General features: G+C 43.4%; 3 protein-coding genes and 1 long non-coding RNA gene across 8 annotated transcripts; 2 read left to right on the top strand and 2 right to left on the bottom strand.

Annotated features, from left to right (window-relative positions):
• The first annotated feature begins 37,174 nt into the window (after positions 1 to 37,174).
• Positions 37,175 to 38,947, top strand: LRRC10 (leucine rich repeat containing 10). Its single transcript, XM_008256773.5, has one exon. The coding sequence runs from the start codon at positions 37,233 to 37,235 to the stop codon at positions 38,070 to 38,072; it is 840 nt and encodes a 279-aa protein (XP_008254995.1). The 5' UTR covers positions 37,175 to 37,232; the 3' UTR covers positions 38,073 to 38,947.
• Positions 38,948 to 43,583: 4,636 nt separating this feature from the next.
• On the bottom strand, positions 43,584 to 59,507 carry CCT2 (chaperonin containing TCP1 subunit 2). The gene is given in 16 exon segments (NM_001142262.1): positions 43,584 to 43,853; positions 44,622 to 44,763; positions 45,860 to 45,959; positions 47,196 to 47,299; positions 47,486 to 47,614; positions 47,972 to 48,091; positions 51,604 to 51,707; positions 52,117 to 52,244; positions 52,417 to 52,517; positions 54,939 to 55,141; positions 56,310 to 56,422; positions 56,574 to 56,650; positions 58,024 to 58,135; positions 58,484 to 58,549; positions 58,648 to 58,722; positions 59,423 to 59,507. Coding segments are annotated over 16 exon segments (1,608 nt in total). The 5' UTR covers positions 59,426 to 59,507; the 3' UTR covers positions 43,584 to 43,822.
• A 122-nt stretch (positions 59,508 to 59,629) lies between these two features.
• LOC149123521 (uncharacterized) lies at positions 59,630 to 60,405 on the top strand. Its single transcript, XR_016216882.1, has 2 exons — positions 59,630 to 60,017; positions 60,108 to 60,405. It is a non-coding gene; the product is annotated as an uncharacterized LOC149123521 (long non-coding RNA).
• A 3,194-nt stretch (positions 60,406 to 63,599) lies between these two features.
• FRS2 (fibroblast growth factor receptor substrate 2) lies at positions 63,600 to 183,651 on the bottom strand. 5 transcript variants are annotated; one of them, XM_070052611.2, is made up of 11 exons: positions 183,452 to 183,651; positions 158,756 to 158,840; positions 115,799 to 115,894; positions 114,528 to 114,570; positions 89,806 to 89,954; positions 81,083 to 81,177; positions 73,758 to 73,849; positions 72,274 to 72,460; positions 71,334 to 71,492; positions 70,824 to 70,987; positions 63,600 to 69,358 (listed from the first exon to the last, which is right to left on the bottom strand). In XM_070052611.2, the coding sequence occupies exons 7-11, from the start codon at positions 73,821 to 73,823 to the stop codon at positions 68,408 to 68,410; spliced, it is 1,527 nt and encodes a 508-aa protein (XP_069908712.1). In that variant the 5' UTR covers positions 73,824 to 73,849; positions 81,083 to 81,177; positions 89,806 to 89,954; positions 114,528 to 114,570; positions 115,799 to 115,894; positions 158,756 to 158,840; positions 183,452 to 183,651; the 3' UTR covers positions 63,600 to 68,407. The 5 variants fall into 5 exon arrangements, with proteins under 5 accessions (XP_069908712.1, XP_051701615.1, XP_069908710.1 ...); XM_051845655.3 differs by lacking the exon at positions 89,806 to 89,954; XM_070052609.2 differs by lacking the exon at positions 158,756 to 158,840.
• Positions 183,652 to 210,624: the final 26,973 nt, after the last annotated feature.

Here is a 210,624-nt window from a genome sequence, read left to right as displayed (position 1 = left end):
TATCTTCTAGACAGGTAATTTAGCACTTTGTTTTTCAAATCAAAGTATTTTTTCAGTAGAAAATAGTTGCAGTGCATGGAATCAGGTTACCTCCTTCCCACAGGCCAAGGAAACTTATGGATTCCCTTGCTTCATGGATCCCCCAGCACTTCCAGGACTATCTTTGCTTTTTTTCTTTCTTATAATTTTATTTATTTATTTGAGAGAGTAGGAGAGAAAGCACCCATCTGGAGCTGGGCTGAAGCTAGAAATTGGGAACTCAATTGAAGGCTACCACGAGGGTGGCAGAAACACAATTATTTGAGCCATCACTATTGCCTCCAACCCACTGGCAGAAAACTGAGTCAGAAATTGAACCCAGGCACTCCAGTGTGGAAAGCAGGCATCTTATAAGACCACTAGGCTAAATGTCTGCTGTACTCTCTTTTTTTCCTTTTACCCCAATTCTGCACCCCACAACTATTTTAGTTTGATGTGAAACCCTTTGTGTGTATGCATTCTTTTTTTTTTTTTTTTTTTTTTTTTTGACAGGTAGAGTTACAGACAGTGAGAGAGAGAGACAGAGAGAAAGGTCTTCCTTCCATTGGTTCACTCCCCAAATGGCTGCCACGGCCAGCGCGCTGCGCCAATCCAAAGCCAGGAACCAGGTGCTTCCTCCTGGTCTTCCATGCAGGTGCAGGGCCCAAGAACTTGGGCCATCCTCCACTGCACTCCCGGGCCACAGCAGAGAGCTGGACTGGAAGAGGAGTAACCTGGACTAGAACCCGGCGCCCATATGGGATGCCAGCGCCGCAGGCGGAGGATTAACCAAGTGAGCCGTGGCGCCGGCCCCTTGTGTATGCATTCTTACAAAACATGTGTTTAGGTATTAGGTGCAATTGTTTTTGAATTATAGGTTTCATCTGTTGCTTTTTCATATGCTGCTGTTTTTTGAGATCCTCCCATCTCCCCTTGTGTCCATCTAATCCATTGCTTCTAACTGCTGCGAGCTCTGAGATGTCTTGTATTTTACTTACCCACCTTTGTCCACACTAAGCATCCTTTTGTGGAGTGCAGACCCACAAGCAGGTTGGCCCCCCTGCAAAGCAGGCAAGCGTCCTTGCATTGTTATTACCCCCTCCCCCACCTCAAGCCTGGCATCAACTCCAGGCTCCTACTGGGAAAGTGACACCTGCTTGTTATTTAACTGGTGTTTATCAGATTTCCAATGCTCTTTTCACATGCTTGTTAACTGTTTTGAGATTTTTCTTCCAAAAAAAATTACCTTTGCAAAATCTTTACTCTTCTAAATAAGGGTTTCTTTTTTTTTTCTTGTTGATTTTCGGGAATCCCTTCTATATGCTAGAACAATGGTAGACCCTTGTTGGTTTCAGACATTGCAAGTCCTGTCCAATCCTTTGTGTGTTTGTTAAAACTCTCCATGGTGTTGCTTGATGAGTAGAAATCCTTAATCTGATATAATCCAGTTCCTCAAATTTTTTGTTTCATGCTTTTGAGGTTGCAGGTAAGAAATCCTCATCATCCCTATCTCTCAATCGTCTCTCACAATTTCTTGCCCTCATACAATTACAGTGTTTAGGCTAACATTTGTTTTCTTTTTCTCCATGAAGGAGCCACTTCTTCCCCCAACACCTCTTATGAAATGGTCAAGTTGTAAGTTCTACACATATCATACCATTCAGACACATTGGCTTGAAACCAAAGAGCACCTGAGAGAAGCACAGGTAGGATGGTATGAATAGGAAGAAAAAGAAAGATGAGCCTTAGTCTCATAAACTTTAGCTCCCCCTCTTCCCCAACAAAATACAAGCCTTCCCTGAAACCTATCCCCCCTGCTGTATGCTGACTACTGACTTTTCCCCCTTCCAGGCCTGGGGTGTGAAATTCTTTAACACTTATCTGCGCAAGAGCCCCCTAAAAACAGGCCATCTCTTTTTATCAGCCTGAGACTAACTGCAAGACTAAAGCCTGGTACTTAAGGAAGAAGAAACAGAGATGGTGTTTCAAGCAGAGTCCAGGTTCCTTGGCCAAGGCAGGATTGAAATCCAAAGAGATGGGGACCACACTCAAACTATATTTAGGCCTCAGGATCAGTGAAGGTGGAGGGGTTACACCATGGGAACAGCAAAGCTTGTTCTTACCAGCTGAGCTCTGCCCCGGCCTCTGGGCTTTCCCACAGTCAGGCTTTGCCCTCCTCAAGGAGGCGTGAAAATTGGGTGTTTACTGGCACCCGTGGCACTGTCTCTATAAATCAGTAGCCATGTTTGGGACAGTTACAGGTGGTCTCCGAAGAGAACTAACCTCATCTTGTCTTCATTCCCCAAGACACAAGACCTTCAGAAAGGGGTAGCATCCTTGATATTAATGCCAACTCACAGGGGCTGGTGCCATGGCTCATTTGGCTAATCCTCTGCCTGTGGCTCCAGCATCCCATATGGGCATCCGGTTCTAGTCCCGGCTGCTCCTCTTCCAGTCCAGCTCTCTGCTGTGGCCCGGGAGGGCAGTGGAGGATGGCCCAAGTGCTTGGGCTCCTGCACCCGTGTGGGAGACCAGGAGGAAGCACCTGGCTCCTGGCTTCAGATTGGCGTACTTCCGGCCGTAGCGGCCATTTTGGGGGTGAACCAATGGAAGGAAGGCCTTTCTCTCTGTTTCTCTGTCACTCTCTGTAACTCTATACCTCTCAAATAAATAAATAAAATCTTAAAAAAAAAAAAAGAACTAATGCTGACTCACTGTTCTTCCTCCTGGTCACTGCATCCTACAACTTCAGTGGGAAAGCACTTTGCAAGATTAGAATAAAGAATCAAATAAAAAGAGACACCAGCCAGGACAGCAGACAGACAGGTTAGCTTCGGGGTTTCGCGAGCGTGAGAGGTCGGTAAGCTCGCTGCGTTTCTGTGGCACCCCACACTGCCCCAGGGTGGCCAGCCCAGCCCTGCCCTGCTTCCATGGCGCCCTTGACTGCACCCCAGGAATCACACGGAGCTCAGCACAGCCCACCGCCGAGGCGTGGGCAGACTGTAAACGAGGGACTGACCAATCATGGAATTAAATTGGGTGCAGAAAAAAAATTAAAAATAAATAAATAAAAAGAATCAAATAAAGAATCAATCCTTCCTCCTCCCTCCTCCACAATAAAATAGATCTTTTTCCCAACTGTGACTGTAGGAAGACAGGCAAATGTCTGGATGGCACGTTCATTCCCCATCCTCAACATCACTTTGTTCCTTTGGGCCCCAATTCAAAGACTATGTGGGCCGGCGCCACGGCTCACTAGGCTAATCCTCCGCCTAGCGGCGCCGGCACACCAGGTTCTAGTCCCGGTCGGGGCGCCGGATTCTGTCCCGGTTGCCCCTCTTCCAGGCCAGCTCTCTGCTGTGGCCAGGGAGTGCAGTGGAGGATGGCCCAGGTGCTTGGGCCCTGCACCCCATGGGAGACCAGGAAAAGCACCTGGCTCCTGGCTCCTGCCATCGGATCAGCGCGGTGCGCCGGCCGCAGCGCGCCGGCCGCGGCGGCCATTGGAGGGTGAACCAACGGCAAAGGAAGACCTTTCTCTCTGTCTCTCTCTCGCTGTCCACTCTGCCTGTCAAAAAAAAAAAAAAAAAAAAAAAGACTATGTGCCCCCTGATATTCTGCAGGGGAGAAAGTTCAGCTGCAAAGAGGCCAGGAGTGAACACAGCACTCTCGTGGGCTGAGTGGATGTGGCCACCTGTCTTAGGAGGCAGCCACGCCTTTCTCAAGGTGACGTAAGTTCAGTTCACTGTATTTTTCAACCAGTGTCACCCTGGCACAAGAGCAGTGCCTGCTGCATCGAAAGAGAATTCGATGAATGAATGCTTGCGGGAAAGAAAGAAAGAAAGAAGAAACGAAAGCAAATTGGATATAACTCCAGAGAAAAGAGACCGGGAAATCTGTCAGACATGATCCCAAACTTAAGCTGCGTGGTCTCAGTCAAGCTTCCTGAACACTCTGGATTTCATCCTTTTCACCTCTAAAGTGCGTGGTGAGACTGAGTGATTTGAGAGTTTCCTCAAGCGTTGGCTCCCATAAGATCCCTGGAGATTCTACATATGGATGAAGAAATAGACAGACATGATGAATACTGGGAAAATGTACGCAAAGGGCAGAAAAAAAGGCAAAAAGAGGCCGCGCCCCGGCTCACTAGGCTAATCCTCCACCTGCGGCGCCGGCACTCAGGATTCTAGTGCTGGTTGGGGCGCCGGTTCTATCCCGGTTGCTCCTCTTCCAGTCCAGCTCTCTGCTGTGGTCAGGGAGTGCAGTGGAGGATGGCCCAAGTGCTTGGGCCCTGCACCCGCATGGGAGACCAGGAGGAAGCACCTGGCTCCTGGCTTTGGATCAGCGCAGTGCGCCGGCCATAGTGGCCATTTGGGGGGTGAACCAACGGAAGGAAGACCTTTCTCTCTGTCTCTCTCTCTCTCTCTCACTGTCTAACTCTGCCTATAAAAAGAAATAAAGAAAGAGAGAGAGAGAGGGAGGGAGGGAGGGAGGGAGGGAGGGAGGAAGGAGGGAAGGGAGGAAGGAAGAGAGAATTGGAGTCTGGGACAGGTACTGAGTATATGTCAGGTGTTATACATATATCATCCCAACCAGTGCTCACAACCTCCACAAAGGGTACAGGTAGAGAAGAAGGAAAGAAGTTAAATATCTTTGCTAAGATTAAACAACATTGAAAATTCCAACCTGGGCATTTGATCCTAAATCTCTTGGGCTTCTTTCTGATTCTACTATTTTACATGGCATCCAAAAAAAACAATTAACTTTGATAGGATGGAAAGTCTGCTTGGAGAACACACAGATTATCAGTCACTCGCTGCAAACACTCAGCTACCTCCACTGATTTATGTTTTGAGGTCTGGTGGGGACCTTTGGGAAGCCAGCACTTACTATGTGCCAGGTATTAGAATCAGTGCTCGCATAGGTTATCACATGTAAGTGTCATAACAAGTTGTACCCATTTTACAGATAAGGAAACTGAGATTCAGAGAGGTGAAATAGTGTATCCATGTCAGAGAGCAGACAATCAGCAGAGCTGAAATTCACAACCAGATCTGCACATAAACCATGAAGAAAATATGAATATAACATTTCCCTGAAGGATGACACAACCATCGACCTTCTTTATAAATAGGCTCCCTGCAGTTGTACCTGTTCTCATGTCTCCTTCCTGTATCAGCAACAACTTAAACTCTTTGGAAAGATGGTCCTTTGTCATTAACCAGAGCTGGTCTGGGTGCTAGAAGCAAGTCTAGATCCCTTGCAAGACTGCCAGCTCCTTCTTCCTGTGCACACGTGAGGTTTTTACCTCTGTGTGTTCCTTAAGAATACAGAAATCACATTAAATGTCTGGGGACCTAGGAGAATTCAACTGTGTGAGCCTGGCAAAGGAAAGGGAAATCTCACCTAGATGGACAAGGGGAAGACCACCCTCATCTACCCCTTCTCTCCAGGGAACACACGCCTCGGAGTGGAAGGAAGATACAATCACAGTCAGCCTCAATTCCGTGCAATTCTAGCATTGAACAACACTGGAATTTTCTTTTAAGAGACTTATATTTATTTATTTGAAAGATAGAATTACACACACACACACACACACACACAAAGAGAGAGAAAGAGAGAGGTCTTCCATCCACTGCTTCACTCCCCAGATGGCCGCAACAGCCAGAGCTGAGCCGACCAGGAGCCAGGTGCCTCCTCCGGGTCACTAACGTGGGTGCAGGGGCCCAAGCACTTGGGCCATCCTCTGCTGCTTTTCCAGGTGCATCAGCAGGGAGCTGGATTGGAAGTAGAGCAGCTGGGACTTGAACCGGCGCCCATATGGGATGCCAGTGCTGCAGGCACTGGTTTTAACCTGTTGTGCCACAGTGCCGCCCCCATCACTGGAATTTTAAATAAGGTGGTGCCTAAATGCAAACCAATCATGTCAACTGCTGCTCAACTGAACAATTTCCACCATTTTTTAGCACCCAAGCATGTGGACTTTCTGAGCAAGGCATTTCATTGCTTTCTGATGTGGGGGCTTCCTAAGAGATGGCCAGTGATAATCTTCATTCTACCCCTGTTCTCAAGACTCAACCCCCATGGAAGGTCAGTGTTCACCACCCAGGGGTCTGTTATCCTGGAGCATTCTGGGAGTACCAGTTGCCATGAAGAGAAGTGCAACAGAATTTTAAGCAACCTTACTAAATCTGGTTTTTGGTTTGTTTTTTTTTTTTTCCCACATAAAGGAAAATAATGTTTACTAGTAAGTTCCTTAACTTAGCAGTCTGAGTACAGTTAGATACACAATGTTGGTTTGCAGTTTAAAAAAGAAGACAGGAGAAGACAGGAGGAAGAGAAGACAGGAGGAGGAGGAGGGGAAGGGGAAGGGGAAGAGGAGGAGGAGGAAGAAAAAGAGGAGGAGGAGGAAGAGGATGAAAAGGAGGAAGAGGGGGAGGAAGGAAGAAAGAAGAAGAAAAGGGCTAGCATTGTGGCATAGCAGGAAAAACCAGCATCTGTGACGCCAGCATCCCATATGGGCACTGGTTTGAGTCCCGGGTGCTCCACTTTCAATCCAGCACCCAGCTAATGTGCCTGGGAAAATAGCAGAAGATGGTCCAAGTGCTTGGGCCCCGGCCAACTAAGTAGGAATCCAGATGGAGCTCCAGGCTCCCACTTTCAGCCTGGTCCAGCCCCGACCACTGCTGACCTTTGGGAAGTGAACTATCAGGAAGGTCTCTCTCTCTCTCTCTCTCTCTCTCTCTCTCTCTCTCTCTCTCTCTCTTTCTCTCTCTCTCCCTCCCTCCCTCCCTCCCTCCCTCCCTCTCTCTGTAACTCTGCCTTCCCAATAAATAAATAAATCTTTAAAGAAAGCGCAGACACTAAAAGATCTCAGGTCATCTTTCTACAAAGGACTATAAACTCCCTGCAGCCTCTCGCTCCTGTTTTGCACACGTAAAGCTTGCTTGCGTTTCTCCTTCTGGCCTGCCTGTCTAGATGAAATGGACAGGCCTTACTATTCCCCCTGGCTTGATGACAGTGTAAACCATCCAGGACACAGGAGCTGGCAGCACTCCCCATCCCTGCCCAGCCAGGCCTTGGCAGGAGGCCCTGCAGAGGCGTCTGCTCCCAGACAGCCCAGGAACAGCCTGACATTGCTGTGTCATTCCTGCTGGAGAAACTTGAGCCTCTCTGCTCCAGTCTGCGTAGCCCAGATGCTGGTCCCTGGGCCCGGAGGCCTGGCGGCCCCTTGCCAAACACAGGCACAGCCAGCAGCCGTCTGCTATGTTCCTGCAGCAGCCTCAGGACCCATCAGCCTCTGGGGTCATCTCCAGGGTGGCTGGTGTGCAGCACTGGGTCATGGGGGCAACTCCACAGGGAGGGCAGTCGAAAGCACATGGAGTTTTTGCTTAATGAATTAATTATTTATCTATCTGAAAGGCAGAGTGAGAGAGAGAGAGAGAGAGAGAGAAACAGAGAGAGAGATCTTCCATCTTCACTGCCCAAATGGTCCTAACAGCCAGGGCTGGGCCAGGCCAAAGCCAAGAACCCAGAATTCTATCTGAGTCTCCCTCGTAGGTGCAGGGCCCATGTTCTTGGGCCATTCTCCACTGCCTTCCCAAGCGCATTAGCAGGGAGCTGGATCGAAAGCAGAACAGCAACTGGACTGGAACCAGCGCTCCAACACGGAATGTTGGTGTCGCAAGTGGCGGCTTCGCCTGCTACACCACAATACCCCCCCCCCAGGATTCGGAGCTTTTGAAGCCAGCTTTTCTCTTCTGGGGAAAAGAGCAGAAGAGGAAGGGCAGAAGGAGAAACAGCCCAGCCCAAGCTGGGAAACCTTGTTGGTGTGAGAGAGAGAGGTCTATGCAGAAGAACAAACCCACTCGCCTCCTGAGAAACAAAGCTGCCAAAAGTTGGAAGGGACCAGAAGTGAACGAAAGTTGCGGGAGGAACACCAAGTGCAAGGACAGGAACGCACCTGCGCCCTTGAGTTCTCAGCAGCACCGGGCCAACACCCGGCCCTGCGCCAGTGGGAATTATTTCCATCTTACAGATACGAGCCAGACGCAGGAAGGCTCTTGCGGTTTTCTCAAAGCCACGCCACGAACAGGCAGCAGAACCTGGAGCATAGCCTGATTCCAGGCAGCAGGTCACACCACCTGTCAGCACCCCCGCCCAAGGAAGACACTTCCAGTAACAGCTTGAACAGGGAGAGGAGAAGGAAGAAGAACCTGTGATGTTCACGTGGTCTCCGGCCAAGGTTCTGGGTTCAGGTCTCCAGCTGGTGTTGGGGACACCCCCTTCCCCACGCCCACCAGAGGCCAGAAGCTACTTGGCCTGGAACGAGAGACCAGCAGAGGGAAGCACCTGAATCCACAAGGGCTTGGCAGCCATGAAGGCAAAACTTAATCTGCTCTTTTGCGCGCGCACACACACACACACACATCAAAATAAGTTGGCCACGGTGGACACTTGGCACAGTGATGAAGACACCACTCGGGACACCAGCATCCTACTTTAGAGCGCCTGGGTTCAAGTCCTGGCTCCACTTCCAATTCCAGCTTCCTGCTAATGTGCACCTTGGGAGGCAGCAGGTGATGGCTCCAATGGTTGGGTCTCAGGGCCAACATAGCAGGTAAAGCTGCTACCTGCTGTGCCAGCACCCCAGTTGGGCACAGTTCAAGTCCCGGTTGCTTCACTTCTGATCCAGCTCCCTGCAAATGTGCCTGGAAAAGCAGCAGAAGATGGCCCAAGTCCTTGGGCTCCTACATTCATGTGGGAGACCCAGAAGAAGCTCCTGGTCCCTGGTTTCACCCTGGCCTAGCCCCAGCTGTTGCAGTCATCTAGTGAGTGAACCAGCAGATAGAAAATCTCTCTCTCCCTAACTCTGTCTTTTAAATAAATTTTAAAAAATGAATCTTTAAAAAAAAAAGAAAAAAAATGTCGGGTGTCTGCCACCCCAGGTAGGAGACCTGGATAGAGTTCCTGGCTCATGTGCACCTAGAGAATGACCCAGCATATGGGAGACTCCCTTTCTTTCTCTCCCTTTCACTGCCTCTCAAATTAAAAAAAAAAAAAAAAAAAAGGAGGGAGTCCAGTGCAATGCAAACTGGGAGGTGGGGCAGCACCCACTGAGAAAGCCACAAGCATGCAACTGAGGACATGGAGCCCACAAGGTGCCTGACAGTGCTCCAGGGACCCTAGAGCCCCACCTGTGCTGCCGTCCCCACAGCCTGCTTCTGTATCCTTGACGAGCTGGGAGGCACCCTCGGGACAGCTGAACCATGCTTATTAGAGGCTGTTCATACTGAATTGCAGACAGAGTGAACTTTCAAGGCCGCAGACAAGGCTCATACCCCAGCCTGTGCTCTCTCCTCATTCTCGCTTCTTGCCACTGGCGCCCCCCGCCCCAGCCCTGCCCCAGCCTCACCTTACGCTTTCCTTTCCCAGCCAATCTGCATGTATCTCTGTTTGACCAATGGCCTTGTAGCTCTTCCAACCAGAGCCTTTGTTTTTTTTCTAACTGAAACCACCAAGTCCAAAGTGGCCTCTATCTGGTTACCTCCCAAACATCCCCAAGAATGCAGTTTTTTTCTTAAGATTTATTAATTTATTTGAAAGTCTGAGTTACAGAGAGAGAGGAAAGAGAGCAAGAGAGATCTTCCATCTGCTGGTTTACTCCCCAAGTGGCCGCAATGGCCAGGGCTGGGCCAGACCGAAGTCAGGAACTTCTTCCAGGTCTCCCATATGGGTGCAGGGATCCAAGGACTTGGGCTATCTTCTGCTGCTTTTCCAGGTGCATTAGCAAAAAGCTGGATCGGAAGTGGAGCAGCCGGGACTCAAACCAGCACCCACATGGGATGCCAGCCCTGCAAGCCACAGCTTAACCCACTGTGCTACAGTGCTGGCCAAGAATGCAGTTTAATGTCAGTTCCTCTAGAAGGCTTTCCCAGTCCCATAGGCCAGGGACGTCCCCTATCATAGCATGCATTTCCTACCGAACGGAAGTTTTATGATGGCACCAAAGATGGAACATCTCATTCAATGCCTAGCACACAGTAGGACCTTATAAATACTTGCTGAATTTGCATCTCTTCTTAGACCATGAGCTCCAGGAGGACAGAGGCTACAGGCCCGGCACCTTGCATGGTAGCTATCCTGTGCTAATTATTCACGGATGTTGCTAACGCATGCCTTTTCTCCTTGTCCAACTAAAACCCCGTCATCACAGTTTCAACTGTATTGGCTCCCACTGTCCCAAAGGCAGGGTTTCATTCTAACTCCACCATTATTTGGCTTACCAAGAAGAGACAACTCCACAAAATAGGGCCAATTTATTAAATGCTAACATGCATCTTATTTTTACTAAGATCTCTCCCTAAGTCACCCAAAACTAAACTTCTAAAGACACTCTCCCTCCTTCATTCCCTAAGAGTCTTTAGGAATTACAGAGACTTCCAATAACCTAGGACGCCAAATCCATTATCGGCTGACACTTGGGACTAATATCAGCAATGTGAAGATACATGAGGCAATTCCTAGACATAGCTGAAAGAGTTGGTGCTGAAAACTTAAACCCCAGAGCCATAAACAAAGCAGAAGAGCCCAGAAAAAAAACTAGAACCATTTCCATTACTAGGACTTTTTCACAGTGATTTGTCAGTAGCTTCTTCCCTCAAATGTATCCTGGGTACAAGGAACAGTCAATACCTCCCAGGAGCAGCTTACTATGGGGCCTTTGCCACCCCAGACAGACGTGAAAAGCACACATCAGGAAGCCACACTGCATGCAATGATGAAAGAAAATGCAAAAGGAAGAACTCGCACCTTTTGGACATCACCCAGCCAAGCTGGGGCTGTCTGTGTCCTGTGTCACAGAATCAGAGACTCTAAAACAGAGCAGCCACGTGTGTCTCTGACCCGGGAGGCCTGGTTCCAAATCACCATGAGGAACACCTTCCACTCAGCACTGCCCACGTTGCAGAGAGGGGGAGGAGGGAGAAGCAGCATGAGGTGCAGAGTGACAGGACCTGGGGATTCGCCCCGCAGTGTCACTTACGAGGGACCTCGGAAAGTCATTGCAGCCCCTCCAGACTGTGGTGTTGCTTACATTAGAGGGCTGCGAGCACTCACTGAGATAAGGATTATAAAGAACTTGTAGACAGCATGAATTCTAGTTGTTATGTGATGGTCACATTAGGTGCCAACCTGGTTGACTTGAGGTATCAACACAGTTCTCAGATCTTTGGTCAAATGTCTCTCTTTTTTTCAAATATTATTCTAATATTTATTTCCAGGTAATTCTAGATTATAGGGGAGGTAAAGAATTAAAAAGAGGAAAAATGGGGGGATGAAGAAGGTTATAAAATTATTTTCCACTGAGAACAATGCTAAGTAGTTCCAGATGGTAGAATTTACCCTGCACCAACAGCAAGGACATTTGATATATTCACAAAAGATGGATGTTATATGAAAAACAGATCTGGGGTAGGCGCTGTGGTGTAGCAGGTAAAGCCACTGCCTGCAGTGCCGGCATCCCATATGGGCGCTGGCTTGAGTCCCAGCTGCTCCACTTCCTATCCAGCTCTCTGCTATGGCCTGGGAAAGCAGTAGAGGATGGCCCAAGTCCTTGGGCTTCTGCACCTGCATGAGAGACCTGGAAGAAACTCCCGGCTCCTGGCTTCATATCGGTCCACCTCTGGCAGCTGCGGCCATTTGGGGAGTGAACCAGTGGATGGAAGATCTCTCTCTGTCTCTCTGTAACTCTGCCTTTCAAATAATAAATAAATCTTTATAAAAAAAGATCCAAGCAAATCAACATCATCTTGCACACTGAATTGATCACAAAATGTAAGCATTGATCGAGGGATTTTACATATGTCTGATCCATTTCCTTCCCATTACATTTTAGGACTCAAAGGCTCAAGGTTGAAAGGTGGCCGAAGGACACCCTGGGAGTTCCCAGGAGAGTGGAGGAGTGCAGTTCTAGAACACATAGCATCGCCTCCTCGAGTCAGCCTGACAGTCAGCCCTACAGTCCCCAGAGGTCACAGCCCTGACCCATCACTGCGGTCCAGTCACACTGTTGTAACAGAATTCCATAGGCTGGAAGCCTTACAAACAACTTCTCCTCACAGCTCTGGAGTTCAAAATCAAAGCACCAGCAGATTCAATGCCTCATCCTGGCTGTAGAGCTCTAACCGCACTCACATGGTACAGAGAGCACTCTCCCATCATTTCTACTTTTAAAATTTTTTAATTTATTTATTGCTAATTTATTTGAAAGGCAGAGAAAGATCTCTTACCCACTGATCTATTCCCCCCAAGTGCCCACAACAGCCAGTGCTGGGCCTGGCCAAAGCTAGGAGCTGTCAACTCAATCTAGGGGCTAGGGGTCACCCACGTGAGTGGCAAAGGGCCGATGCTGAATCATCATCAACTGCCTCACTGAGTGCACAGTAAAAAAAGGTAGGACACAAGACACAAACCTAGGTGCTCCAACATGGACACAGGTGTCCTAAGAGCATCTTTTTAATATATAGATGTATTTATTTATTTGAAAGGCAGACTTACAGAGAGATAGAGGCAGAGAAAGAGAGAGATCTTCCATCGGCTGGTTCACTCCCCACATGGCTGCTACAGCCGGAGCTGGACTGATCTGAAGCCAGGAGCTTCTTCCAGGTCTCCCACATGGGTGCAGGGGCCCAAGCATTTAGGCCATCTTCCACTGCTTTCCCAGGCCATAGCAGAGAGCTGGATCGGAAGTGGAGCAGCTGGGACTCAAGCCAGCGCCCATATGGGATGCCGGCACTGCAGGCAGTGGCTTTACCTGCTATGCCACAGCACCAGCCCCATAAGCAGCATCTCAACTGCTGTGCCAGACATCCGGCCCTCTCTTTATAAGGGCACTAATTCTGTCAGGAAGACCCCACCGTCGGCCCTAATCTAACTCCAGTCACACCTCCAAACGCTATGGAACCTAAGAGATGTACGACGCTGTAGTCTTGGCGCACTGGCTTCACTGCAGGGGTCTGTTTTTCGTTTGTTCTCATTGTTCATTTTCTGTGGCATCCAGGTGTAGTATATTTACCAGAACCTTGGCCAGGAACTTTTCCCACTGGAAGAACCTGTGCCTCCAGAGCCTGGATCTGTGTACTTCTGACAGATACTTAGTGCACATGTGTGACAAGGCAAGCACTAGCCTGGATACTGGAGCTACGCAGTGAACCGAGACAAAGACCCCTCGATGGTGGCGTTCAATAAAACATATGCATGGTAGAGGTGATGGTGCTTAGGTCTAAGGGAGAGAGCCAAAGGAATCACGGTTTCTGGGAGGCAGTTGAGGAAGAGCTCAGAGAAGTGGATGAGCAAGTCATGCAGTGGGAGTCCATGAGAGTGACTGTTCCAGATCAGGGAAACAGGCATGCAAATGTCCTGGGGTCGGGGGATCCTTTTCCACTCATGTGATCCACTCCCTCCACGATGAAATCCTACCTGCCCAGGAGAGAGGAAAAGTGGTTCCTTCAGCGCCTGCTCCATCTTGTCAAATATGAGAATGGCTTTCCTGCCACCCCACTGATGGCACTGAGTACATCAGAACAGGTGCACCACCCAACCATGCTGGAGCAAAGGTCATCCCAGGCTCAAAGATGGATCTCCAGACTTGACCCATGCTACTACTGCTGGGCTTTGAGACAAAGCCAAGGACAGGAAAGGCTGGCTTCCCTGCCACAGGATGGTAGGGGAAGTTTCAGAGCTGTCCTTGGTTGGGGGTTTTGGTGCATAAACTGCAGCTGCTGGGCACAGCAATCCCACCAGGTGTCGCCTCCTACTCACTCAATCTCCCAAACGAGCCCCACATAAATGTCCACCAATTACCTGGTCCTGCCTTTCCTTCACACTTGGCAACAAAACTGTGCCAATCCCTGTACCAGCGGCAACATACACAGCATTGGAGAGGGAAGACAACACCCCAGCCTCTGGACATCTATCCCCAACACCGAGTAAACAGTTCATTTCAGAGTGATGAGAAAACACAGCAACGTGACCCTGACCGTGGGGAGCAGATGGGCATCTTCCTCACACAGGGCAGAGACGGTCCCCTAAGGAGATGCCATCTGTCCTGATGGCCGAGTAGTGGAAAGAACCAGCAGGAGGGTATCCCAGCAGCAAGGCTCTGCAACGGGCCACAGCTCGGAGGATCTGATGAGCAGAACAGAGGCTGTGTGCTTGCACCAAGGGCTTGAGGAAACGGTGGGGAGTGAGAGGACACAGACCTTGCAGTCCAAAGTAGTGGGCTTGGATTTTAGCCTAGGTGTGGTGTGAAGCCCTAGGGGGAGCCCATACCAGTTTCTACGACTGGATTTCCCTTGTTCTCTGACAGCTCAGCGAACAATGGGCAGGGGAGATGAGGGTAGCTTTTGCTGGACCTTGGCAGGGGAGGTAGGAAGTGGGAAGACAGGATGGGAGGATGCAAGGTGTATTACTGAATCACTGGTGGATTGGATGTGGTAGGTGAGAGCAAAGGAGAATGGAGGATTACTCCTGAGTTTTCCCACAAGCAGTGGGGCTGCTGGTGGTGCTGTTTCCCACGATGGAGTAGACAAGAAGACTTGAGGGGTGGCTGAAGAAGGAAGAATAGTTTAATCATGGATCTATCAAACCCCACCCAAGCCATCCAACAGACAATAGATAAACAGACAAGGCTGAAGTTTACAGGTCAGGGCTGGAGAGAGACCATGACATCACCAACTCAAAGGAGGAAGCCATGTTACTGGTCGGACTTGCCTACAAATGCAATGCAGGATTCCACCCTCTGTCTATACGGTCTCCCAGAGCCACTGTTAGTGGAAAACAGAGAACATTTCCCTTCCTCTGCCCTCCCCGCCCCCTCCACCACCACACCCACAACAACCACACAGCAGAGATGTAAGGCTCACACATCTTCCCCTTCTCTCTCCATCCCTGGCAGATTTCTGGCCTTGTACTGAAGGGAGAGTGACGAGGAAGATCTCATTCAAGCAGCATCTGCGTTGCTGTGGCAACGTCATCTACTACTGCTAGAGGAAAGCTGCCACTCCCGGCTCTTGAGCTGATTTCTTTCTCAGCACACAGCTGGACACTTGCAGATCAGCGTGCATTTCTGCTTTCTGCTTACAGCTGTCTGCCTGGGACAGGCACACAACGTTGGGATCACGGTGTCCCTTGGAGTGGTGGACTCACAAGGCCAGGAGTGCCCTCTGGTGGTCACCACGCCAGTCATGTTGAGGAGGATGACTGACAAGAGGGGTAACTAACGCTATTTACCATGAGACAAACTTGTAATAAAATTTTTACCCAGGGGCCGGCACTGTGATGTAGTGGGTAAAGCCACCACCTGCAGTGCTGGCATCCCATATGGGTGCTGGTTCAAGTCCTGGCTGCTCCTCTTCTGATCCAGCTCTCTGCTGTGGTCTGGGAAAGCAAGAGAGGATGGCCCAAGTCTTTGGGCCCCTGCACCCATATGGGAGACCCAGAAGCAGCTCCTGGCTCAGCTCCTGGCTTCAGATCAGCACAGCTCCAGCTGTTGCTGTCATCTGGGGAGTGAACCAGCAGATGGAAGACCTCTCTCTCTCTCTCTGCCTCTGCCTCTTTGTAACTCTGCCTTTCAAATAAGTAAATACATTTTTTTAAATTTACCCCGATTGTACAGTTGTGCCCACATTGATCCCATGAAGTTCTACTCTTTCTCCACTTCTCAAAGGAGGAGATCTACCGAGGAGGTCAGTCTAATCCCCTTCTACTTCCTCCAGACAGACAGAGGCCATCCCAGCAGGAAAGGGGGGATTTCAGAATATGTGTTTCTCATAAGAGCAAGCATGCAGGATGGGCAATGCGGTGCAGTGGGTGGCGCTGCCCCACATCCCGTGCTGGAGTGCCAGTTCAAGTTCCAGCTCCTCTGCTCCCAACACAGCTTCCAGCTAATGCACCTGCGAAGCAGCAGATGACGGGAAAGATTAAGTCATTGCCACTCGGGTGGGAGACTCCGATGGAGTTCCCGGCTCCTGCTTTGGTCTGGTCCAGCCCTGCTGTGGGCATTCGGGGAGTGAAAAAGATGGAAAATCTCCCTCCCTCCCTCTCTCTATTCTCTCTCTCACCCCCAACCAGTCACTCTGAGGTAAATGTTTTTGAAAAACTGGAGCTCTGTGAGGCCCGGCTTTCTGCCCTTCTGCCCGGGGTTGCGCGGTTACCTGAAGGGCATCCAGGGCTCCAGCCCCAACCCCCGGACAGGGCAGCGAGCGGCAGCGGGGGACGCCGGCAGGAAGGGCAGGCCCGCAGGTCGTGCGCTAGGGAGTTGAAGCATCCTCCATGGGAGAATACAGCTATGCAGGTTGCCCCTGAACCGGTTAAAGCAGATGTGCACAGCAACTTGCAAAATGATCTGCTGTGCTCTGTCCAGAACCAGAATCACACAGACTCTTGCTTCTCTACACTTCTATCCATCATTCCTTCAGGTCATGAAAAGTGAATTTGTTGAACATCAGAAATCTATTGATATGATGTTGTATAAACCATAACATTTTGTTGTTCAAAAAAAAAAAGAAAAATTGGAAAGAAAAATAACAGACCATTATCAAAACCACTGTTAGCGCTTTAATATACTTCCTTCTGATCCTTTTCTTCTCTCCATTTTTTCATAACTGTAATCATGGTATATGAATTCTTCATTGAAGAATTTTTTGGGGGGAGCCAGCACTGTGGCCTTAGCAGGTTAAGCCACTGCCTGCAGTGCCAGCATCCCCTATAGGTGCCGGTTCGAGACCCAGCTGCTCCACTTCCAATCCAGCTCTCTGCTATGGCCTGAGAAAGCAGTGGAAGATGGCCGAAGTCCTTGGACCCCTGCACCTGCGTGGGAGACCTGGAGGAAGCTCCTGGTTCCTGGCTTCAGATCGGCCCAGCTCCAGCCATTGTGGCCATTTGGGGAGTGAACCAGCAGGTGGACGACCTCTCTCTCTCTCTCTGTCTCTGCCTCTCTGTAGCTCTGCCTTTCAAATAAATGAATCTTCTTAAAATTTTTTAAGAGGCACAGAGACAGAGCTTCCATTGCCTGCAATGGCCAGGACTGGGCCAGGCCCAAGTCAAGAGCCAGGAATTCAATTCAGGTCTCCTACATGGGTGGCAGAACCCAGTACTTGAGCCATCACTGCTGCTTCCTGGGGTCTGCATTAGCAGGAAACTGGAGTCAGAAACCAGAAACAGGAATCGAACCCAGGTACTCTGATGTAGGACACAATATCTTTTTTTTTTAAATTTTATTTATTTATTTTTGACAGGCAGAGTGGACAGTGAGAGAGAGAGACAGAGAGAAAGGTCTTCCTTTGCCGTTGGTTCACCCTCCAATGGCCGCCGCGGCCGGCGCGCTGCGGCCGGCACACCACGCTGATCCGATGGCAGGAGCCAGGAGTCAGGTGCTTTTCCTGGTCTCCCATGGGGTGCAGGGCCCAAGCACCTGGGCCATCCTCCACTGCACTCCCTGGCCACAGCAGAGGGCTGGCCTGGAAGAGGGGCAACCGGGACAGAATCCGGCGCCCCAACAGGGACTAGAACCCGGTGTGCCAGCGCCGCTAGGCGGACGATTAGCCTAGTGAGCCGCGGCGCCGGCCGAACACACTATCTTAACCAGCATCTTAACTGCTAGGCCAAATGGCCACCCTCATTGAAGAACGTTCTTAAAGATTTCTTTTCCTTCAAGAACTGCATATTCTTTTTTTTTTTTTTTTTTTTTTTTTTTTTTTTTTGACAGGCAGAGTGGACAGTGAGAGAGAGAGACAGAGAGAAAGGTCTTCCTTTGCCGTTGGTTCACCCTCCAATGGCCGCCGCGGCCGGCGCGCTGCGGCCGGCGCACCGCGCTGATCCGATGGCAGGAGCCAGGAGCCAGGTGCTTTTCCTGGTCTCCCATGGGGTGCAGGGCCCAAGCACTTGGGCCATCCTCCACTGCACTCCCTGGCCACAGCAGAGGGCTGGCCTGGAAGAGGGGCAACCGGGACAGAATCCGGCGCCCCGACCGGGACTAGAACCCGGTGTGCCGGCGCCGCTAGGCGGAGGATTAGCCTAGTGAGCCGCGGCGCCGGCCCAAGAACTGCATATTCTTAAACATGATTTCCACAGAGTTTCAAGGAAGAGGTGTTTGCTTGGACATCCAGAGTGAACTGACCCCGAGTCCTGGCCAAGAGTTCTGTCACATCCCAGCCTGTCCTGGTCCACTTTCCAAGGAGCTGGGGTTGCTATGGAGACTGTGGCTGCTCAAGGCCGGCATCCCGGAGGAAAGATCCTGGGGGGCTCGTGATTGACTCACGCTGCCAGCACTTGCCTGGCCTCAGGCTCAGTATTCCAGAGCCCAAGGAGAGCCATGCACAGGGCCTGGGGTTCTTGGGAAGTTTTGCTCCAGATGCCAGAGGGACAAGACTAAGGGGAGCTCTTTCTGCACGATTTCCTGGAAAATGTCTCCTCTTTGCCAGAATCTTCTAGATCTAGACCTGAGTACCAAGGCCCTGCCTACTGGAAACAGCCCCTTGAGGGAGACTGTGACCTCTGGAGTTGAACTCCCAGCTCTGCCACTCGGGAGCTCTGTGACCTGGCTGCCACCTAACCTCCCTAACCCGTTTCCTCATCAGTGACACCATGATCAGCCCCTTGCGATGCTCCACCTGCAGCCAAATCACAGGCAACAAGCGGGAGGCCTGCCTGGGGCTGCTGCAGGCCAAGCACACAGAGGGGGATGCCTCAGTCTCCCTGGACCTGCCACTGCATGCTGCCAGCCCACGGGGACCTGACGGAGAAGCTGCTCAACTCTGCACCCCAAAGAAGTAACTGCTGGAACCACCTCCCTGCTGCTGCTGACCGTGGCCATCGGCGTCCTGCCCAGAGTTCACAAAACTGGGAGCAAAGGCCGGCCATATAGTGTGTCTCCAACTCTGAAAGGAGACATCCAGGAAGGGTCCTCCCAGAACCACCAAGAGGGAAAAAATAAGGATAAGAAGCATTTGTATCTTGCAGGCTCGCTAGGGGGAGCTACACATATTGCTGAGGACTGAGCATGTAGTGAGGGCTCAATAAATGCTGGAGATGGTTCTAGAAACCTTTTCCATGTACACGGCTCAGGGAGGCAGGTGTGCACAGCGGCTAGAGACCACATTAGATATCACGTCACTCACCTGGAACAGCTGGAGCTCTGTCCAGATCTCAGTATTCAGCAAGAGCCAGGGGACAGGGATACTGCTGGGTGCCCTCCTCTCTTCCCACTCCTGTGCCTTCTCCAAAGAACACAGGACCATAGCAGGGGTCATGCAAAGGATGCAAACCCTTTGAAGCAACGTGATGCCACCTATGTTTTCTAATAGGGCCCTGGGAGCTTCCTGCACCAGGTGTTACCTCCTTATTTCTTCATCTGAAAATGGAGAACAACTTCGGCATCTACTCAGTTATCCAGTAAATAATATTCAAATGAGATAGTATGTAAAACTCCCAGTATAGTGAGAGGCATGGAGTCAACCCTTACTACTAGACATGACCTTGCAGAATCCATCCAAGATAAAATCATTTTGTGCTCAAGAACCTCAGATGTTTTTTAGAACAGAAATACAACCTAATCCAAACATCATGGCTAATGTTTATTGAGCCTACCTGCGCCAGCCCTGTTCTACATGCCTTACTGGAATTCCTCTCTAACCCTCACATCAACCCAATAAGCGAGACACTATTGTTTCACAAACTAAGAAACCAATGCACACAGGTATAATGACTTGTCTCAACTGATCAAAAGCTAAGAAGTAGCAAAAACAGGTTTCAAACATCCAAAACATTGTGCAACCTGGGCGGGCAGCAGGTGATGGCTCAAATGGTTGAGTCCCGACACCCACATGGGAGACCTAGATTGAGTTCCAGGCTCCTGGCTTTGGCCTGGGCCAGCCCTGGTTGTTGTAAGCATTTGGGGAGTGCTCCCAGAAAACGGGAGACTGTTTCTCTGTCTCTTTGTCCTTCAATTAAATTGAAAAAAATATTTATTTTTTTAATCCAAAACACTGGCAACACCAAATGCTAGAGAGGACAGAGAACAGGAATTCTCATTCCATGTTGATGGGAAGGAAATATAGTACAGCCACTTTGGAAGATGGTTTGGCAATTTCTTACAAAGCTGTATATATTCTTACAGTATAATCCAGCTTTTACTCTTGGGTGTTTACACAAATGAATTGAAAACAACAACCTATACAGAGATGTTCACAGTAGCTTTATTTTCAATTGCCAAAATCTAAAAGCAACCAAGATATCCTTCAGCAGACGTATGAATAAAGTAACTGTGGAACATCCACACAATGGAATATCATTCAGCACTAAAAATGAACCGCCAAGCCATGAAGATGGGATGGAACTTAAACTACAAAGCAAACAAAGCCAATCTGAAAAAGGCTACAGGCCATAGGATTCCAACGATATGGCAGTCTGGAAAAGGCAAAACTATGGAGACAGTGAGAAGATCAGTGGGTGCCAGGGGTTGGGGAGGGAGGAAAGAAGAAAAGGAAGAGCCCAGAAGAGTGTTAGGGCAGTGAAACTACTCAGTCCAATACTGTGTGGTGGATATGGGTCAGCATACATTTACCAAAAGCCACTGAACATTCAGCACTGAGAGCAACCCTAATGTAAATCATGGGCTCTGGGTGATAACGAAATGTCAGTGTAGGTTTAGTAATTGTGACAAATGTCCCTCTGTTGGAGGGAGGGTGTTATAAATAATGGGGGAGTTGGGAAGAGGGGTAATAAATGAGAATTCTCTGTACTTCCTGCTCAATCTTCCTGTGGACCTAAACCTGCTCTAAAAAAAAAAAAAAAAAAAAAAAAAAGAGAGAGAGAGAGAGGTGTTGGGGTTGGGGCAGGCATTTGGCCTAGAGTTGAGCTCCCACTTGGGATGCCCACATTGCATATCGGAGTACCTGGATCTGAGTCCCAACTATTCCACCTCTGATCCAGCGTCCTGCTAATGCACACCCTGGGAGCAGGAGATGATGGTTCGATTACTTAAGCTCCTGCCACCCATGTGGGAACCTCAGACGGAGTTCTAGGTTCCTGGTTCTGGCCTGACCCAGCCCTGGTTGCTGTGAGCATTGAATGGAAGATCTCTCTCTCTCTTTCTCTCTCTCAGTCCTTCAAATAAAATGAAAATAATAATGCTTGTTAATTTCAACCAAACCAAATAAACAGGCTTCATACCCCGGAAGTTTGTTTCCAGAGCACAGCCCTTTAACTGTTGCATCAGGAGAGTGTTACTTGCTTCTTGACTTCGAAAGGTCGAAAAAAGAGTACAAAAACAAAAGTGAGTTTATTTGTGATAAGAGACAAAATCTCCCCACGTGTAGGGAGATTCCAAAGCTGGAAGCCCATTGTCCTGTGAGACTGGTCTCTTTTGATGTTATTTTCTTCTTCCCTTTGGTCCATATTTTGACCTAGCAATGCCTGGCTATTCAGTGCTAGCTTGACTGAGCCTGTCTGGCCCACTTTAAAGAGCCTGGGTGAAACAGAAGTCTCCTTTCATTAGTGTTTCCTTATTTCAGCCAGCTGTGGCCCTCTGACTGGAATGACATGTGCTCACGCACATAACACAGGCCTGCCAGGTCATTCCCCATGCAAAATGTGGCTGTTCTGTTCAGGGGTGCATCCCCCCAACTGCAGACCTGGGGTTTCAGCCCTTAGTGCCAGGACACCCAGCTGCCCGGAAGGGATGAGGAGGGGGCGAGCAAGGATGGGAGCACAGTGGGGAAGAGCAGCCAGCTCCTTGATTCAGCACCAACCGGGCTGTCGTCAGACACCAGGGACGAGGGAGGGAGCACACAACAGCATCACCCTCACCAACATGACATCAACACAACACACGGGGCAAGCTTTGTCTGGTTAAAAAAAAAAAAAAAAAAAAGGTGCAGGGCACGGGATCAACTCTGAGACCACACCCTACGAACAGTGACTAATCCCAGCACAGAAAACACTGGATTTTTATATAAGCATGTGAATTTGCCACTTTTTTTTTTTTTTTTTTTTGACAGGCAGAGTGGACAGTGAGAGAGAGAGACAGAGAGAAAGGTCTTCCTTTGCCGTTGGTTCACCCTCCAATGGCCGCCACAGCCGGCGCGCTGCGGCCGGCGCACCGCGCTGATCCGATGGCAGGAGCCAGGAGCCAGGTGCTTTTCCTGGTCTCCCATGGGGTGCAGGGCCCAAGCACCTGGGCCATCCTCCACTGCACTCCCTGGCCACAGCAGAGGGCTGGCCTGGAAGAGGGGCAACCGGGACAGAATCCAGCGCCCCAACCGGGACTAGAACCCGGTGTGCCGGCGCCGCTAGGCGGAGGATTAGCCTAGTGAGCCGCGGCGCCGGCGAATTTGCCACCATTTTATAACATTACAAAGCATTTTACATAATTTCGCTTATCAAGATAAGTATATCATTCTTTGATAATTTCAGGGATCCTACTGGAAGCCCCAAAGTCAGAACTCAGAATTATTAAAAATTCTAAATCTATGGGGGCCACTGCCGTGGCTCACTTTGCTAATCCTCCGCCTGAGGCGCTGGCACCCCGGGTTCTACTCCCGGTTGGGACGCCAGGTTCTAGTCCCGGTTGCTCTTCTTCCAGTCCAGCTCTCTGCTGTGGCCTGGGAAGGCAGTGGAGGATGGCCCAGATACTTGGGTCCCTGCACCCACGTGGGAGACCAGGAGGAAGCACCTGGTTCCTGGCTTCAGATTGGCGAAGCTCCGGCCTTAGCGGCCATTTGGGAGGTGAACCAACGGAAGGAAGACCTTTCGATCTTTCTCACTGTCTAACTCTATCTGTCAAAAAAAAAAAAAATTCTAAATCTAAAGCATTGTCAGAGGTTCAAAACATATTAAGTCAAAATAAAAATAGGCTGATAATGTACATTTAACCTGAGCACTTTAACCAAAGCTGTGGGGCAGATCTAATCAGAATTAAGGGGTAATTACTCAGTCATCAAAAGTAGGCAGATAATGTTAACTCCTTTAAGACTCAGTTCTAAAATAATCAAGACTCAATACCAGCGACCGAAAAACATGCAAAACCTTTCCCAAGACATATAAAATCCTCAGGTCAGTTACCACAGCACAGCAAAACCCTGATTAAAAGGGTTAGCACATGGCATCAGCATCTTAAAGCCTAGAGACAAAAAGTTTCAGTATAGAACCAACCACATTTTGCTAAAAGACAGCGCTCCATAAAGGTAATCACAAATATTTTCAGACACTTACACCTGGATGACAAAAAGACTGGAAACAGATGTTCACAACAACCCAGCAATGTACAACGTCTCAGAGACAGCAGTTTCGGACTTTGATCCTTTAGTGCCCCAGAGCCCACAATGGAGGGCAGTGGTGGCTGAGAGCTTTGAGTTTAACAAGTTTAACGAGGCACCTAGTGGCCCCAACTGTGGAACAGAAGGAACTTAAACAGGAGCCTCCATAATTTAAAAAAAAAAGACTGGGGGTCACTTGCTCAGGGTTCCTGTCTTCGCACAAGGGAAGAATCCAGGCGTGAGAAAGGGGCATTACGTAAGCGTGCTGGCAAGGCTTAATGACGAGAACTAATAGAGCACACCTGGCAGACCAGGCGGCGGCTCAGGAAAGAACTGAGGGTGGTGTCTGCATCCATGCTGGAGTTCAAGGGCCCTCCTCCTCCCCCCTCAGCCTCTCTGGAATATGGCTGGGGGAGGGCTTTCCGTGCGTGGAATCCCTCCCAGGACTTCACAGTAGCCCTCTGGCTGAAGGGCAGAGGAAAATCCCTTCAGCCGCCCTAGGGAGCCTTCTGGGACCCACCCAGCCAGGTTACTGCACAACAGTATTCAAGAAAAACACAGGGTTGGGCCAGCACTGTGGCCAGCAGGTAAAGACGCAGCCTGCAGTGCCAGCATCCCACATGGGTGCCGGTTCGAGTCCTGGCTGCTCCACTTCCGATACAGCTCTCTGCTATGGCCTGGGAAAGCAGTGGAAGATGGCCCAGGTGCTTGGGCCCCTGCACCCACATGGGAGACCCAGAGGAAGCTCCTGGCTCCTGGCTTTGCATGGGCCCAGCTCTGGCTATTGCGGCCATTTGGGGAGTGAACCAGTGAATGGAAAACTTCTCTGTCTCTCCTCTCTCTCAAATAAATAAATTCTTAAAAAAAAAAAAAAAAAAAAAGGTCTTCATAATCCAAAAGATCTAGGTCCAAACCCAGATGCCATCACTAATCTGTGTGGCTTTAAATTTTAATTTCTAACAGAGTCAATCTAGCTCGTAAACACAATTCTAAGAATATAATGATATTCTGGCCAGCACCGTGGCTCAATAGGCTAATCCTCCACCTGTGGCACTGGCACACCGGGTTCTGTCCCGGTTGCTCCTCTTCCAGTCCAGCTCTCTGCTGTGGCCCGGGAGGGCAGTGGAGGATGGCCCAAGTCCTTGGTTCCTGCACCTGCATGGGAGACCAGGAGGAAGCGCCTGGCTCCTGGCTTCGGATCAGTGTAGCTCCAGCCGTTGCAGCCATTTGGGGAGTGAACCAATGGAAAGGGAGACCTTTCTCTCTGTCTCTCTCTCACACAGTCTAACTCTGCCTGAAAAAAAAAAAAATGACATGCCCTTTCTCCCTCCTCCCTCTCCCTCCTTCTTTCCTCTTTTAATTTTTGAGATAACATCTTTTAAAATTATATTACAGTAAAAAGGTTAAATGCTTCATCAAATTACAAGTTTCATAAACACAAAGCAAAAAGACCCTAGTGTAGTGAGAATACAGACACCAGCTACCCACAATAATTGAATGTGAAGATGACCATGGAATGGAAGGAAAAATACAGCTTTCAATAGGAGTTGTAAGAAAATCGAGTCCACAGGCAGAGTGGAACACGGAGAGCTGCGGTTCCTAATCCTAATCCTAATCCTAATCCGCTCTGGAGGCCAGGCCAGGCTGGGGGTGGCTGAGTAGACTCCTGCCCCACGTGGCGTGAAGTGTCACAACAGGCACCTGACTGGGCGTGAGGCCAGCCTCCCCTGGAGCCCTGGGAGCAGAAAGCTTCATCAGCGGGCCTGTCCCAAAGCCTGGAGAGAAGCCTCTCTGCCAATGGGCTGCGCCCTATTTTTAGACAGGCATTCTTTCCAGGGCGGCGCCTCTGACAAAACAGCAAGCCTGCTGAGTTAGCCCACAGCCCTGGTTTGCCTAAGGGCTCCTTTCTGCAGGTTCATGAGCCACCTTCCCAAGCCTTCAGAGAGTAGATCTGTAGAATGGCAGCTCCTGCCCCACTGTTGCCCTGGAACGGGGACACATGACATGGAGAGGTGCTGCTCGGACAACAGCATCTTAAGGAATATCATCCAAAGTCAATCAAAAGCTGTCTCGCTGTAGGGAAGCAAACTTGTGCATGCGAGACCCCAGGATGAACTTGCCTTGTTGCACATCGTGGGACAAAAATACATTGAGGAGTTGTTGGGGGGATGGACAGTAAAACCAAGAGTGTACACAGTCAGCCCCATCAGCCTTAGGTCCTCCTGCCACCTAACCAGGAACCCAGGTAGGGCCTGGTATAGGAGAAACATCTCAGGCATCCCAGGCTCAGCTCACTGGATCATCTGTCGGGACTCCCTGGAGTCATCAGTCACCTGATAACACTAATAATTAAAGGATAATAATGCAAACCATTTTCTTCAAGCTCCTTTCATGTGCAAGACACTTTATTTTTTTTTAAAGATTTATTTATTTGGAAGGTTGAGTGACAGAGATTTTCCACCTGCTGCTTCACTCCCCAGATGTCACAGAAGCCAGGTTGAGGCCAGGCCCAAGCCAGGAACTCATTCCTGGTCTCCCACATGGGTGACAGGGGCCCAGGTACTTGGGCCATCTTCTGCTGCCTTCCCAGGCACATTAGCAGGTGGCTGCAGCAGAAGTAGGATCGCAGAACTCAAACCAGCACTCTGATATGGAATGCCAGAGTCTCAACCAGTGGCTTAACCTGCTGTGCCACACCAGGGGCCCCTGTGGAAGACAATTTAAGCACAGTATCTTACTGGGCTCTGGACAACCCACGCAGTGAGCGTGACTCCAACTCTGTAGGATCTGAAGCTAGTTAACCTGCCCTGGTCAGTGCCAGAGCTAACATCCAGGACTATGGAGACTGCCAAAGGGCATTCCTGACAGTGCAGCTGCATATGGGGTAGCTCTGTACTACCCCACTCCACTTGATTAAATTGAAAGAAAATCTTCCCTAAGAACAAAAAGATACATATATTCCAGCCAAGAGAATAAAATGCTGGTCACTGTATCCATTTTGTGATTACGGTGATGTATTTCCCTGGAAGATTGCCTGGTACTAGCGCAGCCAAGGGTTCCCCAGTCTCTGCACTACTGACACTTTGGGCTCCACAAGTGTTTGTTGTGGGGGTCTGTCCTGTGTCCTGGAGAATGTCCATCAGCAAGCCTAGACCTCCAGCTGGGTGCCAGAAGCGCCGTCTAGGTTATGACAACCAAAAATGTCTTTAGACACTGCCAACTGTCCCCTAGAGGGGTAACATTGCCTCTAGTTACCACGGGCAAGCATTTGGCTTAGCAGTTAAGTTGCCGGTTAAGACACCTGTGTTCCATATCAAGTACCCGGACCCATTCTGGGTTCTCCCCTCCCCCTTTCTCCTTCCCCCTTTCCTTTTTCCCCCTTTCCTTTCTTTCTTTTTTTGTAAATTATTTTAACTTTTAAAGATTTCTTTATTTGAAAGGCAGAGTTATGGGGGCGGGGGGGGGGTCTTCCATCCATTAGTTAACTCCCCCAATGGTCACAATGGCCAGGCCAAAGCTAGGAGCCTGCAACTCCATCTTGGTCTCCTACATGGGTGGCAGTGGCCTAAGTACTAAGTCCTCCCAGGCACATTAGCAGGGAGCTGAATTGGAAGAGGAGCAGTTGGGACTCAAACCAGTCCTCATGTTCAGGCAGCAGTTTAACCCCTCTATGCCACAATGCCAGCCCCTATTTTATTTATTTTGTACTACTTAATTTATTGTAAAGGCTGGCAGATAGAAACAGAGATCTCTCATCTACTAGTTCATTCCCCAAATGCCTACAACAGCCAGGGCTTGGCGTAGCCCAAGCTGAAAGCCAGATTTCCACCCCAGTCTCTCCTGTGGGTGACAGAAACCCAAGTACTTGCACCATCACCTGCTGCCTCCCAGGGTGCACTGTAGCAGGAAGCTGGAATCAAGGGCGAAGCTTGGATTCAAACCCAGGCACTCCGACATGGGTGTGAGCATGCCAAGCAGCATCGTACCCACTGCCCCAGACACCCACACTGGTATGTATCTTGTTAACTCTTTTTCTTTTTTTTAATTTGACAGGTAGAGTTATAGACGGTGAGAGAGAGAGACAGAGAGAGAAAGGTCTTCCTTCCATTGGTTCACTCCCCAAATGGCTGCTACGGCCGGTGCTGTGCCGATCCAAAGCCAGAAGCCAGGTTTTTCTTCCTGGTCTCCCATGCGGGTGCAGGGGCCCAAGTACTTGGACCATTCTCCACTGCCTTCCCGGGCCACAGTAGAGAGCTGGACTGGAAGAGGAGTAACCGGGACTAGAACCTGGTGCCCTTATGGGATGCCGGTGCTGCAGGCGGAGGATTAACCAAGTGAGCCATGGCACTGGCCCCTTGTTAACTCTTCTGAATTAATTCTGTGAGTTCTCAGAACCACACTTCTTTATCTCAGTGATAATCAGTGGTTTTAAAATATTTTTATATAAAACATATATATGACACTATATATGCGTGTGTGTGTTTAGCGTAGTGGGCTAGGCCTCTGCCTGTGTGTCAGCATCCCACATGGGCACCAGTTTGTGTCCAGCTGCTCCACTTCCATCCAGCTCTCTGCAATGGTCCGGGAAAGCAGTGGAAGATGGCCCCTGTGTAAGTCGGGTAAGCCCAACTCCAGCTGTTGCAGTCATCTGGGGAGTGAGCAAGTGGATGGAAAACCTCTCTCTGTCTCTCCCTCTCTCTGGCTGTAGCTCTACCTCTCAAATAAATAAATCTTTAATATATATCTTTTATATATCATATATATACATATATATGTATATATACATATATACACCTCTACTCTTTTTAAAAAACAACAACAACAACAACAACTTTTTCCCGCCGGAACCCTGGGGGATGAGTTTTACCTGGTTTCCTTCCTATCTTCACTACCTAAAATATAGTTTTTCTGTGTGCAAACCAACCTACCCCACTAGCCAACGAGCACCAGCTCCTTACCTCACGCTCTCCGGGCAGGCAAACGGCGCCAGAATTAACACAGCGCTTGGGAAGTTCGCGCCCCACAACGGAGGCCCTGGGTTCGATACTGGACTCTGCCGTGCCCTTACCTTGTGCCAGTCACGGAGGTCTCTGCCCTCCTGGGGGGGTGTCGATCCAGTGGGGGGAGAAGAGAAGCAGGATGCCGATGACCATGACCGTCTCAGGCTGAACGTTCAGGAAGAGACCCCCGAGGGGGTGGGGAGACACGGGAGCAGTTCCGGGCACAGATCGCGGGAAGCTCTGGGGCGGGCAGGCACAGCAGGCCACACAGAGCGGCAGGAGGCCAGGAAAGGGGCCCAGAGGAGCTCCAGTCGGACCGGACACGTGGCCCGGGCCAGCTCCCAGAGGCAGGTAGGGAGGCTGGGCTGCCTGCGCGGCGGGAGGCAGGAGTGACCCAGCTGCGCTTTGAACCAAATGCCTAGGGACCCAGGGGCTGGGTGTGGCCACTCCGCGGGGCCCCACCAGGAGGCGCTGCAGCCCACAGGGATTAACGGGGGGGGGGGGGGGGCGAGGCGCTGGGGTCCCGCTCTCTCCCTGCAGCCTCAGGGCCTCCACCCTGCATGCGGGGAGCCACGTGGACCAGGGGCCTGCCCTCGCCCAGAGCAGGCCTCTCGCCCCACCTCATGGCTTTGAACCGCAGCCTCCTGTTGAGTTCTCGAAGGCCAGGCTGGACACACCTGTAGGATCGGAGCCCTAGGGGACCTGGAACACTGGTCGGGGGTATCCCGGGTGGTGTTCCCTGCAGACATCTGTGGGATCGCTAAGAGAGGCACAGGAGTCTGCGACAGGCCCCAGGGCCAGCAGGCTGGCCCTTTGCCACCATCTGGTCAACCACACTTGGATCAATACACCCATCACCCATCAGGGTCATGATTAATCCATAACCTGCAAGGCTTCTTCCCCAGGGGGCATTTCACTCACTTGAAAGTGGATAGAAATGCATGAAACGTGACAGCTGGACCAGGAGGGTTCAGTTGTTCCCACTCCCACAGGCCCAGGTTGAGGGCGGGGACATCTGCTCAGGCAGTAAAAGGCCTCTTGCAGGAAAGGGTGGAGGGGAACCTTTTTGGGTGGGAAAGTGGTCTCCTGGGGCATCCTGGTTGTGTAAGTAAAGGTTGGGGAAAGCAAAAAGACGCTCCAGGAAGGGCAAACTGTCACTTGAGTGACAGAGTGACAAGAACCACACGGGCAGGTGCAGCAAGATGTTCAAGATTCGTCTGGGGCAGGCCTTTGGGCTGGCAGTGAAGACACCGTGTCTGGCTTCCAGTCCCCTCTCTGCTCCCATTCCTGCTTCCTGCTAAGGCAGACCTTAGAGGGCAGTAAGTGAATGCTCAAGTATTTGGGTCCCTACCACTCCACCTGAGAGACCTGGATTGATTTCCAGGCTCCTGGCTTCTGCCTGACTCAACCCTAGCACTTGTGGGCCTTGGAGGAGTGAACCAGCAGATAGAAGACAGATGGAAGGCCTATGTTTCTCTCTCCCTTCTCCACCCTTTCAAATGAAATGAAAAATAAATAACTTTTTTTTAAAAGATTGTAACTCTTCCTCTCAAATAAATATAGACAGTGAGAGAGAAAGACAAAGAGAAAGGTCTTCCATCCATTGGTTCACTCTCCAAATGGCCACAACAACTGGAGCTGCACTGATCTGAAGCCAGGAGCTTCTTCCAGGTCTCTCTCATGTGGGTGCAGGGGCCCAAGCACTTGGGCCATCCTCCACTGCCTTCCCAGGCCATAGCAGAGAGCTGGATTGGAAGAGGAGCACCCAGGACAAGAACCGGCACCCATATGGGATGCTGGTGCCGCAGGCAGAGGATTAACCTACTGCGCCACAGCACCGGCCCCAATAAATAACTTTTAATTAAAGAATTAAAGTCTAGGGCCAGAGTTCTGGCATAGAGTACGCCTCTGCCTGCGGCGCCGGCATCCCATGTGGACACCAGTTCTAGTCTCGGCTGCTCCACTTCTGTTCCAGCTCTCTGCTAATGGCCTGGGAAAGAAGTAGAAGATGGTCCAAGTGCTTGGGCCCCTTCACCCTCATGGGAGACCTGGAAGAAGCTCCTGGCTCCTGGCTCTGGCCATTGTGGCTATTTTGGAAGTAATCCAGCAGATGGAAGACTTTTCTCTCTGCCTCTCAAATAAATAAATAAATAAGTCTGAATTAATCAAAAGTCTACATTACAGAACAAAGTTGTTTTTACTTTTTAAGTATGTAATAGAATGAGGTTAACCAAATACTACTAAGTAGGAGTTCTATTTTGATGGATTGATCTCATTTCAATAAATGTTCATTAACAACTAACAGAAACAATCCTTACCCATTAGTATCTAATTGATGTAACATTTCCCTGCCTAGGTGGTCCTGTCAGCTGCTGGCACAGCTGCCACATTGAGTGGCACTGGATTTTCCCGAAGGTCTCAAGATTATAAACCTTCCAGGAAAAATCTTTAGCGCCACACAATTGTTTAGAAAACCAGTCATGTCCCAGCTCTGGGAAATCATCATGTATTGCAAATGAATTAAGCTTTAATAAGCTGCTCACAATAATGGCCCCACAGAGGGGCTGGTGCTGTGGCATAGTGGGTAAAGCCGCCACCCGCAGTGCCAGCATCCCATGTGAGTGCCAGTTGGAGACCTGGCTACTTCACTTCCGATCCAGCTTTCCACTGTGGCCTGGGAAAGCAGTAGAAGATGGCCCAAGGACTTGGGCCCCTGCACCCACGTGGAGACCAGAAGTTCCTGGCTCCTGGCTTCAGATCGACGCAGCTCCTGCCATTGCGGCCATCTGGGGAGTGAACCAGAGGAAGCTCTCTCTCTCTGTTTCTCTCTCTCTGTCTCTCTCCCCTCCAGAACCCTAGTATTCTCCCCAGTAGACTGTCCAGGAGCTTAACTTGCTGTGCCATAATGCCTACCTCTGTTTTATTTTTAATTCTTTTTTCATATTTTTATTTCTCAGAGCTCTTTATTTTTTTTCTTTTTTAAATTTTTTTTAATGAATGCATTTTTACATAGATACAACTTTAGGAATACAGTGGTTCTTTCCCTCATGCCCCCCACCCCACTCCCTTCCCACCTCCCATTCCCTCTCCCATGTCCTCTTCATTATGGATCATTTTTAGTATGACTTTATATACAGAGGACCATCTCTATGCTAATCATGGAGTTCAACAATTTGCCCCCCGCCCACATACAACATATAGAATACAGTTTGGGGAGAGACTTTGCAGTCGATTCTCATATTGCAATTCAGTAGGGACAGAGGTCCTACCTGGGGAGCAAGTGTACATTGACTACCGTTGTTCCTTTACCAATGAACACTTTTTTATGCTGTCAGTGACCATCCGAGGCTCTTGTCGTGGGCTGCCAGGGCTATGGAGGCCTTTTGTGACCGTAGACTCCGTCGGTATTTGGACACGGCCATAAGCACAGAGGATGCTCTCCTCTCCCTTCAGAGAAGTGTCTCCTTATTTGATGACCCTTCCTTTCCTCTGACGTCTCGCAGAGACCCTCCGTGTAAGGTTATTTTTTCCCCCCACAGTCTTGCCTTTCCATGCCTGAGATGCCTCAGAGCTCGCTCTTATTCTTGCACTCTTTCTCTAACAGCATCCTGCTACTTTCTTGTCACCCAGGAGGAAGCACAAAATTTGGAACACAGATTTTGGCCACCTGGTTCCAATCTGGCTTTGCCACCTACTAGCTTGTTCACGTTACAGACCTCCTTGTTGCACTATTTCCTCACGTATCACATGGGAACTGTAAGAGTCTGTACATCTTCGGGTTCTTTAAGGACTAAGTGAGCCAATGATAAGCTGCCCAGCACACGTGTTATAGCGAACCCCCAGAAAATATCAGAATTGCGGGTTTTTTTTGCTGTTGTTTTGACAGGCAGAGTGGACAGTGAGAGAGACAGAGAGAAAGATCTTCCTTTTTTTTTTTTTTTTTCGACAGGTAGAGTGGACAGTGAGAGAGAGAGAGACAGAGAGAAAGGTTTTCCTTTGCTGTTGGTTCACCCTCCAATGGCCGCCGCAGCCGGCACGCTGCATCCGGTGCACCGCGCTGATCCAATGGCAGGAGCCAGGTACTTATCCTGGTCTCCCATGGGGTGCAGGGCCCAAGCACTTGGGCCATCCTCCACTGCACTCCCTGGCCACAGCAGAGAGCTGGCCTGGAAGAGGGGCAACCGGGACAGAATCCGGTGCCCCGACCAGGACTAGAACCTGGTGTGCGGGCGCCACAAGGTGGAGGATTAGCCTAGTGAGCCACGGCGCTGGCCGCGTTTTTGTTTTGCTCCCTCCATAGCTTTTGACTCTGAATTTCTTTTGTTTTGCTTTGAAGTTCACGTAAAAAGCCCTCCTCAAATGCTTGGTGATCCTTAGCTTACCTTAACATTAAAGTACTGAATGGAAGTTGCTTTTTTTAAAAAAAGTTTGTTTATTTTTATTTATTTGAGAAGCACAGTGACAGAGAGGGATCTTCCAGCTACTGGCTCACTCCACAAATGCCCACAACAGCCAGAGTTGGGCCAGATCAAAGACAGGAACTCAATCCAGGTCTCCCACACGGGTAGTGGGCACCCAAATACTCCAGCCTCCCACAGTGCACATTAGCAGAAAGCTGGAATTGGAAGCAGAGCTAGGAATCAGACACACACACTCTCACACAGGATGCACCATCTTAGCCACTATGCCAAATATCCACTCAGAATGGACATTGTGTGAGTGGGGACAAAGTCTCTCAATGAGTGTGGCCTAACAGGAAGAGCTCACCCCTCCCCATAGAATCATATACTTTGTGAGATCATAGGCCAATTGTTAATCGCCGGATTCCTTGCTTCCAGGGCATAGTAGTTGTTTAATAAGTATTTGAGGGACCAGCACTGTGGCATAGTGGGTAAAGCCGCTGCCTACAGTGCCGGCGACCTGTTTGGGCGCTGATTCAAGTCCTGGCTGCTCCACTTCTGATCCAGCTCTCTGCTATGGCCTGGGAAATCAGTATAAGATGACCCAAGTCCTTGGGCCCCTGCACCCACATGGGAGACCCCGAAGATGCTCCTGGCTCCTGGCTTCAGATGGGTGTAGCTCCTGCCTTTGCAACCATCTGGAGAGTGAACCAGCAGATGGAAGACCTCTCTCTCTCTCTCCCTCCCTCTCTCTCTCTCTCTCTCTCTCTGCCTCTCTGTAGCTCTGCCTTTCAGATAAATAAATAAATCTTTAAATAAATAATTTTTAAAGTTACAATAAAAATAAATGAACAAAAAGTTAAAAAATAAGTATTTGATGTTATTGTTAAGCCTCTGGGAGCCAGTTTTATCACTGGAAAAATGGGGATAAAATGCATTTATCCAGCAGGTATTGTAAGAAGAGATAACAGAGGCAAAGCCCCTGGCTCAGCGCTTGGTATTTAGCAGATGCTTGATGAATAATAACTGGAAGCAACATCATTAGCATTTTCCTTTCCTGGGCTGGTATCAGGGCAGCTGCTTCATGACCATTTGTGGTCATCACAGCCCACACTAAATATAGAGGCAAAGCACAGTGCCTGCTGAGAGGCTCTCAAAGCACAGAGAGGCCTGGAGATTACAGCCCTGGACAGTCAGTGCGCAGTCCCAGAACACTGGCTGCGGGCACGCACTCTGAGTACAAAGCAGGTACCGACACTGCTCTCACCACCAGATAGCTCTGCACAGGACTGTGCCTCTCCCATCTCCCTGACTGGTCTGTTCAGAAGCAGTTAGCAGCAAGGGCGCTGGAGGAGGTTCAGCAGCGTGCCAGCCCTCCCTGCAGAGCCAGATGCTCTTTCCAGAGAGCACACTGATGGAACATGGGATGTGTTTAGGACTACAGTCTTTAAAGCTAAAATAATATACACCTATGGTGTTTTGTTCTTAAGAATCAAACAGAACAAGGGTCTAAATAGAACAGCCAGCATCCCTAACACCCCAAATCTTCAGGCAGACTCCCACGGATAATCACTGCTGATTCTAGTATTCTGGTTAAATTTATTCGAAAGGCAGAGTTACAGAGAGAGGAGGAGCATAGAGAGGTCTTCCATCCACTGGTTCACTCCCCAAATGGCTGCAATGGCTTCGGCTGGGCCAGGCTGAAGCCAGGAGCCCAGAGCTTCCGCCGGGTCTCCCATGTACGTACAGAGGCCCAAGCACTCGAGCCATCCTCTGCTGCTTTCCCAGGGAGCTGGAGCAGAAGTGGAGCAGCGGGGTCTGGAACCAGCGCCCACGTGGGATGCCAGCATCGCATGCGGAGTCTTAAACCTGCTATGCCACAATGTCAGCCCTGATTCTTATATTTTTTCACACATACAAGCATTATGAATATTTTTTCACCACTAGAAATCACAACATACCGCTGCAAACCTTGCTTCTGTTTCTCCCAAGTTTATCCTAAATATCTTTCCGTTTCAGTCCATGGAGATTTACCTCCTTCTTATTCCACTGCTCTAGGCATAAGGGGATATAACACATAAACCCCCGGATCTCAACAACATGACACAATTAAACTTTATTTCTCCTTTACCAAATCCAACTGGTGGTGGAGTGGAGGGAGGAAGGGTTCTGACCCAGCACTTATTCAGGAATCCAAATGACCCAGGGCCCTGCCAACTGCACCATGTGACCTCCACATCCGTGGAGCCTTCGAAAGTAAGCCTGGGCGAGGCATGCAGCCAGATGGGGCCAGAGCATGGGGGAGGGGCCGGAGGCTTGCTCCACCAGCAGCCAGGGCCTGGCCACCTTCTATTGGCCAGAACTTGAAGATCGCCCCATTCTAGACTAGAACTAGGAAGTGTTCTGGTTGGACAGCTGCTTCCTTGTAACAACCCATGATAAGCTCTGAGGGGCAGGGGAACACACACGTGACATCGTGGCACGCTAAGGATGCATCCAGATTTATTGACATTTAGAAGACAAGCTTTTCTCAGCCTGGCGCAGCGGGTTAAAGCCCCAGTCTGCAGCGCCACTATCCCACATGGACACTGGTTTGAGTCCAGCTGCTCCTCTTCCAATACAGCTCTCTTCTATGGCCTAGGAAAGCAGTAGAAGATGGCACAAGTCCTTGGGCCCCTGCATCTGCATGGGAGACCCCAAAGAAGCTCCCGGCTTTGGATCAGCCCAGCTCCAGCCATTGTGGCCATTTGGGAAGTGAACCAGCGGATGAAGACCTTTCTCTCTCTCTCTCCCTCTGCCTCTCTGTAACTCTACCTTTCAAATAAATAAATTAAAAAAAAAAAAAAGAAGACTAGCTTTTCTCTTTTCTTTCTCTTGCTTTTCTTTTTAAAGATTTTATTTATTTGAAGGACAGAGTTACAGAGACAGAGAGAGACAGAGACCTTTCACCACTGATCCACTTCCCAAATGGCCAGAGCTGGGCTGATCCGAAGCAGGAGCCTCCTAGTGTCTCCCACATGGTTGCAGGGATCTAAGCACATTTTTAAGGTTTGGAAAGAGAGGTGGCTTTGTGGTGCAGCAGGTTAATCCACCACCTGGGACACCCATATCCCATATCAGAGAGCTTGTTTGAGTCCCAGCTTCTCTGCTTCTAATCCAGCTCCCTGGGAATGCACCGGGGAAGGCAGCAGAGAATGGTCCAAGTACTGCCATTCAAGTGGGAGACCCGGATCGAATTCTGGGTTCCTAGCTTTGGTGTGGCCCACCCCCAGCTGTTGTGCTCATTTGGGGTCTGAACCAGTGGATGGAAGATCGCTTTTCTGTTGCTCTTTCAAATAAATAAATAAACCTTAAAAAACAACCAAAATTTTAAAGGATGCAGACCCTTCACCTAGTAGAACATTTCCTGAAGAAATGAAAGGTGCACTGCTCACATCTCTGAGTTTAGGGATGTTGGTAACAGTCATTGATTGGAAGCAACCTAAATGTCCAACAACGGAAAACATTGCCATTACTGCAGACTCACATAATATGAAGCAGGTGTTTAAAATAATTGAATAGGGGCCAGAGCTGTGGCTCAGTGGGTTAAGGCCCTGGCCTGCAGTGGTAGCATCCTATTAGGTGCTGGTTCGAGTCCTGGTTGCTCCACTTCTGATCCAGCTTCCTGCTAATGTATCTGGGAAAGCAGCGAAGGATAGCCCAAGTGCTTGGGCCCCTACACCCATGTTGGGGGTCCCAGAAGAAGCTCCCAGCTCATGGGAGCAGCTTTTTGGGGAGTAACCAGCAGATAGAAGATCTCTCACCCTCTGTCTCGCCTTCTTTCTCTCTGTAACTTTGCCTTTCAAATAAATAAATAAATCTTTAAAAATACTAATAATTGTTTAAACACCTGAAAACATAAAAGTATGTCCATGATATGTTATGATTTAAAAAAAACTTAAAATGGGTGAATTTTGAAAACAAATATGTTACCTGTAATAAAAAGCCCGGAGGAGCCTGCATTCGGATGCTCCTAGTACTTATCTCCAGGCAGCATAAGAACAGTGTGGGTTTTTCTTTCTTTTTTTTTTTTCCCAAAGAAACCTTCTATTTAAGGAATACAAACTTTATGCATTTCATAAGTATTTTTTCCCAAACAAACCTTTTATTTAAGGAATACAAACTTCAAACAGGGTGTTTTTTACTTTCTTTTCTTACACCTTATGTAACGTCTCAATATTTTCTCATTAGATAAAAAGAGAGATGCTCTTTTTTGGACAGAATTTTTTTTTAAAAGTAGACAAAGGGAATCGGGACTTGGGTGATTAAAGGCAAGAATGTGACTCAGACATGACCTCCGGGACCCTGCCTGTCTATTGGGCCTGTCACCCAACACTCAAGTTGCTATCAGGAGCACTTCTCCCTGTCAAAAGGACTGGCTTTTGTCACGCAATCCACGGGTTCTAAAGGCAGGGAAAGCCGGGCCCCAGCGCTCAGTGAGTGGGTGGCCTGGCCTCCGTATGGGGAATGCCATCAGGGCCCTGGTGGCCTTCATCCCTGCTGACCACTGCCAGAAGTACGTGGTGGGAGAGCTCCAGGAGATGCCGCTGGACAGGATGGTGGACCTCAGCGGGAGGCAGCTGCGCCGCTTTCCCGTGCACGTGTGCACCTTCTCGGAGCTGGTCAAGCTCTACCTCAGTGACAACCACCTGAACAGCCTGCCTCCAGAGCTGGGGCAGCTGCAGAACCTGCAGATCCTGGCCTTGGATTTCAACGACTTCCAGGCTCTGCCCCAGGTGGTCTGCACCTTGAAACAGCTCTGCATCCTCTACCTGGGCAACAACAAGCTCTGCGACCTCCCCAACGAGCTGAGGCTGCTCCAGAACCTCCGGACTCTGTGGATCGAAGCCAACTGCCTCACCCGGCTGCCAGATGTAGTCTGTGAGCTGAGTCTCCTTAAGACCCTGCACGCCGGCTCCAACGCCCTGCGTCTGCTGCCAGGCCAGCTCCAGCGCCTCCGGGAGCTCCGGACCATCTGGCTGTCGGGCAACCTGCTGAGCGACTTCCCCCGGGTGCTACTGCACATGCCCTTCCTGGAGGTGATCGACGTGGACCAGAATAACATCCGTTACTTCCCCAGCCTGACCCACCTGTCAAGTCTGAAGCTGGTCATCTATGACCACAACCCTTGCCGGAATGCACCCAAGGTGGCCAAAGGCGTGCACCGTGTGGGAAGGTGGGCAGAGGAGACGCCAGAGCCAGATCCCAGAAAAGCCAGGCGCTATGCATTGGCCAGGGAGGAAAGCCAGGAGTCACAGACACCTGCCCTCCCTCTTCCTCTTCTTCCTCCCAGCTCCTGAAGATGTTGTCGTAGGTCAATGCCACAGAGCTAACAGGAGCCTGTCCTGGAGACCTCTTCATTAGAGTGGGTGGCGTTGCTCTGGGTCATTTGAGGTGACCTGCCTCCTGGGGGCTGATGGAGAGGCAGGTTGAAATGCCACAAATCCATACGGAAAAGGGAAAAATTCCCAAAGGGAAGTTACATGCTACTGTGGCCTGCCAACCCAGAGTGATCACGTCTTCGCAAGAAAACGGCCTCTCCAAGCAGGTACTTTGAAACTGAGCAAGAGCTGCGACACTTGGGTCTCCTCCACTCCCCAGAGGTGGCTGTGATTACAAGGCTCACGGGCCCCTCAAATATGGTATTTGTTATAGATCTCACTAAACGTTCAGCCGGCCTGGCCCCAGCCCTTTGCTTTGCAGCCATACTTTCTTTTCTTTGCATGACCATAAGCGGTATCAATGTATTGTTACCAATTTAGGTCACCAAAAACGACCTTTGCTCCCAGATTCATAGAAAACAGCTTTCGTTGTTGCAAAAGCTCGAGATGCAAGATTTCCCCAGCAGGTTAGCGCCTGCTGAAGAGACCTCTGACGGAGACTGCCTCTTGATGGAGCCCAGCTGCCACTTTGAACTTGACAGTGGTTCGAGTTCATCGAGCTCATTTCCCCTAAAAGGTCTGACCCCAACGTAGTAGGTGAGAAATCAGTTCACTTGAAATCTGTTCCTGCACTGTGAAATCTGAATAGCAGGCTGTGCTGTGTATAGTCTGTGACTGTAGCTTCCAATTTTGTTTGATCTTTCTAGTTTTTTGACAGTGTATAAACCTAGGTACTTTATGGAGGTATGTAAATCGTGAACTTCCCATGAATATATATAAACTTTAAAGGAATTACTATCAGTGGGTGATTTAATAACCATCCTTTATTGTTGTGTCTGAATCCCTTCCACAGAAAAAGACGCAAACATCAAATGGAAATACTGCACTGAGCCTAATTTTAAATAGTACTTTTCCCATAAAAGCATCTTAACCCAGAGTCTGGTTCCAAAGTAACCTAACAAAGCAGACTATTTTTGTGTTTTCCTACCAGAAGCATTTCTTGCTAAACTGGAGAAAGAGAAATTTCCATAGTACACACACACAGGACCTTCCTATTGTCACCTTCCATGTGAAGAGGGTCAGCAACTTATTGGTCAGATGGGCAGAGGGCCCCTTCACTGTGAACTAATGGGTTCCTGTTTGTAGGTCAAACAGGCTTAACTTCTTTAGTAATGAGATCAGATTCCTATTGGACAGTTAGGACTTATTTTTTTCATTGCTAATAACTGAAACCATTCAGCTGATACTAAACTTCTGCCAACACAACCTGCCTTCTAAACTTTACTATGGATTGCTTTGACTCCCTATTCCCATTCCCAAGATTAATGGTCCTACTTTTCCCAATGTAGCTGCAGGCGGATCCATAGCTAAGTGGTCTGATTCAAATGTCAAACTGTAAACATTTTGGCTGATACTCAATTTTCTAAATCAACACATACACATTTTTCAAATAGTGTGGTTAAGTGTTCACTGCTGGCTTTGCTGTCCAAAAATGTTTTCCCTGTTGGCTGTCAATTTTACAAAACACATAGATTATATTCATATTTCTATAGCCCTTCTGGTGTTTTTCTGGAAATGCTGACATAATTAGAAAGTAAAACTGAGAAAATGTTGAAGCACCAAATGTAACATTTTTACTCCAGATTTTAAGTCTTGAGAGCCAGGGTTAATGCATCAAAGAGAAATCTCTTTCACAAGATTAGACAGAATTTTAGCATCCAGAAATGATACCAACTAAAATTTAACATGGATCTATGCACATGAACCAGCAACCAGATTCACTTTTTAAAATTCTTCCCTAAAATGCAACATCACTATTGTAATTTTACACTGAAAAGGTGCGTTTGGGCCTTAAAAATCAACTGTCCGTGAACAACTTCAACAAAAAGCACAGAGTGACTCAGGCAGTGTGGCACAGTAGCTAGGGACATGGCCCTTCCAACTATCTGGGTTCAAATCCTAGCTTTGCCACTTACTCCTCCAGTTACCACTTCATCAGTAAAATGGTGACTCTTTGTACTTCACCGAGCACTTAAGGATTAAACCAATTACTGTGTATAGAATGCAAAGAACAGTGGCTGGCATGTGACAGTGAATGCTTCTGCAACATGTACCTTTACTATTATACCATGCAGCACAACACATCATTAATTTCATGTTTGAGGTATTAAAAATAACATACATTGCAACAGAAAAAGCTTTTTTCCCCAGTAAAATTTTTAATCAAGGTATCTGCCCTCTTCCAATATAATAGTTTGATTCACTGCTGCCTGGCTTACCTAAACACTAAAAACCCAAGGACTCATTTTCAAATTTCTAAATGAATTTATTGGCCTCTTTCCTGTTATTCTAGAACTCACAAAATCACAATACTTGAAAACACTGAGACTACTAGGCCCTAAATCCATTTCATGAGGGGCAGGAGGCCAGGACTGAGGTTGTGGGTGCCTGCTGGATACTTTGCTGCCTCTTATCATGTGTAAATGCACATTCCAAATCTGTCTTGTGAAAATAACTGCTCCCACACTTTTTGACAGGCAGAGTGGACAGTGAGTGAGAGAGAGAGAGAGAGAGAAAGGTCTTCCTTTGCCGTTGGTTCACCCTCCAATGGCCGCCGCGGCTGGCGCACCGCGCTGATCCGATGGCAGGAGCCAGGAGCCAGGTGCTTTTCCTGGTCTCCCATGGGGTGCAGGGCCCAAGCACCTGGGCCATCCTCCACTGCATTCCCTGGCCACAGCAGAGGGCTGGCCTTGAAGAGGGGCAACCGGGACAGAATCCGGTGCCCCAACCGGGACTAGAACCCGGTGTGCCGGCGCCGCTAGGCGGAGGATTAGCCTAGTGAGCCGCGGCGCCGGCCACACTTACTTTTGCCTTAAAAGAAACTCCATCCTACAACTGTTAAAGGGATTAAAAGGTCTAGTTTAGACTTACCTCTGAAATCAAAAGATTTAAACATTTTATGAACTTGGGATTTTCAAAAAATATTTATTTGAAAGGCACAGTTACAGAGAGGTGGGCAGCGGGGGGGGCGGGGTCTTCCATCTGCTGGTCCGCTCCTCAGATGTCCACAACGGTGGAGCTGCGCCGATCCAAAGCCAGGAGCCGGGAGCTTCTTCTGGGTCTCCCATGTGGGTGTAGGGGCCCAAGGATTTGGGCCATCTTCTACTGCTTTCCCAGGCCAGAGCAGAGAGCTGGATCCGAAGTGGAGCAGCCGGGACGTGAACCAGCACCTACAAGGGATGCTGGCAGGTGGCAGCTTTACCCACTATACCACAATACCAGCTCCCTGATATTGGGATTTTTCTAGGCCTAAGACATCAAAAGCTTAGGGCTTCAAAGGATATGAAGTCGAAGAAGAAAGGTTTGTGTATGCCTGTGTATATTCCAAGCTATAATTAAGTTCCCCTATTTCAACCTCTCTTTAATATTTGCTGGGATATCCTTTTTTAAAAACCCTTTGGGAAAAATATACAAAAGAATACTTTCAGATTAAAATCCAAGTTATCGGTCACTCAGGATAAACAGATCCACTTGCCCCATTGAAACCTTTGCAGGTTTTCTCAGTCATAATACTCTCATCTGCTCTAACCCACCTTCACTGTATCACAACTGATCTAAAAAGTGATAGAACACCTAAAAATTACAAAGCAGAAGACATCACAAATAATGAGGCTGAAAGTAGAACACATTATCAGTGTTAATTCTCTTTGATAACCACAGAATGTTTCTTTTGTGTGTACATTGAAGGACGGTTTCAGATACATAAGAAACCTGTTTCATTAGCTTGTACTAGGTAATATTAATAGAGATATGGTGTCTTCATGGTGCAGTGGCAACACCAACATCCCACATCAGAGTGATGGATCCTCTGCTTTTGATCAAGCTCCCAGCTTATGTGCCTGCGACAGCAGTGGAAGATGGCCCAAGTACCTGGGCCCCGGAGGGAGACCCAGATGGATTCACCTAAGAAGTGAACCAAGCAATGGAAGATTCTATTTCTCCCTGTGATATATTAAAGGGACAGGGCAGCTGCTAGGCCATAATGGGTTAAAGCCACTATTTCAGACCCCAGCATCCTATGTTGGGAGTGGCTCCTCCACTTCTAATTCAGGTTCCTGCTGATGCATGCTGGGAGGCAGCAATGGCTTAAGTCCTTAGCTCCTTGCCACCCTGAATGGAGTCCAGGGGTCCTGGCCCCAGACAAGCCCAGCCCTAGTTATTGTAGGCATTTGCAGAGCAAACTGGCAGCTGTTTCTCCTTGCCTTTCAAATAAACAAACTTTAAAAAATATTGAGACAACTTTAGACTCCCTCCTCCAGTCCACCAAAAAACCACACAAAACATGCATCCCAACTGAAAAACCCTGGTAGGACCATCCCAAGTCCAGAGAGATTCCCTAAAAATCCCCAATTCATGGTTAGGCTTTTTTCTGTCCATTCTGCTATACATTAACATTCAAACCTAGTCACCTTTACACCGTCACTCAGTAAATACTTAAGCCCACAAATCCATCGGGGGCCAGTGTGGCACAGCAGGTTAAGCACCTGGTTTAACTCCAAGCTTCCTGCCGGATGCACCCGAGAGGCAGCAGGCGATGGATGGCTCCAGTATTTGATCTCAGCCACCCACACTGCAGACCTGAATGAAGTCCTGGGCTCCTGCTTCAGCTTGGCCCAGAGCTGGCTGCTGCTGGCATTTGGGGAGTGAACTAATAGATGGAAGCTCTGCCTTCAAATAATTAGAAAAAAACTAAAAACAAAAAACTACCACCAAGTCTAACCATGTCCATCATAAGTACACTAAAAAGGAACTACAGAGGTCAGGTCCTTGGAGCAGCCCGTACCACCAATGCTTACAAACAGGATTTCTTCAAATTTTAAGTTACAGAAGCCCATCTGTTTTTTTTTTTTCTTTTGAGATAGAATTCAAGAATTACAAATAAACATGTATAGTCACCCCTTGTGGTATCCATGGGAGACTGGTTCCAGCATCCTACCTTGGATACCAGAATCTTCCCCTATACTTTCTCTCTCCAGACCAGATTACGTAATAAATACTACATAAATAGCTGATTGTTTAGGAAATCACAAAGTCCATACATGTTTAGTATTTTTTTTCCTGAGTATTTCTGATTTGCAGTTGGCTGAACCTGCAGACACAGAATCTACTCGTCTATGATAGCTTCACCATACAAAATTCAATGTGCAACGAAACGCATGCTTGAGTCTATCTATGGCCCAGCTACGAAATCAAAGATTAAACTATAGTGTGTTTATCTTGAATCGAGATAATTACTTCCTAAGTGTGTAAGGTCAATTATTAAGCTGGAATGCTACACTGAAAATATACTAATTCATTTCATTTCCAGGAAGCAAACTTCAGACAGAATTTACACAAATCATTGAGACCAACTATATTAGTTGTGCAAATTTTTATTTAAATGCACTGGAAGAGAAATGAACTTTTAATTCAACTGAACTGTATGGAAAAATCAAACAAAATAAATTAGACCCATGTTAAAATAAAAGGTCAGCTAAATGTCCAAACTGAAGGACATAATGGGCACAGATAAACATGAACTCCACAGTCTTCTTAACGAGGTTGAAGTCTTTTCAAATACAACTCTGCTATAACTGGTCCAGAGATCAAGAGCATACATATGGGAATGCTTAACAAGGATGGTGATCAGGAACACGTTTCCTATAAAGAAAAGCATCCATGTAAGAAAAAAGTCAATAGTGAAAAATGAAAAGCGTAATTTTAACCAGAGTTTTACAGTAAATAGAAGCAAAACCACAATTCTAGCTTTATTAAAACCATTATATGCCAGTCTCTACAAGGACACTTCCACCTCCTAACATTCATCACCATGTAGTGAGAGCACATCTACATGGACTGGTACTCAGCAGTTCTCAACTTCTCACTCAGATATATTCTCCAGTGGCCAGAACTGTGCAGCTGCAGGTAAAGTTACCTCCTATGACACCAGCATCCCACATGGGCACTGAATCGTGTCCTGCCTGCTCTACTTCTGATCCAATTCCTTGCTAATGGCCTGGGAAAGTTAGTGGAGAATGGCCCAAATGTTTAGGCCCCTGCTACCCATGTAGGAGACTCAGATGAAGTTCCTGGCTTCAGCCTGACTCAGCCCAGGCTGTTGTAGCCATCTGGGGAGTGAATCAGCAGATGGAAAACCTTTCTTTCTGTTTCTCCCCCTACCACTCCCTCTCTGTAACTTTCAAATAAACAAACAACAAAAAATGCTTTCCCCAAAAGTTTACTTTATATTTTCGACTAATACATGTATTAGGAACCTTTACCACATTAATAAAATACAATTACTTTGAACTAGAATTACAAATGCCAACAGATAAGTCTCCATGTTCTACTACCTAGTTATTAAATAAATGCAGTTCCCTTTTGTCGTCTGAATGTATTTTTTTCTGAGAATTAAAAGCATCACAGTACCTTGGTGCTGCTTTGATGATGTTGTCCACACGTAGAATCACCTCTGCTGCTTCAGCTGCACTCAACAGAACTTGTCGCTTCACTTGGAAACTTTCTGTTATACCCAGTACTGCCATATCCCCAATAGTACCTTCTTTCATATCTGAAAAGACAAAGTATTTACTAACCGATCTTAACAATCAGCATATCAAAACGACTAACAAAACCGATTTAGTGCCTCAGCTTATAAAAGCACTCGAAGTTTCCAAGTTACTCCGTGCTTCTGATCCAGCTTCCTAAGGCACATGGAGACAGTGCATAATAGCCCAAATAACTGGGCTCCTGGCAGTGGCCTGACCCAGCCAGGGTGTTGCAGGTACTAGGAGAGTGAACCAGCAGGTGAAGATACCAGTTTTCCCCCTCCTCTCTTGTCATTCTGCCTTTCAAATAAATAAATCTTAAAAGAAAAAAATAAGTAAAAACTAGGTGCAGGTGCTTAGCCTAGGTAGGACTTTATCAACTAGGAGTTGAGATGTCTACATTCCATTTGCCAGTGTGTCAGACCCAGCTCCATTCCTGATTCCACCTTTCTGCTGATGTTCACTTGGAATGAAGGAGGTGATGGTTTAAGTAGCTGGGTCTCTGCCATCCACATGAGACCTGAACTAAATTCCCAGCTGCTGCTTTTGGCCTGGCCCATGGCAGACCTCTGGGGTGTGAACCAGAAGATGGGAGCTCTTGCTCTCTGCCTCTCAAATAATACAAACTTAAGAAATGTATTTTGTAAAAATCTGCTCATTACTAATTACTGTGGAATCTTAATATTTGAAAGATATTATTGGAGTTCTCTTGTGCAGATGGGTTATCTATTCTGACACAGCTATTTTTCTAGCATTTTTTAAAATGTTTAAAAGGCAAGGGCCTTGAATTCATATCTTCCCATTAAAAAAAAAAAAAGATCTGTGAGTTACTTCTAACTACTGAAAAGTTCCACTTTATTTTGGTTTATCCATTTAAATCCCGTGGTCACTAATACTCGATTAGGTTTAAATTTTCTAACCACTCTTATAACCCCTATGGAGTCACATTTGGCAGTACTGAGAACAAATTTTTCTAGCACTTTGTAAAATGTTTACAAAGGCAAGTGCTACAAGAATATTTTACACAGTTACCTTGAATTCATATCTTCCCATTAAAAAAAAAAAAATAAGATCTGTGAGTTACTTCTAACTACTGCGAAGTTCCACTTTATTTCTTACCCAGTCCAGCAGTTACATTGCCTTCACTGTGAGCAGCTCGGAGCTGTGCAACCAGATCTGCACTGTCATAGCCTGCATTGTCAGCTATGATGGTCGGCAACTATGAAAATGAAGATAATGAATAATGATTAACTGTTCTAAGAACCACTGATTTACTCTTAAGTAGGATAGTATGAGTTATTTATCTGAAAGGTAGAAGAGGGTAGACACACAGAGATCTTACATCCATTTGTTAACTCCCAAATGGCCGTGATGGCTGGGGCTGGGCCCGGCTGAAGTCAGGAACCTGGAACTCCAACTGGTCTCTCTATACCCTGTATCAGAAGCAGAGCAACCAGGACTCAAACCAGCACTCAATCCAGCTCCCTAAAATGTCTGAGAAGAAACGGAATATAACCCAAGTACTTGGGCTCTTAATACCCATGTAGGAGATCCAGAGTTCCAAGCTTCTAGCTTCAACATGGCCCAACCCTTGGCTGTCTCAGCCATTTGGGAGTGAACCAGTAGATGAAGATCTGTCACTCTACCTCTGTAATTCTGCCTTTCAAATAAATTAATCTTTAAAAAAATACCATTTGGAAATAATGTAAAAACACTATTTCCTTAAAAAAAATTTTGAGAGGCAGAGACAGAGAGGGAGAGAGGCTTAGACAGAGAGAGAGGTCTTCTATCCTCTGGTTTGCTCCCCAAATGGCCACATCAACTAGTGAGAGACCCAAAGTCAGGAGCTTCCTCCAGTCTCCCACACAGGTGCAGGGGCTCAAGCACTTGGGGTCATCTTCCACTGCTTTCCCAGGCCTGTAGCAGGGAGCTGGATCAGAAGTACAACAGCTGGGACACAAACTGGCGCCCATTTGGAATGCCAGTGCCATAGGCACAGCGGAGGCTTAACTGTATACCATACCCTACTTCCTTTTAATTACTGCTCATGAAGAGGATAAACTCCAAAAACAAATTTAAAAAATTTAAAAAAATGTGTTTTTAGATTTTCTGTGTAGGATAGAAAAAGTACTCTTCTATATGGGGACCAGTGTTGTGGCATAGCAAGTTAAGCTGCCGCCTGAGAGGCCAGCATCCCACATGGGCACCAAGAAAGACCTGGCTGCTTCACTTCTGATCCAGCTCCCTAATGTGCCAGGGAAACAGTAGATGCCCAAAATCCTTGGGTCCCTACACACACAAGGGAGATCTGGAAGAAGCTCCTGACTCCTGGCTTTGGCCTGGCTTAGCCCTGGCCACTGCAGCCATTTTGAGAGTAAACCAGGGAATGAAGATCTGTGTCCTCCTCTGTGCAGCACTTTTAAATACAGAAAACCCCAATCTCTTACTACCTTACCATTCTTAGCGCTTTAGCATAAGACTCCATTGCAACAGCTTCTTTGCCTGGTGTCCTATTGGCAAGCTGTGTCACAGCATGAGCCATCAGCATCTCAGAGCAGCCTGCACATTAAAAGTCCCATAAAACATGGTTATGTCTGTTGTTTCCAAAACACTTAATGATGTCAAATACTTTAAAAAATTAACTGCAAAGGCAATATGAAATTCATATAAGAACTATTAAGACAATTTATGACTAACATTGTACAATAAGAAATAAAATATATTCATTATTTTCCAAATGCTTACCTCCTCCATAAACTGTTCTAGAATCCTTGACAGTTTGGGCAAGAACACAAAGAGCATCATGCAATGATCTTTCTGCTTCATCTAAAATTTGCTGAGTAGCACCACGCAAAACAATAGTGCAGGCCTCACCTGAAATTAAAACATAGTAGCCATGTCATAGTGACCACCTCATCATAAAACAGCTTGCTTTCTATAATTTATGTAGGTGTTGGTTATATTATTAGAGTTAAAAATTTATGTTTCCACTACTATTTACTCTTCTTCATAAGTTCACAATGGTTCTAAATTATGGAGGGGAAAAAACTCTAGGACCAACACACACTCTTCACAAATGCATGATAAATCTGAGGTTTCTCTTAAACTAAATTACAACATGCACATGCTTCTCCAGAGTTCAGACTAACAGAGTATCATATTCTAGTAAACGCAGTTAACTCCTTTGGCAAGTATTTAGGCACCTTGCCCAGGACCTACTTCAGCACTCACCAAGGGCAACTCCAGAAAAGTGAATGAGTTTGTCTTCTCCAATCATGACTTCCTCAATAAGTTTGCAACTTCCAAGCTTCACCAGCTCTGGGTGATCAAATGTAGAGGCAATTTCACCACCTATGAACATAAACAAACATTAATTCACTGCATGACAGTGTTTTGTCTTACTTTTCATCTCCCTGAAAAACAGCATCAGAGATATCTTTCATCCCCTGGTTTACTTCCTCAGACACCTGGTTTTAACAATGAAGGGTAGGGTAGGTTAGGCTAAACCAGTAAATCTAGCTGGGGGTCTCACATGGGTGGATAGGGCCATCATCTGCTGCATCGTTGGAGGCACTAGCAGGAAACTAGATCAGAAGTGAAGTGCTAACAGTCAAACCAGCACTCCTGATGTGGGATAAAATGTCCTGAGCAGCAGCCTAACCCAGTGTACTGCAGGGTAAACTCTGCCTGACAGGTTTAAGATTTTTCTAACAAGTAACAAACACGTTAACCAATGTTTTAAAAACTGATTGCTTCCTATTGCCAGGCAGTCTTTTACTCACTTTATGTGGGTCCACTATTCAATCCTCACAATAATACTGTAGGGGAGATTCAGTGCTACTTCATTTTACACAATACAAATGAAGCAGAGATTTGGTTATTTCCCCAAGATTACACAGATAGCAGAAGCTGGGATTCAAATCTAAGCATGCGGGCTTTAGACCTATATGCACATACCCACTACCTACAAAGGTTAAATTCTTTAGACTTTTTTATCTCTAAGCCTGAATTTAAATTGAATCTAACCTAGAACACTAAACTCTTTAGGATAAAATTTCCCAGCACAGGACATGAAATATTTAATCAATTCATTTTAGTCTTTGGGGCTTATATCTACATTTTCCCTTTCACACTGGAAATCAATCAGACCAGACACTTCATTACATGCTTAACTAAGCAAAAATTAAAATTTCTATTTCAAAATCCCTTTCTCCTGATTACTCTTTCAATAATGTGGTTTGTAACATTTTAGTCATCCCTTCTTTCCTACTCCTTATGGTAAATCTGAGAAATCAATACTTTTTAGCTTTCTATTGTACCAAAAATTTATAATTTTTGTCTTCTAAATTCTACTAATTCATACTCTTAACTTGCATACCTGAAGTTGTTTTCAATTTTAACTGAGGGGCTGGCACTGCAGTGTAGAGGGTAAACCCACTATGTGAAATGCTGGGTACTGGTTCAACTCCCAGCTGCTCCACTTCTGATCCAGGCTTCCTGCTAACTGCCCACCAAGATGGCCCAAGTACCTGGGGCCCTGCCACCCACCTGTTGAGATCCAGAAAAAGCTCCTGGCTTCCCATCGTTCCGGCCCAGCTCTGGCCATTGTGGCCATTTGGGGAATGAACCAGCAGATGAAGGTCTTTCTACCTCTCCCTTTCTCTGTAATTACCACTTCTCAAATATTTTTTTTAAAAAATAGTTTAAAAACTATTTTTTGGTTGAAAAATTTCTGAAATGGCTTTATATCTCAGATGTGAGACAACACATCTGAGACATAATATCCAAAACTAAGACTTAACTTGGCTTCTGAGAATTTTTACTTCATTTTTCTTCATCTACTCATGCAACATTTCTTGACATTTCCAAGAACCAATTTCACACACCTTAACAACTGAGCTTCTGAGGACAAGAGCCATCATGGGGTCAATTTCACAGCCATCCACAGTATGTTTTCTGCTGGCTCTATGTAGTCATTTCATGTTACCAAGTCCTTGTATCAATTTATTCCACTAATGTGACATTCATATTTGTCTTTATTTTTCTTGCTTTAAAGGATGAGTTTAGGCTTTTAAGGATTTTTAAAGCAGATAAACTTATGTAGAAGTAATAAAAGGAAAAAGCCTCTTTAGATAAGGAGACTATGCCATTCAAATTATTCAAAAATTACTTAAGAAATCATTCTGGGTTGAGACTATGTTCTCTCCAAATACTGTTAACTTTAATTTCTTCTAATGATCATGGTAGCTCCGTCCTAATGTGACATTACTAGCACTTCAGGCCTCAAAATTCACCAAATCTCTCTAACTCCGATTTCCAGATCTCATGTGTTCCAGCCAACTCATTCATTTTCAAAGACCTGAAAATGAGATACAGGTCACTAAACTTGGTTTGCACAAATCTACTTTTAAGATTACTCTGGCCTGCGCACGGCTCACTTGGCTAATCCTCCATCTGCCGCGCCGGCACTCCGGGTTCTAGTCCCGGTTGCTCCTCTTCCAGTCCAGCTCTCTGCTGTGGCCCGGGAAGGCAGTGGAGGATGGCCCAAGTCAGCGGAAGGAAGACCTTTCTGTCTAATTCTGCCTGTCTTAAAAAAAAAAAAAAAAAAAATTTTTACTCTAAAACCCATTAACTGGGGCTGGGGTAGGTGTTTGGCCTGGGGGGTAAGACTCCACAACCCTGGGTTCAACATGCAGCTCTGCTCCTGTCTCTAGCTTTCTGCTAAAGTAGCTCAGTGTGGCTTAACTGGGTTCTTCTCATGCAGAAAGGAGACCCAATCTGAGTTCCAGACTCCCTACTTCAGCCTCAGGGCAGAGGTCACTGCAGTTAGGAAGGGAACCAGAACACAGGAGACCTGCTTCTAGGTCTGTCTCTCTTCAAATAAAATAAAAACAAATAATACACTAGACTATGACCAAAGATTCAGAAGCAGGTGTTGTGGTATAGTGTGCTAAGCCACTTGTAATCCCAGAATCCCATATAATCAGAGTGCTCACCCAATTCCCTGCTAATGAGCCTGCCTAAGTGCTTGGGGCCCTGCTGCTTATAGAACTCTTCCTTTAAGTTTTTTTTTTTTAAAAGACTCAAGATTCCTTTTCGGGGCCAGTGCTATGGCACAGCAGGTTAAAGCCCTCACCTATAGTGCCGGCATCCCATGTGGGCACTGGTTTGAGTCCCTGCTGCTCTACTTCTGATCCAGCTCCCTAATGCGCCTGAGAAAGCAGTGGAGGATGGCCCAACTCCTTGGGCCCCTGCACCTGCATGGGAGACCTGGAGGAACCTCCTGGCACCTGGCTTCAGATAGCTCAGCTCCAGCCATTGTGGCCAACTGGGGAGTGGACCAGCAGATGAAGGACCTCTCTCTGTCTCCATCTCTCTCTGTAACTCTTTCAAATGAACAGTAGAATACATCTTTTTTTAAAAAAATTGGTATTATGGGTTTGAGAGAAAAAGCTAGTAACGGTTAACACAACAAAAAGAAATGTATACCTAAAGTGAATTAAAAGGTACTTCAAAAAGGTTTACTGGAATTAACAGGTAAATTTGTCTTGGTAAAAACGAACTGAAATCTATGCATTTCATCAAATACTTTCCATGAACTTTCTGAAGACCTCTTGTATGCATGGACTTCGAACATACCATTTACTTTATTTCCATGAAATTTTTTGAAGTACATTTGTATTAAAAAATATTGTAACTAAATTAAAGGTACCTAAACATGGAAATCAGATTTCAGAGTAACTGCTTAGATTCTAAGCTCCTAAAAGGGATTTATTTGTATTCCCCACAATGAGTTACACATGGTAACACTCAGTAAATCCAACAGCAATTATGTCTGCTAGAAATTCATCTTTTTTCTGTACCTGTAACAAGAGCTAGGCGTTCCACCCCTGCAAAATCTGCATGCTCAATTGCCATGACACCAGCAGCACCAAAGAGCTGTTCAGGATAATTATAAATTAATTGCCTGAAAACAAAACACATAAAACATTACGTTTAAAACTATCACAAGATAAACTACATAAGACTAAAACATGTAGAAACATTTTTACCTCCCCACTAAAGAAATGCTAATCAGAGCAATGTATCACTTTTCATCTCTATGAATCACAATATTAATACAGCCTTGCTAAAACTGACTACAAATGTTACGTAATGAAGCCATTTAAAAGAATTTTTATATACAGTAAAAAAACACAACTTGCCAATGACTTAAACGTCCACTAGTAGAGTGTGTAAATCACAAGTTGCTGAGTAAAATAAAATCCATAATTTTAAAAATATGCATAACAGATCCTAAATAATAACGGATTTAAAGTATTTCACATATTTTCATAGAAAAATCCTCTGTAAATAATATTAGGGCAAATACAGACCTGTTAATAAAGCAATTTATCCCATGCTTAAGAATACGTTCAACTTTCTCCTTCATTTTTTCCTTTTCTGCATGTTCTATTTCTGCAACTTTTGCTGTAGAATCAACCCTTACTCGGGAACCAAATATCTAAAAGTATAAGTAAAACATCAGTTTCATTACTTTTTAAAAGTCCCCTATTTCCAACATTTCAATCACCATATACATGAGAAAGCATATGTGTTTAATTATATATTCATAAATAAATCTTTCAGTGCAATTGATTCCAACCATCAGAATTTGAATTAATGTAGCTACATACCTTTATTTTGTCTGTATCCATTCCAGTATTTGCAATAAGAATTTTAGCATTTTCAATTCGCTTTGGCTGATTTACTCCAATTTTTTTATCCAACAGAAAGCCTAAGTAAGCAAAAAAGTAGTACTATATCATATACTTCAAGTCTGCATTAGTTCATCTTTTGAACTGAGGTGGTGGTACAAGGGAAAAAAATCAAGGGACAATGGTAGCCTTCCAAACCTGGCTCAAATCAAGCCCCTGAAGCTTATTGGCTATGTAACCTTGAGATACTCATCTGTAAAACAGGAAAACAACTGGCGGCACTGATAAGATGCTAATTTCCAAATATAACCCTACTAATCATATGAAACACGTTCAGTAAGATTTCAGATCCAAACATTAAATCACTATTATCTTGAATTTTCTGCTTAATTTAGCTGAACCTAAATCCCTACTTTCTGGGCCATCATCTTGAACGAAATGACAAATTCGTATCACAACACCTGGCACAGAACAGACATTCAAAAACACAGCTTCTCAGGTAAATATTATCCATTTTAAGCATCCTTCCCTGCCAAAAGCCTTTCAGAAATGCTACAACAGCCCTTTGCATATTAATCTGAGCATTTTTACAATTACTATACTCTTTTAAAAGGAGAAGTTGTAAATTACAACCTAACCCTTTTTTTCCAAAGGGAATACCTATACTTTCTACAGACCATTTTGTAAACACACTATGAAGATACTTTGAAATTAAATTATTTTGGGGGGGGCTGGCCCTGTGGCACAGGTTAACACTCTGGCCTGAAGCACCGGCATCCCATATGGGCACTGGTTCAAGACCCGGCTGCTCCACTTCCCATCCAGCTCTCTACTGTGGCCTGGGGTAGCAGTGGATGGCCCAAGTCCTTGGGCCCCTGCACCCACATGGGAGACCTGGAAGAAGCTCCTGGCTTTGGATCGGCACAGCTCCAGCTGTTGCAGCCAATTGGGGAGTGAACCAGTGGATGGAAGACCTCTCTCTGCCTCTCCTCTCTGTGTTAACTCTGAATTTCAAATAAATAAATCTTTAAAAAATAAATAATTTTGGGGCCGACGCCATGGCTCACTTGGCTAATCCTCCACCTGCGGTGCCGGCACCCCAGGTTCTAGTGCCAGTTGGGGCGCCAGGTACCAGTCCTGGTTGCCCCTCTTCCAGTCCAGCTCTCTGCTGTGGCCTGGGAGGGCAGCGGAGGATGGCCCAAGTGCTTGGGTCCCTGCACCCGCATGGGAAACCGGGAGGAAGTACCCAGCTCCTGGCTTTGGATAGGCACAGCGCCAGCCGTGGTGGCCATTAGGGGAGTGAACCAGTGGAAAGGAAGACCTTTCTCTCTGTCTGTCTGTAACTCGGTCTCTCTCACTGTCTAACTCTGCCTGGCAAAAAATAAAAAAAATAAAAAAATAATTTTGGAACAAAAAACTACTATACTTGCTCTTAACCAAGAGGCTGAGAAGTGATAAGCAAAAAACTTTACAATCTGCACGTATAGGAGTCTTCAAAAAGTTCATGAAAATGTTATGAAATATGCATAAATTTCCAGGTTTTGTTTACCAAAATGAACTCATCTTCTAATTCCATTTTCTACAAACTTTACATTCATGCAATCCTGAGAAAAGTGTCACTTGAGAACAGTCAACTTTTAGCAAAAGAAAACTACCATTTCAAAGCTGGCATTGTGGCCCAGGGTTAAGCTGCTGGCTGTGCTATTATCAGAATAGCAGTTATAGCCGGCGCCGTGGCTCAATAGGCTAATCCTCCACCTTGCGGCGCCGGCACACCGGGTTCTAGTCCCGGTTGGGGCGCCGGATTCTGTCCCGGTTGCCCCTCTTCCAGGCCAGCTCTCTGCTATGGCCAGGGAGTGCAGTGGAGGATGGCCCAGGTGCTTGGGCCCTGCACCCCATGGGAGACCAGGAAAAGCACCTGGCTCCTGGCTCCTGCCAGGATCAGCGCGGTGCGCCGGCTGCAGCGGCGGCCATTGGAGGGTGAACCAGCGGCAAAGGAAGACCTTTCTCTCTCTGTCTCTCTCTCACTGTCCACTCTGCCTGTCAAAAAAAAAAAAAAAAAAAAAAAAAAAAAAAAAAAAAAAGAATAGCAGTTTTGGTCCTGGCTGCATGGCTTCATAAGGTGCCTGGGATAAGTGACGAAAAGATATACCAATTACTTGGGCCCCAGCCACCAGAGGAAACCTGGAGTTCCTGGCTTCCTGATTTGGTCCGGCCCAGATCTGGCTGCTGTGGCAATCTGGAGAATGGATGAGCACAGAGAGGCTCTCTGTCACTCTGCGTTTCAAGCAAGCAAATAACCTAAGTACAAACCACAATTACTGTTTAGGCTGGAATGGTGTGTGGACTACAAAACTGGTCGCAGTACCTTTTATGTCCTTAAAAACAAGTTTTCTAACTTTGAAAAGTGTCACTGGTCCCAACTGGCTAAAAAAGGATTTATTCAGTATTCAGCCCTCAAAATCTGAAGAAAACTTCTTTCCCATATTCTATACACATACCTTCATCTAAATAGGAATCGGCCAAACTTCCTCCAAGCTTCTTGATGATGTGAATTGCCTCCAGATTACCAGAGCCCTTCAGTCTGAGAACAGCTTCCACAGCTAACTTAGTAAAGTGATCTTTGTGATGAGTAAGCAGTTTTGAGGATAATGTTGTTCCTGCAATATTCATTAAATCCTGACGGAACTTAACTTCATCAGAACTAAAGAAAAAAAAAAAAAAAAGAAAAGAAATTCATACCTACTCTTCAAACACTTATCCACCCTAGTTTACTTCTCAAGATTCATCAAGATAATTTGACTCGATATTTTACCCTAACTGGGTCAGTCTCTAAGACCATGTGAAAAGAATTAAACCTTACCAGGTGTTAATGCAATATACACACTGGGGCAGGAATCTGGCACAGAGGTTAAGCCACCATATGGGACACCTACATCCCATACAAGAGTGTCTGGGTTTAGGTCTCAGCTGCTGATTCCTGCTAATAAGAACCCTGGGAGGCAATGACTATGGCTCAAGCACTTAGGTCCCTTCCACCCATGTGAAAGACCATGGATGGAGTTCCCAGCTTCTGGCAGTATGAACAGTATAGACAGTACCAGCCGTTGCGGGCACTGGGCTGTGACCCAGTGGATGGAATATGTCTCTCTTTTTCAAATAATTTTTTAAATGTCTGTATTTTATTTGAAGTCAGAGTTAGAGAGGGACAGAGAGATCTTCCATCTGCTGGTTCATTTGGGTCACCCATACGGTTAACAGGGACACAAACACTTGAGCTGCCATCCACTGTATTTCCCATCAGCAGGGAAGCAGATCCATAGCAGATCAGCCATGACACGAACCAGCAAACATATGGGATGCCAATGTTGCAGGCACCAGCTTTACCCACTATGCCACAATGCTGAACTCACATAAAAATTTTTTTTAAAAGCTTTAAAACTAAACTGCTCCCCACGCCTCCAAAGTACAAGAAAAGGCAACACAAAGTAATATCAAATGCTGTCAGAAATGTGAGTAAACATTGTTATATGGCTACCAGGAGTGTAAACTAATTATTTTAGTAGGCTTATTTGGTATACATCAGTAAAACATGCATGTATCTTTGGACCAAAAATTTTACTTCTGGAAGCATTTTGGGGGTTCCAGGTATGTCATAACATTATTTTATTTCAATAATTTATGCAAAGAAGACTGGAATTCCAAACTACCTTCAGTGGCCATCTGAGGTAGGTCTGATTATTTTGGAGGCTACAGGACAATAGGATCATGCATAGTTTTCAATGTTCTCTAGGTTTATTGCATTAAACACGTTATGAAAGAATGCAAAACATTTTAAAAAGCAGTACTGTGGTATAGTAAGGTATACTAACCCATGATCAACTGCAGAACTCAACAGAGCCTCTCTCGCAGCCTTTGTGGCTTCTCTCCATCCAGCAATGATGGTCTGTGGATGGATCTTTTTTGCAATTAAAGTTTCTGCTTCCTATTAACAAACCATTATGTTAAAACAGACAAATTTAATAAACACTTAACAAGTTAAAAATGAAAATTAACAATTTGATTACTGCTGATATGCAAAAGCATAGCACAAAAAAAACACTTCACAAAATGAAGTTAGAATCAGTAATTCTTACCCTTAGTAATTCTGCAGCTAAAACAGTAACAGAGGTGGTGCCATCACCAACTTCATCATCTTGAACCCTAGACATATCTAGGGAAAAAAATTAACTCAAAATTACATCTATCCACAACCAATCCCAATCTCACCTATCTATGTTCCTCACCTGACAACTCTGAGATCTAAAATATTTTACTACTGCCACAGTTCAAATATATCTCCCAAAGTTCATATGTTATTTATTTTTTTAAATAAATTTATTTTTTAAGATTTATTTATTTGAAAGAAAGTTACAGACAGAGGCAGAGAGAGAAGTCTTCCATCCACGGGGGCTCATTCCATAGCAACGGCTGGAGCTGCACGGACCCAAAAACCTCCTTGGGTCTCCCACACGGGTGCAAGGGCACAAGGACTTGGGCCATCCTCTACTGCTTTCCAAGGCCATAGCAGAGAGCTAGAGGGGAAATGGAGCAGCCAGGACTTGAGCCGGTGCCCATATGGGATGCTAGCACCACAGGCACCAGCCCCATATTTATTTGAAACAGTTACACAGAGGGAGAGAGAGATCTGCCACCCACTTCCTAAATGGCCACAATGGGCAGAGGTAGGCCGACTGAAAGCCAGGAGCTTCTTCCGGGTCTCCCGTGTGTGTGGCAGGGGCCCGGATTGGAGTGGGGTAGCCAGGACTGAAACCAATGCCCATATGGGATGCCAGCACTGCAGACGGTGGCTTTACCTGCTATACTACAGTGCCGGCCCAGGTTTAGGTGTCAGAAAATTTATTCCCAGAGCCAGAGAGTTGTTCCACATCTGACCCAGCTCCCGGCTGATGTGCCTGAGAAAGCTGCAGAAGGCCCATGTACTTAGGTCCCTGTACTAAGACTCAGATGAAGCTTCTGGCTCCCCTCTGGCCCAGCCCTGATCACTGTGGCCATTTGGGGAGTGAACCAGTGGAAGGAAGATCTCTGCCTTTCAGATCAATCAATAGATCTTTAAAACAAAAAAAACTTAATTTCCAGTATAGCCATGTTGAGGTGGGACCCTTAGATTAGGTCACGAGGGCTCTGCTCTAATAAAGGGACTGCCATTATCTCAGGACTGGGTCAAGATGAAAGGATGAGTTCAGGCCCCTTTCCCCTCCAGCACAGACACACTCATCCATGTGATGCCTTCCCACCATGTTGTAACACAGCAAGAATGCCTTGCCCTTACCAAGTGTGACCCCTAAATCCTGGGCTTCTCAGCCTCCAGAACTGGGAGCCAAACAACTTTCATTGTTTGTGGATTTCCTAGTCTGCGCTATTCTCACAGCAACGCTAAAGAGACTAAGACACCTACCAATAATTATATGGTACTCCTGAACCTTTTATTAACAGTAATTTTAAGAGTGGTATAAGTCAATTAACAAGTACAGTTAAGCCTATCGAAGAAGAATAAATTAATTCAGAAATTTAACAACGACTCACCAACTAAAACTTTAGCAGCTGGATTGTCAACACCAATGTTTTTCAGAATAGTGGCACCGTCATTAGTTACCATAAGAGAGGCTTCTCGTCCACTGCTTAGAAGAATTTTGTCCTAAATAAAACATATTGGGTTCAAATTAAAATATAAATGGACCTTGAAGAGCACCCAGATCAATCAGTACTCCAAATACTGCTAACGTGTAAACACTCTGGGTGACTACTTGGCAGTATGCAAGTTTATAATGTATACTCCGCAAGCAAACCTTGGTATCTCTACCCCTAGAAGCACAGAGAGAGACAATCTGGGTTTCAGCACCCTTAAGAGCAGAAACAGTGATTGCCATTTAATATCCAATAGGACTTGGATACATTCATCTTACTTTTATAATTAAAACTTGGGATATTAAGAGGTCTAAAATAATATTAAAACTACGAAAAGAAAATTCCCTCTTTTCCTTACCATGCCCTTGGGTCCCAAGGTGCTCTTTACCAAGTCTCCAATGGCGATGGCACCAATGAAAGACGACTGGAGTAAAAAAAAAAATCAGAGATTGTGAGAATTCATTTTAGCCTTAAAGAACAACTTTACCTCTCAAACAGTAAGAACGTCAGAAAAGGGTTTACCAGACGAGCTGTCTCCGCTCTTTCTTCATCAGCTCCAGCTTTGAAGATGTTAACAGGCGCAAGGGAAAGGGACGCCTTCAGAGGAAAACCAAGAAACAATCAGTTTGAACAACAACTCTGGAACACATATATTTACATGCCTTCCACTGGATTTACAAGCAGGTATCTAAGAGAACATTCATTTACAATACGGCGATTGCAAACAAATTCAGCTTCCAAGAGAGGCGGGATCAGAAAGGTACTGTGCCGTTTTGGGTAACAAGCACGCCAGGAATAAAAATTACACACCCGAGAGGCGGACTACCGAGCAGGGCAAGACCAAAGACGATCTTAAAACAAGAACAAGGCCCGCAAAGGTTGGGGGACACGAGCCGGACGCCCGCCGGGGAGGCAGCCTCCATCTTTTACCCTCGGGCGGCTCCTTCCCCGCCGCCCCAAACCCCGCCCCGAGGGGGAGGGCGGGGCCGGCGAGGCGCTAGAAATTTCTCCGGCGAGGCTGAGGCCCACGTTTCGGGGTCCCGGGCTCGGGCTTGTGGAAAGGCCGAGTCTGACCAGACATTGGCCTTACGGAACCACTTCTCCGCCTGGCCTGCATGGACGGCTCCACTGGCTGGCCCCGCGCGGGCCACACGCGCGGCCCGCGCCATGTGCGGCGGGCCCAGGAGGCCGGCTCGGGGAGCCTGCGACGCTGGGAGGCCAGAAAGAGCAGGGGGGCGGCAAGGCATAGCGGGGCACGGCCGGGGTTGCGAAGGGACAGGAAAGAGGTCAGACTCACCATGGTTCCGAGGAACTCGGGACACGAGCGATTCCCTCACAGCCCGCGCCCGGAGCCAGCAGCGAAGAGAAGCCGGAAGTGACGCCACACGCTCTATCGCGAGGGCAGGGCCCCGGCTCTACGAGACCGGAAATGAGCCCTACGCCGTGGGGCGGGGCCTGGGCTCGCGCTCCCGCCCCCTGCGGCGCCGCCGGCTCTCGTCTGAAAGAATGGCCTGGCGGATTCGCAGAAACAAAGAATTGCCGCCCTGTTTCGGTTGCCATGCCACGGAGTTTGTGCCCGTATTTTGTCTTAAATTTAATACTTAATTTGTGTTAAAAGCACATATATACACAGCTATATACTACTAAGCAAAAAGCATTCCTCACATCCCATGCTCTTATGGTGGGCAACCTCTTCCGGCTTCCCAGTTTCTTTTATTTGTCATATTCGTGAATGATATTTTTGCTTTATTCTCTTTTATTTTAAACATTGTTGAGCATTACAGAGGGAAACTCCCTTTGCTTTTGTAGAATCTTAAAAAGCTGTTTCAAATTGGATTTACACAGTCCAGAAAGACACAGTCATTTGAACTCCCCTGTTTGCTCATTTTCAGGTTTGCATATTATATTTTTTTCTACCTTTACATGATCAGGAGGGATTACAATCAATCCCAAATAATTCTTTTATTTAAAAAACTTTTCAGGGTCAACGCTGTGGAGTAGCAGGTAAAGCCGACACCTGAAGTGCCGGCATCCCATATGGGCGCTGGTTCAAGTCCCAGCTGCTCCACTTCTGATCCAGCTCCCTGCTACGGCCTGGGAAAGCAGAAGAAGATGACCCAAGTCTGTGGGAGACCCGGAGGAGGCTCCTGGCTCCTGGCTTCCCAGTCGGCGCAATTACCTTCATTGCAGCCATCTGGGCAGTGAACCAATGGATAGAAGACTCTCTGCTTCTGCCTCTCTGTATCTCTGCCTCAAGTAAATAAATAAATCTTAAAAAACAAATTTCTATTTTATTTGGCCCCTCTAAGATGTCTAAAGCAAAACTTTGTGTTTTAAAAAAATAATTAGGGGGCTGGCGCTGTGGCGTAGTGAGTAAAGTCGCCATCTGCAGTGCCAGCATCCCATATGGGCCACGGTTGGAGTCTGGGCTGCTCTGCTTCCAAACCAGCTCTCTGCTATGGCCTGAGAAAGCAGTAGAAGATGGCCCAAATCCTTAGGCCCCTTCACCCGCATGGCAGACCCAGAAGAAACCCCTGGCTTCAGATCAGCATTGTTCTGGCTGTTGTGGCCAATTGAGGAGTGAACCAGTGGATGGAAGATTTATCTTTCTCTCTGTCTCTCCTTTTCTGTAACTCTGCCATTCAAATACATAAAATCTTTTTAAAAATTTTACTGTAAAACGAGTATAAAAAAAAGTGTGCACGGATTTCAAAATTGTTTTGCACCCAAATAAGCATCTTTTAATTCCATCTCCCATAAACTTGTTGAATTATGTCCATACTGTAAATGATTTTCCACCTCTTTCCTTTTATTATTTTTTTTTGACAGGCAGAGTGGCAGAGAGAGACACAGAGAGAAAGGTCCTCCCCCGCCTCCAGTTCACCCTCCAATGGCCGCCGCGGCCAGCGCACCGTGCTGATCCAAAGCCAGGATCCAGGCGCCTCTCCTGGTCTCCCATGGGGTGCAGGGCCCAAGGACCTGGGCCATCCTCCACTGCACTCCTGGGCCACAGCAGAGAGCTGGACTGGAAGAGGGGTGACTGGGACAGAATCCGGCGCCCCAACCGGGACTAGAACCTGGTGTGCCGGCGCTGCAAGGCGGAGGATTAGCCTATTGAGCCACGCCGCCGGCCCCTTTTTATGATTTTTGTAATTACCTATGTAGGTAGGTTATAGCAATAGCTTTGACCTGAAGAAAGTCTTGGTGGTTTACAAAATATATGCTTTAATAACAATTTGTTGTGTCTGCTGGACTGAGCAGCATTGGGGATATCCTTAAATGCTCAATCTTGTGGGAAAGAGAGAATAGGCATTTTTATTATGCATTTTCTCCAAGGGTTTAAACAACAAGCATCTATTTACTATGCGCACAGTCCCACAGTGGGTGTTCTGCAAGCTCCCCAATCAGAGGGCTCTCCTGTCTCAGATGGTGGGGTACTCTGCTTTCCAGACAATGGAGATCCTGCCCGGATGGCTCCTCAGCTCCAGAGCTGGGTGTCACAAGCCCTAGGCCTCCAGATTTCTAGGGAAGGGCTTCTCAAACACCGTGTAATGAGAGGGCTTGTAAAAATTCCATTTGGTTCAGGCAAATACTTCAAAAAACACAAAATCACAGACTTGCATGTTCCAACACTGTCAAACTGCTGTATGTTTCCAAACAAACACAATTTGGTATTTACCTCGTTGTGACTGTGTGACATTTGGGGAATGAATAGAAGGTGTCTCTCTCGTCTCCCCCTCTCTCTGTCACTCTGCATTTCAAGCAGATGAAAATAAACATTAAAAAAATATTGGAGGGCCAGCATCGTGGCACAGCAGGTAAAGCCATAGCCAAAGCCGGCGCCATGGCTCAATAGGCTAATCCTACACCTGTGGCGCCAACACACAGGGTTCTAGTCCCAGTCAGGGCGCCAGATTCTGTCCCAGTTGTTCCTCTTCCGGGCCAGCTCTCTGCTGTGGCCCGGTAGTGCAGTGGAGGATGGCCCAAGTCCTTGGGCCCTGCACCCCATGGGAGACCAGGAGAAGCACCTGGCTCCTGCCTTCGGATCAGCGCGCCAGCCGCAGTGGCCATTGGAGGGTGAACCAACGGTAAAGGAAGACCTTTCTCCCTGTCTCTCTCACTGTCCACTCTGTCTCAAAAAAAAAAAAAAAAAAAAAAAAAAAGCCACAGCCAATGACACCATAAGGGCACCTGTTTGAGTTCTACTGCTCTACTTTAAAAAAAAAAATTTTTTTTTTTTATTTATTTGAAAGGCAGAATTACAGAGGGACAGATACAGAGGCAGAGAGAGCGAGTCTTCCATCCACTGGTTCACTCTCCAGATGGCTGCAGCAGAGCTGCACTGATCTGAAGCCAGGAGCTTCTTCCTGGTCTCCCATGGGAGTACAGAGGCCCATGTACTTGGATCATCTTCTTCTGCTTTCCCAGGCCATAGCAGAGAGCTGGATTGGAAGTGGAGCAGCCAAGACACAAACCTATGCCCGTATGGGATGCCAGCACTGCAGGCAGCGGGTTTACCCACTATGGCACAGCACTGGCCCCCTGCTCCATTTCTGATCCAGCTCCCAGCTAATTGCCTAGAAAAAGCAGTGGAAGATGGGTCCACCCACGTGGGAGACCTGGAAGAAGCTCTGGGCTCCTGGCTTCAGCCTGGCCTAGCCCCAGCCATCGTAGCCATTTGGGGAGTGAACCAGAAAACAGAATCTCTCTCTCTCACTCTGTGACTCTTTCAAATAAATAAATTAAAAAAAATTGGAGTGATAATTTTCTCAATTTTCCTAAGGTATACAGCTAATATGAGAATATGAGGTATGAGAAGACATTAACTCATCATATACAAAGTAGGTCTTAGGACTTAACTCTCTGGGGGAGGGGAGAGAGGAAGGGTATTAGCCCTGTTTCAAAGGCTGTTCTAAACTATAAATTCTTTTGAGGACAAAGACTGCCATCTTTATAACTAGCACAAGGCCCAGTCCATGCTCATTAATTAAATAAAAAGATCTTGTGAATAGCTACTGCCCTCACAACAGCCTCAAAGGGCAAATGCCTCAGGAAGTAAGTCCTTAAACTCCTGAGAACAAATGCCTAGGTTTTCCAAGACACAACTTCTGCCACCACTTCTTGGCCAATTTATGATTTTCTAGTGTCTGGCACATGGTAAGCACCCAATCTTTTGTGGGCTTGTCTATCCCTGCATTGTTTAGATTATTTTATCTCGAGCAAACTCAAATAGGCTTTGAAATACCACTCAGTGGAAATCTCAGGGCTGAGAAACTACTAGCTTGCATGACTACCCACATACAGTGTGATAAAGACTGTCAAAGATTTAAAATTTCACTTCGCTTTATGAAACACATAATCTTCAACTCTTATGTTCTCTTAAAAAATGAGACCATGATATGAGGCTAGGAAATAAAAGCTGTATCATAAGGTTTCAGGTGATGTGTGGAATATAAATACAGTCAAACTTAAAGTACTTTTTAAGAACTTTTATTGGGGTTTTATTGCAATCTACTTTTGGCAATAAGAGGAAAGTGACCATAAGAAAAACTCTGATCAGATATTATTCAACAAAGCAGTTTTTCATGAATGCTTAAGGTCAGTGTATAGTCAGCTCAGCTTCCAGTATCAGCTTGAGTACCTCATTATGGATATCTATGCCAGAATGACAATAGTAAGGCATTGCACGATGCTAAATCATCTAAGATTAAACCGCATTTTACATATTATAATTTTGAGGACAGTAAAGTATACTAATACTCTACAATAAATAAGGATTTTATTTTTAAAAATGTGTTGCTTAGCCCTTGTTGAACAAAATTTAATTATTAGCTTATTCGTTGAGTACTCCAGTTAATAAAGGTTTGATTGTACTTCAAGAACTCTGACTTTTCCAAAGATAAAAAAAATTAGTTCTTATTTGTTATGACAAAAATTAGGCTTAAAAGCACATTCACACTTGTCCTTAAAAGCACATTTTTATCATATATGAGATAACTTCTCATGCCCGACAACATGGCTTATATGGCAAAGAGTTATATGCAAAGGACAACTAGAGGGCTATCCTCCCATCCCCACTTCCTCCAAAACGCCACACTCGGCCTCAGTGTAAAAGGTATATTTTATTGCCATGCTACAAAATGTATGAAGTTGGCACTGATAGGGAGAAAGAGAACAAAGGGCAGAGAGGGACAGAGGGAAAATGAGGTTGTTACATACATAACAAGGTTTTGTTTTAATCAACAGTGGTAAGTTTTGCCAATATTAAAAAATGCAAACCAAAATTTAAAATGCTGATATGAAACAGCATTAAAATACAATTTATGCATAGTACAGTATCACTTATATGTCTTCTATTAGAGAAATATGGAATGTTTATAAAAGAAATTAACCATAGGGGGTAAAATTTATATTTCATATACAATTTGGCAATGGTAGTCCCACTGTTAGACAATTTTTATAAAAGAAAAAATTAAAAATCTAATAAGCTACCTTTATACAAAGTTGCTATATTTATGCCTTTACGTAGGAAAGAAACAACATTTATAATGCAAATCAGGACATACAATAATCTTACAATATTATACAATGCAATGAAAATAAAAACATAACACAAAGTTTGTCCTTTAGAAAATGTATACTTTGCATTTACTAATGCAAATGTGGCACACTGGTGACTACTGTACTATTAATACCAGTCTGTTTCCATGCTAGTCATTGTCCAATTGTCATAGAATTGCAATTGTAATGATGCTGCCAAAGAATTGGTATACCCCCAAAAAGTGAGGAAGTAGGGACGGGGGGTAGGCATGGAAAGAGCAGGGAAGACAGACAGGGTGCTGGTTTGGGCAGAATATAATATGGGATGTCCTAAAATATTTGTTAGTTTTTCAAGCCAAAACATTTTTTATTCATCCTGTCATTTCGTACCAATGCCTTTATTCAAATTTGGCAAACGTCAAGGAAAAGGTAATTAGTACCATATACCTCACATGTCAGAAATATGAATGAGATGGCAATACATGTTACTTCCGAGTGATGTCTCTCATGGTATGTCTCTTTCAAGAATATATTTATTTTTATACACACACACACAAGACATTGCACAAAATACTTGGGCATTATGGAATGGGAAGAGCAGAGGAGCAACTGGGAAGTACTTTTTTAGCTTGTTAAAACCTTTACCTTGAGACATATCTATGGTGGCACGTTGTTGGACAACCAAGAAAACATAAGGCCCCTGTCCCATTTTTAACAGAACATTACTGAGGTACATTTTTTATATGCCGTGCCACAAATTTTGGTGGGGGAGGGGGAGAGGGATGGTGGAAAAAAGAACACCAACTTGACTTATTCTAACGTTGAACTAGGCAGTAGGGCGGGGTCAACATTAATATCCATAAAAACAAAGATTGCTTGGCAAATTTTCATTAGTCCCAAATGTGATCTCTTCTGGATGCGCTGGGAAGTGAGAAGCTTTTTGCTGAGTCTTCAAGAGTAAAGTGCATATCTCATCACTTCACAGCAGCAGTAAATAAAAGGAACTATTTGCCAATCTTCCTGGAGCAAGGAAAGGCACCATATTTTCCTGTTTTAAAGGAAGATGACGCTGGGAAACAAAGACACTAAGAAAACACAGGTAACACCCATATCAGTTTCCAACCTTGGTCATGGATAAATGCTGTTTATGCTCTATGTGGTTATACAGGAGGATTCTATTTGGGGAGGGGAGAATATATGATCAATGATTATATTTCTAAAACCAAAAAGTGGGATCACATGGTCTATTAACATAACCAATTATCTAAATTATTTCTGCCTCAGAAACTCTGAGACATATGGCCACAACTGTATGCCTTTAAAACATCTCACTCTACAATGCACCTAGGAAAAGGTACATCCTCCCAGGACACAGCTTAATGCCCGTTACTAGACAACTGCCAAGGACGAGCTGAATTCTGAATTATTTTTCACTTAAATAGGAACATAGGTGACTTCCAGAAAGCATCTAGAAATTAACACCAGTTCTTAAGTGTCTTCCTAATTCTCCTCGAGTACCTAAAACCAAATTCTTAGCAGACAAACTGTTCCCATTTTCATTTTTAAAGCACAATGTATTTAAAGCATAAACTGTAATGATTACATTAGCATTGACTAAAAAACATAAAGACTAATTAGAATCTGGAGGAAAAAACAAAAAGGATGAGGGAAAGGAAGAATAAAGTAGCTTACCTCCAAAATGGATAAACAGATCAGCCCTTTGATTTGGAGTCATGTTCGGTTTTGACTGCTTATTTCAAAGAAAAACATGGGCATTGGCTCTAGTGTAATTCTTATTTCACATGACATAAATTTGGCACAATTAGCAACCTACCCAGCAGAAAGGATAACTAGAATAATACATTAAAAATGGAAACTGCATACCTATACCACTGCTCTTTTTAAGAGAACAGTGAACACTTTAGTGAGCACCAAGTTCACAGGGAAAAAAAGAAAAAAGAAACAAAAAACAAAAAATTCTGCTATGCGCATAAACCAATGGCACTGAAAATGATAAAGACATCTGTAATAATTTATTTTCTTTACAATGGTCCCACTCTATTCTGCTAATCCATTCACTGTTATATAATTAGGTAATCTGTTGAAGAAACTGAACACCATACGACACACTTGTTTTGTGCTAAGTTAACCTTAGCTTCATCTGGCAGATCCAGATCATAATCTCAAACTTTCTCCTGTTTAGAGAAAATTAAAATATTTTGTAAGGTCACCTAACCTTTCCACTCTATCTTCTCTTCCCTAGAGTTTGGGAAACTGGAATGCTGTTGATTTTCCAAGAGTTCCATATATGGATTCTCATCAGTTTATATAAAACTTCAACTCGTTTAAAATCCTAAATTATGACACCATCTCATCACTACCAGATTTCTACTGTACCTGCTATGCTGGCAACAATAGGAACATCCTACTAAAATCAAAGGATAACCAAGGACCCAGCTGCGAGTGAGAGGACAGCAGAGCTGAGGAGCGCTGGAGGGGGAATCATTGCTAAAGTGCTGCTAGGGGTGCCTGCTGAGAAAGCACGGTACCTTTGGGGAACTCTGCATCTTAAATGTAGCTTCTTTTATTTTCTCAGCTGCTAAAGAGATCACCTATGCACACAAGTGAAATTTTCCGTGGAGTGAATCTTTTTATCAACTTAAAGAGTAAACAGCATATAAATAAATACTGGACAAAGGCAACCCTGTTATAGAATAACAGTTAAGTTCCACATGAACCTTCAAAACCATAATTTGACAAAAAATGCAAACTAAGCAACAAGGAACACATAATCCAATTTCAAAACTATATACAAACTCAAACACTTTAAATGGAAAAAGACATTAAGCCACAAAATAAAGACATCCCAAACACCAAAGGGAAAAAACTGAAGATGAATGGAAACCCAACGGCACAAAGGCCTCCAGAAAACAACGTGTTGGCAATAATTGCTAGGAGAGAAACTTCCAAGATACCGTGGTTCAGATTTTCAAATGTTTTTGGGTAAAGTGACCTGAGACTGGTTCTTGAGCCTACTGTAATTCTGAACAAGGTATTTGGACACGGCCTTCAAAGGACATCATGAGATGAGTAAACAAGATCTTGTCTCCTTCCCGCCTTTCAACAACACACCAACAGCGAATCATATTCTTGGACACAAGACTGTCTAGTAACACTGAAGGCAGAGGAGCTGACTGGTACAAAAGGAGGTGTGGTACTTCTGTTTCCTTTACATGTTTTGGCTCAAGGCAAAAAGCCTTTAGTTACTGCAATAAAGGATTCCTCATGTTACATGCTGGAGGCCACATACTGTGAACAGTGAATCTACAGATATTATTATTTCCAAAGCCTAGAGTTACCTGTTAGCAATGCACATTACCAAGAGGCTTTATAAAAAGTTTTCAATGCCAACCATGGCTTACACATGAAAGATATGCGTAAGTTCAGAATATTGGATACAAATCAACCAGCATGTCATTCACTTCAACTCTCATTTTAAATAGGCACTGTGAAAATGGGAATGCTTCTGTACAATAATGAGTAGTATATAATGAAATTAGTGTTCTTTACAGAGTACCTGCTCTACATTAATTCCCTTTAAAGATGCACATGAAATATTCAGAAAAAAAAATCTGTATGAGTCTAGAAAAGGAGTTAGTGTTTAGAAATGAAAATGAAGCACTTGCATCTTCATTTTTTTAAAAACTTCACAAAGGTGCAAACAACATAATGCTTTCCAGGCTCACATGGGCAGATCAGTACTATTATGTCTGGTTTTCCTAGATGTACCATCGTCTCGTGGCAGTGCTTTCTGCAAATTTGACATAGCAGCAGTTCTCTCGATGTCTATCACAGCATACAGCTCTGTGCGCCGGGTCGGGGTTTGTGGAAGGGGGGTGGTAGGCGTTTTTGGAGTCTGGGGGTTGTCAGAGTCACTGCCACCTTCCAAGTCAACCTGTATGTAATTGAGCTGCCTGTGTTCTAGACTTGGGCGTCTGATATCAAAGTTAAAGACCGTCGGGGTACAGTCCCGACGCCTGGAATATTCTATTTTGTGAGCACTTGCCGGCACGCTTACATTCTCTGTATTTACATAGTTATGCATTGGATCTAGATTATTATGGTAGCCATTTAGAGATGGGGTCTTTGGTCCTAAATTGTCATCTTCATCCCTACTTAGCTTGCGGGCTTCCCAAACAGGAGGCAAAGATGGTAAATTTTCATAGTTTAATAATGCAGTTCTTCTCTGAGCTGAGTTGTTGATATTCTGGGTATCTGAGGTACTAGTGGATGTCAGACGGCCTCTCCTGACCCCTGAGGCACTAGGGATAGATAGCCCGTTTATATTTTCATACACCAGTTTGTTAACAGAAGGTGTGTCTCTTCGTTCATCACTGTCATAGCCAGTGTCCCACTCTGTGTTATTCGCACCACTCCCACTAACTTGATCTCTTCCAAGTTGCTCCAGTTTCTCTTTTTCCATTAATTGCTTTTGAACAGGGGTTGGTCCCAAAACAAACTTGACTCCTTCAGGTTCAAGAAGAATCTGAGGGTCCCGGTCTTCAGTACTACTTGGCTCCTCTTTGGGTGTGTTGCTTTCAGCATTAGAAACCCTTGCCTCCAATGGAACATGCACGCTGGTACGGTTTTTCCGCTCTTCTTGCACACCTGTAGTGTTGACATAGGTATGTACCTAAAGTGAAAAAAATCAATCAATACTTTATCTAAAAAAACAAAGCAGACTGCCTGAGTCTAGCAGTTAATTTCATTAACATTCTCTATCAAAAAATCTCTTTTCAAAACTTTTGTGCTTATTTTTTTTAACAAATAAAAAGGTGGGACGAAAGGAAAATGTCTTCCTAATTTGATGGAAGAATAACTACTTTAAAGTAGCATGCAGCATTATACTTCACAGTGAAATACAAAAGTATTCTGTGAAAAAAAAATTTTAAAAGTCAAGAAAATGGGGAGTTTTTTCATTTTCTTGATGTTCTGGAAATCTTCATCAACGCATGAAAACATTACTCAAAAGAAGGAAATAACAAGTATTGAAAACAGATAAATTTATCAGTATTTACTGATTTCACTGTATAAAGTGATAAACCCTACTTGAGTTATGTAATATACTTAGGTATAAAATAAATATCATCTAGTTAGTAATTATAACTACTTAGAAAAGCTCAATGGTATTCTGAGGAGACAATAAAAGAATCTGGAAGTCTATATAAAAAATTTAAAGACTTAAAAACACAATGCAGGGGCCGGTGCTGTGGTGTAGTAGGTTAAGCCACCATCTGCAGTGCAGGCATTTCATATGGGTGCATGTTTGAGTCCCAGCTGCTCCACTTCCAATCCAGCTCCCTGCTAAGGCATCTGGGAAAACAGTGGAGGATGGCTCAAGTCCTTGGGCCTCTGCACCCACATGGGAGACACGGAAGAAGCAGCTGGCTTTGGCTCGGTCTAGCCCCAGACATTGTGGCCAGTTGGGGAGTGAATCAGTGGATGGAAGATCTCTTTCTCTAACAAATCTTTATTAAAAAAAAAAAAAAAAAAAAAAAAAGGAGGAAAGAAAGAAAGAACAAAACACAAACCAAGAAAGAAAAATATAATCATCACTAATAATATAAGTAACTTACTAAACAAATCCAAAGACATTTATATTAAATAAATAAGTGATCATATGACTTACCAAAGAAAAGTATAATTAATACACAGATAATCTTCAACCAGATACGTCATTCCACAAATGAAAGCTAGTCAGAAACCCTACGTACCTCCAGAACATGGCAACAACAAAACCTACTTCTCTACTAGTAGCTCACTGATTATAAAGACTAAAATATGCACAGCTGTATAAATTCTTAACCCACTGAAAGCTCTTACTGATAATGTGAGCTGACCACTTGGTGTGCTTTTCTTCTTCTACAGATGCACCTTTCTTATGAATCCACAAATTACTGTAATTCTAAGTTTCCCTGAGTACCTGCACATACTGAGCACCTGCCAGCAAACACCTGCTAGTTCCTTGACTATTCACTGCGAAGTAATTTATCAACAGTGGGAGTTAACATTCAGACCCAATAAAATCTTTCAGTATTAGCACAATAACCCCCAAACTGCACAATCACTACTGCTGTTACACAGTAGCACAAGCTTACTTGTTCCTCGGCCACAAGCAGCGGATGCGTGGATTCTTCCCCCACCGAAGGCAGGCGAGCACTGCCCACGGAAGGATGCCGGCTTGAAGGATGGGATGAAGCATCTCCAAAGGAAGGGTACCGGGGATATCCGTTAGGTAAGTTCTGAGCAGCAAACCCTGGAGCTGGGTTTTGGTTTATTCATGCAAAAATAAAGACAGGATAGAAAGGTAGGGCAGGGAGAATAAAGACAAATGAGAATCTAATCAGCACCAAGGATTAAGGAAGGTATTTCTGGGAAGACACAGCAGAAATCAGGACAGATATCACCATGCCCTTCTTCAGATAATATGCAATATTTACTGTAGTCATTTAAAAGTATTTATAACTACAGCTAACAGTTTCTAAAAACTGACAATTATTATACTTCTGTTAACCAATGGTGATTTCCAGTGTGTTGATGCTGAAGCATCTACAACTTTTCTGATAAACTGTGTTACTCAGAGCATAAGAGGGAAGATGGGTACTCACTTGTAGGTGTTCGAGGTGTTCTGGGGACTTCTAATTCTGTTTGATGATTATTTCTTTCTACAACTGGCTCTTCCACCACATTTATACTATTATTTTGCATAATCTCTTGCAACATGTTAAATAACTCTTCTGCACGGGCACACTTAAAGGCAAAGATTCCTACAAATAAAAACCAAAGTCTTTAAAAAAGCCACAGGAACGCATATCAAAGAACAAAATTACCAAATAATCATTCTATACACCAATAGCAAGATAGGCCCTTTAAATAAATGCATGGCAAATTAATCGTATGCCCTGTTTAAAAACATAATCCCAAAAGAAAAGCTCATAGAATAATTTTCATTTGCCTGAGGGAGACGGCCTAAAACAAAGCAGACAAATCAATACTCACTCTAGTAAACATTTTACCAGCAGGGGGAGCCCAACTCTCCATGACCAAGGTGACTATCTACTATTTACCATTTACCAGGCCCCTTGCTGGGATTTTACAGTATTACAATAATTACAACAATTGTGCAAGAAAAGTATTGCCAATCCCTTTTCATAAAGTTAAACAGAGGTTATGTACTTTTCCAAGGCCATTAAAGTAGTAGGTAGCAAAAAAAGTCAAATTACATTCTGTTTGACTCCAATGTTTAGGTTCTTTTCCCAACAAGTTATAATGACAAAGATTCTTGGTCAATTTAGTGGGACTAATGATTTACTAAAAATTCTAGTTAAGATAGGTCAAAGTTTCTGACAGAAGATATAACTAATAAATACTTGTAAGTGAATACATGATTTACAATATCTTTTCTGAACAAACCATTTACTTTTGGAATTTTCTTTCAACAAAAAGCAAAATATTAATTCAAACACTGTACTAGTATATAGAACAACTGCAAGAACAATATTTCACATATGATAACAGTTGGAGAAAACAAAGGCTAGAGCTACCTACCTTGTCCAGTTTGACACCTTCGACCACTTTCAAAAGAAAAGAGATTGGAGTCATAGCCATAGCGTCGTAGGCAGAGGTAGTGCCATTTGACCGAGTCCCGTTTGCGAGTATATAAGATCAGTTCTGTGTCTGTAAGTTCCATTATGCCAGAACCTAACTCATTCCCATCATCATCCACATTAATGACCTGGAAAAAGAAGGCAACAGTAACAAATATTTCACCAATTATTCAGGAAATGCATTGTTGTTGATTGGTTATCTGCTCATTTGTTTATTCATCAGTATAATGTGTAGGCATGGACTATGTAATAGTGTAATATCCAGTTAACAGCGGTAAGGAATTCATAGTCCCACTGGGGAGACAAGATATATATATATATATATATATATATATATATATATACACACATACACATACATAAGATATATATATACATATATATATAGTGTGTGTGTATATATATATATATATATAAACACGCTAAGTTAATACCATTAACTGTGTATGATTGACTAGTGTAACAGAGGCTGTAGAAGGCAGAAACTGTAGCCTAACGTTGGAGACATCATCTCACAAGGGGAATTTCACTAGATGTGGGCATGATTAAATTTATACAGGAAATCAAATAAGAGGGGAAATCTGGTGAGTCAGGAGAGGCACAATCCATCATGCTGATACAATGCTGAAACAGAATTGAGAAGGTACCCTTCAAAGAGACCAGAATAGGATCAGCACAGATTTCATGTAAGGAAAGGTCTTATCCTGCTGAGCTTCTAGAAAAAAAAAAAAAAAGCCCAACAACTAAGAATAGTAGGTAACATTTATGGAGAAGTTACTTTTCCCCTGGGACTGAGCAAAGTGCTTTACAAATATTTTCCTCATACAATCCTTCTAACAACCCTGGACTGCAGGTCTCCACTGTACAAAACTGGAATTAAGATTTAGTGACAATGTAACCTGTCCAAGGTTGCAAAGCTATGAAGTCAGAGGGCTGAATCCCACTGGGGTTTGTGAATCCAGAGGCTCTGATGTAGAGCAGACAGACACTTACATCTGTAGAAGAATTCAGCTTACAGGTAACACCAAAGAAGTTCTAGCAAACAAGCTGGTAAATCATGAAAGAGGAGGATTAATTTTATGGCAACAAGGGGATGGATCACAGAGTTAAGTGGAGGCAAAGCTCATGGGAATCATGGCTGCAATGTGGTGATGAGCCTGACGAGACAGATGTAAATTGTGGCATTTTAAAGAAAGTACTGCCATAACTGTAGCAAGTTCAAGTTCAACAGAGAAGAGCAAAGGAAAACCAAAGAGGATTCCATACTGTTAGAAAGAAGATGCTGTACCATTTATTAAAACAAGAAAAGGCAGATGGAAAAAAAGAGTCTGGCGATAAGAGCAAGGAGGAAAGATGTAGCGGGGGAAGAGAAAGAAGGACATTTAAGTAGGCAGCAACAGAGACAGCTCCACCAGTTGTACTGACCTTAAATTTGTTCCGATGGTTATCTGGGACAGCGTCTTTATCTGGACAGCTACAACAGCTACCCATGGCTTCTTCAGAAGACCATGTGAGCACTACATGAGAAATAATTTGAAAGAAAATATTAAATGTGGGATACAAAATTCAAGGGAAAAGACTGCAGAAATCATCTAACACAAGCTTTATTTTGACGTGGAAAACAAAGCCCAATAAGTATATGGCTGAAGCTAGATTTCATGTGAATCACTTGGTCAGTTCTGCTCAATGATGAGAATAAATTCTGTGAGGAAGACACTACAGAAATCTGGAATTTCTACTTTAATTTACGAAGGTCTGTCTAATCTTATATTATCTAAAATACAAGCCAAATTAAGGTCTTATATTTAAGACTGTTTTACATAATTAATTTATAGTTATTTAATTAAGAGCTAATCATGGAATTAACCCTTATAGATTTATCAAGAATTTTACATATCTTTAAAAGACTGAAACAGGGATGCCAGAATTCCAGCTCAGCAGGTTTTTTGACTTTTGTTACTCATTGTAGTATCTTTTAAGTACCCCACAAGATAAGAATTCATTGGTAGGGGCGGGCATTGTGGCACAGTGGATTAAGCTGCCATATGCAATGCCTGCATCCCATACTGGAGTGCCTGGTTTGGGTCCTGGCAACTCTGATCCAGCTTCCTGCCAATGCACCTGGAAAGGCAGCAAATGATGCCGCAAGTACTTGAGTCCCTGCCACCCATGAGGGAGATCCAGATGAAGTTTCAGGATCTTGGCTTCAGCCTGGCCCAGCTCTGGTTGTTGCAAGCATGTGGGGAATGATCCAGCAGATTGAAGATTTCTCCGTCTGTCTGTCTCTGTCTCTCTCTTTCAAATAAATAAATCTTCTTAAAAATTGGTAAATAAGACAACAATATCAAATTTGGAATAGTGTGTTAGCAAGAGAGAATGGAAAGTCGAAACTTAAGCAATAATGTAATAGTACTAGCAAATTGAGATGGCATTTCTATTTAATTCTTCTTTCCCACAGGTTATGCAGGTGACTAAGTGTTCAAGGGCATTCAAAATGAACAAAGGAAGAATTTGAAGCCTCACTTATGCACAAGGGAAAGAATCAGAAGGAACATGACATTTGACAAAGGGGACAAGAAGGAGCACCAAACATTACAAACATAAATCTGACTGAAACTTGCTTAAAACCCTTCAGTGGCTCTCCACCACACACAAGACGAAAATTTTTAACTCTGTGTGACAGGAGGTCCTTCACAGTCTGGTCCCTTTCCGCAGGTCCAGTCTAAGGTCCTCCTCTTCTATGCTTCAAGCCCCACCCTTGGGTCCAGGCAGACTGCATAAGCTGCAGATTGCCCAGTGCACCTTGTTCTCTCACATCCTCCCGTCTGCTGCCACCCCCCCACCCCACCCCCCCCGCCACCTCTGCTTGCTTGAGACTCAAGAGTGCAGCATCTCTAGGAAGCCTTCTCTTACTCCAACCAACCAGGGGGCTAAATATCTTAGGTACCCTAAGCTTCCCAGAGTCACAGCATCTACTGCACTTTGCACTTGGTAGAAACTCTGATCAGTTGTGCGTCTCTTTAGCTATCCTTTCTCCCTCCACTGTACGAGCCTTCCCAGCAGGGATGGACCTTACTGCCTAGTGCCTCACACAATCCCTGGCACAGAGAAGGGCTTTAGGCCCTTTGTGGACTGCATGGACTATGCCAAACAAAGGTGAAGAATGCCTGGCAGGTGTAAGTATTAAGATAAGAAAGTACACTGTACATAAACTAAAAGAAGCACGTATAACACTAAAGCTAATTAAAATTCAAGATATTTGGCATTCTGCTCTAATAAGACACTCAAGAATCACAGTGGAAATATGACTAAATCATTATCTGTGGGGCCGGTGCTGTGGCATAGCGGGTAAAGCCACTGGCTGCAGTGCTGGCATCCCATATAGGTGCCTGTTCAAGTCCCGGCTGCTCCACTTCCAGTCCAGCTCTCTGCTGTGGCCTGGAAAGGCAGTAGAGGAAGGCCCCAAGTCCTTGGGCCCTTGCATCAATGTGGGAGATCTAGAAGAGGCTCCTGGCTTCGGAACAGCACAGCTCTGGCCACGGTGGCCATCTGGGGAGTAAACCAGTGAATAGAAAACACTGTCTCTCCCCCACCCCCTCTCTCTAAGCCTCTGTGTAACTCTGCTTTTCAAATAAACAAATAAATCTTTAAAAAAAAAAAAAAAGAAGAAGAAGTGGAGCAGCCAGGACTCGAACCAGTGCCGTATGGGATGCTAGTGTCACAGGTGGCAGCTTTATCTGCTACTCCACAGCACTGGCCCCATCCTAGGATATTCTTAACTTGAAAAGTGCATTAGGGTAATCCTCTACCAGCAGTGCCGGCAACCCATATGGGTACCGATTTGAGTCCCTGCTGCTCCACTTCCAATCCAGCTCTCTGCTGTGGCCTAGGAAAGTAGTGGAAGATAGCCCAAGTCCTTGTGCCCTTGCACTCGCGTGGGAGACCCAGAAGAGGCTCCTGCTTCCTGGCCTCGGATCAGCACAGCTCTGGCCATTGCAGCTATCTGGGGAGTGAATCAGTGGATGGAAGACCTCTCTCTCTCTCTGCCTCTGCCTCTCTGTAACTCGGCTTTTCAAATAAACAAATAAATAAATCTTTTTTTTTTTTTTTTTTTTTTTTTGACAGGCAGAGTGGATAGTGAGAGAGAGATAGACAGAGAAAGGTCTTCCTTTGCCGTTGGTTCACCCTCCAATGGCCGCCGCAGCCGGCGCACTGCGGCCGGAGCACCGCGCTGATCTGATGGCAGGAGCCAGGAGCCAGGTGCTTTTCCTGGTCTCCCATGGGGTGCAGGGCCCAAGGACCTGGGCCATCCTCCACTGCACTCCCTGGCCACAGCAGAGGGCTGGCCTGGAAGAGGGGCAACCGGGACAGAATCCGGCGCCCCGACCGGGACTAGAACCTGGTGTGCCGGCGCCGCTAGGCGGAGGATTAGCCTAGTGAGCCGCGGCACCGGCCCAAATAAATAAATCTTTTAAAAAATCATTATCTGTACATGCATTTAAGGGAAGAAAAAGATGTAAACAGATATTGCACTATAATCAACTTTGTACTAAAATATGGAGTAGAGTACTGTGGACAAAAGGGAGTAAATGACTGGGTTAGTCACAGCAGGAAGTAGACTTGAGCTGGGACTTTTCAAAAGTGAGCAGAAAAAATGTGCTAGGTAAAAAACCGAAATAGGCACATTGGACGGATAAAAGGTCACATGCAAAGGCGAAGGTCGTGAAAGGTCACATGACACTCAGGTGTTCAGTACACACTGAGGTGTTCAGTACAAATGGAACAAAGGGTCGGCTGTAATCCAAGTGGGGCCAAACCATAAAGCATTCTGGACAATGAGCTAGGGATGTGGGACTTGATCTTCTGACCAACTACAAGCTAGTGCTACCTCTAGTGGTCCCATGGCAGAACCTGTGTAACTTCATCGTGAACCAGTAGATATCACTCTCTGTCTCTCCCTAATTCAGCCTGTCAAATGAATAAATAAATCTTTCTTAAAAAGATTTAAAAAAATTTTTTTTATTCATTGAAAGGCAGAGTTAGAGAGAGAGAAAGAGAAACAGAGAGAGAGAGGTCTTCCATCTGCTGGTTCACTCCCCAAATGGCCACAACGGCCAGGGCTGGACTGGTCCAAAGCCAGGAGCAAGGAGCCTCTTCTGGATCCACCACTTGGGTGCAGGCATATTAGCAAGGAACTGGATCAGAAGTGGAGCATCCTGGACTTGAACTTGCTTAACCTGCTGCGCCACAGCGTCAGCCCCATAAATAAATCTTAAAAACAAATAAAAAGACTATTTCTTAAAAGGAGCAGCAAAACATCCTTCTACTTGCTGCCTCCCTAGTCAACCTGTTAAGCAGAGCTTTCTGTGTTGGCAGGTGTGGATGTGAGGCAGTGTAGCCTACCGCAACACGTCCCACCCTGAATGTGCCGCTCAGGATAACAATGAGTAATGAAATGTCTAATATGTGACACAAAAGCTTTGAGCATCAAGCTAAAGATAAAATACTTTAAGCTACACATGATAAAAAGCCACTAATGTATTTTAAGTAGGAAAGTGAGATAGACATGCATTTTAAATACCTCCATCTGCAGGATAAATTTAAGCAGGAATTTAGCTCAGAGCAAAGGAAATCAATTTGGGACTGCTGAAAAATGAAATATGATAGAGATCTAAAACCAGAACATCAATAGTAGGAATAAAGAAGAAACGTCTGAGTATAAGAACAATTTTGGAGGAAAAGTCAGCAACATCAAGTAGCGGCCTTGGCATAATGGAAAAAGAGGCAGCTTCCAATCACAACAGATCAGGAAAAACTGGCAGTCTTCAAGTGGAAGCGAGCATGGCTAGTTCAGCTTCACACGTGCAGACTAGCCACGTGGCAATACGCAAGAGAGGTGAGTACCCGAGCATGGGTCTGAGGGAGGAGGCAAAGCAGCAGAGAACTTGCAGTGTCTGAAGCTATGGAACAGATGAGTCTACTCAGGGACAATATGAAGAGAGGTCTGTGGTTGCCATTCGGGGAGGGGGGACGGGGTACAAATGAGTTTAAGTACAGGAATAGAAAAGAGTCAATGAAGAACAGGAGGGGGAGGACTGAAATGTACAAATTAAGAAAAGAGGGCATTACCCACATGGAATGGTAGGGAAGGATGCCAAACTGCAATAAGGCAGTAGCCCCAGTAGGGTAAAAACTATTCTTTCAAGCATCGGCTGAGAAAGAAAAAGTGCAGCACTAGAGTGTGCACAGATACAGGTTAAAAAAAAATATATAGGCCATGGCTGGCACTGTGGCGTAGTGGGTTAAGCTGCCACCTGCAGTGCTGGCATCTCATATGGGCACTGGCTCAAGTCTGGGCTGCTCCACTTCTGATCCAGCTCTCTGCTATGGCCTGGGAAAGCAGTAGAAGATGGCCCAAGTCCTTGGGCCCCTGCACTCATGTAGGAGACCCAGAAGAAACTCCTGGCTCCAGGCTTCAGACTGGTACAGCTCCAGCCATGTGGCCAATTGGAGAGTGAAACAGCAGATAGAAGACCTCTCTCTCTCTGCCTCTCTTCTCTGTGTAATTCTGACTTTCAAACAAATAAATAAATTAAAAAAAAAAAATGCCTGGGCAGGCACTTCGGGGGTATTGGGTTAAGCTGCTGCCTGCAGCGCCAGCATAACATATGGGTACTGGTTCAAGTCCCAGCTGCTTCACTTTTGATCCAGCTCTCTGATAATGCACCTGGGAAAGCAGGGTAGGATGGCCCAAGTGCTTGGGCCCCTGCACACACAGGGGAGACCTGGAAGAAGCTCCCGGCACTGGCCTGGTCCAGCCTTGGCCATCTGGGGAGTGAACCAGACAATGGAAGCTCGCTCGCTCACTCACTCTCTCTCTCCCCCAACTCTGACTTTCAAAAAAATAAATAAAGCTTAAAAAAGAGAGAGAGAAAATGCCATTTGAATTATTATTATTTTTTAAAATTTATTTATTTGAAAGGCAGAGTTACAGAGAGTCAGAAGCAAAGGCAGAGAGGTCTTCCATCCTCTGGTTCACTCCCCAAATGGCAGCAACAGCCAGAGCTGGGCCGATCTGAATCCAGAGGCCAGAAGCCAGAAGCCAGAAGCCAGGAGCTTCTTCTTGGTTTCCCACATGGGTGCAAGGTCTTGGATCATCTTCTACTGCTTTCCCATTCCATAGCAGAGAGCTGGATCAGAAGTGGAGCAGCCGGGACTTGAACCAGCACCCATATAGCATTCTGGCACTGCAGGAGGCGGCTTCACCTGCTATGCCACAGCGCTGGCCCTGTTATTTATTATCTTAAGATAACAAGAATTTAAGCAACTTTGTCATCATCAGGTCAGGAAAGATTCAAAAACAGGAAACAACAAAGGAAAGAAAAGAGTTAATTAATTGGTCAAGAAGCGGGGGGAAGTCAGGAAAGAAGAGAGGATGGGGGTGCACAGCAGAGAAGCTGCAGTAGGTAAGACCCATCGTCCTGCACATCCTTTATAAAGCAGAAGGCAAGGCCCGCGTAACGAGGGACCTGAGGAGAACATGGACCAGTCTACCCGGGAGCTACCCAAGGAAAGACAGCAGGATCAGGAAGTAGGCCGGGATGAGAGCCCAGTGGAGGCTGCAGTCAGACGATGGTGCTCTGCTGGCAGCGCTCACCAGCTCAGACCGTGGACAGTTCAGGCTCACAGGGCAAGGAAGCTGAAGGATGCTGGCAATACTGGGGTTTCAAACAATGAATCAGCAGGTCCAGTCAGGAGAGAAGTACAAAAAGAGGAGGTTTCACAAAATTGGGAAATAGAGGAAAACCACAGGAGGCTTCATAAGGTTCAAGAGTATGCTTAGCTGGAACTGGGGCTGAAACAGTTGGAACATAGGCAGCTTAATCATACAACTCCAGGACAGAGACTCCCTAAAAAATTACTTGTTTATTTAATTTCTTTGAAAGAGAGAGACAGAAGAAACAAAGAGAGATAGAAAGAAGAGAATGGTCCACTCCCCAAATGCCCACAAAACTTGGGAATGGGCCTGACCAATCAATCTAGGTCTCCCAAGTGAGTGGCAGGAATCCAAATACTTGAGCCATCAACTGCCGCCTCCCAGGGTACACATTAGTAGGAAGCCGGGATTGGGAGCAGAGCCAGGACTCAAACCCAGGCACTTTGACATGGGATGCAGGCATCCCCAGGGGCATCCTAACTGCTGGGCCAAGCACCCATCCCAGGAGACATTTTTTAATGTGGAGCATTCATCCACATCTTTGACTCCCTCTACTGAACCATAAACTCCTAGGCAAGGGGAAAGGTTAGAATATCTAGATACACTAGATATTCTCCACTTATGCCCACAATGAATTATTATTCTTCTTCTCCATTAGGACCTCATATTAGGCTAATATTTGCAGACCACATCTGAGTTGCAACATCTGATGAAAAATCATGTGATCTCATCAGCATGTACTCCTCCAAGCTCACAACTCAGCAAAAACAAATGGTCTTGTTATGCTCCCTGCAGAGCAACACACAAAGAACAAAAGGTAGCTTCTGTTTAGGAAAAGTCTGCTGAATATTTCAAATTAATAAACATTGTCTTAGTTTAATTAAAGCCATTTGTCTTTATTCTCTAGGAATTGGAGGGTCTCAGCAAATCAGGAAGCATACTGGTTGCATTTAAGAAAAGATTATTTTATTAAATTCTCTAGTTTAAAAAGTGCAATTTATGGATTTTTTTTTAAAGACAAATGTCTACTTACCTAGATCTGGCCATTAATATTCTTAGCCTCTGCTGCAGCATTAGGAGTTGAATCATACTTCAAAATACCATGTTTTCTTTGCTTGCTGACTTACCCTAGAAATAGTAGAAAAAATTGATAATTTCCTCCTTCTTTTAATGTAATAATTTTCCTGATGAGACTTTGAGCAACACAGTTGGTTTAGTTAACCTATTTACACAAACTCAAACGTTTAAAGAATTGATAAAAAAAAAAAAAACACTAATACGTAGGATTAATTTCATTTCTTTTCAAAAGAAAAAGTAAAAATGCAATGGTCTAAGTTCTAAGATGTTTCTGGCTCCTCCACTACAGCTCCAACACTGGACAACTCACTTCTCTATACTTATCTCCTCAGCCGTAAAATGAGGGGTTAGATGAAACCACCTCCAAGGTTCTGCTCAGCTCTAAAACCCTTTTTAGCCAGTGGCAGACAAATTCTCCACCCCTGGTGACTTTTCCTAAACCTCACTCACTGTCATTCCTCCTGTAGAGCTGATTTGCTTTAGAACCCACCCTTTGTGTCTTCCTATTCCACAAGAATCCCCTGAACCAATTCAGAGAAGTAGGTTAATCAAAAAAGAGACTAGAACAAGCACGCCAGAGTCGTCAGGCAGTGACATTGCAGTGATACACATTAGTCTCCAGTTGTAAGAAATGCACTCCATTTAAAACAAATTTTCTAGTGAATTTTTTTCACTCTACATACTGAGAAAAAGTCAAACTCACTAACGGAAGCACTAGTATTTACCAAATACATATGCTGTATTGGCATTACGTTAGGGGTTATGGGAATAGCTTTATTTAAACTTATGTATTTGTTAACTAGAGCTAACGAATATGACAGATATCCAAAACAAACATTTCTAAAGCAGCACCCATAAACAATCAACAACCTCAGCTCTGGACTTGAGATGCCCTCTGTGTAAGATCAGCGAGCCAGGCGTTTGCTCTGCCCCTGTGCGCTGCTGCAACACCTCATTTAAGGTGGGGAGCGAGCCAGTGTCTCAGCTTTGGGGTCCCCTTCTTTGCTCCAGAAGCTTCAGCATTTATCACGCTTTGTCTCTGACTTGTAAAACTGCCCAGGGCTGAGCTAATTCTATCACAAATCATTTGTCTTCTTGAATATATATATATACTCTTTGCCAATTTCTCTTTTCTAAGAGATTTTAGCCAATTAATTCAGGAAAATCTCTCTTCTTTGTTTTGCAATCTATATATAAGCCTTTCCCATTCCTATCCTGAACTGAGTTTAGCTAATAAAACAAATGAGACTGATTTACCAATAACTCAGTATCAAGGAAAAGTCACAAATTTTGAAATGAAGTTTAAACATTTAAAAGAATTACTGTTTCAATCTATAAAGCTCTTCAAAGTATTAAAAAGCTGCCCTTTTGAAACTCCAGAATTTTTTTATTCTGACCTCTTTTTGAGGATTAATATCTACTCAGTTTATTGTTGAATTATTTTGATTATTAGCACTACCAAAGTAGTGCTGGCTTTTACTTTTTTCAGTGCAAATATCCAGCATGTCAGACACTTTCCATAAGGAAACACAGTATGAGTTCTAAACAACTGACTCTCAAAGCAATTCTGGAATGAACGCAACCCTCTGACTTTGGAATACTGGTGCCTCACATGTTCTCTGAGCCTTTGGTTTCTCCCCAGCTAGTGGACAATTAAGGACTGAAAGGTAATTGGGAGGTAGTGAGAGGGAAGCTATATTATAGATATTATATGGAGGTATAATCTTACTGTTACATGGATGTGTTTTCTCTAACATAGAAAATAGCAACAACTACGATTCTCACTCAGAAAGATACAACTTTACCAGGAAAATCATGCAGAAGCTAAAAAGTATACTAAAAACTCTTTACTACCACCCTATTTTTCAATAGCAAACTGATCTTAAAGCCCTCACCATATTGCCGGACTTAAGTCATTTGGATGATCTCATTTAACCCAAGGAACATCTTTTGAGGTAGATTCTACCATTATTTCCATGTTCTAAATGAGAAAACTGAGGCTTAAAAACGTTAAGCAGTTTTCCCAGGGTTAATACCTAGTCAGACTATCTGATTCCAAGGTTCAATGTCTTATTAAGTAAATCATTAATGTATTAATGCAATTAATATGTGATTAATGTGCATAAAAGTTTAAGATACTAAGTGCATATGGTAAGCATTCAGTTAGCTATTGAAATACTAATTTATTATAAAACAATGCTATATGCTTTTGTTATAATTAACCATTCTGTGCTTCAAATTCCTTGTATGTAAGAAAAGATTGGGGCACCATCTTCATAAAATTATTGTGAAAACCAAATAAATTCTGCATATAAAGACTTTCAGAAAGCCATACAGTGTTTTAAAATACAAAGCACTGTTATAGCACCACTATGGATAAAGTCCTGCCTGTGTATAACAAATGAGCATTTTTGTACTGCACGCACAGTAGGCCTAGAATTTCAGCATCGTCCTTACAAGTGTTACATTAATATAGCTAGTAAAAGTGTCCTAAATTATTCCAATATGATTCCTGCAGAATGACCAGCACAGAGAACACTGAATTCTATTCACAAGTGTGATTATAAATGTGCTGCTCAGAAAGGTACATTTGGTTTTTTCAGTTCACTAGCACTGAGGGTGAATTTGGCTTGCACTACAGTAGTTCTGTTCAAATACAGCTGGGACAGAATATCTATAGATACAAGTATAGCACATAACTCTAAATTTTGGGCAAGCTAACTGTCATGTTGAATTACATTAAAACAATCAAGAGAACGGCATTCAAGAAATCATGTTTTGTCAATAATCTGTTTCTTTTAAACTACTGGGTAGGTTGTTTTTCATTCATACACATTAGTTTTTGGCTTATTCTTAACATCCATAAGGATTTTTTTATTGTTTAGATTACTCTAAGGAAGAGAAGTTTTTATAAAAAAGCAGAGGAGAGGAGACTCTCAGTACACTATGCTAGTTACCTGATTCATTGCCATTATAGAAAAATCACGCACAACTTAACACAGCTTCCTTGTGAGCTGCAAGTTTAAAGAACACACAGGCACACAGAACTACATAGGTATGTGAGTATTTTTAAATATCATAGATTTTTATTCCTTTAGATTTTTTTATTCTAAGGGCAATGTTAATGAACTGCTTCACAGTTTATAACTGTCCACCCACACCTCTTTTTTTTTTTCACTCTTGAAAATATTGACTACTTTATGAACAAATCACTTCAATATCTGGAACTTTTTTTTTCTGGAAACTTTTGAGTCTAATCTAAATTCCTTCTAATGTAATTTAACCCAATTCTTTTCATTTGTGTTCTAAGAGACAAGTAAAACCAGATGATTATGGAAGATTAAGCACATACTTGTGTATACTTAAAATGTCCTCAATCCATTTTCTGTGGGTAAATCAAAAATATTAATAAAATGGCATGTCTTTATTTCAGCAATAATAGCTTGTATTAAGACAACAAAATGTCACTCAGTGGATAAAAATGGTTTGCAAACAACTATCAACATCAAGGAGAGACTAAAAAAATGAATTCATTCATTTCTCCAGAGATCCACACATTGAAACATTCAAAAAGTAGTTTCCAAAGTACCTACTCTCTGCCAAACAGTGATTAAACAGTAGGAATCAAAATAAAAGACACACACTCTGATTCCAAGGAGTTTCTTAACTAGTTTCTTACCCACTCTACCCTACCCCTCCCCAATCACAACCGAATATGGGGGCCGATCCATATGTAGGTGCTACAAGCACATTAGCCATTTAACTCAGAGCAGAAAGAAAGAAGTGTCAAGGAAAACATCCTGGGAATGGTGATCCCTACGTTGAGTCTGGAAAGACGGATAGGAGCTAGTGAAGAATACAATGTTGTGTATTTAACAAATACTAAGAAAATGTTATTAAAATGCCTTGCTAAAAGTAAAGCACAGGAGCCAGCGCCGCGGCTCACTAGGCTAATCCTCCACCTTGCGGCGCCGGCACACCGGGTTCTAGTCCCGGTTGGGGCGCCGGATTCTGTCCCGGTTGCCCCTCTTCCAGGCAAGCTCTCTGCTATGGCCAGGGAGTGCAGTGGAGGATGGCCCAGGTGCTTGGGCCCTGCACCCCATGGGAGACCAGGAAAAGCACCTGGATCCTGGCTCCTGCCATCGGATCAGCGCGGTGCGCCGGCTGCGGCGGCCATTGGAGGGTGAACCAACGGCAAAGGAAGACCTTTCTCTCTCTGTCTCTCTCTCACTGTCCACTCTGCCTGTCCAAAAAAAAAAAAAAAGTAAAGCACAAAAAAGTTTAAATAGCAGTTTTTGTAAGACTAGTCATAACTCAATTATGGAGTCATTCTGACCTTGGGGGCATATTTTTGCCCAGATACTGCTGATTAATTTATCCAATTACATCTGAGTGTTTATCATGTTGTCCCTAAGACACATGCACACCTACTAGCTGAGTCACTCTGGCTTAGTTAATATAGAAATGTAATCAGCAGCAAGGGCAACGATCCCAGCACCTTCACTCACAGGAAAAAAAAATCATCCTTCAGAATTCTCAAAGAAACTCTTAGCTTAGTACTTATATACTGCAGTATAAAATATGTTCAGCAAAAGCAAATACTGTCCTACAACAACATCAAAAGGATGAACATTTATGAGGAACCATGCAGCTCTCCCCACTAAAATTGCAACACAGAAAAGAGTGATTATCAGGTAGCAGTGAGAAAGAAAGATAGGCATTTTCCAGAAAGCATTTATTATTAACTTTGAAAATTTGAATGAATACATTTGATCTTACAGATAGTGTATTCAATTTTCTGTAAGCATCATATATCAAAATTCCATATTTCTATTCTCCAAATCAGTGCTCTGTATATGAATGCCTTAAAAGTTTATTTACTTATTTGAAAGGCAGTGAGAGAGAGAGAGAGAGAGAGAGACACACACACACACACACACACACACAATCTTCCATCTGCTGGTTCACTCCCCAATTGGCTGCAATAGCTGGGTCTGGTTCAGGCAAAAGTCAAGAGCCAGGAAATCGACCTGTGTTTCCTACATGTGTGTCAGGGACCCAAGTACTTGGGCTATCTTCTGCTGTCTTCCCAGACACTTTATAGGAAGCTGGATCAGAAACATAATCCCAGGGATGTGAAGCCACCCACAATATGGGATGCTGGCATCACAGGCAGCAGCTGAATTAGATGCACCACAATATTGGCTCCTGCATATTACTTCTTATAACGTTTCAAATCAACAAATGAATGCTTAACCCTTATAATAAATAAATAAGCTCCTGGCTCCTGGCTTCAGATCAGCGCAGCTCTGGCTGTTGCGGCCACCTGGAGAGTAAAGCAGGGGATCGAAGACTTCTCTCTCTGCATCTGCCTCTCTCTAACTCTGCCTTCAAATAAATAAAAATTAAAAAAAAAAAAGACTTTTACACATGGATTTAAAAGTTTCTTTCTTCAAAACAAATCTTTTTCTCTTTGGGCCTTTTAGACCAGACCAGAATGCCTTAATGGCTGATTCTGAAGTCAGAGTGCTATAAAATGACTGTCATTCTGTGAGTCTACTGTGTGGACTGCTTCCCATGTTCAAACACTCTCTCCTTTTTAATTCTTTCTACTATTATTACCAGACACTTGATCTTATTTATATGATCCCTTCAACATTTAACACTATCTATATGATCACTTTAACACTTAATATGGTGTGGGGAGCAACCCGGACTAGACTAAGTTACTGGAATTAAGACTTATTCTATGCATCTGCTCTCCCACAATATGGCACTGGGAGAGGAGAAAACAGCTTCTACGCAGCTGCCTCTTGCCAACTTGAGTGATGACCTCCAGGAGCTGATCCTGCTCCTGATTGGAGGAGAGCAGCATACTCAGCGTGTGGGCAGCCGAGTTGGGATTGGTGGAAAAGGACTATAAAGGAGGAGAGAGACAACATGCACCAGGAACATCTAAGGGGAACATCTATCTGAAGGAACACCTGTGCAGCCCCCGAGAGAGCCGGCCGGCGGTGTGCCGCTCCCCTGCGGAAGTGGGGAAGGTGGCAGGGGGCCCGCCCCTCCACGGAGGTGGAGGGACGGCAGCCAACCCGGGAAGAACCAGCAGCAAACCCGGGGAGGGCCGAGCAGACAAAGGAACAACGCAGGGTCCTGTGTCGTTCCTCCACGAAGACGGGGAGCGACAATATGGTAACTTTAATACTTAAGATGCTATTTTTACCACCCAACGTAAAGGGATTTGGGGTCCCATGGCAAGTTTTTAAACTGTACCTTTAGAATAAGTCCATAGGAATGTTTGCAAAACTATACAACTTTAAAGTTACAAACTTCCTCCTCCCTCTCTTATTCCTACTCTTATTTTTACTGAGATCTATTTTCAATTGACTTTATACACATATGACTAACTCTATGTTAAATAAGGAGTTCAACAAATAGTACGAATAAAAAAAACACACAACAGTTCCTCGACAGTCAAGACAAGGACTATTCAAGTCATAACTTCTCGTAGTGTCAATTTCAGGTTTCCTTTTAGGTGCTCTATTAGTTATCATAGATCAGGGAGAACATAAGGTATTTGTCCCTTTGGGAGTGGCTTATTTCACTAAGTATGATGTTTTTCAGATTCATCCATTTTGTTGCAAATGACCGGATTTCATTTTTTTATACTGCTGTGCAGTATTCCACAGAGTACATATCCCATAATTTCTCTATCCAGTCTTCAGTTGATGGGCATTTAGGTTTATTCCATATCTTAGCTACTGTGAATTGAGCTGCAATAAATGGGGGTGTAGATAACACTTTTATTTACTGATTTCATTTCCCTTGGGTAAGTTCCAAGGAGTGGGATGGCTGGGTAGTATGGTAGGACTATATTCAGATTTCTGAGGTATCTCCAAACTGTCTTCCATAGTTGTTTTACCAGTTTATATCCCCAACAACAGTGGATTAGGGTACCTTTTCTCCACATCCTCGCCAGCATTTGTTGTTTACTGATTTCTGTAGGAAAGCCATTCTAACTGGGGTGAGGTGAAACCACATTAGGTTTTGATCTGCATTTCTCTGATGGCTAGTGATCCTGAACAGTTTTTCATGTGTCTGTTGGCCATTTGGATTTCCTCATCTGAAAAACGTTTAAGTGCAGGGGCTATAGGCTGCTGGGGTCCTGAGCTGTACGTGTCTACGCCCTCCACTTAGGTCCACTGTGTCCCTCCAATTTGCATAGTTTCCTCTGCTGTTTTCTCCCTAACTCTTCCCTTAGACTACACTCTTTCTACTTTTTTTAAAACTGTCTTCTCCTAGACTAGAACAGCAAGCCCCCTCCCTACTCTGCCATCTTAATCCAATCAAAACAAAAATGTTTTAATTCAAGTGTCTCTATATTATTCTTAATAAGGTACAGAGTAAGGCCCTACACTCAGATCAAAGGGATCTTGTAGGTTAAAGTACTCCATGAGTTCTGTAATAATGATGTTAAGCATCAGAAGCCTTTTTGGCCTACTTTCCAATTCTTGGTAATGTTTTTAAAAAGTAGAGGATATCAAAAAACTGATCCTCAGGTCACTACATTGTTCTCATTATTATTATTTTTTTGGTATGTTTTAAAAAAGATTTTTGTTTATTTGGAAGGTAGAATTTTTTTTTTACAGAGAGGCACAGAGGGAAAGAGAGGTCTCCACCTGCTGGCTCACTCCCTAGATGGCTTTAACCGTTCCAACACTGGCCCCTTTCGTGATCTTAAATGAGGCTATCAAGAAACCCTTGTGAAGGCAATTCTGAAGAGCCGCCTCCAAGAGGACAGCTCATGTCACTGGAGCTGTTCCCTCTGAGCACAACACAGAGCAAAATATAATTTGAAAATAATTTCTTTTAAAGATTTATTTATTTATTTGAAAGTCAGAGTTACACACACACACACACACAGAGATCGTCCATCTGATGGTTCACTCCCCAACTGGCTGCAACGGCCGGAGCTGCGCCAATCCAAAGCCAGGGGCCAGAGACTCAAGGACTTGGGCAATCTTGTACTGCTTTCCCAGGCCATAGCAGAGAGCTGGATGGGAAGTAGAGCAGCTGGGACTAGAACCAGCGTCCATATGGAATGCCAGCACTGCAGGCAGCTCTACCCACTATACCACAGTGCCAGGCCCCCTGGGTAAGTTAAAATTAACTCCCACCACTACTACTCCCTACCTCACTGTTAGAGGTGTGAAGGCTGGTGAAGTAATAACTGTGAGGGTTGAATTAGGGAAGCTGAAAAAGGAAGACAGAGAAAAGAGGACAGAGTAACACTTAGGAGATGGCATCAGTAACAACCCAACAGACTGGCAAGGAAAAGAGGAGCCAAGGAAAATACCCACATTATCAGTTTAGGTGACAGTTAAGGAACCTCAGGAAAGGCACAAGGTTTACAGAAGCCCTTCAGCGCAGTGTTGAGTGTGCGTCATGTCAGCGATACATCCAAGTGGAGATACTCAACAGGCAAACAGAATACAGGTAAGGAGGTGGGAGAGATAGCCAGGAATCAGCTTATGAATGCAATTCAAGCAACAAGATGAGACTTGCCCAGTGAGAAGAAAACAAGGACTCACAGAAACACCAACATTTAAAGGAAATGCAGAGGAAAAAAATTCACAAAAAGCAAAAGGAAAACCAAAAGAGTCGTGGTATCACAGAAACCTTGAGTTAAGGTGAGATGGCATATTCAAAGACGTCAAACCATTCATTGAAGACTGTAGAAAACAGTTTGGAGAAATTAGCAGTATGGAAGAAGAGATGACAGCAGTCTTCAAATTCTTATCTTAGGTAATAATGGACTTGACTTGCACCTAAAATAGAAGTTGAATAAAACCACAGAAGTCTAAAGAAATAAAACAAACTTCCATTTAACAAAGAACTTAGTCCCTTTAAATGTTTAGTTCCCAATCACTTAGGAGCATTGTAGCAGATTCAATTTCACAACTGGTTAAGAAGTTGAATTAAATGGCTTGAGCCTTCTTTCCGAGGAAATGATTTTTAAGAACTAAACTAAATCTGAATTAGTTTGCATTAAAAGGCACAAACAGAAAAATACAACAAAACAGCCTTTAATTGCTTAGAAATATAAAATAATAGTCCATGAAGATTTTAAAATCATATTCAATTAATTCTAAGTGAAACACATAAAAAAGATAAAGCCCTTTTTGACTTCAAGAGTCCAAAGTAAAACATTTAATGTGATATAAAAACTTTTAAGTCTATACCAAATTTTATGGTTGGCTTTTAGTTGTAATAATTCTAATTTAATGTCATTAAAACCTGCTCAATTGAGTTTTCATAACATTCTACTTCTGAAAGAATTATGTTCTTTCTTTCCTTTATACTTTTAAAGTTCAAGCACATAAGTGTGTGTGTGTTTTATGGCAGATTTTAAATGTTATTGGTAAATGGTGGATACTTTCCATTTGACCCTCCAGAGCCATTCTTCCCCACGCCCCCTCAAAGAAACCTTTTAAGAAAGACAGACTGGGGCCAGCACTGTGGCACAGTGGGTTAAAGCCCTGACCTGAAGTTGGCATCCCACATGGGCACCAGTTCAAGTCTCGGCTGCTCCCCTAGTGATCCAGCTCTCTGCTACGGCCTGCACCCACGTGGGAGACCCAGAAGTTGCTGGCTCCTAAATTTAGAGTGGTTCAGCTCTGGCCGTTGCAGCCATCTCTGAAGTGAATCAGTGGATGGAAGACCTCTCTGCCTCTACCTCTCTATGTAACTCTTTCAAATAAATAAAATAAGTCTTTAAAAAAAAAAAAAAAAGAATACAGACTTCATGCACTTCATAAGTACAACTTTAGGAATATAGTGATTCTTCCCACCATACCTGCCCTCCCACCCTTCCTCCTCCTCCCTCTCCCATTCCCAGACCCACTGTCCATTAAGATCCATTTTTTATTAACTTTATACACAGAAGACCAACTCTATACGTAAAGAGTTGAACAATCTGCACAGAAAACAAAACAAAAACTGTTCCTCAACAGTCGAGACAAGTGCTGTTCAAAATCACTGTTCAAATTTCACTTTTTTTTTTTTTTTTAAAGAAACTTAACATTAAAAAAGCACCCAAGAATGATTTATCTTTTGGGAGCACTTAGACATAATTATAACACAACTCTTTGAGGACAGAGGGCCTGCATGGGAAGTTAGTTCACAGTGACTCTCCTTATTACTTTAACAATTAACACCCTTATGTATGACATCAGTGATCACCGAGGCTCTTGACGTGAGCTGCCTAGGCTATGGAAGCCTTTTGAATCCACAGACTCTGTCAGTATTTAGACAAGGTCATAAGCAAAGTGGAAGTTCTCTCCTCCCTTAAGAGAAAAGTAGCTCCTTCTCTGATGACCACTTCTTCCCACTGGAGTGTCACCCACCAAGGTCCTCCATGGAGGACATGTTTTTGCCACAGTGTCTTGCCATTCCATGCCTGAAATGCTCTCGTGAGCTTTTCAGCCAGACCAGAACGCCTTAAGAGCTGATTCTGAGGTCAGAGTGAAGAGCCATTGACTTACCTTCGACATGCCCTGGTCAGTGCCCTAGGAGTCTGACCTGATGGAGCACAAATGAAATGGCCATGGCTCCATTCCTTGCTGAGGTTCCCCTGCTGATGGCCCATCAGCCAGCCCTCTCCTATACCTGACAGCTCTTTTTCTCCTGTTCCTGTTAGACCTAGAGGTGTTAATAGCTTCCAGCTGTTGTTAGCTAGTCTGGTCACCAGAGCTTACTGGTTTCCCTAACCTGCTAACAATCACTAAATTCTATCGCAGAGCTGCTGCCAGAACCCTGACTTAGAGTTGCTACTGACATTTTCAATACAGTAGTTATATATATTACACTAGAGCCAGTGAAGAGAATATATGATAAAAAAAAGATCCATCACCAGCTTTTACATTTCTTAGGGTCAAATCAACTAAATTCCTCCGTAGGAATGGAAAACAAAAAATATTAACCTAAAAATGGTTGAAAGAAAAAGAAAATTACTTGTAAATTTTACTGATTAATATCCAAAAATCTTGCAGTCATCATTGGTATCTTGCTCTTTCACATTCCATATCCAGTCCATAGACCCTTTCATATCCATCTTCAAAACATATCCCAAGTTCAATCAATGTTTACCATCTCCACCACTTCTCTAGTCGAAGCCACCAACACTTCCTGTCTAAACTTCTGTAATAGCCTTCTACTTGGTCTCTGTTTCTACTTATCCTGTTCTAGTCTTTTCAACAGGGCAACTAGAGTAATTCTGTTAAAAAGTATTAACAAGGGCCAGCGCTGTGGCATAATGGGTAAAGCCACTGCCTGCAGTGCCAGCATCCCATATGGGCTCCAGTTCTAGTCCCAGCTGCTCCTCTTCCAATCCAGCTCTCTGTTATGGCCTGGGAAAGCAGTAGAAGATGGCCCAAGTCCTTGGGCCCCTGCACCCACGTGGGAGACCAAGAAGAAGCTTCAGGTTTGTGGCTTCAGATTGGCTCAGCTCCAGCCGTTGCAGCCATTTTGGGAGTGAGCCAGCAAATGGAAGACCTCTTTCTGTCTTTGCCTCTCTGTTCTTCCTTTCAAATAATTAAATAAATCTTTTTTTTAAGTATTAACATTTTTTTTAAATTGTAAGGACCATGACTCTTATAAATACAGTAAACTAAGATATTTAGTTAATTAATAAATGGTGGAACTAGTTTAGAAGAAAATTTCAGTAACTACAAATTCAAAAGGAATAAGAAATTCTGAAATGAATTTACAAATTGATGCAAAACAGGTTAATTCACAAGATAGAAATCAACTGCATTCCACTGGACACAAACTGTGCTTTATTTTGTGGTAAAACATATATAACAAAATGTACCCTCTTAACCATTTTTAAGTGTACAGTTTAGTAGTTTTAGATACATTCATACTCTTGTATAACCATCATCACTGTCCATATCTCCACAACACTCTCCATTTTTTACGTTGTTTTTATATTCCCACCAAGGGTACATATGGGTTCCAGGTTTTCTACATGTCTGCCAACATTTGTTAGCTTCTAGTTTTTTTAAATAGTAGCCACCCTAATGGGTGCAAGATCATATCTCACTGTATTTTTGAATTTTCTTTTAATAATTAGTGATGCTGAGCATCTTTTCACATGCTTACTGTGTATATCTGAATAAATGTTTATTCAAGTCCCTGGCCCATTTTTTAAATAGGGCTTCCTGTTTCTATTGGTGTTGAGTTTTTATCAGTTCTTCATATATTCAGAGTAGTAATCCCTTATCAGATATGACTGCAAATATTTTCTCCTCTTCTCTGGGTTGCCTTCTCACTCAGTTAACAAAGTCTTCTGACGCAGATTTTTAAATTTTTATGAAGTCCATTAGTCTATATTTTCTGTGCCTTGAGTGTCCAAGAAATCTGTGCCAAATCCATGTCATGAAGCTTTTTGTCCTATGTTTTCATCTAGTAATTTTATAGTTTTAGGACTTTGATCCATTTTGAGTTCATTTTTGTATATGGTGTTGGCAAAGGTTTGGTTTTGTACTTTCCTCCACTTAATTATTTTGTCCAAAAATAATTTTTAGCATGTAAAGGTTTATGTGGAAAATATTTTATTCCAGTCTATCTTTATGCCAGCATTACACTGTTTTTATTACTATAGCTTTGCAGTAAGTTTTGAAATACAGAATTATGAGTCCTCCAGTTTTGCTTTTTTAAAAGATTATTTTGACTATTTCTGGGTCCCAAGAGAGTCATATGAATTTTAGGATAAGCTTTTCTAATTTTCAAAAAAAAAAATCATTGGCATTTTGATATGGATTACACTAAATCTATGTATTGCTCCGTATAGTACTGATATTTAACAGTATTAATTATTCATATCCATGAACATGAGATATGTCTCCATTCATTGAGGTCTTGATTTCTTTCATTAATGTTTTATAGTCCTCACTATACAAGTCTTGCACTTCTTGGGTAATTCCTATATTTCTATGTATCCTATTCTCTCTTTTAAAGATTTACTTATAATTTGTTCAAAAGGCACACTGGTTGAGGGGGGGAGGAGAGAGAGAGGGAGAGAGAAAGAGAGGCGCAGAGAGAGAGAAGAGAGAGAGAATATCTTCCATCCATTGGCTCACTCCCCAAATGGTTGCAACAGACAAGGCTGAGCCAGGCCAAAGTCAGGAGCCAGGAACTCCACCCAAACCTCCCACATGGGTAGTAGCAAGGACTTAAGTACTTGAGGCATCATTCTCTACTTTCCAGGTGCATTCGCAGAGAGCTGAACTGTAAGCGGACTAGCTAGAACTCAAATGGCATTCATACAGGAGATGCAGGCATCTCAAGCAGCAGTTTAACCTACTGTGCCCCAACATCTGCCCCTATTTTATTTTTTTGATGCTGTTGCGAATGGAATTGCTTTCGTCACTTCCTTTTCAGAGTGTTCATTGTTGATTTACGTATTGACTTTGTATCCTGCATCTCTGCTAAACTGATTAGTTCTAACAGTTTTCTTGTGAAATCTCTATGTTGTGCCATGTATAAGGACCTACCATACCATCAGAACAAGGATGATTTTATGTCTTTCTTTCTCACTTTGATGCCTTATTTCTTCTTCTTGCCTAACTGCCCTGGCTAAACTTCTAGTACCATGATGAACAGAGGAGCAAAAGTAGGAATCAATGTCTCGTTCCTCACCTTAGAGGAAAAGTTTTCTGTATTTCACCATAAGCATGATGTTCACTATACAATTTTCATCTATGATTTTTATTATGTCAACATAGTTTCCTTCTATTTCTAGTTTGTTGAATGTTTATATTATAAAAAGGTATTTTGTGAAGCCGGCGCCGCAGCTCACTAGGCTAATCCTCCGCCTTTAGCGCCGGCACACCGGGTTCCAGTCCCGGTCGGGGCGCCGGATTCTGTCCCGGTTGCCCCTCTTCCAGGCCAGCTCTCTGCTGTGGCCTGGGAGTGCAGTGGAGGATGGCCCAAGTCCTTGGCCCTGCACCCCATGGAGACCAGGATAAGTACCTGGCTCCTGCCATCGGATCAGCGCGGTGCGCTGGCCACAGCGCGCCAGCCGCGGTGGCCATTGGAGGGTGAACCAACAGCAAAGGAAGACCTTTCTCTCTGTCTCTCTCTCACTGTCCACTCTGCCTGTCAAAAAAAAAAATAATAATAATAAAGGAATTGGTTAACTATCTTTATTTCTGATTCTAAAGCTCCCTAAGTTCTTCATTTGTAACGTTAAAATGTACCTAATAATAACTAGAATTTACTTTGAATATCACTTGAACTACCTGCCATATGTAATTCTAACATCAACATTCTCACACTACTGAAGATAATTACTTCAATTAAACAGGAATATGTAAGTACAGTGGAAAGCACAAGTTTGCAGTATCACAGGTCACTGAAATGATGGTTTAGCTATTTGAGTTTCCTCAAATTCTTTCTCAATAATAACATACTCAAAACTTTGAAATATCAAAGAATAACACAGCTAATCTTGGGGCCAGCCCTATGGCATAGTAGGTTGAGCCTCTGCCTGCAGCGCTGGCATCCCATACAGGCACTGCTGGTTCAAGTCCTAGCTGCTTCTCTTCCGATCCAGCGCCCTGCTGATGGCTGGAAAGAGTGAAAGATGGCCCAAGTGCTTGGGCCCCTACACCCAAGTGGGAGACCTAGAAGAAGCTCCTGGTTTCAGATTGGTTCAGCTCTGGGCACTCAGGGAGTGAAGCAATGGATGGAAGACCTCTGTCTCTCCCTCTGTCTGTAACTCTGCCTCTCAAATAAATAAATCTTAAAAAAAAAAAAAAAAACACTCACATAGTTTAATATTGAGTTTACCAGCATATACATTTTCACTATTCAACTAAAATGCTACAAATTAACATGTTTTTTGTTAGTACTAAGCATGTCTATTAACAAGGGAAACGTTAGGAACACATTCTTTCAAATCATTATTCAAGCGTCCAAGGCAAAATCACTTTGAAATGTAGAGAAATAAAGTCATTCAAATAAATTTGAAGCCAGTATCTCCTTAAACAATTAGACATGTGTTGGGGCAGCACAGAGGCTAATAGGTAAGGCTGCCTTGCAGTGCCGGCATCCCATATGGGCGCCAGTTTGAGTCCCGGCTACTCCACTTCTGATCCAGCTCTCTGCTATGGCCTGAGAAAGCAGTAGAAAATGGCCCAAGTCCTTGGGCCCCTGCATCTGCATGGGAGACCCAGAAGAAGCTCCTGGCTCCTGCCTTCAGATCGGTACAGTTCCAATTGTTGCAGATCATTGGGGAGTGAACCAGCAGATAGAAGACCTCTCTATCTCTCTCTGCTTCTCCTTCTATCTCTGTGTAACTCTGACTTTCAAATAAATAAATCTTAAAAAAAAAAGTTAGTGGGACTAGGGAAAAATTAAAAAAAAAAAAAACACAATTAGACATGTATTAAAAATATATCAAAGAGTAAGAAAAGACATTTTATAGAAAAGAATTTTTAGCTTTAAACCTAAAATACAGGATAACTGGACTTAATAAAATTAATGCTATAGTCTTTATTTTACAGAGTAAACACACATACTGTATTTTTTAAGAAAGTTTTATTTAATTAATACAAATTTCTTAGGTACAGCTTTAGGAATATAGCAGTTCTTCCCTCAAACCCGCCCTCCCACTTCCACTCCCGTCCCACCTACTACTTCCTCTCCCATCTCATTCTTCATTAAGATTTGTTTTTAATTAACTCTATATACAGAAGACCAACTCTATACTAAGTAAAGATTTCCACAATTTGCACCCACAGACACACAAAGTATGAAAACAAGTTTTACAATTAATTCTCATAGTACAACTCATTAAGGACAGAGGTCCTACATGGGGAGCAAGTGCACAGTGACTCCTGTTGTTGATTTAACAAGTGACACTCTTATTTATGACATCAGAGATCACCTGGGGCTCTTGTCTTGGGCTGCCAAGGCTATGGAAGCCTTCTGAGTCCACAAACTCCATCATTATTTAGTCAGGACATAATCAAAGTGGAAATTCTCTCCTCCCTTCAGAGAAAAGTACCTCCTTCTTTGATGGCCCCTTCTTTCCACTGGGATCTCATTCACAGAGATAGGTCCTTCATATAGGTAATTTCTTGCCACAGTGTCTTGGCTTTCCTGCCTGAAATACTCTCATGGGCTGTTCAGCCAGATCCAAATGTGTTAAGGGCTGATTCTGAGGTCAGAGTTTTGTTTAGGGCATTTGTCATTCTATGAGTCAACACAAAGACATACTTTCAAACAAAAAATAGGTACTATATTATACAGTCTAAGGCATAGTCAATATTCATAAGAATTGTGGTGACTGATGATAAAACATCTGAAATCCAGGATCCAGGCCGGTGCCGCGGCTCACTAGGCTAATCCTCCGCCTAGCGGTGCCGGCACACCGGGTTCTAGTCCCGGTCGGGGCGCCGGATTCTGTCCCGGTTGCCCCTCTTCCAGGCCAGCCCTCTGCTGTGGCCAGGGAGTACAGTGGAGGATGGCCCAGGTGCTTGGGCCCTGCACCCCATGGGAGACCAGGAAAAGCACCTGGCTCCTGGCTCCTGCCATCAGATCAGCGCGGTGCGCCGGCCGCAGCGCGCCGGCCACGGCGGCCATTGGAGGGTAAACCAACGGCAAAGGAAGACCTTTCTCTCTGTCTCTCTCTCTCACTGTCCACTCTGCCTGTCAAAAAAAAAAAAAAAAAAAAAAAAAAGAAACTAAGGGATCTGAGTTTTGATTTTTTTTTAAAGGTTTATTTTATTTATTTGAAAGGTAATGTTTCAGAGAGAGAAAGGGAGATACAGAGAGAGAGAGAGGTCTTCCATCTGCTGGTTCACTCCCCAAATGGCAGCAATGCCAGAGTTGGGTCAAGCTGAAGCCAGAACCCAGGAGATTGTTTCAGGTCTCCCACGTGGGTGCACAGACCCAAGCACTTGGCCATCCTCCTCTGCTTTCCCAGGAGCATTAGCAGGGAGCTGGGTTGGAAGTGGAGCAGCTGGGAACTAGGGCCCACATGGGATGCTGGCGCTGCAGGCGGTGGCACAACTGCTACACTACAACACCAGCTGCATGGACTAAGATTTTAATAAACCTAACTTTTACTGTTGATGAGTGCAGGCCTTCAGTTGGCCTCAAATGCACCATAATAAATGTTGGGCCTATTTGAAAGAAGCAGTTATCCAATACCCTCAAGCAAATTACTTTTTTTTTTTTTTTGACAGGCAGAGTGGACAGTGAGAGAGAGAGAGACAGAGAGAAAGGTCTTCCTTCTGTTGGTTCACCCCCGAAATGGCCGCTACAGCCAGCACGCTGCGCCAATCCAAAGCCAGAAGCCAGGTGCTTCCTCCTGGTCTCCCTTGCGGGTGCAGGGCCCAAGCACTTGGGCCATCCTCCACTGCACTCCCGGGCCACAGCAGAGAGCTGGACTGGAAGAGGAGCAACCGGGACAGAATCCGGCACCCCGACCGGGACTAGAACCTGGGATGTCGGCCCGCAGTCGGAGGATTAGCCTAGTGAGCAGTGACGGCCGCAAATTACTCTTTTACTGTTTTTTTTTTTTTTTTAACATGTGTTGTTTCCCTAGTCAAGTATGTGGGGAAAATGGAATTAAAAAATCAATTTGTTTTGGTACAAAAATTATTGACATCCATTCATAATTTTTTCATAATACTTATTTTCCATGAATTTTCTGAAGATCCCTATATATTTAAGTATGTGATATGATTTAAAATCTGGTAAAAAGTTGTAAAGTACATGATTTCTGAGTTTAAAAAATCCTTGAGTAACTTAGTATTTTGAAAATATAAGGTATATTTATATACTTTATATATTTATATGAGAAATGAAGTTTGTGTTTTTTTTTTTTTTTTTTTTTTTTTTTTGACAGGCAGAGTGGACAGTGAGAGAGACAGAGAGAAAGGTCTTCCTTTTGCCGTTGGTTTACCTTCCAATGGCTGCTGTAGCCAGCGCACCACGCTGATCCGATGGCAGGAGCCAGGTACTTATCCTGGTCTCCATGGGGTGCAGGGCCAAGGACTTGGGCCATCCTCCACTGCACTCCCAGGCCACAGCAGAGAGCTGGCCTGGAAGAGGGGCAACCGGGACAGAATCCAGCGCCTCAACCGGGACTAGAACCCAGTGTGCCGGCGCCACAAGGCGGAGGATTAGCCTAGTGAGCCGCGGCACCGGCCGAAATGAAGTATTTCTTAGAACAGGATAGATTTAGAGAAAAACCTCACAACCAGCTTACCCTAGTATTAATATCTTAAATTAGTATGGTGGTGTATTTGTTACAAGTAATGAAATAATATAATTAATTATAATTAGCTGAAGTCCTTACTTATTCACATTTTCTTAGTTTACATAATGTTCTGTTTTCTAGTCTAGGTATCACATTTCATCTAATCATCAAGATGCCTTAGGTTCCTCTTGGCTTTAACAATTTCTCACATTTTCCTTATTTTTAATGATCCTAACAGTTTTGAGAACTACTGGTAATGTGTTCTATAAAATGCCCCTTTACTGGAATTCATTTGATATGTTTCTCTTGATTTGACTGGATGATGGGTTTGAGGAAGACCAAACAGATAAAGTGCCATTTTTACACTATCATATCCTCTGAAATATACTATCAAGATGACTTATCACTGTTGATATAGTAGCTGGCTGAGGCAGTGTTTCTCAGGTTTCTTAACTGTTTAAGCTTCTCTTCCCCTAACTACTTCCCATGCTGTACTCTTTGGAAGGAGATCATACATAGCTCACACTTAAGGAGGGCGGAGTTATGCTGCATTGCAATGAAGGTGGAATACTGACAAACTAGCCAGAGTACTTCCTCACAGATTTGTTATTTCTTATTCATTTACTGATTCTATCATTTATTTATAATTTATACCAGTATGACCCGAAGGATATTTTATACTTTGGATTATAATCCAGTATCATTTTTAAAAAGGATTTACTTACTTATTTGGAAGACAGAGTTACAGAGAGGCAGAGGCAGAGAGAGAGAGATTTTCCATTCATTGGTTCACTCCCCAAATGGTTGCAATAGCTGGAGCTGGGCCGATCTGAAGCCAGGAGCTGGAAGCTTCTTCTGGGTTTCCCAAAAGGGTGACAGGGACCTAAGGACTTGGGACTTTTTCCACTGCTTTCCCAGGCCATAGCAGAGAGCTGGATGGGAAGTGGAGCAGCCAGGACTCGAAGTGACGTCCACATGGGATGCTGGCACTGCAGGCAGTGGCTTTACCCACTAGGCCACAGCGCCAGTCCCTAATCCAGTATCATTTTATACATTACATATTTTCTTGCTTAAATGATTCCAAATCGCCCATTGGAAACTCTTTCAGTTGGTTCCTATGTCCTTATATTTTGCCCCTACATGGTGGTCTAAGCTATTTTTTTTTAGAAAACTTTTATTTAATATAAATTTCGAAAAAGTACAACTTTAGGATTACAGCAGTTCTTCCCCCCATACCTGTCCTCCCACCCCCAGACCACTCCACCTCCTACTCCCTCTCCTATCCCATTCTTCATTAAGATTCATTTTTAATTATCTTTATATACAGAAGATCAACTCTATACTAAGTAAAGATTTCAACAGTTTGCACCCACACAGACAAAGTATAAAAGACGGTTTGAGACTAGTTTTACTGTTACTTCTCATAGTACAACACATTAAGGACAGAGGTCCTACATGGGGAGCAAGTACATAGTGACTCCTGTTGTTGTTAACAACTGACACTCTTATTTATGACATCAGTGATCACCCGAGGCTCTTGCTATGAGCTGCCAAGGCTACAGAAGACTTTTGAGTCCACAAACTCTGTCATTATTTAGTCAGGGCATAATCAAAGTGGAAGTTCTCTCCTCCCTTCAGAGAAAGGTATCTCCTTCTTTGATGGCCCAATCTTTCCACTGGGATCTCACTCACAGAGATCTTTCATGTAGGCCTTTTTTTTTTTTGACAGACAGAGTGGACAGTGAGAGAGAGAGACAGAGAGAAAGGTCTTCCTTTGCCGTTGGTTCACCCTCCAATGGCCGCCGCAGCCGGCACGCTGCGGCCTGCGCACCGCGCTGATCCGACGGCAGGAGCCAGGAGCCAGGTGCTTTTCCTGGTCTCCCATGGGGTGCAGGGCCCAAGCACCTGGGCCATCCTCCACTGCACTCCCTGGCCACAGCAGAGGGCTATTGCTACAGTGCCAGTCCCAACAGCTACATTCTTAAAAGTGATTCTTCAATATGTTGTCCTGGTTAAAGTATCTAAGCACATGAAACAAATCTAGCCATACATAGAATATAATTAGAAGTGAGCAGATTTTAATAATCATTTCAGATGACTTTTGATATTTTTCTTTCATACTACCTAAACCTAACAAATAGTTTCTTGAAGGTTATTCACAAAGTGGGATCTAAAACTGTATTAATGAATTTTTCATATTTGATTATGTGTAAGTCCATTACCAAATCTGTTTCAAGAGAAATAAAAATAAAAATAATCTTGTGATAACAACCTTCCATTAGTTATCAAAAATATTTTCCCGCAAAATATTCTAGGTCTAGATGGCTTTGCAGATGAATTCTGTCAAACATTCCAAAAATAGAATTTTACACAAAGTATTCCAGAGAATAAAAGTTTCTTCTCTAAAGGAACTGGCATAACCTTGATACTAAACCCAAAAAGGACTACACAACACATAGAAAGAAAATTATAAATTGATTCTTTCATTGCCAATTGATGCCTCAAGAATTTTATTAGCAAACTGATTCTAATAACATACAATGGGTGTAAATGTCTCATGACTGCTGATGTTATACAAGCAACGAAGGGTTGGTTTAATATAAGAAAAACAAAAAAAGTTCTCCACATTTATGGCCTCAAGAAGAGGAAAATCCTATCATGAACACATTTGGAAAGGAGAAACCCTTTCAGAGCTTTTTCTCACAGAAAAGATAAAACTGTCAGGCTATTTTAGGAAATTCAGGTGTTCTAAGAGGACTTAGCTCCTTGGATCCAAAGAAAAACACAGGCTGCCGTGCTCAAAGACAGGGCAAGCCTTGCAGCAGGACAAACGTGCCACAGTATCATTGCTTCCCAAAGGAAAGGCTCAAGAAGCTTGGCCAAGTTTATTTTTACATGTATCATGTTCAACACAGTCATGTTTGGTGCATCCTCACACATTTGCTCTGACAGTCTACTACAAATTTGTTACAACAATAAATTTATAATCAAAGCCTAGAATGTTGTTCTGGACTTACTACCAATTAGCTGCATGAAAAGTGAGATGAACGGCACAAGTGTTATTTTACCCTTACTCAGAATACCCGGGTTTAATTATCTCTTCCTCTACCTTACTGCTACTCATGACGAAGGGCTCCCTGCACTGAAGGAGGCACTGCTGCTCCCATCAGCACAAGTACTAAGGAGATAGCTAGAATGTGTCTTGTTCCAAATCAAAATGGACCTGAAGCCAGTCACCTAACAAAGGAAATTAAAACACACACACCTTGAACATTTTATTTTAGTTAAAACATACCAAAAGGCATGAATTCATCACAGTTATGGCCAGGGCCTTTTTCTTTTTAAATGGAGAGCTGTTGATTAGAATTCTGTGATTTTTAAACTTTGTCCTCATTGGGTAAAATGTAAAAAGCTATGCAACGAGGCTGTTCACTTTAAGATGATCTCACACACTGCTTTGAAAACTGCAACCTGGGGCGGCAGTATGCTGCAGCAGGTTAAGCTGCAGCTTGCAACACTGGCATTTCAAATGAGTGCCAATTCAAGTCCCAACTATTCTGTTTCTGTCCCAGCTTTCTCTTGGTTCATCTCGGAAAGCCTCAGAAGATGGCCCAAGTACTTGGGTCCCTACCACCCGTGTTGGAGACTAGGATGGAGTTCCTGGCTCCTGGTTTCAACCTGGTCCAAATCCGGCTGTTACTGTTATTTGAGAAGTAAGCCAACAGATGAAGCCCCCCGACCCCCATCACTCTGCCTTTCAAATCAATCAATCCTTAAAGAGAGAGAGAAAGAGAGAGAGAAAGAGAGAGAGAAAGAGAGAGAGAGAGAGAGAAAGAGAGAGAGAGAGAGAGAGAGAAAGAAAGAAAGAAAGAAAGAAAGAAAGAAAGAAAGAAAGAAAGAAAGAAAGAAAGAAAGAAAGAAAGAAAGAAAGAAAGAAAGAAAGAAAATGGCAAACTGTGGGAACTGGCTATGTACTCTGAGACTCCCTTGCATACTGGAAAATCCAAAGGACAGCACAAAAAGCGGTGCACCTACCCTGCAGAAGGTGACAGCAAGAAAACTTGCCTGCTTGACCATGGTGAGGTGGAAAGAAGAAAAAAACTCCTCTGAAAATGTAACTACAAACTAGCTCTTAAATGAATTTGTGGAGGAAAAAGATGAAAAAGAGTAAGAAACACAAAAAGTAGATTGTCTCATTAGTTATAGAAAGTAGGAGGCATTATTCAAGAGCTGGTGGTCAATTAATTTTCCAGAATTATTCAGTCATTAACATCCTCAGATCCAGGAAGCCCAAAGAACTCTAAGCAGGATCACAAAAAATAAGACAAAACAATGAACGAAAGTAAGAACATGTCAATACTATCATATACAACTGCAGAACACTATAAAGAGTGGGGGAGATTTTAAAGCAGCCAAATAAAAGACAGATTATTAACTGGAGCTGTGGCACAGGAAGTTAAGCTGTCGCAGGCGATACTGGCACCACATATCAGGGCATCAGTTTGAGTCCCAGCCACTCTGCTTCTGATCCAGCTCCCGGCTAATGCGCCTAGAAAGCTGTAGATCATGGCCAGAATACTGGGCACCTTCCACTCAAGGGGGAGACCCAGATGAAGTTCTTGGCTTCTGGGCTCAGCCTGGCCCAGGCCTGGCATGTGCAGGCTTTTGGAGAGTGAACCAACAGACATAAGATACCTCTCTGTCTGTCTGTCTGTCTCTCCCCTCTCTGTCACTTTGCCTTTCAAATAAATCTTTTTTTTTTTCAAATAAATCTTTTTTTTTAAAGTTACATATTTGGAAATTATGTAAACATTTTAAAATAATTTATAGTGCAAGTAAGAACTATTTTTAAAATGAGAGGCTGGCACTGTGGCATAGCAGGTAAAGTCACCGGCCTGCAGTGCCGGCATCCCATATGGGTGCTGGTTCAAGTCCCAGCTACTCCACTTTCGAACCAGCTCTCTGCTATGGCCTGGGATAGCAGTAGAAGATGGCCCAAGTCCCTGGGCCCCTGCACCCACGTGGGAGACCTGGAAGAAGCTCCTGGCTCCTGGCTTTCAATGACGCAGCTCTGGCTGTTATTGCCATTTGGGGAGTGAATAGGCGGATGGAAAAACCCCTCTCTCTCTCTGCCTCTCCTCTCTCTGTGTAACTCTTCCAAATAAATAAATAAATCTTGAAAAAAATGAACAAAATCAAGAATATGATATGTCAAAACGTAGGCAGCTAAGATGGTACTTAGAGGCAATTAAAAACCAGTAATCAAGGGGCTGGCCTGGGGGTATAGTAGGTTAAGCCACTGCCTGCCCTGCTTGCATCCCATATGGGTGCTGGTTCGTGACCCAACTACTCTACTTCTGACCCAGCTCCCTGCTAATGCAGCAGAGGATGGCCCAAGTGCTTGGGCCCCTACACCCAAGTGGGAGACCAGAATGCAGCTCCTGGATCCTGGCTTTGGCTTGGCTCTGGGGAGTGAACCAGCAGATGGAAGATTTTGCTTGCTCTCTGTCTCTTCCTCTTTCTCTCTCTCCATAACTTTGCCTTTCAAATAAACAAGTCTTTTAGAAAAAACAATAATTGAAATGTAGTTTTAAAAAACAGGAAAAAACCCTAGCAACTCTGAGAAAGTAGAAATAAATAACATATAGCAGAAATTAAAAGAATAGAAAACATGCACAATGAAAATGACTGGAAGAGCGAACAGTCCATCTGTTGAAATGAGTAATTAAAACAACAAGCCTCTGGAAAAACTAATTGAGAAAACAGACAAACAGAAATAAGAATGGAAAAGCAACATAATTATAGATGCTGTAGAGATTCAATAAATTAAAATTTTAGATTTTGGGGAAAAATTCTAAATACAAACTATTAAAAATAATTCAAAAAAGAAATAAAACTCACAATCTTTTACTTCAAAATGTACTACATGGGGCCAGCCCTGTGTGGCATACTGGGTAAAGCTGGTGCCTGCATCCCATGTGAGCGCTGGTTCGAGTCCCGGCTGCTCCATTACCAATCTAGCTCTCTGCTGTGGCCTGGGAAAGCAGCAAAAGATGGCCCAAGTCCTTGGGCCCTTGCATCCATGTGGGAGACCCAGAAGAAGCTCCAGGCTTCTGGCTATGGATCGGCGCAGCTCTGGCCACTGTGGCCATTTGGGGAGTGAACCAACGGATTGAAGACCTCTCTTTCTCTCTCTCTCTCTCTGCCTCTGTGACTCTGCCTTTCAAATAATAAATAAATCCTTAAAAAAAAAAAACTGACTACAAAGCTATCACTATCACAAGCAGAAAAACATGAAGTGTGAAATAGAGGTGAGAATCTAGAAATTAATCTACAATTTCATGATGAATTTTTTTTTTTTAAGAAAGGATTTATTTTATTTACTTGAAAGTCAGCGTTACACAGAGAGAGAAGGAGAGGCAGAGAGAGAGGTCTTCCATCCATGGTTCATTCCCCAAATGGCCACAATAGCTGGAGCTGCGCCAATCTAAAGCCAGGAGCCAGGAGCTTCTTCCGGGTCTCCCACACAGGTGCAGGGGCCCAAGGACTTGGGCCACCTTCTACTGCTTTCCCAGGCCATAGCAGAGAGCTGATTGGAAGTGGAGCAGCCGGTACTCAAACTGGCGCCCATATGGGATGCTGGCACTGCAGGTGGCGGCTTTAACCACTACGCCACAGCGCTGGCCCAATGAACTGATTTTCTACAAGGGTCCCAAAGCAATTCAGTAAGGAAAGAGCAATCTCCTCAACAAATGGCACCGGAACAAATAGATTTCCACATACAAAATATTGAAGTGGGACACCTACATCATACTACAAACAAAACTTCACCAAAAATGGATGAAAGACCTAAAGATAAGAACTAAAACTATGAACTTTTAAAACATAACACAGAAAGCTTCAAGACAATGGATGTGGCAGTGATTTTTTTAACCTAACACCAAAATCACATAAAAGAACAAGTAGGGGCTGGTGCTGTGGTGTGGCATGTAAAGCTGCCGCCTGCACTGCCGGCATGCCACATGGGCGCCAGTTCAAGTCTTGGCTGCTCCACTTCCAATCCCAGCTCTCTGCTATGGCCTGGGAAAGCAGTAGAAGATGGCCCAAGTCCTTGGGCCCCTGTACCTGTGTGGGAGACCCGGAAGAAGCTCCTGGCTACTGGCTTTGGATTGGCCCAGCTCTGGCCATTGTGGCCATTTGGGGAGTAAACCAGTGGGTGGAAGATTTCTCTCTCTCTCTCTCTCTTTCTTCTCTCTGTAACTCTGCCTTTCAAATAAATATTTTTTAAAAACCAGGTAAAATAGACTATATAATAATTCAAAATTTCTGTGCATTAAAGAAAACCATCAACAGGCTAAAAGGCAATCTATGGAATGGAAAAAATCTATGCAAATCTTATATCTAAAAAGGGGTGGATATCCAGAATAGATAAAGAACTCCTACAACTCAGCAACAGTAACAAAAACAAGCCCCTATCCAGAGTTTGTTGATAACATGCATTTTCCATCAACTCTTTTTTTTGTCAAATATATTTATTTATTTATTTGAAAGGCAGAGTTACAGAGAGGCAGAGAGAGAAGGGGAGAGAGAGAGAGAGCAGGAGAGAGCAGGAGAGAGAGAGAGAGAGGCTGCCCTTGCAGTGCCAGCATCCCACGTGGGCACCAGTTTGAGTACCGGCTGCTCAACCTCCAGTCAGGCTCTCTGTTATGGCCTGGGAAAGCAGTAGAAGATGGCCCAAGTCTTTGGGCCCTTGCACCCTCATAGGAGACCCAGAAGAAGCTCCTGGCTCCTGGCTTCGGATTGGCTCAGCTCCAGCTGTTGCAGCCAGCTGGGGAGTGAGCCAGCGGATGGGAGACACCTCTCTCTCTTTCTCTGTAACTCTTTTTCAAATAAATAAATAAATATTTAGAGAGAGAGAGAGAAAGAAAGAAAGAGGAGGGAGGGAGGCCTTCCATCCACTGGTTCACTCGCCAGATGGCTACATCAGCCAGGGTTGGGCCGATCGGAAGCCAGGAGCCAGGAGATTCTTCTGGGTTCCCACGTGGGTGCAGGGGCCCAAGGATTTGGGCTATTGTCCACTGCTTTTGCCAGGTCATTAGCAGGGAACTGGATCAGAAGTGGGGCAACCAGGACTTGAACCTAGTGCCCATATGGGATGCCAGCATTGTAGGTGGCTGCTTTACCAGCTATACAACATTGACCATCAACTTTTCGAAGATGTGTAATATGTATGGCTTTCAAAAATTTCACAACAAACTGAAAATGGTGGGTTTTTGAAGTGCCCTTTTATATTTAACAACATAAAAGTAAGGACTGCTTTGAGGCACACTCATGGAAACTGATTATACTTTGTCATATCTGGGGGGAGAGAACAGGTTATAGGGATGCCATCAAAAGTTATCAAGTTCTACATAAGAGGTGACAACCAACTGAACTCACATATCAAATTATTATGCCCTTTAATTCCCCTCCATTCTTCAGCAAATCAGTTAAAAAGCAATATGTCAAAGCAAGTAGACAATTAAGAGACAAGTGTTTGTCACAATTAAAACATTGCTTGGAACATCTGCATCCTACATTGGAGTGCCTGGGTTCAAGTCCCAGCTCCCCTTCTTCATCCCAGCTTCCTGCTAATGCATACTCCAAGAGGCGGCAGGTGATGGCTCAAGTAACTGCATTCCTGCCACCCATGTGGGACACCAGATTGAATTCTGGGCTCCTGGCTTTGGTCTAGCCTAGCCTCAGCTGTTGCTGGCACTTGGGGAGTGAATCAGCAGATGGGAAATATCTCTCTGCCATTCAAATATATATACACATACATATAAATATTTTAAAATAAATTATATATATATTTATTTGAAAGGAAGACTTATTGGGGGGAGGAGTGGGAGATATATCTTCTATCAGCTGGTTCATTTCCCAAATGGCTAACTCCATTTGGGTCCCCCACGTGGGTGGCAGAGGTCTAAGCACTCAGGTTATCATCTACTACTTCCCAGGGGCATTAGCTGGGAGCTGGATTGGAAGTGGAACAGCTGGGACTTGAACTGGCATTCATATGGGATGTGAACATCCTATGTGGCAGCTTTACCCACTGTGCCACAATGCTGGCCACAAAAATAAAATGCTTAAAAGGAAAAAATACGATGCCAGCATAATACAAGACTGCCACTATTTCAACTACTTTACATGTTAAATACATCACACATTTATGCCTTCACTTAAGATGAACACAATACTACAAGATTAGAAACAAGGATAGAAAACAAACACCAAAACAACAAACGGTTGTCTTATCAATGCCTATATCTAGGTGTCATTTTAAGTCTTAGCAAAGATGCCTACGGTAAAATCTATGTGGTGTCTCAGGTAAGTGGGATATTAGTTTGATCCTTCTCATTCTCCTTGAATTATCACTTTTACAAAATGGGCTAGTTACTTGTCAAACATAATGCCGGAACCTTTCTTTGGATGCTTTGGGCAACATTTAATGTATAAGATACAATAACACTATATTCAGTAAGAATGAAACAAAGAATGGAAATGGAACAAGTAGAAAAGTATTTTTAGGACTTTCCAAATAACTCTGAAATTAAGGTGCCAAAAAAAGTCAACAATTACAAGGAACACATCGTTCACTCACTTGGAGGAACTATTAACACTGCATATGGCTGAAAAGGCCTGAAAGGATGAGTTGGAAAGAGATTTATCTTCAGACAAAACACTTTTAAAAAATGAACATACATGCCCATCAAGTGAAATAAACTCTCTTTTCATCCAGCATCAAAGAATGCCCCCTTCACCCCAGATACACACAGACAAGGTAGACATTTTCCTTCTAAACTGCAAGCCTCTAGCTCACATGAAAACAGAATAATTTCAACCACACACAAGCTCCAGCACTAAATTTGTAGTTTCTACAGGCTGCCCACACAGCACTTTGTGAGCATGTGATTAACAGAAATGATGCACAATCACACCACATTCTTTCCCTCAGCTCACACATCAAGAACTGCCCTCTCAGCTGCATTCTTCTCCAAACAGCCACGGTCACCTTAGCAACCCCAGGCTCCTAATATGGACAGCTGGTCCATTTAAAGTCAGTCCTTCTTGGCAGGAAAAATGCTTGTTCTTCAAATTGGGGGAGAGAAGAGAGGTTTTTCCTTTCAATACACATTATAGAGGTTGATTTAACTTGATCAGCACTTTTGTTCTGTGGCAGCAATTTGTGTGGAGTTTCAACCTATTCTGAGTTTTGCAAATTTTTTTTTTCATAATCTAAAAGCAAGTAGCTGAAAAAAATAAAATCAAGCGAGCTCATATGGAAGTCTAAGAGTAGAACACCAAACAAAGAGGTATCTAAAATAATGGCATTCTTTTATCCACATGTTTATGGGGTAAGTTCAACTTAAATTAAATTGAACTATAATACACAAGGCCTTAATAAACAATAAGAAATCAGATTCAGAAGGCCTGTGGCCTTAAATACCATAATCTATGTTTGAAGAAAAAAAATCACTGCTAAAATTCAAAGTTCATGCTCCAACATGTTAAACCTCCTAAGTTCAAACTTCAGTCTGCATAAAAAATTCCTTTATTCCACTACCCACAGATACAACCCACAAGCTCAAATGTGATGTAGGTATTGAAACCAAGTAGTTAGACTATCTGCACACACTCCAGATCTGTAACAGCACTGGATGACTCAAAGCCAGTCTTGAGCTCTGCGTGTACCACTACCAGTGGATCTGAGCCAAATTAAGCCTCTCGGGAATAAAGACACAGAGCTTGTATTTTCTTGTATGGACAAATCTTTTATTTTCACACCATGGACAAATAATCTGGGGGGAGAGGATTACTACAGTCTGAAATATGTGCGATCAAACTGTTTATTACATACATATCCACAAAAGGATTCTAATCTCCTATTCATCAAAATTAGACACTTAACCTTTAATAAATTATCAGCTCAAAACTATAAATGCCTAAATTCTTAGCCTTTGTTCTAAACTAGAAACATTTATGAAATACCTTCCTATATAACAGAGGAGAATCAAATCCATATTAACTTAACCAATGCCACATCAGCAAACCTTAAGGTTAAGTTACTATACCTACATTATTCATTGCTTCTATTTTTGTTTATATGTGTGCCTTTGTAAATTCTCAGGCTAGGAGATTCTTCCTGGTATGAAACACTTCTTTCATTTTTAAAAAAAAGACTTTTTAATTTATTTGAGAGGAGAGTTACAAAGAGAGAGAGAAACGTCTTCCACCCACTGGTTCACTCCCCAAATGGCCGCAAGAGCCGGAGCTGAGCGGATCCGAATCCAGGAGCCAGGAGCTTCTTCCGGGTCTCCCACACAGGTGCAGGGGCCCAAGGACTTGGACCATTTTCTACTGCTTTCCCAGGCCATAGCAGAGAGCTGGATCAGAAGTGGAGCAGCCAGGACTCGAACCAGTGCCCATAGGGGATGCCAGCACCGCAGGCAGAGGATTACCCTACTGCACCTTTCAACTTAAGAATATCCTAGGATGGGGCCAGTGCTGTGGAGTAGCAGATAAAGCCACTGCCTGCGATACTAGCAACGAATATAGGCACTGGTTCGAGTCCTGGCTACTCCACTTCTGATCCAGCTCCCCATTAATGTGCCTGGGAAAGCAATGGAAGCTGGCACAAGTGCTTGGGCCCCTAGAAGAACCTCAAGGCTCCTGGCTTCAGCCTTGCCCAGCCCTGGCTGTCAAGGCCATCTGGGGAGTGAACCAGTGTATGGAAAATCTCTCTCTCTCTGTGTAACTCTGACTTCCAAAAAAATCAATTGAAAGAAAGAAAAGAAGAAAGAAACTGTGTTACCTGATGTCTAATTTTCTGAATTAAATTTTAACAAGAGTATTCAACAAAACATGGAACCTGTAGAAATCAATATAATCAAGAACTTTTGGTCTCTGGGGAGGTAGGGGTGATGACTCAGGTAAGTGGTCCTTGCTACCAATGAGAGAAACCTGAATGAGTTTCAGCTCCATCCAGCCTCGGCCAGTTGTAAGCATTTGGAGTGAATCAATGGATAGTTTTCTCTCCCTTTTCCACTTTTTCTCCTTCTCCCTCTCTGCCTCACAAATACATTGAAAAATTATTTTAAAGTTTCGTTTCTTCTCACCAATGAATATAAATATTTAAGTGCTAACATATAAATAACTACTTTCAACAAGTCTCAACCTTGCCATCACTTTTGGCAGGTATGTGAATTCCCTTCTTCCTGCTGTGGTCTGAATATGCCCTTCAAAATTCAGTTACTGAAACTTAGTGACCAATGTAATGGTATTAAGAGATAGGGCCTTAAGGTATAGTTTGGCCATGAGGGCTCCTCTCTCATAAATGGGGTTAAAGAGCTCATTAAAGGGGTTTCACGCAGCCCTCCCAACGTTCACTCCTCCCCTACAGAAGATGCAACCCCCAACAGAAAACAGAACCTGCCAGCACCTGATCTTGGACTTCCCACCCAGTCTCCTGAACTGTGAGAAACCAACTTCTGTTCTTTATACGTTGGTCTGGGGCACCCTGTTACAGCAACACAGACCAAGACACTTCTCCTTTTCTATTCCATTGCTGAAGCGCTTTCACGTTTCCTCCTAGCCCACAGAACTAAGTGCCCTTAAGATTCTTCTATATTAAGAAATCGCTCCTAACAAGGTCCTCTAGATTCTCCCACCAATAACAGCCTTTCCCAAACCTGAGCTCTGTTATCACTACCATCTGCTTCATGTCAGAGGTGATCCCATCCTCTCATCAGTCTCTCCCTCTCTCCTCTTCACTACTATAGGGAATACCATCAGCTAGGACTTGGAGCTCCCTCTCAAATTCTGGCTAAGGGATCAAAGAAAAGTGGCTTGTCCTGATACGGTGCCATTACACAGGAAATGGTGTTTCTACACCCCGAGTTTAGAACCCTGCATTTAATCTATAATTATTAAGTTTTCACTCTATGTTAGATTCAGCAATGGGGATTTGTAGAATATGACTGCTTCGAGAAAGAAAAATAATAGAGGCCAGTGTTGTAGTGCAGCAGATTAAGGCGCGGCTTGCACGGTGGGCATCCCATAACACAGCAAGCCCTGACTATGCTTCAGAACAAGCTTCTGGCTCACGCACATCTGGGGAAACCGTGGGTGACAGCACAAGTACTTAGGTCCTTGCCTCCCACTTTGGAGATTGGGATGGAGTTCCTGGCTCCTGGTTCAGCCTGGCCCAGCCTCAGTCTCAGCTGTTGCGAACATCTGGAGAGTGAACCAGCAGATGGGAATTCTCTCTGCCTGCCTATCTCTCCCTGCTTTTCAGAAAAATAAACATTTCTAAATAAAAAAAGAAATGAGCCAGAAATTGCCCTTTTCCTAAGTGAACTTGTTATTGAAAAAAGACAATAAAAATTACTAATCTGAATAATTTACTTTAACCTAAAGTGATCACTAATACCTATCCCAAAAAATTAGAGAAAATTTAGCCAAAATAATTTCTTAACAAAAGATGTATTTATTTAGGAAGAGTTAGAGAGACACAGGGAGAGAAAAAGTGACAGCAATCTTCCATTTGCTGGTTCACTCTCCAGATGGCCCCAAGGGCCACAGCTGGGCCAGGCTGAAGCCAGGAGCTTCTTCCAGGTCTTCCATGTGGGTGGCAGAGCCCAAGTACTTGAGCCATCCTCCACTGTTTTCCCAGGCACATTAGCAGGAAGCAGGATCAGAAATGGAACAGCTGGGATATAAACCAGCATCCATATGGGATGCTGGTGTCACAGGTGTTGGCTTTACACCCTATGCCACAATGCAAGACCCCCAAAATAACTTTAAGGCTGACAAGTAACTGCTTTCAAGTTTTTGCCATAATACAGTAAACAAATCAATAAGGAGATCTTCTTTTAATTTCAGAAACAGAGAAACAGAGAGCTCCCATTCACTGGTTCATTCTCCACATGCCCACTATAGAGGGTGCTAGGGCAGGCAAAAGTGGGGTGCTGGGAACTCAATCTAGGTCTCCTACATGGGTGGCAGGAGCCCAATTACTATCTTCCAGCAGGAGGTAGGAGTCTCAGAGTCAGGACCCAGAGCTTTGAACTGAACCTAGATATTCTAATGTAGGATACAGGCATGTTAACTACTACATAAAATGCCCACGTACGAGATTTTGTATCTACACGCTTGAATATGTCATACTCCAGAAGTCTAAAGAAAATAATAACAGAAATTGGGGCAGGCAATATGGCACAGTGGGTAAAGCCACCACCTGCAGGACTGGCATCCCATTTGGGTGCCAGTTTGAGTCCTGGCTGCTTCTTTTCCAATCCAGCTCCCTGCTGGTACACCTGGGAAAGCATCAAAGAATGACTCAGGTACTTGGGCTCCTACACCTATGTGGGAGAACTGGGGTAAGCTCCTGGCTCCTGACTTCAGACCAGCACAGCTCAGGCTGTTCGGCCATTTGGGGAGTAAACCGATGGATGGAGGCCCATTCTTTCTGCCTCTATCTGTCTCTCTCTAACTCTGCCTTTCAAATAAATAAATATTTTTAAAAGTAAAGGAAATTAATGACTATTAAAAATCCACTGAAAAAGCGTTCAAGAAGTTAAATGTATTCATATTAGAATTTACTTAAACCTTTTCCTACCTACTTAGTAGGAAACATCCCATTTACTGAAGTACACACAGGAGTTAAACAATGTCCATGGGACAGAACATAACTAAACAATCTTCTTTAATTTACAGCCCCTAAGAGAATTTCTACCAAAGTCATTTGGTAATTTCCCTAAGTAAATGATGACTGAGCCTCCAATCAAAGAAAATAATTTTTTTCCTTATAGGGATAAACTCACTCTTAAGGCTGCTAGGAATAAGCAGTATTTGAATTTCAAAAATAGCTTCTTCTATCACAGCTTTTTAACTTTAACTTCAAACAAAATGATCTATGTCTTACTAGCGAACTCCAAGGCAATGAAAAAGAGGCTAATTTGTAAAAATCTTCTAATAATCAAGAAAAGATATGAAATAAATACAAGGTAAAGCATTTAAAAAATTAAGAGCAATTAAGTCTATATTCAACTACATTTGTTTTACTATGACATAAACAAGTTCTTACCTTGTGGTGTTCTCTTCTGAGAAAAACAGATACAATTTTGCTCCTAAAAAAATTTCAAGTAGAAAAGTTGAAATGTTAGTTTCAAACAGTTTCTTGAAAATGAAGTTACAAGATGCTAACATAGTACATTCAGAATATTATGACACTTGATATCACCAAAGCCTACGAGATAGCAAGTCTCCAACAGTAAAAGTACTTTTGAAATAAAAATATTTATAAAATTTATTACTTTTAAAATTATAAAGATAGCAGGGCCAGCGCTGTGGCACAGTGGGTTAAAGCCTCAGCCTGCAGCGCTGGCATCCCACATCGGTGCCGGTTCAAGTCCTGGCTGCTCCTCTGCTGATCCAGCTCTCTGCTATGGCCTGGGAAAACAGCGGAGGATGGCTTAAGTCCTTGGGCCCCTGCATCCATATGGGAAATTCAGAAGAAGCTCCTTGCTTCTGATCAGTTCAGCTCTGGCAGTTGCAGCCATCTGGGAAGTGAACCAGTGGGTGGAAGACCTCTTTCATTGTCTCTACCTCTCTCTGTAACTCTTTCAAATAAATAAAATCTTTTTAAAAAAATTACAAAAATACCTATTCTATTAAGTGAACATCAAGTCATTTTTGCTAGGTATACATTTGCAATTATGTGTGGCACATTTTCACAATGTAAAACATTTATAGTTCAACTAGGTGTTACTCTCTCCAAGACTGGGTATTTCTGAAGGAAACTTTTTTTTCCTAGGTACTATAAAATGCATTCCTTTAAACAGTGGTTTTTAACATTTTCACTAAGTTTTGTAACCATCACCACCATCTAATTCCAGAATATTTACATCACCCCAATAAGAAACCCCACACAGAAGGGTACAGTTTTAATTCCAAGAAAAGACATCTGAAATAAATTTAATTTTTAAAGATGTGCAAGAAACATGTTCTTTCTAACACCACAATCAAAATTATGTTTTACAAAATATGTGAAGCAAAGGCTCCAAGGAAAAACAATTATCCAAACATTATAAGAGCAGCTATATTTGGATAGTGACATTACAATGAGTCTTTCCCATACATTTTTTTTCTAAAGCTGTGATTCCGTATTATTACCTTTTTGACTTTTAAAAGGTACAGAATACACACATTGAGTAGAAATAGTACGTGCTAGTATTTGAAATACAAAATAAAAACAAAAATATAAGGTGATACCTTTAAATTATACACCATGCTATTAAATATTTTTCAAAATAGATAAAATAACTGTAAAATTTGAATAAAACTGTCCATACTTACTAATCTGGTTGAAAAGCCACTGCTGCATCTTACTTTGTGACAAATGGGCTGCTTCATCACTTTTGCATCTGGGTGTCTACTTCTTAGTGGTCATTTCTGAAATAAAGGTGCAGTTACTAAGAATGCCATTTTCCGAACATCCTGACAAAAATCATAAACTCTTCAAGGATAATTAACCAAATTATGGTAACCACAGTTATTTGAGCAACTTTCTAATACAAACATTATTAACACAGTTGAGAGTGAGGCAGGAGGAATACCAAATAGGCTACTGTCTCACAGAACCAGAACTCTTCGATCCTGAATGCCTCTCAGCCACCCAGGCCTTCTAATTCTTGAGTGTCTTTTACAGACCGAAAAAAAGAAAAAAGAAAAAAGAAAAAGAAAAAAAAAAAAAAAGGCGGGCCTTGATGGAGCCCAAACACTGAATATTTTGAACATAATAAATTTAACTATTTATTATATTCATTATCTACTTCCCCTCTTACACCTAGAATTTAAATACCAATGAGGATTTTTGTCAGTTTTATTGATATCTTTGAAGCAACTGAGTCCCAGCTATGCTGCTTCCAATCCAGCTCCTTATTTACACACCAGCATAAGAAGGCAGCAAAAGATGACTGAAGTACTTGAGTCCCCGCCATCCTTGTGGGAGACCAGGATGGAGTTCCTGGCTCCTGGCTTCGGCCTGGTCCAGTCCTAGTCATTGCAGCCATTTGGGGAGTGAATCAGTGAATACAAGATTTCTTTCTTTCTTTGTCTTTCCCTCTCTCTCTCACTCTGCATGTGAGTTAAATAATAAATCTTTAAAAGTAAAACAATAACAAAACTGCCATGATAGAGATATCTTCATTAATTCTTTCAAGTTGGGAATATAATAGTCTTTAAAGAGGATAACATAACTATAGATGTTTAGACACAGAGATCTGAAAAATTAATGAAGTGTTTGGAGATTAACATCTATAGAATTTACAACTCATTTTCCCTTGCCTAGTCTATTCCAGATAAGGAAAGCCCAAGGTAGCTATGTTGGGGTTGCCCAGGGTACCAGGGCAGATCTCTTTGATGACTTGTAAAAACCAACTTCTAAAGGAAAAGGAGGAGGAATAAGCCACAAACAGTTCGGGTGATCCAAGCAGATGGAAAAACAAGTTCTGAGGCCATAAACTGAGAGTAGGCTTGAGGAAAGAAAAACGATCACTGAGTGGAATGAGCAAAGGCAGACACAGTGATAAGAGATCAGGTGAGAGAGAGGAGGAAGAGAGATAACAGATCAAGGCTCTTTGTGTCTCGGTTTTGGTTTTAAACTGATGAGATGAGCTCCAATGGAATTTTGATCCGCAGAATGATGTGATCTGACTTTCTTTTGGAAATGGCTAATCTGACTGACTTGTTGAGGTAAGCAAGAGAGAGGCTGAAAGATCAGACCAGGGGACAATTATGATAATGCAGATGTGAAGTAAGTGGGCTTGGACCATGGTGGTAAGTGGTGGAAGTGGTAATATGAGGGACATCTTTCAAATACTTCCTAGGTAGTGGTGAACATTTCTGCACATGTCTACTTTCCCCATTTTTAACGATATTAAGATGAACTAGTTTTGCCAGCCTGATCCACTGGTTGTTTACCTAATTGCTTTGGAATCACTGACCATTTTTAGATCCATTATTTCATCAAGGGCTTTAAAATGTTGATTTTTCTAATCCCGTCATTCCTTCTAGGCTTAATGTTAAGAACCCTATAAAGAAGAATTCTCACTTATTGACTGATTACTCAGGGGGTACCTTTCTTATAAAGTGGGAAATGGTATTTAGATACCATAAACTAGACTAGGAGTGTACTGTGTGACTAGGTCAAAATTGCTTCAAGGCCTTTTCAGGGCACAGAATGAGGACTAGGTATTTATTACAGTAAACAGATCATGAGTCCTCACTAATATTCCAATTCACATTTCCAGTTACAGAATTGTTAATTCTGTTCTCCCAGGCACATTAGCAAGGAGCTGGATCAGAAGTGGAACAGCTAGGACTCAACCCTGCACTCTGATATAGCATGCTGGTGTTGCAAGTGGTAGCTTAACCCACTGTGCCACAAATACCAGCCCCTATTGTTTTGTTTTTAAATCATTTGTATCATAACTCTAGAAAGAATGGTAGAAGAAAGAGGCTCATTTAGAAACAACAAATATAGGGCTGGCGCTGTGGTGCAGCAGGTAAAGCTGTCGCCTGCAGTGCTGGCATCCCAAATGGGTGCCGTTTGAAGTCTTGGCTGCTCCACGTTTGATTCAGCTCCCTGCTAAAGGCCTGGGAAAAACAGTGAAAGATGGTTCGAGTACTTGGGTCCCTATACCTATGTGGGATACCTGGAAGAAGCTCCTGGCTTCAGCCTGGCACAGCCCTGGCTGACGTGGCCATCTGAGAAGTGAAGCAGTGGATGAAAGATATCTCTCTCTCTCTGTCTCCTGCTCTCTTTCAAATAAATAAATAAATATTGAAAAGAACAGAAACAACTAGTAAGATATATGACAGTCCTTTTCTCCCATGTCCTTAGGGAGTTCTGTCTGGGATTACATCATAAAGTTCCAAGTAATCACAGGGAAAGTTTACTTCCAATTTTATGTTACCTTGAGGTATCATGGCCACCATAAAGAATCAAAAGAACTTACTAATTCTTAACATGACTACACTAGCTAGCTATGACATGATAGGGATGTTTGAACTTAATTATTCTTTTCTTTAAATAAACAAACTCCCCCTGGGCTAAGAGGCCTACTTTGCCTTTTAAGCATCCTGTGGCTGGCAAACTTCAGAATCTTAAGAGATAGATAGCCAGGGGACAGAGAAAACAGCAAGTATGACTCAATGATTACATTTAATAGTCCCTGAAGACCGAAACAAAGATACCAGTTCTGGCAAGAGTTCTCTAGTATTGCCCAAAAACTAATTTATCCACATACCTTTCATCTGAACAATCTTTTCACTTAGTTTAAGGTTCACAAAGCACTTGTTATGTGCCTACCAGACCTTAGGTATAAAAATAAACCAGGAGTACAGGAGTACAATGAAAACAATCAGCAGGAGTTCCAAGAGTTGGATGATGAAATTTAATGTTAAAATCTGCTTTGTTTGAGAACACAGAGAACCCTTGAATATTTTTATACAGCAATGTTCCTCTGTCATCCAGAAACTATAGACTTTAGAAAGTGCAACTACATGAAATCACCTTTGTCGAGAAACGTCTATGTGCCAGATACTGACATAGCTCATTTTTTTCTTCTTTTTCTCTAAATTTTATTTATTTGAGAGGTAAAGTTACAGACAAAGAGGAGGAGAGACAGAGAGAAAGATCTTCGATCCATTGGTTCATTCCCCAAATGGCTGCAACAGCTGGAGCTGTGCCAATCCAAAGCCAGAAGCTTCTTCCAGGTCTCCCAGGCAGGTGCAGGGGCCCAAGCACTTGGGCCATCTTCTATTGCTTTCCCAGACCACAGCAGAGAGCCGGATTGGAAGAGGAGCAGCTGGGACTAGAATTGGCACCCATATCGGATGCCAGTCCTACAGGCAGAGATTAACCTACTATGCCATACATAGCAACGGCCCCAGTTTTCCTTTAATATTTTTTTGAAAGGCAGAGAGACAGAAAATGTGAGTATGTACATACGTGTGTGTGTGTGAGAGAGAGAGAGAGAGAGAGAGAGAGAGAAACAGACACAAATTGTCTGCTGGTTCACCCTCCAAAAGCCCTCAATAGTGAGAAAGAAAGAGAAAGAGAAAAAGAGAAAGAGAGAGAGAAAGAGAGAGAGAGAGAAAAAAAGAGAGAGAAAGGAGGGGAGAGAGAGAGAGAGAGGAACAGACACAAACCATCTACTGGTTCACCCTCCAAAAGCCATCATTAGCCAGGTCTGTGCCAGGCTCAAGTCAGGAGCCTGAAATTCCTTCCAGGTGTCCCATGTGGATGGTAGCAACCCAAGTACTCAGGCCATCTTCTCCCCGCCAGTGTGTGCATTACCAAGATCAGAAATGGAGCTGAACTAGAATCCAGGGATTCTAATATGGGATGAGGATGTCCCAAGCTGAACCATGCCTGCCCAACATTATTTCATTTAATTCTCAGAATATCTCAATGGAAAAGCATTAATAAAACATTAGTGGTTAAGCACATGGCCAAATCAGACGGCTCCAGGGTTCAAAGATCTGCCTTTTTCACTGCTACACTCTGTAGTAACCAGGAATAAAATTGATAGTAAAAAATTTCACATCAGCCCCACAGTGGTGATATGTAAGTCCAGGCTGTGCATTTAAGAAATGTGCTCAAGGTAGATATTTGGCCTTGCAGTTAAGGTGCCACTCTTGTGGGGCCTACGTTCCATATTGGAAGGCCTGGGTTTGAGTCCCAACTCCGCTCCTGATTCCAGCTTCCTGCTAATATGCATCCTGGAAGGCAGCTGGCAATGGCTCAAGTAGTAGATTCCCTACCACCCATGTGGGATACCCAGACTGAGTTCCCAGCTCACCAGCCTTAACCTGTCTTACTCAGCCTCAGCTGCTATGGTCCTTTGGGGAGTGAGCCAGCTGACAGGAGACTGTCTCTGTCTCTCTACCTTCCAAATAAATAAATAAATAAATCTTTTAAAAAGATAACGATAGAAGGGGAACAGGTGTTTGGTACAGCCATTAAGATGCCATTTTGGATGCTCACATCCCGTATCAGCCAAGTACCTGGTTCTGAGGCCCCACTCTGCTTCTGATTACTGCTTTCTACTGCTGTGCACCCTGGGAAGCAGCTGGTGATGGCTCAAACACTAGAGTCCCTACCATAGGGATATACACAGACAACATGGACTGAGTTCCTGGCTTCTGGCTTTGGCCTGGCCTAGATGCAGCTGTTAAGTTTCTGTCTCTGCCTTTCAAACAGATAAACAAAAGTTAAAGAAATTTGCTCCAATCTTCTAAAGTTGCTTTACTATTTATTTACTATTAAGAAGAAATCTCGATTATTAAGGTATAGATCCAAAGAACATGCTGCCCTTAGGTCTTAGGGAATTAAGAGTAAGCTACACATAGCACAACAGAATAATTGGTTTCCATTCACAGTGAGTGACCTGAAACGCTTCTAAATGACTGATTGCTATTTCATACACTCAGAGAAGTCAGGGAAGAAATGCTGAGATTTAAGAGTGGGGATATAAGTGTTTACCAAAATACTTTCTGTACTTTTCTGAATACTTAAAATATTTTTCTCTCTCATCTCTATATAGATATAATGTAAGTATTCCATTAAGTTTTTAAAATTTACAGAAAAAATTAGAGTTTTAATTCCTAATTTTCTTTTCTAAAAAACTCACGTGAAACAGCTTATCTTCAATACTATTAAGATAGGCTTTAGTTTTTCATATACAACAAAATCTGATTTTTTTTTTTTTTTTTGACAGGCAGAATGGATAGTGAGAGAGAGAGACAGAGAGAAAGGTCTTCCTTTTGCCGTTGGTTCACCCTCCAATGGCTGCCATGGCTGGCGCGCTGCAACCGGCGCACCACGCTGATCCGAAAGCAGAAGCCAGGTGCTTCTCCTGGTCTCCCATGGAGTGCAGGGCCCAAGCACTTGGGCCATCCTCCACTGCACTCCCTGGCCACAGCAGAGAGCTGGCCTGGAAGAGGGGCAACCAGGAAAGAATCTGGCGTCCCGACCGGGACTAGAACCTGGTGTGCCGGCGCTGCTAGGTGGAGGATTAGCCTATTGAGCTGCGGCGCCGGCCAACAAAATCTGATTTTTAAAGTGTCACTAGAAAAGTATCATCTTAATTGTTAAAATAATCATATAGATAGGATTAAGTGTTAAAGTGATCATATAGATGGGGTCAAGTGTCTGTTAATAATGATAGACAGGATTGCCGGTGCCATGGCTCAACAGGCTAATCCTCCGCCTGTGGCGCCAGCACACAGGGTTCTAGTCCCGGTTGGGGCACCAGATTCTGTCCCGGTCGCTCCTCTTCCTGTCCTGCTCTCTGCTGTGGCCTGGGAAGGCAGTGGAGGATGGCCCAAGTCCTTGGGCCCTGCACCTGCATGGGAGACCAGGAGGAAGCACCTGGCTCCTGGCTTCGGATCAGCATGGTGCACCAGCCGCAGCGGCCATTGGAGGGTGAACCAACGGAGAAAGGAAGAGCTTTCGCTCTTTCTCTCTCACTGTCCACTCTGCCTGTCAAAAAAAAAAAAAAAATGATAGATAGGATTAAAGGAGACTAAATGCTCCAACACGGAAGCAATCCATATAGTAGGCCCATAGAATGGCAATTACTTTAAGTAGCACTCTGACCTCAGAGTCAGCCCTAAAGGCATTCTGGTCTGGCTGAAAAGCCCACGAGAGCATTTCTGGCATGGAAAACTGTCCCTTCACAGAGGACCACAATAAGACCCCACTGGAAAGAAATGATCCTCAAAAAAGAATTATATTTTTCTCTGAAGGGAGGAAAGAACTTCCACTTTGCTTATGGCCTTTAAATACTGATGGAGTTCATGGACTCAAAAGGCTTTCATAGTCTAGGCAGTTCATGTCAAGAGCCTTGGGTGATCACTGATGTCATATATATGAATGTTAATTGTTAAATCAACAACAGGAGTCATTTGTGTACTAACTTCTGATGCAGGACCTCTGTCTTCAAAGACTTACAATATTAGAATTAATGGTAAAACTTGTTCCCAGATTTTCTTTGTTCTAGTGTGTTAAATTCTTACATATCATAAGTTTAGTTATGTCTATGTGTCCAATTCCATTGCTTGTAATCTTGGGTGCTCCTTTAAAGTTGATTAAGTGTCTCAAACATGGACTCTTTGATCCGTGTATTTAACATAAAGTCAAATACAAAGTACAGAATGGTTAAAGGCCTTATGGCTACTAATGAGACAGTTGTTTCAATGCATCCTATTGTGTGCTAAACCTTTGCCTAAGGGATAATTTCTTCTGCATCCCATTAAACCCAAAATCTGGGAAAGTAAGGATACAGAATTTCCCAAACAAAAGCTTTGGTTTCTAAACAAGAGGTAGTTTACCTGGGATATATTCTAACCCCAGGAAAGTGTGCTCTTTCAGTCAAGAGAAAGGAAGCTATTCTATGTAGAGGGGCACCACAGACTAAAAAGCAACTAAGGACATTTCTGGAAATCGCAGGAATCTGTGGAATAGGGACTCCAGGATTTGGATTCCAAGTTTTTGTACGAAGCTTTGAAAGGCCCTGACCCACATTGTGCTGGACAGGGGAGCTACAAAAGTTGTTCCAAAGAATTAAGGAGCTTTTAACAGAAGCTCCAACACTGGGAATCCCTGATGGCAGGATTCTATGGAATAAGGATTTCAGGATCTGGATTCCAACCCTTTACACAAAACTTTAAAAGGCCCTGACACAGATGCACTGTGCTGGACAAGGGAGCTACAAAAGGTATTCCAAAGAATTAAAGAACTTTTAACAGAAGCTCCAACATTAGGAATTCCTGAGCAAGCCACTCATAGAAAGATCCTCTTCAGATCAATTACAGCTTAAATAGAAGGGATCTTACCAGGTGCTACAGAGCACGACTACCTCAGTAAAATTAGGATTAAATGTCTCCTCTTAAACCTTCGTAGGTGAACTCAAAAGACATGCCTGATTATGCCTTAAGCCAATCAAACATTTAAATATCTTTTCAAAGAGCAAAGAGATAAGTAAAGCTTTTGCTTTCCTCACATCAAGACTGCTGTACCTGAAGGCAGATATGCCATACCTGCCTCTTCTTTTGATACTCTTTGGGAGCTATTATTGACAAGAAAACTCCTTCAGGGTTCTCCTATTATAATTCTCAATACTCATATAATTCTCTATATGGTTTTATAATATACATAAGGGTAGCCTATCACCACCCACTATCTTGGGAGTTCTTTCCATCTTAAGGGGCACACCACTTGCAATTGGTTTTGTTCCAGTTTTGCTTGTGCTAATTGACAAACTTATATGTTTCAAAACTCAACGACTTCTGAGAATACTGACCAAACAGGGGACACAGCCATTGGTAGTGACTGAAAATTCTCCAGCTCATAAAACAAATTTGTGAGATGAAATAGGCAGAGACTTTCAGACCCAGGACAGGCAGGGCCTATGCCCCTAATAAACAGGAAGCAACTATAGATTATGATGATTCTAAACCCTTCAGCATCCCTTAAGATTAAGGTCTAGAATCTTTGAGGGGGAAATGATATAGGCAGGCAGATAGGTTCGAATTGATTAGATTTGTAAACTGGAGACCACGCCCTCATCCTGTCCCCTTTCATGATCTCATATCCCTACTAGATCTCACCTGGATGCCCACCTGCCAATAAGACTCCATAACCACGCCCCTTTGAGAGTAAATAATAGGCCTGGAGCAAGGTGGGCCCCCTCCCTTGTTGCTCCAAGCCTCTGGGCGGACAGCTTTTTGGCTGTTGCTCTCTGCTTTGCTGCCTGCACTATGTTACCTGTGGCTGCTTCTAACTGCACTCTTGCTCCATGTGGCTCCTGACCTGCTCTCTGCCTGGTATGGAACCAACTAAGCTTCTAGACTTCTTTTTCCCCTAAATAAAGCCCTCAGTTTCCTGTATATTTCTTTCACTGAATACTAAAAACTGTAAAACTAAGGTGTCTCTCATCAAAAATACTGCATAGCAATATTTTCTAATTATAAACTTACTTGGTTATTAGATGTAATTACTGCCTATGACACAGCAGAAGTAACATATTTTAATTTTTATTTATTTTCATTTTATTTGAAAGAGCGAGACATACAGAGACAGTGAAAGATCCTTTATCTGCTGCTTCAGTCCAAAATGCCTGCAACATCCAGGGCTGAGCCAGGCCGAAACCAAGAACTCCATCCAGGTCTCCCACATGGTTGGCAGGGACCCAAGTGCTTAAGCCATCACCTGCTACCTCCAAGAGTGCACATGCGCAGGAAGCAAAGTGGCCAGCACTCAACGAGGCACAAGGGATGCATGAAATACAGGTGTCTCAAGCAGTAAGTGAACTACTGCACCAAACACCAGCTCCAACATAGGTTTAAAAAAAAATCAAGGTGATTTCTTAACTATCAGGATGTGTTACCCAAGAAATGTGGCTTTGCTATGTTAATAACCTCAGTTATCTGAAGAAGGTAAAAATTCCTTGAAACAAATTATCACCACGAAGGAAAAAGTATGCCACTTAACATCAATATAACTTACTGATTGACACACAGGAGAAACTTGATAGATCGATTTAAAGTTTCCCAAAGGACTAAATACATGTTAGTCTTCTAGATTTTTGAGCCTTAGGGATTTTCAGCAAGAATTAACACTTAAGGAAAAAGCTCCTTCAAAATCTCAATTCACTGCAGTGAGGGGAAGAGGACAGGAGAGAGAAGACAATCTCCAGATACCAATTATAAATACAACAACCTTTATTTACTTTTTTAAAAGACAATCTCCAGGACTTCAATGTTTCTTTCTCAGCAACAAAACGTGGGGTAAAAATCTAAAATTAACACTACATAAGATAATGGAGAGCTGGCATTGTGGCAAAGCAGGTTAGGCAGCTGCTTGGGATGCCATATAATATGTCAGAGTGCCTAAGATAGGGTCCCACCTGTTTCTGATCCAGTTTCCTGCTAACACATCTGGGAAGCAGCAGGTTTTTCCCAAACACCTGTGCTCCTGTCATCCATGTGCGTGACCTGGATGGAGTTTCTGACTTCTGGCTTTGACCTGGCCCAACCCTGGCTGTTGCGGACATTTGGGGAGTGAACAGTAGAAGAAAACTTTCTCTCTCTCCCCTTCTGTCACTCTTTAAAATAAATAAAACAAACAAAATTTACTGGGGTGGTCTGTATGGATTTGAAATCAATAAATGGGGGCATCACCTATGTTGTCTACTTTTTGTTTTGTATTTTTTAAAATTTTATTTATTTATTTAAGAGGTAGAGTTACAGACAGAGAGGGAGAGACAGAAAGGTCCTCCATCTGCTGGAGAAGGTCCTCCATCTGCTGGTTCACTCCTCAAACAGCCAAAGGCCCAGAGTTGGGCCCATCTGAAGCCAGGAGCCAGGAGCTGCTTCTTCTGGGTTTCCCATGTGGATGCAGGGGCCGAAGGACTTGGGCCATCTTCTACTTCTTACACAGGCTGTAGCAGAGAGCTGGATGGGAAGTGGAGCAGCCAGGACTCAAACTGGTGCCCATGTGGGATGCTGGCACTGTAGGCAGTGGCTCCACCCACTATGCCACAGCACTGGCTCCTTCTTTTGTATTATAAGGGTATGCACTATTTCTGGAAGCTTTACCACACAATTTCCCTATAGTCAGTGTTTGTCTCATCCTTCTCTTCCCTCCTTCCTCTTGCATACACTGACACACACCACGGACAATTGTCACATTTTACAACTTTTGTTTTGTAATCAGACATGCTACTCACTTCCTAGGCCATGCCATAAAATGAACTTATTAAGTAATCAACCAAATATCACATCTTAACATCATGCTTCCATTTAAAACATCAAAAATTTTCAGAGGGGGTTTTCTTCTATGTTTAAAGTATTATGCATAGCCGGCGCCGCGGCTCACTAGGCTAATCCTCCGCCTTGCGGCGCCGGCACACCAGGTTCTAGTCCCGGTCAGGGCGCCGGATTCTGTCTCGGTTGCCCCTCTTCCAGGCCAGCTCTCTGCTGTGGCCAGGGAGTACAGTGGAGGATGGCCCAAGTCCTTGGGCCCTGCACCCCATGGGAGACCAGGAGAAGCACCTGGCTCCTGCCTTCAGATCAGCAGTGCACCGGCAGCAGTGGCCACTGGAGAGTGAACCAACGGCAAAGGAAGACCTTTCTCTCTGTCTCTCTCTCTCTCACTGTCCACTCTGCCTGTCAAAAAAAAAAAAAAAAAAAAGTATTATGCATAAGAGATGCACACAAAACTACAATCAGCAGTCTGTGGCTTTGTTGTTTGTCATGAATTTTAATGCAATGTACAAACATTCACCATGAAGAGCAGCTTAGTTTTAAAGCACATTTGCCACTGACAGTATTTCAAGGCAATGGGTTACTTGAAGATCAGGAGACCTCCATATTTGCCTATTTGACAGCCTCTTCAGCAACAGGGCATCTTCATCTGTGTGCCCCAGACACTGCTGCATCACTCCATTAACTGCCTCAGAAGTGGAAGCAATTTCTTTTTAAAGATTTTTTTTTTTATTTGCAAGGCAGAGTTACAGAAAGAGGGAGAGAGGGCGAGGGCGAGGGCGAGGGCGAGAGAGAGATGGAGAATCTTCTATCTGTTGGTTCACTTCCCAAATTGCCGCCAATAGCTGAGGCTAGCACCAGCCCAAGCCAGGTGCCAGGAGCTTCATCAGGATCTCCACCTGAGTAGCTGGGGCCCAAGCACTCGGATCATCCTCCATTGCTTTCCCAGGTACATTAGCAGGGAGCTGGATTGGAAGTGGAGCAGCTAGGACATGATCCAGCAACTACACGGGATGTCAGCATCACAGGTGGCAGCTTAACCTGCTGTGCCACAACCCTAGTAGCAGTTTTAAAAAGAACTCTTCAATCCCCTTTATTTTCTAGGGTATAGTCCACAACTTCAAAAAATTAAATTTCTTTCTTAATTCCTCCCCTTTCTACTAGGAAAAAAATGCTATCTTTACTCTTCTGGTAAGCTCTAACTACTTTTCAGCAATATATAGGATACAGAGACCATCTTTCCCACAACCAAACTCTAATGTAACTTCCTATGGTGGGCACTGCACAGTGGACAATGAAAGAAGGAATGACCAATGTCTCCAATCAGTTCCCAAGAAACTGAGCAGCAGAATTCCTGTCTCAGGAAAGGGTCTTCAATAAATCCATATCCCAAAACACTCAGTATAAGCTATGACTTTCTCTGACCTGCTGCTATGAAATACTGTTTCCTGTGAAATAAATAAAGCTTTTAATTACAGTCATAAGATAATTCAAACCAATTCCATGGCCTTCCCTAATATATGTCTCCTTCATTATACATCAAGAATTTGCTCTCTATATTAGACTACTGGCTAAGACGCTTGTGTCCCACATCAGAGTACCTAGACAGATTCCCAGCTCCAGCTCCTGTCTCTAGTTTCCTGCTAATGAACACTCTGTAAAGAAGCAGTTATAGTTCAAGTAATTGGGTTCCTGCCATCCATGAGAGACCTGGATTGAAAGTCCAGCTTCAACGCTAGCTCAACCCTGGCTGCTGCAGACACATGAGGAATGAACTAGCAGATAGGAGCTCGTTGTCTCTCAAATAAATAAGTAAAAATTAAATCCATTAATAAATAAATGCCTATCAGAAAAACAGTAGGAATAATGGAAAAAACAAACCCTCAGGACTGGCCATATTAGAAACAACAGCAGGGGCTGGCGATAGTGCAGCAGGTAAAGCCACCGCCTGCAGTGCTGGTATCCCTATGGGGTGAGCTGGTTTGAGTACCAACTGCTCCACTTCTGATCCAGCTCCCTGCTAGTACACCTGGGAAAGCAGCAGAGGATAGCCTGGGTCCTTGGGCCCCTGCACCCAGAGGAAGCTCCTGGCTCCTGGCTTCAGATCAGCTCAGCTCCAGCCATTGTGGCCAGTTGGGGAGTGGCCAGCAGATAGAAGACCTTTCTCTCTGTGTCTTTCAAATAAATCAAATCTTAAAAAAAAAAAAAAAAAAAGGCAAATATTTTGGGAGTGGGAAAAAAAACCCTGTGAAATTATTTTATATTTTACAGGTGAAGAAACTAAAACAGCTTATAAAGAAGAATAGTATGGAGGTCCCCCACCCGAATTACCCATTTCAACAAATCTGTATAGACATTTTAGTTTAATACATACATACATAACATACATAAATATGTATATGAATCACAACACACCGTGACACCATAGTTTAAAAAAATGTACAAGTTCTGAATACAGCGTGTAAGTTTGGGAAATTAGAAATAGAAGATATGCCCTTAAGAATTACGGGATCTCAATAAGCAGTCTATTTCCTTCTTGCAAGCTACTCAAGACAGTCTGGGCTGAATGGATTGCTGTTCTGGCCCAGCAAGGCATCTCTTATAGATGATTAAATTCACCATTAGTTAATGTCCCTGAAGATAAGATACCATGTATATGCCAATATCCTATTGCCAACCTGTGGCCCAAAAAAAGCACTACTGCTTATTTGAGAATTGCTAGTTTATAACAGTTTATACAAGAGGTATAAATCTCAGAGTGAAGTAGTAAGCTAGAGGAACATACAACATTAATTGCATACATAAAAATCATTTTATACAGCTTGCTCTGGACCAAGAACAAGAAATTCACAAAGAAATAATAGTTCTCAAGTTAAAACTTATATCCTAGGAAAGATCAGATGGAGGTAAAGATAAAAAGTAGAGTATATCCCATATTGAAAATTGTAATACTTAAAGACTACAAAAATCATTCTAATTTCATAGACATTTAATCTTGCATGGAGTATCTTCTCTCCCTAACACCCAGCGCACATTTAGACAATCTACAAGTGTGTGTGTGGAGAGGCATTTGATCTACAAAATTTATAGCTGCCCATTTAGTTCCAAAGGCATTGAATGAATAATGTAACACTTTTTTTTTTCCTTTTAATATTTACTTATTTATGCTCCTGGCTCCTGGCTCCTGGCTTCAGATTGGCTCAGCTCCGGCCGTTGCAACCATTTGGGGAGTGAACCAGCAGATGGAAGACCTCTCTCTCTCTCATTCTCTCTCTGCCTCTCCTTCTCTCTCTGTGTAACTGTGACTTTCAAGTAAAATAAATCTTTAAAAAAAAAAATTCTTACAAACTGTTGCTTTGGTAACAGAAAAAACCTGGAGGATAGACCTGTGCTAAAGGAATAGCTGACAGTTGTGGTTTATGAAGAAATACTCTAGCTTGGTTGATACGGTAGAACCTATGGAAGTTTTCTTTATGATTTTATCCCACTGAACCTCACTGGCTACTTCCCAAGTTAAATAACAGCTCCTGCTTATTACTCTTAGATATCACATATTATTATAGTTTTAAACTAGAAATATGTAAGTCAATTTAAAACAAAAACTAATAGAGAGGCTTAAGACTATTTAAAGGAAACACTGATTTAAACTTTACTCTTGATATTAGCCAAAAGGCAAAGAAGCAACGACTTAAACTTTAAAAAGGGGGTTTACTTTTCAACCTGCCATTACAAGTAAGAAAAGATATAAAAAATGCTATTTGTAAGATAATGCATTTGGGGGCTGGCACTATGGCATAGCAGGTTAACGCCCTGGCCTGAATGGGCCAGTATCCCATATGGGCGCGGGTTTTAGTCCAGGCTGCTCCACTTCTGATACAGTTTTCTGCTATGGCTTGAGAAAGTGGTGGAAGATGACCCAAGTCCTTGGGTCCCTGCACCTGCATGGGAGATCCGGAAGAAGCTCCTGGCTTCAGATCGGCGCAACTCTGGCTGTAGCAGCCAATTGGGGAGTGAACCAGTGGGTGGAAGACCTCTCTCTCTCTCTGCCTCTCCTGTCTCTCTGTAACTCTGCCTTTCAAATAAATAAATAAATCTTAAAAAAAAAAAAAAAGGTGATACGTCTGTCCCCCTTTCCTTCTTATGTATTTGTCTCTACTCCTTCTCAAGCTGTGTGTGTGCACAATGTGTGGGGGCTAGGGGGAGAAAGAGAGACACTCCTCCCGTCCTCCTACAGTCTTGATCACTCTATCTTCCCTCGCCTGTATCTGCCTGTCTCTTACACTCAGTAGCTCATTTGTGTAAACATTGATGTTCAAAAGGAAATCATTTTATCAGGTTGTGGTCTAAGGCAAAACAAATTACAAAAATAGTAACAAGGGGCCGACGCTGTGGTTCACTAGGTAAATCCTCCACCTATGGTGCCGGCATCCCATATGGGCACCAGTTCTAGTCCCGGGTTGCTCCTCTTCCAGCCCAGCTCTCTGCTGTGGCCTGGGAGGGCAGTGGAGGATGGCCCAAGTGCTTGGGCCCCTGCACCCGCATGGGAGACCGGGAAGAAACACCTGGCTCCTGGCTTCGGATCGGAGCAGCTCCGGCCGTGGCAGCCATTTGGGGGGTGAACCAACAGAAGGAAGACCTTTCTCTCTGTCTCTCTCTCTCACTGTCTATAACTCTACCTGTCAAATTAAAAAAAAAAAAAAATAGTAACAAAATCATAAAAAGAATCAGGAATTATTCAACTATTCGTGGAAAACAGAATAAAAGTTAAAGCCCCAACTCTTTTTTTTTTTTTTAAGATTTATTTATTTATTTGAAAGGCAGAGTTAAAGAGAGTCAGAGGCAGAGGCCTTCCATCTGTGGGTTCATTCCCCAGATGGCTGGAGCTGCACCGATCTGAAGCCAGGAGCTACTTTCAGGTCTCCCACATAGGTGTGTGGGCCTAAGGACTTGTGTCATTTTCCACTGTTTTCCCAGGCCACAGCAGAGAGCTGGATTGGAAGTGGAGCAGCCGGGACTCGAACTAGTGCCCATATGGGATGCCAGCACTGCAGGCGGCGGCTTAACCCGCTACGGCACAGCGGCAGTCCCGCCACAACTTTCTTTCTTTAAAATGCATACACATACACATGCTAGATACAAGAGCTAAAAAAAACTTGGTGCATTCAATCTAACAGATTCATTTACAAAATTTGGGGCTAAATAGACCAGAAAAAACAGCATTCCAAGAGTCCATTTAATGCAGTGGCTGTGAGCACAGGCTTAGGAGTCGCAATGCAGAGTTTGTGTATCCCAACTCTGCTACAGCTAACTGTACTGAGGCAGGTTACTTTCTCTCAGCCCATTTCTTCATCTCTAAAATGATGCCACTAAGACAGTAAGAATAACACACAAATAGATGTGTCTGACATATAGTGAGGGCTCAACAGATGCTGTATCTGTAACATCAGGTGCAGTGAACGTCTAACCATTCTTTTGGTCTGCTTGAATTTTCCTCACTTGATTTTACAAGGCTACCTTTCTGTGTCTTTTTAATTTTTTTTTTTTTTTTTGGACAGGCAGAGTGGACAGTGAGAGAGAGAGACAGAGAGAAAGGTCTTCCTTTGCCGTTGGTTCACCCTCCAATGGCCGCCACGGCCGGCGCGCTGCCGCCGGCGCACCGCGCTGATCCGATGGCAGGAGCCAGGTGCTTATCCTGGTCTCCCATGGGGTGCAGGGCCCAAGTACTCGGGCCATCCTCCACTGCACTCCCTGGCCACAGCAGAGAGCTGGCCGGGAAGAGGGGCAACCGGGACAGAATCCGGCGCCCCAACCAGGACTAGAACCCGGTGTGCTGGCGCCGCAAGGCGGAGGATTAGCCTAGTGAGCTGTGGCGCCGGCCCTTTCTGTGTCTTAACTTTGAAAACTTCACCCATTTCATGATTTCAGCAGGTTAACCACTACCCCACATTTCCAATACACCTAGGACATGTGGCTTGCCAAACACACATGCCTAGCCCAGACTAGCAATGAGTAACTAGAAAGCAGGAGAAGCAGAAGCAGGGAGCAAAGTTGCTCTCACTCTAATGGTGGAAAAATTGCAGGAACGTCAAGTCAGAGTGGCAGCATTTAGTCATCCAGAGCCAGCAGTGTCACTGGAGCAGGTCATGGCATCTGTCTGGCTCTAGGTGGTACTGGCATCCTCACAGGAATAGCTGTACAATGTGATTTTGGACACTGTTTCTACCTGCTTATTAGCCATGAATCTGATGAGCCTCTGAGCTCTATTCAACATCCTTTATAAATACATCATATGCTTATATTAGTTTTTACTGTCTTCAAGAATCCCCCAATGATACATCAGGTAAGGGTAACATCCATTTTCTCCTGCCCTTTATCCAAGGAGGGTAGGGGACATAGACTATTTTCAACCTCCCTAAACACAAAATATATTGCTCACTTTTTTATGAAAAAAAAAAAAAAAAGAGATTCATTTATTTATTTGAAAGGCAGAGTTAGAGAGGGAGAGAAAGAGATCTTCCATCTGCTGGTTCACTCCCCAAATGACCACATCAGCCAGGGCTGGGCCAGGCTAAAACCAGGAGCCAGGAGCTTAATCTGGGTCTCCCATGTGGGAGCAGGAGCCCAGGACTTGGAACATCCTCTGTTGCTTTCCAGGTATATTAACAGGGAGCTGGGTCAGAGTGGAGCAGCCAGGACTCAAACCAGCATTCCTCCAAGCAGTGGCTTAACCTCCTGTGCCATAGCGTCATCCCCTATTGCTCACTTTCAACCAACAGATTCATCCTGTGATGGCTTTTTATAAATTATTTTTAAAATTTGTATACCTTACATTTTTATAAATTATGGATTACCAACTTGCTAACTTAGAAAGTGAGAAATGCATAGGCAGCTTTAGAACACTGTGCCAAGGAGAAGTGATGACACAGGAAAATAAACATATGCAATTAGCTTTCATTAAGGTAAGAGAAATCATTCCAGTATGATGACAACCAGCCTATATATTCCCAACAGCTTTCTTCCCAGCAGGTGCTTTGCACGTGAGGGTCTACCCTCAAACAGCAACCCTCATCTCCCAGAGTCTCTTGAAGGTCAGAAATGTAAAAAATAACAAAAGGCCCTAAATATTCCTCTTTTTCTTCAACCAATAACTCAGTAAAGCATCAATATAGCAAACTATTTAACCCTCTGTCAAAGCAATGCAAATAAGTCAGTGCCTGATCGTCATAGGCTGGGACACACTCCTCTTCCTCTGCCAGATTTCACTACAAGTCTGTTTCTACAGTTCAGTAACGCTTTTTCCAATGTCTGGAATGTTGAAGCTCAGATCTCTTTACTGCTTGCCAGTAAAATGCGTTACAAGGCTTGTGGGAAGGGGGACACTGGAGAACTAAACTCTTTTTTGAAAAGTCTCAGGAGCCAGTTACCACACAAAGGTGAAACTATGGTATGTCGACTTTGATATCTATGGGTTTTACTGGAAAATCCATAAAATAAACAAAAGTTTAAAATTGCATGTCATTCTGAGTAGTGTATTGAAATCCTGTATTATCAGGCAAAATTATCTCTGTCCAGTATATCCACACTGCAAACACTATCCATCTGCTACTTGATAGCCATCTTGGTTTTCAGATCAACTGTGGCTCTATCACATTGCTTTGGTTTCAAGTTAACACTTCTTTCACTTAAGAGGGCCCTGTAGTGCAAGAGTAGTAATAATGGCAATTTTATTATAGTATATGGTTATAATTATTTCATTTCATTACTAGTGAGTTGTTAAGCTCTTATTACTGTGCCTAGTTTATAAATTAAACTTTATCCCAGGTATGTACGCCCAAGAAGAAACCTCGCATACTTAGGGTTTGGTACTATCCACAGCTTCAGACATGCACTGAGGACCTTGGAACATGTCCTCCATGGATAATGGGAACTACTGTATGTTTTAATAAATAGAAGAACAAGCAGAACAAAATCAAATACAGCTTTAAAAGAAAGTGATGCTTTTTCAGATTAAATTAAGAAACAAAAAACAAGCCAAGCCTTTGGAAATGTACATTGATGTCTAATGTGTAACTAATGTACTAAAATGTCATAGGGGAAAACCTACATTTGATAGTTTTGGAGGGCTAAATCATAGAATTTAGGTTTCATGATGATCATGCACTACAGTTATGTTACTGAACAGCAGTAGTTGAGATTTTATGAGCTAAGCAACTTAACCAAGGAACCTACTGTCTGATTCTCAGCTGAATGATAGCATTAAAACGTCTTCATCTTGCCTTTCAAATAAGTCAATATTAAGTTAATACCACATGGAATTATTCCTGGATTTGTATAAAAATACTCATATGAAATTCAAGTTTAAAACCCAACTCCTGGGCTAGGTGCTGTGGCATAGTAGATTAAGCCTCTTCCTGCAGAACTGGCATCCCATATGGGTGCCAGGTTCGTATCCTGGCTGCTCCACTTCCGATCCAGCTCCCTGCTGATGGCCTGGGAAAGCAGCAGAAGATGGTCCAAGTGCTTGGGCCCCTGCATCCACGTGGGAGACCCAGGAGGAGCTCCTGGCTCTTGACCTTCAATCAGCCCAGTAGTTGTGGCAGCCATTTGGGGAGTGAACAAGCAAATGGAAGCTCTCTCTCTCTCCTCCTCTCTCTGTCTGCAACTCTGCCTCTCAAATAAATATTTATTAGAGGGGAAGAGACAGAGAGAGAGAGGTCTTCCATACGCTGGTTCACTCCCCAAATGGCTGCCACAGCTGGAGCTGGGCTGATTGGAAGCCAGGAGCTTCTTTTGACAGTTTTGGGATGTCAGCGCCCCAGGCAGAGGCTTAACCTACTATGCCACAGTGTCAGCCCCAAAAGCCAACTGTTTATATACTTTGTAATAAAAAGTTTTTGTTATTATATGATTTCTGATCATTATAATTAACTGCCTTTGGCACCTGACTCTAGCTTCCTGCTAATGTAAACCCTCAGAGGCAGTAGTGATGGCGAACATAATTGAAGTCCTGGATTCCTGGTTCCCAGCTCCAACCTCAGCCAAGGTCCCAAACATTGCAGGAACTGAGAAATGAACCACAGAGGGGAGCCCTGTCTGTCTGTCTGTCTGTCACTCGCTACTTCTCAAAAATGTTTTAAAATTTAAAAAAAATTTTGGTCATAACTCGTCCACCTTAAGGACACTATAATACCTTAGAAAAAAAGTTCATTTACATTTGAAAATCTTATGTTAAACATGGCAGGAGTTTTCTATTTAGGGGTATAAGAGGAAAAAGTTCAAACAAAATCTAACTCTCTAAATAACACATGTCTGTGTCAGCCTTAAGAACTAACAGTATTTGCATTTTACAAGTGGCCTAGAAGAAACAGTGCTAAAAAGGACCTAAAGCTAGTTCTGAATCACAACCTTCTTATGAGGAATAATTTATATTATGAGACAACAGTAACAGCCAAAGCATTAAAAACAAAACAAAAAAAGGACCCCTGTCAAAATAAGCACAAGAACAAAAAGTACGTGAACTCCAACACAGAACAGGGAGAGCATGTGTACAGAGACCACAGAAGATTTACAGCAAAGATCGTAGACCCAAAACTCATGTAACTGCTATTTCCCCTCCTTCGCAACTAGCAGATACAGAGGAGAGGGGACAGGGGACAGATCTGTAGAGGGTGGCAAAAGCCTGAGAAAACTCTGTGTGGCTAAAATTACAAACCGGTGTGAGTTGTCTGGTCAAATAAAACACTGCCATTCCTGGTTTCGGCTCACTGAAGGCAGTGCAGAAATCTCATTAAGCAGGGAATGAACACAAAGAAATATAGTAACAATAAGATATTGTTATACACAACATTTACTGAGCTTCTTATAAAAAATGTATTTTTTTTTTCTTTTTACTTGAAAGGCTGAGAAACAGATCTCCCATCTGCTGATTCATCCCCCACAGGCCACAGCTGGGGCCGGGCCAGACTGAAGCCAGGAGGCAGGAATTCAATCCAGGTCTCCCACATGGGGGACTGACCCAGGCTTGAGCCATCATCACCTACTGCCTGCACGGTGCACAGCAGCAGAAAGCTGGAATCTGGACAAAAGGGACCTGGAGCTAGGCACTCCAGCATGGGATGCAGGTGTTGTCATTGGTATCTTAACTGCTAGGCCAACATAGGATGCAGGTGTCCAACTGGTATCTTAACTGCTAGGTCAAATGCTGTCCCCACACGGAGCTTTTTTTTTTTTTTTTTTTTTTTTTTTTAATTTTATTGGGGGTGTGGAGGTTTCCATACACTGCTTCACTAATCCTCAAAACAAACTTCATATCCACTAATTTGTACCATTTTATAGATGGAAAAAAACCTGAATTACAGAATTTTAAAAAATATTTTATTTAAATGAGAGTTACACACAGAGAGAGAAGGAGAGGCAGAGAGAGAGAGAAAGAGAGGTCTTCCATCCGCCTGTTCACTCCTCAAATGGCCGCAATGATCAGAGCCATGCAGATCTGAAGCCAGGAGCCAGGAGCTTCTTCCGGGTCTCCCACGTGGGTGCAGGGGCCCAAGGACTAGGCCATCTTCTACTGCTTTCCTGGGCCATAGCAGAGAGCTGGATCGGAAGTAGAGCCACCAGGACTCAAACCGGCGCCCATATGGATTCCGGCACTGCAGGCAGCAGCTTTACCCACTACGCCACAGCGCTGGCCCCAAGATTTACAGAATTGTTAACCACCACCCACTTCAGAGTCCTACATATAGCAAGTGGTGGAACTGAGGCTCTAACTTGGATATGAGCACTTTATCACCCCATTATGAAGGAATGGAAATCAACTGACTGAACTCTTTATCCACCTATATGTAAATATACCACTTCCAATTTTTCAATTACATAACATCATGTTTCTAAGTGAAACTCTGGAAAATATAATGGATGGACCAAAACTCTATTTTGTATTGTTTCTGTAGCTAATAGATTAGTGAACACCTTGAACATGAATTTCTGTGCACATGTCCACACCATTTACTTAACATTATAAATGGAATTCTGGGACCAGAAGTATGTTCTGTCAGAACATCTGATTTTGCTATTACTGAAAAGATGTTAAGATGGTGGTTCCTTAAGAAAACATTGTAATCTATAATATCTGGCATATGCGCAAGTGTTCTATGACTGCTGAATGAATGAAAGAGGTTTCCCTTCCCTCAGCACACAGTCTCTGCAGGGAGAACAGAGCAGAGCAGCCTGCCAAACTGAAGACAAATCATGGGGCTGGCATTGTGACGTAGTGGGTTAAGCCACAGCCTGCAATGCGAGCATCCCATATGAGCGCTGGCTCAAGTCCTAGCTGCTCCACTTACCATCCTGCTCCCTCTTCATGCACCTGAGAAAGCAGCAGAAGATGGCCCAAGTGCCTGGGCCCCTGCCACCCAAATAGGAGACCCGGAATAAGCTCCTGGCTCCTGGCTTTAGCAGGGCTCAGCCATGACTGCTGCAGTCATTTGGGTAGTCAACCAGCAAGTAGAAGATTCTCTCTCTGTTAACTCTGCCTTTCAAATAAAATAAAAATAAATCTTAAATCTTAAAAAAAATTAAAAAAGACAAACTATGTCACATTTCAAATGTGTTGATGGGCTGCATAAAACCTTTCTTAGAAAGAGAAAAGCATGCCATTCGATCTATTTCCGTATGTTTAAGTGAATTCGAATATCTGAGTACATTAAAGAAACCAATACTCTAGCAGGCATGTAACACTTTACTTCTCTCAGTTTATGACCTCAATGCCATAATCTGTATACTTCCATTTCCAGCCCACCCTCTTTCTTCCCATGCTCAGAGCACTCCGGTCAACATGGTGAATGTTCCTAAAACCCATCAACCTGTAAACTGTGTAGCAAGCACCAACCCCATGAAGTGACATGGTGTTAAAAGGGGCCTAGAGCCTGTCTGCCCAGGGAAAGCTGCATTGTGACAGGAGGAGTGACCATGGTGGGCAGACTACGCTGACTTCTGGAAGAAGGCTCAAGCTACAGGGAAGGCTGAGCAGGGGCTGGACAGTGGAGACCCCAGTTGCAGACCTCAGAGAATGTTGGCTGTTAAGAGATGTCAACATTTTGAACCAGCAGGAAATTCACAGAGAAAGGGCCAAGTGATCCAGTTCTAAGCTTCAGCTTCTGTTTTATTATGAAGACAATAAAATATTCAGGTTACTCTTCACTTCATTTGGTTGTAATTGGCCTTTGGGGAGGAAACAAACCGGAGTCATCAATAAAATTCCTCCTGAGGGGAAATTTAAGCTTAAAAAAAATTCCATAATCTGTTACTGTCCCTAGAGATAATTTCAGAATCTATTTATATACAAAGAATTTCAAAGCGCTAAATGTTTTAAATATGACATTGATTTGTCATTTTACTTTGACTTTCATTCACAGGTTCCAATGCTATTACAGCAGGCAATAGCCCAATAAAGATATAGAGTAAACCGACTAGAAGACACTGTACACTTTAGATGCACTAATCTAATCCCCATAACGGTAGGAATTATCTCTAGTTTATAGGTAAGGAAGCTGACGCACAGAGAGGCAAAGAAGCTTGCCTGTTTCTCTGAACCCAGGCATTCTGGCCACACCCCTAACCACCACAAAGTATTGCCTCCCAAGCGAAAGCATTTAAAACAGTTTTTGGCACAGCTTTCAGTGGGTATTAGTGATCAAGGGCACAACAACAATATGCTTGCCAGAAAATAGGATGTTCAGTCAATCCAAATGGATTATTAGCTACGACTGGGAGCCTACACTGTCTCAGGATACGGGAACATTCTCCATAACATCAGAATACACTAAGAAAAGATGGAGACAGATCACATAAGCACATGTCTAGTGCAAACAGATCTAAAGTAGAAAGAATAAAGCAGAATTAGTCACAGGTGTCAAGACACAGAAGGAGAAATTAGCTCTGCCTAGGGCACTCAAAGAAAAGCGGCACAGAAGAGCAAATACCTCAACTGCATCCTGAATCACAACATCGTTTATGGGTAACAGTCTCTCCCAAAAAGCGTTTCTCACGGTAGGGCCGGTTATCCTGCCACGAGCAAGCAGAGAAAATGGCTTAGCACAGCAGCACATCTTGCACATCATAGGTGTGCCAGAGAGACGGAGGGAAGCGAGGGGTTCCCATGGGTCTGGGCGATTATAGCCCGGCCAACACAACAGGAAGAATGACCGCTTTCTGAAAAATGATAACAAACATCAAACATGAAACAGAAATGAAACTGCCTCCGAAGACTGAGAGCTGGAGTTAGTGAGAAAAAAAGATGAGGAAACTGCTGTTTTTATTAGCCCTGTAATACAACTGACTTTTTAAACTGCAATGTACAAATACCTCTTTAATTTTAAAATTAAAAATTAAGAAACGCAGATTTTGTCACGATGTTGAAAGATCTAAAATGGTCTAAAGTATACATCATTTTCTCCAACTAGTATTGTTGATTTCTGTCAATTCTTAGAACTTTCAGTGATTCTGAGACCAATCATACTAAATGCTTTTCTTGTAGCACAGTTTATTAACTGCTACAGTACGTGATTCACTAGAGAAATACTTTGGACAAGCAGCAATTCTAAAGTCTATTTAAGACCTCTCTTTAAATATAGGACTTTATTTATTTATTCCCCCAAGAATATATATTCGGATACCTTTTAGAAAAGCTTATATTATTTGCAACTCTTGGGTTAACTCCAAATGTTGATATTTTGAATGGTGACAGTAGAGGTGAACTTAATTGATGGTAGAAGTGAACTTAATTTAAGTTTGACTGTCAAATAATACAAATGGACAAACTGAAAGGCTACCTCCTGGAAAAACATACAAAGTACTAAACATGCAAAAGAAAACAGGAAACAATCTTATCTGCAAGAACCAACCTGCAACTTTTTAAAAGTCACATTTTTGTGTGTACAAATCCACCAACTAAATATAATCGAATTAACATCCTTCTGCACAGTCAAAACCCAGAACCTCATTCCAGAAAAAAATGCTTCAAAGCACGAGATTAAAAACCGTGATCAACTACATCAGAATCTACTGAATTTTTAAAAAATTCATGAAGCTCTTCTCATAATAAAAATGATTCACCTTCTTTGCTCTTCCAGCAGTACAACGGACTATGCTGATCTACAACATACAGTTGTTCAATTTCACTTATAGACTGTGCGACAGACTCGTAAATAATTAAAGAACTATCACAAAGGCTTAGAGTATTAAAATCCCATTTGTTACTACAGCTTACACTGCACACCCACATAAATTAGACAAGAAACAGTGGGAGATACAGCAACCAAGGAAAATCCCAATAGTTATCAGTGAGTACCCACATGTGAGGGAATGAGAGAGACGGGCATGAGACAAAACACTTACCAAGGAATACAAAATGTACGGGTATGGGAGAGAGGGTAAGAAGGCGGTGTGGTAGGCCTGCCAAGTTTAAGACATGAAAACAGTTCATGAACAACATAACATAGTGAAATGACTGGGAACTAAATTACAAAATTATAAATTCAGAGGAGAAAATAATAAAGAGCTTAAAAGTAGGACTTAAACTGGGTCTTAAAGTAGAAGAGCATTTGGGGGCCAGCGCTGTGGCACAGAGGATTAAAGCTCTGGGCATGCGGCGCAAGCATCCCATATGGGAGCCGGTTCTAGTCCCAGCTGCTCCTCTTCTGATATAGCTCTCTGCTACAGCCTGGGAAAGCAGTAGAAGATGGCCCAAGTCCTTGGGCCCCTGCACCCACATGGGAGTCACAGAAGAAGCTCCTGACTCTTGGCCTTAGATCGGCACAGCTCCAGCTGTTGCAGCCATCTGGGGAGTGAACCAGCAGCTCTGTAACTCTTTCAAATAAATAAAATAAATCTTCTTTTTTAAAGAGCATTTGAAGAGATGAGAAAGATGAATGCTACTCCTTACCTCTAGGTTTTGTTATATATTAAAGAAAATATAATAAAAATTCTAAAAGATACGTAATCTAAGAGACTATCACCCAGCAAAGGAAAAATAAAGTAGTAAAGAAAGGAGAAATTGTCCTCAACCTAAAACAAAAAACTGACCCAACTCACATCTATCTATGTGTATCCTATATTAATAAATGTTTACAGTATTTCAGTTGGACTTACTCTGTTATTTCAGAGAGAATAAAAGCATTATTATTCCATGTCCACAATGAGAAACTGACAAAAGAGGTCAACCACACTTGGCGACAAAGTTATATGACAGCTGCTGGTATCTCCTGATTCCCAATCTTATAATTAACATATCCATAATACTACACTATACTTTACAGTCTTAATCTATTAAGAGTTTTACACTGGACTTGTTAGAGTATTATCAACCTCAGTATCCTACATCAACCAAAAACAGGGTGCTTATAGACATTATTTTTTAAAAAAAGATTTTTTTTAAGATGTACTTATTTATTTGAAAGGCAGAGTTACAGAGAAAGAGAGGGAGAGACACAGAGAGATCTTCCATTTGCTGGTTCCCTCCCAAAATGGCCACAATAGCCAGAACTGGGCAAGGCTGAAGCCAGGAGGCAGGAGCTTTATCTGGGTCTCCCATGTGGGTGCAGGGGTCCAAGCACTTGGGCCATCCTCTGCTGCTTTGTGAGGCTCATCAGCAGGGAGCTGGATAGGAAGTGGACCAGCTGGGATTCAAACCAAAGCTAGATGAGATGCCGGTGCCATAGGGCCAGCCTCAAAAATATCAGTTTTAAGGAATTATGCTGTAACGCACAACAGTCCATGGGTCTCAATTAAGATCACAAAACGGTATCATTAAAACTGAGATCTGTTACTATACCCTGTGCTTCCTCTAGCCTACTGGACTTTCTGATGGTTAGAGAAGACAGCAGTGCTTAGGTCAAAGTCATAGTTCCAAGGAGTTCACACCCAGAAGTTTTACAATGTTCTATCGAAATTATTCTGGCTGTAAGCTGACAGTTACACAAATAGGGATTGAAAACAAGATAAAAAGCATAATATATATAAATGAAACACTATAAAAATGACATTCATGAAATCCACAAGTTACGTCATAAGAGGGTACTTCAAGAAATTTGTTGGAAAACAGAATTCAAAGGTAAGTTTAGGGGTGGGTGTCTAGCCTAGCGGTTAAGATGCCCATGTCCCACATCAGGGCACCTGGTTCAATACCTGGTTCTGGTTCCTGACTCCAGGTTCTGCTGATGCAGACTGCAGCAGGCAGTGGTGATGTGACGGCTCAAATAATGGTGTTTTCCACCCACATAGAAGACACAGATTGCATTCCTGGCTCCCAGCCTCAACCCAACACAGCCCTTGATGTTGTGGGCATTTGGGGATTGAGCCAGCAGATGGGATTTCTCTGTCTCTGAAATAATCTCATTTTGGTGCAAAAAAATTTTGAAACCCATGTACTACTTTTCTATAATATATATTTTTCCTAAACCTTTTGAAGACTCCTTGCAAGGATGTATTTCAAAACATTTTTGCACTAAAGCAAAACTATCTTTTATAATACCATTTTCCATGGACTTCTGAAGTATCCTCAGATGAATACTGATCACAAAGTTATTAGGAACACTCTCAGAAATTATAATGCTATCTCGTTAGTTTTTGACAACTGTAAATGGCACATTTACTGAGCACTGTATCCCAGACTAGATCACTACTCATCACAAACTGAAAACCAGGAGTCCAGCATTTAGGTCCCTTATCTTCTCATTTCCTTTTGCTTTCCCACACCCTAATTCAAAAGATTCCTGTGCTCTTCCATAACATTCCCACTGGAAACACCCCTAAGCAACAGTCAAGCGCTCCCTTCTTCCACAGGATTCACAACTGAATGAAGTGATCCCATTTACTTGGTACACAGAAGGGTCTAACAGTTCTCCCTTTGAATATCGTTCCGTGTGTCTACAGGTCATTGTGAAGAGTAGAGGAAGGGAGTTCTGAAAGGAGGCACAAGAGAGCCAGACAACCTTCCATCCCCAAATGCAGTTGTAGCCTAATAATGAAGAGCAATGGACCCAGAGGAGAGGACCAGCCTTAATCCCAATTCTGTCAGAGAATACCTTGACAAGTGTCTGAGGACGATGACGATGAAAAGACAAAGTAGTAGCAGTAGTTGCTGTTACCAGAAGCACTAGTACAAGAAGTGGAGGTGAAAGTAACGGTGGGAAGGTGATGGCACTAAGAGTAAGACTGAAAAACTGGTGAACATCTGAGGAAGGCTGCAATGTGCAAAGGTTTCCTGGATTCTGGTAATGACAAAGGATAAGACAAATGAGTTGTTCTATATACCACATATAGATAGATATAACTTTAAATTATATTTATTTAACCAACATTTATATAATACTTTTACTACATATGCTATTGACTGTTCTAAGCACTTTACAATTTACTTTAATCCTCCAGCAAACTTATGACACAGCTACCAATGTCATTCTCATTATGTAGATGAAGACACTGAGGCACACAGAGACCAACTCACTGAAAACACAGCTTAGTGCATGGTGGAGCCAGCATTCACACACATGTGGCCTGACCTCAAAATGCACATTCATAATCACTCTATCAAGCAATCATGCAGCTCTGGGTGGACAATTATTTCTATTTACCTTTGGATATGTTAGGTGATTTTCAGTCTGATCATTTCTCAGATTAGCATTTAAAATTATATCATCTGTATCTATTAATGAGGAAACCAATGTAGTAGCTATCAACAGCAAATCAGAACCTCAGATCAGTGTTTTATAAAATCAAAAATAAATAGTAACCAGGGCCGGCGCTATGGCATAGCAGGTAAAGCCACTGCCTACAGTGCCAGCATCCCATACAGGTGCTGGTTCAAGACCCAGCTGCTCCACTTTTGATCCAGCTCTTTGCTGTGGCCTGGGAAAGCAGTAGAAGATGGCCCAAGTGCGTGGGCTCCTGCACCTGCATGGGAGACCTGGATGAAGCTCCAGGCTCCTGGCTTCAGATCAGCTCAGCTCTAGCCTTCGCGATCATTTGGGGAGTGAACCAGCAGATGGAAGATCTCCCTCTTTCTCTGCCTCTCTGTAACTCTGCTTTTCAAATAAATAAATAAATCTTTAAAAAAAAAAGAATAGTAACACTCATTAAAGTATTTCACTGACTAGACAGGATTTTATTATTAAGCTGTTTCAATGATCATGTATCAAACTTGTTGAACTTTGGGCCAAGTTCAGTGCTGTGGGGTAGTAGATTAAGCCACTATCTTCAATGCCAGAATCCTATATGAGCACTGGTTCAAGTCCCAGCTGCTCCACTTCTTCTTCTTCTTCTTCTTTTTTTAATATTTAGTTACTTATTTGAAAGGCAAAGTTACAGAGAGGCAGAGGCAGAGGCAGAGAGAGAGAGGGGGCTTCCATCCGCTGGTTCACTCCCCAGATGGCTGCAATGGCAAGAGCTGTGCCGATCCAAAGCCAGGAGCCAGGAGTTTCTTCCAGGTCTCCCATGTGGGTGCAGGGGCCCAAGGACTTGGGCCATCTTCTACTGGATTCCAAGGCCACAAAAGAGAGCTGGACAGGAAGTAGAACAGCCAGAAATTGAACTGGTACCCGTATGGGATGACAGCACTGCAGGCAATGTTACCGGCTACACCCCAGCACCAGCCCCTCTATTCCACTTCTGATTCAGCTCCCTGCTAATGAGCTTAGGAAAGCAGTGGAGGATGGCCCAAATGCTTGGGTCCCTGCTCCTGACTCCTAACTTTGGCCTGCCCAGCCCTGGCCATGCTGTCATTTGGGGAGTGAACCAGTGGATAGAAGACCCTTCTCTCTCTCTTTCTCTCTCCCTTGCTCTATATGTAACTCTGCCTTTCAAATAAATAAAATCTTTAAAAATAAAAAAACACAACTTTGGGCCAATGAAATGTACTACAAACGATAATTAGATGGTATTTAACTTTAGTTACATTTCAGTGACAATCATATAGAGGCTATAAAAACTGCTCCAGTTTATCAAAAATTAAATTACACAATTCTATTGTTGCCACTATAAAATTTTATCAAATAGCTGAGCATAGCAATAACATTATATCTATTTAATATAAATGCATCATTGATGGCATTATTTTATTAGAGAATTACTAAATATATATTCGTAGGGGCAAGCACTTGGTATAGCATTTAAGTCACCTCTTGGGACACCCCCAACCCATATAACAGTGCCTGGTTCATTGCCAGCTACTTCCTTTCTGATCCAGCTTCCTGCCTAGGTGCACCTTGGGTGGCGGCAGGTGATGGCTTAGATACTTGCATGTCTGCCACCCACATGGGAGACCCAGAGTTGTTGGTTCCTTGGGTTCAGCCTGTCTCAGCCATGGCTGCTGCAGGCATCTGGGGAGGTAACCAGTGGATAGAAGATCTCTCTGGCCCTCTCCATCTCTGTTTCTGTCTTTCAAATAAAATGAAAACACAAATTATACAAATAGCATTCCCTAAGGAATACACATCAGTTCTTTCCAAATTTATCAGCATAAAATTATATTTGTAGTACTATTCTAAACTACTAGATATATTGGAGACACTACTAAAAGTTGATTATAATTTTATGAAGGATCTGGGATCAAACCAATTCAAATGTTATAGAATCCAATTAAAACAACAAAATCAAATATACTCTTTGGGGATATAGAACAAAAACCAAAACACTACCAGACTTTTGGAACTCTAATTAGCATTAAGCAATAAATTAAATTTTGAAACAATGCCCAGAAGTGTTAATGTTATAAGTGACTCTTCTCCATAAAGAAAAATTTACGCAAAATAAGCATGTCTTACAAGCCAATTCAAACAGTTTTAGGGTGAAAATAAAAGCCATCTGAAGACAACTTTATGGTCTCATAATTTTTAAAGTACTAGAAGAAATTTTTATGTCAGTATAAAAACATTAATTAAAGAAAATATGAAAATAAAAATAAGACAAGAAAAATTAATGAAACACTTCTGGAACAAGAAGCAAGGTCAGGTTCTAATTAATTGAAGATGAACACAGGAAAAAAAAAGATTGCATTGCAGAAAATCACTCATACAGAGTAATCATAAAATATTAGGTCCCATGTACAATACTAAAAGCATACTGAGTTTAGAACACATTTTTCCATGCGAAGTCAATGAAGACCATTCCTCAACTAGAAATACACAAAAGGTTCTTGATGGTGCAATTTACTATGCCTATTTCCAGCCCTAGGATATTTCTGTACCCAATCTCAAAATTGGAAATGGGATGCTATCTGCTCCCAACATAGCTCCATGTCTAATAGAACTTTTCATGTTCCATTACATGTCTTTTAAGCACTAATCTTATTTAGATGGAACTAAGACCACCTATACATTTCAAAACACACATTGTTTACTAGTGTTAATTGTTCAAAACATTTCCTAAGTATGAGAAAAGTGTTAGTACTTACCCTTTCATTAAACAGATTAAGTCGTATTATGTATATTCATTTTATGGATATTCTCAAAGGGTAGCCACACAATGAATACTATTCTCCCATCACTGTAAAAGCAGAGAAATGTTTTACAAAACCATATTCCCAGGCCGGCGGCGCAGCTCACTTAGCTAATCCTCCGCCTGCAGCGCTGGCACCCGGGTTCTATCCCGTTGCTCCTCTTCCAGTCCAGCTCTCTGCTGTGGCCCGGGAAGGCAGTGGAGGATGGGAATGGCCCAAGTGCTTGGGCCCTGTACCCACATGGGAGACCAGGAGGAAGCACCTGGCTCCTGGCTTTGGACTGGCACAGCACGCTGGCTGTAGTGGCCATTTGGGGTGTGAACCAACGGAAGGAAGACCTTTCTTTCTGTCTCTCTCTCTAACTCTGCCTGTCAAAAAAAAAAAAAAAAAAAAAAGCCATATCCATATTCCCAAAACACTGAGCCAAAGCCCATCTACTACAAAAGAAAGTTGACAAGGCTGGCACTGTGGCATACCAGGTTAAGCCCCAGCATCCCATATGGGTGCCGGTTCAAGTCCCGGCTGCTCCACTTCCAATCCAGCTCCCTGCTAATGTACCTGGGAAAGCAGCAGAGGATGGCCCAAGTCCTGGGGCCCCTGCACCAACATGGAGACCTGGAAGAAGCTGCTGCTCCTAGCTTCAGACTGGCTCAATCCTGGCCTTTGCAGCCACTTCCAACCAGCAGATGGATGATTCTCTCTCTCTCTTAAAATAAATAAAATTTTTTTTTTTTTTTAAGAGAAAGTTGAGGGGCTGGCACTATGGTGCAAGCAGGTTAATGCTCTGGCCTGAAGTGCCGGCATCCCATATGGGCGCCGGTTCTAGTCCCGGCTGTTCCTCTTCCAATCCGGCTCTCTGCTGTGGCCTGGGATAGCAGTGGAGGATGGCCCAAGTTCTTGGGTCCCTGCACCCACGTGGGTGACCCAGAAGAATCTCCTGCCCAGAAGAATCTCCTGCCTTCAGATTGGTGCAACTCCAGCCGTTGCGGCCATCTGGGGAGTGAACCGGCGAATGGAAGACCTCTGTCTCTACCTCTCTGTGTAATTCTTTCAAATAAATAAAATTTTAAAAAAGTTGACACTTCCTCTGCTTCCCTATCCCCATTTGATAATATTAGGTAACACATCCCATCCAGTTTTTTAGGAATGAAAAGAGGAAAAATTAAGAATTAGATTTCCACCACCAGATTTCCACCAGATGCACAATTATAAGCAACTTAAAAAATGAGGAACTGAAACCAGTTGTCCACTTATTTCCATCAGGTTCTGTGATTTTACTTTGAGGAAAAAGGAAATTTGTTTTTAAAATTATAATAACACACATTTTGTATAACCCATACATTCAGCAAAAATACCAGTGTTACACACACAGAATCTATTAGAAAAAACACAATGGTTCCCCATTACTTGCACTTTTGCTTTCCTCCGTTTTAGGTACCCATAATCAACTGTAGTATTCAATGGGAAATTCCAGCAATAAACAATGTGAAAGTTTCAGACTGCACACTGTTCTGAGCAGTGGTGTGAAATCTTGCACCAGCCCATTCTGTCCTGCCCAGGACATGAATCATCCCTTTGGCCAACATACCTATGCTATACATGCTACCTATTGGTCGATCAGTAGCTGTCTCAGGTATCGGCTCCACTGTCACAGTACCACAGTGATTGCGTTCCAGTTACCCTTACATTATGACACAGTGCTATGTTAGCTTGCCTACATCATTCAACTCACTTAATCTCATCAAGCAGGCCATGTAATCATCTCACCTCATCACAAAAAGGGTAAATACCATCCAATAAGATATTTTGAGAAAGATCACACATTCACATAATTTTTACTATAAAATAGTTATAATTGTTCTGTTTTATTGTTGCTAATCTCTTACTAGTTACATAACATACAAATTATATTGCCCAATTTATAAGTTAAACTATCATACATATGTATGTATAGAAGAAAATATGTAAGCTTGGTACTATCTGCAGTTTCACACCATCCACTTGGGGCCCTGGAGCATACCCCCCACAAATAAGGGGTATATTTATATTATAATAGGATGCAAATTGCTAACAGTATAGACAGGTTATTTTACTCTATAATTTATATTTTGTTTCATTTAGTCTCAGTAAAGTCATTTCCACCTCTTAGTCCTATGCTTTCATTTCCCTTAAAAACATTGTATTTTCAAGTCTTATAGATAAACAAAATAATACTCATTTTCCTTTGAGGGGAAAAAACCCCTCAGCATTCATTTCTAACAGCTAACCTCTGTGCCCTGGCAGTAACACGGAAACTAAGAACCTATTCTTCTATTCTTTCTTTCCCAAGCTATCATTCCCCCACGTCACCCCCAGCACAGAAAAGGGAAGTAGAGGAGCATGCGCCACTACTTCAGCCAGTTCCTACAAACTTCTGCCCCAACTCCTCTCAGCAGCCCAAAGAGAAACCTATTACCATCACCACACATGCTGATGGATTCTGGCCATAGCAAGATGCATGAAGGACAATGCCAATGGTCCTCTTAACACACACTTAGCAGCAGTCATGCAGTGGGCAATGTCTGTAGCAGGCAGAATTCTAAGATCCAAGATCCCTGCAAAGTCCCTGGGATTGTTAATGATGGACTTTTATTCCCATGAAATCAGGTTAACTTGAAGAAAGTTGACTAAAAGAAACAAGGATTTGGCCGGCACCGCAGCTCACTAAGCTAATCCTCCGCCTTGCGGCGCCGGCACACCCAGTTCTAGTCCCGGTCGGGGTGCCAGATTCTGTCCCGTTGCTCCTCTTCCAGTCCAGCTCTCTACTGTGGCCCAGGAGTGCAGTGGAGGATGGACCAAGTGCTTGGGCCCTGCACCCTCATGGGAGACCAGGAGGAAAGCACCTGGCTCCTGGCTTAAGATCGGTGCAGCGTGCTGGCCGTAGCAGCCACTTGGGGGGTGAACCAACAGCAAAAGGAAGACCTTTCTCTCTGTCTCTCTCTCTCTCACTGTCTAACTCTGCCTGTCAAAAAAAAAAAAAAAAAAGAAGAAGAAGAAGAAGAAGAAGAAGAAGAAGAAGAAGAAGAAGAAGAAGAAGAAGAAGAAGAAGAAGAAGAAACGGGGATTATCCAGGTGAATCATCCTGAACTAACTACAAACTCTTCAAATCTGTATCTAGAAGACAAGAAAAGTCAGAGAGACTGGTGACTTAGACAGTTAGGGATGAGGGATATTCTCCAGGGATGGCTTTGAAGACGGAAGGAGCCACGTGGCAGAGAACACAGGCAACATCTACAAAGCTGAGAGTGGTTCGCAACTGACAGTCAGCAAGGAAACAAGGCTTCAGAGCTGCAAGGAATTCAGTTCTGCCAATAACCCAAGTGAGCTCACAGTGAGTTTTTCCCCCACTGCCCAAAAACTGTAGACAAGGAAAGAGCCCAGCTGACACCTGGCGACACACTGAGCAAAAAACACAGCCACACTGTACCCAAATTGTGTACATATAGTACTGTAAGCTAATAAATGGATTTTGTTCTAAGCCACAATTTTATGGTAATTCGTTATACAGTAAAACTGATAAGGAACACCTTGAAGGGAAAGGTTATAGGCTGCTATAGCTGTAGATTTCCTGATAGCAAGAGTAACCCCTCGGCGGGAAGACCTGAGGCCAAACATCAGTTTGCCTGGAAAACTAAGGAAGGGTCACTGTAATGGGGTACATGCTTGGAAGCCACGCTGTTTTCATGCCCATCATATTTACCATTACTGGACTGCAAGCAGGGTCAGCGCTGTGGCGTAGTAGGTTAAGCCTTCACCTGCGGCGCTGGCATCCCAGATGGGTGCCTGTTAGCATCCCAGCTGCTCCACTTCCAATCCAGCTCCCTGATAATGGCCTGGGACAGCAGTGGAAGATGGCCCAAGTGCTTGAGCCCCCGCACCACATGGGAGACCTGTAGGAAGCTTCTAGCTCCTGGCTTCAGCCTGGCTCAGCCCTGGTTGTTGCACGCATTTGGGGAATGAACCAGTATCTCTAACTATCTCTCTCTCTCTGACTTTCAAATAAATTAATTAAAAAAACACTGAGATCACCTGAATCAAGCTTGAAAATAAGGCATGGAAAGCATACATGTTGGTGCCGGCGCTGTGGCACAGTGGGTTAACGCCCTGGCCTGGGGCGCCGGCATCCCATATGGGTGCCGGTTCCAGTCCTGGCTGCTCCACTTCCTGTCCAGATCTCTGCTATGGCCTGGGACAGCAGTGGAAGATGGCCTGGGTGCTTGGGCCCCTGCAACCACGTGGGAGACCCAGAAGAGGCTCCTGGCTCCTGGCTTCGGATTGGCGCAGCTCCGGCCTTTGCAGCCAATTGAGGAGTGAACCATCAGATTGCAGACCTCTCTCTCTGCCTCTCCTCTTTCTGTGTAACTCTTACTTTTCAAATGAATAAAAATAAATCTTTAAAAAAATTTTTAAAAAATCATACGGCCGGTGCCGTGGCTCAATAGCCTAACCCTCCGCCTGCAGCGCCGGCACACCAGGTTCTAGTCCCAGTCAGGGCACCGGATTTTGTCCCGGTTACCCCTCTTCCAGGCCAGGTCTCTGCTGTGGCCCACGAGGGCAGTGGAGGATGGCCCAAGTGCTTGGGCCCTGCACCCGCATTGGAGACCAGGAGAAGCACCTGGCTCCTGGCTTCGGATCAGCGCGATGCACCGGCTGCAGCCGCAGCGGCCATTGGAGGGTGAACCAACGGCAAAGGAAGACCTTTCTCTCTCTCTCTCTCTCTCTCACTAACTCTGCCTGTCAAAAAAAAAAAAAAATATATATATATATATATGTTCTGCTCAATATTCTTTCAAGTGATTTTTACAATTTAAAGAGCAAAGAACTATTATGAGTAATCCACAGAAATGTAGAATGACTTTACCACCAGAAATTCTAAGAATTTTCAAAATATGCTCTGAATTGAGGGACAAATTTTCACCTTAAGGACAAGAACACAAGTAAACCGGTACTCGTTCCTCCCACTTACCCACCGAAAGTATAAAGAAAGTCACATCTGTGAATAATGCTGGTGTGTACCTTTACATATGACTCAGAATAAAAATGGCATAGTAACCACTTGAAATTATTCCCTATTTCTATAATATTATGGGCATAATCAAATTTCCTTAAAGTAGGGTCAAAAGAAGAGTGGAATTCTTCCTTTTTTGAGAAACAGTCCATGCACTTAAAATTGGCAGCTAAATTTATGATTATGTCTGTATTGATAAATTCCATTTATTGAATTTATACTGCTAAATCTCAACTGTAAGATAAAACATAACCAAAAAGTTGGTCTAGTATTTACTATAAATGAAACCCAGGAATGTATTTTCCTCATCATCATGTGACTTCTTCACATTTTCACCCACTCACTTATATTCCAGATAAAACTGGCTAACACACGAAGAAAGTACGAGAATGTTATCATTTCCCATATGTTCATCGGCAAGAGTTGGCAGACATGAAATACATGAGAATTCCTTAGGAAATCCAGAAACTTCCTGTGCATATTAATAGACAGGATCACATCTGGGTATTCAAGTTCTCACAAGTCTTCTCTTCAATTTTTACTAACATACAGATACCTTCTTGAAACTCTCACCTCTGTGAGACTTGCAGAGTAGTATCACTCTTCTGGTCCTCATTTGTCTGACCACTCACTGCCAACTCCTCGTCCTCTGCCAGACCTCAGTGTTTCCCCACGCAGGAAGAATACCCACTGTTCATAATCAATCATGTCATGGGAATTAATAGCTTTATAAGCCCTCAGGCCTTCTAATTACAAAGTCTTAGTTTCTTCATTTCATGTGTGTATATGTGGGTTTGTTTGTTTGTTTGTTTTTTGATTAAAAGACTTGGGCTCAGAGGATTTAGCAAGTAACCGTATCTAGCTAAAATTTAATACCACAGGGCTGGCGGTGTGGCATAGCTGGTAAAGCCACAGCCTACAACACAAACATCCCATATGGGTGCCAATTTGTGTCCCAGTTGTTCCATTTCTTTCTTTCTTTCTTTCTTTTCTTTTTTTTTTTTTTTAAGATTTACTTATTTATTTGAAAGTCAGAGTTGCACAGAGAGAGAAGAAGAGGCAGAGAGAGAGAGAGAGAGAGTTTTCCATCTGCTGGTTTACTCTCCAATTGGCTGCAAGCCAAGAGCCAGGAGCTTCTTCCGGGTTTCCCACGTGGGTGCAGGGACCCAAGGACTTGGACTTTCCTCTACTGCTTTCCCAGGCCATAGCAGAGAGCTGGATTGGAAGTGGAGCAGCAGGGTCTCAAGCCAGAGACTATATGAGATGTTGGCACTGCAGGCTGCGGCTTTACCCGCTATGCCACAGCACCAGCTCCAAGTATAATCTTTTTTACGTAAGTTTGTACTTCATACATTTTCTATATTTTTTTAAAAGATGTATTTATTTATTTGAAAGGCAGAGTTACAGAGAGAGGTAGAGACAGAAAGAGAGAAGTCCTCCATCCATTGGTTCACTCCCCAAATGGCTGCAATGGCTGGAGCTGAGCTGATCCAAAGCCTGGAGCCAGAAGCTTCTTCCAGGTCTCCCACGTGGGTGCAGGGGCCCAAGGACTTGGGTCATCTTGCTTTCCCAGGCCACAGTAGAGAGTTGGGTAGGAAGTGGAGCAGCCAGGACTTGAAACAGCACCCAAATGGGATCCAGCACTGCAGGTGGAGGCTTAGCCCGCAACATCACAGTGCCAGCTCCTGTATTTCTATAATAAAGAAAAAATAGGGGCCAGCATTGTGATGCAGTGGGTAAAGCCGCAGAGAGGTATCCCATATGTGTGCTGGTAGGTGTCCTGGCTGCTCCACTTTCAATCCAGCTCCATGCCAACAGCCTGGGAGAAGTAGCAGAAGATGGCCCAAGTGTTTGGGCCCCTGCCACCCACATGGGAGACCTTCATGAAGTTCTTGCTCCTGGCTTCAGCCCAGGGCTTTCTGGGGCAGTGAACCAGCAGATGGAAGTGCATTCTCTTGTATGTGCTTGCTCACTCTCTCTGTAACTATGACTTTCAAAATAAATACATCCTTAAAAAAAGAAAAATACATTCCAAGAAATGTTCCTATCCAGACTCACTTCTCCATTTCTATTCAAGCATTCTAGTTCAGACTCTCCTAAGTCCTACACTGCCCTTTGTGAAGGTCATTGAGCAATAGCGCACACATACAGCTTCCAGAAGTGGTTTTGCATTGCCTATAATCGTAAAATAAGCCTACCCTGACAGCTTTTAAGGGACTTACATAATCTAGACCCTACCCTACCATGCAAAAGTATTACACGGTACCTAGAATCAAATTGTTCAAATAATGGCTCCATCACTTACCAGCTGTGTGGTCCTATTAAAGTTACTTTAATATCTAGGTACCCAAGCTATGCATTTGCAAAAGGAGGGCTAATAATACCTCATAAAGCTAGCAGGTTTGTAATAATGGGACTAGTACCTAGTAGGAGATCAACAAAAAGGTGCTATTATTCCTTTATAATCCTACACACAATCTCTGCTCAAGGCTGCTTGCCTACTGTCACAAATACTCCCCTGACTCAGTGTTTCCCATACTCAGAATAACCTCTGCCAATCTTCCATTGCTTCAAGCTCTTGCAGCTCTCTGAGATCTACACAGGACAGACTACTCTGCTTTGCACACCCTCTTCCTCATGGCTCTCACGGCAGATGAAGTAATAGTTTAATATCTCACAACTTGCAGGGCTGCAGGTTCTTTGTGCTAGCTTCTCTGAGGCTCCACCCATCTATTAGAATGGATTGAAGATGGAAACTGGGTCCAATGCTTCTGTCCCCCGATACATTTAGTTTCTTGTTTAGACAAGATGTGCGATATAAAATAATTGTTTTAGTCTTTCTTTTCCAGCCAGACTACAATCTTCTTGTCAGGAATATATTATGTTTTCTTTGTAATCTTCAAAATACCTAGCACAGTGCTACTGGCACACTGCACATTCAGAAAAATATCTCATTGAAGGATACATTTCACATAGCAACACAGGAAAGTACCAAATTTCTAAGTAGAAAGAATAGGTACATTAAAAAAAAATCCGAATAAAGACCTGATGATAAATAGAAGGCTACTTCAAAAGGTTAGCGGAAAATAGAATTAAAAGATGTTTATTTTGGTGCAAAAAAAATTTGAAATCTGTGTAGTTTTTCCATAATACACATTTCCCATGTACATTTTGAAGACCTCCTCATATGCATGATTAAAATAAGTTAAAACTACTTACTCCAAATCTGGCATACTAGTAATAATTCTGGTAGGCATCTCCCTCACTCCCCAAGATTATCTATTTGAAAGGCAGAGCAAGAGGCCGGCGCTGCGGCTCAATAGGCTAATCCTCCGCCTTGCGGCTCCGGCACACCGGGTTCTAGTCCTGGTCGGGGCACCGGATTCTGTCCCGGTTGCCCCTCTTCCAGGCCAGCTCTCTGCTATGGCCCAGGAGTACAGTGGAGGATGGCCCAAGTCTTTGGGCCCTGCACCCGCATGGGAGACCAGGGGAAGCACCTGGCTCCTGGCTTCGGATCAGTGCGATGTGTCGGTCGCAGCGCGCCGGCCGCGCCGGCCATTGGAAGGTGAACCAACAGCAAAAAGGAAGACCTTTCTCTCTGTCTCTCTCTCTCTCACTATCCACTCTGCCTGTAAAAAAAAAAAAAAAAAAAAAAAAAAAGGCAGAGCAAGAGACAGACAGCCTGATCTCCTCTCATTCCCCAAACAGCCACAACAGCCAAGTCTGGGCCAGGCTGAAGCCAGGAGCCAGGAACTCCCTTGGTGTCTTCCTCATAGGTGGTCGAGGCCCAGGTACTTGGGCCATCTTCTGCTGCCTTCCCACACAGGCTCAAAGTAAACTGGATTGGAAACAGAGTAGCTGAACTGGCACTTAATGCCAGCATCACAGGCAGCAGTTTAACACACAACTCAATCCAGTTTCTCACACAGGTGACAGGAACCCAGGTTCTTGGGTCATCACTGTTGCCTCTCAGGTCTGCATTAGCAGGAAGCTGGAGGCAACAGGAAGAGCTGCAAATCAAACCTAGGCACCCTGAGATGGCATGCAAGCATACTAACTGCCAGGCCAAATGCCTGCCCCACTCGTTCTGCACACTCCTAAAATTCAAGTTCTTATTACTTTCTCCATTCTTGAAAGACTCCCTTCTACAGAAGAATGGAGAACACTATACCCTATATACAACAAGAACATACTTATTAGACTGAAACAGCCATGAGGAAACAGTGCAACTTCTAACGGTACAAAATCAATACTAGCAGGTAAGCGCCAGGCCTATCAGGCACAAAATACACTGAGTATATTCAACATTAAGTTTTTGCTACATTTCTGTTAACTTGAAGCAATTGGTTCCCTTGTTCTGGAACATATTATTGAAAGGTTCTAGGCCCTGAGATATTTAGAAGGTATTTACTTAGCACTTCTAAGTGCTATTTCTTTATTAGTCACATTTGCCCAAGAGTATGCGTTTTGAGACCAGGGACACACAAAACATCAAAAAGTTCTCATTCATCACATCTCAAACATCTCCAGTTTCCAAGGAACATTTAAATATCCAGCAGTTTAATTCTCATAAATTTACCAGGATGTATTCAATCAAAATCTAGAAGTAAAAGCCTTGCTTGTGAGAACTTGCTCAAGTGTTGTAAGATTAAGGCAGTGTTAACATGAACAAGTACCTGACAGTGAGTGTTTCCTTAAATTTTGTGTTCTAGGTGCCTCTTGGCCTCACCCTAGTTCTGACCCTGTGTACAACCAGGAATATTTTTTAAATATCCTACAATGGACAAGACAGTCCCCCATAACAAAGAAGTATCCAACAAGAAGTATCCACTCAAACTGTCAACAGTGCTAAAAATGAAAAGTCCTGGTTCCAAACAAAAGAATATTGAGTTAGAATCCTGGCTCTCTCATCAGCTATGTGAACTTCAGCAAGGACGTCTCTGAAATAGTTTCCTCCTGTGTAACCAGCATATCATACTTGAACTGAAAGTCTGTTAGGAGGATAAACTGAGACAGAAGCCCTTAGCACACAGCAGACACCCTACAAACATTAGTTACCATTCTCCCGTGAAAAATCTTCTCTGAAGAGATAGGGCTCTGGCTCTCCCAAAGGCTATTTCAAAATGTTAATGAACCACAATTTGGCTTATTTCTGCATCTCTTATCAAAGTCTAAGTAACTAGGAACAGGCATTTGGCACAGAGGTTAAGCTACCACTTGGGACACCCACACCCCTTAGCAGAGTGCCTGGCTCTAACCCAGGCCACTTGGCTTCTCATCCAGCTTCCTGCTGATGTATACCCTGGGAAGCAGCAGACAATGGCTCAAGTACTGGAGTTGCTGCCACCCACTTGGGGCATACAAATTGAGCTCCTTGCTCCTAGCTTTGGCCTGGCTGAACCCCAGCTGTTTAGGGACATTTTGAGAACAAACCAACAGATGGATTTCTCTCTCTTTCAAATTAAATTAAAATAAAAAGTAAAAAATTTTTGAAGTATAAAGAACTTGAAGGCAGACTTGGTATCCTCAGCCTCTAGCAAGGTGGGCAAATGAGCTCTAAGTAACTATCTGCTACAATGAAGCATACATTGCATTGTGGTGAATTACAAAGAATGCAAGAAAACGTAATTCTTGCCCTGGAGAAATTTAAAAATATTAAGACATATCTAACTACAAAATATATAGGTGGATCAAACAAAAAGCTAATTGATCGATGGGTAAAACACATATAAATAGCTGAGGTCAACTAGTGTAATGTAGATTTTACAATTAAATATACTGAAAAGGAAAGGCATATTCTTAGTTCCTATGTATGGACAGCTAGTAGCTTCTGAAGGCAATGAAACAATACTTAAAGAACAAACATGAAAATGACAAGTGCTATCATTTGTCCTTTTAGCAACACTTAGCTAAATTTCTTAATTCCAATGATGGCAGCACATTTTAACAGGCTCAAGGACCATTTTAAGCAATTTTCAAAACCACATTAGATTTTAATGGAAGCTTATCAAATTCCTAACTTCCACAACCCATCTTAATTATCCTAAATGGTCTGAGACAGAATAAAGACCAAAAGGGCTGATGCCTAAATGTCTGAATACTTTGCTAAAAAGGCTGAGCTCAAGCACACCCAGAGTATGCTAGAAGCAACTTTTAAAATGCACAAATGTAACAATTATTTTTAAACCGACAATTTTAGAAAAATATCAGTTCCTATCTAAAGCCTATATAAATACAAGACACTGGCTCTGCAACTGTCAGCAGAGTTTTAAGATCCCTTTCTGAAGCAATAGTCTCCCTCTGTTTGGTTTGGTATCTTAATTTGCCTTTAGTTTCAAAGCTAAGTTTGCCAACACTATTTCTCTCAAAACCTCAGGAATTCCATTACCAGTTTTAAGTTAAATTAAAGGAAAATAGACGCATTCAACCCATGACAGAAGTATGCACAAAATGTTTGTTGATACTCATAAATAGACTGAGAAATTTAGACACGTCTGAAGGACAACGGCCGTACAGTCAGCTCTGTTTTGCTCTACCATGGAAGCAAATAGAGAGAATTATTGTTACGTCTTCAAGTGCAACCAGCACTAGATAACTGTAAACTAACAGGGATATAACAGAGCACTCTTTAAGCCAGGGCTCCTGTGGGAAGAATGGTTACAGTACTCAAAAAAATCCATATGGAGTCAAGATGTTGCTATCTTCTCCCCAAAAAACAACCCTTAAAATGTCCTCCACACTGTTCGCCTACCTGCCTCCAATGTAAGATTTTTTTAAAAATAAACTATAAATGTTTACTCTACAGATGGCTGATCCCTAGAAACCTTTTCCATTCCATTTCCTCTTTCTCAGACTCTATAAATCTTGCTGACAATGACAGACATTCCCAATTTTCATACCTCCCCATTACCTCCTTCAAGATACATTCATCTCAACTCACCTGTATCCCAGGTACCAGGATCCTCTGGATGGAACTAGTAATTTCTTTTCCCATTTCCTGCTCCTTTCCTAAGCTCGGCCTAGCACTGAAGAGAAGCAACAAACAGAAACAGAAAAGAAAAAAAAATACTTATATTCATCCTAGTAGTAACTCACGTTCTTTCACCCTTACCTCATGCACTTCCCTTCTCCAGGTACTGTTTCTCAGGTCTTACCCTAACCTCAGTGGAAGTCACAACCAATGCCCTAAATCCTGGGTATACTCAGTTCCCTAACAGGGCTGCAGCAGGATGAATGCATTTCCACCAATGGTTAGAATGTAATGCAATACAATGGCTTAAAATTTTTATGGCCTGACCTGGTAAGTTAAATACCATTTTTACATAAGTTATTGGAAAAATAGATGCCTAATTCCAAGTTCCTTTTTAGTTTTAAACTCCCTATTTCTCCAACCCCAGCCACTGGCCAAAAGTCTATATAAGTATAATTTGTTCATAAGATGAAGGTTTCCTATATAAAACAGTTAAGTTATAGTAAGTGCTGGTAATTAAAATAATACGTTTTTGACAAAGGGAATGCCAGTTGCTTTGTACAACCTGGAGTGATTAGTGCTTGCAACCTTATAACAAAATCTAAAAAAAAAAAAAAAATCTAGTTATAAACAGCATATAACCAATTAGTGATCATTCTTTTTGAAAGAGTACCTTACAAAAACTAACATTTTAACTTTGGAAGCTACTACACCAAGCAACCTGGCAATATCCATCAAAAATGTCAATGTCTATCCATTGATAAGGAAATTCCCCCTGTAAAATTTAAAGTGCCGATATATTTGCCTAAGTGTGAAATATGCATATGATATTCATTATTTAAAAAGCCGAAGCATTATTTAAAAAGCTGAAGATAAGAAATAAGCTTAATATCCACCAAAAAGGAAATTTATAGTACATTCCATACAACAGATACTCTGCAGCCATTAAAGAGAATGTTTTCAAAACGTAAGGGAAAGACAGAAAACTTGCTGGGAGTGAGGGGTTGTGGGGGTGGGGGGAGACCTGGTCGACACGGGGAAAGAGACTTGCTTTTCACAACCCACCACTCTGGATCTTTCCATTTTAGAACATGCTGCACATATTATCCATTTGTTAAAAATGGCTGATTTTAAAAATTGTTAAAGAATTTAAACTATTCTCTTGATCCTTTCAATCATTAATAGTTCTACTCCGTCATCTGTAAGCAATGTTAATTATGACTAAAAAATCTAGGATACCAGAGGTAACCAATAACCAATAAGGGTAGAAAACTTATTTTGCCGTCAGTGTGAAATACAACTATAGCAACATTGTATTCATCAAAATAAAATATAATTGGTGAAGAATGTATCTTCCCTAAAGTAACTTTTATTACAGAAATAAAATTGATGCAATATAACTTTATCAGCACTCTACACATTATGCTTCACCAAAGAAGCAAACTATCGGGCTAAAAGTCCTGGTCAAGGCCTAGATCTCAAATGGCTAACATGCACCAGAAATATTTTTGAAAAGAATCAAAAAGGTACCAAAATCATTTGACTTCAAAAGGCAGTTAAAGAGGCCAGCGCTGTGGCATAGCAGGTAAAGCCGCCACCTGCAGTGCTGGCAACCCAGTTGAGCGCCGATTAGATCCAGCTCCCTGCTAATGTGCCTGGGAAAGCAGTGGAGGATGGCCCAAGACTTGGGCCCCTACACCGGCATGGGAGACCTGGAAGAAGCTCCTGGCTCCTGGCTTCGGATCTGCGCAGCTCCGGCCGTTGTGGCCACCTGGGGAGTGAACCAGTAGATGGAAAATCTTTCTCTCCCTCTCTGCCTCTTCGTAACTCTGCCTTTCAAATAAAATTTTTTTTTTTTTTAAAAGGCAGTTAAAAACAAGAAGAGGGTAAGACAAAGACTAGGGTAATAGGTTTCAAATGCCAAAACCCCCGAACTCTTATGCATTCAACAATATCTTCCTAACAGCAATTCCTCAAAAAGAAAACTCAAAAACTTTAAAGAAACTATTCAAATTATTTTTCCAGTTCTTTTTTAAATCTTGCTATGTAATACAATTTTTGTTTCTGCTACTAAAGAGAACAATTAATTCAACAGCAGGCAATACTGCTACTACTCTGGTACCTTCTTTTTCCTCTCAGTTTCTTGCAATCTGCTTTATGACAAAACTTAAAAATTCTTGAAAGGGAAAATACACAACATTAGCATTTAAGAAGAGTTAACACATTTATTTTTTGTTAAGAATTCTTTATTAGGTATCTTGTTAACAAGATTATGACCTGATCATCTAAACATAAAGCTATAGCACTAAATATAATTTTCATTTTATAGACTTAAACCTGTTTTGTTTTTTAAATCAAACTATCGAGTCCAAATATTTGTTATCACAACCACTCACAGTCGTCAAGGTTTCGAACAAACTTTTGTAATTGAAGGATGTTAGCTGTCTTAGAAAAAAATCAGTACTTTCGTTTGTCAGATTCAAAAACTCAGGTTAACACCAAAAACTCACTAAAAAGGTACATTTAAGAAAGCAAGAGGTAAAAAGTGCCTCAGAATTAATGTATTTATATATAAAAATATATATTTGACATTTATAAAAAGACCAGAACACCATCAACTAGCAATTTTCATTTTAATTTTAATTTATTACAGATATTTATATATCACATTATGTAATTTTATATTATAAGTAAACTACAAACCACTGTTCAAGAGTGCATGAGGTACTTGATACACTGAATCTGATTGTTAACCATAATATTAATTATCTTTATATAAGGGATTTAACAACTACATTTTAAAAATATTCAGTCATATTTAAGGGCAGTGGTTCTAATTCTGAGTCCAGGATCACTTAAGGTAAAACACAGTTTCCATAAGCTTTTTTTTTTTTTTTTTGACAGGCACAGTTAGACAGTGAGAGAGAGAGACAGAGATAAAGGTCTTCCTTCCATTGGTTCACCCTCCAATGACCGCTGCGACCGGCGCACCACACTGATCCAAAGCCAGGAGCTTCTCCTGGTCTCCCATGTGGGTGCAGGGCCCAAGCACTTGGGCCATCCTCCACTGCACTCCCGGGCCACAGCAGAGAGCTGGACTGGAAGAGGGGCAACCGGGACAGAATCCAGTGCCCCGACCAGGACTAGAACCCGGGGTGCCTGTGCCGCAGGCGGAGGAATAGCTTATTGAGCTGCGGCGCCGGTCCCCATTAGCTATTTTCAAGATTTTAAAATAGCTACTGATCTCGTATACTGTATGAAATATATTTTCATATACTAACTAATGTAACCAATTTTTTTTCCTGTAGACTTTCCATTTATTCACATTTCATGGATTGTCCCATTTCCTCTACGGCAGCATTCAGAAACTGATGCAAACTGAGATTATACTGTATGACAACTCAAGTATTTTTGTTTTAGAAAACAATTTCCTATTTAAAATAAAAAGCAAACAGTTTATCTATTTGATTGCTATAAAGAGTTACAATCACGTCTGTATCAAACAGCAAGGCCTGAGTCCTCACTGTGGTGGATGCAGCGGCCAGGTGCACAGGGCGCTGGCAGGACATGGAGAGCCAGGGTGCTGGGCTCCTCACTCACTCACCTGCTGGTTGTGCAGGACAAACCCGTCGCTGGGTAAAATTCCCACAGCCACCAAGTCAGGACTCAGGGTTTGGAAGTGAGCAGTTTAGTCTGCAAAGCCCAAGTACATCATGCTCACGTTCGGACTCCTATGAAATACGGGCACAACTGACAGATGCTGAGGCACGTGCACGCACGCATGCGCACACACAATGTGCACACACACACATACTAACATTTAAAACCACACTGAAAAGGCTGTCATTTTGAACTTGAACAGTTCAAAGTGAAATATTAGGGTTTTTCCCCCCTCCCTATCACAGAACAGGTAGAATCTTTTGGCATGCTGCATAAAAAAAATATAATTTAGAACTGAAACTCTAAAACAGAATCACCCTCTTAAAGAAAATCAGCCCATGAACCTGTGATCAGACTTGGAGAAAACAACAGGTTTTCAGTCCCTAATTCTAGTAAGACAGCACAACGCTCCATTTCTGGAGTACTGGGAATGCACAGAAAGATGAGATGGCAATATCAGTTTACAAAAAAGGCCACAGGAACACTCAATATTTGTCAAGCCAAATTTCTTTTTAGGAATGGAATTAAAAGTAGTGGTGGTGGGGAGCTGTGTTGTGGTGCAGCAGGTAAAGCTGCCACTTGCAGTGCCCACACCACCCCATATGGGTACTGGTTTGAGACCCGGCTGTTCCACTTCTGATCCAGCTCCCTGCTAATGTGCCTAGGGAAGCAGGAGAGGATGGTCCAAGTCCTTGGGCCCCTGCACTCACATGGGAGACCCAAAGGAAGCCCCTGGCTTCAGCCTTGACCAGCCCAGGCCCATTTGGAGAGTAAACCAGTGAATGGGAACTCTCTCCTTCTCTCTCTCTCTCTCTCTCTCTCTCTCTAACTCTTTCAAATAAATATGTAAATCTTAAAAAAAAAAAAAAGTCAGTGTGCGGCTAGTGTTGTGAGGCAGCACATTAAGCTATCGCTTGCAACACAGGCATCCCCTATCAGAGTACTGGTTCAAATCCTGGCTGCTCCACTTCTGATCCTGCTAATGCACCTGGGAAGGCAGCAGAGGGTGGCCCAAGTACCTGGGACCCTGTACCCATGTGGGAGATCTGGTCCCTGCAGCAGACCTGGTTGTTGTGACCATTTGGGAATAAGACGGCAGACAGACGATCTCTCTCCATCTCTAGTGGTCACTGTGAGTATGCCTTTCAAATAAATAAATGAATCAATGAATGAATAAACAAATCTTTAAAAAAAAAATGCTGAACATGGTTAACATCAACTAATTCACAATGACCAGAAGCTCTAGTTATAGTTAATTTTTCAGTAATAAAAAGAGAAAATCTAATGAATTGCTACATAGTAAATATATTTTACTTGGTAAAGAATTTTTTGGATTCCAGCATCCAAAAATTAATATAAAGAGTGATTTCTGGTTTTTTTTAAATATTCTAGAAAAGTAGAAAGCAAGCTAAAAAGATGTAACAGATTCTGAATATTGACAAACCAGTTAAGTTTAATCAGAAAAAAAGGTTTGTTTGTCCTGGGTGAGGATAAAAAGATACCAATAGGGACCGGTGCTGTGGCGCAGCAGGTAAAGCCACCACTTGGAGTGTCAGCATCCCACATGGGCTGTGGTTCGAGTTCCAGCTTCCCCATTTCTGATCTAGCTCTCTACTATGGCCTAGGAAAGCAGTAGAAGATGGCTCAAGTCCTTGGGCCTCTGCACCTGTGTGAGACCCAGAAGAAGCTCCCGGCTCCTGGCTTTGGATTGGCCCAGCTCTGGCCATTGTGGCCATTCGGGGAGTGAACCAGCAGTTGGAAGACTGATCAGATGCTAAAGTGTTAAGAAAATTTAAGGGGGAAGAAGACCATGTTTACGTCTGTGTGCTCCACTCCATTTTCTCCCTTCACATTCTTTTACTTCACAATTACCACAGCAGTTTATAACTCTGCAAGCAAATGGTGCAAAAGAACCAAGGAGCAAAATGAAACTAGGTTCCAAGATGCAGAACAACTGCAAGAACATTACCTCAACTATAACCTGAAGAGTGCTCAAAGAGTACTTCCACTTACTGCCCGGGGAAATCAGACGACATCAAAGGCATCAAGGCACCTGCTCAGCAGGTAAGAGGACATGCATCGGTAAGAACCCATACATCTAGTTACAAATCATGGGGGCTCCATGCACTTATTACTTGCTTTCTGGCCTCGAGAAGATGGCTTAAATCTAATACCTCAATTTTCTCATCTACAATGTGGAAATGAGAATAACAATGCAGTAGAAACTCTTTTAACAGACCTCAACTTTGGGCCGGCACCATGGCTCACTTGGCTAATCCTCTGCCTGCAGCACCGGCACTCCGGGTTCTAGTCCCAGTTGAGGCGCCGGGTACTAGTCCCGGTTGCTCCTCTTCCAGTCCAGCTCTCCGCTGTGGCCCGGGAGGGCAGTGGAGGATGGCCCAAGTGCTTGGGTCCCTGCACCCGCATGGGACACTGGGAGGAAGTACCCAGCTCCTGGCTTCGGATCGGCGCAGCGCCAGCCGTAGCAGCTATTAGGGGAGTGAACCAACAGAAGGAAGACCTTTCTCTCTGTCTCTCTCTCACTGTCTATAACTCTCTCTCACTGTCTAACTCTGCCTGGCAAAAAAAAAAAAAAAAAAAAAAATAGACCTCAACTTTATCACTTACAGAAATAAAGCTCTTGAATGTCTCCATAGACCACGCCCTGATGCCCAGCGCAGGCTGATCGCCTGCACCTGGTGGAGTCCTCGAACTAGACCACTTTCTTAATGTCTCCACCCTCTGCTCCCACCAACTGAGCTGGATGCTTAGCAAGAGCCAGCGGCACTTCTTATCATAATTATGTATTTTAAGATTATGTAAAATGATGAATGATAAGTGGAAAGGGGTTGTTTCTGTGAAAATTATATTGAAAAGCTCAAAAAGATTCAAAGGCCATTTTTTTTTTAAAAAAGCTTTGTAGAATTAGGTGTATGTAAAATAGTTTTAAAAGAATATAAGGAATAGGGTTGGTGCTGTGGCTGGGTAAAGCCGCCGCCTGCAGTGCCAGCATCCCATATGAGCAGCGGTTCAAGTCCCGGCTGCTCCACGTCCAATCCAGTTCACTGCTGTGGCCTGGGAAAGCAGCAGAAGATGGCTCAAGCCCTTGGGCCCCAGCATCAATGTGGGAAAACTAGAAGAAGCTCCAGGTTCCTGGCTTTGGATTGGCACAGCTCCGGCTGTTGTAGCCAATTGGGGAGTGAACCAGCAGAAGACCTCTCTCTCTCTCTCTCACTCTGACTTTCTAATAAATAAATAAATCTTTAAAAAATAAAAAGAATATAAGGAAAAGCTTAAAACTATAGAAAGATTTTATATATTATATTGAAACTGACTCTAAGTTCTCTCCTTTAAGAAATGGGTACTATAAGGACACTTAATTGATAATATTTCATAGATGTGAATTATAATAAAAAGACAATCCAGAAATCTAATCAAAGGACTCATCCACAAAGAAAAGCCTTGACTCTATCAGGGGAAAAACAGTGAAGGAATGTATATTCAAGTTAAAATTTAAAAGTATCATTGTTCAGTTCTCTGCAATCCAACTTTTTCAATGTATTCAGTACATCACATGAAACCTTTATACATAGCCTCAGAAAGCTACAGGATTTTGTGAAGACTAAACAAAATAAAGGGGACTGGCACCGTGGAGGAGCAGTTAAGCTGCCACCTGCAATACCAGCATCAAATATGGACACCAGTTTGTGCACAGGTCACTATAGTTCTGATCCGCCTTCCTGCTAATGGCCCGGGAAAAGCAGGAGAAAACGGCCAAAGTGCTTGGGACCCTGCACAGATGTGGGAGACTGGGAAGAAGCTCCTGGCTCCTGGCTTCAGATTGGCCCAGCCCCACCCATTGTGGCCATTTGCAGAGTGAACCAGTATATAGAAGATCTCTCTCTTACCCTCTCTCTGTGTAACTCTGCCTTTCAAATAAATAAATAAATCTTTAAAAAAAAGAAAGTACTTATGCAGTGCTTGGTATTTAGTAAATATTCTACTTAAAGCTTCTGTTTTATTTTATTTAAGGATTTTGCTGCTTTGTTATTATCCTGGCGACCTGCTGCTCTAATATAGTACTTCTGTCTCCCAAAACATATAGAAACGTAAAAAGCGAACAATTTCCTTGCTATTCTGTTCCTTTTCTAATCATGTGCATCATACATAAGAGGATACTTCAGAAGGCCCATAGAAAAATGAATTAAAAGTTTACTCTGGGGGCCAGCACTCTGGTGTAGCAGGTAAAGCTGCCGCCTGCAGTGCCAGCACCTCATACGGGCTCCCAGCTGCTCCACTTCCGATTCAGCTCTCTGCTATGGCCTGGGAAAGCAGTAGAAGATGGCCTAAGTCTTTGGGCCCCCAGCACCTGTCTGGGAGACCTGGAGGAAGCTCCTGGCTCCTAGCTTCAAATCGGCACAGCTCCGGCCGCTGTGGACATCTGGGGAGTGGACCAGCAGATGGAAGACCTCTCTCTGCCTCTCTGTAACTCTGCCTTTCAAATAAATAAATTATTTTTTAAAAAAGTTTATTTTGATGCAAAAAAGTTTGAAACCCATGCATAGTTTTTTCATAATATGCATTTTCCATGAATTTTTTTTGAAGGCCCTTTGTACTTCGTGGATTATCAGCCACATAATTCCCATGGTAGCCATCAAAAAGTGAAGAAGTGCAATACTTTTGAGAGCCCCAGGAGACTAGTCTCCAGGCTTATACTTCACTATAAGGATAAGATTACAGCAATGCATTAACATGTCAGCATATCCAGGCACTTGAGGTTGACAAGAACACAATAGAAATGAATGGGGTGCTGGCATGGTACCGGTGGAGGCAGCAGCAGCTCTCTGAACTGGGAACAAACAGGAGAAAAGTAACTAGGAGATAACCACAGAGACCAAAGCAAAGCAATGTGGAAACTGGCAATCACTTTGTAGGTAAGAAAACTATATAAGCTAGCAAAACAGATCCAGTGATTCTACCTCTGGCTCAGAAGTGCTGAACACTGGCACAGATATTAAAGTGCTTTTCCAAACTACTTAAAAGCAAAATCACATTTTTTAAAGTTTGTGTCATTATGACATTACAATCAAGTTTATTCTTCATAGAGAAATTCCTACTAAGAGATATGAACTCTAAAACAGGAACCATGAAGTATCTTTTTCACCTATTAACTTGGCGGGGGTGGGGGGAGCAGTTTGCGTAACACTGATATTCCATTTAACAAGGATACGGTGAAACAGTACCAGAAATACCATCCTCTTGAGAAGCAATTTAAACAACGGTTCAAGACTGTAAAACCCTCATACCCTTTGACTCAGAAATTATGCACTTGGGATTCTGCCCTAAGGAAGTAACTAAAAATATGAAGAAATCTAAATGCTCAAGTGTCTTTGCACCACTTCTTTTTTTTTTATTATTAAGATTTATTTATTTCAAAGGCAGAAACAGAGAGAAGGGAGGAAAGAAAGGGAGGCAGGGAGAGAGGGAAGGAGCAGGGAGAGAGAGCACGTGCGCGCTACAGAGATCAATCTTCCATCCACTGGTTCACTCCCCAAATGGCCTCAACAGCCAGGGCTGTGCCAAACTGAAGCCAAGAGCCAGCAGCTTCTTCCAGGTCTCCCACTTGGGTGGGACCAAGGATTTGGTCGATCTTCCACTGCTTTCCTTGGCACATTAGCAGGGAGCTAGATCAAAGAGGAGCAGGGGGGAATTAAACTAGCACCCATATGGGATGCTGGTGCTACAGGCAGAGGCTTAACCTACACCACAGCGCCAGCCCCTGCACTATTTATTATGATAGCAAAGGTTAAGTATGATGGGTGGTGATGGCAAATACCTAATATAATAATAATCTTTTTTGAAGATTTATTTGACAGGTAGAATGTCAGAGAGAGAGAGAGAGAGGTATCTTCCATTCTCCGATTCAATCCCCAAGTGCCTGAAACAGCCAAAGTCAGTAACCTGGAATTCCACCAGGTCTCTCACATGGGTGGCAGGGGCCCAAGCACTTGGGCCATCAACTGCTGCCTCCCAAGCACAGTACCAGGAAGCGGGAAATGAGTCAGGACTTGATCCCAGGCACTCAGAGATAAGGGATGGAGGCGTCTCCAGTAGCAGCTTAACCCAATGTGCCACAACACCCACTCTATAATGATATATTTTTGAAAAGCGATCAGTATTGTGATGTAGCTGGTAAAGCTACTGCCTGCCATGCCGGAATCCCAACTAGGCAGCATTTTAAGGCCTGGCTACACCACTTCCGATCCAGTTCCCTGCTAACATGCCTGGGAAAGCAGCCTAAGATGGCCCTAGTGCTTGGGCTACTGCACCCATATGGGAGACCTGGAAGAGCTCCTGGCTTCAGCCTGGTCCAGCCCTGGCCACTGCAGCCATTTGGGGAGTGAACCTACAGACAGATGATCTCTCTCTGTGTCTCTTCCTCTCTCTGTGTAATTCTGACTTTCAAATAAATAAGAGTGAACAAAACTGAACATATATTATAAATATATAACATATGCTTATGAATAAGCTATAAAACATCTCTAAAATAATGACTGAGTGGCAGAATTAAGAATTTTTCTGATATTTCTTACTTTATTTTTGAATTCAAAACAAGTAATATTTTAAAATATGCAAGTCAAATGGTTACATACTGTTATTCATATAATGTTCTTAAAATGACAAAATAATAAGAGGCAGCACCAAGGAGTTCTTTTGTGATGATGGAAAAGTTCTGTATCTTGACTATGGTGGTGATTACAAGAAACCATGCATATAGATAAAATTGCAGAGAGTATATAAATCTGCAAGAAATGCAGATTTAGGGGCCAGCACTGTGGCACAGTGGGTTAAAGCTCCAGCCTGCAGCGCTGGCATCGCATATGGGCGCTGGTTCAATTCCCAGCTGCTCCTCTTCTGATGCAGCTCTCTGCTACGGCCTGGGAAGACAGCCCAAGTCCTTGGGTCCCTGCATACACGTGGGAGACCTGAAAGAAGCTCCTGGCTCCTGGCTTCAGATCAGCTCAGCTCTGGCTGTTGCAGTCATTTGGGGAGTGAACCAGCGGAATGGAAGACCTCTCTCTCTCTCATTCTGTATCTCTTTCAAATAAAATAAAATAATTAAAAAAAAAAAAACTTTTTTTTTTTTTTTTTTACAGGCAGAGTGGACAGTGAGAGAGAGACAGAGAGAAAGGAGAGAAAGGTCTTCCTTTTGCCATTGGTTCACCTTCCAATGGCCGCCGCAGCCGGCGCACCGCACTGATCCGATGGCAGGAGCCAGGTACTTATCCTGGTCTCCCATGGGGTGCAGGGCCCAAGTACTTGGGCCATCCTCCACTGCACTCCCTGGCCAAAGCAGAGAGCTGGCCTGGAAGAGGGGCAACCAGGACAGAATCCGGCGCCCCAACCGGGACTAGAACCCGGTGTGCCAGCACCGCTAGGTGGAGGATTAACCTATTGAGCCGCGGCGCCGGCCCCCCAAAAAAAACTATTAAAAAAAAGAAATGCAGCTTTAAAAAATGGTGAAATCTATATACTGTTTACATGATCCAGTTTTTTTTCTTTAAAGGAGTGAAATTCTTTTTTTTGTATTTTTTAAGATTTATTTATTTATTTGAAAGGCAGAATTACAGAGATGGAGAGGCAAAGGCAGAAAGAGAGAGGGAGAGAATCTTCCATGTGCTTGTTCACTCCCCAATGGCTGCAACAGCCAGAACTGGGCCAGGCTGAAGCCAGGAGTCAGGAGCTTCATCTGGGTCTTCCACGTGGATGAAGAGGCCCAAGCACTTGCACCATCCTCCACTGCTTTCCAATGTGCATTAGCATGGAACCAGATCAGAAGTACAGTAGCTGGGTTCAAATCAGCATCCTTATGGGATGCCAGAACTAGAGAGCAGCTTTACCCACTGCACCACAGCATTGGCCCCTATAGTCTAGTTTTAACAGCAGTGTACAGGTCAGTGTCAATTTCCTCATTTTTATAAATGACAACTATGAGATTTCACCACCAGGAACATGAGTGAAAGGTGCATGGGACTCCATAATCTCTACCGCTTCTTGTGAGTCTTCAAAATGAGAAGATTAAAAAAAAAAAAAAGTTAGTGTGTATGTTAAACTTTCTTTGCAGGGTTGGGAGATATGGGGACATAAAATAAGCAGCCCCATAAAATTTAGCTTCCAAGGTATTATTATCTACTAACTCTTCACAAAACCCTACAGGACATAAATGGCAGTCTTTAGATTGAATAAATCTAAATCTAATGTAATCTACTTAAGTCGAGCTGTAATAAAAGGCTTCAGTTTAAATGAAATTATCAGTTTTCAGAATATGCTTAACTGAATAGCCTACACTTACATAACCCATTAAACAAGAGCCTTTGATGTTTTCTTCCTTACCAAAAAAACAGTTTTAACAGATAGAAATGAGATTTTCTTAGACATATTCAGTTTAAATACTTAACGACTATTCCTAAAAAAGGGTGTAACAGTTTACCATCTCTGGACTGTTCTCTATGGGAGCAATCATATCTGTATTAATTCACCATTTTAATTTCCATGGTTCTTGATAGCTAGTCAAATTCCAGTAACTATCCATCAATGGATGACTTCATGTTATAACCACAGTTCAATGTCCAAGATCCTCCAGCTTTGAGAATGAGAGAGAGCAGGTAAGAGGGGACGGGGGTGAATATGGACAGGATCCAGCTTCTCCCAGGTCAAAGGATTATATTGACCACTACAACCTAGTATTAGCATAAAAGTTGACCTCAGGGAAACCTTAAATTGCTTCCTCAGATGACTTAAGTCTTTTTTTTCTATCTTTCCTTATTTGACAGGCAGAGAGAGAAAGAGTACCCCACCCTACCCACTGGTTCATTCTCCAAATGCCCATAATGGATGGGGCTGAGGCCAGGAATCAGGAACGGAATCAAGGTGTTCCATGTAAGAGGCAGAAACCCAGTCCTTCTTTCTTTCTTTTTGTTTAAGACTTACTTATTTGAAAGTCAGAGCTAGAGAGGGAGACATCCAAGAGAGAGATCTTCTATCCTCTGGTTCACTCCCCAGATGACAACCATGGCAGATCTCCCACACAGGTGGCAGAGGACCAAGCAATTGGGGCATCTTCTGCTGCTTTTCCTAGGCCATTAGCAGGGAGCTGGATCATAAGTAGGGCAGCCAGGACAGGAACCAACGCCCTTATGGGATGCTGACATCACAGGCAGTAGCTTTCTTTACCCACTACGCCACAATACCAGCTCCTGAAACCCCATTTCTTGAGCCATCCACTGCCTCCCAGGTTCTGCACTAATGTGAAGCTGGGGACAGGAATTAAATTGAGGCATTCTGACATGGGACATGGACTACTAGGCTAAACACCTGTTCCCTGCTAAATGTTAAAGGCTTGGGCTGGCGCTGTGGTGTAACGGGTAAAGCCGCCTCCTGCAGTGCCGGCAACCAGTTTGAGTCCCGGTGCTCCACTTCCAATCCACCTCTCTGCTGTGGCCTGGGAATGCAATAGAAGATGGCCCAAGTCCTTGGGCCCCTGCACCCATGTGGGAGACCCGGAAGAAGCTCCTGGCTCCTGGCTTCAGATTGGTGCAGCTTCTGCCGTTGCGGCCAATTGGGGAGTGAACCAGCAGATAGAAAACCTTTCTCTCTCTCTCTCCTCTCTCTCCTCTCTCTTCTCTCTCTCACTCTCTTTACCTCTCCTTCTCTCTGTGTAACTCTGACTTTCAAATAAATAAATAAATATTTTTTAAAAATTTTTAAGGTTTTTTAATAACTGCAAAAAAGACTAAACTGGTTATCAGAAAACCACCTCAATAATCTTTATCATTAATGTTTTCAATTTTTCTTTGCTATAGTACAATTCCTTAAGCTCAACAATTGTATAATTTATACCTAATATACATAAGCTTATATATTTGTCTATATTCAAGTATAAATATATAAAATATACAATTACACTAGAACTACTGCCTTATAAATCTTTAAGGATACACATGTTATTTATTATTCAGGAGTCCAACGTACTAACAATTTAACACTCAATTAAACCATGCCCTAAATTTAGTCTACCTAGGAAATTAAAAAGCAACTATAGCTAGTGACAAGAATCTTGAGAGTAATGTTGAATTTCAGCACTACCATTTACCAGCTACGTCTTAGTTTCAAGAATTACAAAATAGGTACTACTGTCATGAAGATTAGAATAAAATCATAAAATATAAAAATGTTTGATAAACCAGAAAGGTACAAGGAAAAATGGAATGAAAAGATAAGTTTATTTTAAGGTAAAAAAAAATTATAAACCAGACAATACCTTGATTGAAATTAAAATCACTAATGAAGGCCAAATATACATTTAGTGTCTCCAGAGGTGACATTCTGAAAGGAAAACATCACTTTTGTAGTATGTGGACTGAAGATAAAAAACCAGAATCAAATCAGGAGACGAATCAATCAAATTAGACAAACCCAAATAAAAATACTTTCTTAAAAATAACTAACCTGGGGCAGGCACTGTGGCCTAGCCTGCAGTGCTGGCATCCCATTTGTATGCTGGTTGGAGTCCTTGCTGCTCCACTTCCAATCCAGCACTCTGCTATGGCCTGGGAAGGCAGTAGAAGATGGCCTAAGTGCTTGGGTCCCTGGACCTACATGGGAGACCTGGAAGAAGCTCCCGGCTCTTGGCTTTGGATCAGCTCAGCTCTGCCCATTGTGGCCATTTGGGGACTGAACCAGCAAATGGAAGATCTTCCTCTACCTCTCTTTCTCTCTCTCTCTCTCTCTCTCTCTCTCTCTCTGCCTCTGCCTCTGCCTCTGCCTCTCTGTAATTGTGCCTTTCAAATAAATAAATAAATCTTAAAAAAAATAAAATAAGGAGCCAGCACTGTGGCATAGCAGGTAAAGCCGCTGCCTGCAGTGCCAGCATCCAATATGGACGCTGGTTCAAGTCCCAGCTGCTCCACTTCCAATTCAGCTCTCTGCTATGGCCTGGGAAAGCAATGGAAGATGGCCCAAGTCCTTGGATCCCTGCACCCTCGTGGGAGACCCGGAAGAAGCACTTGGCTCCTGGCTTCAGATCAGGTAGCTCGGGCTGTTGCAGCCAATTAGAGTGAACCAGTGGATGGAAGACCTCTCTCTTCCTCTCCTTCTCTCTATGTGTAACTCTTTCAAATAAATAAATAAATCTATAAAAAATAAAATAAAATAACTGACCTGTATTATTCAAGCGCAAGACAAAGAATGACTATGGAACTCTTACAAATTAAAGGAGGCTAAAAAACAGTATGTGATCAAACTGATAAGACTGGAACAGAAGTACAGATTAGACATAAGCAATGTATCTATGCTAAATTTCTGCTAGTTGATAATGGCTATAATGGCTGTGTTACTATCTTTGAGAATAACCTATTCTCCAGAAATATAGTCTTGGACATTAAGGGGTAAAAGACATGCAACGCATTCTACAACAGTTCACAAAATAACACCTAACAATGTGAGTGGCCAGCACAAGACAGGGATGGCAAGATGTTAAAAACTGGTGAATATGGGATAATAGAGAGATAGTCTACTGTATTATTTTTGAAACGTATATGTCAATTTGAAGCTACTTCAAAATGAAGAATTCAAGAAAACAAGCTATTATCCTCCAGAGTTTACTAAGCTAAAGAATTTTAAAGCACTACTTTTAAAGGACAACAATCACTCCACAAAATTAATATAAAGTTACAAGGAATTTCAATCAAAAACTACAAGGAGGCCTGGCACCCTGGCAAAGGGCAAAAATAAACCTCAAAATAATATCTGCAAAGGCTTCAGATGATAGATTTATCAGAAACAAAATATAAAACAAATATAGTTAACAGGTTTTTAAGAGATAAATATTAAGAATATGTCCAAGAAAAAAAAAATGACTCTCTAGAAAAGGAGAGGAAGTCTTAAAAAAAAAGAACTGAATGAAGCTTCAAGACATAAAAAATAAGCCTTGAAAACATTATGTTAGAGGCTGGCTCTGTAGTGCAGAGGGTAAAGCATCAGCCTGCAGTGCCAGTATCCCATACGGACATTGTTCAAGTCCCAGTGGCTCTACTTCCTATCCAGCTCCCTGTTAATGGCCTGGGAAAGCAGTGGAAGATGGCCCAAGTCCTTGGGCCCCTGCCCCGACATGGGATACCTGGAGGAAAGCTCCTGGCTTTGGATCACTGTAGCCATTTGGGAAGTGAATCAACAGATGGAAAATATCTCTCTCTTTTTCTCTCCTTCCCTCTCTAACTGTGCCTTTCAAATAAATAAAATAAATCTTCAAAAAAATAAAGACATTATGTTAAGTGAAATAAGCCAGACGCAAAAGGACAATTACTGTGTGATTCCACTTATGTGAGTTACCTAGAAGAGTCAAATTCATAACAGGCAGATGGTTGCGCAATCATGTCAATGTACTTGATGCGACTGAACTATTAAAATAAGTATTATTAAAATGGTAAATTCTATGTCACATATACTTTGCTACATCCCATATCAGAGTGCCAGTTCAAGTCCTGGCTACTCTGTTTCCAATCTAGCTCCCTCTAATGCACCTGGGAGGCAACAGAGGATGGCTCAATTACTTGGGTTCCTGCTTTCTTTCACACAGGAGACCCAGCTGGAGTTCCTGGCTCCTGGCTCCTGGCTCCTGGCTCCTGGCTCCTGGCTCCTGGCTTCAGCCTGGCCCAGCCCTGGATGTTGTCCCTATTTGGGGAATTAGGTATCTCTCTCTCTCTCTCTCTCTCTCTCTCTCTCTTTCCTCTCTCTCTCTCCGTCACTCTACCTTTAAAAAAAAAAATAGGGGAAAAATTTTAATAGCTGATAAGAAAACTACCCAATAACTTCAAGAAAAAATACTAATTATTCAGAACACAAAACAGAAAGGCAAAGAAACAGAAAATACAAACAAGAGGCATCCAGGGTAGCGTATAAAGATCTGACATACTTCAAGTCCAACTTCCAAAGAAAAAACATGGAAGATGAAATCTGAGCAAATGGCCAAAAAATTCTCCAAAATTGTAAAAAGACTCCAATCTTCAAATTATAAAGTTTAGTGAATCCCAAGCATGATAAAAAAAAAAAGAGAGAGAAATTAACTGCTAGACATATAAAAATGAAACCACAGAACATCAAGGACAAACAAAACATTCTAAAATTGGCCATAAAGAAACAACAGATTGCCTATAAGGGAATTAACCTTGATTGTGGAATTTTCAAAAGCAATAAAAGCCAAAAGAGTATGGAATTAAGATATATAATGAGGAAAGAAAAAAAAACTGCTAATCTAGAATACACATTCAGAAAGACCATCTTCAGGATTGACATGAAGATAAAAGACATTTCCAACAATTTTTTCCGAAAGACTCTCACTATAGAAAATTCTAAAATATCTGTAACAGAAAATGATCCCAAGTCCCAGGCAGGATGTTTGAGATGCAGAAGAGAGGGAAAAAAAGGCAGACATTCATAAATACATAGACAAACCAAAGCAACAGTGTTTAAAATAATGCTATCTGATTTGATGAGATAAGTGAAGCACTAAAAGGAAAATCACAGAGTTTAACTTCCCAACTTGAGAAGGAACTGGAACTTAAAAACAAAAAACATTCACATATAAATAAAAAGAAAAGCAGGGGGCAGGGGGCAGGCTCCGAGGCACCCCTCAGGGAATCCACACCCTACATCTGTGCACCAGGGCTCTAGTCCCGCCTCCGCTTCTGATCCAGCTGTATGCTAACAAGCAACCAGTGAGGCAGCAGGTGTCTGAGACCCTGAGACCCGGGCTGAGTTGCAGGTTCCTGTCTTCAGCCGGGCCCAGTTCTGGCTGCTGCGGCATCTGGGGAGTGGACCAGTGGACGGAAGGCATCTCTTTGGTCTTCCCCTTTCCCTCTATCTCTCCCTTTCTGTTTCTCTACCTTTCAAGTAGATTAGAATAAACTTTAAAAAAAAAAAAAAAAGGTTGTAGGCAGTGTTCTATTTTTTAATCTGGTTGACAGTACATGATAGTTCATTATATAATTCCTTAAACTCTACATATACTATAGCATATGCTTTTGTAAGGGTAATAAAAGTAAACTCAAAAGACTAGATCACTCCCACAAAATGTAAAATATTCCCAAACCTTGGTCTTAAAAGTTGAAATACTAAAAAGGTTTATTATTTCATTCAATAAATACTTATCAAGTGCCTAACCTGCCCAAGCCTGAGGGGAGGAGGACCAAGAAGCTTCCCCAGCTGTACGCTTTCTTACAGAAGGCAATGGGCCCATGTAGCTACTCACATTTAGATGATTTGATAGAAAATAAATGTAAAAACTCAGTTCGTCTGCAACACTGGATCCGGGTTAGGTACTCAGTAGCCACTGAGTCCCTGCACTGAACAGCGTACATCCAGAAAATTTCCACACTGCAGAAAACTGCGTAGGACAGGGTTGCTGCATTTTATTATAATACTAGTAATACTGACAACCAAATAATCTCAAATTTAAAAAACATTTTAAATAGATGGGATGCCCTCTTACAGTCATTTTATTTCTATGAAACCACAGCTATCTAGTAGTGTTTAAAACAGGTTGATATTTATTTAAAAATATATGAAGTACAGAAACTGTTCAACATCTTTTATGTTCCACCAAAAACCATCATACACAGTATTATTTAAAAAAAGAAAGGGGAGGGAAGGGGAGGGAAGGGAAGAAGTGGGTCCAAACGCATCAGAACAGTTCTACTAGCATGAAAGGGATGTAGGCCAAACATCCATAATAAACGTAACACACCTTCCTGGGGGCTTCAATTTTAGTTAAGAATATTTTTAAAACATTTTAAATATATTTAAGATAGCAAAGTTCATCTGCATTTTTAAAAATAAAACTCTACAGGCACCAAGGACTTCAAATTATAGCAAGAGATGCATCCCTAGACTTCTGGATATACTCATCCAGTCATTTCTGCCAATGGAAGTATTTCTGTAGAAAAATTCAAAACTGTTAAAATAAATAAGTTATATATGATTTTTAAAAATTTACCAAATACAATGATATACAACAAAACTCTCTAAATACCATCTTTAAATATCTAAAGCAGCAAACCTCCAATTTTCTCTGAAAATTAAGACAGGGAGCCCGAGCCTCTAGCTTTCTTTAAAAATTAAAAAATAGGAATCCCAAGTCCCCAGTTTTCTTTAAAAATTAAAAGACAGGGGGCCCAACTTAGCCCAAAATTTTGCTTTAGGCATTCTAATACATATTTAAGTATTTCTATAACACTGTCAACTTTTTAAACTACCTAATCAAAAATACTCAAAGCAAACAAATGCACGTTTGCCTAGACTTGGTTTGCACCGCCAGTGGCCTCCACCACCACGCTAAACGAACCAAGAAGTCAGCTTCTCTTCTAGACAACTAATGCAGTTTCAGTGCGCACTTATAGTAATACTCGGTTTGTGTCCCCAAGACTTCTGTGGATCCACTTACATAACCCATTATGCACAGTGCTGCACTATTCTCTCTCTAGAAAGCACTCTGAATACTGATACTTGTACAAGGTTTACTGCTGTACGAAACAGAAAGGCTTTTCCCACTCTAGGTTCAACTATGTTTCCTGCAGAAGAGGTGAAAAGCAAGCCCATTTCTACTGCTTCACTGTGGCAGAGGAGCAGTTATTTATCGTGTTGGCTAATCAACAGAGTAATGACTTAACGCAGCACCTCCAGGCAGCCCCCACAGCGCACCAGTTTTCTCCTGAGGCTCTGGTTGAGAAACACGGTCTTAAACAAATAATTTGGAGCAAGTTGTGTGAACTCAACTGAAAACAGTCTGAGCTGCTCCTTGAAATGTGCTATAAGGATGAATCATGAAACCTGACAAAATTTAGTTCAATCGTGGTAAGAATTACCATGCACCTCCTGCAGGGTAACAGGAGTAGGAGGGCAGAATGTACCTCTAACCTAACTTAATATGCATGCATAGGTTGGATAAGCACTGTCCCCTAATCCCTCAGGTTCTGTTCAAGCCTAGATTTTCAGATTTCATAGAACCATAATCTTAAGAGGGAAAGGGGTATGACATAGGGTTGCCAACTTCTACTCTGCCAAGGACATTTAAAAAAAAAAACACTACCAATTATAAGCACCATAATTTCCCAAAAGAACTAACATATTCCTATCAAGATGGTAATATTTTTGCAGATTAAATTCAATAGATTTAAGCTTTATGAAAAGCTAAGTAACTATGTCTCATTTCACTTTAGACAGTGGAAACTTGGTCATAAAGCTGACACCACGCCACAGTGCAGCCTTTGGGAACCAGAGGTCTAAGTGGCTAGCTCCCACTTAGAAAAAGAAAGCCAAGACAGGACGTGCCCAGATCAAACATTAACCTATTCAATAATGAGGAAACGGAGCCACGGAGGGGTTCAGGGACTCGCCCAAGGTTACAGACCAAGGATTTTAACACAGGGCTGTCTAATTCAAGAGTCAGAATTCTAACTATCACGCTAGGTTTCCTCTAATATTCCTCCAACGGCATAAAGATCCACCTCACCCAGTCACCTCCTGTGACCAATGACGACGGAGGAATTTCCAAGACAGCTGGTGGGAGGGAGAGGTGTACTCTCTGGCCATCATTCAGACTGAAGTTAAATGGAACCCCTGACCTTTGCCTCATTAATACCAGGCTCACTGAAACTAAGCCAACCAGCCCAGACAAAGCACACACAAAACCCCCCGGCTCCGACAACACTGACACAGGAGTCTTTGGACATTCCCAAGTGCCTGTGATAGAGTGAAAAACATATTCTTGAAGAACAAAAGCAATGTATTAATTCTCAAGGAGGAAATAAACACTTCCATGATAACTCAGTCTAAAAATAATAAACTTGCCAGCAAAAGTTACAACCCTGAGTCTCATTCAGCAATCCATAAAAATCTTCTACATGTTAATACACAAGCTCCCCCTATTCAAATATCTAAACAGAAAAACACATGAAATTCCATAAATTTACCATTCTTAAACAGTTTCTAAAATAAAACACGTAACTTTCATATACATGATGGAAAAACGTGTCTTATTCTATCCCTCTAACATAATCAGATTATTACACATGTTAATCAAAAGCACTTACCAAAAAAGAGTTGGAAGAAAAGTAAGTACATACCAGATTCTAGAAAAGGTAATATTAATAGCCAGTTTTATTAAGAGGCACAAACGTTATCTTTGAATATTCAGAGGTTCTTGATATTCAAGCCAAAATCAAAGTCACACACATAAATAAATGGAATGCTGGATCAGAGATTTGTTTTCAACTCCCCATGTATCACTTGCCAAACAAATGTCCAAAAGAAACAACCTAACACAGCTTTTAAGTAACCCAAGTCTGACACTCTGGACCAAATGAGTCTGACATAGTCTGTCTTCAAGTATGGTAATGTCAGCACAGTATTCTTGCCAGCAGGAACAAGAAATTTTTATTTCCCTGTTGGATGTTTAGTGATCAGATTCTCTCTATGCCATCTGAATCTGCAACGGGAGGCAGCAGCATACACACTATCAGATTCTTTACCCAATGCCTGAAACAATTTTAGTGTCTCTTCCTTCTGTCTTCATCAGATGTCAGCTAAAATAAAGTTTTTATTCTTTCCCCTGTTCACTTTCCCTTGGCGCCTTCATCTCCTTACACAGATTCAGCTACAATGAGTACGCCTATTTGTATTTTTCCCTACACCCATGTTTAACATATGCCTAGTCCTAACCTCTCTGCTGAACTGCAAACCTTCATTTCCAAAAGCCTCTGGGCATACCCTGTATTTGGCAACTCTACAGAAAACTCAGCATCCAAAGCTGACCTCATTCTCCACCTTCTTCCTCATACTCCTAGTAACAGTACTACCGTCAACATCGCCCACATTTAAAAAGCACAACCTTCAATCTCCATGTCCTCCAAACCTTCCCCATCACTCTCTCCCTCCACCCACTAAAATTACCAAGTCCTGTCGAGCCTTTTTTCTCAGCCCATTGCCTTTACCCTTGCCCAGTTGATATTATAATATTCAAAGTCAACTGCCCACAACAAATCATTCTGCACACTACACGGTTAGACCTTAGTCACTTCTCCTTACCTCTCAAATGTCAAACTTCTAAATGTGACACTCAAACATGTCCCCCATCCAGCCCCAACTTAAATTTCAAACCTCATCTCTTACTCCCCAGAATGAACCTTCTATTTCAGTTCACCTTTTTTTTTTCTTAGATTACACTTTCTTTTCTTTTTTTCTCCCCCAAGAAACCTTTTCCACCTCTTCCACTAACTCTTCTCTAGATACATAATGAACCTTTCCAACACCACACGTCTTCTAGCCACAATCTCTTTATTTGAAACGTCATCTTCACCCACCTAATCCCAAGCTCAAAACCTTTGTCTCAGAAAACAACGAACTTGGGTTGCCAGTGTATGAGGATACAGTGCCAGGTTGTGGAGAGGCACAGGCTTTGGCACCAGACAGATACAAATTCAACTGAGGACTGTTACCTGCCAGCCACAAAGCCCCCAGCAGGTTACTTTACATATTTGAGCCTCAGCATCTTCATTATTAAGAAAGATGGCTAACAGGTTGTTGCACTAGCATATAGCCTGCTGCTCCGTAAATGGCCAATAAACAAGAGTTGCAGAGTTATCCTTGTAAATATTTATCTCCTACTTCCTACAGTTACTTAAACTAAAAATGAGCCCCTTTTCCTTTTACACAACTCCAAACTTTAGATCAAACCACCGAGGTAGTATTTACATGTATTCCTTTATGTTGTAAATTTCTATGCAAATATCTTACACCCCCAACTAGATTTCCAAGTCCTAAAGACCAAAGACAGGATCTTCCCAGCCTTAAGTTAAGCAGAACACTGTGCTTTTCACGAGGCTCTCAACACCTACCTCTGATGTTAAGTCCCAACAATCGGGGGGAAAAAAAAAAAAAGATCAGTAATGCCTAAACAATATAATTCAACTCTTGAGGATTTCAGGCACACCTCAGAAAATTACTGCCAAAACATGAGTCTTAGTTGTACAGCTCTATCTTTATTTGCTCCTGCATAGTTGCTTAACACATCGCTTCTCGGCCTTGTGGCTAAGACTGCCCACAGCTGCTTAACACATCTCGGCCCACAGCAAATGTTCAGCATTTGTTGAACTGACCGGAGTAATATAAAATTTGCAATGTGTCAAATAAGGCGATTTTCCCCAATCTTCTTTTTCTGCTCTTAACAACTCTTGAAATATTTTTCTTCAAAAGCATTAAATACATACCTGTAGTGCAGACCCATACGCAAATCTAACTTGATTCTTTTCCAGATTCTCTCAATTACAATCATCCAACCTTATGTTCTAAACAATCAAGCGCTTCAAATGCCTAAGGATCTACAGTTCGCATCTCAATCTTAAAGTTGTGCAACTCATCTCTACAATTTTTTCCAGGGACTTTTAAAATCAGCCACCGTTTGCTTGCTCAAGATCAACACTGCCGAAATAAATTTTCCTTTGCATAAGAGAGCTCACTGAACTTGTCACTTCAGTCTATTTTCCCTAATTCATGATATTACTTCCCTCCCCTGCCGGCGGTGGGAGGAGAGAGAATGACATCAGCACCCAAAAAACTACAGTATAAGTCCTAATAGAAGCACAATACGAGAGGTGCAGAGAGGGCCACGCGCTGCATCAAAGTGACTTCCGTGTATACTTCACACTGCAAACACAGTTGTCAACCGCTCACAGTCATAATCCGTCTTCACTGCATTCCCTTATGGCCATACTAAAAAAAAAATCAAATATAGAAAACCCGTATTTCCCACAAACCTTCCTTCAGTTTAGTACCTCAAAACCTGCTTCCTAGAAGTAACTCCCTACATCATCCTCTTCTCCAGGAAACTCTCAAGTTAGCGAGGCAAACACTTCACGATGTAAGTTTAAGCAAACAAAACTCCTCTGCCCACCTGTGTGAACCCCTGCATTGCAGCAACAGCTGTAACGGTACCGGGAGCCTTTCCGGAGAAATCAAGCGCGGCTTCTCTTTGAAAGTTAAGGAGCATGACAGTTCCAAACAGAAAGGGAAGCAAACTTTGGAAGGAAGGGGACTTAATAACTCTCCCAGCCTCTGCAATCGGTTCGTGCGATAAACCTCTTGACTGAACTCAACGCAACTCTGACTCCCGAGCGCACTTTAAAGAACACCATCATTTTCTGACGTCAGCAAGACGCTAGGCGAAATTATCTGAACTCGCTGTTTTCGTCAGGCAAGTTGTTTTTTGTTTTGAAGTGACTTCCACAACAAGCTTCAACAAGCTTTCAAGCGAGAAAGGAACATGCAAGGCACTGGCGCCACGGGAACCTACGTCTCCCGAACCGATGCCGAGCGCAGTCCAAATCCATCCAGGACAACCCCGAAGTGGGCATGGACGAAAAGCCTTGCAGAAGATCTTCGGCATCTACACCAGCAGCGCCCCACCCTGGGACCGAAGCGGCGGCACCCCTGGGACCCGGGCTAATTCTTGAGCCCGGCGGCAGACCCAAAAGAGGAAAAAGTCAGGCACTGGAGCCCAGGATCGGGTCTAGGGTCCAAGTCTATCGCCCCAAATCAGACACAGAAACTCACACCCGGGAGGCGGCGAGATTTGGGGGAGCAGAAGCGAGGGGGGCGGACGGACAGAGGCCCAGCCCATCCCGATTCCCGAGTCCCAACAGCAACAACAGCTCCGGGAACCCCCCTCCTAGGCTCCGCCCCGCCCACCCCAGGGCCCCGCAACCCGCTTCTTCCCGCCCCCCGCACCCCCGGGCTGGGCTGTGACCGCGGCGGTCGACAACACCCTTTCCCGGACCCCGACAGCCGAGCCCACAGTCCGGAGCCCCGAGTCCCGGAGCGGGCAGCGGGGGCCCCCAGAGCGCTAGCTCCGACGCGGGCTCGCGGCCGCCCCAGTCCCTTCCCGCGGCCACTCACCATCGGCCCCGCTGCTGGCCACGGGCAGGACGCGGGTCGGCGGGAGCGGACTCCCGCACTCCAAACCCGGGAGGAGCCCGTACTCGGACCCGATCGAGCCCCAGCGGCTGTGCCTACAAGGCCTCTCTCCGGCCCGAATCCTAGAAAAGCACTTCCGGGGGAGCGGGGGAGGGAAGGGTTTTGGCACCGGAACTGCTCGCGGGCTGGAGCTGCCAGGGCCTCCTGGGCGGGCCGGGCCGGGGCGGGGCCTCTCCCGCCGGCGCCCGCAAAGCCGCCCCCGGGCCCTGGGCTAACCCTTTCGGCCCCGCGGCTGCTGGGCTCCTGGGGGTGAGGCTGCAGCCTTTACTTTCTCACTGCGCTTAGGGGTGGTTGTGCTCCAGGCCGTAGTTTCGCAGAACGAAAGCTGAGGCTTGGAAAGTTGCGGTGCAAAAGTGCTGCGCACCCACACACCTGGCCCGTCGCCTCGCCAGCGTTCACTCCCACCTGCCTGCCTTACAAACAGAGGTCGTTGGCATCGGTGGGCCGCTTACTACACGGTGGGCACTGTACCCAGCGGTTCTGGTGCGTGCGCTCCGCCAGCCTCTCGAGGTTGGTGCTATTTACATCTTGGCAGAGGAGGCGAAGATACCAAACCCAATACCACAAATGCTGCCTCTTGGTTTTATTTTAAGTCGCGCTGTGTCTATAACTCTCCTCTAACCCTAACAGGATTTTTAAGCTCTTGAAGGACAGAAACTAAATTATATAGATCTATATCAATTCTGTCGTCGCTTGCCACTGGCAACAAAGGCCAAGAGGTGGGGCAGTCCTGGAGTCTCCCTGCCCGGATCTTACTCGCTTTCAGTTTTCCTCCCTGGCAAGTCCCTTAACCTAACCCTCAGTTGCCTTGTTGTTTGTGTATGTATGTATAATCCATCATCCCTGAATTACCATATCAGATTGATAGTGCATGCAGAACAGTTCAGTAGCTGACACGAAGTAAAAGTCAACTGTTCTACCTCACCCGCGATGGGCCATAGAAGGGCTGGTGAAGGAAACAAAGAGTACAAATTTTCACCAGGTAGGCCAGCCTGGATACTTGCGAGGCTCTGAGCCAAGACGGGCTGAGGACCCAGAGTCACGTGACGGGCCAGGAAAGGTGCCCGACTCTGGAAAGACCTCAAATGTCTGAGGGCAGATAAAGGGGCAAGGGTGGAGGGGGGCCTCTTAGCGTGCACACTATCTGCAAAACAAACCCACTGATGTCTCTTCATACAGTGGGGGGCGCTTTTCAAAAACTTCCTATGAAGGGCGGGGGCTCTGGTGTAGTGGGCTAAGCCTCTGCCTCCAGCAACGACATCACCATGTGAGTGCCAGTTCCAGTCCCGGGGGCTCCACTTCCTAACCAGCTGCCTGCTGATGGCCTGGGGGAACAGTGGAAGATGGCCCAGGTGCTTGGGCCCCTGCACCCGCGTGGGAGACCCACAGTAAGCCCCTAGCTCGTGGCTTCGATCGGCTGTCTTGGCCGTTTGAGGAGTGAACCAGAAGATGGAAGACCTGTTTCTCTCTCTCTCCCTCTCTGTGTCTGTAACTCTACCTCTCAAATAAAATAAATAAATAAATAAATAAATAAATAAATAAAAATAAATTTCCTATGAAAAAAAGCAGGGGAAATGGAAAGAGTTGAACATCCCTTCTTAGGAATTTAAGATACAAATAATGTATCTGGTATTGGCTTGTTGCAAATGCTAATTTATTTTTTGTGAATACCAAAGTGTTTGCAAATACTTCCATAATACCAAATGCAAGCAGCCTTTCATGCCCAACCCAAAGACTGGGTTGGCAAGACTCTCTGTCCACCCAAGGTTGGGGCGGGAGGAGTCCACAGTCACAGCCGTGGTCAGGCCCTGTGCAGGCTGCAGAGGCACCAGAGTTTTATGGTTTCACCCCTTAACTAGTAAATTAACTGGTAAATGGTGCAATCAGGATTTGAATGCGGGCCTGTTTTCTCAGACGCTTTTCACCAGTCTGCCCGCAGTTCTCAAACTTGAGAGTGCGTCAGAAATCACCTGCAGGGCCTGTTACAACAGATCGCAGGCCCCACCCCCAGAATTTCACTTAACCATACCAAGGCTTCTCAAAGTGTAGTCCCTGGAAGAGCAGCTCTCCACATCATCCGTGGGCTTGTTACTAATGCACATCACTGGATCCCGCCCCTGACCTTGGGAATCAGAAACTGGGGGTGGGACCAGCGATGTGTGTTTTAACAGGCCTGGGGAGGGGGGAGTTCTGGGGTGTTCTGATTTCTTCTCTCCACCTACTCCTCTCTTTGCCTGATGATCCCAACAGCAGTCTTTTCACTGAAGCAAAAGTCCTTCCCATTGAATTAAAGGACATATTGAGACATTTTAATTCATGTTTTGCTCTCAGTAGGAGAGGAAGCTAGGGAAAAATGTTGATATCAATGGAGGATTCTTTTTATTACTTTAAATCTCTACTGAAATTTAACCAAATGATACTGGGTTGGGGGTAGAACAAATCTTATTTGAGCACTGCTCTGTGCCAAGGCTTTACATGTGTTTTCTAAAACTTTTCTACACTGCCATGAGGTTTTATGGTCTTAATCTCACAGATGAGGATAACTGAGATTTAAGTGGGGGAATTGATGAAAGGTCACCTTCTTGCTAAGAGACAGAATCAGGATTATTCCAACAGAGTTCCTTCTAATTCCAAGACTCATGCTCTTTCCACTTTGTGGCCGGACCCTGGAGAACCAAATTCCAGTGTGGGCTCCAGAACCTCAGCTATGCAGCATTGAGTAAGCGATTTAATCTCTATTCCAACTTCTCCATCTATAAATAATGTTATCATAAATCTGCCCCTCCCACATCGGAATGTCAGAACAAATGAGGAACTAGAAGTGTAAGCCCTTGGAGCTTTTTGAAGAAAAACAGTAAAAAAAAAAAAAAAAAGAAAGAAAGAAAGGCAAGTTATTATGGTCTTGTATGTTTAGGCAAGTGTTGCCATGTGAGCCTGAGCGTTGAAATCTCTCCTGGCTATTCCCTGATGCATGTAAGAGAGTGCCAGAAAAAAGTTGTTTAACTTCATTTGCCAATGTCTCCTGGAGGTTAAAGGAGATGACAGAGGATTTTATGGATCTCTTTTAAAATTACAAGAAGTCTCTCATCAGCTTCATGGGTTACAGACTGTTGCCAAGTTGCTGGTCTACCCTCATCCTAGAGATACCTTTTCTCCAATCCCTTTTCATCTCTGCATGCCAGGCACTCCTTTCACTGTCCTGCCTCCACTCACCAGGGAAGAACTAAATTCCTGATATTTTATTATGTAGAAGGATTTAGTTCTCAATGCTCATCTCAGGCCAGACTCCAGGCCCCCTTTTAAAGGCACAATCACCAGGTTGCACAATTCCAGGGGGTAGCATTGACAATGAATACAACATGAATGGCGCTCAAGGGGTGCCCACAATAGGAATGATGCCTCCCTGGAACCATGCTAGGCTGTGGCGCTGTCTATGCATAGCTCGCACCCCAAAAATCCATTAAGGTGTTTTGTTAAACAAAAGAGCCATCTACTTGGGGTCTACCCTTTGCCAGGTTTTGAAATAATAATGTTCTTTATTTTTTGTTTCTTTTAATGTGGACCTGATCCTAACCACCAGGCTTGAGTCTAGGAGCCGCACTTCACTAAGGCATTTTTCACTTTTTTTCCCTGAAGATTGTCTTTTTTTCTGTCTTCCTCACCTTTTATGCATGCCTTGGCACAGGTGCTGGAAAAGCACTTGCTTAGAATAACAGCACAGCGTGTTAGTATATGTAAGTATATGTGTTGGTATATGTAAGAATCTTCAAAAAGTTCATACAAAATGTGCATTATGAAAAAATTATTCGTCGATTTCAAGACTTATTGCACCAAAATAAATTCATCTTTTTACTCCATTTTCCTTGAACTTTTTGAAGACCCTTATAAGTATACAAGGTTTGAAGACCCTCAAATATGTCCTAGTGTAAATATGTATGGCAAAGGTTTGACAAATGGTCCTCAATGTGTTGTTTGACCTACAAGTTTTATGCCAAGAAATAAATTGATTCAAAATTTTAAAATTGAGAATTTTTTTAATACCAATTTCTGGCACATCTTAAACATTTATAAACTTTGGCAGACATCTGATAAGGCATCAATGTCATTAGCTTGGATGGAGCTACTTTCTCTTACTCATGTGTAAAATCCTAATGGTAGACACTGAATTTGGAGCCATTGGCATTTGGGATCATATGGACAACAAGTATAGAATTTTGCCTGATAGAGTTTGCATGTACTCATAATCATTTCAATGTATATTAAGATAATTTTAAGTTGTTTTTCTGGGGCAGCAGATTGTGGGGTACTAAGCTGTATCATTTTTAAAAGATTTTATTTATTCGCGAGACAGTTACAGACAGAGAGAGGGAGAGACAGGAAGAAAGGTCTTCCATCCACTGGTTCACTCCCCAGATGGCCGCAACAGCTGGAGCTGAGCCAATCCAAAGCCAGGAGACAGGAGCTTCTTCCGGGTCTCCCACGTGGGGGCAGGGACCCAAGCACTTGGGCCATCTTCCACTGCTTTTCCCAGGCCATAAGCAGAGAACTGGATAGGAAGAGGAGTAGCCGGGATTCAAACCTGTTCCTGTATGGGATGCCAGTACTGCAGGTCTTAGCCCACTACACCACAGCACAGGTCCCTAAACTGTACTATTCTTACACAAAGCAAAGCAAGCACATTAATCAAAATACCACCATGTCTCAATGGAGTTGTAACTAATGTTGTCAACCTCCTTGGGAAAAAAACAAACAAATAATACTAGTAGAGGCAGGCATTTGGCCTGGCAGGTAAGAACTAAGTTAGAATGCCTGCATCTCACATCAGAATACCTAGTTTCTACTCCCAATTCCAGTTCCTGACTGCAATTCCTACTAATGCAGATCCTGGGAAGTAGTGGTGAAATCAAGTAATTGAGTCTGACCACCCACATGGGAAACTGGATTCCTTCTGGCTCTTGCCTGAACACCACCACCACCGCCACCACCAGCGGTCCCTGGCCCAGCCCTTGTGAGCATTTGGGGTGTGAACTAGCAGATGGAGTCTCTCTTTTTGTCTCTCTGGTTCACTGCCTGTCAAATAAGTAAACTAATTAATCTTTAAAAATTATAACAGTAAATATTTTAATAAATCTCATGTGGGATATGATTTATTTGAAAGGCAGAGTTACAGGGAAAGAGAGAGGGAGGGATAGAGAGAGAGAGAGGGAGAAAGAGAGATCTTCCACCTGCTGGTTCATTCCCCATATGGCTGCAACGGCCAGAGTTGGGCTGATCCAAAGCCAGGAGCCAGGAGCTTCTGAGTCCCTCATGTGAGTGCAGGGGCCCAAGTACTTGGGCCATCTTCCACTGTTTTCCCAGGCACATTAGCAGGGAGCTGGCTCAGAAGTGGAGCAGCCATGAATCAAACTGGCACCCATATGGGATGCCAGTGCTGCAGGCGGTGGTTTTACCTGCTACAGCACAGCACAGGTCCCAATTTTTTTCTTTAACTCTGTATGGAAAGAAAAAAGCACAGCTAGTTCAGGTGGCTAGTAAGTGATGGAACCCGGATTAGAATCCAGACAGTCTGTCTCCAGGGACACATACTTAACCACTAAACTAATATTTATTGAGTCTTTCCCATGTGCCATAGCCATGACTGCCTCCCAACTGAAAGAGACGACTAGATTTATAGAAGAATGCATAGATCTCCTCCAGGCCTTTTATAGGGTGCTATAATAAACCCACACAGATCCTTCTCATCTGCCTCCTCTCCCACTCCAAGTCATTCTGACATGTGTATAATCTTCATTTTTGAAGTGTACAAACTGCCTTACATTGAAAACTTTCTTTAATTCACATACAGTTCTTACATGAAGTGTGCTATTGTTACTGAAAGTTATCATGAGGAGTTCTATGCACGTAGTGAACAGAGGCATCTTCCACAGACAATGGGAGCAATTTAAAGCAATTTAATATAGACACTGGAAACCAGTATCTGTAGTCAAATTGTGCTTGTGCGGAGAAATGGGAGATAGCAAGGGTGAATTTGAGTAAAAATGTCACATTGACACAAACGTGGCGAAAACTCAAAAACAGAAGCCCTAAAAAGGGATGCACGTTGATTTTTAGCATATTTTGTATCTAGTTTTTTTTAATAAACATCGAGGAAAAAGTGTTAAAACTGACAACTTTATTTAAAAGGCTTAAACTCATTAAATGTTTGACAAGAAGCTATTTTGTGAGTGCCAAGAACTTAAGAGATTGCATTCTCTCTGTACTTTTTTAAACCAAAATGCAACCCACCTTACTCTGCCTCAACTTCTCTTTCTGCAAAATATGCATGATAAATGCAGCTTTATATCATAGAGATGTTGTGAGACACAGCTAATAAATGATTATAAAGCACAGTTCTTTGAAGTATAAAGCACTGCATAATTACTAAATACTATAATAATCATCCTCATAATAATAGTAATTTTCAACCAACACATCAACCAGACCCAGATGCCTTTAGTCACCTCCCAATTAGACAAAAGTGTATGTGCCAACTATGAAATAAAGTAAAAAAATCTTAAACCACAAACTAATTCCACTCCTTTCCTCTTTCCTATGAAGAATTTCTGTAGTCAGACTACCAGTGATATACAAGGGGACTTCAGAAAGTTGAAGGAAGAGCGGCATTAAAAGTTTACTTTTATGCAAAAAATTCTGAAATCCATGCAGTTTCTTCATAATACGCATTTTCCATGAAATTTATAAAGATTCCTTGTACTCATTTAATTTTTACATAGCTTTAATGTTAACTTAAACAATAGGATATTATTTAAGATGCACCATAAGCTCTCTGGTACGTAGAGTCTTTCGTAAGATGCTAATTCAAGCTTATTTTATATGTATAGTATAAACATTGATTTTTCAAAAACTTGAATACAATTATGTTGCTTTTGCAAATGACCTTATTTGAATCAGCAATGATTTTCAACATTACAATATTTACTAAGCAGCAGTCTAAAGAAAGAATTTACACCCATCTGCCATTTTACCCCACTACGAACTACCCCTTTCTAAGGGTCATATTAGAACAACTTCAGTTTCAAAAGCTTCCTTTCTTGGTACAGCAAATTTCATTTTCCATCACATTTTCAAGCCAATGTAATCCGACCTCCTCCCCCTTTTTTTTTAATCTCCACAGAGTGTATGATGGAGAGAAATGCTGCTGATCAGGAGCTTTCTAAATGATGACTATGGAGAGATGCCAAGGAAAGTGAATGGTGCCAAGTGCAGGATCCTCTAGTTCTCTCAACCAGCAGACACTCACTGGGAAGCTGGGTATCACCGAGGCAGGAAGTATCTCATCTACAAAGATGCAGCACATGTGGAGATTATGTCTGGGACGAGGGAATAAAGGAAGGTGAAGGTACACTGTATTTCAGTAGACTGGGACATTCAGTAGAAGAGAACATTTCCTGAAGGCCAGTATCCCTGGTGAAGAAAGAAGACTTACGCAGTAGTTTGAAATGGCTCCCTTATAGTAAATTTAACTGATGAAATTGTACTGTTCCTTCAACAAGCTCAATGCACTTAGAAGATACAGATAGAGAAAGAGAGAGATCAGGGCTATTTCAAATTTTAAAAATTACAGTATTTGAAATATGCTCAGATCCAAAGCACTGCAATGTGTATTGCATACTTACCATGAACAAGGCACAGGAGGTCAGAGGGAGTACCAAGAACAGCGTCACAGAATGAGTCCTCTGAGAATAAAAATGCCAGTTGGGGAGATAAGTTATGGGTTCATAGAAAAAGAACCAGAATGATGCAAAGCATCCTGTGGGAAATACAGAATGAACAGCAGAGTCAGCTACGTTTTGGAGATCTCTTTCATCATCTGTGGTCTTGGGACCTAGTAAGAGACAGACTGATATAACATCTTAAAGGATTTATAGAAATTTTAGGAAAAGTGGGTATGTAAATAGACCCCAGCGCTCAAACAATATACACGAAGGAAAGTGCAGAGCATGTCTAGGAGGAGATCCTGCACAGATCCTGTTAACTGAGCCAAGGAGTTCATAACAAATAGAGAAAACTTTGGATAAGTAGATGGGGCCACTTACTAAAGTGATGAGGGCCCAGGTTTGAGTCTCTGCCACCCACTTGGGAGATCTGGATTGAGTTCCTGGCTCCTGCCTGTTTGACTGTAATGGATATTTAAGGCAAACTAGATGATAGACCAATCCCCCCACCATATCTACCTCTAAAATAAATTTCTAAAAATCACCTAATTTGAAAAATACACTTTAAAAAGACTCTTGTATGGACAATGAAGAATCAAAACCACTTCCTGATTATGAAGCGTCACGATTAAAGTACACTTTTTTTTTTTTTTTAAGATTTATTTATTTATTTGAAAGGCAGAATGACAGAGAGAGAGAGAGAGAAGGAGAGACAGAGAGAGATCTTCCATCTGCTGGTTCACTTGCCAAATAGCTGCAACAACCTGGGCTGGGCCAGGCCAAAGTCAAGAACCAGGAGCTTTTTCTGGGTCTTCCATATGGGTGCAGGAGCCTAAGAATTTGGCCATCGTCCACTGCCTTCCCAGGCGCATTACCAAGGAGCTGGATTGGAAGTGGAACAGCCAATACTCAAACCAGTACCCATATGGGATGCCAGCACTGCAGACCATGGCCTAATCCTCTGTGCCACAGCACCAGACCTCAAAGTACACTTTAAAAAAAAATTTAATTTTTTCCATGAAGGAAGTTTTGGAAAACACAGAAAAGGATTAAAAGCAAAATAAAAATCACCTAGAAGCCCACCATCTCAGAAATACATTAAATTTTTGATGAATAAAATTATGGCATTTTTTCTAGTCATATAGTTAGCTGTGTGTATCTATAAATTGGGATTATGCTTTATTCACACAACGTTATTTGGTATTTTCTGCAACATATTTTTTAATAACTGCATTGTATTTCATCATGTAAATGTAATCTACTATACTTATCCAATTCTCCATTTTTCATCAAGGCACAAAAAACTAATAAGTTAAGCAGTTTGTAGGATGATTGGAGGGCCAATTTAGAAGCTGTTGGCAGACAACTCCTTAAGTAAATTAGAGCATATCCACGCACTGGAAGACCATGCTATTACAATACAATGATTATTCAAAGAATGACTCTTTTCCTGTGTACTATGGTGGAGTCATCTCTAAGGTATGCTTTCTTTCTTTCTTTTTTTTTTTTTTTAAAGATTTATTTATTTGAAAGAGTTACACAGGGAGAGAAGGAAAGGCAGAGATAAGAGAGAGGTCTTCCATCCACTGGCCGACTCCCCAATTGGCTGCAATGGCCAAAGCTGCGCAGATCCAAAGGCAGGACCCAGAAGCCTCCTCCAGGTCTCCCACTTGGGTACAGGGGCCCAAGGACCTGGGCCATCTGCTGCCTTCCCAGGCCACAGCAGAGAGATGAATCGGAAGTGGAGCAGCCAGGACCCAAACCAGCGCCCACATGGGATGCTGGCATTGCAGGCAGCGGCTTTACCTGCTATGCCACACTTCTTCTACACTACCCTTCTTCTCCCTTTCTCTTAAATTAGGAGTGCTTCTGAACTCTGTCCTTTCTCTTCTCTATCTACAAATCCAAATTGGTGATCTCACCCAATATCAAGGATTTAAATATTTTGTCTACATTAACTGCTCGATGGCCAGTGGAAAGAAATAGTATTCAACATGTGGAGGTGGGAAAAGAATTCAAAATGATAAATTGGAAGGGTCTGCTATACTCCAGTGCTATCCAGTAGGAGCAATTATAAGCATAAAACGCTGGTGTACAGCCCTGGGAGGAGTGCTTGCAAGTAGAGAGCTTTGGAGCTGGGTGCGTGCTGCAGCCTCAGCAAAGCCCTGGGGTCAGGAGCAGAGTGATGGGGCGAAGGACCCAGGATGAGGACACCACTATTACAAAGTCAGGAGATGGGACGGGTGGGAAAAATCACTCTGAGTCATTTGCTCTTTGACCTCTACTCTTTCTGATGTTTACAGAATAATAACCTAAAAACTTCATTTGATTTGAGTTGTTAATAAATGGTTCATTGTGACAGGAGGTGGAAGGAAAAAGATTCTGTAGACCAATGAACAGAATAAGGCTTTTGAGATAGGAAGCAAATGTCCACGAGCCTTCATTTCCAATGTGTTCCCCATGTCAAAGTTTCTCTTATAGTTTCTATTACAAGTTCTGCTTCCCAGCAAATAACACCCCCAGCTAAAATTTGCAAAGAATTCTTTCTTTTCATATTGAAAAGGCCTGGCTACTTTTATATAATTGCAATTCTGCCCTCCATTATATGTGAGTACAAACATGTAAAAATATTTATACATCTCTCCAATCTATAGAAAACCATTCTGGGAGTCTTGAAAACAGACTCTTTACAGATGGAGAGAATGTGAGAGAAATGCCCTCAGTATGCTGGCCGAAAGCTGCCATGTCTGCCCAGCACTGTGCCTCCTCTCATAACAGGGGATGCTCTGCTGAATGAGCCCTTGTATGTCAAGATTCAAAAAGGGCTTGTTTGCTCCAGTCGAACAAAGCTCTCACAGACAGTGGGATCTGCAGGGTAGCCACCAAGCGCGTTGGACCCATGTTGCCTCCACCACATTGCCGAATAGTTTATCGTAATGGCAGTTCTCACCTTCATGTATAGGGGCCCGTGTTCATGCTCCTGTCCCGCACAGAGCTCCCACTGACTTCAAAGGAAATGACATAGAACAGAACCCCATGGTGTACAGAGAAACAAGCAACATCTGAGCAGAATCAGGCCATATTATTTTTTTCATTCTCTCTGTCTAAATGGCTAAATTTATATACAGAATATCTAAAGGCCACCTTTCACTGGAGCCGTTTATGGGTTGTCGGACGTACACACAGTCATGGCGAAGCTCAGCACTGACTGCTTTTTGTGCAGAGGGGAAAGGGAGGGGACCATGTTTTAGAGAAATCCATCCCAGTTCCTCACTGTTCTTGGTTTCTAAGATCCCCAAGATATCAAAGTGATTTGGGGTGAGCTCAGCGGTTCTGTTTCACTTAAAGCTGGCCTCGAGGCAAGCCCCAAGGGAAAAGAAGACGGTGAGGGAGAAAGAACAAGTGAGTGTATGTTTAAGTCTCTGGAGAGTGGGATTCTTTCTCACTTTTCTCACCTTAAAAGCAGGGGGAAGAGTCATTAAAGATTAGTAAACTTAACTACAGAAAGTTTCACATATGCACATGTCAAAAATCAAAATAAGGTACATTTAAATGGCAAATAAAAAACTGACAATTTTGACAGGTAAAGGATTAACATTTCTAGGATATTAGGATTTTCTACAAATTGGCTAATATAACAAAATAAGTTCTAGATGGATATAGAGTTGAAACTTACATTTTCTGAAAAAAATTTTAATAAGAATAAAGTAGAGGTGAATATCTAACCTTGGGATAGGAAGAGAGTTTGAAGCTTAAAAACTGCATAAGAAAAAGATTAATATATTTGGCTGTATAAAAAATTAAATTCTATAAGCTAAAAATATAAAGGAAAGTGAAAACAGTTAACTTGGAAAATATTTGTAACAAGCGTTTTTCCTGAACTTATAAAGAACTCAAGAAAGTTATATACTTTTTTAAAAAAGCTCTAAGATTCCCGTAGGAAAAAGAGACAAAGGATTCAGACAATTCATAGAAACACAAATTAAAATAGCTAATAGACATTTGAAAATTTTTCCCAATAAAAACAATAAAATGAAAACTATTTTTTTATTTCAAATTAGTAAATTTGAAAAAATGAAACTATTATAGCCCTTTAGAATATAAGCAATAAACAGAAATGTAATGAGAAAGAAATGCCTTTTTAGACTAGCAGACAAAAAGAAAATCACAAAGAATATACTTAATAACACATTTGCAGAACCTAAACAAACAAAATGAGCTCTTCTTTCTTCCTGGCCAAAAGGCAGCCTCATGGGGGCCAGGGCCCACACAAAGAGGGTGTTCTAGCCAACTGGCAACCTAGAGGTGTCAGGAGATTACACACAGGGAGATTAAGCAAATTAGTAGAATATTAAGGACAACAGACAGTCAGGTGTCTCCGTATCAGAGAAGAAAGGAATACATGTGGATGGGCAAGCTAGAATGAGCTCTGTAGCAACAGATTAGAACTGAATCTACCAGTGTGAACTTACGGAGGTATATCCATATATAAATGCATGGGTGTATAGATGTGCATAAATGAATGTATGTAAATACATATATATGGAAACCTATCTAAATGTCAATATGTATATGCATGTATGCATATTTCCTAGTTCTCTTAGCAAGGCAGTCTGGGAGAAGCAACACCCCTAACGACAATGAGTAGCCCTAGTACCTAAATCTTAATTTCTAAATTAAAAAAGAAAAAGTTCATTGAGGCTGGCGTTGTGGTTTAATAGGTTAAGCCACCACTTGCGATTCCAGCATCCCATAGGGATGCTGGTTTGAGTCCTGCCTGCTCCACTTCCAATCCAGCTCCCTGCTAATGTACCAGGGGAAAGCAGTAGAAGATGGCGCAAGTGCATGGAGCCCTGCACTCACACGGGAGATCCAGATGAAGTTCTTGGCTCCTAGCTTTGGCCTGACCAGCCCTGGTCATTGCAGCCACTTGGGGAGTAAACCACAGGATGGAAGATCTCTCTCTGTCTCTCCCTCTCTCTGTACTCTGACTTTCAAAATAAGTAAATAAATCTTAAAAAAATAAGGTAAAAGTTTATTTATTTGAGAAACAGAGGGATAGAAGAAAGAAAGAGACAGAGAGTTCACATCTATTGATTCATTCCCCACTTTCTGGGAGCTGAGAACTCAATTCAAGTCTCCCATGGGAATAGCAGGAACCTAATTACTTGAGCCATCAATGCTGCCTCTTAGGGTCTGCATAGCAGGAAGCTGCAATCAAGAACCAGAGCCTCACTAGAACCCAGCCACTCCACTATGAGATTCAGGCATCCATGTGGGATTCAGGCAGGACAAGTGCTTGTCCCTAGATCTTGGTTTCTAAAGATAGCCCTCTCTTCCCCACATTTACTCTGTTCCTTGGAGAGCTCATCCATTTCCTAAAACTTCATGCCAACATCTACATTTCTAAGTCAAAACTAGGCCTTTCACAAAAACTCCAGACTAATACATACAAACTCTTGTTTGATCTCTCTGCTTTGTGTGTCACAAGCATTTCAAACCTCACACAGTCAGTAAAGAATGCTCAGTATCCCCGTGCCCTCTCCACACGATTCCTGCCCATCAGCTTCTCTTTACAAATGGCACCACTGTTAGGTCAGTAACTGAAGTCCGATGTCTGGCAGTCATCCTAGTACCCCTGCCTTCAGCCCCACCTTCCTTTATCCTCCATAGTCAATCTGTCAACCAGCCCCAAACTATTGTACCGCCAACATAGATCTTTCTTTCTTTCTTTTTTTTTTTTTTTTTATTTGACAGGTAGAGTTATAGACAGTGAGAGACAGAGAGAAAGGTCTTCTTTCTGTTGGTTCACTCCCCAAATGGTCACTACGGCCGGCGCTGCGCCGATCCGAAGCCAGGAGTCAGGTGCTTCCTCCTGGTCTCCCATGTGGGTGCAGGGCCCAAGGACTTGAGCCGTCCTTCACTGCCCTCCTGGGCCACAGCAGAGAGCTGGACTGGAAGAGGAACAACCGGGACTAGTACCTGGCGCCCATATGGGATGCCGGCACCGCAGGTGGAAGATAAACCAAGTGAGCCAAGGCGCTGCCCCCTCCAACATAGATCTTGATTGTATTCCCTTTTCCTCATCTTCACCTGGGACTATGCCAGTTGAAGCCACCACTCTTCCTGTCCTGGATTACTTAACAGCTTTTTGATTGATCCTCCACTTCTGTGATAATGTCCTCACATTCTTTATCAACATAACCAGAGTGAACTCTTCAACTGTAACTGCAGCATGCCATTCTCCTCCTTAGAACTCCTCTGTGATTTTTCAGCCTATTAGAGCAAACCCAAGTGCTTGAAAATCGCACAATGTGGCCACGCGCCTAAGGTCTCCAGCTTCAGACTACGGACCTTATCCCATCAGTTACAACTCTACAGTTCAAGGTCTCTGGCACACGCAAAGCTCTCTCTTGCAGGATTTTCGCACTTGCTCCTTTTTCATGAGGAATGCTCTTCTTCCTGCTTCTCACATGATTGGCTCCTTCTCATTCTTAAATTCAATGTCAATCCCTCAAGGCAGAATTTCTCGGCCATTTTATTTATCTAGTCAACCGTTTATATTCTTTCAAAAACATGTTGCAATTGTCTTATTAGTTTATTTGGTTTATTGTCTGTCATGAGAATATAAGTTATGTGAGCAGAGTGAACTTATTTTCTCATGTATTAACATTGCCTAGCACAAAGTCCGATACATAGCATACAGTTGATAATTCTTATTTTTTAGTTTTCAAATCTCTAAAAATCAACCAATTGATTAGAGAGGGATACTGAGAGATAAGCAAACATACAGAGAGCATGCCCATCCACTGTGCCTGCAATAGCTAGGGTTGGGTCAGGCTGAAACTAGGACCTGAGGATTCAGTCCAGGTCTCCTGCATAAGTGGCAGGGATCCAACCACTTAAGCTAATACCTACCTGCCCTGTCGTCTTCTGGGGGAGTGAACTAGTGGATAAAGGCATGCTTGTGTTCTCTGTCTCTTTCTGTCTCTCAAATAAATACGTATTTAAAAAGCAAAAATATTTATAGAAATCTACCATGTGTTAAATGCTAGGGATTCGTTCAGAAGTACAGCGCAACATTTCATCTCATATAGTGAATAGTGTAGAAGGGAAGTAAAGGAAAAAGTAAATAAGAAATTGCAATGTTGCAATATTTAGCACAATGATGGGAGAAGTGTGGGATCATATAAGAGAAGCCTCTATTCTGGGTTCAAGGAAGATCACAAAAAACTTTTTGGAGCATATGACATCCTAATGAGACCTGCAAGATGGATGAATTAGGCATGCAAAGCATAGTTGGGTAGAGCAGAGGCAAAGAACAGCATATGTCTGGAAATGAGACAAAGCATGGCATGGTTATCGGGCTAAACAGCCTTAAGCCTGGGAGACAGATTTAAGGGAGAGGGACATGAATGGTAAACCTCGTGAAATAGTTTACCTTAGGGAAATGGGGTAGTCATTGGGAGGTTCTATGCAGGGAGTAACATGATCACTTGAGTTACCCAATGATCATTTTGGCTTCACAGTGTGTAAGAGATTGAAGACTGGTTGCCTGGCAGCAATCCAGGTGGACACAGAGTAGGAAGACCTAAAGGAGGGTAGTAACCATGGGAACATAAAGAGAAAGACAAATTTGAAGGCTATGGAAAAAGTGGCAGGGTCAAAGATTAGCAATTCAATAAACAATTTGATAAATAATCTGGGGACAGGTGGTTAAATACTAGGAGGAAAAGAGTTAGCTCCTTATTTCAAAATTATATAAAAATTAACTCCAGATCAATGAAATATTTTAATTTTTTTTTTGACAGGCAGAGTGGACAGTGAGAGAGAGAGACAGAGAGAAAGGTCTTCCTTTACCGTTGGTTCACCCTCCAATGGCTGTCATGGCCGGTGCGCTGCGGCCGGTGCACCGCGCTGATCCGATGGCAGGAGCCAGGTACTTATCCTGGTCTCCCATGGGGTGCAGGGTCCAAGTACTTGGGCCATCCTCCACTGCACTCCCTGGCCACAGCAGAGAGCTGGCCTGGAAGAGGGGCAACCGGGACAGAATCCGGCGCCCCGACTGGGACTAGAACCTGGTGTGCCGGCGCCACAAGGCGGAGGATTAGCCTATTGAGCCGCAGCGCCAGCGAAATATTTTAATTTTTATAAAAAATGAATTTATAAAATTATCAGAGGACATTTGGTCAAGATGACACTTTAAAGCACTCCATCTTTTCCCAATCTACTTATGATAGGAGGCTTAAAAAAATCTAATGCTTCCTCTGTCCCTGAGGCTATGGTATTATATTGAACATTATAGTGACCTTGAGATAGGAGGACAAAAGACAGCAACTAAGAGCTGAACAACGCTGGCCACTGTCTCAGTAAATGGAACTGTGGCATCCTGACGTTATCCCAGAGCAGGTGCTTTGAAATCCACTGTCAGTGTTGAGAGAGCAGAATCTTGCTGGAGGAACCTACAAAACTGCTAGATAAGAAGGGGAGGGCAGAAGTGGTGCGGGAAAAACAAGCAAAAACAAACAGGCAAAAAATCTTACTTAAAATATGTCTGGAAACTTAATTTCTAAAAAGGCAATAAAACTAAGAGTGTATAGAGTTAATAATTAGTACATGAATTCATTCCAAGTGAAATTAATTTTATAGAGCAGTCTAATGATTATTATTTTTTAAAGATTTATTTATTTATTTGAAAGGCAGAGAGAGGAGAGGCAGAGAGAGAGAGAGAGAGAGAGGTCTTTCATCCAATGGCTCACTCCCCAGTTAGCTACAACGACTGGAGTTGCACCAATCCGAAGCCAGGAGCCAGGAGCCTCCTCCAGGTCTCCTACGTGGGTGCAGGGGCCCAAGGACTTGGGCCATCTTCTACTACTTTCCCAGGCCACAGCAGAGAGCTGGATCAGAAGTGGAGCAACCAGGTCCTGAACCAACGCCCAGGCCAGGGCGTTAACCCACTGCGCCACAGCACCGGTTCCTCTAATGATTATTTTTAATAAATATTTTAAGATGTTCAGAGACATTTATAAAGGCAAGCTTCTGCTAAAATGAAGAGAAATTTAAAAAAAAAAGCATAAATAAAATAAAACATCTGGATATAGAAAAGAAGTTCCTGGGGGTGGGTTTTTGGCACCATGGTTAAGATGCCACAGGATGCCTTCATCCCATGTCAGAGTGCCTGGGTTCAGTTCCGCTTCTGAGTCTGGCTTCCTGAGGGTGCATTCCCAGAGAGGCAGCAGAAGAGGCTGAAGTACACGGGTCCCCGCGTGCAGGTGGGAGACCCATATTGACTTCCAGGTTTGCTCGCTCACTCTCTTTCTCTCTCTCTTTCCCGTTCTCTCTAACTCTTTCATATAAATTAATAAAATTTTTAAAAAATAGAAGCCATCCAAAAAGAATTTTCACATATTCCTACCATTACATCTATTCACCTCCCTGTACTTGTGTTCACTTGCTTGGTTGGCCTTCTCACCTGTTACCATGAGTGGACTGTCTATGCCTCTAATGAAGACCCCACCTCCACTGAGTATTGGACCACACCACAGCATTCTTTCCTTGCTTCCTGGCATCTTCCATCCCCCTCCACTTCCCCGTCCCCAGAGCTTTCCCGTAAGAGCAAAACCATGGTTTACTTCTTCCAGCCTAAAAAATAAGAAACCTACCATGCACCTCCTTTATCCTTCCATTTACTATGACATTTCCTACCTTCTCCTTTTTGAAAGGATTCCTTGAAAGAAAAATCTGCCTGTACCCACTATTTCTAACTCCTCCTTTCTCTTGAATACACCTTGATCAAGTAAATGCTTCTCCTTTCCGCCTTAGTCCATATTGTGCTGCAACAACAGAATACCACAAACTGGGTAATTTATTTTTTTTGAAGATTTATTTATTTATTTGAAAGTCAGAGTTAAACAGAGAGAGAAGGAGATGCAGAGAGAGAGAGAGGTCTTCCATCTTCTGGTTCACTTCCCAGTTGGGTGCAATGGCCAGAGCTGTGCCAATCCAAAGCCAGTAGCTTCCTCCAGGTCTCCCAAGTGGATACAGGGGCCCAAGGACTTGGGCCATCTTCTACTGCTTTCCCAGGCCATAGCAGAGAGCTGGATTGGAAGTGGAGCAGCTGAGACTTGAACTGGAGCCCATATGGGAGGCCGGCACAGCAGGAGGAGGCTTTACCCACTGTCGCTCCCCCTCTTCATGGAGGAGCAACACAGGACCTTGCCTAGGCTTCATATCCGAGTCACGGCACCATTATGTCACTCCCCCTCTTCATGGAGGAACGACACCAAACCCTGCCTAGGCTTCATATCCGAGTCACGGCACCATTATGTCGCTCCCCCTCTTCATGGAGGAACGACACTAAACCCTGCCTAGGCTTCATATCCGAGTCACGGCACCATTATGTCGCTCCCCCTCTTCGTGGAGGAACGACACAGGACCCTGCGCTGTTCTTTCGTCTGCTCGGCCCTCCCCGGGTTTGCTGCTGGTTCTTCCTGGGTTGGCTACTGTCCCTTCCACCTCCGTGGAAGGGCAGTTCCCCCTGGCCACATTCCCCACTTCCGCAGGGGAGCGGCACACCGCCGGCCGGCTCTCTCGGGAGCTGCACAGGTGTTCCCCTTAGATGTTCCCCTTAGATGTTCCTGGTGCATGCCGTCTCTCTCCTCCTTTATAGTCCTCCTCCGCCAATCCCAACTCTGCTACCCACACGCCGAGTACGCTGCTCTCCTCCAATCAGGAGCAGGTCCCACAGTTTATTGGTTGAACTGGAGGCAGCTGTGTAGAAGCTGTTTCCCTTCTCAGCGCCATATTGTGGGAAAGCAGATGCATAGAATAAGTCTTAATTCCAGTAACTTAGTCTAGTCCGGGTTGCTCCCCACAACCCACTACACCACAGTGCCAGCTCAAACTGGGTAATTTATAATGAACAGAAATTCATTGGCTCACAGTCCTGGAGGCTGGGAAGTCCCAAATCCAGGGGCTAGCATCTGGCAAGAGACCTCTTGCTGCATCATGGGAGAGCAGAAGACAGCCCATGATGGGAAAGCAGAAAGAGGGTGACAGAGAGATCAAAGAGAGCCAAACACCTATTTTATTCTGGACCTACTCCCATGATAATGTCATTAACCCACTTATGGAGACAGAGCTCTCATGGCCTAATTACCTCTTAAAAGTCCAACTCTCAATACTATTACAATGGAAATTAAATTTTACCATGAGTTTGAGAAGCGACAAATGTTCAGACCATAGCACCTCCTCACCACGTCATTAATTCTTTCATCAAGATCACCAAAAATTTCCACATGGCTAAATCTAATGGTTAATATCATTGCTCATCTTGCTTGACCTGTAGCAGCATGTGGCTTCCACTGTTTCTATGTCACATATTGTTCCTTCTTGAGACATATTTGTCTCTTGACTTCCAATGATTTCTCTCTATATTCTACTTCTCAATCTCCTTTGTTGGTTTTTCCTTATCTTCCTGGCCTCTGAACACTGGACTATCTCAGACTTTATATTTCTTCACTTCAATGTCTACACGCACTTTATGGTAGATTAAATTATGGCTTACAATCATTTGCTCCCTCTGTATTATGAGAATTGCTCACCGACAACCTTTTGATTTGTGTTACAATGCTTCTTCTGGGCAGAACACACATCCTTGCTCCATTGTAGGGTCAGGCTACATGACATTTTGTGACGCATGGAGTGGAAGTATGTGGTGTAAGCCATACACCAGCAAAAGCTTTAAGTTAGACTGCCTTATTTAGTTTGGCCTCTCTTGCTTCAGCTCTTGGCCTTGATAATAGCATGCACTGGGCAGGGGATAGTTCTTCCCCAAGGCCCAAAGTTAAAAGGCACCTGAATCAGACTTACATATGGTCCATCACTTAAAGAAGAACCAAAATTGACTTGTAGCTTATGCACAAGATTAAGAGGCAAATCCTTATTGCTATAATCCCCTGATAGTTGGGAGTTGTATGTTACCTCAACGATGTTGACTGGTAGAACTGATAGAACTGTCCTGAAGTCCAGGTTCATATATCCAGTTGCCAGCCATATTTGGATGTCCAAAAGGCATCTCAAACACAGTAGATCCAAAAATGAGCTTAAGATCTTTCCAATTAAATTTGGATTTCTTTAATTATATTATCAACCAATGGAACCTCAACCTTCTACAACAAGAAAATTATAGTCCTCCTGATTTCTCACTTTTGCTTATATTCCACGCCCAATTTATTAACAAATCTTGTTGGTTCTGTTTTCGAAATAAATCCAGATTCTGGCAACTTCTCACCACCAGCACAGGTACGACTTTGCTCTAAGACATCATCATCTTTATTTACTGCTATAGCCATACCAATCTCCAGTGGTCACAGCTGCTTTCTGCATCACAGTCTCAGCTCCTAAGAATGACTAGAGGGGCCGGCGCTGTGGCGCAGTGGACTAATGCCCTGGCCTGAAGAGCTGGCATCCATATGGGCGCTGGTTCTAGTCCTGGCTGCTCCTCTTCTGATCAAGCTCTCTGCTATGGCCTGGGATAGCAGCAGAAGATGGCCCAAGTCTCCGGCCCCTGCACTCACATGGGAGACCCAGAAGAAGCTCCTGGCTCCTGGCTCCTGGCTTCGGATCGGTGCAGCTCTGGCCATTGCGGCCATCTGGGGAGTGAACCTTCGGATGGAAGACCTCTCTCTCTCTCTCTGCCTCTCCTCTCTCTGTGTAACTCTGACTTTCAAATAAATAAATAAATCTTTAAAAAAAAGAATAAAAAGAATTACTAGAGAAAGTTCTTCTAGAGTAGAAAACAAAAGTTAATCAATAACTGCTCAATGAATGCTCTCCAACCTCAGCTGAGTCACAGATATCAACTAATCGCTCAATTATCTGTAATCATTTTTTACCACCTCTGTCACCACAGTCCAAGCCACCACTATCTTTCACCCTAGTTATTTTGAAAACCACTCAGCTTACTCCTGCACCTGTCCCCCAGAATGGGTCTTTCAAAACAGTAAGTCAGATGGTATCACTTCTTTGCTGAAACTTTCCTTTGCTCAAATGATGTCCCACCTCACCAACAGAGAAAAGCAAGTCATTATAGGCTCTACAACATCCTTAACACTCTGCACATACACAACACACACACTCCCCACCTAACTGCTCAAATCGCGTTTCTTATGACCCTCACTTTTCTCCTTCAGCTTTGGCTACAGTGGCCTCCTGGCCATTTATACTGCCATCCCAAAGTCTTTTGCATTTGTTCTTCCTTCTACCTCAGGTGCTGTTCTGCTAAATATCTCTATGGCCTGCTCCTTACCCCCTATAGGACTGTTCATAGTCATCTTTGTAGTGAGGGCTTCTTTGAACTCTCTTTTAAATTGCACCAGAGGCGGGCGCCGCTGCTCAATAGGCTAATCCTCTGCCTGTGGTACCGGCACACCGGGTTCTAGTCCCAGTCGGGGCGCTGGATTCTGTCCCGGTTGCTCCTCTTCCAGTCCAGCTCTCTGCTGTGACCCGGGAGTGCAGTGGAGGATGACCCAAGTGCTTGAGCCCTGCACCTGCATGGGAGACCAGGAGAAGTACCTGGCTCCTGGCTTTGGATCAGCGTGGTGTGCCGGCCGCAACGGCCATTGGAGGGTGAACCAACGGCAAAGGAAGATTTTTCTCTCTCTCTCTCTCACTGTCCACTCTGCCTATCCAAAAAAAAAAAAAAAAAAAAAAAAAGCACCAGAACTCCCTATCTCTCTTTCCTGCTTTATTTCACTGTGTAGCATTTACAGAATTTGTAAATTTTAATGTATGAAACATTTTGCTTGTGCATTGTGTTTATTGTTTCTCTCCCTACACTAGGATGTAAGCTCCATGAACTAGCAGTGTTTTGGGTCTGTTTTGTTCACTGTCGCATCCTCTAAGCATCACAAATGCTCAATAAATATTTGTTGAGAGAATCAATACAACTAACTAGCTGTAACATTCAGAATATATAGAGTTCCTACACATCAAAAGGAAACGTAAAGATAACTAGATGAAAAATTAGTCAAGAATACAGATAACGAATTCACATAAGAAACATATAATCAATAAACCCAAGGAAAAGGATTCAACCTCACTAGCAATGAGTGACTGCTACATAATGGAATATATTCTAATAATCATCTGATTGCCAAAAATTTTAGAAAGCTAATGCACTGGCAAGGATATAGAAGAGCAGGGACTCTTACATACTACTGGCACAACTTTGGAGATTTGCAAAACCTAGTAAAAACTAGAAATACAAGCACCGTTTAACCTAGTAATCCTGCCCTAGGACAGAAGGCCAAGAAACGAATGTCATTGCATCTTATGAGACATTCATAAGAATATTTATGTCAGCATATTGATAAGAGCCTCCAATGAAGACTCAATTCACAATTAAGGGTAGAAAAAACACATGTGATTCACACACACAATGGAATATTTTACAGTAATCAAAATGAATAAACTATGGTCTGAAACAACTTAAAAATCACCTTGGGGCTGGTGTTGTGGCATAGCTGGTAAAGCCACTGACTACAATGGCTGCCTTCCATATGGACGTCAGTTGGTGTCCTGGCTGCTCCACCTCTGATCCAGCTCCCTGCTAATGGCCTGGGAAAAACAGTGGAAGATTCCCTGAGTGCTTGAGCCCCTGCCATCCATACTGGGAGAACTGGATGATATTCCTGACTGCTGGCTTTGGCCTGGTTCAGCCCTGGCCATTGTGGCTATCTAGGGAGTGAACCGGTGGATGGAGGATCTTGTCTCGCTCTGTGTGTCTCTCTCCCTCTCTCTCTGCAACTCTGACTTTCACATACATAAATAAATCTTAAAAACAAAACAAAACAAAAACTGAGGGGCCGGCGCTGTGGCGTAGCAGGTAAGGCTGTGGCCTGCAGTGCCGGCATCCCATATGGGCACTGGTTCAAGTCCTATCTGCTCCACTTCCAATCCAGCTCTCTGCTATGGCTTGGGAAAGCAGTGGAGGATGGCCCAAGTCCTTGGGTCCCTGCACCCACATGGGAGACCTGGAAGAAGCTCCTGGCTCCTGGCTTCGGATCGGCACAGCTCCGGCCATTGCAGCCATCTGGGTTGTGAACCAGCGGACAGAAGACTTTCTCTCTTCCTCTCTCTCTCTGCCCCTGCCTCTTTGTAACTCTGCCTTTCAAATAAATAAATAAATCTTAAAAATAAAAAAAAAGCAACCTGAAACTACCTGAAAGCCAAAGGGCAAGGGAGACTAGAAGATGCAGCTGTGCAGAGCAGGGAAAAACAGTTCTGCGGGCAGACAGGGAAATGATGGGCACAGGGGTAGTCAGGGTTGAGTGCTGCTCCTCTTGCTGGCAAGATGGAAGGAAGGCTGGTCTAGCAGGCCCATTTCTAGACAACTGAAGAGGAGTCCCTGGAATCACTTTTGATGCTGCTGCTTGTCATTCCATAACACATTTCCTGTGTACTTTTCACCCTCTGTAGTCATCGACTTCATTGATCATTCCTTCATTTATTGAGCAATGTTTTAGGTGCTACAGAGGACAAAAGGAAGCAGAAGCCATGGCTCTTGTGCTCTGCGAGTTCGGTATATAGTTTCAAAGACAACAGTTGATGATGTGAAGGGCCATACTTAGCTTCTCATTAAAGAAGAAACAAGTACCATACGGTTGTATACCAATCATCCTGGCAACTCAGACCAGAGAGGATGGCTGTTGATTGAGGTAGACAAGATTTATAGGAGAAATCTGGAATTTCAATTATATTTTAGAAGCTGGCTCAGGTTTCATTGGCACATGTTGGGGAAAGCTCATGAATAAGAACTCACAGTGGCAGAGAGCATAAATGAGGTTCACAGAAGGGCATCCAGTCGAGGTGACCTGAAACACATGATAAATGCAGGGAAGAGGAAGGGGAGGGTGAGTGAGAAGGTGGAGACGGAACACTGAAGAACTGTCAAAGACATGCTACGGAGTTTTAACTTAATAGATTTTGATGTGGAAATCATTTGGTCAAAATGGTCACTGCTTCATATGCATCATCCCACTGAATCCTTATAATAATAAGGTAAATCTTATTATATTCATTTTTCAAGATCAAAAACTGAAGTTCAGGGGCTGGCGTCATGGCTTAGTGGATAAAGTACCTCCTGTTATGCCAGCTTCCCATATGGGCAGTGGTCCGTGTCTCAGCTGCTCCACTTCCGATCCAGCTCCCTGTTAATTGCCTGGGAGAAGCAGCAGAAGATGGCCCAAGAGCTTGAACCTCTGCCACTCACATGGGAAGAAGCTCCTGGCTCCTGGCTTCAGCCTGGCCTACCCCTGGCCATTGCATGCATCTGGAGAGTTAACCGGCGGATAGATCTCTCTCTCTCTCTCTCTCTCTCTCTCTCTCTTTCCGCTCCACTTCCAATCCAGCTCCCTGCTAACGAGCCTTGGAAAGCAGTGAATGACTGCCCAAGTGCTTGGGCCTCTGCCACCCATATGGGAGATCTGGATGGAGTTCGAGGCTCCTGTCTTCAACCTGGCCCAGACCCAGCCATTTTGACCATTTAGGGAATGAACCAGTGAGTGGAAGATTCTCTCTCTCTCTCTCTCTCTCTCTCTCTATATATATATATATATAACTCTGCCTTTCAAATAAATAAATAAGTCTTTAAAAAAAAAAAAAAAACTGGCCAGCGCCGCAGCTCACTTGTGGCGCTGGCACACCGGGTTCTAGTCCTGGTCAGGGCGCCGGATTCTGTCCCGGTTGCCCCTCTTCCAGGCCAGCTCTCTGCTGTGGCCAGGGAGTGCAGTGGAGGATGGCCCAGGTGCTTGGGCCCTGTACCCCATGGGAGACCAGGAGAAGTACTTGGCTCCTGCCATCGGATCAGCGTGGTGCGCCGGCCGCAGCGGCCATTGGGGGGTGAACCAACGGCAAAGGAAGACCTTTCTCTCTGTCTCTCTCTCTCACTGTCCACTCTGCCTGTCAAAATAATAATAAATAAATAAATAAATAAATAAAACCTGAAGTGCAGAGAGGATGTGTAATTCCTTGAATTCACACAGTGTGGAAATTGTATAATCAGTCCTCAAAGTCAGGTCTTTCTGACCCCAAAGACTGTACTTTAACTCTCCACTATATTACCTTCTATTAAAATACTCTCAGTCCATTCATCTCCAAGGAGAAGATGCTATACATTTGACCTAAGGTGACAGAGGTAAGGGATTTATTTGAAAGGCAGAGCCACAGAGAGAAAGGAGGAGAGACAGAGGGAGTCGAGAAAGATCTTATATCTGCTGGTTCACTCACCAAATGACCACAACAGCCAGGGAAGAGTCAGGCCAAAGCCAGGAGCCAGGAGCTTCTTCCAGGTCTCCCATATGGGTGCAGGGCTCTAAGTACTAGGGTCATCTTCTGCTGTTTTCCAGGTAAATCGGCAGGGAGCTGGATCAGAAGTAGAACGGCCAGACTTGAACTGGTGCCCTTATGGGATGCCAGCACCCCAGCCAGCAGTTTAATCTGCTATACCATAGCATCAGCACCAAGATTTTTATTTCTTTACTTATTTGAAAGGCAGAGTGACTGAGAGGGAGAGGGAGAGATAGAGAGATAGCTTCCATCTCCTGGTTCATTCCCCAAATGGCCACACATTTGAAACCAGGAGTGTAGAACTCTAGCCACATCTTCCCTGTGGATGGCAGGGACCCAAGCACTTGAGCTGTCATCTGCTACCTTCCAGCAGGAAGCCATGAAGGAAGTGGAGGAGCCAGGACTTGAACCCAGGCATTCCAGTATGAGATGTAGGTTTCCCAAGTGTAATTTAATTTCTGTGCCAAATGCCGGACCCATGTATCTTTGAAGCAACAATAAGATTCTATTAAAAGGGAACATTCCGAGCATTATAAAATTTTGTAAATATTAAGAATGTTAGAAGGCCGGCACCGTGGCTCAATAGGCTAATCCTCCACCTGCGGCTCTGGCACACCGGGTTCTAGTCCCGGTCCAGGCGCCGGATTCCGCCCCGGTTGCCTCTCTTCCAGGCCAGCTCTCTGCTATGGCCCAGGAGTGCAGCGGAGGATGGCCCAAGTACTTGGGCCCTGCACCCGCATGGGAGACCAGGAGAAGCACCTGGCTCCTGGCTTCGGATCAGCGTGGTGCGCTGGCCGCAGCGGCCATTGGAGGGTGAACCAACAGTAAAGGAAGACCTTTCTCTCTGTCTCCCTCTCTCACTGTCCACGCTGCCTGTCAAAAAATAAATAAATAAATAATAAAATAATAAAAAAGAGTGTTAGAGCAGAAATAGACAATTCAATAAAAATGTTGAAAAATAAAGTTAAGAAAGAAGAAAAAAGGATGATAAAATGAGAAAACTCATGAATATTTAGCACCCTGCTAATTCGACTTTCAAAAACAGAACAGAGGGCTGGTGCTTTGGCATAATGGATAAAGCCGCCTGCGGTGCCGGCATCCCATATGGGCACTGGTTTTAGTTTCAGCTGCTCCACTTCCAATCTAGCTTTCTGCTGTGGCCTGAGAAAGCAGTAGAAGATGGCCCAAATCCTTTGGCCCCTGCACCTGTCTAGGAGACCAGGAAGAAGCTCCTGGTTCCTGGCTTCGGATCGGCACAGCTCTAGCCATTGTGCCCAATTAGGAAGTGAACCGGTGGATGGAAGAACTCTTTTTTTCTCTGCATTTCTTTTTCTCTCTTTGTAACTCTGACTTTCAAATAAATAAATAAATCTTTAAAAAAAAAGACAGAAAAATTGAGATAAAAGCCAATGAAATAATCAAGGGAAATCTACAAGAAGTAATCGACATAAAATCCTATAGTATTTTAGAAACAAAACAAGTCATGCAGAAAGGAGGAACAGAATGGGGTCAGACTTCTCAAAGCAATACTAGAAGTTACAAGACAATCAACAATGACTCCAAAAGGGTCATCAACATGAATTTTTTTATTTTTTATTTTTATTTATGTATTTATTTTTATTTATTTTTTAATTTGACAGAGTTATAGACAGTGAGAGAGAGATAGAGAGAAAGGTCTTCCTTCCATTGGTTCACTCCCCTAATGGCCATTATGGCGGGCGCTGTGCCGATCTGAAGCCAGGAGCCAGGTGCTTCCTCCCCATCTCCCATGTGGGTGCAGGGACCCAAGCACTTGGGCCATCTTCCACTGCCCTGCTGGGCCACAGCAGAGAGCTGAACTGGAAGAGGAGCAACCGGGACTAGTACCCAGCACCCCAGCCAGGACTAGAACCTGGGGTGCCGGCGCCGCAGGTGGAGGATTAGCCAAGTGAGCCACAGTGCCGGCCATCAACATGAATTTACCACCTTGAATTGTGTACAAACTGTCAACCCGGTATCGGGGTAGGATAGAAAACACTTTGGATATTCAAG

This window comes from Oryctolagus cuniculus, chromosome 11, assembly GCF_051225735.1.
Source record: "Oryctolagus cuniculus isolate XC-2025 breed Fujian yellow rabbit chromosome 11, ASM5122573v1, whole genome shotgun sequence".
NCBI classification, from domain to species: domain Eukaryota; kingdom Metazoa; phylum Chordata; class Mammalia; order Lagomorpha; family Leporidae; genus Oryctolagus; species Oryctolagus cuniculus.
This window is presented reverse-complemented; position numbering and strand designations above follow the sequence as displayed.

Bases quoted from the DNA above. Each gene is read 5' to 3' on its own strand.
- LRRC10 (XM_008256773.5), top strand. From the start codon at position 37,233: ATGGGGAATGCCATCAGGGCCCTGGTGGCCTTCATCCCTGCTGACCAC.
- FRS2 (XM_070052611.2), bottom strand. From the start codon at position 73,823: ATGGGTAGCTGTTGTAGCTGTCCAGATAAAGACGCTGTCCCAGATAAC. The intron at 71,493-72,273 runs GTAGGTAGCTCT...TTTTATTTGTAG, and splicing joins AAGGTGTCAAACTGGACAAG to GAATCTTTGCCTTTAAGTGT. The intron at 70,988-71,333 runs GTGAGTACCCAT...ACCAAAACCCAG, and splicing joins AACACCTCGAACACCTACAA to CTCCAGGGTTTGCTGCTCAG.